The 238,811-nt window shown below is 37.6% G+C and overlaps 3 protein-coding genes across 10 annotated transcripts in view; 1 reads left to right on the top strand and 2 right to left on the bottom strand.

Annotated features, from left to right (window-relative positions):
* Positions 1-5,413: 5,413 nt before the first annotated feature.
* Positions 5,414-8,366, bottom strand: LOC129721996 (uncharacterized). The gene is made up of 5 exons (XM_055675152.1): positions 8,264-8,366; positions 7,953-8,194; positions 6,507-7,745; positions 5,857-6,452; positions 5,414-5,803 (listed from the first exon to the last, which is right to left on the bottom strand). Exons 2-5 carry the CDS (start codon positions 8,022-8,024, stop codon positions 5,599-5,601), a joined length of 2,112 nt encoding a protein of 703 aa, XP_055531127.1. The 5' UTR covers positions 8,025-8,194; positions 8,264-8,366; the 3' UTR covers positions 5,414-5,598.
* A 15,515-nt stretch (positions 8,367-23,881) lies between these two features.
* On the top strand, positions 23,882-226,255 carry LOC129724679 (zinc finger protein 423 homolog). Of its 7 annotated transcripts, XM_055679763.1 has the most exons (10): positions 23,882-24,155; positions 40,701-40,853; positions 96,015-96,107; positions 193,550-193,866; positions 213,039-213,181; positions 221,166-222,485; positions 223,398-223,517; positions 223,589-224,404; positions 224,472-224,834; positions 224,896-226,255. In XM_055679763.1, the coding sequence occupies exons 1-10, from the start codon at positions 24,116-24,118 to the stop codon at positions 225,740-225,742; spliced, it is 4,212 nt and encodes a 1,403-aa protein (XP_055535738.1). In that variant the 5' UTR covers positions 23,882-24,115; the 3' UTR covers positions 225,743-226,255. The 7 variants fall into 7 exon arrangements, with proteins under 7 accessions (XP_055535738.1, XP_055535744.1, XP_055535742.1 ...); XM_055679769.1 differs by lacking the exons at positions 23,882-24,155; positions 40,701-40,853 and adding an exon at positions 76,257-76,346; XM_055679767.1 differs by lacking the exons at positions 23,882-24,155; positions 40,701-40,853; positions 96,015-96,107 and adding exons at positions 187,670-187,853; positions 188,239-188,378.
* A 10,285-nt stretch (positions 226,256-236,540) lies between these two features.
* Positions 236,541-238,811, bottom strand: part of LOC129724312 (tudor domain-containing protein 7B) — a 7,809-nt gene continuing 5,538 nt past the window's right edge. For both annotated transcript variants that reach the window (XM_055679069.1, XM_055679070.1), the window contains exons 7-9: positions 238,041-238,585; positions 237,827-237,981; positions 236,541-237,755 (exon numbers count right to left, since the gene is read on the bottom strand). In XM_055679069.1, coding sequence (XP_055535044.1) covers positions 237,529-237,755; positions 237,827-237,981; positions 238,041-238,585 — 927 coding nt within the window. In that variant the 3' untranslated portion in view covers positions 236,541-237,528. The remainder of the gene's footprint in view (positions 237,756-237,826; positions 237,982-238,040; positions 238,586-238,811) is intronic.

The following is a 238,811-nucleotide window of genomic DNA, read 5'->3' as shown; positions in this document are numbered from 1 at the left end:
GGGAAATTTGGATCTAGAGCTCTATAGCAATATTTTAGAGAAAAACTTTCTTCTACAAAGTTGTTACATATGATAAAGCGCTTATCGAAAAATTATCTAAAATTAGGGTGACCAACATTTTCAATGCAAAAAAGTATTTAACTTTTTTATTTTTGTAGATAGTGTGGTGTAATAATAAGGCCCAGTAAAGGCCGAGTCCGATTGATAAAGATATATAATCAATATAACTTCTCCTCCGGAGTGGAGAGTTCTATCGAACACCAATACTGTAACGCAAAGGAGGAATAAAACCCGCTGCGCGGGGCTGACTCAGTCAGTTTTGGTTTTGGATCAAGTAACAAGTGTTTAATAAGTGGTTTTTATCCGAACTCCTACTAAGTGGTACTAAGGTACATAATAGATAGAAGAAAAATTTGTTCTACAATGTTATAGCTCCATTAATTTTAATTAATTATGTAAAAAAAAAAGTTCTTTTCTATCTTTAAAAAAAACAAATTTATATTGAAAAAACCCATTTTACGCTCTAATTTTTTTATTTCAAGATTCATCTCAAAACTGTCTTTGAACGACTTTTGGAGTTTTTTAAGAGAAACAATTTGCAATGCTGACATCGTAAATATCTTAATTTTACTCAAAGTTATTAATATTTTTCATCAAAAAATATGCGTTTCTTATTTGTATGTCATTCTTTTTGGGGCAAACATATGAAATATCTCTTGGTCTCATTTTGAAGGGCATACTTGACTCTATAAATGGAGGAATTTTCAAAAATATGTTATTTTTTAAATTTGAGTATATTCAATTTAAAAACAAGACGAAAATTTCAATAATTTTATACATTATGCATATAAATGCACCCAGATTTATTTTTTGGTATTTTTTCTTATAACTAGACGTAATTACCTTTAATTTGACCCAAAAAGATCGAACATCGATTTTAAAAATTCTTCCATTTATAGTGTCAAGTATGCCCTTCAAAATGAGGCCAAGAGATATTTTTTATGTTTGCCCCAAAAAGAATGACATACAAATGAAAATCGCAGATTTTTTGATGAAAAATATTAATAACTTTGAGTAAAATTAGGATATTTACGATGTCAGCATTGCAAATTGTTTCTCTTAAAAAGCTCTAAAAGTCGTTCAAAAACAGTTGAGATGAAACTTGAAATAAAAAAGTTAGAGCGTAAAATGTGTTTTTTCAATATAAATAAGTTGTTTTCAAAGATAGGGAAAAACTTTTTTTTATAAAGTTACTTAAAATTAATGGAGCTATAACATTGTAGAACAATTATGTAACAACTTTGTAGAAGAAAGTTTTTCTCTAAAATGTTGCTATAGAGCTCTAGACCCAAATTTCCCCCTAAATTTGGTTTCTGGACCATTGTGCATTGTGTTAACTGAAACCTGGCTCGACTCACGAACTCTCTCTTAGCAGGTGTTCGGTTCCGAATTCGAAGTTTTCTGTTGCTATCGTGGGCTTGCAAAAAGTCGGAAACTTTCAGGCGATGGAGTACTTGTCGCGGTGAATAAAAGGCTGAATGCTCAGGAATTATTCGACGATCAGGGAATAGTTTGATATCTGAATTTCGGATATGCAGATGTTCGTTCACGACTGATCAATTATCACGAGAAGCCAGCCGAGGCAGGCGTCAGTCTCGGATTGCAAGACACTCTATTAAACCTTCCGATCACTGTCGAAATGGTGCAAGATTCAACAGCTAATAATGCGTAGCGAAGCTAAACCCGATATCAAGGTAAGATCGTTCTTCGGTTAACGAGAGTTCTACTCATTGGTTGGTGGGTGCGTGATGATGATGGATTGAGTCGTGGTTTCCATGTGTTTCCAGAAACGTATTCTTAAACGGACTGATCACGGTCATCATGGAATCAAAAGCAATTGATCGAGGTATCGTTTGGTCACGAATCAGCAATGACAGTGATGACTACTACTGATGACTTCGTAGATGTTCAAGCTATGCAAGTGCTGCAAATTCCTTATCACAAGCAAATCCACAGTGCTAGCCTAATGCTGATGATCCATGGCAACGTCTTCAGGGATTGATGATCACTTAATACTGAACGCAACGAGATGCCATGGCTTTGATACATATACCTTGAAATGGATTCAAATAATGCCGAAAAGTCGTGAGATAACTGCAGTATTGGGGAACACAACTAAGGGAGGTGGAGTTCTATCGCCTTTGCTGTGGTCATTGGTTGTATACCGGCTACTTAGAAACCTAACCGAGTTAAGTTTTAAAGTGGTCAGATTCGGCGATGATGTTGTTATTCTTGTGAAAGGGAAATTCGACAATAAATGCAGTTAGCTAAACTATACTTTAAAATGGTGTAGACAAGAGGAGCTGACCACTAACCTCTCTAAAACAACCATTATTCTCTTCATCCGGAAAAGTAGCTATAACTAGAAGAGTATGAAACTGGGTGAGACTATACTGCAGTATTTTTTTGGTTCTAACTTCGAACATGTTAGTGGGTAAAATCGAAGAATCCATCCAAGCCAAGGAAATTTTCCTGGCAGCTTTTCTTGACATTGTGGGAGCATTTAATAATGCATCGCACAACTCAATGCCATGCAATAGCATAGCATAGATAGGGACATAATATAGTGGACTCATGCCATGTTGATTAGTCGCGAAGTGACTGCTCTATTCGACGGCACGTCCCTAACAAGAAAACCACCAAATGATACCCTCAAAGTGGGATTTTATCTCCCTTCTTGTGGTCATTAATCGTAGACGACCTTCTTCAAAGCCTCACAGAAAAAGGCTTCCAAGTTATTGGTTTTGCAGACGACCTAGTGATTTTGGTACGAGGAAAGCCCGACTGCGTTATCTCTTTTATTCCAAAACAATTATTGTTCCTTTCATTCGAAAAATGAAATACATTATTCCTAAACTGCGACTGGAAGGCACCGAAATAAAGCTATTCACCGGATTTAAATATTTGGGAATCATACTAGACCAGAAACTAAACTGAAATGTTAAAATCGAACAAACAATCGTTGAGGCTACAAACGCTCTATGGGTATGCCCTAGAGCCATTGAAAAAAGTTCGGGTCTCAAGCCTAGCATCATACACTGGATACATATAACAATAATCAGACCAAGAATTAGGTTTAAATCCATACGAATGATAAGTTCCAATTGCGAAGGCAAACAAATCTTGACAATTAAAATTACAATTTTTCTAACAGTGTTGATAAGTCACCATTTGTGATTGGACACACATACTCATTATTTACCAGAGGGGATTCACTGCTGTCAAATTTCATATATGTGTGCGTTATCGCAGATCAGCTCTGGTCCATGACGTTTGTTGGTTCGTGATGTTTGTAACTATGAACGATAATGAGGAAAAAATCACTAAACATTCATAAAAGTTTTCCGCGATTTCTCGAGTTTTGATAAAAAAAACGTTCCAATTCTATAATATTTCACATCGATCAATTTCATAACCAAAAAGAACAAAAACCAAAATAAACACCATGTTGCCGAATATGTTGGTTACACGATGTTTGACAGATCGATCCCCCCTGTTATTCACTAAGATTTATCATACTTACTTAAGCTACTAACAAACCCCCCTTAAAAAATCATACCAAGAATAACCTACGGTTTCCCCATGGGACATTCGCCAACAGTATTCCAGGCGAAATATATGCGATAATAGAATGCGCGAATTCGTGCCTGGACAAAAATTACCGACACGAAAATATCTGTGTTTTATGCGATAGTCAGGCAGCAGTCAAAGCCCTGAATTCTCATTTTTGCCACTTTAAACCAGAGTGGGAATGCATCCTTTCGCTCGGACAACTAGTTTAAAACCAGGTTAATTTATACTGGGTTCCAAGTCACTGCCGAACTGGCCCAGAACCTTTTTGTGGAGTATCACTGAGCGCTTTAAGAGCTGAACTCGGTGAATAGGAGAAAGCAACCATCAAAGCAAACTGGGTTATCACAAGTAAGTTACGACAATCGAAAAAAATCATAAAGCCAAATCGCGAGAAGAGTTTTTCTTAAGCTCAACAGAAAGACCTGAGGACATTCTAAGGTCACACTAATCACAGGGCACTGTCCGAGCAAGTATCATCTCAGGAAGCTAGGCGAACTTGATGATGATAAATGTCACCTTTGTGGCATCGAAAGCGAAACATCGGAGCACCTACTCTGCGAATGCCGAGTACGTGTAGATTGCGTATCATTAATAAGGAACACGTAGAACCTGCCAATATTTGGAGGTGAAGTCCCGGGGAGCTAATAAACTTCATACGGAGTGCGTTGCCTAACTGGGATAAATGTGCAATGTAGCAAGGACATCAAATCATCAAATAGTAATAAACCTGCTCGTACGCACGCACTTGGAATAAGTGGGAGCATACCACAATAGATCAAATAATGGTCGCAGTAGTTCAGAAGCCTGGTTGGCGGAAACGTTACCAGCTACGTCAGACCGGAATTGTTTATTTGGAACCCTGTACAAATTGACGAACTATTGGACATACAATAAATACGACAATTTTCTTTGAAGAATACAGTTGAACGTGGACATACCTTGTATAGTACGGGTATTAAGAACCATCATCAGTGGCGTGTAGGTAACAGACGGAGGCGTAGAATGAATCATGAGCGTAATTTGACGTAACACTTCAGCGAACCCAGTATCTTGAAGGTGTCAGGTGGTTAGATCAAGTGAAACGATACCTGGCAGGTACGAGTTGACCACGAAATTGGAAGGAAATAGCAGTGAATTAAGAACGATCGAGACGGCCAATGATCATGTGTCAGTGTGTTTACTAATGGCCCACAATCAGGAGAACAAATTTATGTATTTATCATCATTTGTTTTATCGGTTGTACTTACTCTTGGTCATTTTTCTGCAGTCTTCGCATCAATTTTAGACTAAGACTTTTTGACTAAGCAACAGAATGACTGGCTTGCGAGCGATTTTTCCTGAGTCTACCCAAAAAATGTGTTATATTCCATTACCAAGAAAATATGGACCGTGTTACGAAAGCTTCGACGAGCAACTCGTTTGAAATACATGGTCAAATCGAGTCTACTTGCCTTCTGTAATAGGATCTACATTCTGCTTCAACTCTCTAACTTAGATGTTGAAATTGTATTTATATATTCATGAGTACAAATTTTCTTGAAATGTATACTGTCTTTTTTCTCGAATATAAGATATGATTTCATGGAGTTTTCATGCTAGCTATCCTTTTTTCACTGGTGTATAAACGACTTTGGAGACATGATGGGCATGCAGAAACAGGATGTGCTAAATTTTCCTGTAAGTAGATATTTATAAATCGTTTTTATCAAAAGACCCATTGTTTTATTACGGATTCCATTTAGTACACCAAGTTTCGTTGAGAAAAAAACAACGTTCATATTCGTTCTTGTTAATATAAGTCAATATATTGCAACTTGCCACTATAATACCGCAAAATAATCGTGTGCTTGTTAGGCTTTGGTGAACAAGATCGTAACATCAATAACAGTTTAATACAATAGAAAATAAATTATCAGAACTAAAACAACAACAAGCAGTCCCCCCGCGTCCAGCAAAAGCAAATATTAAATCCGTCTTGGCATTGGTGGTGGGGGTGGTTTATTTACGAAATACCCAGGCTCTCCGAGGTAAGGTCCTGCTTTGCTCATGTGAACCGTCCTGAGCGTGGGTATGTTGACGAGCCGAAGATTTGGCTCGGCACACATATTCCTACAGCCACGTACGTCCAGCGTACGTAACGCTTTACAGTGTATTGCGATATAATCCAAGCTGAAATGGGTCCATAATGACATTTTCGTACATAAAAAGCTCAAAACAAATACCTGAAGTCGGATAACTGAAAACAGCGATCAAGTGAGAGCGTATTCAATCGCTTCAAATGTATCGCAATTAATTCGATGGCTTTGTCGTTAATGTTGTGACATTCGCTCAAATCGACAATCTCAAGCGAGGGACAATTCTGCACCAAGGAACGAATTCCTTCGATTGAAATTTGCTGACACCTAGCCAAACTGATCTCCTTCAATTCGCGCAGCTTGAAGGCGTACATCAACGAAATATCGGAAAGTTTATTGCACTGGGATAGCCGCAAAACTCGCAACCCTTTAAGTCTGTTAATGGAGAACCCACTACCGACCTCATCCTTCAGCAGCTGTTTTTGCTGACATATTTCCATCATTGCTCGTTTCCGCATGGCATCATTTACAATCTCTTGTTCGGCTTTGCTACGAATAGAAATTTTGTACATTTCATCTGGAGAACCAGCCCCAAATGTGCGGCCCGAGCTGGATGGCATAGGTTCGATTTCATCGGCATTCTGAAAGTTTGCGCTCGTTAGTTTGGGTAGCGTCATTCCGCATTCTTCGTATTCCTGAACTTTTGATAGCATGCCTACACCAGTCATGGCACTGTCGGAAATCTGTAATTATCCTATTTACAATTTCATTACTACCAAAAAATTCAACCTTCTCACCTTGTCACAATAATCCAAATTAAGATGCCGTAACCAGATTAGATTTTTGAATATCATCTGTAAGCACAGATCCGAAATTGAATGGAAGCAGTAACTTAAATCCAGCACTCGCAGTGAAGGGAAGGTCTCTGCGATTTTGATAGCGGAACTTTCGCACAAATTCAACGCGCTCACGTACAGTTCCAGCAGGACGAGGTTGGGCTTCGAAGCGATACCGTTGATTATTCCCTGTCCGGTAATGGATTCACACTCGGAAATATCTAGAACTTGGAGCTTCGTTAAACTTACTAGCTCTTTGATTCCCAGATCTGTAAGGGCTCGGCAGTGCCGTACTTTCAGCGATTTCAGATTCACCAAGTGCGCACAAATCTTGTGCAAAGAAGAATCCGTAAAGCGTACAGATCTAGAAAAATCAAGATGTTGTAAAGAGTTCTGCTTCTGTGCAAGCGCAGTTATTCCGGAATTGGTCAGCTGATCGCACGCGTTCAGATCGAGTGTGTCTAATCGAAGATTTTCGAATCCAGCCAATATTTCCAGTGAGTCGCCATCAATAAGCGTTGAGCTGAAGTTGATCGTCTTCAATTTAGTTGCCTGTCGCTCGATGAATTGCGAAATGTAATGAAAAGTCAGCACACTTTCGGATGCATCGTCAGGCTGGGCTGGGTAAAATTTACGGTATAGTCCCTTGTGAAATGAGATGGAACATCCACTAAGATCGAGGCTCACAAGGTTTGGGGTAAGCGATACGATTCGCTTGAACAGAGCATCCGAAAGGTACCGGTTGCATGCTAAGCTCAATGTCGTCAAGTTCCGTAGATTTTGTGCCAGTTCAGCTTGCTGTACCGTATCGAACAAACGTCCGGACATAAGCAGTTCCCTGCACGCCTCGATTCGAAGAGATCGAATATTGGGGACCAGCACGAGTATATTGTTGAAGGTTCTTTCCCGAATGTCACAAGCTTTGAAGCTTAGCTCTAAGATATTTTCACCAAAGCGAGAAAAGAACTGCTCTGTTTCGTTGAATTCTACTTGCGAGAACACGATGCTCTGGAAGTGGCTTGTACTTAACAGTAGGTGAACAACTGGGCTGCACGTATCACTGAAGTGGGTTTTGTGGAAGTTGAGGCAGACGTCGTTAACAAATTGTTGGTATTGCGTTGCCTCCAGCCATCGTTTGCATGTTATTCCGGCAGCAAGCCGATCCGCTGCTGTGAGGTATCCAAATATTTTTACCAAAATCTGGAACATTAAACGAGAGACAATTTGCAATCAGATATGTGACGCAAATGCTTTGTTTGTGAGACAACTCGTGACACCAATTTGGCTGCTAGTTGTTCGTTATCTGCGTAGGTTCACATATTGTCGAATCATCACAATCCAGTCACGGGATCAAATCGATGAACTCCGAAATATTTTCCACCTGTCTTTCTTTGTCCTTCTACTTACCTCCATCGGTAAATCATTATACTTGGGCCCATAGTCTGTGTACACAAACGGCTTTGCTGCTTCGCTGTACATCTTGTCTGGACGCTTCAGCTGATATCCACACAATTTCTACAGAACTAATAGCAAAACAAACACTTCATCCCAAACAATGTACATATACTTATATATACAAAAAGCACCAGTAATCTAGCGTCCAAGCACTGCGATTGGCGTTGACGGTGTTGCTGATATTTGTTTGGTTTCTGCGTGCGAAAAAGAAAGAAGGAAATATTTTTGCTTTTGTCATCACGCACATTTTGACAATTACATACGAGAGTTCCCGTAGGTGCGAACAGCCTTCGAAACCTCTTTCAACGCGAATAAACCGAATTAGCGCACCAAAACTGGCGATAAAATGTTTACAGCCGAAGATGCACACAGCTGTAAATCAAATGACAACTGACAAGATAGCGTGCGCCTACATGGAATGGCAACTTTTTAGATTTTCAGCTCCGCTTAGTTTCAAATTCCTCAAATTTATTCAAGTGTTAACCGACGTTTTCATTTGAGCTTATATGATTATAACACTGCAACTATTTTGGTGCGTTTTCTCCCTTTAAGGTATTGGAAAAATATAGATGTAAGACTAAGTTCGTAATGTAGAATTGCTCTAGTATTTCTAGTCTACACACTTAATTGCGTAATGTTTTCTCGGTAAATAAAATACCGAAATATTTGAAAACAGTTTAGTTTACCGTTGTTCGGTAAGAACATCACTGAGAAATCGAAAACTGTACGTGTTAAAAAAAAAAAACCGAATCTCGGAACCCTGACATCATTCAACCGAGATTTCGTCGAACAAAAGAAACTCTTACCGAGACTCCGAAAGACTGAACTGTCAAAATAACGAGTGCTTCACTAATGTCGAATTCGTTTTTACGGCAGGATTTCCCGTCCCGGACTACGCTTTGCAGCTGAAAAAAAAAAACACTTTCCGAGCAGTTGCAATGGTGTGCGTAATACCAGAGGTAACTGTCACTTTTGTTTTGGTCATTATCGCCATTGTCTTTTATCGCATTTGTGCTACTGTACGAAAAATTTGCCAATTTACTGAAAAATGACAAAATAACAAAATAAAATAAATAAAATTCAACCTAATGTTTGACACGCGAAGAACGATAATCAAAGCAAACCGATTTTGACGCATTTTTTTTTGATTTTGACACATACGTGTGAATGTGTTGGTGTCTTCAAAACTGCACTCTGTTTCTTGCGCGGACTGTCCGGGACAGAAAAAGGATAGTCCGGGATAGTCCGGAAAATGTAAAAAAAAACAGTGATAGGACAAAGTGTAGTCCGCGGGGTAGCTACTCCGCAAAAACGAAAACGACATAACAGTTTTTTTCGTGTGTCGGTGTAGTAAGAAAAGGAGCAGGTTTTGCGGCTGACTATTACTATGGAGAATTCTGCAATGTTCAGATTAACTAAAATATTGAGTGAGTATAGACTATTTTTCCTCAGATCTCGTTTTTTTCGCTGCTATTTGAAGAAAACGATTAATTCTTTCTTCAATCAATTTTCTAGGTTACCAACTTTCTTCGAAGGATGGAAGTTACAGAGTGATAGATGTTACTTTATTTCATGGAAGCAATACAACTCTCCAGTTTTTACCAAAGCTGTGTTTAGTTGAATCAGTTGACTTAGTAATTAATAAATTAATTTGTATATTTAATCATTTTAATCATATGCTGGGTTATCTGACGAACAAAAATCGCAAAATACGTACCTCAGTAAATTTTACCGAAGTTCTTTGACAGTTGAACATTACCGAGAATCTCGTTAAAGTTGACAGGTTTTTGATTCTTGCTTTTGAATCTCGGTGTTTTAATGTATTACCGAGATTTCTACCGAGATCTCAGCTGTTGAAATCTTTATAAGGGGCCATCCACATACCACGTGGACAGATTTTTAACGGTTTTGACCCCCCCCCCCCGTGGTCAAATGCCCATATAATTTTTTTTTGCAGGGACCGTGGACATTACACACCCCCCCCTCAAGCTGTCCACGTGGTATGTGGATGGCCCCTAATTTATTTACCGTACTCGGTGATAAAATCTAACTGTGTAGTCCCATTTGTTTGTTAGCGGAGACTTCAAATCTTACAATTCATTCGTCTCCTACTCTCGCATTACGTGAAATGTTTTATAAAAGGGTTCAGAATTCGATAACTGTGTCGGATAAATCAATAAAAAGGTCAAGAATTGCTCGAAAATCAATTTTTGTAAAAACCGTTTAACCGATTTGTGCCCGAGGGGTCCATCAATATGAACTAACCAAAGTGGTTTTCTCATTTTTTCGCTAATTTCAATCATTTACACTTGAAATATCCTTTTTAGAAGACCTCATGTCACCAGTGGGACGGCTTCAGCGAGAATTGCTCATCTGAAAAGCTTGCAAAAAAACACTTTGAAATGTGAAATATTTCTCCGGAGAGATAATAAACTGGTGTGAGCTTTCTCATACGAAACGGCATTACGCACTATAACTACATAACAGAGCCAACTGCGGTGCTTTTACTATGTGTCTCGTGAGCATAAATCGAATTGGCGGAGCATCTAGGTATGAAAGTAGATTGCGTTGTTTGCTTTGCATCTCGAAACTGAACAAAATTTAATCCACAATACATCTCCACATCACTCGATCTTCTTCTCTAATCGCCCCTAATATCCGCTGATCGAACGTTCTATTTCACAGCACACATCCAACAAGTACGGGGTCTACCACGGAGTCGCCGACGTTTGTCAGACTTTCTGCTAAATATTATGTTCGCTCCTCCGACACGTGCCACGTGGCCAGCCTACTGTAGCCGGCCGTATTTCATCAGCGTGATGAAATCCGCATATTCGTATGCTTGGTACACCTCGTGGTTCATGTGGCTGCGCCACACTTCATTCCTTAGTCTTTCGCCGAGTACTGAACGCAGGATTCTACGCTCGAAGACTCCAAGTGCTCGCCGGTCAGTCTCCTTCATTGACCAACACTCATGGTCGTAGAGTACCACCGGGAGAATCTGCGTCCTGTAGAGCGCTAATTCCCTGTGGACACGCACGCTGACGGATCTCAGCTGGCTACGTAAACCGTAAAAGGTCCTGTTTGCGGCTGCTATCCGTCGCTTAATTTCGCGGCTTACATAACCGTTGTCACGGTTGTCACACGTTACGAGAGTACTACAGTTGAAATTTGCTCGTTAGGCCGTCAATACTTGGGGCGCTTTTTAGTTGGGACTTCGCTGGTTGGGACAACTACATGTCGAAATTTCTTGTCAAATTGAAATTGACAACCACATGTCGGTTTTTTAACGGGCGAGTAAAGTGTATCATAAAGACTTCAAAAATACTTATTCGACTGAGTCATAAGAATGTTCATTAAAAGTTCATAAGACGTAACAAGAATCGATGAAAAGTAACAAGTATTCATGAGAAATAACAAGGTTTAGAAAGAAATTAGACGTTAAACGTTCGCTTTGTTGTAGGGTCCTTATCAACTGCGATATTTTTGTCTTGATCCAGACATGGTCCCGAAACACTTATTTTCTCCCAAGAGCTAGCGAGTGAATTTAAGCATTCATTATTCTGCTCCAACTTGCATTATAACATTCAAAATTATCATGGTTTTCAAATAAAAAATATCTTTTCGAAAACGTTTGTTTCAATCAGCTAACTCGTTTATTTTTCCACGTTAAATCGCTTTTGCACAATCGAAGCAAACACTCCGCTTAAGCAGGTATTAGACGAAGCAAATATTTGCTATTTTTCAATACAGATTTTATTTTGTGCAAATAAATATCGTACCAAAAATAGCAAATATTTGCGTCGTCTAATACCTGCTTTACTCCTAATGAAATGTCAGTATTTTGTCAGTCGTCCCAACTAGCGAATCGGATCCGCTAGTTGGGTCGCAGTTTGGTGACCCAACCACCGAATTTTGACTGTACTTCATAGATATCCATTTATTACAATCTCAGCACCAAGCCTCGACGAACTTAAACGCTCTCAACCAGCCACTATGTACTTTGTTTTTGTAAAGTTGATGGTAAGTCCAATTCTCGCTACTTCCCTTACCAGAGTTGAGTTGATGGTAAGTCCAATTCCCGCTACTTGAGTCTGCATGTTTAATTATCTGAACTTGTCAAGGATTTGACGCAAGGTGAACATTTGATTCGTTGTAGATCGTCCCTCCCGAACACAGCACTGGCTCTATGACAAGGCTTTCTGCAACGGTCTCAGTCAAATGGGTGACAAATGTTAAGAGACTTTCGGGCATATTCTTTTGAGACGGACCTTTCCGGATTCCTGCCGCTCAAAATAATTTTCACGTCATAAATACCGGAAAAGTTATGTGAATATTTTCCACTGTCATTTTCACGTAGATTCTACGTGATTGTCATTTGAGTTCATCATGATCTGGTGAGATGATTTATCCTATGAATTTTATACAGCAGACATATGCATTTTATGTGAATTTCACGTAGAATTCAACTACCAGTAAAATGGAAAGCATTCGATTATCTGCTAGCTACTACGTTTGATACAACGTAAAATTTCCAAATTTTGTTTCCCCAATTCTTAAAAGACAGCAGATAGTTTATAGAAATTATTGAAATATGTTGCTTGATAAATCGCACGGCCATGCAAAATCGCCGAATCGTGAATGAATCAAACGACATAAAAACGGACAAATATTACGACATTTGCCTGCGATAAATATTGTAAGCTGCAACTGTTTATGTATGGGAAACTTCTCGACCTTTGAACTAAATCTGTGTGAAACCTGTAAGCTCAAGGCTCGATGTCAAATTCGTACGGTTTTTCGAAAGCTCACTTATTGACAAGTCGTCGAGAAATTCTATTTTATTGTTAGAGACTGAGTTAGACAACAGCTTCGTCATTTTGATTTCTGTGTATTTTCACATAGAGAGTTCACGCGATACTTTTTTTTTATTCTCGCTTATTTTCCGTCGGTCTAGTTCCGCCACTGTTGTGGCCAATCACCGACGCCCAGGGAGGCGACTCCACACCCAGGACCCTAACTCACGACCCGTTTATTAACGGACCGGCGCCAACGGCTTTACTTCCTCATGCGATGGAAGGCGTGATCCCAGAGATTTTTCGCCTCAGAAAATCTCCCGGTGTCGGCTAGGATTGAATCTAGACCAGTTGGGTTGGTTGTGAGTGGATCACGCCACCTCACAACCATCGACACCTATGTCAGCGGTGGGATTCGAACCCAGGCGTCGAGCGTGGTTGGCGGAGACGTTACCAACCACACTAGGCCCCCGCTTCACACGCGATACTTCTTCTATGACATTCTGTTTGACGTTGCCAAGTTCACGTAGATACTACGTGATAAAACATAGTATGCATGTGATTTTCACGTAGATGTTATGTTTGTCACATAAATCATGCAAAATGACAGAAAATGAATAAGTACAGGAAATTTCACGTAACAATAATGTGAAAAATATTTTGAGTATAAAGACCTCCAAGGTATCCATCAGGACGGACCTAGCAACGCACAGAATTGAACAACTCTAAAGTACGTGAATAAGTGAGACGTTTATTCAATAGTTTTGCCTTTTATACTATTTGTACAATGTTAGCTTAACCTATCTTACTGGTAGAGCAAAAGAGAAGGCTGGAGAGCCGAGTTCGATAGCGGCGATGCCTACGCGACGGGTATGGAGTTAAGGAATTGAACGATAGCGACGGTACTATTGCACTGTCATCTGTTTGCAATAAAAGTTGTATTGTTGTTGTTGTATTGTCGCCATTCAGCAACACCTCGTAATGTTGTTTTTTCATCGCAAGACCACCAGTGTCTAATCGGTATTGTCGTTGCACATGGCAGGGACTGGCACCGTTCGGTTCCTAATTTCGTTCGTGCCATTTTACAGAAACTTCTCGTGTTGTGCATGGAGATGCTAGCCTCCGCCTCCGCACGAAATCGTTAGCAGTGCTCACGTTTTTGCGTTCATAGAGTCTCTTTTCGGCCGCTTTAGCCTCTCAATAGTTCTTCCTCATCTGACGAGTCACACGTTTCACTGCCACCATCGTGCGAGCACGGGTCCGGTTTTTCTCGTCCATTACCCCTCGACATTCCGCAACGGACCACGTGTTGCGTGTGTCCCTGCGGTCGTGCTCAACACCTCCCGCGCTGTATTGCTGATCGTAACACGGATGTGCCTCCACTGTTCGTTCAGGCCTCTAACCGGTTCACCAATCCGCTCATCAAGTTTACGAGTGTACTCAGCAGCAACTACGTCAGCTGGCAACCTCCGGATGTCCAAATCCTGCTGGAAGTTGCTTGTCTTGTATACGTCGGTCTGAGTAGACGTTTGTGGAGGAAGGACCGCACATCTATGACATCTGATAAATGCCGACCCTCAACCAGAAGATGGTCGATTTAAGAGCAGCCTTCGTCATTGGGGTGTTGATAGGTGTGTTTCCGGGCATCAAAGTATGTGCTTTGCCATTCCTCTAGCTGCAGCTTAGTTCACGAACCTCGGGTCATTTTCATTACTGGTAGCATGGAAGTTGTATGGGACGGAAGAACTGCTCCAGTCCAACCTGTGCGGTTGCGTTTCCGATGACGATCTTTACATCATATTATGGGAACTCCATATGTCTTATCGAGGAGGTCATAGAACTTTTTCTTAACATCATCGGGTTTATCGTTTTCCGGTGCGTATATACACTGAACAGGTTGCAATTGAAGAATCTGCCCTTGATTCTCAACACGCATAAATGGTCACTAATGGGCCTCCACCTAATGACGCGCATCTTCTGTTTCTAAAATTAATTCTAGAATAATTCTGAAATGATACTTAAATGATTAATTTAGAATGATTTTGTAATTTATACGATTTCAAAATAAGACATTAATCTCGAATGATAGAAAAATAATTCCAACGGGTAACAACTAAAAGTTTTGATTTTTTTAGGGTATCTTACAAACACGCTCAGAGTAAAATTAGATCTCTCTCTCTCTCTCTCTCTCTCTCTCTTTCTCTCTCTTTCTCTCTCTTTCTCTCTCTCTCTAGCACTCAATCACATGGCTTCATTTGTCTAAATAATGGTTCAACAGCAGTAGTTTGACTATCAATCAAAATGTGCACCAGAACGAACGTTTGAAGAAAATTTTGATTTCGATTCTTCAAAAACACCATGCCGATGGAAGGTATGTGTTTTTGTCAGATAAAGCATCATCACATCATCATCAAAACACAAACGTTCCTGATAATCGAAAATGGTTCTAAAATGATTTTAGATTGTTCTATAATGTGGTTCTCTAGTAAAGCAGTTACAAATTTTCTTTTCGGTTTTAGTTATGTCACCATGTTATGTTCAAAAATGTTGAAAATTTGGAAGGGGAAAAAAATCCAGTCACCGTATGTGCTTGTTAAGCAACAAACAAATCTAGAGACAGTAAAGGCTGTATTACACTCTTCTACCAAGCGTCAAATATTGTCACTTTTTGACAGATAAAAATTTGGTCAAAGATAATTGTTCGTCACTCTCCAATTTTTTAATGTGGCAAACACGGGCAAACAACAATCATGATGTCAAATGAATTTGACCCTTATATCAAAAGGTCAAATAACGTAAAAAAATCGATTTCAATAATGAATGGAATAAATTCAAAAGATAGTTTTCCAGAGAGTTAACCAAATACGATCATTGAATCAAAGCTCTTACAAGCATTAATTTTTTTGAAGGCCTAGGCTGTATAGAAAAATCCGAAACACTTTCATGGCATTATAACACTTGCTGCGACAACGAGCAATTAAATTAGAAACCAATGTTGTACTATACAAAAGCGTAAGGTAACACACATCTTTGATACATCCTTTCGTCATATATGGATCGCTAATCGTGTTGCATTTGCACGCTATGGTGTCAAGTTTTGTTACAATGCTAACTTCTGAAAGCTGTAAATCTGTCATGTTCTTCGCATTCACGTACAATCCAATATATTTTTAAGGAACTGAGAACGGCAGCTTCGTAAATGAGAACGGGACCTACGTAAGCATTGCGGTTTCCTTTTCAAACTATTAAAAGGAGCTCTTAAAGACATGAGGTTCAATTTTCGCAACTAGTTGAGACGCACTACACAGAGTACGAAAATGGTGCAAAGTTTAGTTTCCTTTGAAAAATAAATAGCGATAGCAAGAAAGAGAGAAAGAGAGACGGAGAAAGAAAAGAGTGAAAGCGAGAAGGAGCAAAAAATGAAAGAGAGAGAGAGAGAAATACCGAGGAAGAGAAAGAAAGGGAGAAAGAGAATGATAAATGAAATAGAGAGCGAAAGAGAGAGAGAGAGAGTGAGAGAGAAGGAGAGACAGAGAGAGAGAAAGAGGGGGAGAGAGAGAGAAAGAGGGGGAGAGAGAGAGAAAGAGGGGGAGAGAGAGAGAAAGAGGGGGAGAGAGAGAAAGAGGGGGAGAGAGAGAAAGAAAGAAAGAAAAAGAGAGAAAGAGAGAAAGAGAGAAAAAAGAAAGAGAGAGATAGAGAGAGAGAGAGAGACGGAGAGACAGAGAGAAAGAGAGAAAGAGAGAAAGAGACACAGAGAAAGGGAGAAAGAGAGAGGGAGAAAGAGACAGAGAGAGACACACAGTGAGAGAGGCAGAGAGAGATGCTCCTGGCTCCAATAACGTTTTTTTAACTCATGTCAAAAATGTTATTTGGTCAATATATTTGAAATTCAGCAACCAATAGAAACCCTACTCGGCATAATTTTTGAGAAGCTCAGAATGTCCAATAAAAAAATACTCTGAACAATATTTTCAAATCTAAGCTACTAATCAAAAATCCATTCGGTATCGTTCTGAGGAAGCGCAGTAGCTATTATTTGCTACATACAAGATCATACATACATACAGACAACACACATACATACATACATACACAGGAACAGACATTGCTCAACTCGTTGAGCTGAGTCGTCCCCTCCGAGCTTCGGATGTGTTTTGCGTTTTCCGACCGATTTTATGACCCTTGTTTTAGTATAACACTAGCTGACCCGGCAAACTTCGTCCCGCCTATTCTAGTGTTTTATTTAATAATTCTTAATTTTTCAAAGCCATTGATTCCTTGCGATTTGTTAGTCACGACGAATCAGCCATAGGATATGATCAAAGTCAAAAGACAAATCGTTTCAAATGATTGGTTTCATCGGAATGACAACGTCCTAGACTTTTGGCTTTTGTATATCACCTTTATTCTGAATATATCCATATTGGGTGGTATTTGGTCATATTGGGTGGTATTCCGTTATTTTCGTTGTTTTTCAGAAACTGAGAGTGGTCGACTTCGAATCCAAAATGGTGTTCAGGGTCATTGCTTGGCTTCTATGCATCATCTCGATTACGGAAATATCCATATTGAGTAGTGTTCGTTCAGTTTTGGCAGTTTCCCAGAAGTTGCCATTTTACAATTCTAAATGGTGTCTGAGGTTAATTTTTAGCTCCTTGCATCATTCTGGTTCCAGAGATACTCATATTGGGTGACATTTGGTCATTTTCAGCTGTTTTCCAGACACCGGAAGAAGCCATCTTGGCTTTCAAAATGGCATTTGGAACCATTTCCTGGCCACTGAGCGCCATTCTAGTTAAAGACACATGCATAATGGGTGGTATTTGGTCATTTTCGGCTGTTTTTCAGAAACCGGAAGTCACCATCTTGGATTTCAAAATGGCATTTGGAGACGATTTCTGGTCTCTGAGCGTCATGCGTCATTCTAGTTAAAGACACACCCATATTGGGCGGTATTTGGTCATTTTCGGCTGTTTTCCAGACACAGGAAGACGCCATCTTACAATTCAAAATGTTTTCTGAGGTCGATTTGTGGCTTCAGTACATTATTACGATTCCGGAAACTCTCACATTGCGTGGTATTTGGTCATTTTTCGTTGTTTTTCAGTAACTGGTAGTCGCCATCGTGATTTTAAAATGGTATTTGGAAACAATTTCTGGCCTCTGAGCGTCGATATGGTTAAAGAAACACTCAAATCGGGTGGTATTTGGTTATTCTCGGCTGTTTTCCAGGCACCGGAAGTCGCCAACTTACAATTCAAAATGTTGTCTGAGGTTGATAGGTCGATTTGTGGCTTCAGTGCATCATAACAATTTCGGAAATACCCATTTTGGGTGGTATTTGGTCATTTGCCGCTGTTTTTCAGAAACCGGAAGTCGCCATCTTAGATTTCGAAATGGTATTTGGAGACATGCCAGAAGAAGGAAGGATGTCAAACCATTATGGATATATTTGTTACCCCTAAAAACATTCACCTGCCGAACTTGGTTCCATTTGCTTGGTTAGTTTTCGAGATGTGCATGAATTTGTGTTTCATTTGTATGGGACCCCTCCCTTCCAGAAGAGGGAGGGGTGTCAAACTATTATAAATGATTTTGTTACCTCTTAAAACATTCACCTGCCAAATTTAGTTCCATTTAATTGGTTAGTTCTCGAAATAAGCAGGAATTTGTGTTTCATTTGTATGGAACCCCTCCCTCACAGAAGAGGGAGGGGAGTCGAACCATTATGGACATATTTGTTGCCTCTAAAAACATTCACATACCAAATTTGGTTGTATTTGGTTGATTGGTTCTCGAGCTGTGCGAAATTCGTGTTTCATTTGTATGGGACCCCTCCCTTGTAGAAAAGGGAGGGGTGTCAAACCATTGTGGATATATTTGTTACCCCTAAAAACATCCACCTGCCAAATTTGGTTCTATTTGCTTGGTTAGTTTTCGAGATGTGCATGAATTTGTGTTTCATTTGTATGGGACCCCTCCCTTCCAGAAGAGGGAGGGGTGTCAAGCTATTATGGATGATTTTGTTACCTCTAAAAACATCCACCTGTCAAATTTGGTTCCATTTCCTTGGTTAGTTTTCGAGATGTGCATGAATTTGTGTTTCATTTGTATGGGACCCCTCCCTTCCAGGAAAGAGAGGGGTCTCAAACTATCTTAGTCACCTTTCTCGGCCCCTAGGGGTTATATGCAAAATTTCACGCCGATCGGTTCAGTAGTTTCCAAGCCTATATGGAACAGACAGACAGACAGAGCTGCATTTTTATATGTATAGATAGGTAAAATTAGTCTTGAAAAAAAATCTTTGACAATTTTTTTTAAATCAATTCGTTTTCAAAATAGATTTTTCAGTGTACGATTTCAAATTTAATTTAATCAATGCTTTTAATGAAAGTTCAGAAGTCACCCATTGACAATTTTTTTCAATTTCTTGTCATTATTTAGGTTTATCAATTTATAAAAAAGAGGTTTAACTTCACATGTCCTACTACTACTCAAGCAGCACACATTGTTGCAATGAAGCAAATGCAACTCTCAATGCAGCACTCAAAGATTGTTATAGTTCGCATCCGTTACTTTTATTCAACTTGTAAGCAACCGAAAAAGCGCAAGAGGTGGAGCCTATAAGCAACTAACAGTGCTATGTGTAATCGCCATCAGCCGCTGCAGCATAGGGGGAAAAGAGAGGAGAAGCAAAATTTCATTTTCTTTATCTTCACTCCCATTGCTCTTCGGTGGTTGTGTCGCGAAGTTTCATATAACCACATACATTATAGATAATTTGAATCATTCAAATATATTGGAATTTCTCTCTAATTATACTTCTTGTAGGTATGTAATTCTACTTGCGATCAAAAATTTGAAAAGTGTAAAAAGTGAAAAAGTAGTTCAGAAAACCATGCTCAGTGGATATGCTGTGTTATTAATGCGAAATTTAAGATAACAAAACCATACTTCTAATAATAATCATGTATCATCTATATATATTGAAGATGGCTGTTTACTGAGTAGTATTTTCAGTAAATATATGGTTCAACGCAATGTTGCTATGCATTTTCATCACATGCCATTTCATATTATGCTTTCCTTAAAAAAAAAAAAGTGGAACAACAATACGCAACATTATGTGGCATTATCGTTATTTGAAAGCATCATGAAATACGCAGTTGGAACTAGATTGCAGAAAACTACTTAGCAACTTCTAGCGACGATAAATTACGACCATGATATTCGTAAATAATATAATGTTGCTCATTTCTTTTAAATGTCATTACCGCAATTGAACAAGTTTCTTGCCCCAATAATAAACTTTTAAAGTAACAAATATTGTCCAGTATCCGTTCGAAATATGTTGCAGGTGCTGCTTGGGTAAGTGGTGGTCTGAACCCTGGAGGGAGCGTATGTTTGTGATGTTTGAGTAAAGCCGACCGTCAATAAAAACATCGTCAATTTGGTTTGCTGTTCAGTGGTCAGGAAAAAAAGGTGCTGCTAATCCCTTTAGAGTCATGGTGCCGAATTGGCTGGGTTCTAGCTGCTCGAGCAGCTCCCTGTCTTCGCTTACACATTTTAGGGACCTGCAGTACCAGGTAGAGTAGTGAGGGGCAAAAGTACGCACGGGGTAAAAGTACGCATTGGCCTTAACGAAGCATACGAGCAAAATAAACTGGCAACATTGTATGAATTTGTTGTTATATAACGTCAGTTAATGACACATGTAAACACATAAGATTCCGTTTAAATGGGGCGAAGCTATGAGAAAAGTTGTGTTTTGAGCTGTTTTGATATAATTTCTTAGTTTTGCGAACTATTATTGACCTATTCGGAAACTACAGAAAATCGAAAACAACAGAGCCAAAAAAACTCTTGTATAATTGTGGTTTGTAGGGTGAATTTGTTTTGCCGGAAATACTTTGATGTTTGTCATAAAACTCAAACCAGTTGGAAAACTCATTGTGGGGCAAAAGTACGCATAAACCGCGGGGCAAAAGTGCCATTAACTGTAATAAAAAAATTTTTTTAATAACGATGTTTTTGTACAGAAATTACTCAAAAATGCGGATGTGCTCCAAAACTGAGGAATATTATGGTTTCATGATTTTTTAAATGGAATCATTCAACCATTTTGATAGTTTTATTGATATACTTCCAAAATGGAGGGGCTTCTAGAAGCTCCAAACAATAAAAATTACAAGGCCAAATACCATCCAATATTAATTTTTGCAACTGGGATGATGTCCACAGATCGGAAAATGGCCCAGACGCCATTTTGAATTTCAAGATGGCGACTTCCGGTTTCTAGATAGCAACCTAAGATGGTCGAATACCCTCCAATATGTGTATTTCCGTAATCGAGATGATGTCCAGAGACTGGATAACGACCCCAGACACCATTTTTGAATCCAAAAGGCGACTTACGGTTTCTGGAAAACAACAAAATGTTATAAAATACTAGGTAATATGGGTATTCTCGGAATCGGGATGATGCTCTGAGATCCCAAGATGTCGACAAGATGAATCCCAAGATGTCGACCTCCGGTTGCTAGGAAACAATCCAGAATGGTCGAGTACCCCCCAATATGTGTAATCTTGGAATCAAATGACGCCCTGAGACCGGAAACCGACTTCACACGTCATTTTCAAATTCTAGATGGTGACTTCTGGTTCGCCCCGCATGCTGAGTAAAAGTTCGCATCTGAGTACTTTTTCTAAAAAATTCTCATGCTACAAACAAAAATCGAAAAACTCTGGTAATACATTTTGAAAGCGAAAGGTTCATGTACCGCTTGGAAACAAAACCGAATTTTATGATAATTGTTTGCAATAGTTCTGTTGCAAAAACAATGAAGTGCGTACTTTTGTCTCTCACTACTCTACCGAGGTTCCACTCGCGGTCCATATTTCGTTTCCAGGTCCATGTCGAATGTTCCATGTTATATGTTCTTGATTGTTCGTAGATAATTAGAGTAGACGAAGTGTTCGTAGACATTACTATGGCCACGCTACCGAGTCTCAGACGCTGTCGTTAGTCGCCCTTAAGCTTAGCTTACCTCAGTGTTGACTGTACATATCAATGGTTGCTACTCCGTGATGGGTCCGTGCCACTCAAGATGCACAATGAATCAACTGAAAGAACGACTGGGAGTGGTCTCACTGTGCATCATTCAATAACCAGATTTTTATAGACCAATAACGGCGCCAGCCACGTCTTTACAGTCAGGTGGGGATATCGTCGGTTTCGAGCAACACCAGCACAACTCAGGATTTTTCCATTTTGAAATTTTGATGTCAAACGATGCCAAATACGATTGAGTTTTATTTCACAAAGACTTGTTTCAAAATTCACAAAAAAAACCTGAGTTATAAGCTGATGTGTCTTTGGAATTCAGATCAAAAACATGCACCAAAGTAGGTAAAAAAGAGATTTTAACTTGTTCATAGTTATTGTGAATGTGATAAAAGTAATTTTTCCCGCTAATTTTTCAATCCCGTTTCACTTGAAACTACGAATTTAGAGTTGTGCCAGTACCGCACAAAACCCACAATAAGGAAGGAATGTTAGAATGCAGTCTTTGCTTTGTTAGAGACCGAGTATACCTCTGCATCCCTACAAAGACATCGTTAGTCGCCCTTAACCTAAGAAACAGACGCTAGAAAGACTAGATTTTTTTTCCGGGGAGGTCGATCCCCTCCCCCTTCCTTACGACTGAGGTCTCACCACGGGGTGGTTACCATGGTCTTCACTTGGTTACTCGTATTCCGGCTGATACCACGTGGGAAAGAAGTATTTTTGATACACTTTGCCTGTATACTTTCAATATGCTCACGGAACGCGACGAGAGACAGGACACAACACTTATTGTTCTTACAAAACATAAAAAAGGAATTTGATTTACCTTTTTAGTCGACCGGTTTCGGGCAGCGATCTTGCCCATCAGCTGGACGATGTCGGACATCGTCCAGCTGATGGGCAAGATCGCTGCCCGAAACCGGTCGACTAAAAAGGTAAATCAAATTCCTTTTTTATGTTTTGTAAGAACAATAAGTGTTGTGTCCTGTCTCTCGTCGCGTTCCGTGAGTGTTATCGGGGTTCTTACGTTGGCACAAACCAATGAATATTGTTTCAATATGCTCTTGGAAAATAAGTTAAAACAACTCGGAGCTCAAATTATGCTGAAATCTGGTAATTATTGTTAAAAGACTCACATTGTAAATTATCCCAAGTAGAAGAAAAGAAAATGTGACTCGCTCATTATTTAATTTAGCTCCCAATTCAGGCTGCCAATGGTCCACAACTTCTAGCTCAAGTATCCAATCTTTGCGAGCTACTACATATCCTGTAGGATTCCCTCAAGCTACAATGATCCTGTCATAAAGTTCACAAGTTACATTTTATTACGCTTCGCTTCAAAATTAGTCCACTTATGACTAGTCTCCCTCGTCTAATCGCGTGAGAACTGTTTTAAATATGCAATCCTAGCAATGCGAAGCAATTCGCAGCAGGATAGTACATTTCATGCTTCCACTTTCTACCGTGTCTGCGCGCGGAAGGGTTCCCCGTTGGCAGCAGCCTTTCACGTGTTTGTTGCTTATAACGGGATCTTCACTGATTTTTGATTTTGCGCCACCCTTCAGGAAACGAAAAGCGGTAACAGCAATTAGATAGGCGCACGGGATCTTAACCGCCACGCCGTCAGGACAGAAGGGAAATCGGGAAACAGCCAGACACAACAAGGATCACCGCTGTGAGCGAAAGGACCGAATGCGCAGAGAAGTGAGCTAGTGAGTAAAAGCAACAGAGAGGGAGAGGAATGCGTTTTCCACTGCTGTGAGCTGTGACGTGCTCGGCGTGAGTTCACTTGTTTCGATATTATTGCTGTCGAATTCCGCTTCCGTGTCGGTTTGGCCAATTCGCGCGCCAACAGGATACCGTGTGTTACAGTGAATGAAAAGGATTAAATTTTCCTCTCTAATTCTCTGAACCTCTCTTTCTCTCTCTCGCTTTCCTTTCGTCTCTGTCTCTTGCAGTGTGACGACGAGCGATCACATTCCAAAGCTTTGTTGTTAGCATACATTCCGGCGTGGAAAGCCGATGTGTGAACAGTTACTTTCATCACTCGCGTTTATGTCCGTGTTTCAAAAGTGGAGTCCGGTAGAGTGCGACTAAACCGTTGCAAACATGTGCCACGGTTGGATTATTGCGTGCAGTGCTGACTTAGGATTTATTTGTGACTGAACGTGACCTGGCGGCAGGTGAAATTGAAAAAAAAATTTGGCAAACACTTCAAAACGAAAAGTGGAAATTGTGAACAGTGTTGCAGCATGTCTCGTAGGAAACAAGCTAAACCGCGGGCTTTGAAACGTAAGTTGCTTTCGAACGGGTTGTCGACTAGTGCTGGACTGAAAGATTCGGCATTTAAAGCACTAAATTTAAAATATAGCTGAGAAAAGTGAAGCAAGAAAAAAATACCACATACACTGCTGCGTATATTTTGATCCATAGTTTTTACGTTGCCATCCTGAATTCCCTAGAGATCCACTTGTTCGGTCGTCCTTCCGTTCTCGTGGCGCTTGGATCCAATGCAGCTGACTCTCGAGTTTCGTTGCCTGAATCCCATTTCCAATTCAGTCCGAGCAACCGCCACATAACCTTCCTTGCTGCCTGGTATCCTTACTCTGTGTGTACACTTTTATAATAACCATTTTCACACTGCTGGAACGAAACGGGAAAATTCTGCTGGGACCGCCAAATCCCATGAGACGTTCATATTACAGTAACGTCAATATGAAAATGAATGTATTATTATAACGTACATATAGCGAGAGAACTCCGGCTAATGTCGAGGGAGCCCTAGCTCAGCGCTCGAAGCGAAAGACATCCGAACGAGTGTGAGAGAGTGGGCTTTCCGTGTGCAAAAGGGACCTAAGCCGGGAGATGAAATTGGTGAAATATACAGACCAGAGACCTAAACAGAGCCGGCGGAACAGGTGGAGTAGTATGAGAGCAAGCAGGGGGTATACTGCGCGGTTGTACTGGGAATACACATTTTCACAAAATCGAGAAACAGACCGTAGCACACACTATGCTGGCAAAGAGGGCTTCGAGCTGCTCTGCTGGGGCTGCTTTCTATTAACTGAGGGGGTGGTAAATGGGTGGTTGTCTGATTCTCTCTGTCTCTCTATCTCTCTCTCTCCTCCCTGTGCTTGAGCCGGTCGGCACTCGGCACCAACATGAAGAGCGAGATGAACAATCAGGAAAAAGTAGAATGGAAAACTTGACTATATGGCACTGAAGTGCCTCGATAGAGGCAGTAGCAGCACACAGCACAGCACACAAACAGAGCAATGGAAACAGACATCCACCAACACAGCAACACACACGTGAACACAGACAGCCAGGAGAAGTTCATGCCTCTCGAGGGAATTCGCTCTGTGCTCGTGCACCACATCGGCGGAATATCCTGACCGTTGCCGGTGCCATCGCTGTTTGCCAGAGTGTACTCCACTAGTCATAGTGAAAACCACCGCGCTGCTACTGACGAGAGTCACATTCCACAGCGGATTTCGAATGTCAGTGTGAGACAAAATTAGAATTTTGAACTTATTCGTTTTTGATAGCCAACCGAACTCAATAAACCTGTATACCGTTGTTATTGCACAGTCGTCGACTGCAATATGCAGGCAGGCGTCCAGGACGATGGCGACGACGACGACGACGACGAAAATCGGCGTTTCTGCAGCAAACGTAAACAAATGCGAGCAACGATGATCAACGGAAAACATATATTGAGCATTTCCCATAATGTCGATACTAAAAACTGAAAAAAAAAACATTCTAATTTCTCACTCACGTTTTTCGACGAAATGGCAATGTCCGCTTTCTGTGCTTTCGATCTGTGGCACATGAGCCGAACACGGTAACTTCTCTGGGGTAATATTGGCATTTGATGACAGCTTGGGACTAACATAGCAAACAAAAGCACGTGGCTAGAATTTTCGTACAAGGTGCAGGGCATAATTAAGCATTAATGGCAATTCGTAGCTCAACATAAGCATGGTTTTATTTTGGAAATATTGTTATTGTTAGGAAACATTTCGTTAGTTGATAGAACAGTGTCGGATTCCCATTGAAGTGTCGAAATTCATAGTACAGTAATCACCCGTTTATATCACTCCCCGATTTTGTCTATCCCCGATTTTATCTGCCCCCGATTTCTTCACCTTTTTTTACCCGATTTCATCATCATACAACATTTCATTTAAAAAATGTCAGAATGACCTGATTTTCTATTTAGATTCAATATTTTAGTACATTTGCACAACTCTGTATAGAATAACATCATTTTAGATATAGTTTGCATTGAAAACTCAACCATTGCCAGTGTTTTATTTTGGCGTTTTCATTCGGTAAATTTAATAGTGATTTAAATGTTAACTTTATCCGAAAACGTATATTCGATTCGGAGAATTCGAGGGCTATTCAACAACGAATTTTTTGATAAAGAAAAATGGGTGATTAATCTACTGCCGTTCCACGCACAACTGTCCCATGTTCCAAAACGGACAGCTGAGCAAAATGCGATTAAAGATTTGAAAAGTATTTGCCATCTGAGGCGTAAAGGCGTATCAAAAATCAATTTGGTGATTGAAATTGCCTTAAAGACCAACATATCCAATAAAAATAATCAAATACTTCATTTGAGGATTTGTAATTTACCGTCGTTTACAGAAAAAAATGTTCAGTGGGACTCTTATGCCTAGAATCATAGGCAAATTGGCAAATTTCACGCATAACAGTCCCACTGTGGATTCGCATCGTACCATCAACTCGTGAAAATGACGTTTTAGTTCGTTTGTTTTGTTTAAGTCGTGTATTGTGTGCATTGACTTGTTTCATTTGCCGGAAGTTTCGCTTAGAACCGAAAATGAATGTGATGGCCATGTTGCAAGTATACAGAAGTGATGACAGTGATGATGAATTTAACGGATTTGATCTCATCAGCGCATCAGATTCCGTGGACGGCAAAAACCTGATTAATGCCAACACACCAAGGAACAAAAAAAAGTTCGCTGATAACAATTTTACACTGTCCTAAAACCTTGTGTTTCAAAAGTCTCCTCGACGGATTACAGTTGTTCCAGCAAATAAATTAAGTTTCTACGAAAGTTAACCTACAAAAAATGAAGTACCTACGACTGATTGACAATAGAAGCGTTTAACATTTTTTCCGTTTTTTATGATTGAATTTCCATAAAATGTGTAGTTTGTTAGAAAGATAGCTATTGTATTTTGAAACTATGCCCATCCCTTTTAGAAAGAAGACCTGCCTCCTAACGTCTAGTTTTAAGTATTTTTGAACCCTACGCTTCGTAATAATGATATATAATTAATTAATTGTAGAGATTACTCTAGCGGGACAGTTATGCGTGGAAACTCAACAATGGGACAAACAGACTTGGTATTTTTTGCAGCATTTTTAGAACAAAATATTATTGTTGAAGTATTTTTCTAGGAATATACGTCAAAAAACAACGTTTGGTGATGAAAAGTAAAAATGACAAAAATGTAACATGGGACCATAGGGAGCTGCGTAGCCGCAAGGTTACACAGTACGCTTTGTTAAGCGGATGGTCGTGGGTTCGAATCTTAGTAGAATCAGGCCATTCGATGTCAAAAAGGACTTTAAGCATGGGTTTATTCTCAGGCTTCCCACCAGTTACCCTTCCTGAACGCTGAAATCTACAATACCTTTGCGTGACTTCCTCTTAACAAAAAATAAGTCCCTCTTATCAATAAAACTGGCCAGAAGGACGCACGACGAAACTTCTCCAGGGAATTATAATTGGTGATATTTATAGGAGAACAGTAAGCGTGTATAAGGAAGGGTAGCACATTACACACAAGCACTGATAAAAAAAATAATAATAAGCATGCCACTTCTTAATAGCGGTATTGCTAATAATAGAAGTGCGGGATACAGCAGACACCCGGGCATATCTCAGAACAGATCAACGTTCTGGTGTTAGTGAGGAAGTCCATACAGGAAAAAAAACATGAGACAATTATGAGTGGAACGGCAGTCTAGCTAAAAATTAGATAGAAAATTTACTTTTTCATTACATAGACGCATAGTGTCTTCAGCAAAGTTTCATGTGATCTCAAAACAAGAAACTTTGCCGAAGAATTCATGTTTCTATCTCTTACATATTACGTGGCACTAAAAAACCCAATTTTTGTTTTGACTTTTTCCCACATTCTTCCGAATTTTCAAGCCTTCTACAAAGTTATCAGCCATCCAAAAATGCATGTTTTTTAAAAAAATGCCATATTTTATCTATTATAGTAAACAAGCTATTTGACACATTTTGATATTTTTGAAGGCAATAGCATCTTAACTCAACCATCTCCAAGTGTCGCAATTCTTCACAAGTGATAGTTCCTCATGTTGATTAAGATACAAACTTTCGTCTTTTAAACTTTCATAAAGCTAGAATAACGAAGAAGAATGTAAAAAAGTTTCAATTTTAAAATATATTGAGAAGATATTTTGTGAAATGGCTATCCACGTATGCACATTTAGGGTCATTTCTGGTCTCTCTTCCGTTACCTTAAAAAATAGCTAAAAACCGAGAGAAATTATTTCTCAAGCTGCTTGAGAAATGTGGCGCTTACAGCACAACTTCATAGCTTTATGCAAACACTTGTACCTAACTTACGAACTAGTAGTGAAATTTGTGTTTCATTTATATAAGAGCCCTCCATTCCAGAGGTGGGAAGGGTGTCAATTTACCTCACCCACCTTTCCTTTGCTCGATTAGTTTTCAAGTTGCGCAGGCAAACACACAAATATATTCGCATGAGAGTCCTCCCTTCAAGAACAGGAAACTATTCTAATCACCTTTTCCGGCCCCAAAAACCCCTAGGGGAAGGGGTGATAAATTGGACACCCTAAGCCATTTCCTAATTTCCCCCACAGTTTAACACTACAACTATGAGTCGATAGCGCACATTAACTGAGCCACTAATGGTTAACACAAAAAATAAGAAGAAGTACTTAAATATAGTATTTTTCGTAGTTTTCAGGAGCATTTTTGGAAGCAGTTTTTTGGGGGTAAAATGGACACGTGTGGGTAAAATTAACATATGAAGCTGTAATATGAACACCTTGGGCGTGAACATTAATTATCTCTTCACAGATAGTAGAATGTTGTTCCATAGTACGTGATACACTTATGCATTCACCAACAGTTCAATTTTCACCGTTTGTCGTAGAATTAATAACAATATATGACCTTATCCGCAAGAAACTGAGAAATGACGGAAGCTTTTTTAACGGACATTCCGCATTCAACGGTACGTTTAGCCGCGGTCATCTGTTCATCGGTCCGAGTTTACCTTTACGTTTTTCTGCTTTACACGAAGCATCTAGATTTTTCAATGCAAATTAACACAATTTTTTCCCCATCACTATGGGCTGTCCATTTTACCCGCACATTATTGAAAATACCTAAATATATCGAGAAAATCATTTAAACAATTACAAACCTTTGATGATTTCTGCTGGTTAGTAGTCTGAGTACAGATATTTGCAGAAAAATCGTTATATAATACTGTTTTACACTAGAAAAAACCTTTTTTTTGTAGGCCAGAAATAACATCACCACCACGAATGTACACGTATTTTTTGTTTTTGTTTATTATTTTGACTGTATCATGTCGCATACTTTGTCTCAAATAACTTCTAGTGCCTCTAAGATAAGGTGCCAAAGAAGTTTGTACTATTTTTTAACGTAATAGTCAAGATTTAAACGGGTGTCCATTTTACCACCCCTGTTTATTTTACCCACAATTCTCCTACATACGCCGATCGGTACAGTAGTTTTCACGTCTATAAGAGACAGACAAGCTGATAGAACTGCTTTTCTATATAATTAAATTGCTTGAAGTAATTCAAATCGCTGATTTTATGTTTTGAATTGTTGGTTTACCATCTTCCATAGCAAAATGGCAATAAAAAAAAATCCCGATTTTATCACTTTCCCCATTTTATCATCCCAAACATCATCAAGGGGGTGATATAATCGGGTGATCACTGTATTTAAATTTTCCATTGCGGTCGCAGTTTAAAGCGCAATCGTGCTTCGAGATTTCTATCATAAATTTAATCCTCGGGTTTTGTTTCCACAAGAAATATTTCGTTAATATTGTATCATAATAATGTGATATGTTTTGATACAGCAACTTCCTGATGCAGCAACTTCCTGCAAAAGATTAGTTCTCTGTGTTCCATTAACCCCTCGGACGATGACCGGACAAACCTGACGATAATAGAGCCGATACTGACTGTTGTTATTGTACTTGCCAATAGATGATGGGATTTTTACGCTCATTTGAGGAACGTTAACTTGTGACCGCCTCCAATGAGCTTTTCCCCATCCACATCACATTTCATGTAGATCGTTGTTGATCAGATGGAATTAGTTAAATAAAAAAAAAAAAATAAAAAGAAGATACCCTATCTATTATTTTAGGTATTGTAATTGCACTATCATTGTTTTGCTCCTTGACAAAAATGTCCAGCAAGTTTTATCTAATATAGTTTGACGTGGGACTACGTCTTTGTTTTCTATACTGGGGTACATTCTATGAAATTTGACATAAAACTGGCAAATGTTCCGTCAGATTTCAAACAATAACAACGGTATAACCGGTGTTAGTTAGATAAAATGCTGGACAATTTTGTAATACGCTAGTCACCATTATTATTTCATTGCAGAGCGGTAAAAATTGATAAAAAGTTGAAGGCCAAACTTACGCGCACAATGAACCAATCACATGCGAGCATGCCTAGCACGGACGACATTAATAGACACCATCCATTTACTGTTGCATTCTCTATATCAGTTTAAAAAAATTGGGGGAGCTCCGTAGCCGCAAGGTTACAGAGTCCGCTTCGGTAAGCGGATGGTCGTGGGTTCGAATCTTAGTAGAATCAGGAGATTTGGTCAATCTAAATTCTTTCTTCAATCTGAATTCTACAGTACCTCTGTTGACTCTCCTTCTAACAAAAATAAGTCCCTATTATAATGGAACTGGTGTGAGTGACGTATGAAAGTTCTCTCCAGGAGGCTTGGTATAGTAGAGTAGTAGGATTGAAACGGAAAGGTAAAACTTACACACAAGCACGGATATGAATGATAAGCGTATCACTTCCTTCAATAGTGATACTGTCAATAATATGAAGTACGGAGTACAGAAAACACCTGGGCAATATCACAATAGATGCAATCTCTGGTCGCAGTGATGAGTCCACACAGGAAAAAAATAAAAAAATTGACACCGTCCCAATTAATATTTGCTCCCATGAACTTGGACTAGATTGATGTCTCAAAGGTGAAGGTTTTTCGATAAGTTTGAAACAACCCCTTTTCCTCAAATAACTGTTGTAACCTAAAAAAAACTGATGTTATAAATGTTATAACCTAAAGCATGTATTACACGAAGCAAATATTTGCTATTTTTGGTACAGATTTTATTTTGTGCAAATAAAATTCGCACCAAAAATAGCAAATATTCGCTTCGTCTAATACCTGCTTGATAAAAACTGATGTCTTGAATAAAGACATGCTGGCAAAGGCAACAATACCGTACAGTGCAGATGGAGCAGGGTACCGCTGGTCTACTATTGCAGTGGTACACGATTTCTATTCGTGTGCAATCAATCAAAAACTGCAATGCTGCTGCTGATGCTGAGTAACACCCCAAGTGCCCTAGCCCGCCTTTAAACAGACTTCAGTAAAATCACTATGAATCTTTAATAAATACTTAAAACATGTTGTAGAAGCGAATGCCGCTTATTAGCCGACTCAAAAAAGGGTCGTCTTGTTCAGTATTTAACTGACAAGATGTACACATTTTTTACTTACAACACCAAGAATGCCAAGCCGTTCAAGGTTGTCTTGAAAGGTCTCACCAACGATCGAACCGTTTGATGAGATCAAAATTACATTGACAAAATTACTTGGCAAGTAATTCTCATGAAACAAAAATCACGAGGTGAAAACACCAGTGCGTATTGAACTGTCCTACAAATCAGACGTGTTTCCGGTTGCTTGTGGACTGGTCTTTGGTTGCCTATAGCTTGTGTCAAAGCTTGTGTTTTGCCAGGTGAAAACTGTCAGAGCCCTGGAGTTTCCCTTGTAAACTATTTAATACATTTAAAATGTGAGGTTAACAACTTAAATTTTTTTAAAAAAGCAAATGCTTTATATAATGTGCGTGTAAAATGGGAAAGTTATAGGAAGTTTGGCGGAGGTGAAAAGCATATCACCCAATGCCGTACTTGCCAACGATATGACCATGGATCTAGTTTTTGTAACATGGACCAAAAATGTCTTTATTGTGGAAACTCTCACAAAAAGGACACATGTCCTGTGAAATAGAGTAACAATTTTAGGTGCGCCAATTGTATCGGCAACCATATGTCAAGTTTTCACGAATGCCCTGTCCGTTTAGCCATTGTTAAGGCAAGGCAGGGTAAACAAAATTTAATTTCCCAATCGAAACTAAATTCTCAAAGCGTACCACTGGTACCGCCCAATTTTTCTACACCTTTGCATACCCGTTTAACGTACGCACAGGTAACAGATGGTTCGAACATTATTTCGCCTAATGTAGGTAATTCGAAAATGACCGTTAATATGGGGGGTGAACAAAAGACGGCAGAGAATAACAATACATTGATTACCCCTGCTAATATTGCTACCGAATATATTTTTTTTAATGTCAACTGCAATAAACAATATCACACGCAAGCCTGGGGGGCTTATGCTTTCTCGATCAACTAGATTTAGTTGAGAGAATTCGTTATCGATATTGTTTTTGGCACATTTTGCATGTGTAGGATAGGTACAACGATACACCGTGCCCCAGTGCTGAGTCGAGAAAATTTCCAGCTCGAAAAGATCCTCGACTCGATCGGGAATCGAACCCGATATCGAAAACGTGTGGGAGAGCTAGCCGACCGACATCGCTAACCACAGAACCACGGGGACCACAATGTCAACTGCCTGGGGCCTATTACGGCAGGTAAACTTTCTTTTCTGCAACAGGCAATGTTATGAACGCCATGTTGCAGGCAAAATCCATGTTTGAAGCAATTTAAATTGGAACAAATTTTACATTTAAAATTGTTTCTAGCTTAAAATTTAACAATGATTGTAAATAAATCAATCAAAATTTTGAATTAGAATGTTCGCTAACTGAAAGTCAATGAGAATTAGCTTTTAAATTTTTTAACAGTACATAACAGTTATCAAACTGAACTTGGAATTTTATTTATTGCCGCAGCATATTTACCATTCCAATACACACGCGAGCACAAAATTTATTTTAAATGTGATTTACAAATTTTAACAGAAATCGTTCAAAATCTTTTCTAATCGGCGATTTCAACGCTAAACATCGATTATTGAAAAATTTTCAAAATAATTCTAATGGCAAAATTTTATTCAACGATTGTTCCTCAGGATACTATTCTGTTTTGTCTCCGAATAGTCCTACATGTTTTTCTTCTGTAAGGAATCCATCAAAAATTGTAAGGAATCCATCAACAATTAACAGATCAAAGTCATGTATGTTGTGAATTGATCACACATGCTGACTTTGATTCTGACCATCTTCCAATTACTTTTTCTTTATCACACGAATCAGTTTTAAGCCCTATGAGCTCTGTTTTTAATTATAACAAGGCTAATTGGGAAAAATACAAAACTCATATTGAGAGAAATTTCAAGAATGAGCTTGATTTGCAAAGCAAAGTGAATATTGATTCCGCTTTGGAAGCATTAAAATGTGCAATTGTTGATGCCAGGAATTATTCTGTTCCAAAGGCTCAAGTGAAATTTGATACACCAATAATTAACGAAAATCTTCAACTTCTAATTCGTTTGAAAAATATCCGCGGACATTTTTTCAACGTTCTCGTGACCCTATTTTCAAAACTATTTAAAAAGATTTACAAAAAGAGATTAGACATAGCTTTACTCTTCTGAGAAATCAAAATTTTGAGATTAAAGTTGAAAAATTGAAACCATATTCAAAACCCCTTTCGGAAGCTGTCGAAGATACTTAAAAACCTTTAAAGCCAGTTTTAAAAGATGGTGAACGTTTTCTTGTATCCAATGAACAAAAGACTCAAAGACTTGCTCAGCAGTTTGAGTGTGTTCATATTTCAAATTTGAATTTTGTGAGTCCAATTGAAATAAAGGCACACGTCAATTTGATTTAATTTCTTCCCAGAATTTCTTTCCTGCAGAAATAATTGAAACTAACTTGAAAGAAATTAAATCAATAATAAAAAAATTGAAAAATATGAAAGCACCTGGTGACGATAGAATCTTTAACATATTAATCAAACATCTTCCTGAGAGCATAATGAAATTTTCAGTAAAAATTTTCAATTGCTGTTTCAAAATTGCATATTTTCCTAAATTATGGAAAAATGCAAAAATTACTCCAATTTTAAAACCGGTGAGAATCCAGCTGAAGTTTCAAGTTTGGATTTCGCCATGGGCATTCCACTACTCATCAATTGCTCAGAGTTACTAATATTATACGAGCTAACAGATTTGGAGGTTATTTCACTGGAGCTGCTCTTCTAGACATAGAAAGAGCATTCGACAGTGTTTGGCATAAAGGTTTGATTGCGAAATTGCAAACATTTTATTTTCCAATTTTCCTGATCAAAATTTTAAAAAATTATCTTACTGATCAAACTCTGCAGGTTATCTATCAGAATTCAAAATCTGATAGATTTCCTGTCAGAGCAGGTGTGCCTCAAGGTTCAGTCTTGGGTCCAGTCTTGGGTCCAGTCTTGTACAATATATTTTCTTCAGATCTTCATGATTTACCTCCAGGATGCACAAAGTCATTATTCTGCGATTACACAAGCATTTCCGTAAAAGGCAAAAGTCTTCGTGTCATATGCAGTCGATCGCAGAAAAGTTTAGATATTTTTTCTTCCTACTTGCAAAAGTGAAAAATCTCTTCCAATGCTTCTAAAACCTAAATGATAATTTTTCCCCATAAGACTAGGGCTTCTTTCGTCAAGTCAAACAATAATCACGTTGTCAAGATGAATGGGGTTATTTTAAGTTGGTCTGACAAGATTAAGTACTTGGGACTAATTTACGATAAAAAACTTATTTTTAAAGAGCACATTGAGAGTATACAAGCAAAGGGCATCAAATATACGAGATGTTTATATCCTCTCATTAACAGGAATTCTTAACTTTGTTTAAAGAATAAACTTTTGATTTACAAACAAACTTTTAGACCGGCAATGCTTTATGCTGTACCAATCTGGTCAAGTTGTTGTTTAACAAGGAAGAAAACGCTTCAAAGGATTCAAAATAAAATTCTGAAAATGATTTTGAAGCGTCCTCATTGGTTTAAATAAAGTTATTAACAATTTTCGACAAAAATCGTTGCGATCCTCAATTTATAGCTAGGGTTTGCAATATTCCCGGGAATCGATTTCCCGGGAAACGGGAATGAAAAATCGCATTTCCCGGGAATTCCCGGGAACTGACAAATTCTTTAGTAAAATGATATTTTAAATGAAGTTCATCAGTAAGAGGTAACAAAAAATTGTTTAAAATTCCTTTCTCAATCCGCATGAAAAACAAAAAAAAAAAACAAATAAAATACAAAACATTTTCAAGTTAACATAGAAAATTCGTGATCAATTTTTGTAGCATATATTTGCAGAAGAGGAGAATTAAGGGTATTCATGTCGTCAAACAATCGCTTCAGATCCGCTGACAATTTTCCGTTAAGCTCAAAAATTCTATTTCCTTCTGCAAAACTTTGCTCAAGTCTGCTGAATCCTCGCTAATGTTTGAATTCTAGGATACTTTTGCTTTTTGATTACAGCTTTTACTATACTTAATTGAAACTGGTGTCCAATTCTTACAGTTTGTTGAAGAGAAAACTGAGTGTTGAGGCCTAAATACAGTGGATACGTTGCGGCTGCGTTTGCGGCAATTTGACAGTTAGCCCATACCTTTTCTGTCAAATTAACGTCAACGCAACGCAAACGTATCCATTGTGCTGGGGCCTTTGAGCGGTAGCAAACCTATTCGCTTTATATTCATTTAAATATATTTGCTATGCCATTGTGATTTATTTAAAATAAACTACGTCTCAAATCTAGTTCTCATTGACAGAACAACATTTTAAACCCTTCTGAAGTTTATATCATTATTGATTAGAACGTAAGATCCCAAGGAAGATTTTTGTTTAATTAACTACGTTATTTCGTTATTTCGCAGTTCGGTGGTTTTCTGCGACCGAGACAAACCGGAAGGAAACGATAGAATACTAAATAATCAGTTCAATACGACTCAAAATAAGTCAGTCTTAGAGCATTTGAAGGCTTACTAATTAACATGCAAAGATGATTTTTACGTTGAAATACTATACTGACTTTGAGTTTTATTAAATGATTTATTCCAGGACGCACCAGTTTGATGTATTTAATTTTTATTGCATAAGAAACTATAGTGAATCATACAAAATTTTTCGCAGAACTCGGGAATCCCGGGATCCCGGGAATCAATATTTCTGTTCCCGGGATCCGGGAATCCCGGGAAAATCTATTTCCCGGGAAATAATTCCCGGGATTGCAAACCCTATTTATAGCCAATAAGTTAGCAATTAAGTTAGTTGTAAGTTTACTTTCCTTTTTTGACAAGTAGGATTAAATCTCTGCGAATGACAAGTCCTAATTGCGAAAGCAAACAAATCCTAATAATTAAAATTACAATTTTTCTAACAGTGTTGAGAAGTCACCATTTGTGATTGGACACACATACTTATTATTCACTAATATTTATCATAAATACTTAAGCTACTAACAACCCCCTTTTATAAGAAAAGTGAATTGCATTTCGTAAGCCAAAATGAATAGATTTGATCATGTTATCATTGTACATCTCGGATTATAGCAGGTTTTTAATATATTGTGTGTTACCCCGATTTATCTCATAGAACCTTAGAAAAAATTCAGATTTATTTCAAGATGTATACAATAGTTTACTTCTTGTCAATACTTTACCTACCCTGGGCTATCTTGCCAAAATTAGGAGGATCTGTTGATGCGACGTCCCAGTGGAAATTTTACTACTACTTGATGAAAATAATTAACATTTCGGTACACTAAATTACATATGAGCAGAATCATCTCAAATAACCTGGAAGTACGCAAAAATTTAATTGACCATTTTTGATTTGAATGAAACTTTGCACACGCATTTGGCTGAGCAAGTTGAGCATTTTTCACAGATGGAGAGATTTTTAGGACCCATTATTTATTCTCTAGAATGGGCCTATTCGTTTTAGCAAAGGTTTTATTCAAAACATTGGTGCTCAAAAACCTTTGATTGTATAGAAAAACTGTCTGAAAATGAGTTATAGAGAATTAATAATGCCTCATAGAAACTATACATCGTGGGAAAAAAAATTTTTTTTTACTAAAAAAATTGAAAATTAAAACTAAATTTTAATTTAAAAAAACTGAGTTGATTCTTTTCAAGAAACTTGAAGTTATTATCCAACTTTTAAAAAAATATCCAAGATCGAGAAATAAAAATCAAATTTTTTGCAGAAGATTAAATTTTTTGAAAAATTTCTAATTTGAACATATTTCCAAATTTTTGTATTCTAATGATTTTAAAAGATTCAGACAGTCATTTAAAATCAAAAAGCTCTTAGTTTTCGAGTTATTTTGAATTTAAGTTCTGAAAATTTAAAATAATAAATAATAAATTTTCAGTTTAAATTTTAAGCTATTATGATTGTGACTTTGCCTTCATGTTGTTGGCAATGCATTGTATTTATTTGGAACAGCAATTGAAATCGTGGTTTGACCAGTGTTATGAAAATGACTGCAAGACAATGACAGCAAATTTTCAACTGATCCGACTCTCATTGTATTGCAAAGCTCTCTCTGCTCCCTACACGTTCGGTAAACAGTCGGACAGCAACTGACGACAGCACACATGCAACTCCATATGGGCTGTTATTTTTCATCTCCTTATGTCTGTTGGTATTTCCACGCTGTCGCAAATGACAGCCTATAATCTTCCGACATCCTTCAACACGAATCCGAGCGGGATGTCAGGTGATTATGATTCACGACAGTAAGGCCGATGAAAGAATGAAAGAGAGATGGTGCGAAGCACGTTTTTTCTTACGTGGGTAACAATTTCAACAATGGAAACGGTTTGCTTTGTATTCAATATGCCACCGGCCTGTGAAAAAGGAGAAACGAAAAAATGCAAGTCCATGACAGCCGCAGCCGATCAGCAGGCTGTCACCAGGAACAGGACATCCTCAAAATGAGCAAACTAGCCTGTCATGTCCGAACGAACAAAATACATGCGCAAGAATGAGCTGTCGTACGCAACACAAGACAGTTTCTTTGCCTTGTGTAAGCTGCAGCTGTATGTGAGCTCTCATGAATAGCTCATGCATGAGGCTGTCAGAGTGAAGAGAGAGAAAAGTCGTCAGTATAGTGTCGCTCTCCAGTCATTTTCCTAAGCTTGGGTTTGACCAAACATGTCGAGAATCGCAGATAATTTGCAATTCTAGTAGAATAGTGGAGTGAGCATGAACATATTTGTTTGCAGATCGCAAAGCTCATTAATGCAAGAATATTGTGAGAGTTATCGGAGGTCCATGGTACATTATACGCCACTGTACTGGCAATCTTGATATCTTGATTTTCTACATTATTATTGAATTCTCATTTTTTTTCAAGTTTTTGAATGTTTTGACATCCACAACTGCACCTGCATCCTTTAGAAAACTTCGAAATAACGCTTAGCATCAAACGCAAAACAAATATATGTTTCAAAATTCATTTTCGATATTTCTTAGTTTTTTTTTATCCTATTGATGTTGTACTAGAGTTGTCTGATCATTTTGACTCCATACTTTCTAACCTACCACCGTCGTCGTAGCAGCAGAATCAGTGCGGCACTCGCACTGTGGCGGCACCCCAACGTTTTAAGCTTGTGTCAATCAGATTTAAAATCTCTGCATGGACGACAGCTTAAAAGCTGTGAGTTGAAAATTACCTGAGCCATATTATATTATTTATGGAAGGGTGGTTTTGCTGCACCCTCGAACACCAGCCTCCCCTTACCGACTGACTCGTGTTGGAAGTAGAATAGAGTCGCTCGGTGGGCGCGCAAAACCGCTCACCTCTTTTAACTGGTGGCACATTACGCTTCAAGTACCCGCCACAGAGCGTACAGCAATTGAGTATACAGTTTCATGCATAGCGGAAGTAAATTTACTCGTTCTTGATGATGCATATGTAGCGAAAAATGTTCACCCTGATGTTAATTACAATTGATTGACACCCAGCCATTAGGCACCTGCCGCGGTGTCCCGTGAAGTGAAAACATAGCGTCGGGACACCCAAGAAAAGGTGACCTATATTTCTGTGCTCATACGTACGTTTACTTTCGACGCTCGTCCGCAATATGGCGGATCATCCCCTTCGCTGTCCACAGTCCGGTGCGGTGTTGACCTAAGTTTATCGCGTTTACTGCATTACCCTTTTGAGCATACACAAATCTCCCGGAATACACCAGGACAGTTTGCCGAAAGTAGCCCAAACGATACAAACCCCCGTACTCATATTGGCTATCGTTCGAAGCAACGCCGTACCAGATTCCATATATCCATTAATTTTTACAATTTTAAAAAGGTCCCCGGTGACCGTTTGATTTGTTTTCCCGCGCTCTTGGTTCATTTATTATATTTTTATTACGACTTGCTCCAGCTCTGGTGAGTTGGCACCATTGCTGCCCGACCGACTGCTGCTGCTGCTGCTACTACACGGACTTTCCATTTTCCGCGTTTGGACAGGAACACAACACATGCACATACTCACACACACTCTCGTGCTGGTGAATAATTTGAGTGCCATCGGTGTCATCCCGGCACTGCCGAGGAGGAGTGTGCCGGACCTTGTTGATTGCAGCATAGCGCCCTGAGACGCGAATTCGGAATGCAGTGAAACAAATAAAATACACATGATATTTACTTAATATCTTGCTCTGGGTTCCATTTGTCGGACTTCATTGAAGGGTTTGCAGTGGTTTGTTGGCGCGTTCGTATTTCCAACCCTTATCACTGGTTTTATTCAACTCGGCTGTGCGGTTCGGTTTTCGTAATTCTGCTGGTGTTTTTTTTTGTTTTGTTTTAGGAAAGAGTTTGCGTCACTGTGCCTATATTACTTCGGAGATTTGAAGTAAAACATGCAATTTTTATTTCATTGTCATTTTAAAAGAACCGCCCATTTTCGAATTTTCTCATGCTATTAGATTTATGTCGTAACGTAATGACATTCCAATCGAAGTGTAATTACAATATTGGGCTTATATGGGTATAGCTTTCAAGCAATTTAATTAGATTAAACACCGAGCCGGAGACAGAGAAATACGGGTTTAAATCTCGTCTGGATGAGATATAGTTTTCCAAATCCATACCACATTTATCAGTTGATTTATTTTTCGCATTTCTAACTACAGACACTGTCTGCTTGGCAAAACTTAAATGTTGATAGTTGAAAAATCGTTATAAAAAAATAGTAAAAGTCGGTTTAATATCCACGTGGTTTGGGAAAAACCTCTAAGCATCCTATCATGCGCTTATGCTGTACATTTCTATATGATAATTAAAATGCCCCTGTCAGCGGGGATCAACTGCAGATACAAATGAGCTCACCGTAAGTCACCTGCGAAGCTAATGTGCTTTTAATTTGCAGACAGGTGCTCGGAAAAATTTTCGCGCCACGAAATAATGGTTGAATCGTTCTCTTCTTCTTTCCAGCTGACGGTGACGAGGACGACGGCGAAGTGGGGGAAAATCCTGAAGCTGGACTATTGCATGTCAGCGATAACAGTGAAAAGGAAAATGTGATGCCAGACAATGGAACCGAAGAGGACGATGACGATGGCGATGGCGATGAGCCGGAAAGTAGAGGTGAGTTGTCAACACTTTTCACGTTGCTGGACGCAAAGGTTTACGGTTATTTTGCGACGAACTTTAAGAAAATCGAAACTTTACTCTCTTGGACCACCGAGCAACGGAATCGAACATCTTATTCGGAACGAAACAGCCAGCATCCAGTTTCTTTTTCCTCTCCGTTGAAGTCTCATTTTAACGTAGTGATGCTCCTGGGCATTCCCGCAGCAATACATTCCCAGCCACCGGAGGATTCAGTTTGTTTTCAGTTGGTTTTATACATTCTGCTGTAGCAAGAACGGAAAAAGTGTAATTCGCGACGCTCTGTGTAGTGTTGTTCGCTCGTTGTTTCGTTTCATTCTTCACTCCTCGACGGAGCATATGGTTCCCCCGGGACCGGAAGGCGAACGATTCCTCGGCAGTGGCGGCGTCTCAGGAGGGATGAACTTTTATATAAAACGAAACAAGTTTCTGCAAATAGGTAGTACTACTACTACTACTACTACTTCTACTACCCACAACTGCAAACCCGGCTTCCGACTTAAATTACTACGATTATATTGTGTGAGTTCCTAAGCTTAACCGTCGTTTGAAACCGAAACCAAGGAGACACGTGATCCTTTGTAGTACCAAGCATCGACATTGTTTCTCCTCCAGCAGTAAGCAGTCAATCATGTATACCTACATGAGAAAAATGAGTGCAACTTTATAATTCAAATGTCAGACATTATTTTCTTCACTTTGAAAGGCAAATAAGCCACGGCCCGCGAACTGCCACCTTTTTGATGGCTCCCGGGGCCAACCTTGAGCAAGCGAATATACATTCCATCAGATGTCTGGCTTGGGGCCTGTAGGGCTGCTAGGAACCAGCTGAGCTGAATATATTTTCCGACACATTCACATGATTTCGTGTGCAAAGGAGGAAGCTGGAGCGAGCGTCGCCGTAAAGTCACACCGACCGAACGCCGCGACGCTACAACGCCGGTTGCGGAGAACAAGTAAAACGACCGATATTGACATATCCCCAAAAGATTGGAGGTGCTGTCGAAAAGCAGGAGATGCCTCGCGGGAGTTGATAACATTGAAGTTTACGCTACGATTCAGATTATATATGATTCGCTCTGCATTGGTGTCTGCTTGCGGCCCTGCTGGAGTGTGACTGTGCTTGTTGATATAATAAACTTTCTGATTATTTGCACTTAGATACCTGTTCCGGGAAAGGTATCCCGATTGTTCAACCCTTGCGGTGCTTATATGTTTATGCACCTTGAAGGTTGCCGTTTTTGCTCATTGAAGTATGCACTGCCAATCTCTCATCAATATGTTAAATCAAAATATGACATTTATTCTGACAAACTATAGTACATTAACATAAACCTCTTTCAATTTCGGACGTGGTTTCCTTTTTTTTAGAATACCACATGAGACAGTTTTGTGACTAGAAGATTGATTACTTAAAGGATTTGGCTGATGATTTTCTATTTTATCCGAGAAAAAAAACTAAGAAAAAATCAAGAAATTACAGTTAAATTTTCTCAGTATCTAATCCAAAGATAACCCTCCCAGCTGGTCTCAAGGTACGATGCTGGCCTAACAAGCCAGTCGTCGTAGGTTCGAGTCTCGATTCGGAAGAGACTGTTAGTGAATAACTTTCTTAGATTGGTCGAATCAACACATTTGCTCACTGTTTATTTGCCTCTGATCATTAGAAAAAAGCTACACTTAGCACTCTTAGCCATGCTATTTTCATGTTCAGCAATATGCGTTTTTTAACAATTGGAAAGAAGGTAAAAGAAAAAAGTTAAATTATACAATTAAATAATTGAATAAGACCTGACATTCCCATTTCTTTTTATTGGCTTAAAACGGTATTGGAATAATTTAATTTCTTGTCCCGTTATTGAATTTTATCTTTTCAACAATCAAACTTTTGCAGAAAGAAAAGATGATCAAAGAAGTATTACTGTATCTGAGGTTTGTTCAATATTTGTAGGAAATAAATTGTCTCTATGCTTCCTCAATCATGTTTATCACGATTTAATTTGGAATTTAGGAGACTTTTCATGAAACATGTACCAACGAGATTTTAGAAGCATATTTTCCAATATTATGTATTTTCAAGAAAGAGATAATGCGTAATCTTGAAGACGATACTGAATATTTTTTCTAAGCGATCAAAATTACTTATGAATGAAATGGCTCATTGCTTAACATTTTTAACAATAATATAATCACAATTGATTAGCAATGCAATGAATTCGAACATACCTTTTAGGCGCTCGGAAGATGTTTAAAATTCAACGACTTAGCAAATCGGAATATATATAGTTTGCTTGTCTTTCAGTCACGCACACGACAAACGAAAGTTACTCAAATGGCCTTTTTTCCAAGCAAACTCTGAACCTGAGGTTCACCAAAGTTTGTTATTTTTTTGTGTGTAGCAACGCAAACACTACTGTCGTAACTACAAGTTACCATTGATTGCGTTTAGTCCTCTACTCACCTCCTTTCGCCTGATGAGGACTCATTGAAGCGTGAGGAAATAAGAGTGAACTGAGTCTTAACTTTTTAGGCACACGTGTTATGACTCGAGCAGGACAAAATATCATTATAATATCACAACCAGATATTGGAAATACACCTCATTGTGATCTTAATATGGTTTACATAGTTGGTAAAATAACAAAAAATAATCCAAGACTATATGAATAACAAAGCTTGATATTACAATAACAAACCAAGAATTTGCATCAAAAATCACGAAAATGACCGATTCAGATATTTTCAACTCATTGAACACTGAATGCATAACTGATACATTATAAATTGATTATATATTCGAACGAACAATTTTCACTTAAAAACTTACTTTTAATCAGATATTTTAAAATCATCTCAAACATCTCATTGAAGGTATAGCGAGATATGATATCAAAATTTTATGATATTTTCATATGCATGTTTGAAACGTGAATATCTTTCGAATGACACGATAATTCCTTATAACTAAATATGTTGTTGATGAGTTATGATTGCGTTATCCTCTTCTGCCAGGGTATTCGCACATGGCTAAATGCTCTGATCCAGTTGCATCAACAAAAACCGCCAAAAATATAATGTTTTGCTGAAGACAGAGAAAGGTGACAAGCGTTTTCATGATATACTAAAAAAAAGTTTGTTCTCACATTTAAGGTTAACAGTTGAGTTTATAATTGTCATGGTTTAAGCTCGATTCCAAACTAGATTTTTTTGAGAAGCTTCATCAGTTTAGAATAAATAGGTAAAAACATTTGTAGTAAGTCCAACAAGCATTTTAAAAGTGGCTAGCCACTACGGGCCAACTAGTGTCTTCATATTTTTCAAGAATCAATAGTGTTATGTTGTTGTCACAGTGTACGTCGATAAACGAACACCCAATTCTTGAGACGTAGAAGCATGACCGGGCAGTCTCCCTGATTTTCTCATTGATTCCTGGAATTCAGCGTCTTTGAAGGTTTTTAGCAGATAGTCGTCAACATCGAAATTACCGTCTTTTAAGCGACCAATCATGCCACCTTGTATCACTTAGAGTAGCATTTCCGTAAACTGTTTTTAACTCTCGATGCGCTTCAGCTGCCGTTTTCTTTAAATGAAATGAGATAAGCGAAACATCCCGCAAATGACAATTATTTGGCACAAAATCAGACATTTTCACACAGCTTTCAACATTTGCATAAAAAATAAAACTTTTTTCAGATAATGATGAAAACAAGTTTTTTAATTTTGATGATTTTCCCATGGAAATCTAAAAATCTATCCCTTGTGATCAGCCTTCCAGCAGTAACCTGGAATATTTTCCATGACGGACGAAGAAATGCGTGCAGCCATGTTTTGAGTTCTTTCTGTGTTGTATTTATCAATTCCTCTACAGTTTTTGCGACAAAATTGTTGGAATAGATCTTACACTTCTGACCAGAAATTCCCGATGGGTCGCAGCTGAGAGACATTGGGCGGGTTGGCAGACTTGGGTACCACATTGATATGCAGCTGCTCCATCTCCTCCAACGATCGCATCGAGTAGTAGGCCGACGCCAGATCCGGCCAGGACAGTCTTCTTCATTATGCTGTTTATGAACGATGCAACTTCCGGCAGACTCTTCGTACTATAAATTTCCCCGATCACTGCCAGTCCGGAGCGAAGGAAGAGCGGCGTTGACATTCACTTATCGCTTATTGTCAGCGATGAAATGAACTTCACCTCGAAGCTCACTTCCTTCATTGGGGAAGAAAATGCGAATTGCCTTGCCAGCTGTTGCCATCCGGGGTGAGCTAGGTCTCGTCTTCCATCACGACTGCCGTCGCGACTTGCCTGGAAAATCAACTTGACCATTTTATTAAGCCGCTGCCGCTGCGTTATTGCCTGCAGCTCCGAGACCAGTGGACGTGACTGTCGCTTTCTGCCATGTATGTTCATGTTCGCCAGGTACTTTTTCACTGGATAGATACGAGGCACCGACCTCCCGGCCAAGCGCACCCAGCGATGTAGCCACTTTTCCCTTGGTGTTTCTCTTCAGCCTCTGGAGCTTCTTGTCGCTCAGAGTGGTCGACCGTCCGGAACCGGGCTTTCTTCCGATACTTTGATTGTTGTTCAATAGTGCCAAGAGCAAATACCGAAATGGGCGAAATGTTTCCGCTATCCTCTAACCGTGATCGACTGAAAGAGCTGTCAATATTTTTCTGCTGACTCATGGGTTGCAATAATTGATGCTGCATGGGTAGTTTCGTCAGTGCGTGTGAAGGTAAATCCATGAAAAATCGGCATTTTTTGTCCATCACTTAAGTGTCAATGCGGTTTGATGTTTCCCATATGTCCCAGCTTAAAATGCTTAGGGAGAGAAAGAGATGAGCGGTGAAAAAAATCTGAATTTGTCAACTTGGTTACATAGGTCAGAGGTGCCTGATCTATTATCAAAGTGCAATGCTGACTAACTTTTTCATTCGACTCGTATAATCAGTGGTGACGATTAAAGTACAGAGGAATGAAGAAGTGCATCACAAAAATCGTGGAGGAGTTGATTTTGATGCCTATATTTAATTTTCTACATTTTCACCATAATTGATCGTTATTTTGTTAACCATAATACCATGCGCGTAGCCAGAATTTCAAATAGGGGGGGGGGGGGGCAAAACCGAAATGGGCGGGTTCTTCAAAATTTTAGAAGTAAAAAAGTGGTATTTCGAAAAACAGAAATAAATACTAGCACTTAGCGATTGTTGCATCAATGCAACCAGTGAAAAGTTGTCCTTGACATCAGTGTGGAAAATTTGATTATTCTTTGTCCGACCTCGAATTGAAATAGATGTTCTCTAGTAAAAACTCTTAAGTTTATTTAAACCTTTGAACATATCATTTTGGCGACGAGGATCTCGAGAATCCACGAACATGGCAGGAGATGAAGTTTATCAGCAACCGCAATTGGGAATTCAAGATATGATTCTCAAGATGGCCCAACTTTTACAGCAATTCGTGGCCCAGCAGCAGGAGCCTCATTATCAAACCCCGGAGCAGATTTTGGTGTTCCACTCATCGAACATCGCCGAGTTTGTCTTCGACGAAGGAAACGGAATAACGTTCGGACCCTGGTTTTACCGCTACCAGGACCTCTTCGAGAACGACGCAGGCCAGCTGAATGATGCGGTGAAGGAACGTCTACTTCTCCGGAAGTTGAACACCTATTCGCACAGCCGCTATCTCTGCTACATCCTGCCAAAGCTTCCCAAGGACGTAAAGTTTGAAGACAAAGTCAAGATTCTCAATAAAATCTTCGGGCATCAAACGTGAACGTTCTGGAAGTGGTCTGCAGTTAGTGAAATGCGAATCTGAAGATATTATCAGCTACGGCGGCAACGTCAATCGAGCCTGTGAAGACTTTCAGTTCCAGAACCTAACACCGGACCATTTCATGTGCCTAATTTTCGTCAGTGGATTGGAAGCCACAAAATATGCGGATGTCCAGGCAAAACTACTTTCCATGCTAGAGAATGAAAAGCATGAATCACCGATTACTCTGCAATCGTTAATCAATGAGTATCAACGTCTTTTCAACTTGAAGGAAGACACCGGGATCATCGAGCAACAAAGCAGCGACTAGAAATCTACAGCTCACGCCGTCAAGGACAGGAAGAGTGCACCGTATCAGCGAAATTCTTCGAAGCAAGATACCTTTTTGCCGAAGAGACCATGTTGGCGGTCAAGAACTTCCTCCGCCATCATTAGAAGCTCCACCACAACTCATGGCTGAAGAACAACAACCCCTCGATACTGTTGAACAGCTACTAGACAATGAAGAAAATGTTCCTGAGCAATCAGCGATGAAGAGCTAGAAACCCCTGTACGACCTAGACGGCTCATTTCGCTGCCTTCCAGATTCCAAGGGTACTGGCTGTTTTAAGGGGGAGATGTTACATTAAGGCGAGAAAGAAAAGTTGTCCTTGACAATCAGAGTGGAAAATTTGATTATTCTTTGTCCAACCTCTAATAGAAATAGATCTTTGGTATAAACTCTTAAGTTCATTTAAACTTTTGGACATATCAGAGATCAACACTAAATTTTATTTTTTTATCAACACTTAAATAAACTTAACTGTAATTCAATATACACTAAACCTACCGTAGAAGATCACAATAGCAATGCCGTTGATTAAAAACCATCTTCCTTTAATCCTCCGCAAATCACTCCAGCGCTAATTTAGTAAATTTTTCACGATTGTTGTTAACCATCTGCCGATGAACACTTAGCGAGCAGAGAGCACTCAACCGCTGTTCAACCATTGTTGACCTCAGCCAGGGGTGGCATTGTGCAGCTGAACGCTGAACGAGCGTTCAATTGTGCATGTAGAGCAAGTGCAATTTTAAATTGCTTTCTCAGTCGCAGGGAAGCTGGCAGGTCTATAAAATCCAGGTCTTCTAAGTTCTTACGGTCTGCTCTCATGCTGCTGCAATATTGATACCAGACTTCCACCACTCCTACAAAATTGTCAACTTCGTAAAAAATTACTTCACACAGATGTTTCTATGGACTAAGGATGTCGTTTTGTGTTATTAGAGTTATTGAACACAAAATTCTGCACCAAAATTAGAGATGCAAAATGTTTTTTTGAATATTTTTGAACCTTCCCTTTTTGTGGGTAACCCTTCCCTTCTATTAACCCCCACGACCATCTACAAATACGCATTCCAAGTTTGGTGGAAAATGGTTCAGACGTTTCAGAGTTATGGTGAAACAACTCTGCTCAATACTTTTACGCAATGAAAACTAAAATGAAAATTTTTAATGTTTATTACAATCAAATTTTAAAACTCTGCTTTTTGAGGTTATGTATATGAGCTTGAATGTCCGCACATTTCGTGGTTGCTCATCCGTCAAGAAGCTAGAAAGTTTCACAAAGAACTACTTATACCTAGATGGTTGTTTGGAATTAATAAACTATCTTTAATGTACAGCAATTCAGTAGTTTCCGATTTTTGTAAAGATCGATAACAGCGCCGGCTACGTCCTTACGGCCGGTAAAGGAAGGAAGAAAGAAAGTGTTACAATTACTGCTGCCAGAGACCGACTTAACCTCTGCATCTCTAACGACTGCTACGGAAAATAAGGTACTTTGTCACTGTGTCAAGTGACGGATTTCCATACTTTCACCATTATCTCTACACTTATTTACTCTACTGCTTTTCTTTACCGAGTATTGGCAATTATAGTGGAGGTGTATTCATTCAATTGTGTGTCGGTTCTAACTTTTTTATGATTTTAGTGTGAGGGAAGGATCAATGTGGGGGAATGCTGGAGAGCCTTAGAATGAACCCATGCGTAAAAGTCTCTTTGCCTCCAAACGTTTTGAATCTACTGAGATTCGAAGGCGTGACCATACACTCGTCAAAGTGGACTCTGTAACCTTGAGGCTACAAGTTCGCCTCATGATTTTTGCGGCTATGTATATAAACGACGATTTTTGAGACCACCTGCAAGAAACTGCAGACTTTAAATTTTACCGAAACCAACAAATACTCAAAGTAGAAATTCGCTATCAAAATTTGTGCTTTGTGGAAAAATGTGTTTCGCATGCTACGACCATTTATCGTGTGTGGTGTCAGAGATTTTAGGGGAACTGCTTCATTATTCATCTCATCAAGCCAATATCCACGAAGAATGCACGGATTAAACACCAAATTTTTACGAAATCAATGAACAACTAAACTAAATATGCTTACGTGCTCTTATGGAATCGTTCAGCATTGAATATAGCTAGATTTATCCTGAATTTTGTAAGACAAACCATTTTTCACAACGCTTCCATATCCATCTCAAAACTTGAATCACTGCTCAATTATTCATCTCACGACGCCCCCATATTCATCACACTGTGAATCATGGATGAATCACATTTTCATGAATGAACGTAGCCGCAGCCCGTCGTAGTAGGTTACCTAGATATCCGCTGTAGTTGTTTACGTGCAAAATTGGTAACCTAGGTAACCACTACAGTGCTGCATATTCACGTCATTTATGTCGGAATAATTCAACATTTTCAGTATGATTTTTTCGTATTAACAGAAACTGATTTGGCAACTTTTGACTCTCTTCAACGCAGTGAAAACAGATGAAAATACATAAAGTTGAAATTTGGGAATTGTGGAAATTCATCTCATATATTTCTACTAATTCAAGCTTGTTTTAGGAAATTTGAGGAGAATATTTCAAAGATTAAAGTATTCTTAGTGTAGTGAGTGATTTTGTTTAGTGATTAAAATAAAAAGTGGCCCGCTAGTGATAAAAAAAACTTTGGCTGGCTGCTGAACGAGTCCCGTTGTAGCCGCATAGAACAATGCGCGGATTTTGTTTTCTGAGGTAGGTGATTGAATTAGGGTAAATATGTATAAAACGCCCCAGTCCATTCATTCGGAAACACACAAAAAATAAGACATGAAACTATTGGGAATCCGTAGCGGGTCATAGGACCAACCTTCTGTGCTGGTTTGATAATTGTCACTAGCAGCAAACAATATACAAAAATCAGAAATACAAAAATACAATTTGATTTGAGCCTGTATTATACCTGTTTACACTAAATGAGTTTTCGCGTGCAGATGTCTGACTATAATATCAAATTTAATGCTTTTAAGTGAGGTTTTGAGGATTATACTTTATGAGGAATCTAAAGTGAACTAAGAAGATTGGTTTAAGAAGAAAATTTGCGTTTTTCATGTTGTAGAAGATGAATATACGACTGAGATGAATAATGGAATAGTTCCCCTAGTACTAACCACATGCTATTTATCTCTCGTTTGGCTCTATAAGTCGGCCACCATGATCATGGGAATTGACATCACTAGACAATTTTTTGTGGGGCATCGCTGGTGTCGACAAACGCTATTGAGACAACATGAAACGTGTTATTATTGAAATTTAGGCCGAAATGCTGGAAGATGAGGTGTAAAATGGGACCTTTCGTACGGACGTACGGATCTTTTAAACAAATAATTCTTTATAGATTCCAATAAAGATTTTGTATACATAATGCATTTCTAGATGTTCTATTTTTGTTTAGAAAATTAGGCCTTTCAAAAATTACCCCTTTTTTGTTTATCAAAAATTGATGAATGCTTTTTTTCGGAGAAACTAATGGCTCCCGTTACGATGACACCCCGTTAAGCATACAGACGCGAGGCATACGGACGCGAGGCATAGTACGCTAGGCATAATGGACGGCAGGCATACGGACACGAGGCATATGGACCCAAGAAAAGTATTATACCCAACTTAAACTCTTTAGGAATATATTAACATCTGAACTACATGATCGGATCTCATGCGATCGTATAACATCGCATTCGGCCTCGCGTCCATTCGGCCTTGCGTCCATACGGCCGCGCGTCCTTTTGGCCTCGCGTCCATTCGGCCTTGTGTCCATTCGGCCTCGCGTCCGTTATGCCTTTTGGCAGTATGCCTCGTATCCATTATGCCTCACATCCATTATGCCTCGCGTCTATATGCCTAGCATACTATGCCTAACATCCATATGCCTAGCGTCCATATGCCTCGTGTCCCGTCCCCCCCGTTACAACTTACCTCGTAGCTTGCATAAGATAAACATATTACGTTTTTTCTATGGGTATTAGGTAGAAAAAATCATACTGGACACCCATCCCGTAGGAAGGAAATAGTTTCACGCAAATGTGTACGAAACACAACTTTTCAATAATTTTGTTAAAGCTATGGATATGAATTATGGGAACTACAACCATACCTCGATATAAGGCAACCTCGACATAACGTAACTCGATATAACGCATCTTCTACCCCGATAAAACATTTTTAAATTGTTCAAAATAAAAGCCCAACAGTTATTTTTTAAGTGTATAATGTTCCGAAGAAATATTTTTAGTAAGTTTTGAAACCAATAAGTACCGTAAAATGGGGTAAAATCAACATTTTTTTTTCCAATGCTTTATGACTAGTTATATTTGTCTACGGAAATTGTCTTTAAAGGGGCATAAGATAGGTTTATATATACTGCTAGGTGAAGAGAATTAAGTTTTTGTGCACCTTTGGGTAACCATCAAGAATTTTGCATCAACGATTTTTTTTTTCATTTTTCGTGCTTTGATATAACGCAACGAAAAAAAAAATGACATAGTTTTTGTACCATTTATCAATGTTCTGCAAGCATTTTTACCACGCCTAGGCCTGTAGTATAAAACGAATAGTAAAAAGCTCGGTTGTGAAAAATCGAAAAAAATGTGATCATTTTTTTCTTGATTAGAACAATACAAACCCGCGTCATGAAAATAACGTTAAAGAGAAATCAGGATCTTGGTCTGGTTAACCATCGAAAAAATACGCCAATCATCACAAATTTCAAGAATATTTTATCTATCAATCGAAATGTTGGTGTCCGAATTCCGTTATGTGCATTAGAAATTGACACTTTTTTGTTATACTCTTCACAGTATGCCACCTTACTAAATTAACACGTAGGTCTTCGTAAAAAAATGAATTGTTTTTCCGTTGGTTTATAGAAACATTCAATACCATCTCAATTCAGCTAGAAGTGTAAACGTACCAAGTTATCACAGTTGAATTAACATGAATAACAGGGTGGCGAAAAAGTTTTCAACATCAAATTTCCTGATTTTCCCTGATATACCCTGATATTTCCTGATATGCAAAAAGATTAACGCAACTCTCAAATCCCAGTGAAAAAAGTGTTCAATCGTATATGAGACCGAACCGTAGAGGTAGAGGCTATCCTACGTGAGGAAGGCAAAAACTTTCAATAAAAGTATCACTCAATACCACGTATCATTTCAGTACGGCCGATTAATCAGTCTCTGTGCTGTTCGTAATAAAAATCATGCCAACTGACTGCTTCGACCTTTGCCTATGCACAAGTGCATTTCAGATTTTCTTCCGAGAAATCTGTCCCGCAAAATGCTGACAAGGAGTAAGGCTGCCTCTCGGAACTAAAATCCAGCAAGCTTCGCCCAGTAGCACCAGCAAGGTGGCAGAAGCGAAGTAAAGTTTTAAATTTATTTTATAACTCTCGCCTAACAGCACCCCGAGCGTAGTCCAATTGACCACCGAACTCCAAAGCTCTCAACAATATAATTCTTACTTTGAGAAACATCAATTCCCTCAATGTATATACAAAACTCTGCAACTTCACTCCATCGGAACAGCAGCAAAGCAGCGTAGATACTAGTCATGCCGGCTCCCGTCCGTTTTCATGATCTTCTTCCCGGATGCTGCTCTAATAAAGTATAAACCAAACCGGATAGAGTTGTGCGAAGTGTGAGTAAAACCTACTCTATAAATAGGACAGTGAGACCGGAACCGTCGAGGCGATCAGGGAAAAAAGATTGTTCCAACTCAATAAATTTATATCTAAAATCATCTCCATATTATTCTGCACTACTGTTGCCACCGCTTGATGTTTGGGGCTTCTCTCGGTCTATTCCTCCTTATGGTCTCCAAGGTCCCAGGGCGAACTATGTTTTAGAGTGAAAATATCAAAAATGTATAACAACAGCAGCCGGATAGCGAGCAGATTGAGTGAAAAAGCGCTTGAACCGTATTGAGGAGCCACGACGACGGTGAAGCGCACAAAATGATGGGTCCGGTAGCAGTGCACGGGAAAAATAGGCTCTCATACGTGCTCACGTATTCATAAAAGCACGAACCGAGCGGCGGCGATAAAAATGCCGCGGCAGAAGGTGCATGCCTACTACCTACACTCGATAACGCTCGACCCGCAGCGCATCTGAAGTGTAAAGCTGGCTCGATTTCCCCGGAGAGGCACCGTCATCCCGGCTCGCGCGCGCGTTCCAGGTGAAGCCCAAGCTTAGAGCATCACTAAACAGTTGTTTCTATAGATCAACCGAAAATGAAAAATTGCCATTGAAATATCTGCCGTGTTTTTTTAACAACAACGAAAAAAATCGATGACCTGTTTGACAGTGCAGAACAAGAAGGATTTATGACAGTGGATTCGATGTGACCTAGGCGTGTTTTGAATACAATGAAAGTGTTTTGTAAGATCGCTGGGGTGCTAACTGTTTTTGATACATACTAATTACCCATAACAAATAATTTAATACAGCTCTCAAAGTTTGCCTCTATTTCCAGCAGAACATTGATGGGAATCAATCACTAGCTCTCGCAAATAACTCGCTTATATACTGCTACATAATGTTGAGTGCCACCCCGCCCGTCGCTGGTGAATTATTTCAACGGACAACGACGAGAATCTCCCAAGGGAGAATTCTAATCAGAATTTTGCCATCCCCAGAGCTACACAAGCGGTGGATGGAACGGAGGTGATATTAGCGGCATGTCATACTTTTGCGCTCGCTATGTCCACCCGGAGTGGAGTTTTTCATTGTCAGACTCGGGCCCTGAGTGTATTTGCGGTGGAGTTTGTCGAGTTGTTGCTTTCACGTGGGTTCGGATGACTGGTTCGAATTAAATTTCGTCAGGTGCCATATGGCATCATTTGACACATTGAACATTTCTCGACTTAAAGTAAAATTCAATGATATTTCCATTATTCGGCATTATTTTCATGAACACCAATAGATGCCACTTGTCAGCGAAAATTACATCAAGTTTGTTCAATTCTGACTGATTCGGGTTAATATCATAAAATTTTGAAAAACTGGGATAGCGCTACCATCTACCAAAGAGTGCGTTTGTTGTTGATAGCGTTTCGAACAAGGTTGCATATTCAATTTTTAGCTGTCAACTCCATTCAATTGGTCGTGTGCCAATAATTCGCTTCCCGAGTGCAATTGTGAAACTCGATGTAAGACAAAGTTGCAGTCCTTAAGTAATGCTACAAGTTTGTCAAATAAAGCAATGCTCTAACTCTTATGCCTAAAGTGTGAAAGCCCATATTCAGTGGGGTATTCGGCCATTATTGGCTGAATATTGCGCTGAATATGGGCTCTCACACTTCAGGTATAAGAGTAAGAGCATTGCAATATTTAGCAAACTTTTAGTAATACTTAGGGACTACAAGTTTGTCATACATTGTTTCACAAAATTACATTTTTGGACCGAGCTATCGGCACGCGGCGATAAAACACCCTGAAATTGAATATGGGTCATTCCATGTCAAGTGTCCGAGGAAATGCATCGACCATCTCCGATTTCGACCAAAATTTGTGTGTCGATGTATTTTGAGCCGGAACTTATAGGTACAGAGTGTTGTACCGATTGGTGGACCCCTCGGCCAATGGGAACTGCCTCCACTTTTTGCGAATTTAGCAAAACGCCTTTTTTAATTTGTGAATATCTCGGGATCCTGAAGAGCTACAGGTGATATTCACATATCATTTTGAAGGGTTTTAGATGTAGAATCGAACTACGTGATCAATTTTTTTCTGCAGTGTTGCCAACATTGCATTTTTTTCGATTCAAAACTTAATTTGCAATTTCCTAAAAATACCCCCCCCCTTCGATTTTGATTTTGACCACGCCAATGTGTTTAGCAGACGATTTTACATAGGAATCACTTATCAGCAAAAAACAAAATGTAGCGTTCCAGAGATACAGCATTTCCAAGATTGCAAGATTTTGGATTTTGTCTACGCACGAAGGCGCTTCTACATAAATTGCTGCTATCTTAATGGTATCCTAGCAGGCGTTTGTGTAATCGATGAGTTGTTCCTCAGAGGAGCATCCGTTAATGATGTAACGCAAAAAATCCCGTTCTAGAATCATTTTCACGAAAGGTTACAGGCGAGTTTTGGTTACACTTTTCACATGAATCTTAATTTTATTGGTTTATCACATTGTAGAAATCATACTCTTTCAATTTAGAACCGTTTCCTAACAGGCGAATGGTCATATTTTTCTTGATTTAAGGTTTGCTATGATTTCAAAATTGTGAACAATGTGTCTCATCACGGGTGCAGTCGTTTCATTCTTGAAGATGGTGTGTTTAATTGGATTATATTTAAAACAAATTTGTGTCGCTGGAAAACGGTATTGGTTATCACAGCAGCTTACGCGATGAGATTTACTAGCTACTAAGGGTGCATGCATAAATAACGTAGCTTTTTTGGTTCTTTTTTACCCCCTCCCCCTCTCCCACCGTAACATTTCGTCACAAAGTCAGACCCCTATAGATAATTACGTAGCATTATAACAAACTCCAAAAGCCTCCCCCCCACCCTTACCCCAACCCAATGGCTTTTTTTTGCAAATTTTATTACTAGGAACATTCGTTGTATCATAAATGAGTAAGACAAGACAATGAATTGAAAATTACCATAAAAAAACAAAGCCGTGAAAAAAAAAAACAATTAGAATGAATGCATTTTTTTTTCAATTTCATATTTGCTACATAGCTTTGCTTGACCCCCTAGCCTCCCCCTTGTCAAATTTCGTCACAAAACTGCTAGTCGTTGCATGTTCGAGTCCCGGCTGGGGGGAAGACTGTTATTATCAGTAGAAATCAGTGGCTGCGAAGCCTGTGTCAAATTCGCATCCGAATGCCGACATCTCCAGAACAACTCCAACGCGTCTTTATTGAAGTCCATCATATATATATGGAATATGGACTCACGCCAGCCGAAGCAGTAGCCGACCTTCAGTCATATCGTCATTTTTTGTCAAATGAACGCACGCATCGTCTTCAACAACTACGCGAAAGTGCAAACAAATTCAGCACATCAAATTTTCGCAAGAAAGGACGCCCTCTTCTGAGGCAGAAAAATTAAATTTTAACATAAGTGACAACTTGACTAACACTGCTTCGCTTCTTCGACAGAATGCGACTGAAATTCTTATCTACTGTCAGAATTTCAATCGCATGAAAAGCCCAAGCAAAATGAAAGAAATTCAACAAAATCTATTGTCGTCATCTTTTAAAATAATTTTAGGAACTGAAAGTAGCTGAGACGAAAGCGTAAGAAGCGAAGAAGTATTTGGAAACAATTATAATGTATTCCGGCACGATCGGAATTTGTCTACCAGTCAAAAAAAGTCAGGCGGTGGAGTCCTCATTGCCATTAATGTAGACTTCACTTCTGAAGAAATATTATCCGACAAATATAAAGAATTTGAACACGTATGGGCCAAAGCATTTATTGCTGGCGAAGAACATATCTTCTGTTCCGTGTACTTTCCACCGGAACACGCTCATAAACATTCGTATGAATTATTTTTCAAAACTCTAGAATCTATTATGTCTAATATGAAACCAGAAGTAAAACTGCATGTCTATGGCGGCTTCAACCAACGTAATGCAGACTTCATTGTAGACATTGAAAATGAATCTGTCTTACTCCCAGTCGTAGGCGAAAACGAAACACTGCAGTATTTTTTCTGGCAAATCGTCAGAACTCGGTCTATATCAAATCAATCATGTCAAAAACAAACAAATGCATATTCAGACCTATTATTCACAAACTGCACTGAAGACTTCTGTGTAGATGCATCATTGACTCCCATCTGGAAAAATGAAGCATTTCACACAGCAATTGAATATTTAATAGTAATGAATAACACTTCGTACCCTAGCGACTGCGAGTACGAGTATGTACCGGAATACCACAAAACTGACTTCGAACAAGTCAAACGTAGACTTCGCATAATAAATTGGCGTAGTATAATTTGTAAAGAAGGAAATGTCAACGGAGAAGTACCAACATTTTATGAAATAAATAATCAAATTATATCAGAAAATGTACCACTAAAAAAAAAAAATACGAACGAACACCAACAAATATCCAGTGTGGTTTAATCCACAATAGAAAACAAAAAGCACATAAAATATACAAAAAAGACAACAATAACGAAAATCTTCAAAATTACCAAGAAATTTGCTGTCAACTTGACGCAGCCATCAAAATTGCACATGAAGAACATAATCGTAATATCGAACATCAAACCAAGTCTTGCCCTAAGAACTTCTTCAATTACGTAAAAACCAAACTCAAAAGTAACAACTTTCCATCACGAATGCATCTTGACAGTATTGTAGGACAAACTAGTAATGAAATATGTAGTCTTTTTGCCACTTTTTTTTAAGAAATATAGACCACATATGAATAAACAGATCGCGACCGCGAATACTTCTCGTATTTTCCCGAATTTTCGAATTCTTTATCTGTCAATCAAATATCTGAATTCGAAATTCAGAACGCACTTAAAAATTTAGACGCTACGAAAGGTCCTGGACCTGACAGAATAGCTCCAATTTTTCTCAAAAACTTGGCAGAAGAACTATCTACACCATTACAACACCTCTTTAATGTGTCCCTGAAGAATGGAATTTTCCCAGAACTCTGGAAAACTTCATATTTAGTATCAATTTTCAAATCTGTCGCTAAATCTGACATTCGTAATTATCGTGGAATTGCCATTATTTCATGCATTCCAAAATTATTTGAATCAATAATTAATGAAAAAATCTTTCAACAAGTAAAACACCAAATTACAACTCAACAGCACGGCTTTTACAAAGGCCGATCAACTACCACAAATCTTTTGGAATTCACAACCTTCACTTTGACTGTAATGGACAACGGCAACCACGTAGAAGCTCTTTATACGGACTTTAGCAAGGCATTTGACAGAATCGACATACCTTTATTGCTCTTCAAGCTCGAAAAATACGGAACTGAAACAAATTTTGGAATGGCTGCAGTCATACTTATCAAATCGAACACAAATAGTCCGCTTTCAAAATTCCTTTTCAAACCCAATAGAAGTAACTTCTGGGGTTCCTCAAGGTTCTCATCTGGGCCCTCTTCTTTTTATATTATTACATGTGCTTGTATATGCTGACGACATGAAGCTCTTTATAGAAATAACCAATGCAGAAGACTTCGAAATATTCCAGAAAGAAATTAATGTATTCTACACTTGGTGCAACAAAAGTCTATTACAACTCAACAATAAAAAATGTAATTCAATAGACTTCAGCTGAAAAACAGTAACACCACCTACCAACATTTTCTTAGGAAACCAACTAGTAGAAAAATGCAAAATCGTAAGGGACCTAGGCGTAGTCTTAGACTCCAAACTTACATTCATAGAACATTATAACACAATAATAAACAAAGCAAACAGTATGCTGGGCTTTATAAAACGCTTCGGCCACAATTTTCAAGACCCATATACAATCAAACTATTGTATATTGCATATGTCCGACCAAGTCTGGAATATTGTAGCACTGTATGGAATCCATATATTGTCACACATGAAGAACGCATTGAATCTGTCCAATAACAATTTCTTTTGTACGCGCTTCGTAAGCTAAATTGGACAGCATTTCCCTTACCATCATATGAAGCACGCTGCATGCTTATAGACATACAAGCACTTAAAGAACGCCGCGAACTTTCAATGCTTTATTCTATCAATGACATTATTCCTCAACGCGTGCAATCTACTAAATTACTATCACAACTAAATTTTTATGCACCCAGTCGTCAATTAAGAAATCGTAAAATATTTTCGGAAAACTCTCACAGAACTAACTACTCAAAAAATGGCCCAGTAAATCGCATGATGCGTAACTATAATCAGCACTGCGAAAATGTCGACATCACCATGGGCAGAAATCAAATAAAAAAAATCACAGAAAGGTTGTATGCAAAGCCACGACCGCAAGGTTGAAGTAGAATACTTTTACAAGAAAGATAATTCGGCTGCTTGCGTGTCAGTCATTTTTTCGAGTAAATAAACGTTGACCGTTCATTGGCAGTATTGTAATTTCTTTATGTTTGATATATATATATATATATATATATATATATATATATATATATATATATATATATATATATATATATATATATATATATATATATATATATATATATATATATATATATATATCATTGAATATTTTTAAATTTTGTGCAAATGAGAAGTTGAAGTGCTGCCGAATTGTTATATGCACATTTAATACGACATCATTAAACGGAACAAAGGCTACGGTTATGCAGAACCCGAATGACGGCGCGATGCGATTCGCCTTACCGTGGTGAAATGTACAGCTCTTTTTAAGGCGAAGTAGAGCTATACATTTCAACACATTTTGTCTTGCCGAATCGCATCGCACCGTTATTCGCGTTCTGCATATCCGTAGCCAAACACTAACCGACGCACGTAACACGTAATAATAGTCAGAGTATGTACTCTATAGTATAACGTTGGATTATAGCGCAGATTATAACTTTGGATTATAGCGCAAAACGAGAAAATATTAACTCTTCAAATATTCATTTTTGTTTTTCAAATTTCTGTTGTTCAATTTAATATCCGATGAAATGTCTGTTTATTATCTGATGAAGGCTCTTATATAGGCCAAATGATGCATTCCCAATTCACTAGGTCCATAACTCTGCCGACCGTGCTTGGGCAAGCAATCGTATAACGACCAATCAGAGGTCGAATTTTGTGTTTTGACAAGGCTTAAGGATTTTCAATAGTACAATAGTTCGAACAATACAATTGCACTTTCATGCATCTGGTAGGAATCTTAGAAGATTTTCTCATCGATTGCTGCAAAAACGAAGGAAATCCATCGAAAACTAACCGATTCATTAGCATTTGAAATTGGACATATTTCTCACTTTTTTCAGTTTTAGATTTTCATTTCACATCCCTATGTAGCCGAACTTCCTGAGAGAAGTACTCTACTTCAAAATGCAATCAGAACTTTTCGTGCTCTGTTATGCAGATATGACATTTAGATGAGGACTTATGGTATATCATGTGCGGAACCTTTAAGGCGCAGTTCAGACCTTTTGTTTCAGTAAACTGTTGTACCTTTTATAAATCTTTGTTTATGCAACGAAAATGATGAGAATTAAAAGTTAGAATTATTTTGCCTTTTATTACATCCCTTAGGAGAGTTCAAAAGTTATGCTTAATTTCATCATTTTCGCAGTATTATATCCAAGGTAAATTAGACATGAGAGCATAAGGAATAAATGAATGGTTCGATTTCTCCTACCTCTAGTAGAAGGCCCTTCTCCAGCGTCCCAACCAGAGGTTGGACACGTGTTACCTCGGGCTGCTTTTACATTGACCTCCGTACTGGTACTTGGTTTCTTCGATGCACTTCCCCCATGCTGGTCCTTCGCGCGTTTCCGAGCATCACGCTTGTATTTGGCGTTCATATATTTAGACATAGCACTGAATACACTTCCGATGGATTTCTCAATAAATGCAGTAAATGCACTCGTAGTCTCTTACCCGAGAATAATAAAACACTTCCAAGAAATGTTGCACTAGTAAAAAGACAATTTCCACGTGTTGTAACGTGCTGGAGCACGAAATCTATGTCTGTGATAGGGAACCTTCACGTTCACGAGGCATGACTGGAGAAACGCGTCTGATAATGCGGTAAAATTTTTAATGTCTTTTTGTGCAAATTATTGTACTCAGACAAAAACCTGTTTTGAATTGGATGAATTTTTAGTGAATAAACGTTAACCGGTTGTTATTCAAAGTTGGTCATGCTGATCGCAGCCTTTGCGCTGCCCCTACAGTGGGGGGGTTTACTAAATAAAGTAAAAGTAAAAATTAGACAACTACAACAGAATTTGATTGCATCCTGCACAGAATGTCTGCTTGTGTTGATGCCAGAAAATTATTAACCTTCAATTATTTTATTTGCCTTGAAAAAAGCATTTTGCGGTTCAAAATCGGTTGCTAATTACAACCTTTGAGCTGCCCTAACATTGGGGGAATTAAGATACACGGACAACATGCACTGTGGAAGCTATTTCACATTAGTAAATTCGACGGGTGCGACAGATTTTAATTGCTAGGATGCAACACAGAATGCTTACTTGCGTTGACAAAAATTATTAACTCTCAATGACTTGTTTATTTGCCTTGAAAAAGGCATTATAATTTCCAAAATTGGATTTCCTGATGGCAATCTTCATGCTGCCCCAACAGGGGGGGAATAATGGCTGTCTGGCGACACACGTTGAGAAAAACCGCGCTTCTCCTGAGACGTGGTGACCAACCACAGGGCTAGTGCTGCTGCTAAGGAAGGACGACTGCTGTTGTCGCTGCCTAGAACTATTATGAGCGGCTCCGGCTGAAACAGGCTCTTATATAGGCCAAATAGCATGTTTTAAATCGCAAGGTATATGATCCTGTCGACCGTGCTTGGGAAGCAAGCATATAACGACCAATCAGAGGTCGAATTTTTCGTTTTGACAAGGCTTGACTATTTTTAATAGTACAATAGTGTAAATAATAAAATTACAATTATCTTATTTCGGGAAGAATCTTAGAAGATTTTCCAATCTATTGCTGCAAGAACGAAGGAAATCCATCGAATACTAACCGATTTATTAGCATTTGAAATTGGACATATTTTTCACTTTTTTCGGTTTTAGATTTTCATTTCACATCCCTATGTAGCCGAACTTCCTGAGAGAAGTATTCTACTTCAAAACGACTAACTACTGGAAATAATGTATAGAATATAAGAAAACATTGTATTATTATAGCTGTAGTCTACATTTGCTTGACGAAATAAAAAATAAAAAATATACAGCCACCTCCGCTCTAATCCTGGGTAAGAAGTAGAAGAAGAAAAAGAATATAAGCAGATGAATGCTATGATAGGCTTACTTGCTCTATGACGTACTATGATATGAGCAAATTAAGATATTCGGTTATGATAAAAGATTTTGGATGCGTTCGGAGATTTATTTGAACATGTGGTCTTGAATGTAAATATGCAAAATTATGAAATGAATCAGCATTTTTTTCACGTTATTAACAATGTTACAAGTTGGTTTCAAAATTCGAACCATGGACAAAAGTGTACATTTAACAAAAAACAGTTTGAATTTAAATAAAAAAAGTGTAGCCAAAACTCTCCTGTAACCTTTCGTGAAAATGATTCTAGAGCGGGATTTTTTGCGTTACATCATTAACGGATGCTCCTCTGAGGTACATCTCTTCGATTACACAAACGCCTGCTAGGATACCATAAAAATAGTAGCAGTTTATGTAGAAGCGCTTTCGTGCGTAGACAAAATTCAAAATCTTGCAATTTTGAGTATGCTGTATCTCTGGAACGCTACATTTTGTTTTTTTTTGCTGATAAGTGATTTCTACGTAAAATCGTCTGCTAAACGTTGGCGTGGTCAAAATCAAAATCGAAGAGGGGGTATTTTGAGGAAATTGCAAATTAAGTTTTGAATCGAAAAAAATGCAATGCTGGCAACACTGCAGAAAAAAATTGATCACGTAGTTCGATTCTACATCTTAAACCCTTCAAAATGATATGTCAATATCACCTGTAGCTCTACAGGGTCTCGAGATATTCACAAAATAAAAAAGGTATTTTGCTAAATTCGCAAAAAGTGGAGGCAGTTCCCATTGGCCGAGGGGTCCACCAATCGGTACAACACTTTGTACTTATAAGTTCCGGCTCACAATACATCGACTCACAAATTTTGCTCGAAATCGGAGATGGTCGATGCATTTCCTCGGACACTTGACATGGAATGACCCATATGCAACCTTGGTTTCGAAACAGTGATTTGTGGTGTATTTTTACATTCACCCGAAGAAGTTGAAGAAATTGTTTAGAAGACATGGCAGCAAGGTTAACGTAGAACTACGTTTACCTATCTTATGTCAACGTATTTCTCGGAATTGGTTTGGGAATCCGATCGATATGTTCTTATGTTGACTTTTTTGAAAGGAAAAAGAAAAGAAATTGTGTTAAATATCTAATGTTAAACTCATTTGATTTGTTTTATCGTTTTCTGTTGTATCTGCTGGCTAAAAACAACTAAAAATTTGGGTTTTTCTACTGCTGTCGAAAAAGGTGGATGAACTTAAAGAAAAACTGATTTATTTCTCATGAGGATACATTGAATATAATCGAAAAAATGAACAATTGAAAAAGGTCCGTTATCGGCCTCCCGACGAAGCTTTCTTATGATACTGGAACAAGAGCGTTGTACGGCCTTCATATCGACTTTTCGAATGCATCTATTGATTCTACCAATCAACTGTTTGCAGTTCGTTGATCTCCAGTTATGTTTTGCACTAAATAAATCTAAAGCCCCAAAAAATCTTCGATTGGACTTTGAGGTAGATTCGTTGGGTTGCTTATTTGAGGTACAAGTGGAGTCGAGTGGTTGTTCAGAAATGTTTGTGTTTTTTTTTTGACGTAATGACGTTTTGGAAGAAATAAAATTGAAATTTTGTTCAAACATTCGTCCTGGTATACATTTTAATTGATAGCCAAACCAATAGTCCAATAGGAAAAAATCTTTTCCCGTCCACTACGCCAGCGGTTCTCAACCTTTTTTGTCTGCGTACCCCTTGGTGATATTTCTCAAATCAATTGTACCCCCTGGCTCGGTTTGCTATCGCAGAGTGAGAGAGATTAGGGATGGATCATGTTATATTAACTCATAAACAAAACAAAAAATACTGGCATAAAGAGGAGGGGGAGAGGGATATATTATTTCTCTCTTACATATACATTAATTCTCTCTGAGCGTGTTTGTTGTGGAGTAAAAGAGTATCAAAAACCCAAATTTTTAGTTGTCACCCGTTAGCAGCCGAGGAAACAATAGAAAGAGAGTAATTCCACACGTCATTCAAATGGCAATGTCCAATAAAGAGATTTCTCCAATTATGAGTTGTGCAAGTTTTGAACGAAAACGACGATATGCCAATTTTGCGACATTTTGTTCGTTATTTGTTTTTGTTTCTTACTATGACGCTTACAGTTCTTAGCACATAGCACTTAGCACTTTGTTTTTTGATAGAAAACTCACGATTACCGTTCGTAGTCAGATGTAAAAACTCATTTTTAATTCTTCAGTTAGAAACATGTGTTAGTCCTTAAAAGAACGGTCCGCTATGGAAGACAGTGAGATATTTGAAATCACCACCACTGCTTGCTGCTGGTGCATCCAGTTTGCAAAAAATCAACCTTTTGCTACTGTGATCGGATATACCGCTGCTACTGCTATCCGCCACTACTGCTACCCACTGCTGCCGTCCGCTAGTAAACTGACTGGTTTGATCAGAAGCAAGCTCTTATATAATCCAACGAGTCCATTCCCGGTTGACTAAGTATAATATTTAAAAATTTGACGGCCTACAGATTTTGATTGCCAACACCCCGTTTCTGTGTTGCCAAAATAAGGCAGCTTTTCGCTGGAGGAAGTGCTGGCCAATCTAGTTATCGCTGATGCTGCCACTAGTAAGATAACAGCTCTCAAGGGAACAAATCTTGGCATTGTTAAATCATTTTGTTTCTCTTAGTAATCTGAATATATTTTTATTATTTGTATTGACAACAAGACAAATCATTCTCAATTTTTGTTCCATTATCATACCTACATTTACTGTCGTAATTAAAATATTTGTATATAGAAAATTGGGTTATAGGATTTGGCTGACCTGAAAACTGTACATCAATCATGTTATTGTTTTGTTTACTCGGATACCGCACAAAAAAAAGTAGTGTGCGCTACCGCTATCGCACAGAGGCAGCGGAAATCGGTTCACTTTGATCCCCTATATATGTTGCCATAAGACGTAGTTATACGTCAAAAATATTCCCAAATATCATCAGATCTCAAAATTGGACATTGAAAAAAAATTTATTTCAAAAATATAATGAGCTGGTAACTTATTTTGAAAAGACGAAATTTTTAAGCTCTACCGATAAACAGAAATAAAATTTATCAGAGCTTTTTTCAAAAAACATGTCCTAAAAATACATTCTCTAATTAGTTTTTCGTTACCACAATATATCGTCAAGCCTCATTTTCAAGGAACGTTCAATTGAATTATAAAAATATGTTGTTTTCCATATTTGAGTAAATTCAATTTCAAAACGTTTATAAAACCTAAATTAATCCACCTAGCGGTGAGACCCAGCCTTTCTCATTCAATTTTTTATTTGTAAAAATAGATTTACATTAACGCTTCAATCAAATAAATGTATATTCACTCTTTAGTTTCTAAAATATTGATGTTGTAATCTTTACATATTAAAATGCAGTCAAGTCTGTCTGTCTGTCTGATCCATATAGGCCCGAAAACTACCGAACCGATTGACGTGAAAATTTGTATGTAGGGGTTTTTGGTGCCGATAAAGGTTCCTATGATAGTTTGAGACCCCTCCCTCTTCTGGAAGGGAGGGATCCCATACAAATTAAACATAAATTTCTGCACAACTCAAGAACAAACCGAGCAAATGAAACCGAATTTGGCATGTGGATGTTTTAAGGGGTAACTAATATGTCCATAATAGTTGAATGAAACACAAATTTGTGCACATCTCGAGAACTAATCAACCAAATGGAACAAAATTTGGCAGGTAAATGTTTTAGTGGTAACAAATATGTACATAATGGTTTGAAACCCGACTCCCTCTTCTATAAGGGATGGATCCCAGGAAAATGAAACACAAATTTCGCAGAGCTCAAGAACCAATCAAGAAAATACAATCAAATTTGGTATGTGAATGTTTTCAGAGGTAACAAATATGTCCATAATGGTATGACGCCCCTTCCTCTTCTGGAAGTACATGTTTCTTCACAAATTTTTGCACATCTCGCGAACTAATCGACTACATGGAACCATATTGGCAGGTGAATGTTTTTAGTGGTAACAAATATGTTCCATAATCGACCTTAGACAACATTTTGGATTGTAAGATGGCAACTTCCGGTTTCTGGAAAACAGCCGAAAATGGCCGATTTCCACCCACCGGATCTAAAATAATACACAGGAGCTAAAATCGACCACAGATAGCATTTTAAATTCTAAGATGGCGACTTCCGGTTTCTGAAAAAAGCAGAAAATGACCAAATACCACCCAATATGAGTTTTTCTTTAACCAGTATGCCGTTCAAAATCTAGAAATTGTCTCCAAATGCCATTATGAAATCCAAAATGGCAACTTTCGGTGTCAGAAAAACAGCGGCAAATGATCAAATACCATTCAATATGGGTATTTCCGGAACCGTATAATGCACTGGAGCCACAAACCGACTTCAGACAACATTTTGAATTGTAAGATGGCATCTTCCGGTTTCTGGAAAACAGCCTGAAATGGACGATTCCCATTAAATATTAATATTTCTGGAACCAGAAAGATGCACAGAAGCTAAAAATTGATCACAGACACAATCTTGAATTTTAAGATGGTGACTTCCGGTGTCTGGCAAACAGCCGGAAATGACCAAATACCATTCAATATGAATGTTTTTGGAACCAGAATTACGCCCAGATGACAGAAATTGATTTCACAGGCAATTTTAAAGTCCAAAATGACGACTTTCGGCTTCTGAAAAACAGTCCAAAGTGACCAAATATCACCCAATATGAGTTTTTCTTTAATCAGTAACCTAAATACTATTTTGAAATCCAAGATGGCGACTACCGGTTTGTGAAAAACAGCCTAAAATAAACAAATACTATCCAATATGAGTATCTCTGGAACCAGAATGATGCAAGGAGCATTCAGGCACCATTTTGAATTGCTAAATGGCAACTTATAGGCAACAGTCGGAAATGACCGAATAATACTCAATATGGATATTTCCGTAAACGTGATGATGCATAGAAACCAAACATTGACCCTGGACACTATTTTGAATTTGAGGACGACAACTTTTAGTTTCTGGAAAACAACCAAAAATACCTCCCAATACGGGTATTTCCGGTGTCAGATTGATGCCAGAATGTCTGCTGATAATGACAGAATACCACCCAATATGAATATATTCAGAATTAAGGCGATGTAAAGAAGCCAAAAGACGAGGATGTTGTCATTTCGATAAAACCAATCATTTCAAACGATTTGTTATTTGACTTTGATCATATCCTATGGCCGATTCGTCGTGCATTTGCAGACTTCAAACAAACCGCAAGGAATCAATGAACTTGGAATATATAATATATCGATCAAAGCAGGTATAGTTTTAAATAGTCTTTGAATTTCTCTTCTTTCCATAACTTTTGAGCCACATATCAAATTGTTATGAAGTTTGTTATTTGTAAGTTTGAGAGATGACTCGTTCGTATGACACTAGTTATGTTCAAATAAGTCATGTAATCTTTGAGATAATAGACTTTCGTTGTTTTATTAACAATTTAATACATAACGGTTACTTAAGTTCGATTATAATCAAATGAAATGGGAACGTGTAGGGCAGCCAAACTTTGAAACCACGTGTTCAATCATAATTCATCAGTTAACCCTTAACGGGCTAGTAATATCTAGTAATCTGATAATAATAATCAAATCGGTTGTGTAGATTCTGAGATAATTAAGTTTCGTGATTTTCACAAGTCGGCACATTACAAATGAAGTTACAGTTAGATTACAGTAAAATTCAATAGGGTCTTCTGAGGCAGCTAGACCATTCATTTGACACTAATTTTGTGGAAATCGGGTCGGCCATCTCTGAGAAAAGTGAGTGAGTCCAAGTAGTCTTCGGAATATGTTCCTTTGCATAGCTGGATTTCACATTTTTAAACATAACAGGCAAAGTAATAGTCCGACTGCAAAACAAATCAATAGGGTCTTATGGGGCAATTAGACCTTCCATATGACACTGATTTTATGAAAATCGGTACAGCCATCTCTGTGAAACATGAGTGAGATTAAACAGTCTTCAGAACACGTTTCTTTTCATAACTTTTGAACCACAAGTTCAATCTTTATGAAATTCAAAACTTGAGGGTTTTCTAGGTAGCCCGTTCTTTTGAGACCAATTTTGTTCAAATCGGTTGTGTAGTTTCTGAGAAATCGATGTTTCACATTTTTAAACATAACCTCTAAACTAAAAATCCGATAACAATGAAATTGAATAGGGTCTTATGGGGCATCAAGACCTTTCATTTGCAATTAATTTAATGAAAATCGGTCCAGCCATCACTGAGAAAAGTGAGTGAGAATAAAAATCTGCACATACACACACACACATACAGAAAATGCTCAGCTCGTCGAGCTGAGTCGAGTGATATATGCCATTCGGGCCTTTGGAGCACTTTTATACTTTCGGTTTTGCAAGTGATTGCTATACCTTTCTAGGAGAAAGGCAAAAATTATAATGTTTGCCTTAAAAAGTACACATAGGCGACTTCCATGAAGTACGTCACGCAAATTTTTATCAAATTTCACTCCCCCTCTCCCGCTTGTCACATTTTGTCACACATTGACGAACAACGAGATATTTTGGAAATAAAACTATGGAGACGTATGGTGGTCAGTTATAAAATATTTAATTCAGTATATTTAAACAACATGATTGACTTTGAAGTATACACAAAGTTTTTTCCAGTAATTTCAAGCATTTTCATATAAACTTGTAAACCGCTTTTAGTAGTGCAAGATGTATAAAGAGAGAATAAATTGAATTGATGAGAAAAAAATATATCGTCTTTTATATTTTTAATGACGTTGAAATAAACTACCATACGATATCATAATTTTCCTTAAAAGACCTCTGACTTGTCGCAGAAAGATCTTGAATTGGTCAAACGGCTCAAAAGCTAAAAAAAACTTCAAAATAAAATAAATTGAATGATGACGATTCTTGCATCACACTAATTCAGAAATGAGTACCCTAAGAACCAAACAAAAAAAAAAATACGATTCTGAATTTTTCGAAGAAGAACAAGTGTGGGAACCACCCTCTTAGCACCTCTATTCTTCCCGGCGCTTTTATTTCGCTCTTCTCATCGCTCTTAACTTCCGACTACTCGATTCAATTAGAAGGTAAAATAAAACTACTTTTACTTTGAAAAGAAAATAAAATTTTACAGTAAATTGAACAAATAAGAGCAATGAGATGAATATAGGTGTTGAGACGAATATAAGAGCGGTTCTCCTATCAAAAATTTAAGCAAGATTGAAGCAAAAACAAAAATCTGAACATGAGACAGGTCTAACGACACTTTAGGTACATAAATTGCTATTTTAGACGATTTCTGACATCCGAAATAAGCTCACCACTCCAAAATTGTAATAATGTGTAATTTCCAATCATATAAAAAAGACTTTTAGGTTTTTTTCCGACTTTTGTATAGGGACCTGCCACTGTGCGTGAGTGTGTCCAAAAGTGCCTGCCAGATGGTCTCGAGATTCGATACTGACTTAACAAGCCAGTCGATGTAAGTTGAAATCCCGGCTCGGGAGAAACTTTCTGCGTCAATAGGATCGTAACGCTAGCCCCGCAATTGTATTGTACATAAACATAGTGGGCTGCGAAGTTTGTATATAATAAACATTTTGTCAAATTACGAATCTGAGTACCTAGTATTCCATGAAAATTCACAAAAATAGTAGGAGGGTGGTATCAAAGACACGACTGCATGCTTCTACGGTATTTTTCTATATTTTTTATCTAAAAATTTTCTTTGCTAAGACGTTAGAGAGCTTTGAATAATAATTAATATAATTAAAATATATGAATGACACCTTATTTATATTGGGATCTCCACTTCGCAGATATTCGAATTAGAAGAGCATTTGTTCGTAGCTTGTAATGACAAGACAAACATTTGAATTCGCGAATTCGGTAGACTCTCCCTTTCTCAGTAAACAGCAAATACGAACCAACTCGGTGTTTGAGGATCACAGCTAGCCTCTGCAAAAAAGAGCGTTTCGGGAAACGACCATTACTCCAGTAATAATTGGTATATCTCAAAATCAAACGTATTTTTTGTTACTGATAAACTGTACTTTCAGAAAAATGCCACTTTGATGCAATAAAAATGGTACTATGCACTTCAAAATTAATTCAAACTTCCCTCATTTTTCTCGGCCAAAAAGGTATATAACCCCTTAAAGGAGCAGAAAATTGTGAATTCTACCACACTAAACGAAGGCGCGGCTTATTGCTTTTAAAGTGGAATAGTATCTAAATTAAAAGAGTTAGGAGCTTGGTGTCAGAGAACAACTAGTAGAGTAGACTTCAATGTTAAATTTGGTTAGCAACAAACCCCATGTTTATCACACATTTCAGAGAGAAAATTGCTGTTAAGTTCTCAAAAATATTTGATTTCATCTTTGTTCCTTTCTAAGTGCTTCTTGTTCTCCCTAATTCGACATTTTTGAGAAACTATTGATAACGAAATTTTCTCAGCTTTCCAAGGGAACCAACAGAATTGAGCTATCTATCATACTTCTTGTGATAGACCTCGTTAAAGGTAAACATAACCGATAACTAGAAGAAGAGAATAACTCTGCAGTAGTTAAATTTTGACCATATGCGCATAATTTTTTTCATCAAATGGGGTCCTCTATCGCCCCTTAAAGGATTTGATTAAAAGTGAGGTACCTAACACCCTGTATACATCGTCATGTGATTTGTAACGACTACCTATGTGAGTAGCATTCATTAGCCTAACAAAGATTTATGAATATTTTGGAAAGTTTTTTTTTCCTTTTTAAGAAAAATACCGAAAATACCGGTTTTTTTCGCCTTTCCAATACCGGTATTTCGGTATTGAAAAAAATATCGGTTTTGAAGGTTTTTGTTCTACCGGTAAACCACCCGGAAAATCGAAATATTAGGCAACTTCAATGCACCTCGGATTTTTCTTCCCCCAAAGTTAATTTAGGGTGTAAGCTTTCAAATGAAAGTGATTTTGAAATATTCTATCGGGGAAAACTTGAACAAAATGAGTTTGATTTTTTTTCAATTTTTCCATTATTTTTACCCGTATATGGAGACGCTAGATACAACATAGGGTATGGCAACAATATAAACAATATCTGTGTGAGTGTATGTGTGTGTGTGAGAGAGATAGAGAGAGAGAGAAAGAGAGAAAGGATGGAGGGGGGGGGGGTGGAAAAACAGTGTAGTATTGTGTACAATATGACTTCTATCGATAGAAAAAAAAAACAAAATGTTTATGATAATGTGATTTTTTATTGTGGTTTTATATGTGGCTGTTATTACGTGTTAGCAACGACTGCCTTGAGAATATTCTGCCCATATCTTTCATGCATTTCAGGAAGTTAATTCATCAATGTTGTAACAAAATCGTAGTGAATAGTTTATTTATTTATTTATTTATTTATTTATTTATTTATTTTTTTATTTATTTGTCGTCAATCATAAGTAGACCATATAAATTACATTTCATTCTTATCTTACTAACCTCAAAAAAAATATTTTCTTAAGTGTAGTTTTGTTCATTGTTACATCGATTGATTCACAATATTGGTTATAACATGACATCATTCTATTAAGAGGTTCGTTTTTTCCATAGTTTGTCCGTTGATTACTGATATAAAACAAGTTTCTATTTCTTAGAGAACGAGTAGGAACATATAACTTCAAATTCGCCAAGATTTCTGGGCTGTTTATTCTCTGTGTAATTACATCGTTTATAAAAGCTACCATTGCGAACTCTCGTCGCTTTTTAAGTCCATCAAGATTTATTAACATACAACGCGACTGATAGGAAGGTAAAGGTAAAGTGGTCCAACCTAGCTTTCGTAGAGCATACAACAAAAATTTGCTCTGTACTGGTTCTATACGGTTTATATGTGTATCATGATATGGCGACCGGACTATGCTACAATATTCCAGCAGGGGCCTGACGTGTGCAACATACAATGTTTTGATGGTGTATGGATCTTTGAAGTGCAAATTGAATCTTTTAATAAATCCGAGCATATTATTGCCTTATATATAATGTTATTATTATGGTCAACAAAGGTTAATTTGGAGTCGAGCGTGATTCCTAGATCTCTTACAAGACTGCTCCTTTAAACTGTTTTCTTCTTCTTTCAATATTCCCAATAGTCTGCTCCGAACACCGTCCAAGAACTTGAACTTTGCTGCAAAGCAAAACTCCGTCACATTAAATTTGATAAGCTAACCGATTCTCGCAAAAACATGGATTTCGATGACCAGAAGTTGGCAACATCCCATCAAAATTCACTGGAACTTTGTGAATGTGTAGGCCTTACTACCCTAAGCAACTTTGCTTGGAGAGATTATAGATTAGAGAGATTATAAAAAAGATGTCTTTTAGAAAGTAAATTCAATCTAAGATTTTACACTAAAAAGAATCATTTTGAAAGCAAAAGTGATTTTGAAAAAATCGGTCATCTCAGTTTTCTTTCCAAAACAGGTTTTCAGATAGACAATTGAGTTGCCTAAAACTCTCCTGAAGTCACCAAAGTTCTCTCATTCTCAAGGAAAAAAAAAAACAAACAGATTAATTTATTGAGACTTGAACTTTTCCGTGTACGGATAGGTTTTCCCCTCAAGTTAGTAAAACTTACCATAAGTGAAACTTACCATCATTTGTTAACTTGTTTCAAATGGCTTTCGAAACCTCATGATAATGAGGATTCACAGCCAGCTCCGAAGGTTTTGTAACTATGTACTCTTGTTGCATTAATGCACTTTTTCAGGTCCCACTCGGATCAAGCAATCATAGTAAGTTTTGACAAACAAGTGCTTTTTTATATTTTTCTCTCTCTCACACACACATCCACACACACACATTGTTTATATCGTTACCATACTATATATTTCAATGTACCTGTCGTATCCATACATGGGCATACATGATCGAAACATTGGAAAAATTTTAAACTCATTTTATTCAAGTTTTCCCCGACAGAATATTTTAAAATTACTTTCATTTGGAAGCTTGGACCCCAAACTAACTTTTTGGTGAAGAAAAATCCGAGGTGCATTGAAGTTGCCTAATATTCCGATTCTGACACGGCGTGCGCCCCTGTCGAAAACCAGCCTGGTATTCGCCAACAAAGGATTCCGTTAACGGTCTCAAACTGAAGAACAGGATACGGGAGAGCACTTTATATGCGGAGTTGAGCATCGTTATGCCTCGATAGTTGCCCCAATCCAATCGATGGCCCTTCTTATAGATAGGGCATATGAGGCCTTCCAACCAGTCGTTCGGCATTTGTTCGTCCGCCCAGATCCCTAGTATTATCTGGTGGATCGCATAGTACAGCCGCTCGCTTCCCGCTTTTAGAAGTTCGGCCGGGATACCGTCCTTCCCTGCGGCCTTGCTGTTTTTCAGCTCACTAATCACCTTTTTCACCTCCTCCTGTGTTGGTGGCTCCACAGCTTGTTCGTCACTCATAATCGTCATCCTGTTCCTGCTCTGCTCATCCGACTCATCACCGTTCAATAGTGCCTGAAAATGCTCCTTCCACCTGGCTGCAACCGTCGGTTTATCAGTAAGCAGGTTGCCGTCCTTGTCATTGACCGGCACAGAGAAATTCCTGCTTCTGACTCTGTTGACAGTTCTATAGGATCTTCGCACGTCGTTTTGAGCATAGCTGTCCTCTGCGCTGGCGAGCACCTGCTCCTTGTACTCGCGCTTCTTCCGACGGTGGGTTCTATTTTCGGCAGCTCTTGCCACCCTGTACCTCTCTCTGTTCTGACGCGTAGCCGCAATGAGCATGCGGCTCCTGGCACGGTTGTTTTCATCTATCGTTCTCTGGCACTCTACATCGAACCAGCCATTAGGCTGTCTTCAACGCGTCGTACCTACCACCTCTCTCGCAGTCGTTTCGATGGATACTGCTCCACAGGCCATTTATGTCTTCCACTCCTTCCTCCCGCGGTTCTGCGATCCGTTGATCCAGCTCTCTGGCGTATTCTGCTGCCACGCCATCAGCTTTCAACCGCTGAATGTTGAAACGCGTCGTTCTCTCTGTGCGAGATTTCAGCACGTTCGACAACCGTGCGCGGATCTTACAAACGACGAGATAATGGTCAGAGTCAATGTTTGGTCCCCGAAAAGAATTAACATCAGTAACATCCGAAAAGTGCCGACCGTTAATCAGTACGTGATCGATCTGGGAGCAGGCTTCTCCCTTTGGATGCCTCCAGGTGTGTTTCCGAATATTAGATAGATAGATATGATGATAGATTTTTGGTGATTTGTGCAATTGATCTGACAATTGAGACCAACAGAGTGGAAAAGCATTCGTCCATTTTCAATCGACAGACAGTGTTGGGAACATTTGATTAGCTCGGAAAAAAGTGTCCAGCATGAAACATTCTTTAGTCTTCTAATTTTTCAATTTGTCTAAAACACTGTCAAAACAAAATCTCATGCGGTTGCCTACACGTTTGTACTAGATGAACCATAAAGTAAGCATAAAAAGAGTTGAATAATGAATTTTCCAAAAATATTTACTCATGTTATTCAACACCATTTTTTCATTCAAACTAATCTGAAAATTACTTTCACCAGACCGTTTAGTAAGACACATAATAGGAGGTCGCATGCGGTTCAGTTGGCTGTCACTGAATTCTTCATAGGCACACCTTGTTTTGCCCAGTGGGGAGTCTACTGTTTTCCCTTTTTAACAGTAGAATCCAGTCTCGGTGGTCCCTGAAATCAAAAGTTTGCTGAAGCCAATAATTGCAGTTCCGGGGGTAATCCTTCTTGCGCTGAAAACATTAATTGAGCATTGCTGTTGGTGAGAATTTTTGTTTGTGCTATTTTTCGCCTCCCTGGTTGTGCCATTTATTAGAGTGTGTTTCATTGATTTCTTACTGCTAAAGACTAACAAGGTTTCGTATTTACCTTGGTTGCAAGATTTTGTGTTAAATTGCCATAGCTAGTTATTTCAAATCTAACATATTTTTCTAATATAATTTATAAAAAAAACTGTTATTATTTTTTCTTAATTTTTTAGGACCCTGATAAATTTTATGTTGTTTATTCCAGTTGTTATCTATCTTTCGAAAAATTGTAGCGGAACTCTGAGACCCTCCGGCCTGTGTGGAATAAACACGCCAAATTTATCCCATGAAAATTATTAATCAATATTTTCTCAAGCCTGTCTTCACTCTCATTGGAGCACTAATGATTACGCCGGCACGACACAAACGCGCACTGCCGCACAAATGGCAGCCCGACTGTTTAACCGCAAAATTCCGCATCCAAAATCCCTAATCAATATGTGTACGTTCGCATGAATTAGCGCGAATCCTGGGACCCGGCCCGAAGTATTCGGCATAACTCACTCGCCTGCCATCAAACCCCAGGGGTGTTATGGCACCCCCTAGTCACATAAAACAACGTACGTGTAGCAGCAGCAGCAGCAGCAGCAGCCAGTAACGACAACAGCAGCGAGTCACCGCACAGTCCGAAACGAACTCCGAACTCCGGTGGTCTCTTGTTGTGCACGGCGGTGTTCGGCCCGGTTCGGTATACTATTGTTGCAGCCTCAGCCTGATGCTGTGTGCATGCTGCTGATCTCTCTGGGCGGAAATTATGTATTCGAATGTGTGTTTACACACACCTCACCGTCGGACGGTAATGCCACCGGAATGTTTTGTGTAGCGTAGCGAGAGCAGAGCATAGCAGAGCAAAACCGAGAATTGCCACCCCCCTCCCCATTTGCCAATTCTGTGTCGATGTCGACAACGACTTGATCCTATATGTGCATGTTGCACTATTATACGCCACTAACTAACGCTTTGTTCAGAGTCTACTTGCTAGAGTGGCATACTCGTGGGTACATGCGTAGGTATGCAGTCCGCATGGCCGGGAAGATGCTTTACCCTGAACCGTTCGGTGCCACTAAAGATAATAATACTGTAACGCCCGGTGCGCTACGTGCTAGTGTAAGTGAAAGGGGTGGTCCCACGGGAACTAATAAATATATATATTTTGATATTAATATATGTAAAAAGCAATTGCCGCTAATTAGCATTCACGTGGTTGTCATTTTGTTCACTCCCGGGAGAGTTCAGTATGAATAAATACTTGGAATCAAGCGTGCCGACTGCAGCTGTGGATGTTTTGCTGAGGTGTTTTGCTGTGGCAGTTCAGTACGGTGGCATGATGATGGTTCGACATTGTGTGATGGACGACCGTTTGTGATTCTTGTACACACAAACATAACCTTGAGCTGTCAGGTACCGCACGTCATCGGCGTGTGTTCTTTCTCGTTCGTTTATTAGGTGTTTTCAATTTTCAAAGGTAAATGTATGTTATTATATGCGGCTATATAAGTGTTACCTTAACCTACTATTTATTATTTGCATTTCTCCCGTGAAAGTTAAGCTATCCCTGTAAGACTCTAACCTCTAAACAAGATCAAACAGCTAAATTTTATATATTTCTATATAAGTATGTAACACCCTCACTCATTTTTCTTAAAAATGGCTTGACCGGTATCGACAATTTTAGTGTCAAATAAGATGTTTAGTGTTCTCATTAGTCTAAACTTTTAGTTAAAACAATATGTATAACTCAAAACAAACTGCTTTAAATGTCACTTCTATAGAACCGAAAAAGGCCGAAAATCGTTTCCACATTGAGCTCTCAACTGCGAAAAAAACGATTCTTAAAGCCGAAATCATCCTAAATTGAGTTCGGAATAGTGGAAAATGTTTCTAAAAGTAAAAAGAAAATGAAATTAAGATCAGAATAGTGTTAAGAACACTCCCAAAAACCAGAAGAGACAAAACAGGCATTGGTCCCAAGATGAGCTTAGAATAGTGAAAAAGGGTTACTAGTACAAGTGCCAAAGAGTGATTTCAAATTGATCTCAAAATGCCTAACATTCATATTATAAAACCAAAACAGAAAATGACGCTTTCAAAGGCTAAAAAGTAAATGGTCTCAAAATAAAACTCAAAATAGCAAACGAACGCTAATTAAATAAAAAGGAATCGATGAAAACGTATTTTAAAAAGCCAGCAAAGGATACAAAACGATTCCAATTTGAGTTAAAAAAATTGTAATTAAAAAAGTATCAAAAATACAATAAATGCAATCATGATTATCAAAATTTTACGTTTACCAAGTTGTCGAAATCCCGTTGTATCCTAAGCGCATGCATGGAAAAAAGCAACTCAAAAAATAGTTTTTGGCATATTAATCCCTTTATATGTGTAAGTTTATGTGTGTGTTTGTTAGTTTGTATGTATGAGTGCAAAATCTGTTATATAGTAACGTTTCGATTATAACACGTTAAAAAAGTGATCGTGTGATATATTCGAAATGTTTGCGGTAAAAGAAAGGACTTTTTTTTCAGATGGTGGTAAAAAATAACTAAGACAGAAAATTGAGTTTGATAAATTTCCCATGGAAGGTAATTATGTTAACTCACTTGCAAAAAATTCTACGCCCTTGCGAGTGGCCTTCCGGCAGTTAACCCGCATATTTATATGCGCGTAGGCATGTTTTTGAGTTCTTTCTTCGTTTTATTTATCAATTCTTCTCAGTTTTCGTGACAAGATTGTTGGAGTGGATCTTACGCTTCAGGTTTGCCCTCGATGGGACACAACTTGGGAACGTTGGGTGGGTTCGCCAACTTGGGTACTACATCGATATTCACCCGCTCCATCTCCTCTAACGATCGCTTCGAGTAATGGGCCAGATCCGGCCAAAACACGGTGTTTTGGGCCTTATGGTATTTCTTGATAAACGACGCAACTTCCGGCGGCACTTCGTGCTATAAATTACCCCGCTAAGGCCAGTCCGGAAAGTTAGGAGAGCGGCTTTGACACCCCCTTCTCGCTGATTGTCAGCCACAGCAGCACCTTTTCAGGAAGCTTGGTGTGTGAAATGAATTTCACCTTGGGATGTAAAATACGAAGTGCCCTGCCAGTCGTTGCCATCCAGGGTGTGACAGATCTCGTCGTCCATTACCACCGCCACGTCGCGATTCGCCGAGAAAATCGACTTGACCATCTTATTCAGCCGCTGCCGCTGCATCATTGCCTGCAGCTTCGAGACCAGTGGACGGGACTGACGCTTCCTGGCGTGTATGTCCATGTTCGCCAGGAACTTTTTCACTGTTTGGCCGGTTGCAGCCACTTCTTTCTTTTCTTTCTCCTTTGGAGCTTCTTGTCGCTCAGGGTCGTCGGCTGTCCGCAACCGGGCTTTCTTTCGATGCCTTGGGGCGAGACATTCCCAATATTTAATATTATAAAGTATTTATCGTTGAAATTTTGGGCACCCCTCTCTTCATATCTTAGCTCATTGACGTTAACTTATCGTTGGAGGGTTTTCAATTGACATATAAACGAGAAATATCAAAATATATCAACCAATATCGAGTAATATTATCGAAATATTTTTCGAGAAAATAAAGGTGTCTAGCCCTTAGTTCGATGCTCTGATTGTTGTCCAATAGTGCCATGTTGTAGATGCCGGAATGGGCGTATCCGATGTCCATGAACTGCTGCATGATGCCCGTTTTCGACGCGACTACAGTGTGTTGAGAAAGGCGGGGGCCTACACCGACGGCAAATAAGTGAGAATGAAAAAAAATGCAGTGCGTTGAGCCATAGATAAAAATCATTTTTCTGTTTTTTTATTTGAGTGCACTGAGAACTCACACGTGTTCACAAATATCTTTTGGATAGGAAGCAAGAACAGTCAAGTATTTTTTGACACAACTTTACGTACCGTGCAAAAAAGCGTGAAAAATCACAGGAGGGTTGTGTGCAAAGCCACGACCGCAAGGATGAAGTAGAATACTTTTACAAGAAAACCCGGCTGCTTGCGTGTCAGTCATTTTTTAATTTGTTGTTCAATTCAATATCGGATAAGATATCGATCACATTTTGGCGTTATCACTGACAGTGCGAATAAAGTATTCCTTGTGATAAAATAAACAGTGAAAAGCTGATTTAACACTCAAAACTAGACGGCTCATGTGTTGTCTAAATGAGTCAACTTTTCATTGAATGCATTTACTAGTGCCCGCTATCGCACAGAGGTTGCATTTTACTAAAGCGCCTAACTGCATCTGCTGCTATCGATGCTCAACCCGCTGCAAATAGAGGTGGGCAATCCGCTCACGAACTGATCTAAAGTGCTGGTTCTCCAATGTGAGTGAGTGATCTATCGCTCTTTTTTTAAAAGCGGTAACGCACCCCTGTAGCTGATTTTGTTGATCAGACACCGCAAGCGAGAGCCATATGAATGTTTTACACCCCAAGCGCAAAGTACGTTCAGTACGTTCTGAGACACGGAAATGAAGCCAAATATATATGTTCCAAATTTCTTGAAAGTGTAATTTGATTTAAGAGAAAATATTAACTCTTCAATTAGGTTTTTATTTCATCCTGAAAAAAAAACAATTTGTTGTTTAATTCAATGTTTGATAAGATGCCGATCACATCTTTGCGTTATCACTGGCAGTGCAAATAAAGTATTCCTTGGGGAAAATAAACACTGAAAAGCTTTCCAGAACGTTCTTTTCATTGGATGCATTTGCTAGTGTGCCTGCTATCGCTCAGAGACAGCATTTCACTAAAATGCCCCACTGCATCAGCTGGCCCTGCTCATACTGATGCTGAGACCAACGTCAACCGCTGCGCTATTCCCGTTGCCACAGTAGTGGACGCTTCCGTTGCCATTGGTATCCGCTGCCCTGCATCACTTGGTCCTGCTATGGATGCTGAGACGCGCTCCGCTATCCGTTGCCATACCACAGCTGTGGCCGTTATCCGCTACACTGCTACTGCTGCTATATCCATTGCTGCTGCTAAGGGAGGCGGAGGACTGCTTATGTTGCAGTCTAGAATCATAATGAGCGGCTTCGAGTGAAACAGGCTCTATATAAGCCAAATAGCACATTTCAAATGGCAAGGTTTATGATTCTGTCGACCGTGCTTGGGAAGCAATCATATAACGACCAATCAGAGGCCGAAGTTTTCGTTTTGACAAGGCTTGACTATTTTCAGTAGTACAATAGTTTGAAAAATAAAACTACAATTATCTGCATTTGGGAAGAATCTTAGAAGATTTTCCAATCTATTGCTGCAAGAACGAAGGAAATCCATCGAATACTAACTGATTTATTAGCATTTGAAATTGGACATATTTTTCACTTTTTTCGGTTTTAGATTTTCATTTCACATCCCTTTGTAGCCGAACTTGCTGAGAGAAGTATTTTACTTCAAAAAACGCATTATTTAGAAAATCAGCGTCATTTGGAAAAACGTCGAAAGAAAAATCGTGCCTCATTAGCTTCATATAAACTATAAACTTCAGTAAAATGTATTCCTTACAGTAGGAACAACACATCTGTACCTAGATGATACAAATTCGAATCATTTGAAGCGTTTAGTTGAGTCTTTCAATTTAAAGCAAAGTGTAGATGAATATACGCGTATTTCCCAGCGGAGTGGAACTTTGATTGATCATGTTTATTGCAATTTTGATTCGATTCGTTCAGTTACGAATTCTGATATGAAAATAACCGATCATGAGACATTAGTAATTAATGTTCTAGAAAACTTGAATAATAATAATGATTCAACAAAATTGAAATGCTGGAGAAAATATTCGAAACAGGCTGTTTCGAACCTTGTTGAGAGAAGCTGGGGTTTTCCAATCGCGACCGGTAGTTTAGATGAATGTGCAGCTGTTTTTACTAACATTTTGAAGACGTGTACGAATCGATTAGTTGAACATAAATTTGTTTCGCTGAAAAACTCGAACAGCTTGTGGTACAGTTTGGATCTTTTACGCCTAAAGCGCAAGAGAGATAAACTGTACAAAAAGTTTTGTAGATCAAACAATCAGAATCATTGGATTGAGTACACGTTCGCGCGTTATAAATATTCACAAGCGATTAAAAAGAAGCGTTGTGAATATATCCAGAGAAAGATTGTTCAACATCAAAATAACAGCAAAGAGTTATGGAAAGTTTTAAAATCTTTGTTAAAACCTAGTAATTGTAAACCGCGGTCCATAACTTTTGAAGGCACATTAAAACTTTCAGAGCAAGTTAATGCATCTAAATTTAATGATTATTTTGTCAATAGTGTTTCATTGATCAATCAATCCATTGAGTTTGTCGAGGAACCCGACGAAATAAAACAGCCAATTAACAGTACTTGTACATTTGATGGTTTTTACCCAATCACGTTAGATGAACTGAGAAAATTTTTTTTTTCATTAGGTAAAACGGCTGGAGTAGATAATGTAAATGCTAGAGTTATTCAAGATTGCTTCAAAGTCATTGGTCACACTTTGCTGTACCTCATTAATGAATCGTTGCAAACAGGGCACGTGCCTTTGGTGTGGAAAGAATCGTTGGTTGTTCCGATTCAAAAGGTTGCTGGAACGATTAAAGCCGAAGAGTTTCGTACCATCAACATGTTACACACATTAGAAAAGATATTAGAACTAGTTGTTGAAGGCCAGCTTCTAGAATATTTAAATGGTAACTCGTTGCTAATTCCGGAACAATCAGGCTACCGGGAAAGCCACTCATGTGAAACCGCGTTAAGCTTAGTACTAGCAAAACGGGAAGAAAATTTGGAAAATAGAGACACAATATTTGCTGTTTTTTGGATCTAAAACGCGCTTTTGAGACAATTTCTAGGCCCTTAATGTTGAACACAATCAAACGCTTTGGAATTTCGAGTACTGCATTCAGATGGTTTGAAAGCTACTTGTCTGACAGAACTCAACGGACTGTTTTTAATGATTCTGTTTCTAGTCCCGTGGAGAATGTTCTTGGAGTTCCACAGGGAAGTGTATTAGGGCCCCTTTTGTTTATTATGTATATAAATGACATGCGACGAGTTTTACGTTTTTGTGATATTAATCTTTTTGCCGATGACACCGTATTATTCATTGCAGCTAAGAATGTAGAAGAAGCCGTTTCACACTTGAACGAAGATTTAAGTTCTCTAAGCAGATGGTTGAAGTATAAGCAATTAAAATTGAATATTGATAAAACTAAATTTATGATTTTCTCGCGCACCGTTGTAAATGGTGATGTCTCTGTTTTGATTGATGATGAGGCAATTGATCGCGTTCGGGAGATTAAATATCTTGGCGTGATTATTGATGACAACCTAAAGTTCAACGCTCACATTGACAATGTCATCAAGAAAATTGCCAAAAAGTATGGAATTCTATGCCGTTTAAAAACGAATTAACGATTAGTAGTAAAATACAGCTATACAAGTCAATCATCTCTCCACATTTGGATTTTTGCCCTACCTTTTTGTTTTTGGCCAATAACACACTATTATTGAGGTTACAGCGTTTGCAGAATAGAATAATGCGTTTGATTTCAAATTGTGATAGATTAACTTCCTCTGCTTTTATGTTGGACGCTTTGCAATGGTTATCCGTGAAGCAACGAATTGTTTATTTGTCTATGGTGTTCATTTTTAAAAAATTCAATGGTTTGCTACCTCAATATTTGAGTGATCGAATTGAAAGAGGAAGAGATTTTCATAGATATAAAACTAGAAACGAGGATGAAATAAGAACACCTTTCTTTCTAACGAGAGCTTCACAAAATTCAATGTTTTATAAAGGTATAAATTTTTTCAATTCGATGCCAAGACATGTTAAACGTGCACCAACACTTGCGGAGTTTAAAAGACAATGAATTTCACACGTGAAAGTTTCTATTGCATAGAACGACACTGAGTTTTTCAAAATGATGTAGAGTTTACCTGACGAAGTTTGAACAAACGGATCTTAAATGACGAAGTTTTAACAAACGGATTTATTTTAGATGAACTCTTTGTTTTGGTTTCTATTCATATAATGATTGTTTTATTGAAGCTTGTAAATGACGAAGTTTTATACGAACGGATCTGATTGTGTTGTAAAATTTTATTTATATGTTTATATCAAATTGGACTTTTCTAAATTTTTGACAACAAAATTACTGTGTTCGTCACGGTGATGATGATGGATTTTTTTTTCATTTATGTTATGGTAGCTTCAAAAATAATAGAAAGAGACTACAAAAGCTTGAGCCTCGCGCGCGGTTTTCAGATATAAATGATTTCTTTTAGCAAATTAAAATTGTTATTTGAATGCTTAGAGAAAATCATGAAATAGTTGTGGTTGGTCTGGCTGAAGGTCATGAAAACCCTGTACTAGTTTTGTGTGCTCTATGAATCAAGTATACAGTTTTTGAAGAAGTTTATATCTGGAGGTAAAATCAGTTCGTTTTTGTGGCGAAAAACATACCAATATGTTGGATTTTCATCAAATTAAAAATGAATCCTCTAGTGCCCAGTGACGCCTTCAGACGGTCTTCAGTTACACCTCTAAAAAGCTCCAATCAATAGGGGAGGAGTACCAGTTATGGCAATACCTAAAAAATGTACCAGTTATGGCATGAACCAGTTATGGCCTATAGAGTTTAAATGGAGTATTGCCATAACTGGTACCATTGCGCTTATGCGATATAGCCATAACTGGTGCACTTGCCATAACTGGCTCACCTACCCTACTTGAAAAATGTTTATAAAAATTCATAGTGATTTTTTGAAAGTCCGTCTGAAAATTAATTTGGGCACTAGAGGGTAAATGTATAACAATTCAGTAGCTTTCGCTTTGTATAGGTCGATAACTGCGCCAGCCACATCCTTACGAGTTTTTGGGTGAGAAAGGAGATTGAAGGAAGTGTAACAGTCGATGTTGTCGGAGACCGAGTTTTAGTTCTGCATCTCCACGACTGCGACGGAAAGGCAGGGTTGTGTCACCGTGGTAGGTGACAAAATTTACGTACGCCATCAGCAATTCACTGTTTTTCTAAATAGTTCTATGGTCGCTTCTCTACAAAATTTAGCGAATGAGCGATTAGCGTTTCTAAGGCTACAGTTTTAGCGACGCTAACAGTTTCGCTAACCAGCTGAAAAATTAGCTAAATCGCTTAACTGCTAACTGAATATTAGTGTTGCTAATTACCGATTAGCGAATTGGCGGAATGGTACCCACCACTGGAGATACTTATTACGGGAGTCACTTCACGGTGAAAAAAATTTCACTCTCACGCTCACTTCACTTGTTGAGACCTATTTCCGATTCCACCTAAAGTGAGGTGACGAAAATTAGCTCCGTGAAGTGAGTTTGGCGGTGAAGTGAAAATGGGAATAGGACAAGTGAAATGAGGGAGTTTCCCAGCTCCTAGAACTTTTGCCCTGCTCTTTCCAATGTTTTAGTTGGTTAAAAATACTACAGTAATAAAATATTGACTGGAACCTAACAGTATCGTCTTGCGTGTTTGTATCGGTGTATCGGTGAATGATTTTGAGTAACTATCAAATCTTTTTTTTTTGCAATTCTCAACCTTCAAGATTTAAGAAAGTTAAGTTTTCAATTCTACTAGATGAAATTATATTGGTCTATATGTTGTTTGAAAAACACATTTTTTACTATTTTTATTTTACAAACTCTTCAACAATTGTCATTTGGATCATTGAAATGTACTTGAAGCAGTTGGTTTTACATTTATGATTAGGTTGATAAAACTGTGCACTTCAAAGATCTTATTCTGCAAATGGTTCACGCACCTAGATCATGAAAAATATTTTCGAAACTTCTACTTCAGTTCTAATTGTAGAAGCGTAAATAATAAAAATTGAAGAGGTAATCTACACAGTAAAAAAAATTTACATCACTTTTAATTTGAATTGTGAATTTGCATGCATATTTATATTCAAAGCTTTAAGTTTATATCAATTAACATACAAATTTACATGGCTTAAAACGATTCTGTATTGTGCATTATTAACGGTGTGAAATTGTATATATTATTCACTTTATGTGCTAGAAATCGTTATGTGCTTTCATTTGTATTAGTTGTAGATTTCATTTTTTGGTACTGTGTAGATCAAACAGCTAGGAGAATTGATTAGCGTTTTTTACTCAACAATCAGATTTAACCTTACATTTTCATCGCTGCTGAAGTAAAGCATAACATTGACCTGTTCTGCATATCGCATCGCAAAATTAGCCGATTGCGGTAGCAACTCGAAACCTAAAACGGTCGAGGTCAACCGCTAAACCACCGCACAAAACATTGGCTATATCATCACTAAGTGGGATGAAGTGAGGTAAGCCAAAAAAAGGAAAACGAAAAAAATAATAAAGCAAACTAAACGTGCCAGAAAACCAACCACCTGCAAAACTTTCCGAAACACACTAATCTGCGGCAGCACACACACACACACACACACACTCTGGCACGGGTAGCCAGCACGGAATGTCGAACGGAATGTAGACAGCTTTTTCATCATGTTCGTTATCCACACTTCAGTGTCCTGTCCTGCTGCACCGGGGCGCTATCTATCCCGATATGATGGCATGTCGATGTGCTGCTGCTGCTGCCGGAGCAAGTGTGGAAACGACCTGTTTATAAATGTCACACATCGTTGATGCTCCCGAAAGGAATAACGGTCATACGGTTGCGGAAAAGGAGATGAAATTCTCCGAGGATAATATACGAGCGGTGATAATACTGGTGCTTGTGGACGAAAAGGATTATTAGGGAATACATTTTTAATGTAATTTCTAATGAAGTGGGACTGTTTGGTAATTTCTGGCAGTTCACTTATTCGTACACTGTGTGAGATTGCTTTGGCAGGTTTTGGCTTCGAGTATAGGGGCAATTGACTTATTAAAGAGTGTTGAAAAAAATTATTCTTTCAACCCGTCAATGTCGCCCAGTTTGTTGCAGCAAACTTAAAACCAACCCCCCGCTCTTCATCAAGCTTAAGGAAATCAATGATGCTTCAAAGACAAGTGTACCTACATGAACACCACAGGATCGGCTTTTGTCGCTTTCCGCCAGATCAAAACCGTAAAAGAGCTGAGAAAACAGGCATCCTCCGGGGAATATTTGATAGCACCGATGTGTGATGCAGGGTGGAAAAGTTATTTTTTGGCAAGCGCACACACATAACGGGGTTGGGCTACGACACTGAAGAGATTCGAACCGAACGGAACGCAGGATAACCGAAGCATAGCTAGAGTGGAGCAGCTAGTAGCTGCTTTCAAAGGTACCCACAGCCCACAGCAGGACTAACGAAAACAAACTCACATAAGTTGTGCTTTAGACTTTTGAGATGCCCAGAGCTGCTGTGACCGATCCCAGTGGGGCACATCCATAATGGGGAAACCCAGAAACAAATTTCTTCGAATTCTCCCTGATTACTGACGGAGTAAATTCGGCTGTGACCCGACATTGATTTTGAGGATTGGTTTGATGCCCGATGTGTGTCTGGAAAATGTCTGCGTGCTTGCCCGAGTTGATTACGTACATCAAACTTATCAATTCAAGGAGGTGCCAAAACTTTGATATACTCCGGTTAGGGACGAAACGCAATAACCTGGAACATACTCCTAGAAGTGTGTCTATAATTTCAAGCTTCACAGAAAGACTGCACCGAGCAGATCTCATCCTATTTGCCGTGAAGTCATCGGGGTATAATAATTGAATAATAAAAAGTTCGATTTTTTGTTTCCGACTGGGCACTCTATGCACCAGAACAAATATTTAAACAATGCGAGCTTTGAGTTTCTTATATGGGAAGATTGTGCAGTGAGCTCTTATCTTCGAGTTTACTCGTTTGTTGCATCCCAGCAAGGTGGGTGTGAGGACGAAACCCACTCTACTGTATGTATGAATACCGGTATTAATCCAAACAAAAAGCCCGAGCGGTGAGTACCAGGTAGGGAAAATTATTTTTGGAATGTTCTCCACCTTTGACTTCGTAGCTTGCTCTTGTCGGGATTTTTTGTTTGTTTGCTAATGCAACTACCAAACTAAAAGAAGAAAGCACAGTATGTAAATGGAAAAACAGAATCTTAGATTTGACGTTGCATCTTATGAGACCTAGCCAAGCAGTCCTAGCACCGATCTTAACCATCGAATTCATGGTTCAGCTTTCTTCTGCACGGCAATCAAATTGCTTTTTATTTTGCTTTATTTGCTCCGATCGCATCACCGGGGCGAAATTGTTTTGGGCCAAGGTGTCGGGCTCATTCCTAATAATAACAAGAAGAGATTGCACCCTCGCCCGGCTCACAAAGAATGTTTTGCTGCCGGAAAAATACACCCTGCAAATATGTATGAATAAAAAATGCTATTTTTGGTCCCCGAACAGCAGCCAGTCTCTTGGACTGTACCGAGAGTGGAAAGCAGCTTCGACTTTCGATGCCTACCGGAAGAACACCGAATTGGAAATGGTTGTTCTTCTTCTACGAATCCGGCTTGTTAAGGTAAGACACTCGCAATAAGGTGTGACAAATCAAATTTTGAGGCTGCATCGGGTTGATAATAGATGGGTGGAAGACCTAGGTTCCGGGTGAACCCAGAGAAACTTTGAACTCCGTTGGGTTTTTGCCCATACCGGTACAAGTGAATCGGTTGCAATTAGGCCAATAGACTGCTGCTTTTTCTAAGAGGGCGATTTTTGCTATTGATAATTGGCTAATTTTCTTTAAAGACATTTTGATTCCAATTTGAATCGCAGTTTACGGCTGAAGCACAATAATCACTGCTTGCAGATTGTATGGACTGTCATATTCTCGAGCAAAGAATATTCACTTTTGCAAAATAATTCTTTTATAATAAGTAGGATATTAAAGATTTAAAGACATAATCGTATAAAAACAGTCACACAAAAAGAAAGAAATAAGAAAGTTAGAGAGATAGAAATTTAAAGAAAGTATTAAAGCGGAGAAAGGTTACAAAAAGAAATCAACAAGAGAAGAAGAATAGAAAAAGAAATATGGCCGAGAGAAAATGTATAAAGAGTGGGGTACCAATATAGAAAGAAACGTACAACGATAAACGCGTCTGATCATTTTAGGATGTTTCCAAGAAACCTGAAGTTGAAGCCTTCTTAAATTTCAAAATGGCGATTAGAATCGAATTTCTGACTCTGGGCCCCATTCTTGTTCTGTGGCTCTGGAAATATCCAAATTTAGAAAAATTCAAGTTGTTGTTTTCCGGATCACCATATTGGGTGTTTTTCGGCCATTTAAAGCCGTTTTACAGAAACCGGAAGACACCATTCTGCAATTATAAATGGCATCGGGAGTCCACTTCCGGTCTCTGCTTATCGTCTCGGATCCAATAATACCCATATTGGATGCTATTAGACTTTATTCTCAGCTCTGATTGGTCGAAACTTGCGTTCAAACGAGACTCAATATTTTACGATAGTACAATAGTTAGCATCATCACATTACAATTGTCCACCTTTTAGTGAACGCGTAACTATTTCTCCAACCGATCGCCGCAAGAACGAAGAAAATCCGTTGAAAAATAACCGAGTTACAAGCACTTTCCATTTTGCGCCCTCGCGCTTTCCAAGTGGCAGTTCTACGTCAAAAAAATAGAATAAGAGATAGACGCAGTTCTACGTCAAAAATACAACGAGAGATATATCGGCTGACGCAGAGAAGAGAAGAAAACAATAAAAAAACAAAGACAGGAAAAATTGAAAAGGGATATCGATACATAAAAGTGATGGAAAGATAGCTAAAGAGAAGAGGAAAGAAGAATAAATGAACGAGTGAAAGCGAGAGATAGAAGGAGAAACAAAATTAAGGATGGATGCGAAGAATCGTAGAAGGTTAGAGTAGAGTTAGGTTAAAATTTAATGAACAAGACAATTAGAGAAACATAGTACAAACATGAAAATCGAGACGAAAGAAAAAGATTGCGTGGAAAAAAAGAGATAGTTAGAAAAATAGGAAAATGTGGAGGATAAATTTAATAGGAAATGAAAAAAAGGGCAGGAAAATGGAGAGAAAACAAAAAAATATCTATTTGGAAATAGAAAGAGTGAAACAAAATAAGGGGAAGATAAAGTGCTTCGATAATTTTTCTCCTTTGAAAAAAAAAGTAGTTGAAGAGCTGGTTTATAACACACAACCGCAAGTTAATGTAAAATTACAACAGCCTGTCTTATGTCAATGTATTTTTTGCAACAGGTTTGGGAATACACTCGATTGGGGTTATTCAATTTGATGGTGTGAAGCGGTAAATTTCAGTGATACTTCTTTTGATTGATTGCGTTGAAGAAAAGCGTTGATTTTGAATTGCTATTTACCAATAACACGGCATGATTCTAATTCTTCTGTTATACACGCTACCGGCACACTCACAGCTATTAAAATTGGCCAATCGAAACGCTGCGATCGAATGAGTCGCCTGCTCAACCTTACTGCGCTAAAATCAGCTGCTGTCCTGCCTGTGCCAGTAAGTCAACCGTCTTCTTGCTGCAATAATCGGTTATACAATGAAGACTAAATTTCTGCATTAGCATGCTTATATACGTGAATACGTGTAAGAGAGAGTGACAAAAATGTAATCAAGTGAAAATAACAGGAGGGTTGTGAGCAAAGCCACGACCGCAAGGTTGAAGTAGAATACTTCCACAATAAAGATAATCCGGCTGCTTGCGTGTCAGTGATTTTTTCTAGTGAATAAACGTTGACTAATCAGATCAATCGAATTTTGCGCTTCAACAAGGATTGACCATTTTCGTGGTTGGGGCTTGACAATTTTGATATTTTGAGATGAAATTTTTTTCGGATGTCGTGCTCATGACTGAAGGAAAAGATAATTCAGTATGTTCTGAGACACGGAAATTAAGTAAAGTTTATAACTTTTACAAATTTAAAAATGTAAATTCATTCAAGAGAAAACATTAACGCTTTGATCATCAGGTTTTTATTTCATCCTGAAAAGGACAATTTGTTGTTCAATTTAGTATCGGATAAGATGCCGATTACATCTTTGCGTTATCACTGACAGTGCGAACAAAGCATTTGTTGTGATAAAGTAAACAGTGAAATGCTGATATAACACTCAAAACTAGACGGCTCACGTGTTGTCAAAATGAGTCAACTTTTCATTGAATGTATTCACTAGTGCCCACTATCGCATAGAGACTGCATTTCACTAAAGTGCCTCACTGCATCAGCCGCTATCGATGCTGAGATCCGCTGCAACTAGTGCGCTATCCATAGCCAAGCCACAGTTATGGCCGCTATACGCTGCCATTGGTATCCACTGTCCCTGCATCAGCTGGCCCGGCTGCTATCGTTGCTGGAATCCGCTGCAACTAGTGCGCTATCCATTGCTACGCCACAGCTGTGGCCGCTTTCCGCCATCGCTGGTATCCACTGCACTGCTAGTGCTGCTGCTAAGGGAGGACGACTGCTGTTGTCGCTGTCTAGAACTATTATGAGCGGCTTCGGCTGAAACAGATTCTTATATAGGCCAAATAGCATGTTTTAAATTGCAAGGTATATGATTCTGTCGACCGTGCTTGAAAAGCAATCATATAACGACCAATCAGAGGTCGAATTTTTCGTTTTGACAAGGCTTGACTATTTGCAATAGTGCAATAGTGTGAATAATAAAATTACAATTATCTTCTTTTGGGAAGAATCTTAGAAGACTTTCCAATCTATTGCTGCAAGAACAAAGGAAATCCATCGAATACTAACCGATTTATTAGCATTTGAAGTTGGACATATTTTTCACTTTGTTCGGATTTAGATTTTCATTTCACATCCCTATGTAGCCGAACTTCCTGAGAGAAGTATTTTACTTCAAAAGATAGACAACAAACAAACGTTCCAAAATAAACAAATAAATAAATAAAGACAAGGTGAGAAGAAAAAGGGAAATGATAGCGAACATATAAACACCTGAGAAAATAAAAGGTAAGCCTCGGACAAGATTGGATGAATATTCCAATTCCATAATAAAAAATAGCACATTAGTGAAAGCGTAGTCTATCATTTTCATTTAAATAAATACATAAATAAACTAACAGACGAGTGAAATCAGTGTAGAGAGAAAGAGAGAGAGAAATGAGATAAAGTGAGAAAGAAAATTAGAAGAAATAAAGAGGGGGATAGAGCATCGAAATAGCAAACGAAAATAAAGAAAAAGGAGAACAATTAATAATACAAAGCTAAGAATCAGCAATACTGCTTTTCGAAGTGTAAGTTAATCCTTCTCCAGCTAGTGTTACTTCCAAAATCGTACTTCATACATTGTAGGTAAGAAACAAAAGAAACGCCAAGTAAAAAGAGGCTTGCAAGAAAGCTTGCATGGTTTATTACACAAACAGTGCTGCTGTTTCCACCGTTTTTAATGTTGGCACTGAATATCGTTTTTTTGTTTTGTTTCTTTCAATTTTTTATTATTTTAGTTTTCTCTGAGTGATGCATTTGCAAGACTTATTCACTGATTCTATTTATTCTTGGATTTCTCCTCATTTTATCATTCCTTTAATCATTCACGTTTGCATCAAAAAAACAAACAAAAATTGCCGATTTTTTATAGGTTAAATTCACACGCACCGACGAAAATACCCATGCAGCATCAATAATAGTAACCTATGAGTCAGCAGAAAAAAATTGACAGCTCTATCAGTCGAACTCTAATTGTGATGGCGATACTCCGTTGAGAAGTGTGCGCTTTTTGAAGAACGTTCGAAAACGGGCATCGGCGGCATTTCATGGACGCCGGATGCACCTGTTCCGGCATCTACAACATTTTGGCACTATTGGACAACGATCAGAGTATTGAAAAAGAGACCAGTTATGGATGGCCGACGACGCTGAGTGTGCGATTTCCCGGGAGGTCGGTGCAACCGGCCAAACAGTGAAAAAGTACTAGGCGAACATGGACATACATGTCAGGAAGCGGTAGTCCCGTTCACTGGTCTCGAAGCTGCAGGCGATGACGCAGCGACAGCGGCTGAATAAGATGGTCAAGTCGATTTCCAGGCAAATCGCGACGTGGCGGTGGCAATGGACGATGAAACCTGTCGCATCCAGGATGACAACGGCTGGTAAGGCACTTCGTATTCTACTTTACCACGAAGGAAGTGAGCTCCAAGGTGAAGTTCAATTCACACGCCAAGTTCCCCAAGAAGGTGTTGTTGTGGCTGATAATCAACGAGAAGGAGACATTAAAGTCGCTCTTCTTTCGCTCCGAACTGGCCGTGAACGGAGAAATTTATAGTACAAAGTGCCTGCCGGAAGTTGCGTCGTTCATCAAGCAATAAAAGAACGAAGATGAGGTGTTCTGGCCGGATCTGGCTTCAGCCCACTACTCGAAGCGATCGTGCTAATTATCGATGTGGTATACAAGTCGGCGAACTCGCTCAACGTCCTTCAGCTGCGATCCATCGAGAATTTCTGGGCAAACCTGAAGCGTAAGATCTACTCCAACAATTTTGTCGCGAAAACTGAGGAAGAGTCGATAAAAGAAACGAAGAAAGAACTGAAAAACATGCCTACACGCATGTTTTCGTCCAACATGGCGAATGTTCCGGTACTCAGTCATTATGTGAAGGTTCTTCCAAGTCGCTAGAGCTAAGTAAAATAGTTGCAGGATTCAAACATAGCTGTAACTGTCTTCTTATCATAATAGGCAGGCAGGGTAACTTAGAAATACACACACAATATGTAAATAGAGAAAAAAAGGAAAAACAGAGCAAAATACGGAGGAAAATAGGAAGCCAAATGAGCCGTTGAAAGCAAAAGTGGTACATGTGCCATTTTTACACTTTCTGGGTTTTTTGCATAAATTGATGCAGAACGCAATAATGTACTAGAATATCCAAGAAAAACTGAGATCTGATAACCTAACCCTTTCCGACTGGGCCCATATAATTGCGTAGGTAGAAGGGGACTTGAACAAAACCTTCTCTCTCGCTTTTTGAACGTTCTATTCATTATTTTATTGCTCACAACTAGAGACAGTGGTAATTCGCGGCAAAAAAAATTCAGAATTCGCGGATGGCAAAATAGAAAATATTCAAATATTGCGGTAATTTCGCGGCAACCTAAATAAAGTTTTTTTTTAAGGAAAAAAACAAGAAATAACTGTTTTAATGAATTTAATATGCGGTAACTCACCCGTACGACAATTTCTTTCCATTATTTATTAATAATTAAAAGTACATGCTTTATCAAATTGTTTTAAGTGCTATTGCAGTGTTGGCAGGCACGTATTATTTCAGTTATATTGGCTCACGTTGCGTTCCGTATCCATCGAAATTCCGGAAATCGATAAATATTCAATTAATAACTGGGAAAGTTCAAGAAAACGTCCGCGAATCGAATTAAATTATAAAACCAATCTCACTGTCGGATATTTAAGTTCATCTCGCAACTTGGATTTTATCCTATCATAGGTTACCAAAATCATTGCTCCAACTGAATCTAGCAGCCGAATCTTTCGAAGACAATTCAACTCAGGTCAACAAAATCGCGTCGTAAGTGAGCGATTCAGTACTGTTTTATCTTTTCGGTTGCGTAGAAAAAGGCATCGCGCTGCTATCTGGGTGCCCAATAATATTCAACTTTGTCCGTCTAGCTGGTTTTTATGAATTTCGCAGGTTTGGAATCGAAATGTTTCATAATTGGCATAGAATGTTACTGTTTTTCATTACTTTCGCGGCATTTCGCGGGTTTAAGTGAATTTCGCGGCCGATGCTGGATTTCGCAGGATTCACGGCTTCCGCGAAATCGCGATTTACCATTGTCCCTACTCATAACGCTAGTGTCAACATCGCAGCTGCTACGAAAAATAAAAAACCCGATCAAGGAAGTGTCTTTAAACAGGAGTTGCTTTGATTTAGGCTTCGTTATCCGTCATTGTTTACCTACACAATTGTGTGGGCTCGGTCGGAAAGGGCTAAACCAAAGTTATAGCCAAAACAATTTTCGGTATTTAACATAATCACCATTCCGTTGAGAGCAAAAGTGGTACATGTCCAGTCTGTGCATGTTAGATGAATTGTAAGTCGAGAATCTTAGGATATCAAACAGTCATGTCTTCAGCAAAGTTGGTCAAGTGATCGAGTACTTACAGATGAAGATCTGTCTGCTTTGGAATTTTCTCACTACGTGATGCTAGTGTACCTGTGACTAGTTTGTAATAGAAAGCAATTTAGAAGATAACACTCTGATGTCTATGATATAGATATATATTTACACACTTGACCCAGGTTTGGCTTTAGGCAGGCCACCGAAAGCCATCCGGAAGATCCAGAAATACCGTAATTGAGATCCTAGAGCTTCCTAGGCTTGCGGGATTGACTCGAAACGAAATGATCTTTTGATCGAAAGGTGGTTCAAGGTAGCCTCCAGATGGTTCACCGGAAGATCCGGAACTAGCGTAAAATGTCAATTCTCAAAAGGGTTTCTAAAGCTTCCTGTTTTCTTTCGAAAGCACTTCTAGAAAGAAAATTATCTTCTAACGAAATATGGTCCAAGACGCCACCACGTGACCCACCGGAACTACCCTAAATGAGGCTAATTTTTAAGAGCAGTCCCACTTTTTTTCTAAACCTCTCCCAGGCGAAAATAAATGATCTCATGACAGAATGCTACTCAAGTTTGCCATCAGATAGCCCTCCGAAAGATTCGGAGTTACCGTAAACAAGATAAATTTTGAAAAACAGGTCCTAGTCCCGTCTAGATACGGTGTATATTTTTCCGCATTTTCAGTTCGCTCATTTTTCGCTCTTCTAACTATATACTCACTACATGTCTGCTCTAACGAACAGGTCCTAGTATTTTCCTGTGATTGACCCCGGTCGATCTAGATTATGTAAAAATTCTTCTGTTACCAAATGTATATACACTTGCGCCACGAAGTGACAGAATTCCTTAACAAACAGATCATCATTTTATGGTACTCAATCACTTGGACAACTCTGTTGAAGACATGAATGCTCGATGTCCTAAGATTAGCGAGCCATAATGCATCCTTCATGCTCAGACTGGACATGTACCACTTTTTCTCTAAACGTTTATTGGTTGTCACTATTTTTCCCATAGAACAGAAGTGGTACATGTTTTTCTATTGAAGTTTGTGTAAGTTTCTCAACCAGAACTCTTTATGCTTTCATGTACCGTCGTTTGAAACCTTTCCAGCAATGATTTAGTGCAGTTTAGTGCAAAGTTTGTTGAAATAGTTTTCTATTTAAGTGTTTTCGTTTATCGCGTCTCCTGAAAAATTTACTTAATGGCACTCGTACCACTATTCCTCTCAACGGCTCAAATAGAAAAGGCAGTAGAGAGGACAATATAAAGGAGAAATAGGGATTAAAGTGGAGGTAAATAGTAAGATAAATAGATAGGGCATTAGAGAAGAGACAACAGAGTAGGAAAAAGTGCGAGAAAGGAGAAAATCCATCTCTAGTGTAAACGAAATGAAAGGATGAATATCCAAATATAGAGGAAAAAATAAAAACAAAAAAAACAGAAAGAAAATAAAAAGAAGACATAGAGAGAAAAATTTAAAAAAATTAGAGATAGTGTTAGGCAGAAGAAAGCAGAGATGGGAACAGGAAATGAGAGATATAAGGGGATAAAAAAGGAAAAATAGATTGTGGAATAGAAAAAGCAAACCAAAAAGAAAGCGAGAGAGAGAAAAAGTAAAAAAGAGAAAGACATATGGAGAGGGAAGTAAAAAAGAGAAAGACATATGGAGAGCGAAAGAAAGTCAGTGAGATTGTATGACAGAGAAAGGAAGTGAAAGAGAGTGAGAATTAGGCAAGTGAAAGAGACAGAGAAAATGTGAGAGAAAGGCAATATAAAAGAACACAAATGTCGAAGAAAGAGAAAGCGTATGAGTTAGATAAGCATAGGTAGAGTGGTTTTATTCTGTTGAATGCTGTTTGATATTTTTAAGCAGAAACTAAACACCATACAATAAAAATGAAATAAAATGTTATATAATGTTTACTGAAATAACTAGCATTTCACTTGGACTTCAAGAAACTAATCTCATAAACTATATTTTTCTACAAATCCATAAATTGAATCAACTCAGGTATCAATGCTTAATTCTGTGCCGTTTTTCCTTCTTTCCAGATGAAACCATCAAGAATGAATTGTACACCAATGAGTCGGTCAATTCGAACGAGTTCGATGACGATGAGCTAACTTCAGAAAGCTTCTGCTCCGGTAAGTCTCGCATCTTTAGCTAGGCATCATTCCGTTTCAAAGTTCAAAGAAGGGAAACTAGGCAGCTAGCAAAGCGGTCGCCGCAATTTATCCTAATCTTGTAACGATACTTTTTGCTTCAAGTGCACAGACGGAGGCAAGGGTTAGCTTTCTTCAGACGGAGGGACATTGATGAATAATTTGATAGGTCGTTTTTCTTTTGTGATGGTTCAGAGTAGGGACACATCGTTTGCCGTGATTTACGAACAATCGGTGAGTGAGTGAACTATGCAAATTTTATCTTGTACATTGTGTTTTTGAATAATTGCTCCGTAGCTTCCTGGTCTTTGGCAAGACAGCTTACCTTTTTGCTCCTAGAACAATACCTTACGGGTCAGAATGGGGTTGGTCGAAAAGAGACTGAGATATGGCTTAAGAACGTTGGAGATTTTCTTGAGGAGAGGTGTAGTTTCTTCCTGCTTCGGCTGATTTCCTTGATTTATGTGACGTTGCTCCTTGATGCTTCACTCGAGCAGCTTGCTCTTATCGTGCTCGAGCTGAAACTATTCCCCCAGGATTGACTTTGCACGCGTCTTCTAATGTGCATGTAACCCTCATCGTACTAACTGTCGTCTTCTTTATTTGGATAATGGTTCCCCTTTGCGCTTCCTGCGTCAACCTTTTTCCACCGAACCCGCAAAACAATCGCCGAAATCCTACGGTTTTGCCGTAACGCTAAATAGAAAATCCGGATTGCTGATAAAATATTAACGCCTTAGCCACCCAAAGACAAACAATGATTGAAAAAGAGAAAGATGAATAATACAGAAGTGATTTGAAATGAAAACACCAAACTTTTATCCCATCCTGAAGGAGCCAGAAAATGGCTAAACGGCAAAGAAACTGCCGCCTCCCGCAGGTGCATGTCCAATGTTGTCTTTTATTGCTTTGGGTAACGCTGCCGCTCGTATGCGCCAGGACTTTCAATCTGAATGAACTTCATGTATAATGCAGACATCGGTGGCAGGGCATTCAATAAGATAGGAAACTGCAAACATTATCGCAGATCAGCTGGTTGGATCTGTAACTCTTTTTTTTTCTTCTTCTTAATTTACCACTCTAATCCGAGCCGCAAAATGTTGATTCAAGAACACGTGGGAATCAGCACCCGCCACAATTTTGAAGTTTTGTATCGACATTGCAATCAACATCGCCACCAGACTTGACTAGTATCTATAGTATTGCATTATTGGCAAAAGGAGAATACTCCCGAGCAATTCTGCTTTTAATGTTAAACGATTTTTTTTCTTCGTCTTCTTTTTCGGTTCCGAGGTTTGACTAGAAGGCTCATTCTTGAAATGCCAGTGCCAACTTTTGGCCCGGTTTTGTATCGGTGTACTGGGTGTCTTTGAAACGACCACGACACTCCTGGGTGCCTTTTCACCTGAAGCATGGGAGTGATTTCAATATTACCTAACTACATTCGTAACCCCTAGAAGATAATTTATTTCTGCAAATGTTTATGTATCTCTACACACATTTTATTTCGTGCTACCAACCATCCACCAGGACAGAGAGTCAGAGACACAGAGAGAGAGATAGAACCGGCAGGTTTGGCAAGGGGGAAGAAAAATTTATGTATGTGCTCCGCGGAGGAGTGAGTGCCACTGTTGTTGCCGGTTCTGCTGTTGTGGCTGCTGTGTGCGAACGGTGTGTCCCAGTGCCTTTGGGGGGTGTTGCGTACTGCTCTGAAGTGTAATAACAATAACCATCCACCCACTGTTTGTCAGCTTTGGAGAGCAACTACGCGTTCGGTTAGAGGCCGGCAGAATCGGTGCCCAAAAACATCCACCAGGCACCGTTTATTGCTTTCACCATCCGTCGTCGTAGTACATTTCGACACTCAGTTTGCTCACTATCGAGGGAGGTTCTCCTGCTAATTTTTATTGTTATCTACTTAACGTGATTATAGTGCGACTGCACTACAGCAAAGACGTGATGGATTTGGATAACTCTTTACGATTATTTTTTTTTTTTGCATACAGCAGTTTTAATAGGCGACTTGAATTGCAATGTACTCAAAACAAATTTTACCTGTTCAAATCTGGCCGATTTTGCTTACTGTTTCAAATATCGAAAATCACCCTACCTAACATGATAAGAAAATTTTGTTGAACCTGTTTGTTGTCTATCTCCATTATTTTACGTATCCCTTTATGATCCGATAGATGTAACTTCTGTTCACACGTTTAAGTCGACCACGGATGTCTTCTGCGCTGAATTCTCTTGGGAAACGCAGAAGTAATTACTGTTTTTTGTGTTCTTTCATCTTGTGCAGTCACAATACGGTTCAGTTCATAGGTGTTTGGTACCCGATCAAACGATTATAACAAACGGGTAACACAAATATATCAGAACTTGATAGAAACAACAGAGGCTGTAATATTCTTGATATGCCAGAATTATAAAAGTACAGAATTATATCAAATTCTGTTATCACACACTTGAATGTTCAAAAGCGTGTTTTTTTAAGTATATTAATAATAAAATTTGTTATTCAATTATCAAAATATTGTACATTCTAAGTAATTCTGATCTTTTTCTGCCAAAAATCTTACAAAACTTGCTATAATTTGTAATAATCAGTAAGTGGTTTTGATAGGAATTTTGATATTTCAACTATTAACGAGACCAAGTTTAGAACACAAGTTGATACAAAAAGCTCGTAACAAAATATCAATATTTGTTATAATTTTGATATTTATGACTGATCGGGTAGCTTTGGGCTTTGGTATACAGATGGCAGCACACAATGCATCTTATACTATCGATAGATTTTTTCATCCCTCCTAAAAAACCTTAATTTTTGCAATCTCTGGATTTAGTGGCATTGTCAGAATGCAACTACTTTATACTTAGTATTTTAGTAAATCATAGTTTTAGAATGGTGACAATACCCAGCTATTTATCTACACTGATAATGCAGAACCCCTCTTGAATGTTGTGCGTGTTATGAGAGAAACATCATGGGATTTATTAACTTTTCCCTTTTTTCATCTAGTATGGACAACCTGACTGCAGAAAATTTTTTTGACTAAGTTTAAGGCTTGCATGGAAATTTAATAAAAAGTTTAAGGTTTTCACAAATCGGAAAGATTTAAATTGGTCTTCTATATTCTCAGCAAACTGAGTATTTTCCGCAGGTAGAAAATTTCATAGAAAAACAGTTTGAGAATGAATTGTACGGATTGAATCCTGCCTAGTTCATAAAAATGTAAACTGTACTAAAATCATTTTTGACGTAGGACTACATCTAATAGCACTATATCGAGATACATTCTGCGGAAACTAAAACCAAGGTGTAACGTTGGAATGAAAGATTTCAAACGGTAATGCTGATGTTACCACATGATGGATTACAATAATCAATATGTCGTTGGATTGATAAAATGATGGACAATTTTGTGATTTCTCAGTTATCATTATCATTTCATTGTTTAACAGTGAAAATTGAATAAAAGTTTCAAGGTCGAATTTTCCACCAACAATGCACCAATCACATGCGAGCACCCCTGGCACGGACTTCATGAATAGACACCAACTGCCTGCTGTGACATCCTGTATAGCAATGGCAAAAAAAAATTGACAGAATCTCCCCGTCCCAATAGGTCAACTAACGTTTGCTTCTATGAGCCTAGACTATATTGATGTCTTGAAGGTGAAGCTTTTTCGGAAAGTTCGTAACCACCTCCACTATCAGACAGTTTCACGTTCTGCTGTCAGAATGTTATTAAAACTGATGTCTTGATGGAAAACATGCTGGCACAGGCAAAAGTACTGCACCGAGCAATGTATGAATAGAGCGCTGATCACTCGTCGTCTATCAATGCAGTAGAACTCGATATTCATTTGTGTGCAGCCAAGCCAAGTGAAGACTACATTGCCGTTGTCGACGCACAGTGAGGCGAGTTGGGTTAACGCGTAGGTATCGTTTTGCGATCTGGAACACAATCGAATTGCCGTTTGAATAGCCTTCTTCTTCTTCTTGTTTCGTATATGTAGTAGCAAATATCAGAATTCAATATGATTATTCGGGTGCCGCAAATACGCTGCGCCACCGGGGATAGCAAAATTTCGTACGTGTCGGTAGAGGCAGATAGCAGGGTATATAAATTAGGTTCATTGTACAGATAAAATGCGTTGTTTATTTTTGAACTCTACACTCTGTTTTTCTCATGTCCATTTTTAAATTTTCTGTGAATATACATTTTTGTTCGAAAACTGTAATTTTTTATTGTTATTTTTTCCACGAATATGTAACTGAAGGAAAATTTTATTATGTGACATCTTTGCCGCTTGGTAATCAGAGTGAGCCATCTTTCACAAGACAAATAAATATTGTTTAATTTCTGCTAAATTGAACTCAATTTAGGTCTGTATAGAAGCTTGCCTTTTCGCCTATTGAAGAAAATTGACTGTATTAGAATGAAAGGTATTCATCAATGTTGAAGAGAATATTTTTTCTTCTAAAATAGTGTGCAGCAAATGAATAATCAAAACACAGACCCCGTTTGATTTTGCCAAACACGACATAGCAGAATTTGCCAAAAATGAACGGTTCTCTTTTCATGACGTTTTCTCATAGATATTTCCACCAATGAACTAGTTTTAGTTCCAAGTCGTTTGAGGTGTCGCTTGATGAATTGAGGCTGATGACCTAGATACTTGTTATTACTACCCGAGTAATCAGAGGCTTAGTATTGCTTAGATCATGTTCATTATACATATTACCGGCACATGTTCCAGGATCCGTTTTACCGATTACGGTCATTCGCTTCGGCAACATAAAGAACCAAAATACCTTTCTTTTGGAGGATGTTGAGCTTAAGTTTGTTAAAATAATTAAGAAGACTAAGAAATGTGCTTACACATAATCGCTCGTTTCGGCACATGTGTGCCAAAATCGAACCGTGCCAAAAGTAAAACAAGTTCAAATCAAACAGAGCCTCAAAGGGAAATATAAAACTTTTGTAGTCCTACGTTAACTATGCGGTCGTATCCCGGATACCACCCTCCTTCTATTTTTTTTTCGACAGATAATATAACATATTGTCATCTTCAATATGGTAAAAAAGGTATATTTGATATTTGGTGGCATTTTGGAAAATTGGGCACAGATTTTTTTTTCATTTCAATCATACGGGTTAAATAATTCAAACAACTGCAGACAGGTTTTTCACGCGGTTTTTTACGCAGATTTTTTTCGAGGTTTTTTTACGTGGATTTTTTGGCGGATTTCCGAATCAACGCGGGTTGGGAACTAAAAATGTCTAAGTGTTTATTGAGTAAAACCTTCCGAGATATCCGAAATAACCGTCAAAAAGGACAATCTTCATCACCGGTCATAGAGCGTCTCGGTTTTTTCTTCTAAAGCCTGTTTTGGTGGTTTACTTTACGCGGATTTTTGAATTACGCGGTTTTTTTTTCGCGGATTTTGGAATTACCGCGGTTTTTTACGAAATATGTATCCCCCGCTCTAAAAAAAACCTGACTCTATTTAAAATCAAAGAACTGAATTAGCGTCGTAAATACATCCGTTTTCGAGATATTTCGAATTGAAGCTGTAAAAATTAGAAAATTAACATCAAACTAAATATTAAATCAAAAATGGATAAATTTTGTCTTCAAATTGATTTTTTTGATGAGATTTGATATTTCAAACCTACTGATAAAAAGTAATGGATGGAGAAATGTGAAACAAATTTTCAATTAAGAGTTAAATTTTTCACATTGTTTTTTCATAATTTGATGGAATATAACTCTAACAATAATTGAAAATTATAAAACTCTCTACAACTAACTTCCTAAATGCATCTGATTTATTTTTGAAATATTTCGAAATAAAATTCGAGAAACTTCAGTTTTTTATGAAAATACATTTTGTGGTTCTTTAGTGGGGTATTTTGTGGTTCTCTTCCAACAAACATAGATTTATTCGAATGTACGAGAAATATAACATTATTTTTTCTTTGACAGTTAAGACATAGGGATAGATAATTTTGAAGTTATGGTTATGTTTACATTTACGGAGATTCATATATGGGTCATTCCATGTCAAGTGTCCGAGGAAATGCATCGACCATCTTCGCTTTCGACCAAAATTTGTGAGTCGATGTGTTTCGAACCGGAACTTATAAGTACAAAGTGTTGTACCGTTTGGTGTACCCCTCGGCCAATGGGACTGCCTCCATTTTTTGCGAATTTAGCAAAACATCTTTTTTATTTTGTGAATATTTCGGGACCCTGAAGAGGTGATACTGACATATCATTTTGAAGGGTTTTAAATGTAGAATCGAACAACGTGATTAATTTTTTTCTGCAGTGTTGTCAACATTGCATTTTTTTCGATTCAAAACTTAATTTGCAATTTCCTCAAAATACCCCCCCTTCGATTTTGATTTTGACCACGCCAATGTGTATAGCAGACGATTTTACATAGGAATCACTTATCAGCAAAAAACAAAATGTAGCGTTCCAGAGATACAGCATTTTCAAAATTGCAAGATTTTGAATTTTGTCTACGCACGAAAGCGCTTCTACATAAATATCGCTCGATTTAAAAACAGAAAGCAAATGAAACTTACCGTGTCACAAAGTTAGCTCAAACTGACTTGCCATTTCTCTGCGTATGATATGTGATACTTAAAAATGACATCACCAAAACTTCCGGCATCGGTAATATTTGGCATGCCGTTAATTTATTTATTTCAATTTTTTTCTAACAAATCCCCTAGCTTTTGACAAATATTGCTATACAAAAACGTTATTCAGTTGCGCTGAAATCATGTATGGCGAAGTAACGACCTCAACGACATTATCTTTATCGTGATTAGTTCGGCGTTTTGTGATTAAATTTGGAACTAGCATATGTTCCATTTGTACAAGTTTCACAGGCTTCGAATTCATGCAACTTTGCCATTTTACAGATTATATGAGGGACATAGCTTGTTCATTACAGTAGCGAACGCGTCGAGCTTGTTTTCGCAATAGGCGGTCTGTCGGGGATTTCGCGCGCACTCTCGTGATTGTGCACAGTATTGCTCTTCGAGTACGACGGCTTTACCTTTCAATGATCGCACGGTGTAACAGTGAGATGTTCGGGAGGTCTTAGAGATTCCGTCCGAGTTGTTTTCTATCTAGCACCAACTCTCGAAAAATTATATTACAAGAGAAAAAACGCGTTGTAGATATTATATCCTCTAAAATTGCGGTCGGCTAACAGTTTCCGAATAAAGTTTAACGTTTTACGAAATAAAGCTACTCATTGATTCGTGAATGGGTAAATTAAGGTGTTCATGAGCAGAAACGCGTAGAGTCGTACGATACGTAAGGTAACCGAAATCACTTAACCTCCACGATTCGCTGGTATCCCGTCACTGCAAATATGATAAGGTTTCAAACATGCACATGCACCTGGCGCGCTTTCGTGAGTTCATATATCGAAGATCGCACCACTTACCTCGGGGAAGTGCGTGCACGTCGGGTTCAAAATCGGAAGAGTCGGTCAGTTCCTCTATTAGTACAAAACTCGTTATTCCCGTCGTACTCCTAAAATCCTTAATCAATGAAATGAAACGTCTTAGAAACATAAAAGATAGGTTCGTGAAAAATATCTTAGTGGACGAGTGCCCATAAATACCGCCAAGAGTTTTATCTTATGTAGAGAAGAAACGCGACAGGCAACTAACACAAAATTCCTATACCCGTGGTGCTTGTGGAGTGTGCAGGAGTATATCCGGCCTCTAGTAACAACAAGTATCGAACTAACACCCCTTTCCTTCCTTCCTTTGATCTACGTTCTGGACCGGCAGGCGTCGGTACTGATCAGCATGCAGGGATTATTGAAGATGCACATCGAAAAGCTAAATCCCAATCAGTAATCACTAAATTCGATTTACAACTCCAATCGATCCTGGTCAGTAACGAAGTGGCAACCGGTGGTGATCAATCAAGCTCAAGCTCAAGCACGAAAGCGCTTCTACATAAACTGCTACTATTTTTATGGTTTCCTAGCAGGCGTTTGTGTAATCGAAGAGATGTACCTTAGAGGAGCATCCGTTAATGATGTAACGCAAAAAATCCCGCTCTAGAATCATTTTCACGAAAGGTTACAGGAGAGTTTTGGCTACACTTTTCGTATTTAAATTCAAACTGTTTTTTGTTAAATGTAGACTTTTTTCCATGATTCGAATTTTCAACTTGTGACATTGGTAATAGCGTGAAAAAAATGCTGATTTCAGATTTCATTTCATAATTTTGCATATTTACATTCAAGACCACATGTTCAAACAAAGCTCCGAACGCATCCAAAATATTTTATCATAACCGAATATCTTAATTTGCTCATATCATAGCACGTCATAGAGCAAGTAACTCTATCATAACATTTATCCGCCTATGTTCTTTTTCTTATTCTTCTTCTTACCAGGATTAGAGCAGAGGTGGATTTTTCTGTTCAGTTTATTTGACACAGGCTTCGCCGCCACTGATTCCTACTGATATTAACAGTCTTCTCCCGAGCCGGGACTCAACATGCAACGACTAGCAGTTTTGACTAGCGATATTTGACGAGTGGGAGGCTAGGGGGTCAAGCAAAGCTACGTAGCAAATATGAAATTGAAAAATTTGGATTTATTCTAATTGTTTTTTTTTTCGCGGCTTTGTTTGTTTATGGTCATTTTTTATTCTTTGTCTTGTCTTATTCATTTATGATACAATGTATGTTTTTAGTAATAAAGTTTGCAAAAAAAAGTCATTGGGTGAGGTGTGGGTGGGGGGCGTGGTGAGGAGTTTGTTATAATTCTACGAAATCATCTATAGAGGTCTGACTTTGTGCCAAAATGCTACGGTGGAAGAGGGGGAAGGAGGTAAAAAAAATTCAAAAAAAAACTACGTCATTTTTGCATGCTCCCTTAGTAGCTAGTAAACCTCATCACGTAAGCTGCTGTGATAATCAATACCGTTTTCCAGCGACACAAATTTGTTTTAAATACAATCCAATTAAACACACCATCTTCAAGAATGATATGACTGCACCCGTGATGAGACACATTGTTTACAATTTTGAAATCATAGCAAACCTTAAATCAGGAAAAAACATGACCATTCGCCTGTTAGGAAACGGTTCTAAATTGAGAGAGGATAACTTCTACAATGTGATAAACCAATAAAATGAAGATTCATGTGAAAAGTGTAACCAAAACTCTTCTGTAACTTTTTGTGAAAATGATTCTAGAACGGGATTTTTTGCGTTACATTATTAACGGATGCTCCTCTAAGAAACAACTCTTCGATTACACAAACGCCTGCTAGGATACCATAAGGAGAGTAGCAGTTTATGTAGAAGCGCTTTCGTGCGTAGACAAAATTCAAAATTTTGCAATTTTGAAAATGCTGTATCTCTGGAACGCTGCATTTCGTTTTTTGCTGATAAGTGATTCCTATGTAAAATCGTCTTCTAAACACATTGGCGTGGTCAAAATCGAAGGGGGGGGGAGGTATTTTGAGGAAATTGCAAATTTAGTTTTGAATCGAAAAAAATGCAATGTTGACAACACTGCAGAAAAAAATTAATCACGTTGTTCGATTCTACATCTAAAACCCTTCAAAATGATATGTCAGTATCACCTGTAGCTCTTCAGGGTCCCGAGATTTTCACAAAATAGAAAAGTTGTTTTGCTAAATTCGCAAAAAATGGAGGCAGTCCCATTGGCCGAGGGGTCCACCAAACGGTACAACACTTTGTACTTATAAGTTCCGGTTCGAAATACATCGACTCATAAATTTTGGTCGAAATCGGTGATGGTCGATGCATTTCCTCGGACACTTGACATGGAATGACCCATATAGTTTAGCGTTTATTTTCTTACTTTCTCAACTTAAATACCACATAACTTGTAATGGGTAATCGGCTTTCTGATTTAAAAAAATGCTCAAATCATTTAACATCATTGAAATACAATTATTCTTAAAAATGTTGAAGGCGAAAACATGTTTTGAAACATAACCCACAATCAAAATATAGTTCTCCATCCTAGTCTTTTTCCCAAAGGCTTTGTTATAACTTCAAGTTTCTTCGAAGAAAAAAGTAAGGAACAAATAAACTCTTTTTGACTGTAAATTTAAACCCTAGTGTTTATTCAGTATTTTTTTGCAGCGCCAAGAATCACAATACATTTTGTATTTTTCATATGCCTGCGCCCGTTTCCTACAATTCACTCTCAGACAGTTTTTCTGTACAACCAGAGCGTTCTGAGTTACAATGCTTTGAATAAAACCAAAATAAGTATGCCATTTAAAAACTCCTAAGTCTGAACGACTTTTCGACCCGCAGAAAATACTCAGTATGCTCGGAGTTGGATACGTGTGCAAAGTTTCATTCAAATCAAATGGAATGAAAAAAAAAAAGGTTATTAACCTTTGGTGAAAAATAATGACATTTGTCAAAAAATTTCGAAAAACTATCTAAAAAGAGGTGAAAACAGATAAAAAATGTGAGAATACCTTAAAAGAAGCTACGTCATTTATGAATGTTACCATAGAGGTAAAGAATTGCCGAGAAATGCAAAAAGCTGAAAAAGAATTTAAAACAGGTTAGAAACGTCAAAACAGTCTAAAAAGTTGAATTCTGTAAAAATAGGTAAAAAATGTCAAAAGCAGCTGAGAAAAGTTAGAATTATAAAAAAATGTTTCAAAATCAAAACCGATAAAAATGTGGTAAAATGTCAAAAAGTAGTCGCAAAAATGTCGCAAATAGTACTACATATAAGTTCAACAATTTTAAAAGAAATGCCAGAAGGTATAAAACAATAGAAAATGTTAAAAAGATTCTACAATTCTAAAGAAGCTGTCAAAACAACCAAAAACGTCAAAAATATCAGAAAGGGTAAAAGTTTCAAAGAAAAGTTAAAAATACCAAAAAGTTAAAAGTATTCAAAATCATCAGAAAATGTGAAAAAATATATCAAAAACTGCATGAATTTTTTAAATTTAAAAAACACAGCCTTTGAAATGTTTTAACATAAAACAGGATTGGACGCGGAAATGTTGTTGTTAGCAATATTTTTTTGGCTTATGAGTGCCCACTTTGATTTGATGAAAAGAGTTTTAGGCATTCAAATTGTTTTCAAATTCACGTTGTGTTTAAAATGATTATTTTTTCAGTGTGGGAAATCCTTTTTACGTGTTAGTCTATATATTTTTTTTTGGAAAAATGCATCCAAAATAACTCGGTTTAGAAAGGTCTACACATCCACAAGGGTTCAATGACCCTCACTTTTTATTCTGCTTTGTGTTGTGTTTCTGCTACTCGCAGAAAAAAAGTAACAGAATTCTCGTGTAACTTTTCGTGAGAACCTAAGTAAGCGAAATGATGACACCCCGTTAAGCATACAGACGCGAGGCATACGGACACGAGGCATAGTACGCTAGGCATAATGGACGGCAGGCATACCAAAACGAGGCATATATATGGACGCGAGGCCGAATGGACGCGAGGCCGAATGAACGCGAGGCCGAATGGACACAAGGCCGAGGGAAAGTGAGGCGGTATACGGTATTATCGTCATCATCAGCACAGCCCTCTTTTAATAACATGTATTTCGCTTCAGAGTGACATTTGGAAAACAATACAATCGCGGCCTTCGGCCGATTCGCTGTTCGAGCGAATGCTGTTTTTACTCGCTACCGCTTGTTCCGACCTAACTAAGGGAAACAAGCTCTGCTTGAGTAGACCTAGCAAACCAGTAGATCAGTCGTTTGTGTGCGAGAGGCCGCCGCTTCCGGTCGGCGGCCGGCTCGGATTGCTGAAACCACGGCGGCTTAGTGCCGCCTCGTTTCCTTGCCCTCGATTATGCGTCTTCGCCGCATGATTTAAAAAATAATACTATGCTCAATATACAATTGATTGGATGACGCTTTTGTCAATCGTCAAACGTGTAACATATTTTTCAATAGACATTCTGATGGATATTTTTAAATGGACATTCTGATATGGATGTTGCAAATCCGGGGCACATAGTCACGATAAATGAATCTCCATTCGGCCTCGCGTCTGTTATGCCTTGTGGTAGTATGCCTCGTATCCATTATGCCTCACATCCATTATGCCTCGCGTCTGTATGCCTAGCATACTATGCCTGGCGACCATACGCCTCGTGTCCCGCCCCCATGCGAAATACTCTCCTTTCTCACTCTGCTTCGTTAGTAACAGCCTAATTATATAATTTTCATACGATTTTTTGCCAAAAATCGGAAGATTATAAAATTGTTTAGCATACTACTAGGTATCATGAAAAATGTGAAAATAACTTAGCCATTAATCAAAGAGAAAGTAAAGAAAGAGAGTATCTCAATTTTACTTAGATCCTTTTGAAAAGTTACACAAGACTTGCTGCTTACATTACAGCTAAGCGAAACTAGAATGGTGAATCACACTAATGAAAATACACAGAAGTACACCAACGTGCGTAAAGGGTGGTTGGATTTTTTTTCCAGTTTCTTGCTACAAAGCAAACAACGACGCAAATTACTTTTCTACCTAGATGCTCCCCTCATTTGATATATGCTTAAGAGAGACACAGTCAAATTACTGCAATGTACTCTGCTGTGTAGTTATTAAGCGTAATGTCCTTTTTTGTGGGAAAGATCACACCAGTTTATTTTCTCTATTTGGAGAGATATTTCAATTTGTACCGCGGTGTGCTTTTGCAAACTCCTCAGATACAAACGATTCGCTTCTCTCCTCAAGCAAGTGCGTCGCTTTGCCCACCAGTGTGGAAACAGTTGTTTTCGCAACGAAAGATATTCTCCTACACACTAGTGATTTGCTGAGGAGAAATGACACGCCTGATTGTGTCCCGTTCCTAACACATCTCTGTAATTGATCGATACTACCTTGTGAAAGCCATGTTTGTGTGAGAGAGCGTGTCTCCTCACAAGCGGAAAGGGTAATCTATGTGCCTGCGTGATCGGGACTATTAGTCGGTGTTCTCCCACCAAACACATTCGATGGAAAAGCTCTGTTAGGCTAAAATTACTTTACGAACATCACACTTTGAAAACATTAAAAAAATGAAAATTTAAAGTCAAAACAAAAGCAGAAAATATTAAAAAAAAAAAAAACAAAACTGTTGAAGAAGGGTAAAATTATCAAAAAGGTCAAAATACGCTAGAGAAGCAAATAAACTAAATGATCATAAATTTCTAAAATTTTTCAAAAATTCTAAGATGTGTTAAAAAGATTGGAAATTATCTAAAAAGTCAACACCGTGTAAAATATCAAAAAAACGTAGAAACGTAGAAAAAAGTCAGAGGTATGAAATAAATGTCAAATAGAGAACGGAAATGTCGAAAATGGTCAAAAATGGCAAAAAAAGGTTTATAATTGTAAAATAAATCCAAAATGACAAAAATAGTCAAGGATGTCGAAAAGAATAAACCAAAAATACCACAAAAAGGCTAACCTAATTGAAGAGGTAAAAAGTCACAATAGAAAAAAAAAATCCAAAACGAAAAAAGTGTCTACCTTTGAGATTTACAAAAACTATGAAAAAATTATGAAATGTAAAAAAATAATTATTGAGTTGATGCCGAGAAGTAAAAATAGTACCTAATCTCAAATGGTTAAAATTGCCAAAAAGGTTATAAAAGCAAAAAATGGTGAGAAATTCCGAAAATGATTAAAAATATCAGAAGTGGTACACTGCCGTTCTACGCATATTTGTCCCATGTTCCAAATCATGCAAACGAGAAAAACGATGTTAAAGTTTTACAATACTTTTACACATTGCGTTAATGTGACAAATGCAATTATGTGCTTAACATTCCTTTCCATAAAAATACCCACTGGGACAATAATGCCGAGAAATTTGCCTTCAAATAGGTAATTTCTACGCATATCAGTCCCACCACGTGCATTCGATGTTTCCCAATACAAAGTACGGACTGAGGATACAAGGCTGTTAAATTTTTCACGAAAACGATCACGCTAATCGTGTTGTCTTTATACGCAAGTGATGATAGTCCAGATGAAAGTTGAATAAGTATCAGATGACTTACAATTACAAAGTGGAATTGTTTTTCTAGACTGCCCATTCCAATCATATTTGAAGGTTACTAGGCTTTCGCAATTTTGGATACACAAAAAAAAGTTTTTACAACTTTCAATTAGTATGAATCTCATGCGTTTATCTTCTTATGCTCGAAAAGGAAAAGCATTCAATCTGAACAAACTAGCACACAAGGTTAGGTATTCCTAACAAAGATATGAATGTATCGCATTTAAATAATCAAGCAAAGAGATTTTCGGTACCGAATTCCTGAAACTCGTAATGTAGCCAAACGTTGCAAGGAGAAGTTTTAAGTGCTCTGTAGCACTTCTCAAGTTGTGAGTATGAGAATTAGTAGTTAGTGTGATGGATTAGAATAGAGAAAATCTAGTGGAACAAATATGTGTAGAAAATCATCGATGGGACAAACAGACTTGGTATAGTTTTTCAAGATTTTCGGAACAAACAATGTTATTTTTAAAAGTTTTCCAAAAATATGAAAATACACTCATTGATGATAAAAAACGAGAATCGACCAAAAGTAACATGGGTCAACTATGCGTAGAACGGCAGTACAGAGGTTGAAAAACTACCAATAAAATACCAAATGAAATGATTGAAAAGGGCAGAAAGTTGTCAAAAAGAACGAAACAAGAAAAAAACAAAAAATTAAAAATAGGTTAGCAATGTCAAAACGGACTTAGAACTTCTGATTAGAAATGTCAAACGGACCTAATGTGTCGAAAATTGTGACAAAAATGGTTAAAGTATTAGAAATGTAAAAAATGGATTTGTGTAAAAATAAAGATAAAAGGTAAAAAAAGTCAAAGTTCAAAAAATAAAGCAAAAAAGATCAAAACTGTCAAAATTTTTGAAATTGATAAAATTTACTAAATAGTCAAAATAGATAAAAAAAAGTTAATGAATGGTGATAAAAAATATTAAAATGCTTTTGTAATTGTTTACGATAGTGCGAAAAATGAATTGGAACCGAGAGTGTGAACTAGGCTTTACAAAAATTATACCTCATCCAGGCAATCTCCGATATCTTTTTATCCATTAAAACCAGGATAAGTGGGTCAGTTATGATAAGTAGACTAGTTACGACTATATCACATAAGCGCAATAGCTCCAGTCATGGAATTACTCCTTTCAAATTCCACAGGCCATGATTGGTTCATGCCATGACTAATACATTTTTAGGTATTGCTCTGCCTGGTCACTTCCCCTAGTGTGAAGATAGATTCTTCATAACCCAATATAGTATCACCCTCTACTGGTGCGGCCTATTCTAACACATTTTGATCAATTACACACGATGCCTTGTGAGATTTAGGTTTGTGGCTGAAAGAGAGTGTTTCCTTCTAGTAGCGATTTGCTGCCATGCTCAAAAGTGTAAAAAATGTCGAAAAACCGAAGATGTACAAAGAAGATTGGACATCTGAACGCCGAAAACTCCAAAATCTATTAAAATGATTATAAATTGTAGAAAACAGAAAAATAAATGTTAAAATTAGCTAAAATGTTTAAATGGGTTGAAATCGTCAATAGCGTCAAAAATATTAAAAAAATAAAACTTAGTTTTTTACATACCGTTTGAAAATGGCATAAAATTTGCTTTGGAAATTTTATTATTTTTTTCGGTAAAGAGCAAAATTTTGCCTTTTGATACTACAATGTAACTTTTTTTGTATACGTGCACCATTCCAATTTGAAAGCTGTATTTTAATCTCGGAATATGTGTCACTTTCGTTTAAATGCCACGAATCGATTGCGTGGTCAGCGGTTGATGTCGTACCTGTTTCACTTGCAGTTGACACGGCTTTGATACTTGATGAAATCGAGGATCTTTTCGAATTAGCATCAAGTTATCTAAATTCTCAAAACTCAAAGGCGACAGCGACAAGTAACATTCAAACTAAATAAGTCCCAAAAGAGTTTTATAATCCCGCATTAGCTCAAACAATTAGGTGAAATATCCTTTTTTTTCTATCGCCCGTCGTCTGTGCGCGTCCGTGTGTAGGCACGGATTTTTGCCCTCGTCCCGCGGCTACGCCCGGTGCCCCCGACACGCAATGTTATTCGATATTTTTCTCCAGATAAGCCATTCCCATCCGTTGTCGTACACGAACTTAATCACAGATCATCATAACAGCACTGTAAGCTGCTGCTGTGAAGCAGTGAACGTCGTTGTCGTCGTCGACGTCCGTCTCGGGACCTTCGAATTCCTTCGCATGAGAAGGATAAAGTTTTTTTTCTTCCTTTCGGTTTCCTTGCGTTGTCGCGCCCTGTACTGGGTTCCTTTCCGCGTTCGAATTCCACGGCGAAGGTGCTCACTTGGTACTGGTACTGGGTTTACAGTGTGGAGCAAAAGAAAGGTCCCATTATTCTTATTCCGATCAAAATGCGGTAGCGGTTATTATTTTTTGTTCATCACTGCTACACTACTAATAGCGCAGAAAATAAAGCTAAGATTGCAAACGTGGTGAACCTTGAATAGCTAAATCAATGGGAAGAAATCTGAACGGACCCTCTTTCTCCAACGACGGACGCGTCGTCAGGCTTTCGACAAAAATAGAAAAAGCGAGTGAGAGAGAGAGAGAGGTAAAGGAGCATCCTCTTCATTACTTGTATTATTTTATTCGGTTTGGTTTTTGTTTCGGCTTTTTGTTCGCTCAGTGCGATTTCATTGTTTATTTATTGTTGTGTGGTGCTTGACAAGAGAACAACAGACCGCCTTATTTTGAAATGATTTTTATCGGTTCCCGAACCTGCCGGAGCAATTGATGATTGTTCAACTTCTCAAAGGATATGCTGCTGCTGCTGCTCCTACTGTACTGTGAATGTTCTTCCGCCAGGGATTGTGTAACGTGATCATTTAATCGGGTTGATTCGGGAATTATTCTTCGAAGTATTTCTATTTTAATCGGCGGAAAAGGATACCCTCACGCGATTGTTGGGCGGTGCCGCCAAGACGACGTTATAAGATTGTCCAAAAATTAAATTAATTACAGAAATATTTCGAATTCTTCATCATTCAGAGACAGTGCAGATTGGAATTTCTTTTGTCACCGCAAACTGCCGTTTATCCATCCATAATAGCGTATACGCTAGGAAAACCTCAGTAATGTATTCACACTCTCGACACAAGCACATACGCACTCGGAACCTCGTTCCTCTGTGCGATGGGTTCTTCATAATGCCCGTTCTACTTCACACTTTACCTTGCGCACATAAGCCAAGAGTTGGTTACATCAGGAAATTATTTCCCCCCTGGGAGCTAACCCACTCTCACCAGCAGCGTCTCCAAGAAGGAACACATGCAGCCATAGTCTCCTCATCCACTCTTCGGTTTCAATATCAAAACATTGTCAATGTAGGACATGTTCACTTGCTCCTAATATCAAATATTCCCCTTCGCAACGAGCGCATCCCCATCATCGGTGGTGGCTACGTACGAATGGGCATTTCCGTTTTCAATTCTATGCAAGAAGGTATACACGATATCTAACAGTTATCATTTTTATTACCCAATTGATCACCGAGAGTAATCTACCAAGAGACAAAAACCTGAGCCCGAGTTAACTAAATGGAGGAGCGATTGCTTCAGAGCACGATTCAAGCTCGGAATGGAGACGGCGAGTGAGCAGAGGGGACACGAAACCTCACCTCAGAATGTCCAATAAAAATAAATAAATTAGACAGCATGAAATGGTATGAACCGAAATGCGAAACTGAAATCGAATCTCTGAGCGACCGGCCGACGTTGATAGTGTATTTTTGTGACTCTGCATTCAAAAACTTGTAATTCTAATGAAATCGCTTTTAATCAGATTTAATCTGCGAATGCCTAGTTTGTGCTGTGCTGAGTACGAAATGAACATAGTTTCCGTTTGTTTGTAAACACATTTCGGAAGTTCACTCACAGAATTCGAGTGGATGCCACTAGAACACTAGAATGAACTGAATTACGGAGAATGAAGTCGACCTTCTTGTGAGAGAGAGTCATGAGAGAGTTTGAGCATTGGCAACCGGAGAAAACCTCTGCCGGTCCCGCGCTGGTGGTTGGGAAATTGTGGGTGTAGGATACATCAGCATAGAGTGGGACGGAAACGACGAAGTTGCCTCGGAAGGGTGGTAGGGGACGGAAAATGTGTGTGTCCGTATTTATATACGTTATATATTTCTGTATTTGAAATTTCTGCTCACTCTCATGGGAGTAATTGAATTGTTCCTCTGTGTCCCATCAGGCTCCAAAGTACCCCAAAAGGATACATAGAAATTGAAATGACTTTTCTCTCACGAATAGTGACGGTCCTGTTGGCTTGTTGGCTTTAGTGTTCTTTTTGGCACTGGCTTAATCGGGGCCGACCAGAAAATGTTTGTTTGCCTTTTTTGCCGTGTGCCTCTGAATGTCCTGGACTTCACCTTTGCTGTAACTGGTCTAGTTTCATTCACACTAACACCCACACACACACATTCACGTACTCACCTCAAAACAGTCTGTTGTCGTAGGCCTGCCTGGTGAAACGCCGCCGCCGGTAGCGAAGCAGAACAGAACGGCTCCGTTATAATATTCCCGAAAAAGCAGAGCGAACGAGAGTAGGTAATATATTTATGAACGTATTCCCACTAGAAACATTTCCCAAGCAAGGCGCAAAAATTATAGCAAACTTTTATTAACAAGCTCTAGAACGAGTAAGATTGACTTCTGAGGGCCGGGGAATCATTTTACACCCGATTTTTCTCCGACCTTTTCTTCACACGTGCGTTCTCCACATCGATTCACCGATGATGCTTGCAGCGCAGAGACAGCAGCAGAACTTGCCGCCGATAAATTCTCCGGAGATACGTGAGGGGTTTTTTCGGGATAGAGGACCGACACTGTAACCGACCGTGATTTGATCAAAAGCCAAAAAAAGGCATTGATTATGTTTGTTGCTTGTGGGCATGGTCGTGGGCAGGGGTTTTGTTTGAAAGGGGAGGCTGTAATCGTTAGGTTTTCAGTATAAGATGATAACCTATCCTTATTTTAAATCAATTTGGTAGACTTACTAATAGTCAATTAATTACTGACTGTTGATGCTCTATTCTTCTCTCTGGTTTCTTATATATATTTATTTTAATTTTTTATTTTTATGTTATTTTTTTTTTCGTCAAGCAAATGTAGACTACAGTTATGATAATACAATGTTTTCTTATATTCTATACATTATTTCCAGTAGTTAGTCGTTTTTTGATTTGATTTCTGCTCTTAGTGATGTCGATATTTTCGCAGTGCTGATTATAGTGACGCATCATGCGATTTATTGGGCCATTTTTTGAGTAGTTAGTTCTGTGAGAGTTTTCCGAAAATATTTTACGATTTCTTAATTGACGACTGGGTGCATAAAAATTTAGTTGCGATAATAATTTAGAAGATTGCACGCGTTGAGAAATGATGTCATTGATAAAATAAAGCATTGAAAGTTCGCGGCGTTCTTTAAGTGCTTGCATGTCTACAAGCATGCAGCGTGCTTCATATGATGGTAATGGAAATGCTGTCCAATTTAGCTTACGAAGCGCGTACAAAAGAAATTGTTTTTGGACAGATTCAATGCGTTCTTCATGTGTTACAATATAGGGATTCCATACAATGCTACAGTATTTCAGAATTATTCGGACGTATGTAATATATAATAGTTTGATTGTATATGGGTGTTGAAAATTGTGGCCGAAGCGTTTCATAAAGCCCAGCATACTATTTGCTTTGTTGATAATTGTATTATAATGTTCTATGAATGTAAGTTTGGAGTCTAAGATTACGCCTAGGTCCCTTACGATTTTGCATTTTTCTATGTTTGTAGGTGGTGTTACTGTTTTTCTGCTGAATGCTTTTGAATTACAATTTTTGGTGTTCTGTTGCAATAGACTTTTGTTGCACCAAGTGTGGAATACAATAATTTCATTCTGGAATATTTCGAAGTCTTCTGCATTGATTATTTCTATAAAGAGCTTCATGTCGTCAGCATATACAAGCGAAAGTATTGATGTGAGGATAAAGAAAATGTCATTTACGTATAATATAAAAAGAAGAGGGCCCAGGTGAGAACCTTGAGGAACCCCGGAAGTTACTTCTATTGGGTTTGAGAAGGAATTTTGAAAGCGGACTATTTGTGTTCTCTTTGTTAAGTATGACTGCAGCCATTTCAAAAATTTTGTTTCCATTCCGTATTTTTCGAGCTTGAAGAGCAATAAAGGTATGTCGATTCTGTCAAATGCCTTGCTAAAGTCCGTATGAAGAGCTTCTACGTGGTTGCCGTTGTCCATTACAGGCAAAGTGAAAGTTATGAATTCCAAAAGACAAGGTTGCTGATATTCATTCAATAACACTCAGAAGCGCTCACCACCTGCGAACGTTTTCGTATAGTGCTCATATAGCATGCATTCCCGAACGAACCGAACTATACCACCGAGCGCACGAACCGAACGATGTAGGAAAAAGATATGTTCGGAAGAGCGATCGTACTGTCTTCCATTCCGTATTGCTTTTTGTTCATCGCTCAGTATTGATCGGAGTGATTAGGCAGGAATGGAATAGTCGATGAACGTTCGCGGTGAGCAGTTTGTTGAGCGTTCACCGTGAGCGAAACTGGTCATAATCGTAAAAAAAAAACAGAAAATAATACGATGGAAGAGAATCCGAGTTTAGAGTGGGACTAAGTTTTAAAGGCTTGCGTGTATGATTTAAACCAAGGGGCTCGTGTGGCTGTCGAACTTCATAACTTTTTCATCTTTCACTGATTGATTCTGGTACCAGTGACTCTGGGATCCACTTTTTGGTTGAATTGGTCTAAGATAGATTTTAACGTTTATACTCTTTAATTTAATCTTAATTCGTTTTTACGTTTGGAATCAGTAAATACTCAAAGAGCAGTAATGTTTTAAACTGCAGACCAAAATAAAATTCAATGAATAAATGAAAACGGAAGGTCAAATCAGTGAACATTTGGTAGATGAATTTGGGAGACACAACTGACACTCTGAATAAATGGCTCTAAAATGAATAAAAAACATTTAAAGCATACCTCATAAAACATGACTAGAAAATCCGCGTAAAAAAAAAATTTCTGAGGTTTTCTCTTCTTAATGTCCCGAAAACAAATTTACGATGTATTTTATGGTGAAAACAGTAAATGGACAATATTTTTTGTTGTAACCATAAAAAAAACAATGTATTTTTACTGTAAGCTTGCGAACGTTTTTCGTTATTACAATATTTCAACAATGTTTTTTGTTGTTGAATCTACCACCGACAATAATTTTACCACGAAAAAGATTGTCAGTGACTTCTAAATGTATGGGAGAAGTGCCTGGAAAATGCTGTTAATTTACATAACAACCCCGCTTTTTCATGGTAAAAAAGGCAAATGTTTTTTATTGTTCTGGACAATGATATTTAATGTGAAAATGATTTATATACAATGAAAAACATAGTTAAATTATGGTAAAACTATGTACAATTACAATAACTTTTAAGGTTTTTTTGATGTTATTTTTTTTTCGGGGTACTTATTAACTTCAACCGAGTTCAAAAATTATATCGGTCTTGCCGACATTTTAAAAGAAACAAGCAAGCAATTCAAATTCCGCTTCAGTTGAAGAAATATTCGGCAGCGGCGGTATAAAAAGCAATTTTGCTTTGATAGAGATAGGGCATCGGCGTTGTCGTAGGTTTCTGACGGCGGTGGTGTGCATTGGCGTGCTATTAAGCTGCACTCTAGAATATCGCAATCCAGGTATGTTATTGTAACACACTAAAGTCGCTTTTTACGCGGGGGATATGTACCGCGTGAAAAAAACCACGTAAATTCCGGAATCCGCGTAAACAAACGCGTGATTTCCGGAATCTGTGTAAAAAAACGCGTAAACTCCGGAATCCGCGTGAAAAAACCCGCGTGAATTCTGCAATCCAAGTGAAGAGAAACCGAAATCCGCGCAAAAAAAAAATACCGCGTAAATCCCGGAATCCGCGTAAAAACAAAAAAACCGCGTAAGAAGCGACCTTAGTGTATTTGTTTTCACGGCTATGAATTTTTGTCCAATTTAACAAACAAACTCTGAAAAGTTCACAGTGACAGAACGTCAACAGTAACATTAAGAGATAAAAGTAAATAACCAATAAAAGTATATTTTCGAGAAAATCATAGAAGAAAACATAAAAAAGTGTCATTGTACTAAGAAAGTTCAAATTTTCTTTTTGTCATTTTTTAAATAACACTTTGATAACAATAAACATGATTCGCGGGCAACTATACATAAAAATGTTGCATTCGTTGTTTGCAATGTTACTACACTGGAACTATACGTGCGCTTCGCAGCTGTTCGTGTTTGCAATCTGAGCTACACTAGAACTAGTTATTTCCTGAGCTATTTTGTACGCGAGTGAAACAGAGTATAGTTTGTTGTTGTTGTTGTTGTGTTTTAAGTTTTTTATGGCTAAGACTATAGTTTGAAACAGCAACAATTGCAACTGCTGTCAAATGTCGTATATAATATCAGCTGAGTGTAACTTCAACTGCAGAACAGCGTCGCAAAAACGAATTCGGCATGAGAACTATGCGCAACAATGTTGGCGGCGGCGCACAGAACTATTTCAATTAAGCATCAGGACGTAATAATCGCCCTGAACGCTCACGGCGATCGAAAACTTGCCTCTCGCAATAATTGCAATGAAGGCACTCGGGTAGTGAGGGACAAATGCAGTGAGCAACATTTGTTCGGCTTGTACGAAATAGCAACTCGTTGAAGAACGAGAAAATCTAAAGGAAAGAAAAAAAATCACAGGAGGGTTTTGTGCAAAGCCACGACCGCAAGGTTGAAGTAGAATACTTTTACACAGCTCTACTTACGGCTGTACATTAACCTACGGCCGGGCGAATCGGTTCGCGCCGCTTTTCGCGTTTAGCCTGGCAGAGGTCTAATGCGCACGGCCAACACAATAGAAAGGTGTTTTCACATTGAAAATTAGACACGGCTTTACTGTAGTGAGGGTTGGCAAATGCATCTACCGCTAATACCGCCGCTATCGTACGAAAGCGCGTCGTATTGTTCAATTCCATATCCGATATAATGCAATCGCATCTCTGTAATATTACCGACAGTAATATTCTTCTGAACAAAATGATCCAACTTTTCCATTGGAGAAAGTGCCGGCTGATGTACGGCAAAAATTTCGCCCGATCGCTCGCGTTGGCCAACCACAGGGCAAGTGATTTGTTTAATTTGAAGGCAACCACAGGCGCAACCCGCTGCTATGGTCTGTTACTGCTGAGTGCCGATATCTGCTGTTACTGCTGTCAACGTTGTGGACGGTCCATCCAGTTCACCTTCCGACTAATGAATGTAGCTAGTTTTCCCAGAAACACTCTTTTATAGCCGAAGGGTGCTACAAAATAGGCCACGCCTTTCAGTTCAGTTGTTCCATTCCCTGATGTTCTTCAAACAAATTATTCCACAACTCGCATATGATTTTTGTATCCAGCGAATGAACACCGATGGTGCTCTCACACACGCAACGGTTCTAACCCGTATCTCATTGCGGTTTGTAACATCAAGCGATTTCGTTTGCTCGCTGTTGCGTGTTGCAACTTGGCAACTGGGAGACGACGAAATGCTGTTCATGCTGATTGATTGAATCGACTTCATATTAGCTCTGCATAGTCGAACTAACTGCTTTTGTGAATGCGTTCTAACAGGGCAGTTTATTATTCAAAGTCGGTTATGCTGATCGCAGCCTTTGCGCTGCCCCTACCGTGGGGAGTTTTCTAAATAAAGTAAAAATTAGACAACTACAACAGAATGTGATTGCATCCCGCATAGAATGTCTACTCGTGCTGATGCCAGAAAATTATCAATTTTCAATTATTTGTTTATTTGCTTTGAAAAAGGCATATCGCGGTTCAAAATCGGTTGCTGATCGCAACCTTTTAGCTGCCTTAACAGTGGGGGAATTAAGATACACGGACAACATGCACTGTGAAAGCTATTTCACAGTAAATTAAACGGGTGCGACAGATTTAAATTGCTAGGATTCAACACAGAATGCTTGCTTGCGTTGTCAAAAAATTATTGACTTTCAATGACTTGTTTATTTGCCTTGAAAAAGGCATTTTGATTTTTAAAATTGGATTTCCTGATGGCAATCTTCATGCTGCCCCAACACGGGGGGAATAATGGCAGTCTGGCGACACACGCTGAGAAGAACCGCGCTGCTTCTGAGACGTGGCGACCAACCACAGGGCTAGGGCTGCTGCTAAGGAAGGACGACTGCTGTTGTCGCTGTCTAGAGCTATTATGAGCGGCTTCGGCTGAAACAGGCTCTTATATAGGCCAAATAGCATGTTTTAAATTGCAAGGTATATAATTCTGTCGACCGTGCTTGGGAAGCAATCGTATAACGACCAATCAGAGGTCGAATTTTTCGCTTTGACAAGGCTTGACTATTTTCAATAGTACAATAGTGCGAATGATAAAATTACAATTATCTTCTTTTGGGAAGAATCTTAGAAGATATTCCAATCTATTGCTACAAGTAAGTAGGAAATCCATCGAATACTAACCGATGTATTAGCATTTAAAATTGGACATATTTTTCACTTTTTTCGGTTTTAGATTTTCATTTCACATCCCTATGTAGCCGAACTTCCTGAGAGAAGTATTCTACTTCAAAAAACAAAATAGGTTCACTATACATCGTGCATGGTATACTCTCGCACACGAATAGATTGTCTCAGTCATGCGACGTTGCTGCAGTAGTGGTGAGTGCGATACGCAGTGAACTTTTCGTCGCTGCAAGAATCAGCAACCTTGCCAAAAGATTTGTGGTAGTTGATCGGCCTTTATAGAAGCCGTGCTGTTGAGTTGTGATGATTATATTGTATGATTATATTAAATTTTTAATGGAATTGTACAAAATTATAACTGTTACTACCGTCTCAGCTGCAGTTATTATTTAGTTCATTATACATGAACTATTTTACAACACTCATTTTACAAACTTTAATGATTTATTTTAGAGCTGAATGACCCCTCAGGTTAAAGGCTCTATAATAAAAATCAATCAATCAACAATCAATGATTTATTTCTGGAGCTAAGCAAATTCAATTTTTTGAAAACTTTTTTCAAATTTATGAGTTGTACTTTTTTCCAAATACGTTAGTTGTACTTTTTCAATTGCTCATTATTTTAACGTAGGTACCTACAAAATATGACAAATATTCAACCATAAAAAATAAGTATTTCGGATCGTCGGTGATATGCCATTACAAATCAATAGTAATGCCATCAGCGCCCGGTCCATACTTTGGTTTCTTTTGAAATTCGTGGCAGAAACTAGGAAGGCATTCCAAATGCTAAATGAAATTTTCGACATTTTCGGAAGGAGAACCTCCGCAAAGAACATCATGGATATTCACGCTATTTCGCCATTATTTTCTTTTAAAATCTCGAGTTCCTTATAAAGTTATAGCATATTTCAACTATTTCTTTCGATAACTTTAAGTACGAATAGAGTAAAAAGTGGGTGGATTGAGACAAATGGAAGTAAAAACAGTTCGTAGTACTTGAGCCAAACTTTGAGAAAAAGTGTTGACATCATGATTTCACTTGCCCCTTTTCAGCCTATAAGTTCTTGAAGTTAGTGAAAAAATATGTTAAAATATGCAATAACTTTGAAAGGAAAAATCGTGGAGATGAACAGCCTTCGGTTAAAACTTGTGTTTTGTATGCCCCAATGCTTTTTTAGAACAACTAACAAAAGTTAAGCACAATAAACTAAATTTAAAGTAACTTTCAAATAAAATATACTGTAACTCTGTGCCCAATGAAGATAGGAATATTGTTCTTTCAGCAAAGTTTTATGTTTTTACATGTTCTAAAACTTTTCAAAATAAACTATTCGTTTATATTTTTACACAACAAAGTTAGTATGATTATGATATGAACACCTACTGTAACATATGCTCGGTGTACTCTAAATTAGAGTGGATTGGGATAAATGGAGCCTACATCATCTTGTAGTACTTGAGCTAACAAAAGTTAAGTACAAAAAAAAAACTAAATTTCAAGTATCTTTCATATAATATACTTCATAACTTTGTATCCTAGGAAGGTAGGAATTTTGTTGATTCAGCAAAGTTTCATATTTTTAAATCTTCTACAACTTTGCCAAACAAACGATTCCTTCATCTCCTAACACACAAAAAATTGATTTTTTTCTTATTTTTGATATACTTAACTTATCATAACTTTTGATAATTTGAGATTATGCGTGTCATTCATATAAACAATTGTTCTGAAGACACCATTAAGCTAAGATGAGTGTGAAAGGCGCAAGGAATTAAGTTCCACTTTATGCCTGTTTGGACCACTGTAGAGTGGCCGGAGGCCGGAAGAAAGTTTAGAGTTTTAGTGCCAATATTTTCGATGTTTTATTGTTTTTCCAAGGTTTCTTACACTCTTAACAACTTTTTTCTAGAGTTTCATAAGAATCGGTTGATATACCAATTTTTGGCAGCAGTTTGAATGTTGCTGTGTCAGGCAATTTCAATGATTTTTGCTATCGAAAATCACAGTTTCAAGCTTAGTTTTAAAAACCTGTAACTCCCTTAATTTTGATCAGATTTTGAAAAAGTTTCGTTTTCAAATGAAATCTAGGCAATTTTTTGCCATTTATCAACGTCTACCAAAGATACAACTAATTTTTTAATCAAGTTTCAGAACCCGTGTACCGTACAGTCTTGTGAAACAGTTCGGCACGATCGGATAATCAATAGCTTATGGGAAACTTACCGCACTTTTCGAATTTTCATCGTTGCTCCAAGAGCTGAATAATGATTAATCCCAAATCCGTGAAACGGGAACAATATAACGGACGAGCTTTGACGCACGATCTCTTGTTTTTCCTTGAAAGGCCTATAAATTACCTTCAATTTGGCATTAAAAGATTTTAAATCGGTCAAACGGCTCAAAAGTAACAAATTTTTGAAAAAAAGATTATCTTTTTTTGGACAACTCTAATTCAAAAAGAAGCACCCTAAGGACCAAACAAAAAAAAACGGGTTCAAAGTTTTTCGACAAAGAACAAGTATATGTACAGTACATTTGTTGAGCAAAAAAGTAATCTGTTAATAAGAAAGGTCTAACAGCATTTTAGGTGAATAATATTTTCTGATATCAGATATAAGTTCAGCACCCCAAAATTGGTATTTGGTTATTTCCAATCATTTTAGAAATATCGTCTTTGTTCAAAGACCTGCCACTGTGCGCCCTTGCGGCGCGCTGACCCGTACAATTGCGTACCGCCTTTGTAACTATGTTTGGATGAGTTAATGTGAAATTATGAATTTTATATGGCTCATAGCCAGACCAATTTAGTCATACTTCAAGCCGGTGTTTGTTAAAAAATACGTATCGTACCGCCAGTGCACCGCAAGTCCAGGAAATGTATCAAGAAACTTAAAAAAAAACCTAAATTAATCCACCTAGCGGTCAGACCCAGCCTTTCTCATTCAAATTTATTATTTGTAAAAATAGATTTACATGGACGCTTCAATCCAATAAAAGTATATTCATTCTTTAGGTTCTAAAATATTGTTGTTGTCATTGAAGTATAAAATATGAAATATGCAGGGCTAGTAGCGAGTCACTTTTTAGTGACTTTGTCACTATTTTGAGCCTAGTCACTAAAAAGTCACTATTTACGCTAAAAAGTCACTAAAGTCACTATTTTACGACAAAATGGTCACTAAAGACACTTTTTTAGCTTTAAATGTATAAATTAACTATTGTTGTATTGCAACATACTTTAGAAAGCTTGCTTCTCATTTACAGAATATTTGGACAGTTTGGTTTGTAAGGCATTTTTGTTAATTTTTCTATCATAGAAGTTTCGTGCCAGGCAATGTTTTCAAATTTCTCATCGAGGTGAACAGTGCAGAATAGTTACGAAAGAATTGTCTAAGAGCTGCAAAGGAATAAAAAGGTTTATTCTACAAGCTACTCGCATCTTAAACCAGTGTTGTGCGTGAAATTACGTTTGTAGTTTGATCTGCTTGTCTCAAATCAACTGTTCCTCCTGGTTGAAGTGGATTCAAAAATTTCGTGCTTATATTGTACATAGTCGTGTTGAGGTCTCAATTCGTAGGATTTTGCTTTCATTCATCCGAACCTACCGGTGTTTACCAGATACCATTTCGAAATTTCATAATGATAACCCGTTCTACGCATATTTGTCCCATGCTCCAGATCATACAAACGAGTGTTTAGTGGGACGAATTTCATTAGAAAATGTCAAGTGGGTTAAATATGCATGGAAAATCATTGATGGGACAAACAGGCTTAGTATTGTTTTTGCAGATTTCCGGAACGAACAATGCTATTTTTAATATATTTTGAAAAACCCCTCCCTTAGTTAGCTTAACCAACTTCAAACGCTTTTCGAAGCTGTCACAGGCGGCACGGATTCCCAAATTTTCTGGATAACCGCTTAACAAGTTGGAGATTTTGTAAAAAAAAGTTTATTGAGTTGAGATCAGGTGAACTTAACGGTAATTTATTTCTATTCAAAAAGTCCTCGCATTGAATTCGGCGTCTTTGTAAATGAAAATCAGAGGAAGTTTACTCGCTTGCAAATTGCTCCCGAGACCATCACCAGAATCGGCCAAAATATTGTGGACCGATTCAATAGTTATACTCAAATGGGTGGGAATTACAAACTGAACGTTATCATTTCGCCGGACACGCTTCTTCATAACAGTCACAATTTTACGACTTGCGGCATCCTTGCAGATCGTGGCCGACAGAATTTTCAACGATCCCCCAAAGAGAATGTTTCCTTGTATTTTTCGATGGATTAATAAACGAAATCTCGCCTAGCTTCACACGGTTTGAGATGTTTGAATATTGTGCAAGGGCAGTCACTGACCAAAAATCGTTTTACTACGACTTTCCGGATTTGTTACATCGTACATCAAGAATTAAATACAACTGACAGACCACCAACACACCAATGCGTATTCGAGAGTGCTTACATTCGTTCACGTACTTTCATTAACACTTATAACTCGAAAACTTGTATTCGAATATATTGACCAAGGTGTTATTACAACCGCTTCATTGTGAAATTATGATACAGATTTTAGTTATTTTCTATAAGAACAAATCATTGCACATCCTATGTTCTAAAGACATAAATTTCAGATAAAATTCAATTCATTCATGGTTCAACAATAAATTTCAAAACCCTCTTTTGTATATTTTTGGTCACTATTTAGTCTCTATTTGGTCACTATTTTAATGAAAAAAGTCACTGAAGTCACTTTTAATTTGCTCCAAGTTCGCTACTAGCCCTGAATATGACGTAATGTTAGTGCTTAAAAAATAGCGAAATGAAGGAAATGACTTTTAATTTCGAACAATTTCATCATGAGCGATACCAGGAACGTTCAAATAGTACGAAACCGCATTTAAATTATGTTGAGTCCACGTATATTGATCAAAGCAGGTATAGTTTTAAATAGTCTTTGAAATTCTTTTCGTTCCATAACTTTTGAACCACATATCGAGTTATTATGAAGTTAGTTGTTTGTAAGTTAAAGAGATAACTCATCCGTATAACGCAAGTTATGTTGAATAAGTCGTGTAATCTTTGAGATAATAGGCTCGTTGTTTTAACAATTTAATATATAACGGTTGCTTAAGTTCGATTATAATCGAATGAAATGGGAACGTATAGAGCAGCCGAATTATGAAACCACTTGTTCAATCATAATTCATCAGTTAACCCTTAACTAGCCCGTTCATCTGATATAAAAATATTGCTAAGATCGGTTGTGTAGTTTCTGAGATAATGAAGTTTCGTGATTTTCACATTTCGATACATTACAGACGAAGTTACAGTCCGATTACAGTAGAATTCAATAGAGTATTATGAGGCAGTTGGACCTCTCATTTGACACTAACTTTGTGAAAATCGGTTCAGCCATCCCTGAGAAAAGTGAGTGAGTTTAAGTAGTCTTGTAAATATTTTACTTTTCATAGCTGGATTTCACATTTTTAAACATAACAGGCAAAGTAATAGTCCGATCGCAAAAAAAAATCAATATAGTCTTATGGGGCAACTAGACCTTCCATTTGACACCGATTTTATGAAAATCGGTCCAGCCATCTCTGAGAAACATGAGTGAGATTAAATAGTCTCGAAAAAACGTTTCTTTCCATTACATTTGAACCACATGTTCAATCTTAATGAAATTCAAAAGTTAAGGGTTTTTTAGGTAGCCCGTTCATTTGAAATTAATTTTGTTCAAATCGGTTGCGTGGTTTCTGAGATATTGATGTTTCGTGATTTTTACATTTTGATACATAACCTCTAAACTAGAAATCCGATAACAATAAAATTCAATAGGGTCCTATGGGGCAGATAGACCTTTCATTTGCAATTAATTTTATTGAAATCGGTCCAGTCATCTCTGAGAAAAGCGAGTGAGATTGGGAGAGCGTTACACACACACACACATACACACACACACACATACACACACACATACACACACACACATACACACACACATACAGAAAATGCTCAGCTCGTCGAACTGAGTCGAGTGATATACGACATTCGGCCCTTTGGAGCACTTTTATACCTTTAGTTTTTTCAGTGATTGCTATACCTCTCTAGGAGAAAGGCAAAACAAAAAAAAAATTTTCCGAAGAGCTAATTTTCTAACCGTTTGGTTCTGAAAATATTTTTATCAATACTAGACACTCGGCTTAGTCTATTGGATTTATGTCTCAGTCAACACAAAGCTCTTTGTGATAACGAGAAATCTAACTTCAGGAGTTTTGCTGAGCCGAGTGCCTTCCAAAGATAAACATATTTTCAGAGCCGAACGGTTTTTTTGTGCGGTATGGTATCTTCCACAAAGTTGTAGATAACAATTTTATCTTTAAAAAAAAATTCTTTCTTTAGGAAAATTTTACCTCTTTATTTACCCAAACAATATTGTGTAGTTTTCGCAGTAGAAAAAAATTCAAATTTTAGAAAGGTTTCTTGATTGATATTTAATTATATTTTTGTGTTTTTGACGTTGACTAACGTCTATATCGAAGTTAGGCCCCTGAATTTGAAAATCTAGTAATTCAACCAGGGAAAACCAGAGAAAAGTGGTCAGGTTTTGAGCGCTTATTTTGCAGTCATCTATAATCAGGTTTTCGAGGTTTTGGCATCAATCGATCAGAAATTCTTTTACGGTTAAATTTATGTAACAAAAACAAACTATTGTTTGAGATACACTATTGAAAAATTGGTAATTAATATCGATTGTCTAAATCATACCGCGCAGCCAATCACTACCTCTCTTCCCAAGCACAGTCGATAGTTGAACTTTCTTCAAAATCTCTGCATAGCTATCCTGCTTGTTGAACCGCGTTCGTCCCCATCCGTTACTGATACAATCTACTCCTGGGAGACAGATGGGACGAATATGTGATTTCATGTGGGCCTCCTTCTCCAGGATAAGCAAAGCAACATCGTTGAAGAACTTTTTTGCGTGATATGACTCGTGGATAATGGTCTTTTGTACAGCGTAATTCTATATTAGGGAAAACAAATCAGTTTAATCCTCCGGTTGTCCTACTTTTTCTTTAACTTTTTTTTGTTTTACAATGATTTTTTCAAATTTCTATCTACAACTTTGCCAAAGACATCACAGTAATCAAGCAAACCGTAGCGGCTTTTTTTCCTGGAAAATTCAACTTAGTTTTCTCATTTCTTCATAATCTGACAACTATCAACGTTTAGCTTCCCTTCTTAAGGTTTTATGATTTTTTTCAGAAATGAGCTTTTTAGCTTTTATTTTAATTATTTTTGGCTGAAAAAAAATTTTCACAGTGTATATTGTTTTCGGGAAAACAAAATTATTGTCTACAACTTTACCGAAGACATCACACCGATCAAACGAATCGTTTTGGCTCTAAAAATAGTTGCCATTTGTGATCTTTTTTTTATTCACTCTCCAAATACTGGTTTTAATGACATACCATCTTCAGAAGATATTTAGGACGCAAAAGGCCTAAAAAAATTACAATAAGTTTAAATTTGTATCTCCGCTCCTAGTGGCGCTGCAAAATCTAACGTTTCAGTCTTACACTTTAGAGAAATTTAGTCTTCAGCAAAGTTGTAGGTAATGTTATCACAAAAACCTTTCACAAAAACCTTTTTTGAAGATTTTTCTTCTAACTTGTCTTGTTTTGGATATACACCGTTTCGTATCAGACTACATAGTAGTTAAAACTCGATTTTTTGATATCTAAAAAAAACTGTAGCAACAATACTCAGCATATATCTGCACATCATCGAAACAAACAACTTTGAAGTAGACAGAAAAAAGATAGCTTTTACTCAGACCAAGCTGTTGCCAAAAAATGTTGAAAAATTATTTAAGCAGAAACTAGCAGGCAGAACCTGTATAAGATGAATTACTATCATAATCACTCTATGAAGTTCATTGAAATGTTTGTCTCTTTAGTATCTTCATTGCATGAAATGCAATTCCAAAAGATATATTTTTTTATGTTTTCTGGCAATAACTTGATCTGTGTAGAAGCTATCGTTTTTGTGTCTTCTACAAGGTTGTGTGTTTGGATGGTATACATATGTATACTGAATATGATTGCCTTCTAAATACTACAGTTTTTTTTTGGATTTTTGGCAAAAAATAATATTTTAAGGACTTCTCTCTGTGACAACATTATCTACAACTTCACTGAAGACTCCATTTCTCTAAAGTGCAAGACCAAAAAGTAGGATTTTGCATCGCCACAAGCGGCGAAGATACAAACTAAAACTTGCTGTCATTCTTTGAGATTTTTTATATACTAAATATCTTTTGAAGATAGTAATTAAAACTAAGGGTGATTCACAGGTACTTACAAAGGAGGAGAGGAGGTGGATTCGAGAAAGTCTTGCGTAAGATTTAACAAATTTAAAACCTTTATGAATATGCTATACAGGGTGTTCAATAAGTTCGAATACACATTGAAATGAGTTAAAAATGAATATATACGATATTCTCTCCTGAGTTAAATGTATGTATATGGTAATGTATATTGAAAACCTTTACGACCTTTACGATTAGCTAGTAGAGCTAGGACTTTTAACCGGATATATTCGTGATCCAGTTATCCGAAGTTCGGATCACGTATGGGTGAACGAATACTATTCGGATGACCGGATACGGATAATCGAATAGTTGAATATTCGGATATCCGGATATCCGCAATTTTTTTTTTTGTCTCTTGAACCCCATTAAAAAAACGTAACGCAAAAATGGTTTTTTTCACAATCCATCATCCCCTGGTTAGTAATTATTTAAATAATTCTCATTAAACTATGTTCGGATACAAAATCCGGATATCCTGTCGGATAATATCCGGATATCCGATTTTGGGTATTTGTCGGATGTCCGGATATTTTAATCCGGATAGTCCCAGCACTATTAGCTAGGATCACCCCCCCCCCCTTCTTGTGTTCGAAGTGACGATTTTGAGACGTTTCTCAAAAGAATCACACGCACGCACGCACCTGGTCTATGGGTATCTCTTCCCGAACCTTGCAAATGAGCTTCTTAAATTGGTCCATAGTGCTCACTTTACTTTCGCTGTGCTTGACAAGCATGTACGATTATATAAAAAAGTCCAGGGGATTAAGGTCTGTAGAGCTGGGAGACCACAAAGTCTTATCGAGAAAATCAGTCAAATTCTTCCGACACCACGCTTGGAAGATATTCGTCAAGTGGGTTTGTGCGCCGTCCTGTTGAAAGATTTACTGATCCGTAGAGGCCCCGAAACGTCGTGGCCATAATCTTCTCTAAAATCTCGGTCTTATAGTAAGCGGCGTTGATTTTCCTGTTTTTTTTTGTTTTTTTTTTTTTTTTTGATGAACACTAGTGGGAGCTTTCCACGGTTGGATACGGCCCTTAAAACCATCACCGACGCGGTGCTCTAGATCCACAGGATGTTTATGATTGGATTTTTAGAGAATAATGGTTTTTGTCTTGAGAAGAAAAATTTTACGGAACATTTTTGTAATGAAAAATTTTACGAAGCTTTATTAGGGATGGAGAGGGGTTGAAAATTTTAAAAAAAGTTCTTACGTTATTTGTAGATGACGCCATATAAACTTGGGACATTTTTATGGAATTGCTCAGTGTCGATATTTTGTAGAATTTTATAAATTTATATTGATTTTCTCGTTTTTTTTTTTTTTTTTTTTTTTTTTTTTGATAAACACCACTGGGAGCCTCTCACGCCGCGTTTTTTTAAATAAAAATGCTTTGCAACCGTTTAGCTTTACTTAATTTTAAGTTGAGGGGGGGATCAAATGTTATTTAATTTTGGATTTTCATCTAAGTGCAAAACTGATTGAATGTTCGATTAAAATTTGCATTTTTTTCTCAGGTTATATTAGCCACCAATACCATTTCAATTCATTTTTTTTTCAGTATTGATATTAAATATCTAATTATCTAGTCAATATGATTTTTAGACTTTCTTCATATTTTGCTGATACATATTTTGCTGATATTTTTCCGAGATTTTAATTGTTAGCTCCCAATGAATTACCATTAGTTATTTGCACATGTTTAATAGTTTCACTGCTCAGATATTCTCTTAACTTGAGGCCCTGGTAATTCAAGTTATGCTTTTAATCTGTTTTGATAAGCACAATATAATGAAGTTTAATTTACTATTGATAACACGAAGCTGAGCGCCATAATTTCTAGTATCTTGATAAATTGTACAAAAATTCTAAGATAGTTAACACTATATTACCATATTTTCAAGCGTTGTTATAACTTCTGCAATGCTATGCCATCAAAACCGCATTCCATTACTTGTACATATAACTGAATTATTTCTTGCTTAACTTCTCCCGTCAAATTTATATTTTATTTTGCGCCTCCGATAGTAAAGGAGTGGTTCGAACCCCAAAAGCCACCCCCGTGCACACGACTCTGCTTGCAGGGGAATTGAAGCTTGGTCACGTGTTAACTATTGTACCTGCCCACATCTGATGTGGATCGCCACGATTGACTCATCAGCGTCATCGAAAATCGTGTCTGGGTGAGGATTGTCGGATGCTTTGAGGTTGCGGCTGAAAGATGCTTCCGCATTGATTGTTTCCCAGCTCCCGCCATTATTCTAGGATTCTAGGTGAAACGATTAAATGCGAGCCGCCGCCACCGCCGCGGATGCGAGAATGAAAAATCTACGAACACCGGCCGCCAGGTAGCTGGAATTAATTGCTTCGCCTTTCAACGACTTGCCGCAGGAAACACGAAAAAGGCGTTCAAATAACTTTATTTGTATTGTGCCAATTGTAATGAGGCACTCCTGCTTTGATGTTTCCGATGCCAATTGTTGCTAGCCTAGTGTGGTTGGAGCTTTGTACCAAACAAACAGCGTCACACTCAATCCCTTCGAGGTTTCAACTTTTTTCCTCTGTCAGTTGGACCAGTTCGAAAGTGGTTTAACGTTTGATTTTATCACAATACAGTATGGTTACTTTTATTACGGTTTCTGTGAACTGTTTCATCACTTTATGTTGCTCACACATCGGCATTTGCGACAGCCGATTGAAGAGATCCAACAGAATGTACCGTTTTTTGGTCGTAAACCTTAATCATAAGAAATCCGCATCCGCGCTGCGGGGTGAGCGAACATAATTATTATTAACCGAAAAAACGCTATTTTTTGAACTCAATTTTATCGTGTTTATGTGTATAACATTCAGAACGCATTCAATTTGGGCCATCAGCACCGCTTCATGTAGTCATGAAACAATTCATAACCGTCTTAATCCCCGCCGGGAGCAGCAACGCAACGAGCAAGAAGCGCGCAAGGCAGACTGCTTTGAATGATCAATCCAACAACGCACAGCCTTTTGCGCCGGGAGCTGAGCTATGCTCAAAGTGTGTAGGTGAAGAAACAATTATTCTCATTTTTCGGTTGTTTTCCGATTCGGCACGCTTCCGGAGGTTCGTTCGATCAAACGTTTACTGGATTGAGCGGCCGCGGCCGCACAATCGATCACACACAGATTCACCGGACAGGTGAAGGTAAATAAGTGCTTGTCACACTCGCTACCTCTGCTTACCCTGCGGTCTTGCGTGGTCCCTTCTTGCGAGGCTTCTGGAGTTATCGGCCACCACCGCTGGAGAAAGGGAGTAAACCACATAACCATTTCAGCCGGAACAGCTGGATTGGAAGCCAAGCTGCGGTCTGGAATTGTAGCACGTGTCCGTGAAGATGGGTTAATTCACTTGACAGGTTGAACAAACCGTAGGGGGAAGCCAAAGCAAATTAGAAACAGAGGTACGCCGTGTGTCCTTTTGCGTGGGGTCATATAATTACTTTAGCGAGTGGAAAGATGTCTGGAAAAACTCTATCTGCTTATATACTTCTAAACCAAATTAGGTTGGTGGTGAAATCCAGATCTTTTCAACTGTTGAAATAATGTAATTTGTTACTGAATCGGTTTTCGCTTGCAGTTCCACCTTTCTTGCCCATTTTGCCCTTCATAGTTGACCAGTTTTCAAGGATCGGCCTTACACTTGGAATATTACACTTGGAATCGCTTCCTTGGAGATCACGCCTTCATTGTTGTACCACTGTTTGGTTGAATTTACATAACTTAATGCTGCTGAGCAATTCCACAAAAACGGGCAACCAATTTAATCAACCATTTTTGATTTGGCTGAATCTTTGTTCCTATATAATAAGCAAAAGATGCCATTTTGTGACAAATTTTGGGGAGCTACATAAATGATATTTTGGGAAGGTATTGATTTGTACAAATATTTTTAGAGCCAAAACGGTTTGTTTGATTGGTATGACGGCTTGAGCAAAGTTGTAGATAACAATTTCGTCTTTCCGAGAAAAATATAGACTCCTAAAAAAATTTTTTTGGGAAAAAAGTTAAAAGAAAAATTAAAAATTTATTATCTAAAAAGCTTATTATTACTATCAAATCGAGCGGAGTTAGAAATTTTGTATCTTCTGTAAAGTTTCATGAAATTAGGAGATCTACAACTTTGTCGAAACCCGCAAAACTCTAGCGTGTAAGGGAAAGAAGTTGGCATCGCAACGCCAAAATTTCTAACTGATTTAAACATCCACATTGAAGCTCTAACCATACCACAAAACTTCGTAGAAGATCGGAAACCGATTGGTCAAACCCCGAGAGCGCTAATAATTCCGTTCTGCTAGTTTCCAATCCTGGCCCAGTATGCATTGTTACTTTCACTGTCCTGTGACTGTCCTAATCAATAGGTAAAGTTTCCTCAAACCAGCGAAAAAACGAACTAACAATCAGCTTGAAAAGTAGCGGATAACCAATCATAAGTACGCTTTCTGTCCGCAATGTTTATTCTAGATTCATGGTGCAAGTACAGTCATCCCAGTATTATGGGCCAACCAGTATTATGGGTATACAAAGTATATTGGCCCGTAATACTGATTGACCCATAATACTGGGATGACTGTAGTTCTGCTTTTTTTTAAGTTATGTCATTTCCCCAGTTTCGCAAGATGCAAATAGATTTCATTCCGTATGTAATTCAAATGAACGAAATATAAATCTGCTTTTGTGTTGGCAAACAGTGAAACCCGATGTATCTGAATGAATGTATATTGCAGCTTGGAAAGTAGACAATCTAAGATGCTAGATAAAGCATTAATGATTCGCATTCAGCTCAGCTCCAATTGGTCGAAATCTGCGTTTCACCAAGGTTTGACAACTTTGAACAGTACAGTAACAATTTTCTCAATTGGGCGCAAACTTAGCTAATTTTTCAATCGATTGCGAAATAAAATTTACCATATTTCTCCTGCCTGACATGATTTGAGACGTAGAACAATTGATACGTATGAAAATTCCCAGCATTTGCTCAATCTGTTTGGAAAAGTAGAAAAAACACAGACATATTTGCATCTCACGGAAACGGGGGAGTGATACCTTAACCAAAACTTAAAACAACTATTCCCTTTTAATATAATCCCATTTTTTTCCAAAGCGACCGCGGTAGTACTGAGAACGACCATTTTCAAAAAAAAAGTTCCGTCTCGGGTTACGGGTTGAAATGACCAAAACATGTTCGATTCGACCGTTTGGTTTTTCGTCAATATTACCATACTAAAATCATAGAACATCTCGACCCATCATTACGAAGGGGATGAAAAAAAAATTCAATTAAAAATCGTTAGGCGATAGTGACGCTGTTTCGTATTCAGTAAAAAATCATTCCTCGCGTAACTTTTCAGAACCACCTAGCAAAGCATAGCATAGCATAAACAGCTGCACAACTTCGTAGTTGGTGCTAGAAACAATACTCTGTTTACGAAAACAAATCACCTTCGTTCCTGAGCAGCAACATGAAATTTGGGATCTAATTAAATGTTACTAAACAAAGGTCAGATGTCTCCAGAGAACTGTTACCGCCTTGGCCACGTCCTTGCAACTGTTGGGAAATGGAATGTTAGTTCAACATTTACTCAAGAGAACCGCAGAGAACTCTACGTGCTCTCGTAAATGTTACATGAGATTGGAAATTTTAGTAGGAAAGGGAGATTCTATTATAAGTATAAATTTTGAAAGCTTATAAGAGCTAAGGCTGTTGTGATTTACCGAATTTTTAGTTTAAATTGTATTTTATCAGTTGAATTTTTAGATTATTAATATAGCAATCTTACAATTTTATATTTTGTGGTTATGGGCGAATGTATACATAGACAGTTTAGTTATACGCTTATTATTATCCAACGATTTGACATAATTATCATTAGTAGCAAATTAATCTTCAGACAGCCAGTCTAAATAGGTTTTAAAACATCATATATTTCCATTACCTCTAAACTGATAGTCGAATATTGTCAAATAAGACCCACGCGAACAAAGTCCAATGTTGTCCGAAACATAAACCTGAACCTCTAAAAATTTTTGTTAAGTGACACATTCGTATGAACAAGAGATCCTCTGTATATTTACAAACATTCTAGTGAAAAAATCACAGGAAGATTGTGTGCAAAGCCACGACCGCAAGGATGAAGTAGAATACTTTTACAAGAAAACCCGGCTGCTTGCGTGTCAGTCATTTTTTAATTTGTTGTTCAATTCAATATCGGATAAGATACCGATCACATCTTGGCGTTATCACTGACAGTGCGAATAAAGTATTCCTTGTGATAAAATAAACAGTGAAAAACTGATTTAACACTCAAAACAAGACGGCTCATGTGTTGTATGCATTTACTAGTGCCCGCTATCGCACAGGCAAATTTGTTTGATAAGATGCCGATCACATCTTTGAGTTATCACCGGCAGTGCGAATAAAGTATTCCTTGGGGGAAATAAACACTGAAAAGTTTTCTAGAACGTTCTTTTCATTGGATGCATTTGCTAGTGTGCCTGCTATCGCTCAAAGACAGCATTTCACTAAAATGCTACACTGCATCAGCTGGCCCTGCTTATATAGATGCTGAGACCAACGTCAACCGCTGCGCTATCCACGTTGCCACAGTAGTGGACGCTTCCGTTGCCATTGGTATCCGCTGCCCTGCATCACCTGGTTCTGCTATCGATGCTGAGACGCGCTCCGCTATCCGCTATCGCGGCTTCGGGTGAAACAGGCTCTCATATAAGGTTGAAAAACCTATCGATAGTTATCGATAGTAACAGAAAATCATCGATAAGTATCGATAGTAGTAGGAAATTATTGATAACTATCGATAGCCATTTCAGTCGATAATTCCCATCCTTACTCTTATACAGACAAATAGCAAATTTAAAATGGCAAGGTCTATGATTCTGTCGGCCGTGCTTTGGAAGCAATCATATAACGACCAATCGGAGGCCGAAGTTTTCGTTTTGATAAGGCTTGACTATTTTCAACAGTACAATAGTTTGAAAAATAAAATAACAATAAATAAAATAAATTTGGGAAGAATCTTAGAAGATTTTCCAATCTATTGCTGCAAGAACGAAGAAAATCCATCAAATACTAACCGATTTATAAGCATTTGAAATTGGACATATTTTTCACTATTTTCGGTTTTAGATTTTCATTTCACATCCCTATGTAGCCGAACTTCCTGAGAGAAGTATTCTACTTCAAAATAGTTTATTTTCCCTCCACTCTCAACCGAAAATACATACAAAACAGATCTGTATGAATCTACCTCTACACGTCGATGATCAAAGCAAAAAAAATGCAGCGCCGCCTACATGTCAAAAAACAATTGATTAAGTATATAGTATGTCAACACCAGGGGGAATCCATCTGTCAAATATCGTGTAACCGTGACCAGCATATTTGGCAACAAGGCGTCCGGTTGTTTTGATTGTGTCGTTTTGATTGAAGTAAAATTTAGTAGAATTGTAACGTTCTTTTTTAACAAAACTCTAGAAATCGCGGAAATCTTTTATTAATACTGCGTTACGTAGTGAAATTTGGTGGCAGCAGCCTGCAATTAGCTGAAAATCATGAAGTTTCCTCGCCACACAGGAAATCTTTTAAACGTCATGGACCAACAAACTTCATGGACCAGAGTTGATCTGCGATAACGCACACATATATGAATTTTGACAGCAGTAAATCCCCCCTGGTCAACACAAACAACTCAAACAGAAAAAAAATCTAAAAAATAATATCACTTCTCTCGCACAAAATCCTCCAAATGCATATTCCGATAGTTCTGTTGTTTGGAACACTAACACTAGTAATTTTTGTAGATTTCACTATTTCTCGCAAAACACACTTTAAATGAAGAAATTACGTGGAGATAAAAGCGCACACAAACAATTGGCCTTGTTGCCAGATTCTCTCCGCCTCACGTAACTTTTCAAAACCACCTGAATAAAAATGAGAGTTTTTCTCCTCTCTCATCCTGTTTCATTAATTACAGCATCACCAAAAATGTTTTCAACGATTTCTTGCCAGTTATCGAAAGACTATAATATTGCCTAGCTAGCCTATAATATTGCTCACTATACAAATAGTATCATGAAAAATGTAAATATAACTTAGCTATTAATCAAAGAGAAAGAAAACAAAGAGAGTCTTTCAATATTACTTAGAGAACATCCATAAAAGACGTAGCATTCAAGGGGGTTGCAGTTTTGTGACGAAATGTGACGAGGGGATAGGGTGGGGGGTCAAGCCAAGCTACGTAGCAAATATGGAAAAAGAGGAAAATCGATTTTTCTAATTGTTCTTTGTTATCACTATTTTTTCTGTTTAGGGTAATTTTTATCACTTTTTTGCCTTTTCTTGTTCATTCATAATACGGGATATGTTTTTGCAAAAAAAAAACATTCTGGTGGGGGGGGGGGTGTTATAAAGCTACGTAATTATCTAGAGGGGGTCTGACTTTGTGAAATGTTCGTCATTTATGTATGTTCCTTTTGGCCTTTTTGAAAAGTTACGCGTGATTGGTTTCATTTTTCCATTTTCGTCGTGCGACTACGTCTTTTTTTTTCATACTGGGATGCATTCTATAAAATTGGAAGTGAAACTGGCAAATGTACCGTCAGATTTCCAACAATAACAACAGCATAACCACATGATGGATAATAGTAATCAATATGTTGTTAGATAGATAAAATGTTGGACAGTTTAGTTATCATCATTATTTCATTGATAAGCGATGAAAATTGATAAAAAGTTTCGAAGACTAATTTACGCGAATAATGAACCAATCACGCGTACGCGGTATCAAATAAGTTTACTATAAGTAAATCTTATCTAATCTTTTAAACGGGGTACAATGCACCGCGTAAAAAAGACCCCAGTGTATATTCCATCAAACAAATATAGTATACGGAGTTGTAATGCTATTATATCCTGCAATTTATCTTACAGTGCATTTCTAAATGAATGGGTAAAGTCGTATTAATAATCGAATCAGGAAAACCTCTGTTCGTAGCTTTAATGCCAAGATAAACATTTAATTTAGTGAATCTGGTTAAATTTCTCTATCACAACAAACAGAATACTGAACGGAACTAATCAAGCGAACATTCTCAGATTGGACTGTTGCACAGTCTGAAATAGTATATTTTCTAGACATTCCTTCGCCAGAATAAAGTGCTGATACTAGACACCTTGTTTTCCACGAGAAAAACAACGGCAACCGCATGGCAGCAAAAACAAGTATAGCGATATAGCTTTCAAAGCCAGGAAACAATCAATTTTCTTCACACGTACGGAGAATTCTGTATTACAAATCCCTGACAAGGGTCTAAAAGATTAACTTGGTCTTTATAATAATTTTGTCCTTCCATTAAAAAATATTCACTGTAAAAAATGTTGAACAAAAAATCAGTTTCTTTGACATTTTTGTTTTCTTTGCCCAAGTCCAGTAAACTATTTTTGGTTAGCCTATAATATGTATTTTTCGTAAAAACATTTCAGATTAATAAAAACTGAGTTTTTTGAAATATTTAATTTATAATTATATTTTTGTGTTTTTTCCTAAAAAAATGTTTTTGTCTCACAGTGTATATATATTTTCTTTTTGGAAGGCCAGAACTACTGTCTATAAATTTGCTTAAGACGTTATACGAATGAAACCAAACGTTTTAATTTTTTTCTTTTTTCCAAAAAATTGGTACTCTTTTGTTTCTAAGTTCTCCAAAATCGGACAGCCATCAATGTTTAGTGAATCTTTTGCAGTTTATATAAAAAAATAAGATTTCAAAAAATAAGCTTTTTTAGCTAGCTAATTTTCATTTTTTTAAACTTTTTTTCTCAAAAAAAATTTTTTAGAAAGACAAAATTACTATCAACAACTTTGCCCAAGATTTCACATCGATCAAATAAACCGTTATGGCTCTAAAGAAAATTTGGAATCATCAATACCCTTCCACAAAAGCATTTTAAAATAGCTTCTCAAAAATGAGTCGTGTTCCAAAAAATTAAACCATCTTTTGCCTATAGAAATCTCTGCAAAGTTTCAGTCAAAGCACCCTTGTATGTCGCTTTTTACCCTCAATTTGTTTAACTGAAGAAAACAAGAAATTAAAAAATAGTGAAACAATAGGACCATCAGAAGTATTGGTACTTAACTCTAAGAAAATGGTAGTTTCACTGATAAAACCGCTTTCCGTTACGATGTTCATCGTTAATCTACTCATCGAAGGTTTTCCAATTCTCCCGGAAAATTTCAAATTGGTTTTGCCGTAATTTGTATTTTTTAATCTTGTTGGTTATTTTTCTAAGAGGAAAAAGTGAGTATAAAATCTAAAAAAAAAATTAATTCTAAAATCTAGGATCTAGGAGGAAAATGGCATAATTTTAATTTTTTTAAATCACCTTGGTAGTTAGCTCTGTTAGGTGCAGAGTTGCCAATAAAATTTTCGATTTAACTTTTAATCAAAACTGTTTTGTTTTGGGCTTACATTTTGTTAAAATTATGTACTGAAAAATCCTCTAACAGCGGCAAAATTTAAAATTACGCAATCAATCAATCTCAAAATTAAAAAAAAAAACATTTTCATTCGTTACATCAGTGAAGTTGAAATTTCGATTATTTCTGACTTCACTATCTTTTGGTATCTAATTCTTCTAACAATTTCTTAACTGCTACGCAACAGAAAATAAATAGAATTTTTTTCAAAATCTATTTTTTTGGTTTCATCTTAACCATGTCTTTAATTTAACCACCAGTTAACCAGTCTTTAATTTGACTGTGTTTCGTGCGAGAAGATAGAATACTGAAAATGCTGTTAAGAATTGTTGAAATAATTTATCAATCTACAAAATTTACGTTTTAAAAATATTTCCGAAAATCAATCGGAGCTCAGTGAATAAAAACTGGATAAAATTGACAAATATATGAGAAAACTAAAAGATTTTGAGAATAAAGTGTTTGACTGGATCACTTGAAAAAAACTGGAGGAATCCAGTTTAAACTGGAACATTGGCAACCCTGGTTAGGTGTGACGATAATGCGAATTACCTTAATTTAGTGATCAGTTTTTTTGCAATCAATTTATGCGAAATTTAATAGATGCCTATTGTACCACATCACGCATTTTTATGGATCTGTGTTAATCTACAGAATTTTAACAACGCCTTCCACTGCATTAGATATGTAACGATAATAACGGAAAAGTTTGGAGTCAGCTGATTAAGCAAACAGATACTTAGCACTGTCGGTATGCAATCACGACAGTGCTCTGCTGGAAAATGCCTGCATCCTCTGGCCTAGGCTGCACATTTTTCCTCGCTCGCATAATTTACTTCTACCACTCATCGCTTTGTCGTGCTCTGGATGAATCGCCAAAGTACCACCGCACCGACCGACCGACCCGAACGTAGAATCTGTATAGCAGGGATACATGTCCCATATGGCAAATTGAAGTGCAATGAAAGCAACGGCGACGACGGCAGCAGCAAGCACATAATTGTGCAATATTATCATTCCACTGAATCGTTACCATTCGACCGTTTCTGGTGCCGTTTTGGTGTTGGCTTGTTGTGCAATTTCCAACTGCTTGGCGTTCATCATCCACCATCCTGTACCTAACACTAGGGCTACGGTGCGGTTGCTGATGGCAGAGATGCCGGCCGGGGTCGGCTGCGTCGAGATCGAGCAATCCTATCATTGATATGCAACTCTCGCCGTCACCATAGTTCTACATACACTTAGTGGCGGTACTGCAAATAAAACAAATTTCATAAATCAAGCAACAACAACGGGAATGGACCTTGCTACAAATCACTCATAAATTAAGCCACTGCGAACTGTAACATCTCTATACAAGTCGTTTTCGTGGCTGCATCTCGTACTCTCGTCACTGTCGAAATCAAGTCAAAAGACAGAAAGGAACATCATAAAGCTCACATCTTGTCTTTATTGTGTCCAAAAAAAAGATAAATGCAAAGGCGTGTGTACCGGTGCAATGCTCTCGATTCTTTCATGTCGTTCTGCAACTCCACACCTTCGACACGACCGACCTGGACGACGACGATTCCAGCGGCTGAAGCGCGGATACCAAGTGACAACCTTTTTACGAGTCCATAAAAGCACACAATACAGCCTTCTGGTACCATTTACCTCACGATTATGTCGAAATTATGCGCGAGTTATTAATAATAAAAACAGTATTAAAACAATAACAATTGCACATACGCCATACTCCTCTCCCGTTTGGTGTGGATCCATAATTCTGATTGCAATTTGGAAGATTTGGGCAATTTCTCCTGAGCAGTTAGTGTCATTTTTTTTGGGGCTTGAACCAGTTTCCTCGACCGTTGCGTGCTTTCACGTGCATCTTTGGGACAGAGAGAAAAAAAATAATACATTTAGGATAACACGCTGTGCTGTGCTTTGCGGTGAAGGCGGATGACGGTGACAGTGATGAGTTTTATAGTTGTTGCTCCTTTCCTCCGCCCAATGTCTTAATGTGGTACGGTTTTCTCGGATAAAACCGCTGAGCCCCTGGCCGGTTACCCGACGGTGTAAGGTCTATCATAATCGCGGTCGTTTGTCGGTTCGCGCCGCTAGTAGTTATATGACTTTATTCAATAACGTCACACTTCTGCTTTATGTCCTATACGGAGAACACATACTCGTAAACATTTTAACCCCGAAATAGTGTCATTCTTGTTTTGTGTTCGGCCCCGTTCGAAAGGGTCAAACCCGGAGCAAACCAGTCCTGGCAGGAGAAGGCGATGATGACGCTGACGATAGCGTTGGATTGTAATGCCAAACAATTATCCGACCCATACGGGCTTGGCGGCGGGATGGCAAGCAACACAATGCAATGATATCAGCGCGAGCATAAGCCCATAAACTTACACGCTCTTCATTTTTTTCTGCTTTCGCGCGCGCCGAGTCAAAGGCATTATGTAACGCGTGCTATCTGTACCTTCCTGCGCTGCCTGCGCCTGATAGCAACCGCGAACACGAAACTTACAGCTCGAAGGGGTCATCCAAGGGTACGCGCCACGAGAACTAGTTTTTTTTGCTTCATCTGTAATTCCGGCAAAACTAGCGGTGCAATGGCTCACGTCCCCGACATTGCTGTGGCGGCGTCGGTGTCATAAACCCACCGAGGTGCTTCGGCATCCGAAAGGCTGACGACAAACATTCGCACATATGGAAGGGGCCATAGAAGCTCCCGCGGTTCGCTGTTGTTGTTGTGGTTGTTGCGAGATCAAGCATCATCACGTTCTACGCTGCGACCTCGTTAGACGCTAGTAATTGTTATTCATTACTTATCGTTGCCGCGATTAATGGCCAAGAAGTGCGGCAGTTGTTTTCCGTGGCAATCGGATTAGCAGAGGTGCATTAATTGGGTTCGGATGAGTTTGAAAGGAATTCACCTGGCGATGGCAAGGTTTGAATGTCTACAAAGTATGAGTCTATCCAGAACAACTCAGGCAAGCATAATATTTTGAACGAGAATATTGCTAGTTTATCAAAATAAAAATAAATTTCGAAAGACGATTTAGACGATTTATTTACTGATTGTTCTAACTTAATTCAGTTATACACAAACAAAAACCTAACTGATTTCACAACCAGATATAAACTTTTAAAAAAACTGTTCACTTGATGCATATCGGTAAAAATGAATCGATTTCAAATAATCGATCAAATAGTGTAATTCAGAAGTAATTGGACATTACTAGTTATCATTATCATTATCTATCGGTACGTAAAATAGCAATTTAATTTATAATTGCTATTTTACGTACCGATAGATAATGACAATGATAACTAGTAATGTCCAATTACTTCTGAATTACTCTATTTGATCGATTATTTGAAATCGATTTCTTTTAACCGATATGCATCAAGTGAACAGTTTTTTGAGAAGTTTATATCTGGTAGTAAAATCAGTTAGGTTTTTGTTTGTGTATAATTGAATTAAGTTAGAACAATCAATAAATAAATCGTCTAGCTAAAACTAGTTGCTATGTGGCAGGACCATCACCATCAAGACAATTTCGAGGCTTGCGCTCCGATTTTGTTGACGCAAATGTCCCTCTCAGCCAAGACTTAGAAATATTTGAGTCGCCTTGAATATACTGAAATCGTAAAAAAATTGTAAATTGCAAAATTTAGTTAAATTGAAAATCCACGTAAAATCCAAATTCCCAAATTCTACAATCCGTGCCAAAATATTTCTCTTGTAAAACATTTTTCATCACTTCAAAAAACTGAAAAGCAGAGTTAACTCGCTTTTAACACTGTCAAAGAGTAGAAAATCGCCCGCCCGAATTCGAAATAAACGAATCAAAAAATAATCATTGAAAACATACGGTGAAAAACCGACTGTTCTGGGAAATCCGCGGAAAAAACACGTGTAATTTTCAAAAGCGTTGTATAAACGTTGTGCAGTGCGCAAAAAAGTTTCCGAAATCCGCAAAAAAAAACTGCATTTACTAAAGATTTTTAATCTATTCTGTTAAATACTCTCTCGCTCTCTATTTCTCTCTCTCTATTTCTCTCTCTCTATTTCTCTTTCTCTCTCTCTCTCTCTCTCTCTCTTTATTTCTCTTTCTATTTCTCACTCTCTGTTTCTCTCTCCCCTCTCCCTCGTCTTCTTTCCCTCTCTCTCTTTCTTTCTTTCTCTCTCTCTCTCTCTCTCTCTCTCTCTTTTTTTTCTTTAGTAACTATTTTGCTATCTCTTCTTCTCGTCTCTTTTTTCCTTTTTTTGTCGCCATCTTTTTGTTTTTCCACGTCAATCTCTTTCTTTTATATTTCTTCCTTTTTCGATTTTTCTCTTCTTATTTTCTCTTGCTTTTCTCCCTATACCTTTATGATTTTTCTTCTCTCTTCTTTATTCTTTTGTTCTATTTTACGCTTTCTTTTATCTTTTTCACCCTTTTTGTAATAAATGACTTTTTGGCTGTATTCTCAGGCTCCCCTTCTCACCTTCACCCTCGCTAAATAAAAAAAAAACAGATCCGACATCCAGTTGAATAAATATATCTCTCCAGGCATTACAGGAGTAACTAAAAGTAAAACTAAAATCATTCACTACCACGGTGACAAAAGTATCCCTTTTTTCCGTAATAGTCGTTGGAAATGCAGTTCATTATTTGGACTCTATTTTTTTTTTTTAATAAAGTAAAACGATTTCCGACACGGCAGATTTATGAAACTTTTATCCTTCAATTTTTTTTTGCATTTTTAATAAATTTTCGTAAAAAAATATAGCGGCAATGCTATGCTAGTTTGATAGCACATATTTGTTTGAATTCAAATTCTTTTAGCGGGAATCGATCGATTGAAATTTTAGGGTTCTGAAGTTCCGTCTTCTCGAAAAAAGTCCCCATGGAAATTTTCAGTATTCGAACTTCGAGAAGTCCTGCCTCAAAGCGGCCAATGTTTCACTTTTTGATCGATGAAAAAATGCACAGGTTTATAATTTTCGATGGCAAATAAATAGAATTAAAGCGTCGTGAACTAATGTTACATCCAGAAGTTTTGCTTAGATCGACTTTCAGGAGCTTGAAAAAATTTTGTGCTAGGAGCAGTGCTGCAATATTTCAGCGCTGTTGCATGCAACTGGTTGAAATAACCGTAAGCATCTGTTCACAATCTCTTCAGAGTTTCGCTTTACTCTCTATTCATGAAACTGTACACTTTATTATAAGGCGTCGTACACTAATTACGTAACGCATGAAGGGGGGGAGGGGGGTTAAGTTTGCGTTACTTATTGTTACATAGGGGGAGGGGGGGGGGAGTAGTTGAGCCCGTTACGTAACTGTGATGTTTGCTGAAAATTGCAAATATGGAGGGGAGGCAGGTTGTTCAGCGTTACGTAACTTTAGAGGGGGGAGTCATATCTAACGTTACTTATAGTTACATAGGGGGGGAGGAGGGGGTCTGAAATCTAGGTTTTTAGCGTTACGTAATTTGTGTACGGCGCCTAATTCACACGACGAAAACAAGACAACTAGTCATCCGTCAGTGGTAGTGAAATCGTGTTTGTTCAATTTTCACCGTTTCAAACTTTCTGTGAACCTATTACTCTGAGTTTTGTTATAGGCTTTTTTGTTAATTCGGTTTGTGTACTATACAGTGGAGTTAAGCGACTAGTGATGGATGAGAAAAATACTACCCCGAAAGAAACCGGTTCCGCAAAATTCACTTTTGGATCAATTCCTACTCTCCTTTTTAAAAATGCTTACTGTTTGTTTTTCTCTGTGGCTTTAGCAAAGGACCGGTGAAGATTATTTAGTTAGATTTTCACCAAATTTTACTGCGTGACCGTGAACAATTTGCCCTGACGAAACTGTTGGTATGCGAATTCAAGGGAATGCGCGTGGAAGATTTAATCGAAGAATGACAGCTCGTAACAAGGACTAAAAACTAGCGTATTTAAAGGAGTGCGTTCATTGGAAGTAAAAATTGAAAAATATTGGTTGTAATTATCGAATGAATTTGCTGGGGAAAATGATTTTTTTTTTGCAGCACTGCCTGGGAGACTCTCCCAGAAATTTGATGTTTCCTGAGATAGTAGGAGATAGGAGTATTCAAGACACGACCACATTACTGACGTAGAACTACGCACACTATCAACAAGAGCTCTTTTGAGAGTGTTTCATTATTGAGTCATAAAGTCTACTGTTGCTTGCTCAAATCGAGAAACTCTTCATTACTTGTTTGGTTACCAAAACAAGGGCTGTGTGCTGTTCAAAATTAAATATGATGATGCTGATCGCAACGTTTAGGCTGCCCCGACAATGAGAGAATAAGGCACTCTCACAGGTCACACACTGCAAAACCTGTTTGCACAATTTGTATATTAGACGGCTGCGGTGGACTTTACTTGCTTTTGCTGTTGCCAGAATGAGGCAGCAAAGCGGAAAAATTGCCGAAGCGTTGCTGCAGATATGTGACCACCCGAGCAAGTGATTTGTTCAATCCGAAAGCAAATCCGGAAAGCCAGCAGATACTGGCGCAACCCGCTGCTGCTACTGCCACAACGCACTACGCTACTGCTAATATAGGACCGTCCGTTTGTTCCATCATCCAACAAAAGAATGTAACTAGTTTGGCCAGAAGCACTCTTTTGTAGCCGAAGGGTGCTATGAAATAGACTCCGCATTTTTGCAAGGTTTCTCCACATGCTTTCATCTTCTTTAGACGAAAGATTCCACAATTCGCAATTAAATTTTTGTAAACAGGGGATGAACACCGATGGTTCTCTCACACAAGCAACGATCTAACCCGCATCGTGTTGCGAATTCTTTTGCTCGCTGTTGCGTATTGCATCATGTTACAACTGAGCAGCTGGGAGGTGACAAAATTCTGTTCATGTTGATGGATTGAATAGTCTTCAAATTATTTCTGTAAAGTCGAATCACCCGCCTTTGTTGTAGAGCTTCGTAGCCGCAAGGTTACAGAGTCCGCTTTGACAAACGTGTGGTGGTAGGGTAGGTTCGAATCTCAGTAGAACCAAGCCATTCGTTGGCAAAAAGGACTTTAAGTATGGGTTTATTCTCAGGTGCTTCCACACAAAATCTTCGCTCCAGACTTAATAACCTTTGGTCTAAAGCTTCGATAATATTATAGACTATGGCACGTTATACGCTTTCATAGTGATAGCCTGCAGGAGGATATGATAAGGTCGATAAGGAAGAAAGTAGATTACTAAGTCTGAATGGGAAGACAAAAAGCACTAGAACACGAAGCAGGTTACTTCTCAATAAGTAGTAAAAACATCCGGAAAATGCCATAAAAGCTGCTTTCGTGCGGTAGCGGCAGCATCAGCGATAGGTACATTGGCCAAAAATTCCTCCAGTGAAAAACTCTGCCGTATTTTGCCAACACACAAACAGGGATGTTGTTTTTCTTAAGGACAAATGAAATAGAGGAACTGTGTACAAAATGATTAGCCGGGGCAAAACGCGCCTCTTAAATATTGCACGAAATACATACCTTTTTAAAGTAATTTTGGAGCCAATCATTTCTATTTTACATTATTAAAATGTGTGGACCATATTGCCTTCCTATATTGCATAAATCTTGCAAAAATTGGAAAATACTTTCGGCAATATATTTGAGGCCTTTTTCTTGTATTTATTTCAACTCGTTCTGCAAAATATTACGCCACCTAATAACAATACAGTCAAACCTGTTTTTGTGCGAGGGATAGGGACCGCACAAAATAAATCGCCTAAAAAAATCATTTGAAACGTCAAGTGCAGCTACAAAACAATATTTCCACAACATTATTGAAAAAAAAAAACATTTTTTATGCGGTGGATAGGGACCGCATAAAAAAAATTCTCAGTTAAAAATAACTCGAAAGTTGTTGATTTTGATTTAGAATATCTATGAGAATAATTTTAAAACATCGGATTGATAAACGAAACTTTTTTAAACATACTAATCCTTTCAACCACTTCCCTTCATAGACAAGCAATTCGTGACTTTTCCTACGTAAAACTGGCTCAAATAGTAATTTTTGGACGCAACATTTCTGTAATGCGTTGGAATTTATTCCAAAAATCGAAAAAATTAAATGGTTGAAAATGTTGTCGGAAGTGGTCCTTTTCATATACCGCACAAAAAAATTTCGCACAAAGACAGTCGCACCAAAAGAAATAATCGCATAAAAAAAGTCGCACAAAAAAAAATTCGCACAAAAAAGTGTCGCACAAAAACAGGTTTGACTGTACTACGTACCTGTAAAGTGATTTTCTTATGGACGAACTTCTTAGTATTCAGCAGCCAACGTAAAATTACTTGATTAAATTATTATTCAAACAGTTTGAACGATTCTTATAAAACTTTACGAGGCGGGTCAAATGCGAAGATAAACAAAACGCTTGCAGTGCAACCAATATAACTCTTATTTTGGCTATCGTATATCCCAAAACGTTTTCTAGTTTTATTAGATCTCCTGTCTAGTTTACGTTAAAACTATGAGAGAACAATTTTAACATTCAAGCAAATAAAACAATTAATTGTGAAAGGTTTACTATTGTATTTTATCATCAATTAAAAGTTACACTAATTAAAGTGATCGTCAATCTTGTTGCACTGCGCATAACAACACATTTGAGCATGCGCTGGATAACAATTGTCATAGCAACACATTTGCGCATGCGCTTTGTTGCGACGAATTCCGACCTTTTGTTGTGGGGCGTTTTGGACACACATATGTATGCACATATTACCCCTAACGGAAATGAAAACAAAATTTCGAAGATCTTTTTTAATTTCACGACCTCGACGTGTTTTATAGATTTTTATGCTTCAGGACGACCATGTTCGGTAAAAAACTGTTCTAACTTCAATGTTAAGTGTTTTCTGAATTACATTCTGCATCGAAGGGCACGTAATTCGTAACGAGGCATATTGCCCCCAGTTCCCCTACTTAATTGAAAAGGTAATATTTTTGGGTACCAGAAGCGTTAATTCCAGTGAGTACCAGTAGCGGTAGTAGTGGTAGCGGTAGGTGCAGCGGCACTACTCTAGTTATAAATAACAGAAAAGTTGTGTGCTAAGGTCATCAGGTTTGTCGTTTCTCCTCAGAGAATTACTAGCGTGAAGAAGAATATATTTCACAGTGGAAACAACTCTCCAGGGGTGAGCTCTCTCACACAAAAGAAAATAACGCAAACAACTTCTCTGTTTTATCACTACAGTGCTTTCACTGTGTGTCTCTCAAGCATATATCAAATGAGGGAAGCATCTAGGTAGAAAAATAAATTTTGTTGTATGCAGTGGTGGGCACCATTCCGCTAATTCGCTAATCGCTAATTAGCGACGCTAATATTCAGTTAGCGGTTTAGCGATTTCGCTAATTTTTGAGCTGGTTATCGAAACTGTTAGCGTCGCTAAAATTTTGGCCTTCGAAACGCTAATCGCTAATTCGCTAAATTTTGTAGAGAAGCGACAGTAGAGCTATTTAGAATAGCCGTGAATTACTGATGGCGTACGTTAATTGCTTCGAAAGATGAACTTACTTTATTGCGAAAGTTACTTTTAGAACGTATGTTCCATTCAAACAACGCTCAATTGTAAAATTGTCTAGAGTTCCTCTCTTTACGACACAAGTGCAAGTCAGTATTTTTACCCTAGAATGATGTTCCAGTTATCGTCAGCGTTGCCGTTGTGCCAGATAAATCTGGATTTTGCCAGATTTCTGTTTGCGCGCCAGACAAACAGATAAACCTCAGAATCTGCCAGATATTTGTAAATGAGCCAGATATTTGCCAGATTTCATCCGCGTCGTCTCGCAAAAAGGTCATTACTGCGAGATGGGCCGTGTCTGGCCTTTACCTACCTACACCCGGGGAGAGTAAAATAAACAGGGCACCACTTTCAATTTTGCCAGAAATTTTATCCAAAAATGAGTGACAGATTTTTGCCAGACTTTTTATTTTCGTTTTGCCAGATTTTATTCAAAACTTAATGGCAACGCTGGTTATCGTACGAGTCACAGGAGCGTTTTGAAGAACAAGCTCAAGGTTTAGATTGAATTTTCGGCATACCAAGAACTTTTCTAAATTGCAATGCGCTTGAAGTTATGACCATTTTGGTTCTATTTTTTTGTTTCAGATAATAATTGAATTTTAATGAAAACATTTCTAAAAGTATTTATTTTTACTGTAAGCTGAATAACTTTTGTTACTCCTTGTTTTTACAAAATCAAGTATGAACACCGTTTTGTACACTTCTTATTGTAAATAGCTCTCAAAAGTAGTTGTTTTCTTCTGTTTCACCACAAAGATCAAAGTGGTCCAAATCTTACAGAACACAACCGATAAATATAGTTTTCTGACTACTTTCATATTAATAAGTTAGCGATTAGCGATTAGCGATTAGCGAAAGTTCCGCTAATGTGGGTTTAGCGTTTAGCGATTATCGAGCTAAATTTTCCGATTAGCGGCTTAGCGATTAGCGTCGCTAAATTTTCGATTAGCGGTGCCCACCACTGGCTGTATGCTTCGCATCTCGAAACTGAAAAACATAAGCCCAGCCGCTCGTCACGCATGTTTGCTCTCCGAATGCTTTTTAATTTATTCCAGCAGTGCTCACCGCGGTGTACTTCTGTGTATTCTCACTTTAGTGATTCATCATTTTTGAGCAGTTCCACGAAAAATGTCCCAGTTTAAAAATTTTATAAAATTGTCATTTTTGATTTGACTGAAACTTTGCATAGACGTTTCTATAGGCACATGATACCATTTTGTGCTATTGGTCTTATTTTTTGGAACACGACTTATTTTCGAGAAGCTATTGAAAAATGCTATTTTGGGAAAATATTGATGATTACAAATATTTTGAGGGCCAAAGCGATTTGTTTGATCGGTGTAACGTCTTCGGGAAAGTTGTAGGTAATGATTTTGTCTTTTCGAAAAAAATATACACTCTAAAAAAATACTTTTTTCAGCTGTGGTGTAAACAGCAAGTGTATTAAGCAGCAATTGAAGTTTAGTGCGAAAAATGCAACACGCTGCGCTTATGCTGGACAATAATTGAGCGGAGAATATACACTCTGCTTCTTTCACATATTGAGAAGAATAACAAGGTTCTGGAACTCTTTTGATTTTGGATCTCCGAATGATACAAATGAATAGAAATCAGCCAAGGCATATTTCATTAACAAGAATCTGTTTCTGGAGAATAAAATTTATACATTGGAGTAAATTGAGACTTTAAGGAGCACACATGAATGACGTAGCATTAATGGGAGTGGGGGATATCATCCTCTTGTAACAAGTTGTGACAATTGAGGGAGGTGAGAAAAAATCGACGTAACATTTTTCTTCTAGAACGTCCAATTTTTTTTAGCATAAAAGGCGTAAAGGTGTATTCAAATGCCTTTCGTAGAAATGATTTTTTTTTTTCGATATGGAAATATTTTTTTTTAAATTCAACGGCTTAAAATTTTACGTTTTTTTTAGAACGTGGGGGAGAGGGGTGGCTAATCTGAAGCTACGTTTTTTTCGAGGATAGTGTAGAAATCGAGGGGGCCCTTCTAGCTTCTATCGCAAGTTTTACTTATAATACCCGCTGAGTAAAAAGTGTTTTTCACGGACATTTTTTTGAGAAAAACGATGAAACTGTCAAATTTAAAATCATAATATACTTTTTTGCCGGAAAATGCAAATTATTTTTTTGAATGCAAAAGTAACATATCTGGCAACAATGCTGTTTTTTGGATTCTTATTTTTTTTTTTTGTTCACACAACATTTATTTGACACGGCACAATACAAATTAATGTTTGTTTTTTTTTTTTTTGGATTCTTTAAAAAAGATCAACAAATGTAAGAAATGCTTTAGAGCTCTAACTGGAAAAAATTTTATAGCTTTTTAACTATTCCTATGTATTGTGGCGACCCTACCCCCCGCGAGAGTACGTCAAAATGTCGCAGAGTAATAAATTGCTAGGCTCGTCGTTTCTCTATGAAGTCTCTGATTTTTTTTTTAAAGGGGGGGATTTGTTAGTGGCGTAAGTATTTATGATAAATATTAGTAAATAATGAGTATGTGTGTCCAATCACAAATGGTGACTTCTCAACACTGTTAGAAATTTGTAATTTTAATTGTTAGGATTTGTTTGCTTTCGCAATTAGGACTTATCATTCGTAGGGATTTAAACCTACTTGTCAGCAAAGGGGAAGTAAACTTACAACTAACTTAATTGCTAACTTATTGGCTATAAAGAGAGCTTATCGTTGCAATTGAGGATTGCAACGATTTTTGTCGAAAATTGTTAATAATTTTATTTGACATAGTTTCTAATGGTTCAACACCAGTAAGTCTATGTAATTCGAGTGTACCAATCCAAGGAGGACGCTTCAAAATCATTTTTAGAATTTTATTCTGAATCCTTTAGAGCGTTTTCTTCCTTGTTGAACAGCAACTTGACCAGATCGGTACAGCATAAAGCATTGCTGGTCTAAAAATTTGTTTGTAAATCAAAAGTTTGTTCTTTAAACAAAGTTTAGAATTCCTGTTAATGAGAGGATATAAACATCTCGTATATTTGATGCACTTGGCTTGTATACTCTCAATGTGCTCTTTGAAAATAAGTTTTTTATCATCAATTAGCCCCAAGTACTTAACCTTGTCAGACCAACGTAAAATAACCCCATTCATCTTGACAACGTGATTATTGTTTGGCTTGAGGAAAGAAGCCCTAGGCTTATGCGGAAAAATTATCATTTGAGTTTTAGAAGCATTGGGAGAGATTTTCCACTTTTGCAAGTAGGAAGAAAAAATATCTAAACTTTTCTGCAATCGACTTCATATGACACGAAGACTTTTTCCTTTTACGGAAATGCTTGCGTCATCGCAGAACAATGACTTTGTGCATCCTGGAGGCAAATCAGGAAGATCTGAAGTGAATATGTTGTACAGGACTGGACCCAAGACTGAACCTTGAGGTACACCTGCTCTGACATGAAATCTATCAGATTTTGAATTCTGATAGACAACCTGCAGAGTTCGATCAGTAAGATATTTTTTTAGAATTTTGATTAGGAAAATTGGAAAATTAAAAGTTTGCAATTTCGCAATCAAACCTTTATGCCAAACACTGTCGAATGCTTTTTCTATGTCTAAAAGAGCAGCTCCAGTGGAATAACCTTCGGATTTGTTAGCTCGTATCATATTAGTAACTCTGAGCAATTGATGAGTTGTGGAATGCCCATGGCGAAATCCAAACTGTTCATTTGCAAAAATTGAATTTTCGTTGATGTGTGACATCATTCTGTTAAGAATCATTCTCTCAAACAGTTTACTTATTGGAGAAAGCAAACTGATTGGTCGATAACTTGAAACTTCAGCTGGGTTCTTTTTTTTTTTTCACATAAAGCTGGGTTCTTATCCGGTTTTAAAATTGGAGTAATTTTTGCATTTTTCCATAATTTGGGAAAATATGCAATTTTGAAGCAGCAATTGAAAATTTTCACTAGAAATTCCATTGTGCTCTCAGGGAGATGTTTGATTAGTATATTAAAGATTCCATCGTCACCAGGTGCTTTCATATTTTTGAAATGTTTAATAATTGATTTAATCTCATTCAAGTTATTTTCAATTATTTCTGCAGGTAAAAAATTCTGGGAAGAATTTAAATCAAATTGACGTGTGACTTCATTTTCAATTGGACTCACAAAATTCAAATTTGAGTTATGAACACTCTCAAACTGCTGAGCAAGTCTTTGAGCCTTTTGTTCATTGGATACAAGAAAACGTTCACCATCTTTTAAAACTGGAATAGGCTTTGAAGGTTTCTTAAGAATCTTCGACAGCTTCCAAAAAGGTTTTGAATATGGTTTCAATTTTTCAACTTTAGTCTCAAAATTTTGATTTCTCAGAAGAGTAAATCTATGTTTAATCTCTTTCTGTAAATCTTTATAAATAGTTTTAAAAACAGGGTCACGAGAACGTTGATATTGACGTCTGCAGACATTTTTCAAACGAATTAGAAGTTGAAGATTTTCGTCAATTATTGGTGAATCAAATTTCACTTGAGCCTTTGGAACAGAATAATTCCTGGCATCAACAATTGCACATTTTAATGCTTCCAAAGCGGAATCAATATTCTCTTCGTTTTGCAAATCAAGCTCATTATTGAAGTTTCTCTCAATATGAGTTTTGTATCTTTCCCAATTAACCTTGTTATAATTAAAAACAGAGCTCATAGGGTTTAAAACTGATTCATGTGATAAAGAAAAAGTTATTGGAAGATGGTCAGAATCAAAGTCAGCATGTGTGATAAAATCACTACATACATGACTTTGATCTGTTAGCACCAAATCAATTGTTGAAGGGTTTCTTACAGAAGAAAAGCATGTAGGACTATTCGGAGACAAAATAGAATAGTATCCTGAAGAACAATCAATAAATAAATTTCTCCATTGGAATTACTTTGAGAATTATTCCATGAACGATGTTTAGCATTAAAATCGCCGATTATAAAAAAATTCGAACGATTTCTGGTGAGTTTTTGTAAATCACCTTTAAAATAATTTTTGTGCTCGCGTGTGCATTGAAATGGTAAATATGCTGCGGCAATAAATAAAATCCCAAGTTCAGTTTGAACTTCAATTCCCAAAGTTTCAATAACTTTCGTCTCAAGATGGGGAAGCGCACGATGTTTGATTCGGCGATGAATAACAATTGCAACTCCACCGCCGGAACCCTGAATCCTATCATATCTATGAACCACGTAATTGGGATCATAAGCTCATTCTCATTGGCCTTCAATGAGCGAGCATTCCAATTCAAAATTTTGATTGGTTTATTTAAAATCATTGCTAAATTTTAAATTAGAAACAATTTTAATTGTAAAATTTGTACCTATTTGGATGGCTTCAAACATTCATTTTGCATGTAACATGGCGTTCATAAGATCGAACATTGCTGGTTGCAGAAAAGAAAGTTTACCTGCCGTAATAGGCCCCAGGCAGTTGACATTAGAAAAAATATTTTCGGTAGCAATATTAGCTGGGGTAATAGGTGTACAATTATTTTCTAGCGTGTTTTGCTTACCCATATTAGCGGTCATTTTCGAACTACCAACATTAGGCGGTATATTGTTCGAACTACCTGTAACCTGTGCATATGTTAAACGGGTATGCAAAGGAGTAGGTAAACTATGCGTCACTGGTACGCTTGGAGAATTTTGTTTTGAAGTTTGTTTTGAATTTTGTTTACCTTGCCTTGCCTTAACAATTGCTAAACGGGCTGGGCATTGATAAAAATTCGACATATGGTTGCCATTACAATTCGCACAGCGAAAATTTTTATTCTTTCACAGGGCATGTGTCCTTTTTGTCTCCAGAAATGAGGCATTTTTGGTCCATGTTACAACACTTTGAACCATGGCCATAACGTTGGCAAACACGGCATTGGGTGATATGCTTCTCACCTCCGCCAAACTTTCGATATAATTCCCATTTTACACGCACGTTATATAAAGCATGTGCTTTTTCAAAAATTTTTAAGTTATTAACCTCACTGCGGTTAAAATGAATTAAATATTGAAGTCTCTGATAACTTAACGCATTTTCGAGGTGGCTAGAGGCAACGGTTGAAAAAGCTATAATTTTTTCCAGTTTGAGCGCTAGGGCCAATTTCTTTGCTTCTGTCGACCAGTGATCAACCCAGATTTTGCCCTAAAGCTCAAACTAAAAAAAGAAAGATTATAGTTTTTTAACCGTTTTTGTAAATATTGGTGTTCCTAGCCACCTCGGTAGTGCGTAAAATTTCCAGAGATTTTGAAAAAGCTCTCCCGTAAGCAAACAGAGAAACGACGAACCCGGCGAGCAATAACTCTGCGGTTTTTTGACACACTTCCAAGACGTTTGGTGATACCATAATTCACAAGAACGATTACAGGTATTCCTCATTTTAACGTATCTTTTTTTAACCCGTTACGTTATATCAAATTTATGTTATGTCTAATCTTGTGTTTTTTAGCAAAACATTTTTGTTTCTTTAGGTGTTTTGCGGTGTACTGGAATATTATTACTGTCACAAATTACTATACGAGAAATCGTGTAAATAAACAATAAAATGCAGCAAGTACAATTGATTTGAAAAATATCGCCTAGGGGTATGCGGGCACTTAAAAGTTAAGAGCTGCTGAGCTAGATGATATGCCACAGAATGGAACAAATATTAACTGAACGGGAATATCTTGAGAATACGTTGGAAAGGTAGAAACGTTTCCCATCAAATTTCGACTGGTTTGTCGATGTGAGGTCGAGCATTGTCATGATGTTAAATCACTTTTCCGTGCCTGTACCATTTGTAGTGCTCGGTTCAATCGCGTCTAATGATTTCAATATTGTTCGCCGGTGATGGTTTCACTGGGGAACGAAATTCAATTAACAGTATAAGCTCCCCTTTGAATTTCAATACGAAATTCATTCATCATCACGCGTTAAAATAAGACAAAAAACCCCTTTTCGCCTGTGGTGTTGTTCACAACGTACTTTGGCGAACAACGTACTTTGGCTAGATATCACAGGAAATCCAAGTAAAAAAATACTACATATTGTATATAACTTTTTTTAACTATAGACCACAAATCAATTCTTCTCTCATTATCGTTCCGGTTCAGCAACTAGAAAAAAGCTTAAAGGAGTACTTTAAAATAAAGCTAGTTGAGTGTTCAACAACCGACAGACAACAATATTTGTGGTTGATTATTATCTCAGCGGATATAACAGAACAAGAGAATTTTGATGAAAAATTCTGCGAAATCTAGAAAAATCATCCGCCTCCTAACGATCGACGCATTATCCTTTGCGTGAACGTTACGTCATGCACAAATCATTTTACGAGAACCCTATGAGAGACGGATTTAAGGAATTATAAAAATCCGGGAAGTTTTCAAGTGTATGGCATCATACTCAGGCCACGTGCAGAATAAATACAACTTCTACTTGTCCACTAGTATATAACTAAACTAGTTAAACATCAGGTTGCCAATTTTTGATGACCCGTAAAAGCACTATCTAATCAAAATGACCTAATCGCAGACAATTTAAAGAGGAAAACTGTTCACCTCACTAGCAACGTTCTCTTCCCTGTCCAAGCGTCCGAGTTTCTGACGTTGCTCATTCGGGGCTCATCGACAAGGTACACAAAACTAATTAATTTTCCATACCGAACGCCTCGCGAGGAGCCGTACATCGTCACCTTTCCCCCTATCGAGTGCCCCTCCACGTAAGCAGCATTATTCTTTCCTTTTCTCATGCCCCCTGCTCTTTTCTTAGATACGACGCTGCTTGATCTAAACGTCTTAATCCGAGCAGTGCAGTGTTGGATTTTCTGTTTTTCTTGATGTTTTTTTTTGCTGTTGTTTCATTGACCAACTTGTTGGTCCCCTTTTCATCACCTGTTTCCGCTGTGAAAACACTGCCGCACTGAAGTGGCTTAGAGTGAGGTGTACCGTGATCGTGTCCAATATCGGAGGATTCGGTGCATTTTATTCTTTCCACCTTCGCCGAAGGGGTTGAGCATGGGGGGAATTAAACTATGGCTCACGGTGTTTTTACGTCTGCGGTTTGTAAATCAGACTCAGGTGAAAGAGGATTAGATCGAGAGAGTCAAGAGGGACTTGAATGAACACAGTTAAGCTGAAGATGATTAGCTTCTTTAACCTTCAGCTTTCGACAGAATCGTCCACAAGAGCGCAACGGCCGGGGTTTCGGGGCCGGTGGTGTTGAAGTTGTGAATGAAATGACGTCCATTTCCGGATATTGGATCAGTTGTTTGTTGGTTCTGTGTTAATTGAAACCTAGCAGGAAATCAGCTTTAATTACCATCAGCCTCACACAGCTCAGTGTTTGCTTTTGGGATGAGTGAAATGGCCGCTAGTGTGGTGTTGGAGAGGAAAAATTCCGATCACAGGGTTTTTGGCGGTGTGAAAGCAGGACGTTTTATTGAATGCAGTTAATTTTGCAATAAATTGCGGTACCTGTTCTGTATCAGATCGGAGTTTATTGGATTAACGGACTTGAAGTCCGTTTCGTTTCTACAATCGCTATAAAAAGTGGATAATCTTAGGCGAAATTGAGTTAATTTTGCGCAAAATATAATTTTCCAACTGGCAAGCCGACTCTTACATTTGATTACGCCTTTTCGAGTCAAGCGAAAAATAATCTCGTAGTCTGCATCTTCTCATTAAGCAACTTTCATGTTCCTCGAAATTTTCGCCTAAAATTAAATATAAAACCAACTCTTCTCGCAACACATTTCAATTCCTTCCCATTTCGACAAAACTGAAAAACCGTTGGACGACGCTAGCGAAAAAGCGCCACATTAAAAATTTACCTCCCGCTACGCCGTCAAGCGATGAAGAAAGTTTTCAGAACTCGCGGTTGCCTGCCTGGCTTCTTGGTGAAACAAACCTCGAACATTGTGTAATTGAAATCCGTCAGTGTGCGGTACTTATTTTTCGATTCGAGAAGTACAACGTGACTGACGCCACAAGCTGCTAAACCCGCAACGGGTAGCATCCATATTGTTGCGATCAATAATTAATCACCGTTGTATTGCCTGCACCGATCAACATCCCTGTACCCTTGCTGTCGAAAAGTTAAAAGAAGGTTGACCGAATCCGTGTCGAGTGGCAGTGGAAATGGTTTGTCAGCTCACCCGACGCCAAGCAGGACGACGGTTTGACCCATTACCCAGCATTATTGGTATTATTGCTTAGACACGCTAGGTGGGAGGTTGGCTGTCCGAGATAGACGACGATTGATGCAGCAGAGAAGCGATGACGGTCCGCTAGACTGATTGAGTGAGTGACTGACGGACTGACGACAGTTTCTGTTTGTATTTTTTCGAAATTAGGCCCAGCAGGACACTGACTACCGGCAGCAGCAGGTATGTGAATAAATGTGACATTGATGTGTCAGGTCAGGACATCGCTGTGATGTATTCATTGGAATGCATCATAGACTGTGCAACAGTTTTTTTGGTTGCGATGGCTGATTAATGATTGCTATTGATAAATTACTTTCCGATGGTTTTACGCTGGAATCACTTACGTGATAGCATCTAATCTGATTAAACATAATGGCATCATTCTATGTCAGGTATAGGTGAAAAATTTGTTTATTTTTATTTTTTTTTTTTAAATGACAGGAGGGTTGTGTGCAAAGCCACGACCGCAAGAATGAAGTAGAATACTTTCACAAGAAAACCCGGCTGCTTGCGTGTCAGTCATTTTTTAATCTGTTGTTCAATTCAATATTGTCGCTGCAGCACTACTCTGCAATTCGCTGGTGAGTCCAGCGACGCGAAGATTTCTAGCGACGTCATTTTGTATGATTATTTCTCGCACAGTACAATGCAGTTTTAATGTTCTTTGATTAAATCGACATAGTTTTGCGACTAGAAAACAATCAAAACTATAAGCAAATATTACAGTCGCATATTTCGGGGCATTTTATGTTGAATCAAAGACTACATAATATTAAAATACTACGAAATTCGCTGGAAAATCCTTGTCAGGCGAGCGACCCGTCGCTTCCGATTTTTCTCTGCATTCACAATATCGGATAAGATACGGATCACATCTTGGCGTTACCACTGACAGTGCGAATAAAGTATTCCTTGTGATAAAATAAACAGTGAAAAACTGATTTAACACTCAAAACTAGACGGCTCACGTGTTGTCAAAATGAGTCAACCTTAGCAAATAGCAAATTTAAAATTGCAAGGGGTATGATTCTGTCGACCGTGCTTGGGAAGCAATCATATAACGACCAATCAGAGGCCGAAGTTTTAGTTTTTACAAGGCTTGACTATTTTCAATAGTACAATAGTATGAAAAACAAAAATTACAATTATCTGCATTTGGGAAGAATCTTAGAAGATTTTCCAATCTATTGCTGCAAGAACGAAGGAAATCCATCGAATACTAACCGATTTATTAGCATTTGAAATTGGACATATTTTTCACTTTTTTCGGTTTTAGATTTTCATTTTACATCCCTATGTAGCCGAACTTCCTGAGAGAAGTATTCTACTTCAAAACTTAACCTAAGTGAACATCGTCTCAAGTATTATATTTGTACTTGAAAATCCGAAATTTTTCTTCTAGAACACACATGAAAAGCTTGACGTGTAACCACGTCGGATTCACCGAAACCACTTTTCTGATATTAACATTACTCCTTTAAACAAAGACTTGAACAGTTTTGAATCCAGCAGAGTTAAGTTCTGTCAGTGCATTGATGAAACACTATACTGATTTAATTGCAAATACAGGGCTAGTAGCAAATCACTTTTTAGTGATTTTGTTACTATTTTGAGTCACTATTAAGGAGCTAAAAAGTCATTATTCACGCTAAAAATCATTATTACACGACGAAATGGTCACTAAAGTTTATTAGCTTCAAATTAGACAAATAGATATTGCAAAAAGATATTGAAATATACATTAGACCGAATCTCATTTACCGAATATTCAGATTTCGGACATGGAGGGAATCATGGAATCATGGAAATTTCATGCCACGCAACATTTTCTTATCTTAATCTGTCTTAATCTTAAAACTGTCTGAACGCTAAAAAAATACACCTGAAGGAAGGTTTATTCTATAATTTGTTCGTGGCCTTGATCAGTGTTGTGCTCGAAATTACCTAACTAGTTTGGTTTCATTGTTTTAATTCGACTCTACCTTGTTTCTCCTGGTTGAGAGGAAGGAAAAAAAAGAGGTTCTATTCCACATCGTCGTATTTGGGTCTCAATTCGTTGGATACTGCAGAAGTAAGAACTCAAAATTTAAGAAAAAACCAATTCTATGCATTTAATAATCTCTACGTAATAACAACCATTTTAATCTCTGTTTTATTTCTGTGTGAACCGCATTCCGCATCTATGTCCTAAAAACGTAGGGTAGCGAACGGCTTCGACAGTGGTTTTCTTTGGCAGGTTTTCTGCAGCAATCTTATGCAGAAACCTGCCGAAGAAAACCACTGCCAAAGCCATTCGCTACCCTATTTGAAATGAAATATTCAATCCATTATGTAGATTTTGAAGCCCTATATTATTCACTTTTGGATACTATTTGAATGAAAAAAATCACTTAAGTTTTTTATTATTTTACTACTATTCTGCTACTAGCCCTGCAAATACAAGTTTATCAAAAAATAACAGAAAAAGTCCCAAATCACTTCCCTGCACTGCACCAGACAAGTGAATGGCAATGAAATACATATACTTATGAAAACAGGTCGGACTCGATTATCCGGAGTATCAAAAAAAATTCATTCTGGATAATTGAATTTTCCGGATAATCGAATCACAGAGAAATTATTCAAATTTGCGATTATCGAACATAAAATAAATATTTCCTTTTGTTATTTTACTTGTATGATGCAGTGGCGTAACCAGAAATTATTTCTGAGGCGAAAAGGGGTAAAATCTTGAGAAGCAAAAAATTTAAATTGGACTTTAATTTCACCAAATTCGAACATGTGCCAAACATGCCGGAAGTGACATAAATGGTACCATGGGGTGAAATTGATCAATTTTTATAACAATTTCCAATTAACTAGCTTCATGTACATTTTTCCCAAAATAGTATAATTTTAAAACAAGTACTGGTATGTGCTCCAGTAAACCTCTATGGCTATTGGTGAAATTCTCATCGTCTACTTCATGAAATAAATTCGATAATTCTATAAGGTACTATGAGGAAAATTGGGGTGAAATTGATCACCATTGAAATCCATACATTCTTTTGGCAATGTGCTTTTTTTCGATATGCTAAAGATAAATGATGATTTCTGTGCTGAAAAATATCATTCACAGCTAGTTTGGAAACGAAAATAACGATATTTCAGGTTATAATTTGTTTATTTTGGTTCACGAGCAGCTTGTTGCAAAATTTGCTTTTATTTGATCGTCTTTAGGCCGATTTCAATTCGGTGTGTTGCAAATAGTCCTGTGCGCCGCCACGCCGCGCCGCCGCCGCCGACACTTTTACGCACGCCGCCGCCGCCGATGAATTGGACTCGGCGCGCCGCCGAAGAAATTTTTGGTGCGCCGCCGAGAAAATTTTTACCGCGCCGATAATGATTGTGTATGCTGGATTTTTTCCTGGTTATAGAAATACCGCAAATCACAGCCGATAAGGGAACCACTCGTATAGGTGTTAGGTAATGCGGAATTTGAAAATTCTCAATACCCCTTCACCCCTACGTAATGCAATTTTGCATGGTGGCCTCACGCCGTGTAACACTTCGTTAAGTACCTTCCCTCTTCTGAGCGTGTATTTCCGAATGTACGTAAGTGTAAATTATTTTAATTTGTGGAAATTTGATACAGTATTTGACAATAAATGATCAGACTTTAGTCTTTTTTATCGAATGAAATCAAAAATATCAATGTCATAAGTTTATATGTTTATCTTTGTTTTTTAATTTCATGCAAACGTGTGAGCAGTCCGAAAATGTACAAAAAATGTATGAAAATGACTAGTGGTTTTTTATTAATTATTTGTTAGATTTCAGACTAGTTTTCTTTAGAATACAAAGTTTTTTTGGAGATCAATATGCGGGAATTCACTGAAAATTTTGCGCAATTATTCAATGATCATTTGCGCAAGTTAAATGATCATGTTGCGCTGAAACAGACATTTATGTAGATAGTTTTTTCGTCAACATTTTCAAACACGACTATACTTTTTGCTGATTTCTCGTTAATTTTTTTTCTCTGTGCGGACTCATCACTGCGACCAGAGACATTTGATCTATCGTGACATTGCCCAGTTGTTTTCTGTACACCGCACTTTATATTATTGGCAGTAAATGTACGCTTTTCATTTATATCCGTGCTTGTGTGAGATAGTTTACCCTTTCGTTTCAAGCTTACTGCTCTACTATAAGGAGCCTCTTACTATCCTACCAATTTTGCCAAGTGTGACTACACCTAACGTTCCTCTCTGGCCATTATGTTAAGATGAAGAAGCCTTATCGAAACCTCGTTCCTCGTGCCAATATCGCCAGTTACAATATTCCTGAGAACAGTTTTAATGTAAGAAAGACTTATTTTGTCAAGAGGGAGAAGTCTTAACGAAACCTCGTTGCTCCTACCAACACCGCGTCACAATCACAATTACCTGAGGAGGACTTAATGCTTCACCTCTGGTCAGTTTTATCCCAAAAGTCGCAATAGAAAATGAAGAATCTGTGGTGTTTACCGAAGAACTCTATTCGATTGAAAAGAGTTTCCCATTTTTTCAGTTATTCCAGGGGTAACCTAACAAAATATATGAAAGTTAAAAACGACTCTTCAACGTAAGATTTATCGAATTTTCCAAAAGTAGGTCTACGGTAAATCGAAATCAACATATCAAAAAACTATCTATCTTTTTTCCTAAATTGAACGTCTCTGGGAACAGTATTCCATGTAATTTTTTGTTGTGGGCTCGTTGATGATTTTTTTTTGGGCTTTACACTTGTTTGTACTTTCTCTGCTTGGTTTATTATTTAATCTTACCAATTTTATTTCTATTTTTGACATTCTTACAACTCTGACGCATACATTTTTATTTATGAACGTTCAATTAAAAAAAATCGAACAATATTTTATAAGTGGTAATTAGTGTCACGCCGATACACGCCGCCGCCGCCGCCGCTGATAAAAGCTAACGGCGTCACGCCGGCGCGCCGATCGCCGCCGAGGTAAAATGTTTTCTACGCCGCCGCCGCCGATGATATGGTCGGCGCACAGGTCTAGTTGCAAAAGCTCAAAAACTAGCTCTGAAATTAAAATCTTCGTTGTTTCCTGCGAATTCATCAGTATTTCTTTAATGGTATGGAATGATCATTGTTGAAAATTACATTTTTTGAGCTTTTATCAAACTTAACCCACTTCTTCAAATTTAACGTAATTAACCCTCAACTAAAATTACTTCAAGTAAATTCAATACTTTTTTTTTGTTATTTGGGAACTTGTTTGATCAAATTTGATTGAGTTTTGACTGAGTTAGAAGAATTTTTCGAAAATATGAAAAATTGCACCGGGCATGCAAGGGTTAACTTTGACAGGTATGTGAATCATGCAAAAGTTGCGTTTAAGGACACGTTAACATTACTTAGTGTTGTAAGAGCAATATCTTTTGATTAGTATTTTTTATCACGAATTTTCCTATGATCAATTTCACCCCACTGATCAATTTCACCCCATTCCACGGTAACAAATATGCCAAAATGAATGGTACGGGTGAAATTTTAAAACGAAAATTAAAAACGAATACCAAAAAAATAAAATTCTGGACAATCGAGTTTAAAATTACGGTTAATCGAGTCTCCGGATAATCGTCCAACCTGTTTGCAATCCGGATATACCAGAAAATTTAAAATTGGCTTAAAATATCAAAGAAATGATATAAAAATAAAAACAGGTAAAACACTAAAAAATAAACAAAAACGGCTCGAAATATCCACAAAATGTCATAAATAACAAATGGTAAAATCAATAAATATCTAAAATTTATTTTAGAAAAAAAAATCGAAAGAGGCTAGAAATTTTAAAAAAGTTCAGAAATGAAGAAAAACACAACAAATTACAGAAAAGATTAAACAAGTCTAAAAAGGCAGAATAAAAAAAAACACCAAAACAAACAACAGAGCAAGTGATAGATGCCAAAGAAGGCCAAGAAAAAGGGGGAGAGAAGGCCGAAATCTTAAAAAAGCGTAAATATTCGGAACAATAATCCAGACTTTCAATAAGTGAAAAAAGCCAAAAAAAAATATCAAAAAAGCTTCAATATTCAATGAGGTACAAAAACGAAAAAAAAAATACAAAAATTACTGAGAAGGCAGAATAAATCGAGAAAATCTGTCGATAAGAACCGCTAATATTAAAAAAAAAATTATAAAGAAAATAAAGAAGCAGGTAATGTGAAAAAAAGAGAACAAAACAAACATCAACACAAGTGAAAGTTGTCACAGAAAGCCAAAAAACACCCCCAAAATCATCAGAAATAGCTCAAAAATTTGAAAGTTATTACGTCAGGCTGAAAATTTGAAAAGAAGTTTAAAACGTCAGAGAAAACTAGAATTGCAAAAAACGTATCAATAACAGCAACTTATAAAGGTAAATTTTACTATCTATTTCGTTCATATCAGCAAAATATTGATAATAAATTATTAAGTTTCAAAAAAGCTCGAAAAAGAAGAAAAAACACCAAGAATTATAGAAAAGAAAAAATAAGTCTAACAAGGCCAAAAATGTCGATAAAAAACGAAAATGTAAAAAACGGAAGTTTCTTTTTCTCTGTCAGAACTTGTTTTCAGATTGTAAAACTAAGTTAGCAAACTTTAACAATAATCGGTTAAAGTTACCAATCACCCCGAACCTATTTTAAGCAGTTTCTATCTGTTTTGTAGGCTTTTTTATTCAGCACCCGAAGTGGCTCCTGAATGGCTGCAATATAGGTCGATTTGTTTGCAATTGTTCACAGATTTCTTTGTGATTAACGGTATTTCTCATATTCGTAAGACAGCTAGACAATCAAAGTTTTCGTTTCCATCATTGAAATTGTCGATATTGATCAAAATGCAGGAGTTTGAGGCCTGTTTTCTTCGACTGATCAAAATAGGCGCTACAGCTTAAGCTGTTCCTTACCCTTGTTCAACGATATCAAAGCGAACCAACCGTTAAAAATGTCGGAATGAAACAAAAATGTCAAAAAAAGCCAAATAAGTAAAAACGGTCGAAATCGTTGAAGAAAACCAAATTTGGTGAAAAAAAAGCATGCCAATTGTGACAATTTTCAAAGTATAATCTGTCCCATGTACATAAAAAAGGTAACAAAAGCCAAAAAAAGGGAATATCACAGATAAACAGACGTGCCACTCGATGGCGAATTCTTCGTACAGAAAAAAGCGATTATTTTTAAATTCTATTCACTAGACAGTCATCCCGCAGATGTCGCAACAAGCAAGCATTACCAAAGACAAGAACCGTCATTAACGCGGGTGTCGTTATAAAGATAGCCGACACCCATAAATTACGTAACGCTCAAAGGGGACACTAACCCTTGAGCGTTTTTTTTACTGTATGCCTGAAGGGCACTGGGTACTAAAATGCCACTGCGACAGTCTTGCTGATTGTCTTTTGTGGCTGGCCCCGATTGCTGTGCACAGGTTACGGATTGCTCGTACAAATCGATGGAGTAGAACTGAACCCCAATTAGGTACAACATAGTTGATGAAACTAATGACCTGCTTGGGATTAGAGCTCCATACTTGGTATGGAGTTAAAAGGTAACTTCCTAAAAAGTTGTACCTAGAGGAAGCAAGAGCTCCGCAAGAGCAAAGCAAATGCTCTGAACTCTCTGGTTCAGATTTGCAGAATCGGCAGGTGTCGTTCAACACAACACCAAGTACTAAGTAACTTTCTGGCGGTTCCGGGGTTCGGATAGATTAACTTTTTAGCTTGTCTACAACCCTGTACTTGTTGCCATTGGGATGCTATTTCTAGCCTTTCCCAAGTTAGTAGTTCGCTTTAGATAGCGGAATTGGACGTACCCAGAAACGGCTCGGGGCCAAAAAACCTCTGAGCTGATCCCTGTCTTGCTAGGTAGTCAGTTGTGAGATCAACGTTACGTATAAAAAATTCGCTGTGGAGGCTTAAAATTTTACTCTTAAAACGGGCATTTTTACTAGGTAATTTTTTTACTGCGTGTCTTATTTTTTATTAGGGGGTGGGTGGTGGTGGGTGTTGAAAAATGGGTTTTCTTGCGTTACGTTGTCAATGGATGTCGCCAGAGACAAAAACGGTTTTTAAGATAGTTAGTTAGTAGGCAGTAAGCTCACATGGTGGCGCGGCATAGAAAAATAAAAACAACGATTCCAGAGAAGGCAAAATAGGTTGAAAAAACGTCGAAAAAACTGTAAATGTGTAAAATAGCGATAATTTCAAAAAATCAGATAATGTCAAAAATGACTAACAAGCAAAAGAAGCCAACAAATTAAAACGAACGAAAAATCAATAAAATCAGTTCAGTAGGTGAATAAAAAGCAAATTTTTTTATTAAAGCTACAAACATCAAATTTACCACAAAAGATCAAAATAATGGTCGCAGGGGTACAAATCTTACAAAAAGAAACAACTAATTATCAATGTCAAAAAAGCCATAAACAGTAAAAAACCATCAATAACAAAAATTTCAGTAAACAATTTAAAATATGCCAAACGTTAAGTGTGAGAGTTATCAAAATGTGAAGAATAACCAAAAAGACGTAAAACTAATATTCAAAATGCTAAAAATGACATAACAAAATGTTCAAGTAAATGCCTTAAAGGTAATTTGATACAATAGGGTAAAATATTGAAAAATTTCTAAAATCAATGAAAAGAAAAGGTCAAAAATGAAAAAATGTAACAATTTCAGTAAAGGTAAAATCACTCGAAAAAAACGGTTTACCGACCGTTGCACAGTGGGGAATCGCTGGCCATCAGCCAAAATTTTTTTTTTTCGTTAGCTGTTTCATAATATTTTTTCTTTATTGCTATAACATTCAAGTGTCCAAATCCAAAATTTGGGCGCAATATCATACAATCTGAATTTTTTATGACTTTTCAAAGCTTGGCGAACTGACGTTTTTTGTCATTTTTTTGAAAAAAAGTACATTACTTTGAAACACTCTGTACCTTAAATGATAGCCTGGATTTTTTTTTGACGTCAAAGAAAAAGTTGTTGTAAATATTGTGCAAAACAAACCCTCTTCATTAGATATTGTAAAATTTGGTCATAATAGGCCTGACACTAGAAAAAATATAAAAAAACGTGATTTTTTGTAGAAAAGTAGCTCAAAAGTTTAGTTGCCGCAGTTTGCCACGGTTGTGACTAGGTTCAAAATTTAGGTAACAACGTAAGCTTTCAAATGCATACTGTCCGCTGCTGCGCAAAACTGCACAAATTGTCACTTTAGTGAAAAAAGCGATAGCAGTTTTTTTCATTTTTTTTTGAGGTTGAAATTTCATCCAGGATTAATTTGAATCATAACCATGATACCCCATTGATGGGAATTTATGAAATCGAACTCAATTCGTAAGAATAAAATAAATATTTGGGAAAAAATTACAAAATTTATCAATTGAAAGTTATAAAATTAGTGTTAAATAAGAAAATAGTAAACAAATCTTTATGAAATTTCAATTCTGTCAAACTTTGTCACTTTCTGCAAATTTAAAACAATATTAAAAACATTCAGCCCTTTTCAATTTATGATCATGAAATTCGCTAAACTGATTGAAGTGTTAAATACTAGCAGCAAATTCATACCATCAAACTCCGGCTAACAATACCCCTTTTGAAGATTGCTTTTGCTACGCACTCGTTGACATACAAAAGTAAAGCACACATTTTGCTTTATGAGAAAAAAACAAAGAACAGTCGTCGCCCTCCGCATCTTTTCGTATTCGTTTAGAATGTTGTGTCATTCCAGTGTCTTGGTTTTCAAATTCAATTTTATTATGGAGCCTTCAACTTCAGTGGCACCACCTAATTCAATGTCTAGTAAGTTGTCAATTCATGGTGTTATACATGTATTTAAATGTCCTCTTTTAACCATAGAAACCGGATTAGGAAGATAACATATATATAAAACAATGAAACATCGAAAATTACTAGAAGAAATGAAAAATGCAGCGAAAGACATTTTTCCTGCTGATAAGTATAATGAACTTCAAATTTTCTGGAAACAATTCAACACGAGATTTTAGCGATCACAGCGGAAGATGATGATGCTGATGATGATTTTTTCAATTTGTAATTAGTTTGTATTACTTATGTTGTTTTAGTTTATTGAAAATTTATTTAGGCAAAATTTGTTTAGTTCGAGGGGTCGTCCATAAATTACGTATTTTTTCAATGGGGAGGACGCCCGGTGGCACTACTTGTGGTCAAAGATAATATAATTCTATAAACAAGGAAAAAAGTGCCAAAAAATATTAAAAATTGGATTTCGTGCTTTATGGACGGCCCCAAACAAAAAATGGATGCCAAATTCGTGTTCAGCGCCCCAAAATTATGTAAATACCAAGTTTTTGTCGCATTTATCGACACTTTTTTTGCTTGGCCAGCCTTTGTATGGAGTCGCCCCACTGTGCGGTGTAAATGCGAAAACAACGCGAGTTTAAAAAAAAAAAACAGATAATGTTGAAAATGACTAAAACCAGTGTCAGAAGTCAAATGAGGTCACGATAGAAAGGAGACCTGACAAAAAGACAAAATAAAACAAAAAATCAACGAAGAGAAACAAAATTTAAATAAGCTTAAAATATCAAAATTAACAATTTCAAGAAAAGCCATAAATGACAAAAATTTCATTTTGAATACGCAGAACATCAAGTGTGAGAATTATCAAAATGTCAAAAATAACTGAAAAGACGTTAAACTAGTGTTAAAAATGCTGCGAATGGTATAAAAGCGTGAAAAAAACAGGGAAATTCAAGCAAGACTCCAAAATATTATGAAGCAGCTCTAAAAGGCCAAAAAATGTGAAAAAGCTAAACATGCAAAAAACCTAAAATGCCAAAAAAAATGCAAAACAATAGAAAAAGAGGTAAAAATAATTTACTGGTATTTTTTTTAAATGTGAGAATAGAAAAAAACCTAACTGCAAATATCAACAAAAAGGCAATGTTTGTGATTTTTTCGAGGATGCGAATAATGAACACGGGCTTAGGATGTGAATCAGACTTAGGAGAAATTTCCCTTGTCCAGACGGGACTCGAACCCGCAATGTCCGATGTCTCCGGCATGGTGTTTTGGCCAATTAAACTACTGGGAGGGAAAGTTTTCCCTAAGACCAATATCGATCATCGCTATGCTTTACATGCGCCTCGACCCTACACACAAAACACCATGCCGGAGAAAGCGGAGATTGCGGGTTCGAGTCGCGTCTGAACGAGGGAATTTTTTTCTAAATCTAAACCCCATCCTCAGCCCGTGTTCATTTTTGGCATCCTCGAAAAAATCACATACATTTCCTACTTCAGAACTTAAAAAGTAAGTCATAGGAGAAAAAATGTAATTAGTTCATGAAGTAATCAACAAAAAGCCCAAACATGTTGAAAAGAAAACAAACAAACATATCAGAAAAAACGCAAAACACAAATAAAAATAACGAAAATATTGAAATGCCAGAAAACATCAGATATGACAACAACGGTCAAAATATGTCGGGAAAAAGCGAAAATATCTTAAAAGGCCAAAACAACAAAAAGCTCGAAATCAAAAACCACAAACATAAAAAACACACACACTAAATCAAAACCTACCGAAAATGTTAGAAGAGGAGAAAAATTTCAAAACCGTCAATATCGCGGAATAGGTGTGTCAAAACTATAAAAAGAGTTAAAATGTCTTGTAAGGCCAAAACGGAAAAAAAACCTAAATACATGAAAAAACTAAATACATAAAAAAGGCCCAAAATGTCAGGAAAGCGAAAAAATCTTAAAAAGACAAAATGTCGAGAAAGGCCAAAAATGTTAAAAAATACTAATGATGTTAAACAAGGTTAAAAGGTGTCATAAAATGAAAAAAAAAGGCCACAATCACCAATCATGTGAAAAATATCAAAAATTCAAAAATATCGAAAAAGGTCAAAAATTTCGAAAATGGCAAAAATTATTAAAAGTAACTACGATGGTATAAAAAACCATAAGCGATAGCAGTTTAAAAACATAAAAAAACGCTAAATGAGTTGTCATCAAAATACAAATGGTCAAAAAGGTCAAACCGTTAAAAGTGTTGAATTGTCAAAAATGACGATAACGACCAAAAATGTCCAATAATTTTAAAAATCATAAAAAAATGCCCTGAGGTAGTCGAAAAAAGATGTTATAATAGGCAAAAATGTTATTAAGGTCAATAACACATTGTCAACCTTTAACGTACTAAAAAGATTCAGTTGGATTGAACATCGGTTTCCATAATTATATCTAATCTGTATAAACCAACAAAAAAATTTTTCAGAATTAGAATAATAATTAGAATAATTCAAATGTCGCTACGAAAAAAAACATAACAGTCTGCCTTAGCCTAGCCCATTCTACTTGTTCGAAATTACACACAAAGTAATGTACAAGCATTACTTTCACAGACAGACTAAATTTGCCTAGATTTTTGAGTTTTCAACTACGGTGGCGAACCAGCCTGTGGCTGAAAGCCATCCTAATAAAGCAATGAAAAAAAAAAGTTTTCAACTATTAGTAAATAAGTCTGAAATGTCATTCTCTAGACCTTATTTAATGTTTCCTAAAATATGTACAATCGTTGAGTTATTAAAAACTCTCGTTGTTTGAATCGCAAATCATTCCGATGCCACTTAAAGTGTGTATTCTCAGCCTTCAAGCTATAAATAGCGAAATCCAACTAATCCGAAGGAGGCACAACGATCAGCTCTAATCTGAAAATATTTACCCCGTATTTCGAATCTCGTTCAGTTTCCAATAGTGTCTTCCGTTTACTCGTTCCATAGCCATCGCACTGCTGCATCCATTATCCAAAGGAACTAAATTTAATGGTCCCTTCCGTTAAGCTCCTTAATTTATAGAGCTAAATTTCCGCCACGGCAGTGCACAAACAACGCCACACCACCAGGCAAGTCTCTCGGAAGGATGCAGGGCTATTCATAATAAGAAATTAGCAATATAATAAATGTTTGGCAATCGCTGTAAGGTAAGAGTAGGCCTTATGCCCTAATGCGTTAGAATTGAAGGGCCATGGTCTGGCGTGCAGAACATATCCTGCCACACGTGGTGCAGTTGAACACGTAGGAGAAAACCCAAACCAATTGCGTGATCTTATTCTATAAACTCTCCGTACTACCCTCAGGATGTACCTACCTACTGTAACGAGAGCGAAAAAAATCAGGCCTAAAGATTTGAACAAAAACTCCCCGAAAAGTACGATATAATTCGAAACAACATCATCATCATTCTTGCTTGTATCCTCTAGCCGATTCACATAATGCACCTAAAGCATTTTGTGAGAGAGTTTTTCACTCACGGAATCCATTTCTCTTTTTTTTTGTGCCTCTCCCTCTCTTTCTCTCTGGCCTCACTGCAAACCGTGATGCCACTTCTGCTTGGTAACCACATGTTGCGCGGCTTGTTTACACTTCTCCCGCTCCGAACTCTGAAGTGTTTGTACATAAAGCAAAGCTCCACCCCCTGGTGGGCGTAGAGTACGTAGTTTGCTCTCGCTGCGCTCAAGCCAGTTTAGCGGTTCCGGTAAGACCCTATGTGGCGCGCGGGGGCACACAACTTTGCACCTTTGAGCTTCGCTCTATGCACATTTCCCGGCGAACTCGAGTGGACGGACTGAATTGACAGCAGGGGAGACGCAGGAAAAACCGAGAAAAAAAATAAAGGCAGAACTCCCGACCCGAACAACAGCAGGAGAGTGACATTTTGCGGTGAAATCTGGTATGGTTTGCATAATTAACACATATCGCCCTCGTCACGTTGACAGGCGGGGGAATTTGAAATGTTTGGTCCTTGTCCGGTGCCTATGCCGCTGCACCGCGTCGACTGCAGCCCAACCGAGTTTAATTGATTTTTCAATGTTGATTATACTTTTTTGTGTTTAATGTTGAGTTGACTGCTGGCACAGACAGGAAAGCTTGAACTCTCCAACGGGTAGAGATATTTTGTCGAAGATAAGCGAGTGAACTTACATTTTTTGTTCCGCTTTTGGAAGTAGGACCATTCGATCCACCTAGCAGTGATAAAGTTTACATTCACAAACATTTTTAACATGAATGTTATGATTTGTGTTTTGCAACAAGAATTAAAAACAGAATGATATTAAAATTTACCTTTATTATCCGAGGTTGGAAATTATTCAACTAGAGTTTCGATTTCTCGAGTCAGCAAGCCTTACATCGTACAAACTCAAACCTCTTAGCCTGGAGTAAGACTGCCGCAACGGGCAAGGATTGCCGCTTCGCCTACCCAAAAACAATGCATACCCTGGCCTCAAGTGCCCCAGAAGTGCTCTCATAAATTTCCTCACATATCTGTGGGGCAATCAAAACTCACTTTATCGCAAAATAGCTCGACAGTGTCTGCAGTTTTCGTACGGGTTACTGCTGGAATTCGTCATTTCGACCACTAAATCACAGATTGGTCGCCGGTTCCTGGCTGCTCCCTGTTTTGCACGATAAATGTCCCCCAGGAGGGCCAACGCTGCCGTACGAACCTTAATTGTGATCGGAATTGAAAAACATGCAAAGTACATTATACTGTTCGGCTGGTATAATTGAAATTTGGACATGTAAACTGAATAAATTGTTGGGAACCGAAAAAGTTCTTGCCATGAAGGCTAACAGTCGCCACCAGGTTGAGATATTTTCTCGGCGCTCGTGTTTCGAAATAGGGCTTATAAAGCAATGACACCTCGAATGGAATAGTTTCGGTATATACGGCACCAGATGCCTACCGTTCTATGAAGTAAAATTCAAAATCCGTCAACCAACAGCTTCTACCTACCGTCTGTAACGTGCCCCCATCCTCTTTTGGCAGCCTTCCCTGCAGTGCAAATGGTGCAGCGAATTTGCATTTTATCTTGTTTTTATTGCCGGTTGAAATCGCTCCCCATAAGTGCATCGAAAAACGGACGAAACGCGCTGACATTTGCTCTCCGTTATTCTGGCATGCGTCGTAAATGTTTCAACAGGTCAAGCGTGGTCTCCTTTTTTGTGTGCGGGAAGTGCTTCTCACGTACAGCAGGGTCGTGATTCTGCCCGTTGGAAGGCTAAAAGCAATGCGATGGGTTGAGTTACGATTTGGTTCTGATATTAGAAGCGAGAGCTCAATTAGATGATTAGAGCTTAAATGCGCACTGCCTGACTGATTTGCGGTGGGTAAACCTCGAATTCAAAACTAGCTTCTGCTGGCTACGCGTGTTTAATAGAAGTTTTGTCTATCTTGTTTCAGTGCTTTGATGTTTTCGAATGAAAATGTTAACGTGACAAATATGTCCAAAGGAATACTACCACACTTTCGAAATTTACACCCTTAGTGTAGATTTTTTTTCTTACAAGATAATCGTACTTTAACTTACATAATAGTATCTTTGAAAGCATGTGTCCTTCTTTAAATTCGATAGAATACTACAGATGCCAACGGAAATATGATTCCTGCAACACTAATTCACGGTAGTAAACACCAACGCCTGCAAGAACAGTGCCCAATGTTTGTAAATATAAAGAAACTATAGTTATGAAAAGGACGATTGAGCCCGTATGTGAAGCCCGAATAGTAATCACAAAAGTGCTAGCTGAGCTTAAACCAAAACAATCATTTTTGAAAGTAGTTTCGGATGTTTTCCGCAGCTACCGTCATCTCATAAATCTTGCATCAACATTTTAATCCAATCATTTACTATTTCTGCACATAAAGTTTGATTTGTGCGGAATCCGGAATCACATCGATTGTATCACAAGATTGGCTGATGTTACCAAAAATAATTATATCAAAATGCAGGTAATTTATTATTCTCTCAAGAAGAGAGAATCTATGATCTCTTCATGTATGTTGCATACCGAATCACTTAGGCATTCTATATCAGTTTCCGCTTGACAATTTCTCAATATTTTTCGTCTGGGCATAATTGTCAATTGAGAGGATTGAGTCTTTTTCAATGAAATTGACCTCATTGAAACAGTATCATTGAAACACTTTTTGACTGGAGCAACAGCTTGCCAAATCGAACCAAAAAGTCACCGGAACTTTGTGAGCCAAATCAAGAAATTCCTGCCAAATTTATCAGCAAAATTGCACTTAATTTTACTGAGGACATTTTGGCAGTGGCTTCGTACAAAATCTATCTTCATGTACCTTTCGTCATTTATCAGTAATAGTAAGTTATTTTATTTGAATAAACATCCTTCCTAACTGGATTAGCATTGGTTGAATAAATTTAAGTTATTTTTTTTTATTCTCGCTTATTTTCCGTCGGTCTAGTTCCGCCACTGTTGTGGCCAATCACCGACGCCCAGGGAGGCGACTCCACACCCAGGACCCTAACTCACGACCCGTTTATTAACGGACCGGCGCCAACGGCTTTACTTCCTCATGCGATGGAAGGCGTGATCCCAGAGATTTTTCGCCTCAGAAAATCTCCCGGTGTCGGCTAGGATTGAATCTAGACCAGTTGGGTTGGTTGTGAGTGGATCACGCCACCTCACAACCATCGACACCTATGTCGGCGGTGGGATTCGAACCCAGGCGTCGAGCGTGGTTGGCGGAGACGTTACCAACCACACTAGGCCCCCGCTCAAATTTAAGTTATGATCAATCGTTTTCCATAAATGCCACGGCATGCAAATCGGACGAGTCATCTCTCAATTTATTCTGATTATCTAGCTGACATCGCAATTTATACCAAACTGTTAAGGTTTTGCGAAATTACATTTGTTAAAGATGGTCATTAAAATCAATTGTCATTACTGTCATTTCTACCTTAAAATATGTGATAAATCATACAAAATATGCATACCTAATACAAAACGAGACGTTTTTCAATAACCAGAGTAAAATGTATTCTTTTCGGTACACTTTTCATCACTGTTGCGAGTATTTTGGAAGGTAAAATGATGATTTCAACTCGAATATTTGCCTCGAGCTAATCATTGGTTCAAATAAAGTGTAAAATAAGCCTGAATAATTACAAACAATAACACTGCATAGCTGTTAAACAAACATTTTGCCACTGAGTTCAAATTAGAAAAAAAGAGAGATTATAGCTTTTTAACCATTCCTGTGAATTTGGATACCCCTAGCAAAGATAACTTTTTCAGAGACTCAAATGAGTTTTTCGCGTAAGCTAACGTAGAAGCAACGAACTCGCACAAAGATGCATAAAGGATATAAAATAAAGAAAATACTGGCAGGTATATTACTAACAGTTATCCCTCTATCCTCTACCCCGTGGTCTTTCATGGTCTTTTAGTCACCCTTTTCCCCAAAGTTTTTTATCACGTGGTCTTCTAATTTTGCTAAAAAACTTTTTTGCTATTGAACACTCACCATGTTCTACATTTCGAAGAAAAGAAATCTGTTCAGAGCCATATTGTACATTTCTGATAAACATTAGAGATACCTATATGGCAGAATTTTTGAAGAAGTGATCCTGATCAGATTGTTCCTGTTAGAAATGTGGAATAAAATGGCTTAGTCAATTGAGTGAAGAAGACAAAATGTTTGTGACAAATCCGACCCGTGTGAAACCTTGCTTGTTTATTGGCTGATTTTTCGAACCGACAGAAGTGCGCTGTAGCTTTTGTCCAATTGAGATAAGAGTGCCTCAAGGAAGCCACGTCGGCCTTTTACTATTTTTGATTTTTATTGATGACTTTGAATCCATGGAACATCAAAGCTCTTTGCAGATCATACAGCAGGGTCGTTCCATACCATTGTCCATGCCGCTTGGACAGGACCATCACGAATTTGGTTAAAAGTTGGAGGAAGGGGAAGAAAAAAAAGTTCAAGCCGTTTTGTTATTATTATTGACTTTTCGACAGCGTATATGCTTAATTTAGCAAGAAACAAGTTCAGTGACAGTGAAAGTGTCATCAAAAGGCAAGCCAAATGATGAATAATGATAATAATGTGATATTTTCCAACACACTTTTGCATGCAAATTACAAACGTCGTAACTTGCACACAATTTTTTATGAAAGCAATTCCTTTTTTTCTTCTCAGTGTTATTTATTTTTTACCCTCCCCTTAGCTAACTTTGATAACCGTGGGCACAAAAACTAATTAAAAATTTGTATCAATCTTATTCTTTATCTCACACTTAATCTCACAAAATACGTAAAGGGCCATCCACAATCCACGTGGACAGCTATGGGGAGGGTCTGTGTAATGTCCACGGTCCATACAAAATTTTAAGAATTTATATGAGCAGTTGTCAACGGAGGGAGAGAGGGGGAGGTCAAAATCGTTGAAAATCTGTCCACGTCCCCCAAGATGTCCGAAAAATACTGATAGATGATTTCTAATGAAAATGAACCAAGGAATCCAGAACTCTATAGTTTTCGACCGGAAGTGTTGCCAGATGGACTATATTCGTAATTTTAAACTAAGTTTACATTTCTTGGGAAATTTTATTCAAATTGATGATTTCATTGTGTTCTTTGGAAAATTTCATGTAAGAAACAGCTATTATCGCCTATTATCTCGAGAAATACCATTTTTACGGAACCAGTTATGATTTTCTTCATTTTATTTAATCATATGTATTCCAAAATGTCTGAACAACAAAACAAACGATTTTGAAGATTTTTCTGGTCCTTAGGGGATCCAAAAATATCTTTTTCAGCAGTGTGGCCAGAATTTTTCCCCATTCAATTATTTCAATTAGTGATTTTCAAGCCTTACGCAAATATTGAAAACACGCAAAAAAAGTAAGCAAATTGTTGTTACGTTTGTTCTTTTTTTTTTTTTTTCATATTTGTTCTTTCCATTATTAGGAAAAAATTTATTTCAATTTATTATTTTTATATTATTTGAATTTGATATTACAGTAGAACAAAACAATATGAAACGAAATAGCAACGAGAAGAGCAAAATAAAGCAAAAAGGGAGGGAGAGATTCTGGAGCAGTCCACATATACACTGAAGATGATTGTATGTAGCAACCGAAATACGTATCTGCGGAAGGTATAAGAGGGTATTCGATCTTTTGTAGTAGAATTAAATGAAAACATAACCTATACTCAAAGTTTTATTTATTTTTTCTTGTATGTACATACATCCCTTTAAAGGAACAACGTTCCACTGGGTATTCACCTAATTGTTTCTTATACATACTTTATTTGATAACAAATTGATAACAAAATTAATTACTTGAAAAAAATATACGCGATCATTTTCTTTTTCTTCATTTCGTTGCAAATTCTCATAGAATTGATGGTGGATTGGAGGAACGTACTAGAGATGGTCGTGTATGGGAAATTTGTTACCCGTACCCGACCCGTACCCGACTCATCGAGAATTTTCAAACCCGTACCCGACCCGAACCCGAAGTCGGGTTTGTTTGAAATACCCGTACCCGACCCGAACCCGAAAAATTTTGTTTTCAACTACCCGTACCCGACCCGTACCCGAAAGAAAAATAACCCGAAATTACCGGTACCCGACCCGTCCTGGATTTTTATTTTATTTTTTTTTTTTAAATACCTGATTACCTCGCACGTTTTATGCACTGATTGTCATATGTGGCTTCTCGAGATGACGGCCGGAGCTGGGCTAGACCCGAGTGTTCATGTGAACCAATGGTTATGAACCAGCCAGAGTTCCAGGCGATGTATTGGTGCTCCCAGCATCCAGCGTAGCATCTGCCACTGAGAACGTCCGCTCGTCTGATGTTGGAAAATTTGATCATTTTTATCACGCAGCAAAATATCTATTCATAACTGTGTACGGAGTTCCGCTAGTTACCTCATATTAAAATTGATCAGGGATTTCAATTATTTATTTTGTATGATTCATATAAACTGCTGAAAATTTTTATTTTGTTGATTCACCCTACTAGCACAACACGGAGAATGGTGAAAAATGCATGTCTGGTAGAGTTTGAATTAAGCGACGAGTTTTATGTGCACATCGTAGCAATCAGGAATCTAGAATTCGGTATAACACAGGTATTTCTGTACATGCGGCATCCCTGGTCACAGTGCAAACCATGACCTGAGAGGGAGAAACGAATACTACACTGCAACATTATCGAAACAGATGACACGCACACTCGTCGTTTTTTTGATAGCGTGTAAAAATTTTCCTGCTGTAATCCGAGTATGACTCGAACATCACGAATACTAAATGTGCAAATTTATATGCAAAACACAGATTTGTCGAGTCAGTTTCTTCAGATTTTTGAGTTTATTTATATTTACGTAGACTTGCGCAGTGTTGCAATATTTTTACAATTTCATACCTCACTATTTTGTGAAACAAAAATCAAGACTCAACCGTGATGAAGTGTATACTGCCCTTCCAAGCATAGTTGTCCCAGCGTGCATAAGATTTGTGTAGAACATGGGACTACTATGATTGGAACGGCAGTATAGTTCCAAACTGTTACCAAACGACTTCTTTTTGATACCCGAGTAATAATTACGTAGGAGGTCTGCGGAAAAGAGTTTATTTGCAAACATTGCTTACACGTTTAAACAACATAAATGCTTTTAAAAAAATCGACAAACTTTCAGAACTCGTAGCTTACCTAAGGACAGAAATATTATGTAAAATATTGTTAATTTCATTGCTTGTGTGGATGTTATTTTTTATTTTTTATTGTTTATTTATTTCGTCAGGCAAATGTAGACTACACAAATATTTCATTACAGTTATTATTTATAGTGTTTACAATGTTCTTGTTACGAGCTAAATATTTCTAGTGTATTTCAGACAGTTTTTAATTTGTATTTTTGACATTGTTATGCCAATGGTTTTATAATGTAGATTATACTGACACATCATTCGATTTATGGGACCATTTTTTGCATAATTAGTTCTGCAATTTTTTTCTGAAAAAAGTTTTCTCGTTCTAAGATGCCGTGAAGGTGTATTAAAGTTGAGTTGTGATAGTAATGCAGATGAGTCTATACGATTTGAAATAATGTCATTGACGAAGAATAGCATTGCAAATTCGCGGCGTTGTTTAAGTGTTTGCAGATTAATGAGCATGCAACGTGCTTCATACGATGGCAGAGGAAATGCAGTCCAACTCAAGTTGCGCAGCGCTTAAAGAAGGAATTGTTTTTGGACTGATCCATATGAGATTACAATATTCTACAATGGGGAGCTGCGTAGCCGCAAGGTTACAGAGTCCGCTTTGTCAAGCGGATGGTCATGGGTTCGAATCTTAGTAGAATCAGGCCATCCGATGTCAAAAAGGACTTAAGCATGAATAAACCATTCTCAGGCTCCCCACCAGTTACCCTTCCTTTACGCTGAAATCTACAAATACCTTTGCGTGACTTCCTCTTAACAAAAAAATAAGTCCCTCTTATCAATAAAACTGGCCAGAAGGACGCACGACGAAACTTCTCCAGGGAATTATAATTGGTGATATTTGGCAAGAGGAACGAGTATCGGTATAGTAGAACAGTAAGCGTGTAAGGAAGAGTAGCACATTACACACAAGCACTGATGAACAATAATAATAAGCATGCCACTTCTCAATAGAGGTATTGCTATTAACAGAAGTGCGGGATACAGCAGACACCCGGGCATATCTCACAATAGATCTACGATTCTGGTCGCAGTGAGGAAGCCCATACAGGAAAAAAAAAATATTCTACAATAGGTCTAACATATGTAATATACAATAGTTTGATAGTGTACGGGTCTTGAAAAATGTGGCTGAACCGCTTAGCAAAGTCCAGCATACTATTTGCTTTACTTATGATGGAGTTATAGTATCAGAATAAGTATTTTCCGAATAAGTCCACGGTCAAGAAAAAAATGCAATCATTCTTCTATAGAAATTAATGATACCGTTACCGATGCAACTTCGTGCTGCTTCGTATCCGTTTCCTCTCCCAGACCAAGACTATGCTAAAACACCTAGGCTAGAAAAGTTAATAATTAAATTCTCATAATGCACGAAAATCGAATTACCCGTACCCGACCCGTACCCGACCAGTTGAGAATTTTTCAAACCCGTACCTGACCCGAACCCGAAGCCTTGGTTTTTAAATTACCCGTACCCGACCCGAACCCGAAAAATATTTTTTAGCGTATCGGGTAAAAATACCCGTAACCGACCATCTCTAGAACGTACTTCAGTAGATGCTTTTGAAATTCCATGCCCATTTTCATAAAGTGGTTTAAGGACTGCGTCATGAAAATTTGGCACAGGACCTCCAAGTCTTTTCCGCAAGTCCAACTCTGTGAAGGGCGTATCTGGGTCGTGACTGTATTTGTACTGCAAAATTTCAGGTTTCGATTTCTCAACGCGAATAACCTTCATCTGATTGGTCGTTATATTATTGCTTCCCAAGCACGGTCGACAGAATCATATATCTTGCAATTGAAAACATGCTATTTGGTTTATTTAAGAGCCTGTTTCAGCCGGACCCGCTCATAATAGTTCTAAACAGCGACAACAGGAGTCTTCCTCCCTCAGCAGCAGCACTAGCAGTGCAGTGGATACCAGCGATGGCGGAACGCGGCCACAGCTGTGGCGTAGCAAGGGATAGCGCGTTAGGTGCAGCGGATTCCAGAAACGATAGCAGCTGGGCCAGCTGATGCAGGGACAGTGGATACCTATGGCAGCATATAGCGACCACAACTGTGGCATGGCTATGGAGAGCGCACTAGTTGCATCGGATCTCAGCATCGATAGCGGCTGATGCAGTGAGGCACTTTAGTGAAATGCAGTCTCCGTGCGATAGTGGGCACTAGTAAATGCATTCAATGAAAAGTTGACTCATTTTGACAACACGTGAGCCGTCTAGTTTTGAGTGTTATATCAGCATTTCACTCTTTACTTTATCACAACGAATACTTTGTTCGCACTGTCAGTGATAACGCAAAGAGGTAATTGAATCAAATTGAACAACAAATTGTCCGTTTCAGGATGAAATAAAAACCTGATTAAAGCGTTAATGTTTTCTCTTGAGTTAATTTACATTTTTAAATTTGTAAAAATTATAAATTTTACTTTATTTCCGTGTCTTAGAACGTACTGAGGTATCTTTTCCTTCAGTCATGAGCACGACATCCGAAAAATTTCCATCTCAAAATTTGAAAATTGTCAAGCATGACAAGCAACTTACTATATTATTGAAAATGGTCAATCCTTGTTGAAGCGTAAAATTCGATTAATCTGGTTAGTCAACGTTTATTTACTGGAAAAAATGACTGACACGCAAGCAGCCCGGTTATCTTTCTTGTAAAAGTATTCTACTTCAACCTTGCGGTCGTGGCTTTGCACACAACCCTCCTGTTATTTTCCGATTAGTAATCAAAACTTCCAGTGTTTTCGTAGAAAAAAACATACTACTATGCATTTTTGTCACCTCAAATTTTTTTTTTGTTCTGTTTGCATGATTTCATAAGCTGGTAGAACTCTTCATACGAAAACATGTTGTTTCTTGTTTTATTCTCGATTTGGCTGAAATCTCTATCGTTGGGAAGATAACTATGTCCGCTGACACAAAATTTGTGCTCAATGATATCAACCGGACAGTCCTCGAGACCCACAATGTACATCCAAATCAATACGATTTCGATGTTTCGGCTTTGACCGCCACATGCATCAGACCCACACACCAGTTTATTTGATTCAACTTTGCTTTTGATGTACTCAATTAAACAAGAACCAACTTCTTGGGCTCCTCGTGAGGCGATTCCATCGTGCCACAAGTACATTAATCCTTGCTTTGTTCTTAGATTATGTATTCCAAAGTTGAAAATGGACAGCTGACGTTTGTAGTAAGCTTCGCTGGTGGTAAGCTTTGGCAGTGGAAACGTTTTTTGTAGATCAAAGGAGATTAGGTGTCATCCGCTAGGTCGAAATCTCTGGTGCGACTGTTAGTCGTCAAATCGACCTGTAACAAATGATCTTCTTTCTGCTTCTCGAGTTCAATAACTTTATCCGAATTGGCGTTCTCTGCCAATAAAGCATCAATTTTGATTCTGAGATAGTCACAAATTTTGCAAGTGTCCTTTTTAGGACTCTTGAATTTGAGGTTGTAATGCTTGTAAAATACACGTTTGTACGTAGCAAAGCTCACACAAACCAAATTTCCACCTTCGTTTTTCATCCATTCTTCTACAGGGAATACATTTTACTAAGGTTTAAGTTCTCCGGAACATATATATTAACATACTTTACACACTTCCACGTCAATCGAATTAGCTCGAAGGAAGTATTGACGAGAAAAATTTCTTGTGTGATAATGCAAGTGCATGTTTTTTCTGCGGGTTCTTGAAACTCTTATTGTGCTTATCAGAATTGCTGTTTGAGTTTCCTATGACGCTTTGCTATAAATGCTCTCAAAATTTTGATGACGTTGTTTAAAATTAATCTTACTCGAACATTTCAGTCGACAATTGCAATCGAACCTTTTGCAGTTTTTAGCCGGAACGATACGTCCCTGGGTATTCCAAAGCAGAATTGCTTTTCTTCTTTCGTTGATTACTTTTCCACAAGAATGGCGCTGCATATTTGCGCTTGTTGCGACGTTCGGAAGGTTTATAATCTTCAACGGCTAGCCCAATTTCCGGTTCTGTGGAATTTCATCAATACCGTGGTAACATTTTCAACTTCGAAGTCAGAACCACTATAACCTGAGCTTGTTTCTGAAATTGTGGAATTTTGCATCACCTACAGTAAAGATTGACATTTGAAAAGTTAATTATACACAAAAAAGAACAATAAAAATATTTGAAATTTTGAGATATTTCTCCTAGGTGGTAACTACAAGGAATTAAAATAAAGCATTTCCGACAATAATGAAAACTAAATATAAATTATAAATAACCGACCGTTAATCAGCTTCAAAATTCGTCAAGGTGTTTGCATTTCGAAATGTAAGAAAAAATCAAAATGCTCAGAGCGAAACAAGAACGCATCTCACATTAAAATAATGCAAGAAAAAAAAATTTAAAAAAAACTGGTATCATTTATGGACACTCATTATATTTAAATTCAATAACAATATGAACTATCAATATCAATATCACAGTTATTGCGTTCTTCCTATTCACACAAGTTTTGATCTAATTTCGCTCTAACATCGTGCGAGAAGCATCCAGCGAATACATTGAACTAGTTTGAAGCAAGTCTGAAAGGCTTTCGAAATTATTCGTCAATACTTACACGTACAGGTCGGACTCAATTATTCGGTGACTCGATTATCTGGAATCTTAGACTCGATTATCCGGAATATTTTTTTCGCTGTTTGTTTTTAATATTCATTCAAAAATTTTACCTTTACTATCCCTTTCTGCACATTTGTTACCATTTCCGGCAGTTTGGGACTTGTTAAGTGAAACCAATCATGGCCAAATTATTATTTGATTCTGGAGAATTTACCCCTTTTTCCACAGAAATAATTTCTGGTTACACCACTGCATTATTGAAGTAACATAACAAAAGAAAAAAAAAACGTTCGGTGAAAGTAGATTTATAAAAAAATGCTGATTCGATTATCCGGAGAAAAAAATTTTGACACTCCAGAAAATCGAGTCCGACCTGCATAAACACGTGAGACGATACTATGACTAGTAAACATTTTGTTGTTGAAGTAATTTTTGTTTGAACAAAAGATTTGTCTTAGCTAAGACACATTCACTATCCAGGTTTCAAACCTTATCAAACCTTGAGTTAAATTCGCTCATTATTTATGTGATTACTCACCATCAACTATTTGCGTGCAAAATGAATTATATATCAAAAGCGTAGATTGTTCCGTAGATCTACGAATTTGTTTCACTTTTACGGATATACGAATTCGCAGACAAAATAAACGGAATTTTGGAAATATCTAACGAAATTTACGGATTTTTTCAGTTGTATCCCGGAGTAAAAATATTTATTAAATTTAAAGAGAAATCTCCCACGATTGGATCCAAATTGAAAAATATTGTTGGTAGTATGTACATCCGTCGTTTGACTATTAGTACAAATTTTTCGTTAAAGCCCAACGCAGTTCACAGATCGTAATGTGATTTCAAGAAGAACATAAAATCTTTGATTTCAACAACGTTCGCATACTGTATGAAGCAGAAAAAATATAGCCGGCAGCTCTTGTTATTTTTTTTCTCTACTTCTAATGCGTACGACAAACAAACTAATACACGCACATAAGATTGAATGAGAGATGGACAAAACTAGTAAGGAATGAATGTTAATACTTTTCACGTTACAAATTTGTTACGAAATGGAGAATTTTTCGTTATTGTTTTCAAAGAAAAAAGTGAAAAATTTGCATGTGTTTGTAACGGCCATTATTAGATAGTCGTGATCTCGCTACATGTATAAAATATATGACAGTATGTGTTGTTACTTGACTAGAGATGAATCTTATGGTTTTTTAAGTAGCAAATTTGTTACCAATGTTTTTGTTATTGCTTTTAAAGTAATAATGAAAATTCTGCGTGTGGTAACATCTGAGAATTTGGATTTTACTGCAAGACAATGCTAAATGAATATGGTACTTTTTTTTCAATACAATTAAAACCTTGTGAACTGACTAACTGATTTCTGGGATACGTAAATAAAAAATCTCATTTCCTGGGAATTCTCGGGACTCGGAATCGAAAAAAAAACGAAAATGAGATTTGAAAAGGAGTTTATTACAAACGATAACTATTCACCTTTTCTTGTGTAGTTTTAATATTTAGGGTAGTTTGGGGTAATTTGGACCCCTGGGGTGAAATGGACAGGTGCTTTATCTTGGAAAGTATTACATTTTTGGGTTCCATCTACTACTTCATCATTTCCTTGAACTACTAAACCCTAACTAATATAAAAATTTCATGGTTTGCTGTGACAGGTGCACCGCAGTGCCAATGTAAACAAAGGAAACACCAATAGTTGATTTTGCTGTAAGTTTTACGCTTGTGTATTTAAGGTTTTTTGAGATTTTCTTCGTTGTTTTCAGTCCAATGAGCTTTGCAGCCGTGTTTGTCTAGTAAAAGAGTACTTTTTAATGAAAGATTGCGATAAGTTTGACCGAAAATAGTGGAAGGAAATGAGTTTTTAGAAAGGCGTCCTGTTTGGGGTAAAATGGACAGTTTTTTTGGGGTGTTATGGTCAGGCTAGTTTGAAGTAAATTCTTTTGTCGGACTGATGCCGCGGGCATATAAAAACGAACGGATGGACGGCGGTGTACAAACAATGAACTGTAAAAAGTGTTGCAGGCAATCTGGGATGATTTATCTGTACAAAAAGTGTTTTCAATGCCCCGCAGAGTGGCGGGTTTCTGAACAAAAGTTGGAAAAACCTAATTTTTTTTCTAAAATTCTTGAAAATGACGTCTAATGCCAATTTTTGGGTGCTGAACTCAATTCTGATGTCCGAAAATGTTGTTCCCCTAAAATGCGGTTAAACCTTTCTTATTATCAGTTTTATTTTTTTGTTCAGATCATGTTCAACATTGGTATACCTTTCTTTATCGAAAAACTTTATACCCGTATTTTTTTGTTTGGTCCTCAGTGTGATCCATTTTGGATTAAAGTTGCCAAAAATCGGCAATCATTTTTCAAAAAATTATAACTTTTGACCGATTAAAAGATTTAATGGAAAATTTAAGGAATTTGATAGGCCTTTCAAGGAAAAATAAGAAATCGTACGTCAACGTACATTCGTTATATATTTTTCCGTTTCGCGAATTCGGGATTAACGGATTTGGAACGACGATATGCAAACCGGAACCCAAAAATTTGAAAAATACGGTTAATTTCATATAGGCTGTTGATTATCCGATCATTCCGAACTGTTTCACGAGACTGTACGGTACACAAGAGTTCTGAAAAATAACATAAATTTCCCCTCAAAACGAAACTCGTTGATCCAAAATCAGATCAAAATTGAGGGAATTAGGTAATCGAAGTTAAGCTCAAAATTGTGATTTTCGAACATAAAAATCATTGAAATTTCCTGACACAGCAACATTCAAAGTGCTGCCAAAAATTGGTATATCATCCGATTCTCGTGAAACTTACATCACACATACACTGACACACACATACACACATACACACATAGACAGACACACACAATCACACACACACACATACACACACATACACACGCACACACACTCACACACACACGCGCGCGCGCGGACGCACGCACACACACACACACATGCACACACACACAAACGCGCGTGTGCGACACACGATCGCATACTCAGTTTCTAGTATGAATAATTGGAGAAGGGAAATTTTTTTCGCCTACTGTGGAACCACTGTGCAATGCCTAAGAACTACAGTTATCATTCCGTATGCCTGATACCCCCAATAGCTGTCCATTTTTACCCCAAACGATTTTTTTATGTCCAAAAATCATAATTTTTAGTTTCGTTATTTTTTTTTTTGTTCTTTTGACCTTAATATCAAGGTTTTTTCGTGTAGAAACATAGAAAACAGATCAATATTACTATAGTACAATACGTTTATGGGATAGAAAAAAAAGGTTACGAAATAACAGGAGTTTTCCTTAGGGGGTCCAAATCACCCCAAACTACCCTACTCATTCATCAAATCAGTACAATCTGTAACATAATATTAGATGACCAGTCGTACTTTTTACGCTCCATGTTTTTCAAAATTGTTTTGTACAGTAGATTTCAACCTTTTACAACAATTCAGCCCCCAAAATTAAGCGATTGCGTGTTGCGGCGGCATGTCTGCCTTCATAGCAGCAGCAGCATACGGTGTATACTTACAACGAAGAAGGACCTCCCCGTGCTTTGCCGTGGTACATAGAGCGCATAGCTACGACGCCTATCGTCATTAAAAATAACTCAACTGACCGCGGTTTGCTGAGCGCCGGATGCGCCCAGTACGGCAATTTCAAAATTTCGCTCCTTAACCGTGAGCATAGCCGGGCATGCAAACGAAAAAGGCAAAGACAAAGACGAAGAAGAAGAAGGGTGGAGAAAAGCATCATCGTGCAATCATCCTTACCCCGGGTGCTGGAAGAAACATGGATCAAACCGAAATCGGAAGAAAATCTGTACATACATAAATCTGTGCCCAACTACGTGCGAGCGAGCGAGCGAGCCTCAGAGAGAGAGAGGGAGAAGAAAAAACGTGAGTAAGCACCACCGAATGAGAGTGTGAGGCAAACTCCCAGTTCCATCCCATGATGACTATTGTTCGCAGCACACAGCCCGTGTTCCAAACTCTCCTCGGGGCTTTGCTCGCCCAAGTCACTCGGCCAGCATAAGTATGTTGGTATCCGAACAGTTCAGGCAGATAGCAGCAACATATCCATCCAATACCCGAAAAAGGCGCTCGGAAAAATGGAACTTACCGAAAGCATTGTACGACACGGATAGTCGACTTGTGCTGCGTGTGCCCCTTCGTGTTAGAAGATAATCGGAGAGTGAGTGAGAGTTCCCCAAAAAATATACTGGCTAGAACGACACGGATGGTAGCGGATGAGAGCGGAAAACTGAAGTTTCCGTTCCATACAACAGTTGGAGTGTGTTATGTGTTAAGTTTATTTGCTTGTGTATATAGTTGGGCGCTGGTGTCCCCACAGAGCTCAGTCACTAGTCACACCTTGGGTGCGATGGTACAATTTCTGGGTCCTCCGAAGGGATCAATGGTGGTGAATGGTGTTGTCTGTCGGAAGTTACTCGGAAGAATTCAACAGTTACATTGTTTAGAACATTGTTTCAGTGCGGCATAAGCCGGTGTTATAGTGAAAGAATTGTGAATTGAATTTTGTTTTTTTTTTGGTTTTGAAATGGTGGTTATACTAATAGCGAATTCTTTATTTGTGTTTGTTATCTTAATATGGCTATGAAAATGTTGTACCGTGGATGTAGTTCGCGTTTAGAAACTTTAATCGAAAAAATTCAACAAAGCAGCAAGGACTATTATCACCCGCTGATGATGAACCAAGGTGAAGTACTATAAATGTGGTTCGTATGAGTAAAACTTTTACCGCATTTAAGCTCTCGTGTTAATACCTTAAATAGGGAGGGAAATTTAAACAGCTCTAGCGACATGTGCTGATAAAGTTCGTGTCTATATGAAACATCGCAGAAACAATTTCATTTCAAGCTCAGAGGCAAACCTTGCTTTGGGCATGTGCAACAGCAAGGATAAACGGAAGCTAGAAGGAAACAGGAATCAAGTGATTTCAATGCCTGCTGAAGGTGAAAGGCAGGTTTCGTGTTGTCCTGTAATATTTGATTGCGCAATTTTACCGAGCTGAGCTTTTAGAATTTTAACGTTATTTGCATCGTTCTGAGTTAAAGTTTGAACACCTATACTATGATGTTACGGCATTCGTTAGATCGAAAATTGATTTCTCGTTAGGTTGACAGTTAGTTAATTGCAATAACGTACTATTGAAATTGTAGTTCAATTAAAACTCGGAGCATGTTTTAGACCGTGACTTACCATTTTTGTCAAAAACTTTAAACATCTTTTTTATATCGACGTAGAACAAATGTGTGTCTTACTACAGAATTTCATATTTATTCTACAATTAGTCAATTTTTATTGTTTGTATCGGAACGGTCTTCGAAGGTCTTTTAAACAAATGAAATATCACATTAAAAAACTTCTGATTATTTGTAAAACCAAGCGAATAGTTTGTTGAAAATTCCCAAACAAGTTGATTATCACGATACTGATATTTCGTCATATATTATAAACTGATATTTAAACTTGATTGAAAACATTTTTTACCAACTCTTCCGCAAAAAAGGAATATTCTAAATTGAGGAAAAATTGAATGAGAATTGAATGGTAGTTATAAAAATCCACAACCAACGTACAACCTGCGGATTTAAAAAAAAAAATATTTTGTAATATTAAATACCTAAGTGGTTATGTAAAAAATCTAAAACATTAATATTCATTCCACAAAACAATACTGTTACTTTGTAGAAGAATCGTGCTGACTAAATGCGAAACGATCGATGAATATTATTGGACTAACGCAACACCTTCCACATTGTTCGCTATATTTTCTCCTTCGCTTGTGACAAAATATTCGTTATCCCAATAGTGACAGTTTTCACCACTCTAACACTTCTCAACTTCGCTGGTAATATTCCGAATATTTGAAGAGCAGAGTTACTTGAGATATGATACAGTTGGGTCCAAACTAGGCTAGCCCTAAATTACCAAATGACTGGAAACCTGGGGTCGCATCTTTCAAATGAGAGCTAATGGTGTCAAAAACTATCTTTGATATGGCGGTATAAATCTCTAGTACTTCAATTTCAATAGAATTTCATATTTCCAAATTCCAAATGGATTCTTTAATGCTTAAACTATAAGCCAGATTTTATTCGCAGCAGTTCGGGGTCTCAAGCATGACTATAGTTTTATTGTTTTAATAATGGATATTCTCTAACCAGGATTAAGAAGCACTCGACCAAAAAAGTTCTTAAAATTCACTATTATTTTTCAAATTTTGCAACCAGAGTGCGGTTTTTTTTGAACGAAGATCTTGCGGAATGTAATTCACGAAAGGATTATAAAGAAGCGAAGAAAAAATGTAGTTCTTTAACGGTGAGAAACGTTCCACCGGAACGAGCATTCATGGCAACAGTAAACTACAATAATGTTGGTCTAAAATTCGACGAAGAGACGGAATGAAACTCTTACTTTTTACGGGACTCATCCTAATATGGCTCAATGTAAGGTACCCACTTTAAACGATTCAATGCCGAAATGTTTAAAAGCAACTTTTTCGATCATTTAAAACAATATAATTCATGCACCCTGAATTGCTCTGAAAAAAATCTGGCTCATAGTTTAAGCCCTAAAGCATTCGTTTGAAATTTTCAAACTCAAAATTATATTGAAATTTGAAATACTAGAATTTTTAGCTTTAAAAATCTGTATTTAAAAAAAAATCGGACCTGTACACCCTCTAAACAGCATTTCGTAATGTTGCCGCCATAGTAAAGATAGTTTCTGACACAATGAGCATTCATTCGAAGGTTGAGACCCAGGTTTCCTGACATCATGCAATTTTTTGCATTAACCTAACACCTAACCTAACAAAAGAAATTATCAATAGCTTTTTATTTGGATTCGAAAAAGCGAAAAAAACCTTCGTGGTTTACAGAAGGTAGTTTAGTAACAGAAACAACATTTTTCTTTTTTCTTGCCACAAACTTTTAAGAGAACTGGAAATTTGTTTGTCGCCTAGTTTGCATACGTGAAGTGAATCTGCATAGCATACGAATGCATTCAGCACGATATAATCGGAGTGAAGTTTAGCCACCAAAATAAAAGGACTCAACAGTTCACGAACATTTTGACATTGAACCAGCAGACGCTTTGTCATGGCTCTGTTTCTTTATAATGCAAACCATAACCATGTTCAAAATGCCAAATTTTCAACAATCGTAAAGAAGGTTACGATACGAGGTAATATAAGCCAATCTCGAGATATAACATTTTTACGAAAAAAGTTGTAAATTTCGTAATTATTAATTAGCTGCATTTTCCGAAAAATGTAAATTTAGTTTTTATAGCCCCTGAAGAAGGTTAGGCTCAAAGAACGAAACGTCGGACATAAAACATAATAGCGCTTTAAACCACTGTCAAGACTGAAAAAGCCATATATCCCTATTGAACATTATTTTATTATATTAAAAACAGGTGCTTCGATGAGAAGCGTATTTATTCAAGTAGCAATCCATAGTAGTAATTTCTGTACAAAGTTCTCCACGGGCGATGCCGCGAACTTTGAAACTTTGGTTGTAGATCGTAAATCCTATATTTCCAGAAAAAACATAAAATTCAAAATATCAATTTGAATTTTTCTCACCATTTTGACAAATGAAAAATGGCCAAGAGAATACAATTTGCATAAACATTTAAATATCTACCAATTTTTCAATTTCATGCATCAGTTTCTACAATTAAATTAGTTTCCTACAATTAAATAAGGTCTGGAATTACTCAATTCTAAAAGATCGAAATTATTAGATTGATGGAGCTAATCTCCTCAATTCTCCACTCAATCTAACATGCTTATTTAAAAAAAAAATCGATTAAATTTTTTAAATTCCTGTAGTTTCAACTTGGTGCTACATATATTTTAGTATGACATGGTAGGTTCTATTACGTGTAGAAATAAAAAAAAATCACAGACACAATTTCGTGAGAATTACAGCGACTGTAAGATTCAAATGCCATTTTCGTTTATTTTGAACTCGACACCTTTTTATCTATTCAACCAATTTACAAGCTGCGGCGTCAAATTCAACAATTTTAAATTGATCTAGCTGTTTCCGAACAAGACGAATTTTTCGCTTTGGGGATATGCAAGAGATCAGATGTTTTTTCATGCGACTCCGTCGCTTCAATTTCCCTAACAAGTGGGAGATAATTACAACGCTGAAAGCTACTTCCTCCCTCGCGGCATCAGCGATTGCGTGCTTTATTGGACTCGCCAGTATTAAATGAATTAATAAAATCGCTTCTAATTCAATTGGCTACTTTGAGCGGTGCCCGTGTGCTCGCGTGCTGCCGCCTTTTTGCATCAAAATCATCACCACCAGCATCATCATCCTTTCGTTCACTATCCGGTCGCTTAGTCCATGGAGAGGCGGCGTGTGCAAACAAACACTTATTTACTCGCGCGAACACCAAATGGCAGCACGGATTAAGTGGAACGTGTGCGTCCCAAAGGAGCTGCTACTAATAAGGATGTGGAGTATTTAATTCATCTTTATCAGATCGGCGGCAGCAGCCCGGCGAGGCAAAGGTCAACCCAAGTTCCGTTCGGTCGTCGTGTCTGGATTTGCTTCGGCCTGGAGAGAGAGTGGAAATGATTGTCACTGTTTGCGTTCGCGTTGCCACAAGCTTCTTCATCAGCAGCCCCTTGATGAAATGATATATCGTCTTAATCTTGATATTAAACTAATGTCATAATTGCTCGTTGTGGTCACGCTTATTTGAGGAAGCGCACATGCGTTTATAAAGTAAGCTAATCCGGTGTGCGATGTTGGCCGGCAGAGTGAGGGGAAATATACACTTTAAATGAGCGACACGCTTGCATTCCTGCAGTTCATTTCATGTTTGTTTAGTCCTCGACGACGAGTGCGCGCGGGTTCGCACTTGCGCTCGTTTGGCCGCGGATAGGAGATTCAGGAAGTGTGTTTTTAATTGGTGTTTCCTCTCGACACAATTAATGGTATAATCGTATTCAAATTTGGTGCTTTGAGCGCTGCGCGGCAATTTGACTGCCCGTGCAGTAATTCAAATGGGGCAGTGAAATGTTCCTGCTAGCGTACCACCAAGCAATGATGATCAATTAAATCGCTATTAGTTTTAGTTACAGATATACATTTTTTAGTAATTTAGATGTAAATAAAAAAAATATATATATCTTTGTCTTTCGCTGTAATTATTGACAAGTTTAAATAAAAAATGTCTTTTAGCATTTTTAGCTTAGTTTCGAAGATGCTATAACATAATGACAAATCCCATTTCGATATTTCGACTTTTCCGGTCGATGGAATTTATGAAATCTGATAGTTCGCAATAAGTGCACTATTGAATAATTGAAATCCGAAAGTAATATGCGGTGATCATTAAGTCATGTCATGAGTTGTTATAAATTTGCTTTAGTTATTCGAATAGTCTATCTAAATCCTTCAAGCAACAGTATAACAAGTTATCTCTTTTCTAAGAAAAAATAACACCGAAGCCCATTAGAGCTGCGGAAATATCAATAAATTTACCACCTCAATCATCATTTCAGTGGCTTATTTCTGAAGGTGAGAATGATTTGCCTAGGAGCCGAAAAGCCACCGTAAATTGTGATTGATGCAAACATATTTATTTTCACATGCTCAGTGATTTTCTGCTCGACCTTCTTCGGTGCACATTCAAATGAATCGGGATGGGAAAGGATCAACAGGCGCTCGTGCTACTTTCCCCCGCCCGGCGCTGAAAATGGGGTGAAATGGAGTACCGCATCAATATAAATTTTCCATAATAAATAATCCATTACATGATTATCCGTGTGTGGCACAGCAACCGTCAATCTAATTATGGTTATCCGTTTGTTTTTTTTTTCGCCTTTTCGTCCCGCAGAGTTCTACTCGTCGCACACGTCGTCAAGCTTTTCACCCTCGATATCGGATGGCATGACGACGCCGAACTCGACTACAAACGACGCCGATGCCGCTGGATTGCTACTAGCGAACGGCGATTCCGGTGCCCCCGAGAGTGGGCCCACTGCCAGCGACAAGTACCGGGCCGAGAAGCGCAACCGCGTCGACAATAATAATAAAATAATTAAAAACAACAATCATACTAATAGCCACAGCAAGAATAATGACGGCACTTATCGCTGTCAGTTCTGTGATAAAACGTTTCCACGTCTTGGCTACTTGAAGAAACACGAACAGGTGAGTTTTTTTTCTTCTCGAGCAGGTACAAGGATTTGGAGTACAACTAGCGATACCTATTAATCACTTTCGCATTAAACGCATAATAGGAAAGATTCGCACACCCTTGTAGGCTAACTTTCTGTTATCGATCGAGCGCAGCACTGCTTCGGGAAAAAATCGAAAATATTCACAATATTCAGAAATTACAGATAATTAGATCCGCTCGTGCAATTAACCGTCATCGTCAACTGTTTCATCGATTATCGAGGTGCTCCTCGGCGGACGAGCGGCAAACGTTTTTCCGTCAGGCGCTTTTGCAAATAAATATAGGATTGATTGCGACCGTTTGCGCGTTTCGCTACGGTCGATTATACCAATTGCTCTCTGCGCTCTCGAGCGCATTTTAGAGTCACCAACCATGCCTTGGTTCCTTGGTTGCAGTTGCAGCTCACCCCGAATGATCTGTGGTGCGGTGCGCTGATTGATTGACTGGCCCCGATAATCGCCGCCAATAATAATTGCCATTTAATAAGTCCAACTGCTGCCACCGGGCTCCTTTTTTTCTATCCGCCCTGATCGAGCGGCCCTGCGTGCGGACAGTGTTGCAAAACGTGTCATACGTGTATCACTGTGGATTGTTTTTTTTTTTTTCTTATTTCCAAGGAAGTGTCCCATCCAAGGGTGGTTCATCCTAGCGGTGTTGTCGTGCCTTTCTAGGTGTCATTTTACAGATTGCCAATTGATTTTGAATCTTGAAACAAAACAATGACCTGAAGATCAATCAATCAAGTTTGATATGGCAATCTCAAATCGATAAGAAAAAAAAATCATTACCACTTAGCGGTACTATGATTTCACAGCGTTTCTGATATACAACAAAATCCACAGGTGAAGAAAACAACTGGCCGTTAATAGCGACAAAAAGCCTATCTTAATTGCAGATTTAATGGTGCTCAATAATTGCTCATAGGTGAAATCAAAGTACAACCCGATAGGAAGCTCCGAACAAAATTTCTTTCAGTACGCATTACTCGAAACCGGAACGTCATCATGTTGCTGCATACCTAGAGTAACCTTTTTTTTCTTTTTCTCTCTTCTCGATGAGGAAATCCAACATTCTTTGCCAATTCCTATTATCTTACAATGTGATGAAGTTCGCTCTGAGTACACAAGTTTTATGACAGAGTGTTTAACGCCTGGAAAAATCTTAAAAACTGGGATTTTTTTCATATAAATCAACCAAACAAACGAATTCGATATTAGAAAGTTAGCTAATCGAAAAGCTACGGAAACTAAACAACTCTCGCGAGCTAGAACACTAAAAACGTCTCTCTCGGTGTGGGAGGTTAAGTACACACAACTTCTGTGACATAAGTAATAGTAATCATATATGCCGTCGCGTCCAATCAAGAAAAGGGGCGTTTCCTATTGCTGCTGTAAGTATACAACACCAAAGGCGCATTTATTCTACTCAGTTGTATACTCTTTTCTATGACAATACGCGAGTTTTAATTGCAGATAACATTGGAGTTCTAATGGCAATGTATATTCTAGTCAATTTTCATTGAAAAATAAGAACAGATGTTTCATTGCATAGCTAAAAAATTAACTTCGTATGTAATGTAAATATTGCTATTAGTTGAACTTTGCATTTAAGGTATTAAAATATGACTGCGGTTATTTCTGCACAGTGGAAACATCAACCGTATCGGCCATTTTTTCCACCATTTCACCATATCAGATTATATTTTGATTGATTTGCCACACTTCTTCAATTAACGCTAGACTATTGTCCAATATCTTCCGACGAAACTGTGGACTGTTTGGTGGATTAATCCTTTTTTCGATAACATCAATATTATTCTGCTTGTACCAATACATCCCGGGCAATACATCATCGGGTCAGAACTTCACAGGGCTTTCGTGTGACTGGATGAACGGCAAAACTATTTCCTGAAGACACTTCTCCTTGTAAACTTGTCCATTTATGGATGCTCCAGTGATGAGAACTTTTGTATGCTATCCACAGCTACAGATGGCTACCAAATCTTGAACTTGGTCGAATTTATCCGCAAAACAAATTTGAACCTACCTGGAGCATTCCCCCTACGGTTAGCGGTCAGGACTTGCTCGTATATTCGTCTTGCTCGGGTTTTGGCAACCAGGTTCTGTTTCAGCATCCTTTTGGGTTGTTTGCTGGCATGACACGATCGTAATCTTTCACGCATACAGATTCGACGGACTGTTCTATGTGCTGCATTGAAAATTTTCTCCAAATCACAAAAGGAGACCCCAGGATTGTTCCGGACTGCCCTGATGACCTTCGCTCGTAGTTTCCGGTCCAATGTTCCACTTCTACGTTTGGTTTGTTTAGCACGATTCACCGTCAAAGTGTCCCGGAAACGTTTGAGCACGGTATTCTCAGTCGATTTTGGTAGTTGGTAGTTGGTAGCCTTGGCGATCAGTTCTGTTGGGTTTTCAACGCAGGCTTGCACATTTTTTTCTCGTCTCTAGTGTTTTATCTTGGATAACTTCTCAAATCGTGTATCGATCCTGACGAAATTTTCACCATTAGGTGAAATAAACCTTCCAGGTCAAAACGCTATCATTAGTTTCTCGGTACGACAACTAGAGGCGCTGCAGTAAATAGAGAACAAACCTCAAAAGTATGCAAATTAGCCAGGAATTTTGTATCCAACATAACACCAATTCCTAAAAAAACATACACTGTATCTTTTATCCGTTCTTCACTCATGTCTTTTATGAAGATTTGGAAAATGAACCGAATTTTACCTATTTATTTTTACCTACTATCAATTTCCCGGGATTTTTTTTATTCAAATCCTTGGATGCTGGAAAATATTTTCTGCAACGAAAGTTATTGGTAAATCAAGTTAAAATATTAGACCTTTTCGAAATTGTGTACACTTCTGGGCAAGGTTAAGCAAGATTGCATAATCATTTGCAAAGCCGGCCTCGAACAGTATGAATCAGCTTTCACAAGCTTTGTCTATGAATAGAATATGCTTTTTCGAGTGCTAATCTACCGTTCAAAGTAGGGTAAATATGTATAAAACGCCCCCCGGGGCATAACGCCCCAGTCCATTTATTCGGAAACAACCAAAAAATAAGACATGAGACTATTGGGAATCTGTAGCGGGTCATAGGACCAACCTTCTGTGCAAGTTTGATATTTGTCACTATCACCAAAAAATAAACGAAAATCAATTTTGATTTGAGCTGCTTCATATGTAATTTCTTGCTGCGTTTCCGTAACGTTTTTTCACTAATGTATAAAGATTATTACCTGGTTTTTGTACTTATATATCTCAAATGAACCTCTAAGCAGCTGTATCTACTGAAGAAACGATAAAAATTGTATAATTTGCTTATATATTCAATGCTTTCTGCTACACTGCAGCTCCCGGGCAATATGCCCCACCGCTAGCCCAGCTGATTTGTTCATTGCTTTAGCGTTTGCTTCTGAGACTTCAAGCGTTGTTTCACTTCGCATGCTGAGCTGGCATATGAAGCTACTGCATGGGGCATATTATACTGTATCTGGGGCGTTTTGCCCCGGTAGATTGGAAAGCTTGCAATTTAGTCATATTTTTTAATAAAATTATGGCGTTTTTGTGTAACAGTAATTACAAAACAAAATGATAGCAGTGCATTACCAACTAAATAGTGTATCCAACTGCATGAAAGATTTGTTCTTTGTGATAAACATAGCTACAATAATGACGATGTTCCTTAGGGGGGGGGGGCGTATTATACCTGTTTACCCTATAGTTGTCCCAGCGTGCATAATATTTGTGTAGAACATGGGACTACAACCCGATCAGAAAAAAATAACCTGATATTGAAAACTCGCTAACTCAATTTTTTTCGCATCAGAAATAATTTCAATTTTTTTCGCCTCAGAAATAATTTCTGGTTACGCCACTGCATCATACAAGTAAAATAAAAAAAGGAAATATTTATTTTATGTTCGTTAATCGCAAATTTTAATATTTTTTCTGTGATTCGATTATCCGGAAAACTCGATTATCCGGAATAAATTTTTTTTTGATGTTCCTGATAATCGAGTCCGACTTGTATAATCGAATCAGAGAAAAAAAAGTTTTATATTTATTTTTCATAAATGATTTGTTGTTTTCGAATAAATAAGAATTTTATTTTTGATTCATCCTCCTAAAAGTCAGAAAACACATTTCTTACCAAAAAAAATAAAAATCTTGTAGTTTTTCCTGGTGTAATTGCAGTCAAATGTAAAGAAAAATTATTAAAAAAAATTATAATAGTATATGTAGATTTGTCAACTTGTTTGTATTTAATTTCTCAAATTTTTAAAAATTAAATTTTTGTTCATTTTTTAATTTTTGAAAGTATTTTTATTCAGGTATTTTTATTTAAGTATTTTTGTTTTTTTTTTATTTTAAATATTTTTAAACAATTTTCAAAATTAAATTTTTTTTCTATTTTTTCACCTTCTTATCAAGCGTTACGTATTTTGTAGATATTCTCTAGATAAGTCATATTTGAAATTCAAGAAAAAAAATTTTTGCTTCTATATATAATCGAGTCTGAAATTATATATAATCGAATCATATATAATCGGGTCAATATATAATGGAGTCTCTATATAATCGCTTCCGACCTGTACCTCATTTTGACAATAATATGGTTTACATAGTTGATAAAATAACAAAAAATAATGCCTAAATATTGTTCTTTGAAGACCATATGAATAACAAATCTCGATATTCTAATAACAAACCCATAACGTGCATTAATAATCATGAAAATAACCAGTTCAGATATTCTCGAATTACAGGATACTGAATGCATAACTTACTCTCTTTTTTCGACTCTAAGCAAAGTCATGCTAGTTTTAATTTTTGTTTAAAGAGTAAATATAGTAATGAAGATAGAAAATTAAATTAACTGAAAGTATGATTGTAGAAACTACGAAAAATATAGTTCATTAGGTGGGACTCGAACCCACAACTTCCAATCTGCGATCAGATGTGTTTCCGTTACACCACCGCTGAACGTTATAGACGTAGTTCTAGAATCAAGTTTTGTTTCGCTTATCCAATTATCGCACTTCGTACATTTACTCAGTAGAGACTATTATTTATAGCTGGCTATTGTTTCAACACCCTAAGTGGAAGTTGGAATGACTTCTTAGTGTGAAGTAGAAATGTTTCAGCGAGTTGCCATTTCTACCAGCAGCAACATCGACGTGCGTCGATCGAGAGTAACAATGTTTGTCTTTACCGTTCTGCGGTGGTGTAACGGAAACACATCTGACCGGAGAGCGTCCTCGCTGGTTTAGCACGAATGAACTACACAGGCTTACTAATGTGAAAACATTAGAAAATATGTCAAACCAAATTAGCAATAAGTTCCGATAAAAACCGTTGCAATCCTCAATTACAACGATTAGCTCACTTAATGGTCAGTAAGATAGGTGTAAGATTAGATTAATGTTAACTTTTAAATTCCTTTTTTTTCTTGACAAGCAGGTTTACAATTTTCCTACAATTATATTCACTTAACTGCGGAAGCAATTACATTTTTTTAATAAAATAAAGCTTAAAATATATGTAATAGTGTTGATATGTCACCGTTTGTAGTAGAACAATAAAAATTCTGAATAAATATTAAATAATTAATTCATCACAAAACATCCCCCCCTATTAAAAAAAAAACATCTGACCACCAAAGATTGGAAGTTGTGGGTTCGAGTCCCACCTACTGAACTATATTTTTCGTAGTTTCTACAATCATATTTTCAGTTGATTTAATTTTCTATCTTCATTACTACATTTACTCCCTGAACAAAAATTAAATGCATAACTGAAAAACCATAAAAAATATTATAATTGCATAATCAAATATCTTATCAGAGGCAAAACAAGGTATGATATCAACATTTGATATTAATTTCATATACGTGTTAGAACCGTGAATGTCTTTCAGATAACACGATAAGACATCATAACAAAATTCGCCATTGAAGATCTGGCATTATCTCGAACAAAAAATTTTTTCTTACAATCGACTTTCTAAGACTAAAAAAATTGAACTGGGAGAATCTCCCAATCTAAGATTCCAGGTTCTTTTCCAACATTTTTTTTTTGAGTTTACACAAGAATTCAACTTTTCATGCATTTTTAAGATATTCACCACAAAAAAAAAAATCGATTTAAAAAATATCATCTACGCATTTTTTAATTTTCGCATGAAAACAAAGACGAAACATTTGAGTTTTAACGCTGAACGTAGTTCGAACGAAAAACTACATCGACACCCTAATGCTCCTGCTCGTGAATTACTATTTCTTTTCGAAAACTGATCAATCTTTTTTTATTGTTCTAATATTTGTTAATGTTAATGTTAATGTGTTAATGTTTCAAATTTTTTGCTCTTATATGACAAAATAATTCAAATTAAATAAATCGCTGCTTTTCTACTTTTCTTTGCAATTTTTCTTTTTTTTCCGAGATCCCGCGATTTCCCTGGAAATCAAATTTTTATTTGCCGTATCCCGGGAAGCTGGAAACCGTCGGGAAATGGACGCTCTAGAGGAAACTTCACGAAAATATGAATCAGTCGATATCCAATATTTCGTAGGTTTAGGTTCATACAAATTCCTAAAAATTTATATAAAAGCGTAGACATTGGCCGGATTTTCCTCCCTTCAAAAGATCAACGTGGCTAATTAATGATTTTTCATCATGATGCTCAGTGCGTTAAATGTATGGGGATACAGAACAAAACTCAACTCTGGGGATTTTCAGTTAAAGTATGCAAGTGTAAGAGGCCGTCCACAATCCACGTGGACAGAAAAATCGTCATTCTAGACATTCAGTCTAAAATTTCAGTTTCAGTTTAACAATTTCTCAGAAAAACAGAGAAATCTAAAAAATGAGCAACCAGAAATGACTAAATTAACCTCAAAAAACTTTTTTTCCAAAAGGTAGAACAAAATAAATTTTGCTAAGTTCTCGACCATTGGGTTGTTGTGTACCTATGTTATACTTTCAGCTGAGCAGTCGCAAAAAGTTAGAACGACTTATTTTATACTATCCGACGTTTCGTCACTGGCCAGTGACATCTTCAGGGGAAACTGCGGGGAATCATTACATTATTAGAGGCTTTTAACATAGTACAATGGTTAACAAATAGTTATAGTCTATGTTTGTGATTGGGTATGAGACTTGACAGAACAGCTGCGTAAGCTGTGTTAAGTCCGACTTCAGTGGTACAGTGATAGTAGATCATAGCAACCGTACCCATATACTTCCGTTCCTAGAAATGTGTCATGTATACAACACACCCAACACAGTCAACGAACGAGTCGATCTCGACGGACTTAACGCAGCTTACGCAGGAGTTCTGTCAAGTCTCATTTCCAACACAAACACTCCAGCCGATTAGTTCCTTCTCTGTCTCTCAATTTCCCCAGCAGCAACATCGATGTCCTACCCCTCTAAAATCCAAACCACTACCCACAAGTTACCATCCGCCATCGCAATAGGTCCACAGTTTTGTCGAAATTAATTAAACAAATTTTGTTACCACCAAAACTATAGAATGTACCCAAAATCGCCTCAATCAGTGTTGACGATAAGTTTAAAAAAGCATCTTGACAAGGAACTAACAAATAATATGTAAGTCATAGACACAATAATCACAGACAATCAGCTAGACTATAACTATTTGTTAACCATTGTACTATGTTAAAAGCCTCTAATAATGCAATAAATCCCCGCAGTTTCTCCTTAATTGTAAATTCTCCTCGAACCGGATTAAGAAATTGAAACCAAAAATTAAAATGCTCTTGAATTTGATTTAAATTAATAAAGTAGGTAATTCTAACGAGAGAAAAGGACCAAAAGAAAAATTATGCAACTGCAGCCTAATGGTTGTAGGACGCTTCTAAATAAAAGAAAAGGCCAAAGCATAAATTGATTCCAGATTTAGCTAAGAGTGGTTCCATAGATTAATGAGACTAATGACAAAACTTGATTGCTTGATTGAAACTACCTCAACGAGTTGAGACAAAGTTTATGAAGAATGATTTCGAATTAGCACAACAACAACAAAAAATTGTCTTAGCTTACCGGAAATTCTTGAAAGGTTCTCAACATGCGCTTAACATGTCTGAATAATCTTTCAAAAAAACGGAGAAGACCCAAACAAAGTTCTTTCAAATTTATCTCAAGTATAGCTGACAACGATTATTAAAGCCAGAATTTTTGTAATAAGCCAATGTATTTTTTGGCAGATTTCCATTCTTATATATGAAAAAAAATCGTCCACGTGGACATTATCATTACCCCATTCCTCCCTTTCCGTGGACGAACGTGGAAATTTGCGTGCCCCCTACCCTCTCATAAGTTGTCCACGTGGAATGTGGACGGCTTCTAACTATTTTCATGGCTGACGTATGTGGTATAAATAATCACAAAAATGTCTCATATGACATAATGTGTGATATTGGATATCGGTTGATAAATGACTGAGTTAAAAAAAATTGTAGGCGCTGAGGTCCAAAAACCGTATTTTGACCAATTAATAATTTCTAGTATGGGCGTATGTTACACTCAACAAGACCTACAACCTACTACACTTCAGAAGTTCTAAATCGCTGTAGCACAGTGTTATTAGTGGAGCTATGGCCGTTCCCCTGAACCAATTTTACTGAAAGGCTTCCGAATTTTAGTAAAATCCGGTCATTTGATGTCAAAAAGGACTTAAGCATAGATTTATTCTCAGGTTCCCACAACGTACCCTTGCTTTACGCTGAATTCTATAACCCCTTGGTGAGGCTTCCTCTTCACAAAATAAGTCCCTCTTATGGTGAAAGGAAGGGTAAAATAAAAATCATATTACACACAAGCACGAATAAATAATAAGCATACCATTTTTCAATAGCGGTATTGCTAAAAATAGAAGTGCAGGATACAGCAGACACCCGGATATATTTCACAATAGATCAACAATTCTTGTCGCAGTGAGCGAGGCCATGTATAAAAATAAAAAAAAGAGATAATCGGTTAAGTTTAGCTAATCGACCAAAATTCAGCCGATTCGCCATCTGTAATACCAAAATTGGTCAGGCAAATAGCTTGCCGCTCGGCTCGTCTTCTGTAATAGGTCCCAAAATGTCTTTTGAGGAAAGCAAGAAAAAAAGACGTGGATCATACCTCTCCTTCCTACCCTATGTAACAAATTGTAACTTGTAATTGCCACAATGTTGCCTCTATTATAAATGTTTCCCATTTAATTCCCCATAATTCCCATTTTGAACGATTTAATTTTTCAGCGAAATAATCCTAAACTTTGAACATTTCCCTCTGCTTATTTGCTATTCTACTCACTTTTTAAAGCTCATACAGTTTTTTTTTACTTATGACTGCCAGCAATTTTAGTACATTTTTAAATTCTTATCAACACCAACGTTAACCCAATTTCTTAATACTTTTCGTTGTTTTTTTCTGCGACATTTTATATTGATATTAACTGTTCCTTCAAAACTGTTAACTTAATCTTTGTTTCTAATCACACTTTTATTTTCAATAAAATGGAGGACGCTTTCAAATTTTTTATTACTGCATTTAATTGATTCTTCATACATTTTTTTTAAGGGGGGGATTTGTTAGTAGCTTAAGTATTTATGATAAATATTAGTAAATAATGAGTATGTGTGTCCAATCACAAATGGTGACTTCTCAACACTGTTAGAAATTTATAATTTTAATTGTTAGGATTTGTTTGCTTTCGCAATTAGGACTTATCATTCGTAGGGATTTAAACCTACTTGTCAGCAAAGGGGAAGTAAACTTACAACTAACTTATTGGCTATATATAGAGAGCTTATCGTAGCACTTGAGGATTGCAACGATTTTTGTCGAAAATTGTTAATGATTTTATTTGACATAGTTTCTAATGGTTCAACACCAGTAAGTCTATGTAATTCGAGTGTACCAAACCAAGTAGGACGCTTCAAAATCATTTTTAGAATTTTATTCTGAACCCTTTGGAGCGTTTTCTTCCTTGTTGAACAGCAACTTGACCAGATCGGTACAGCATAAAGCATTGCTGGTCTAAAAATTTGTTTGTAAATCAAAAGTTTGTTCTTCAAACAAAGTTTAGAATTCCTGTTAATGAGAGGATATAAACATCTCGTATATTTGATGCACTTGGCTTGTATACTCTCAATGTGCTCTTTGAAAATAAGTTTTTTATCATAAACTAGTTGAACATTCCCGGCGATGCTCGGGATCAAAGGTTTCAAAGATAGATTTTTTTTATATTTCATTGCTGCATTAGCTCAACTCACTTCAAAAATATAATTTACATCTTATACTTCCATCATCACTTTAAGTAGGGTGTCGAACGTCTTCGTCAGTGGTTTTTTTCGGACCTTTTTTGCATAAGATTGCGCCAGTAAAACTACCGAAGAACACTACTGACGAAGACGTTCGATACCCTACTTCAATATTCTGAGAACGTGCAGAACTGGATTGTTGGATTGTCCATATTGGATTGTTTTTTTTTGTGATTTTGGGCTGATTTACAGAAACTGGAAGTCACCATTTTGGATTTCAAAATGACGTATGGAGTTCCATTTTCGAAAGTATTGAAATTGTTGGCCAAATATCACTTTAGAAGTCATAAATTTGCATGTTTCATGTAGTTTTGTGAATAATATATCAAATTTAGTAATCAGATACTTGTTATTTTTCTTCAAATGTCTTTTCTGAACGTTAACAAACATTTTAATGAAAAAAAAAATTGTGTCATCGCTATAAAATGACGTATGGAGGTCCACTTTCGGAAGTATTGAAATTGTTGGCTATATATCACATTAGGTTATTTTCCTGAAACCGGAAGTCGCCATTTTTTAATCCACAAAACTTTGTAGAAAATAAGAAAATAAAATATTTTTAATGCTTAAGCTGCCTTTTCATCGATATTCAAACAAATGAATCGTAACCTTTCCTGCAGCTAAATGTAGTTCTAGTTTGGATTAACGGAAAAAAAGTAAAACAGTAAGATTAAGAGCTGAATGACCTTCTGGTTAAAAGCTCTCTAATAAAAATCAAATTCAAATTCAAAAGTACAAAAGTAAATCGAATGCCGTAAAATGTAACTATTCACAAAACTACGAAAACATCAGAAATGTAAAATGTTCATACTCGAGACATGGGTTATTCTGCAAAAAAAAATTGTAGATGAAAGAACAACGAACATTTTATTGCAAAAAAAAAACAAATCATTGAATTTTGATTCAGAGGCGAATTGCGCATAAAAAGTCAAAGTTTCGCATGTAATCGTATAAAAACGTATAAATTTAAAAAAAAATTTTTCGGTGAATTTCTGTATACTGTATGCTGTATATGGTCCTCGTGGCTCTGTGGTTAGCGATGTCGATTGGCTCCCACACGGTTGTGATATCGGGTTCGATCCCCGATCAGGTCGAGAATCTTTTCGAACTGCAATTTTTCTCGACTCAGTTCTGTGGCACGGTGTATCGTTGTTCTTATCCTAGAACATGCAAAATGTGCTAAAACAATATCGATAACGAATTTTCTCAACTAATCTGGTTGATAGAGAGCGCTATTAGAAGGCTGCAATATTGTTGTGCTGTATACAGAAAATCATCTTCAAACATACATTTTATATTTTAACATAAACAAACATTTTAATGAAAAAAGAATCACATGTCATCGCTTTGAAATTAGATTTAGAGGCAAATTCAGTATAAAAAGTCATAATTTTGCGAGTTTTACGTAGTTTTGTGAATAAAATCTCAAGTTTTAGTAATCAGATACTCAATATTTTTCCTCACATGTCTTTCCTGAATGTTAACAAACATTTTAGTAAAAAAAATCATATGACAACGCTTTGAACTTTGATTTAGAGGCAAATTTAGCACAGAAAGCCATAATTTTGCGTGTTTTCGGTAGTTTCGTGAATAATATCTCAAGTTTTAGTAATCAGATACTATTTATTTTTCCTCAAATGTCTTTCCTGAACATTAACAAACGTTTTAATGAAAAAAGAATCACATGTCATGGCTTTAAATTTTGTTTTAGAGGCAAATTCAGCATAAAAAGTCATAAAGTTGCATGTTTTACGTAGTTTTGTGAATAATATCTCAAGTTTTAGTAATCATATACTAATTATTTTTCCTCACATGTCTTTCCTGAACATTAACAAACATTTAATTGTAAAAAATCATATGTCAACGCTTTGAATTTCGATTTAGAGGCAAATTTAGCACAGAAAGTCATAATTTCGCGTGTTTTACGTAGTTTCGTGAATAATATCTCAAGTTTTAGTAATTAGATACCTATTATTTTTTCTCAAATATCTTTCCTAAACATCATCGAACATTTTAATGAAAAAAGAAGCACATGTCATCGCTTTGAATTTTGATTTGGAGACGAATTCAGTATAAAAAGTCATAATTTTGCACGTAAAACAACGTAGTTTTTTGAATAATATCTCAAGTTTTAGTAATCAGATACTAATTATTTTTCCTCGAATATCTTCCCTGAACATTAACAAACATTTTAGTGAAAAAAGAATCATATGTCATCGCTTTGAATTTTGATTTAGAGGCAAATTTAGCACAGAAAGTCATAATTTTGCATGTTTTACGTAGTTTTGTGAATAATATCTCAAGTTTTAGTAATTAGATAACTATTTTTTTATAACTAATGTCTTTCCTGAACATCAGCGAACATTTTCATGTTAAAAAACCTACATGTCACCGCCTATTATTTTTGACTTAGAACGATTCAAAATGATGATGATTACTGTACACCACAGAGACTGAGGGAATAATATCAATAAGATCAAGCGTTACGGAATTCCATTTTTATATAGTAGATTAGTCCCAAGTACTTAACCTTGTCAGACCAACGTAAAATAACCCCATTCATCTTGACAACGTGATTATTGTTTGGCTGGAGGAAAGAAGCCCTAGTCTTATGCGGAAAAATTATCATTTGAGTTTTAGAAGCATTGGGAGAGATTTTCCACTTTTGCAAGTAGGAAGAAAAAATATCTAAACTTTTCTGTAATCGACTGAAAATATGCAATTTTGAAGCAGCAATTGAAAATTTTCACTAAAAATTCCATTGTGCTTTCAGGGAGATGTCTGATTAATATATTAAAGATTCCATCGTCACCAGGTGCTTTCATATTTTTGAAATTTTTAATAATTGATTTAATCTCATTCAAGTTAGTTTCAATTATTTCTGCAGGTAAAAAATTCTGGGAAGATTTTAAATCAAATTGACGTGTGACTTCATTGTCAATTGGACTCACAAAATTCAAATTTGAGTTATGAACACTCTCAAACTGCTGAGCAAGTCTTTGAGCCTTTTGTTCATTGGATACAAGAAAACGTTCACCATCTTTTAAAATTGGAATAGGCTTTGAAGGTTTCTTACGAATCTTCGACAGCTTCCAAAAAGGTTTTGAATATGGTTTCAATTTTTCAACTTTAGTCTCAAAATTTTGATTTCTCAGAAGAGTAAATCTATGTTTAATCTCTTTCTGTAAATCTTTTTAAATAGTTTTAAAAACAGGGTCACGAGAACGTTGATATTGACGTCTGCGGACATTTTTCAAACGAATTAGAAGTTGAAGATTTTCGTCAATTATTGGTGAATCAAATTTCACTTGAGCCTTTGGAACAGAATAATTCCTGGCATCAACAATTGCACATCTTAATGCTTCCAAAGCGAAATCAAAACTGATTCATGTGATAAAGAAAAAGTTATTGGAAGATGGTCAGAATCAAAGTCAGCATGTGTGATCAAATCACTACATACATGACTTTGATCTGTAAGCACCAAATCAATTGTTGAAGGGTTATTACGAAAGAAAAGCATGTAGGACTATTCGGAGACAAAATAGAATAGTATCCTGAAGAACAATCATTGAATAAAATTTTGCCATTGGAATTACTTTGAGAATTATTCCATGAACGATGTTTAGCGTTAAAATCGCCGATTATAAAAATTTCGAACGATTTCTGGTGAGTTTTTGTAAATCACCTTTAAAATAATTTTTGTGCTCGCGTGTACATTGAAATGGTAAATATGCTGCGGCAATAAATAAAATCCCAAGTTCTGTTTGAACTTCAATTCCCAAAGTTTCAATAACTTTCGTCTCAAGATGGGGAAGAGCACGATGTTTGATTCGGCGATGAATAACAATTGCAACTCCACCGCCGGAACCCTGAATCCTATCATATCTATGAACCACGTAATTGGGATCATATTTTAATTTAATGTTAGGTTTTAAAAATGTTCCAGTAATAAATAATTGCAATATGCACATTATTTACTGTTAAAAAATTAAAAAGCTCATTCTCGTTGGCCTTCAATGAGCGAGCATTCCAATTCAAAATTTTGATTGGTTTATTTAAAATCATTGCTAAATTTTAAATTAGAAATAATTTTAATTGTAAAATTGGTACCTATTTGAATGGCTTCAAACATTTATTTTGCCTGCAACATAGCGTTCATGAGATCGAACATTGCCTGTTGCAGAAAAGAAAGTAATAGGCCCCAGGCAGTTGGCATTAGAAAAAATATTTTCGGTAGCAATATTAGCTGGGGTAATAGGTGTACAATTATTTTCTAGCGTGTTTTGCTTACCCATATTAGCGGTCATTTTCGAACTACCAACATTAGGCGGTAGAATGTTCGAACTACCTGTAACCTGTGCATATGTTAAACGGGTATGCAAAGGGGTAGGTAAACTATACGTCACTGGTACGCTTGAAGAATTTTGTTTTGAATTATGTTTACCTTGCTTTGCCTTAACAATTGCTAAACGGGCTGGGCATTGATAAAAATTCGACATACATTTTGTGAGAAGAGTCTCCACAAATGAGGCATTTTTGGTCCATGTTACAAAACTTTGAACCATGGCCATAACGTTGGCAAACACGGCATTGGGTGATATGCTTTTCACCTCCGCCAAACTTTCGATACAATTCCCATTTTACACGCACGTTATATAAAGCATGTGCTTTTTCAAAATATTTTAAGTTATTAACCTCACTGCGGTTAAAATGAATTAAATAATTTACAAGGGTAATTCCAGTTCGCTGACTGTTTTCGCCTCGTGATTTTTGTTTCATCAGAGTTACTTGGGTAGGGGCTATACCAAGTAATTCTGTCAAAGTAATTTTGATCTCATCAACGGATTGATCGTTGGTGAGACCTTTCAATACGACCTTGAACGGCTTGGCGCTCTTCGTATCATATGTAAAAAATTTATACATCTTTTCAGTTAAATACTGAATAAGACGATTCCAACCTTTCAAAGTTTGGGCCAGTAAACGGCATTCGCCTCTTCGGCCAATTTGATATGTAACTTTGACGTCGGAGAGAAACGTAGAAAGTTCTCTTTTAAAAATATTAAATTCAGAAGCAATAGTTACCACAATAGGTGGAACTTTCTCCTTTTTTACAAAAATTTCACTTTGAATAGTTTTACTTTCGAACATTGCAATTTCGCCGGCTTCTTGCTCAGGCAGAATATCATATAAACTTTCACTGCATAAGCTAGTTTCAGAAAGAGATGCCTCTCTTTTCCTCCCCGTAGCGATGCTTGGTTCCTTTTTTCGTCCTGCCATTTCAGGTGATACGAACAAAGTTCAAAAATAATATCAAATTGCAAGTATTGAGAAATAAAGAAATAGATAGTCTTGAGAAAGACTGATGTAAGTTAACTTCCAGGTAATCTTTAAAAGACACACTGACAAAACACAAACTTTGAAGCTATAGGTAGTCAAAGACCAGTCCACAAGCAACCGAAAATACGTCTGATCTGTCGGGTAGCTCAAGACGCACTGGTTCTTCATACTTCTTCAATCAAAACGCTGCTTATAATCTTTTCATATTTTTTTCCCAGTCTTTTCACTGTTTAAAATTTTTAACCCTATGAATTTGAGTGTTGGTTTTCTTAACTTTAATTTGGGTTATTTTTAGTTTTCTCTGTGTTTTTTTTTTTTAAATTTGCTCACTGCTAACGTCCTCTATTAAAAATTGCCAGCACCTTGCTACATTTTTTTTAATTAAAAAAAGGGCAACTCCATATCTATCGCATTTTAAATTTTGTACAATTTTCATTGATTAAGCGCTTTTCCTTTTTCATTTTTAAGTCTGACATTGTTTTTCATTTTAAATTTTTCAATTCACGTCGTTAATTCAATTTAAAAAAAAACTCTTTTTCTAGGTTATTAGAACAATATTTAGTTTGGCCTCCGATTATTGTCCGTCCTGTTGGGCAAAATGTATTGTTACGATTGGTTCTTAGTCTGTAATGAATTTACCAAGTTTGGCTCAGATCTTTCAACATTTCCTTAGTATATAAATTAAATTTTATTTTAGTTCTACTAAATTTTGTCACACAAGAATTAATTCATTTCCAATTTGGTTCATTGTTCGAGCTTATTACATCATTCTGCCATTGATCAAACATAGACGACTGGTTAGAATTACTCATATCCCAACTCGCTTTATTATTCCTCACCTTGTGAAAAACCCATTAACTCCTATACTTAATCTCAAAGGTTGTGACTTTAGTTGCTGGCAGTCGTGTTATGAACGTGTATTTTTATTTTTATTTATTTGACACAAGACGTCCCCGTCGTATGGTACGTGTCGTGCATCTAAGCTTGGGAAGAAAACGAAACTTGTAAAGTTGTCGTTGGCGGGGAAACTTGTTGCAATGGGTCGTTTATTTCGTTATGGTTCTGGTTGGCACGGTCACTCCGTACCGTCGGTCGGTTCCGATTTATAATAACGTAACCAAAAACAACACAGCATCTTGCAGAACGGCCCAGAGAAAGCATCTTTCTCGGAACAATTTCTTTATTAGGCATTGTGTGGTTTTATCTTGTTTGGCTTAGTTCTGGAAACTTGCTCTTTCCTCACCCTTTAGTCGGATTCGTGTGAATTGACAACTGGTTCTATAAAGAGCCAGACGGACTGAGAGGAGCAGAAAAAAAACTATGCACAAGACAAGTTTCCAGAGTGCGTTGCGTCGCCCGGAAGGAACGTTGTTGTTTGTTAGTTCGCTTTTCGTTCGGAAAACAGTCGGATTGTGTCTAGATAGCTCTAGTAGAGCTAGTACCGACCGGCAGCATATTATAGGGTCTCACTCGCAGGCCGGGTTAAATTCATTCACGTTATGATCAGTTCATTTGTGATCCCATTAAATGCTGAATTATGAGCATTGAGCGCTTCCATATTGCGCGCCACAAATGTCATAATTGCAATTATCCCTAATTAGGACACCAACGCTTCTAGGGACGGAGTGTTTCATTCCCGCGCGAGAGGCGAGACAATACAAATTTGCAACATACCGCGCGGAAACATATACCCAGGTATTTGTCTGAAGCAGGTAGCATCGGAAAGCTTCGCAATCCGACTGTTGCTCAAAATGGAAATAATAGAGTTATCAGAGTAACGTGTTTTTTTCTGATGTATTTTTAAGTAATTATTTTGCGGATGAGACACATATGTTACTTTTTTACAGACTTTTTGAAACTGATCATATGAAAAGTATAGAAAGTATTTAGTTTTTTTTTAGACGGTTCAATTGTCTACGTATTTGTCATTAAATCACTAAATGGTATTTATATGATAAAATGACACTCATGCGAGATATTTCTAAGAAGGGCAGCAGAGCATAGAAATCAAAAGATCCAGTAATCATTTTTTCAACCGCTAGCTTGAATTATAATTTTTTATCAATACTCAGCGGAATAATTCATATCGAATATCGTTCAAAGATAAGCATTATTTTTCACAGTTTGCGAAAATAAGCATAGACATTCAGCCACCATCACCTAAAAAACTGGCACCATATACTCCGCCTTTCCTGAAACGATCAATATTGGTGTAGTAAATATGGCGGCTCTTATTCCCCTTAAAAAGTTTCCCCGTTGATCAGCACCGATAGCGGTCACCGTTTGGTCGAAGTGTATCTGTGTACCTTGCTTTATCACACTATAATTTTATGCTAATGGAGAGAGTACCGGTTCTCAGATTGAACGATGAAAGAGAATCCGAGATGGCGATCGTTCAATTTCCTCTTGCTTATAGATATTTGCGTAATGGAAGATTTGCAGTTGAAGGTCGGCCAATGAATTTTAAAATGCTTTCAATATTTTATCAATACTCTTTTAATATTATTCTGCTGAAAATTAGTGCTTTTCAACAATTTGTGATTAAAACCGTTCTTAAAAGTAGTTAAAAATTGTATTTGACTGTTGTCTTATGTGGTAAATACTCGCCTTACGTTGGTAATTTCAATTACTTCCAATCGATAGTACACACAAATATTATGCACTCGATCGGCGTGAAGCGATCCTTCCACTTCGGCGGTCTTACAGTCGCGCTTTTTTGTTGACGGAAAAGAACCAAACTTCTCGATAGCGACCAAAGATGTTAACAATGAGATAACGTGTCGTGTAGTTGACGGCATTCTTTAGCACTGTTTTCTGTCAAAAAGAATTTTGATTTGTGAACCTGCAACAACCGGTACCAGGGTGGTATCACCAATTGTGTTAACCGATTGATCCCCGATTTGGTGTCCGGACCGGTATCTAACCTATCTTGCCAACCACGGCCACTACCCTACATGTAGGCCAAACGCAAACGTTAGGACCCAACACGAAGAATGTACCGCATCTTCACGGTTTATGAATCGAAACCACGGAACGACAAAACTATTTCATCTATGTTGTGGCGATTCTCTCGCTTCAAAACGCGAAGCATGTTTCATATTTTGATCGTCCTCCCATGCATGATGGTATAATTGAAGCGAGAGGAAAAAAAGTTCAGCTCTCGCCAGATCCGTCCGTCCGTCCGGAATGTTTCAGCCTTTTGCCATTCAGGTCCAGAACATTTTTTTCGCTACCCCGACTTAATTTTATTTATGGTGGCGTTCCTTTGCGCCGCCTTTGCGTTCCAGAAGTCAACAACTGTACCATAGGGCTGCACTTGGGGGCCATCCCGGCAAGGTACAAGGTGCTAGTTGTATCCGTTGGTTGATTTATTCAACTCGCGGTTCCGCGTCGTACATTTGCGGTTCGCCTTTTTCAAAGATTTTCCCTTTTTTTATTCAATTTACAGAGCCATACCGAACATATGCCATTCAAGTGTGAATACTGCGCTCGTTTGTTCAAACACAAGAGGTCAAGAGATCGCCATACCAAGCTGCATACGGGAGATCGGCGATACCGGTGCCCACACTGCGAAGCGGCTTTCTCAAGAAGGTAAGTGAAGTTGCAAGGGTTTGCTGTATTCGATACATTTATACCTACACTATGCCGCCGGCAGATTCCCTCTAGGCAGTGCGGTATGTCAGGCAAAAGTTGCATATTTTGAGTGGCCGTAGATGCGCTTTGCAGCACCAATGTTTACTTTTTTTGTAGCTCGATAGCCTCAAAATGCTTAAATGCTCAAAGAATGCTTAACAACTCTCAAGATGAATCTGGAAACATCTGCAAATACTTCGAAAAGTTTAAAAGAATTAAAAGGGCGTTCACCGCATTCAGCTCAAAATGGTTACGAAACGTCTCCGAAGGTTAGAAAATGCCAACAATGGAAATAATGGCCTGAAACGTTTTAATTAGATAAAAACTTAGACTAAAATTAGATAAAAACTTAGACTAAAAGAACTGAAAATGCTTCCTAAGTATAGAAGAAACTGAAGAAAATAAAATTTTCTACTAAAATGTATAAAAAAAATTTCTCCGAAAAAAAACGGATGAAGAAAACTAGGTATTCCAAATCAACTAAAAATGCGTGAGAGCGCTCCTGGAATCCAGGAGAAAAATAAAGAAAATGATCTTAAATTTGGTTCAAATAATTAAGTAATTCTAGCAAGAGGAAGCAGACAAAATTTAGTTCACAGCTTAGTTAAAAGTGCATCAAAATGTTACAAAAAGTTTATGATAAATGATTTTTAATTATGTATCCTAAAAAAAACCTAAAAGTACCTTTGCTAACGAGAGAACACAAAAAAGGAAATATATCCTATTTTACCTGAAATTCTAGAAAGGTTTTCAACATGTCTGAGGAATCTCTCAAAAAAATGAAGAGGTTAAATTTGCATTAGTTTAGCATCACTTAAAATGGGTATATTTTCGTAACATTATCTGGTGATTACGATAATTCAAAGAGTTGACGACCGAGTTGAGTTGTTCAGGAGTTCAAGGTATTCTATTCAGCGGACAGTGTGGTTAGAATTCAACGGCAATGCGACGCTAGTGGAAATGTTTCTAATATTTTGTAATCCGTTTATCTCTAAAATTCAACCACTTAGAGCGCTGCGATCTTTGTTCAGGAGGTTAAAGACCCATGGTTACTTAATAGTATATTTTGGCATATTAACTATGACGTGGTGCTAGTGTGCATGAAGTTTTCGGTATTTTTCACTTATATCTTGTGAATTCAACAGCTTAGTGTCGGGGTCTTTAGCCAAGTTGTTAAGCAGGGTAAGGGCTTTTGATTCATGGACCGTTTGATTGGGAATGAAACTACTGCATGGCGTTAGTTTAGTTCTGAGAGTTATGGACTAAATTTATCTCAAGAATTAAATTACTTAAAAACATGCAGTATCAAACTCTTGCATTAAAATTTCTTAGAAGATATTATGAAATTTAAATTATTTTGTTTACAATTTCTTGTGTTACAGCTGATAACGATATATTACACAGAGCAACCAAAATTTACTTTTTCTTCTGCCTTGGCTTCTATATATGACTTTTTCATGTATTTTGATGCAAAAACAAATTCCCCCGAGTTTGAACACATTTCACTTTACGGATCAACAGTGGCGCCATTTTGAACTTTTCAGAAATCGCAAATTTAGGATGTTTTTTCGATGCCATTTTGTTTTGAAGCCAAATATCAAAATTCTAAGAGTTTGTCCACATATTAGCATTTTCATAGCCATCTTTCAAAAAACAGATCTTGAATCGGAAAAAAACTGAACTCAAAACGGTGATTATACGAAAACGGTTTTGGCATGGTTTTAGTATATTTCACAAAGCAAAATAATATCGAGTGTGTATGAGCGTTAATAGTAAGGCGTCGTACACAAATTACGTAACGCATGAAGGGGGGGAGGGGGTTTGAATCAGCGTTACTTATTGTTACGTAGGGGGGAGGGGGGGTAGTAGAGACAGTTACGTAACTGTGATGTTTGCTCAAAATTAAAAATTTTGGAGGGGGGTCAGGCTGATCAGCGTTACGTAATTTTAGGGGAGGGAGTCATGTCGAACGTTACTTTTCGTTACATAGGGGGGGAGTAGTCTGAAATCTAGATTTTTAGCGTTACGTAATTTGTGTACGACGCCTAATGCGCTAATATCTAAAAGTGGTAATCAAATTATGTCTTATATTGAGTAAAAAAGTCTCAGGAATAGATTGGTAGGTGTTTGATCCACGTAAAATGTCAGCAAAAAAGTTTGCCCCAATTCCCCTACAATACTAAAATAGATTTATCTCGACGTTAGATTAGCTTATGTGAAACCTGTTCAATGTAATATCAAGAGTTTGAGAAATACTCAAAGATACAATGATAATTTGTCTTCACATGATCCTCCTTTCTTTGCGGGGAGGGGGTCGCCGGGATCTCCGGTTGAACGCAGATTTTCTAGGGACCTGGGACCTGGGATATTACTTTGAAAACAATAACGCAAAATTGCTCTTTAGGTAACAAATCTGTTACTTAAAAAGCAACAAAGTTCTTCTCCAGCCAAGTAACAAAACATACTGTCATATATTTCGCACGTGTTACGTGAGTACGACTATCTAATAATGGTCGTTTCAACGCTCCCTTCAATGCTCCCTTCACATCTCCTGTCAAGAAACAACACATACCGTCGCATATGTTGCACATGTTACTATAGTTTCTTCTATCTCTAATTCATCGGGTTTGCGTGTATTGGTTAGTTCGTTGTACGCATACGGATTAGAGCAAAAATGTGACAATAGCTGCCAAGCAGCATTTTTCCCCGTCATACAGTATGTAAACCTTGATGATTTCAAAGGCTTCATAAGCGTCTAGAAACCACACCATGACCTGTGAACTGCATTAGAAAAAAAAACACTAACATTTGCTTTCTTGCAAGCTATCTGAAACACACTCATCGTTTCCTCGCTCATTTGGATCTGTTTGAAGATACAAAACTCGTGCCCATCTAGAACAACATTCGCAACTCGGGTCACACGGTATTACATATTTCCATTTCAAGTAAACACTGGAGTACGAAACAGTGGTGTTTCTAATTAGACATTTGAGGTTGACGGGTAAGATTCTGCTTATTTGTGAATGAAGGGGACAGAAGTGAACCGTTGATAATCGTTGCGTCAATACAATAACAGCGAGTGAAGCCTCGATACACATGCATTGCAGTTCTTGGTTGTATGTTCTCCTGCAGTGTGTTTCTGTGAGTATTTCGTTACTTTGCGGTTATTAACTTCTGTGCATAATGCGAAGTCATAAGACACAAAAAAAGTCACAAAATGTTGCTTAAAAGTAACTAAATTTTCCCGTTTGTATTGGGTGTGTCAACATCATACCGTAAATGAATGAATAAAAATTATAGTGAATGTATCTCGACGAAGTCGAAATCGTATACAATGCTAATTATCATCCCCAGAAGTTAGTCTTCAGTCGTATATTATTTCGGAGCCTGACTGATATACGATTTAAGGCTAAAAATCGTAAGATACTATGAAACAATCTGCTCTCAGTCGGATATTATCGTATATTGATACTTATATTAATTAATTGCATTTTTTTATTCCTCAATATGTATATCGCCTCCAAAAAAGTACGTATATGCTGTTTTCGTGCATCTAATGCGAGTTTGAATTTATACGGGTACGGGTATTTCAAATCAATATGCGTATGAAATTGTTGACTGGGTAGCGAAGTATTTTAAGAGTTTTCGGCAATAATTTTGAGAATTTCGCCAAAGAAGATTTCAAGAATATCGAGTTTACTAAATTTCATCGAAATATTTTGCTGACATTGTCACAAAAATCACCGAGTTACCGAGGCTGTTAAGCTAATCAAAGGTGTATAAACGTCAAAATTTTGACAATCATCAATTCAGCACGGCGTCAATTATTTGTTGAAAGTGCACATTGTACTGAAAACAAACGTTGAGTTTTTGTTTTTCTTGTCTGAAATCATTTTTATTCGGGGCTAAGTACTGACAATTATGGTCCGTTTACTTTATTCAGTTGTTTCGGAGATATCAATCTAAAAATGGGGACCAAAATCAATGAGTGGTAGATGTAAAATGTGTGTAGTTTGGCAGCCCCACAAGCCCCTTGAAGCTTAAAGATTTTCAAAGTTCTTTGCCCGTTGCAAAGGATTTCCCAAATCTCATAGAACTATGACATAGAAATCTGTCACGACTATGTCATAGACCAGCGCTGCCCATAATTCAAAAATTGGCTAATATGCCATAGGCATCAATTCGAGAAAAACGCATTTTAAAGTTTTTTGTCGGTACAAAATGTTTTGACTGTCCATGTCATCTTTTTATTGAGTACATCACTCTTCATACAAGCTGGAACCTTGCCGTTGAGTTGAATCAGAGAAATCTGCAGGAAAATTCCGCCAAGTATTTTTCACGCAGTAGCCGTTTTTTCAATTATTAACGAAAGGTCAGTTGACAAACCGGTGTGCAATTTGGCTGATATCCATACGATGTGAATTATATCGTGCTCGTTGGTGATAAAAATGGCTTTAAATTAAATAAAACAATACGGAAGCTCAAATGAGGATGAAAAGGACGACGAGACAATATTGTTATATTGTTCCGTGCAACAATATAACAATACAACAAAAATATTAATTCATCATAATCACACAATTCACTTTTCTTTTTTTTTTTCATCAAATTCAAAGTGAAATCTAAATCTTCTCTTCAATATAACCTCTAATCAAAGAGCTAAATAGCATTTCTAAGAATATAAATATTCATGACAGAAGGAAACAATCATGCTTTTTAAACATTGGGTTTTGCGGCACAACGAATAAATTCTTGTTGCATCAAATATTCTTCGTAAAGAAAAGTAAAATTTGATGCAAGGGCCTTACGATCCATTACCTGAGGCCAGTGACCACCAGGCTACAACACACTTTCAAAAGTTAGACGTAACAAAGTATAGTAATAACACACTGGTTCGTGTACAAGCCACAGGTTGAAACATATTGGATATTAGCCAACTTCTCAATTATTTTGGATATTAGCCAAAATTGTTTCACTTTCGCTGCCTTCCCAAATGCATTTTTTGACAATCGGCTTTCGTAGGGACCTTGTTTAGGGTGTTTACCATCACGAGAAACCGTTTTCTCGATTTTGGTAAAAATGGCATATTAGCCAATTTTTGAATTATGGGCAGAGCGGTTCTCAACCTTTTTTCGTCCACGTACCCCTTGGCAATATTTTCCAAATCAATTGTACCCCCTGGCTCCGAATGTTCTCGCAGAGTGGGAGAGAGTAGTGGTATATCATGTTGTGATAGTCTAGTTCAGGTTTCAAATTGAACTATGGTTTGTTTGATTGCTGCAGTCATGTTCTAGGACCAAGTTTTAATAACAAATGAAGTATTATAAAGAAAAACTTCTTTGTCCGCCATCACTTAGTTTTCTTTCGCGTACGCCCTGAAAGCGTACCCCAGGTTGAAAACCGCTGTCATAGACTACTATGCCATAATTTTCCTGCTCCACCTTTAGTGTAACACCTTTAGTGTAACAAGTTTGTCAAATGAGTTTGACAAACATTTATCTTTAACACAAATTTTGTTAAAGTTTTATCTGTCAAAACGCGAGACATCGGAACATCTGCTTTGCAGTGGTGATTGGCTTCATAAACCATATTTTACCTGACTGGGAGCGTGTCGGTGCAGGTACCTGATCACTCACAACAATAGTGGTCATTGTATTTTGCAAAGGGACACGTATAGCAATTGACTGGGATATATTACAAAAGTTCACATCAATGGACAACGTAATCCTAATTCCCTAACAAAAAAAAATCTGTCAAAAAGTGATATACTTTTGACGCTTTGGTCAAAGAGTGAACTACATGTTTTAGGAATTGTAAGATAAATCAAGTAACCAACTATAAAAATACTGTAGAACAATTTTATGCAAATAAATTTTGCTTTCTGTAGAGCAAAGAAATTTAGTAGCTGAATGAATTTACAAACCATATTTTTTGAAATTTTTGCAACAAGCAATCCGAAACTTCGAAAACGACAGCTTTCAGATACAGTCGGATTTTTACGCGGTTTTTTACGAAGTTTTTTTACGCGGATTTTTGAGTCAAGGCGGGTTTTTACGCGGATTTTTAATTACCGCGGGTTGGGAACCTAAAACGTCTAAGTGTTTATTGAATTAAAGACATAGTCAAAAAAAAAATACCCTCCGCACTTCGAAAGATCCGAAATATGACCGTCAAAAAGGACAATTTTTAATACTGCTCGTAGAGCGTCTCGGGTTTTTTCTAAAGCCTTTCTTGGTGGTTTACTTTGCGCGAATTTTTGAGTTACCGCGGTTTTTTTACGAGGATTGTTGAATTTGCGCGGTTATTTTTTACGCGGAGTTTAGAGTTAACGCGGTTTTTTTCGCGGATTTCCGAATAACGCGTTTTTTTACGAGGTATGTATCTCCCGCGTAAAAAAAACCTGACTGTGCACTAGATTACTCTGATGAAATGAAACGCATCGTTCACGGTCAGGCCAAAAAATTTTGAAGATTCAGCCAAATGATCTTCACTGTTCCTCTAGTAAAGCACAAATGAAAATCAAACAGCAAACGTTATCCAAATGAAACACTAAAATCAATTCAACAGCAGGCCGTTTTTTTCAGGGGGAGCATTTTTACCATCCATCAGTAGTCGCGTAATGCCACTGTACAGAACACGAATTTACAATATTACAATTCACATAAAAGAAAACTCAGCAATAAATTTCCAGAAAATTTAAAACATTGAAAATCAAACGCACATGTTTTAACTGCGACTAACAGTTGACTTTCTTTTTCGACGAATAATGGACATTGCATGCAAGTGAAATATTTCCTTGTGATGGTAGAAAGAAACGCTAACCATTTTTCACATTTATGCTAAAACGCTGAAAAATGTCAGCCCTGATTTCAGCTTAGGCTAGAAAGCAATTTTCAACCCGGGTGTCGCAATACTCAGTGAAGCGAGTCCGAAGTTATGGCAGGTACTGTTGTATACATTTTTGATTTTAACCCAAAAGGACATTTACTACTTTGTCCATATTCCATCCACTGGATTAAAGTTCAATTGATTGAGGGTCCTGTTATATAATTTGTATTTATTTTTCTCAGATGTTTGTCTTTTCTAACATTGGATAAGCTCACAGTATTTATAAAAAATATCAATTTTATTTCAAGTCCGTATTTTTATAATTTGATGAAATAAAACTAACAACTTAAGTTTGAGCATTTGACTAAATCTGTACAAATAATCACTGAGGCAATCTTGATAAACTGACTGTTCGACCAGAGCAAATAAAGAGAAAGAACGCGGATTTCGGAAACAAAATATGAGTAACATTCATAAAACTTTGAGACAGAATGATTGAGATTTTAATTCAAATTGGCTTGTAACATTCGTGATATTTGCTCGTTTGGTTGCAACTTTATAATGAACTAAAACAGTTGTATGCTAAATCAGCTACAGTATTGATATATTTTTGCTACACTTGTTTCTTAATAATATTCAATTGTTTTTATATTACCTTAAGTTCAACCTAATTTATTTACAATAATATTCAGTTTCACCCTTCAATTATATTTATTTTTGACTTTTTTCTAAATATTTCATTCTGCTCGGCTTTAATCTTGTCTTCAACGGATTTGTTTTCTAATATGCCTAATAATTAGTAACAAATAAGATGAAATGTGGATGCAAATGTAAATTAAATGAAAGAAGAATAAAATGATAATGAATAACGATACTAAAACTAAGAAAAAATTTATTGAATATTGAAAAGGTCACAGTTTTAAATAATAATCAGATGAAGCTTCGAATTCGATTGAGTTTTACATTATTTTAGCCACTATATGATCTCTTGTCATCCTTATTAGGTATGTCATATCCTTATTAATGTCATATTAATCATCAATACAAAGTAATGGCAATTTTAATCTACGAAATAATAGAATAATTTTTGTGTTTTTTTTTTCTCAACTTTCAGTGACCACCTGAAAATCCACATGAAAACGCACGACAACCAAAAACCCTTCCAGTGCACCATCTGCAACCGAGGCTACAACACAGCGGCGGCCCTCACCAGCCACATGCAGAACCACAAGAAGCAGATCGCCCTAACCGGCAGTCCCAATCTGACGTACAGTCCGCGCTCAACCAGTTCCTTGTCCAGCAGCGCTTCCAACCCGAAGCGTAAATTTTCTCCGTACGAGCAGAACCTCATGATGATTAACCGCTCCAAGCTGCTGAAATCCGGTGAACTCACGTGCATCTACTGTACGGGGTCCGATTTTGCCAATGTCGAACAGCTGGGTTCCCATGTACAAACCAAGCACAGCAATTTGCTGCTCAACGAAAACAACTTCCATCGCCATGCATCGCCGGATGCGATGCTGGCCTATCCTCCGATTGCGTGCGAGTTCTGTACCATGAAATTCCCAACGGTTCCCATGATGTTTAGTCATCTTAAAACAACCCATTTGGACAGAATCAACAGCCCCAATAGCTATTTAGAACAGTTCAATAAAAATCTCATGAGCACATACACCTCATTCTACGGTGCAACATTGTTCGATGATAAACAGGATACCGAGGGCCGCACTGGAACCGCAAACGAGTGTCTGACCAATCAGAAAAGTATACGTGATGAAAATGGGAACGATAAAATGCCAGCCGATGTTGAGGCGAAATCTATCAAGCAGGAGAAGAAGGATGAAAACGACAACTCTCAGGAAGCGCAAGAGCAGTTGGCACCCACAGATCTGAGTCAGCCTAGCATAAAACGGATGAAAATGGAATCCGAGAACCAGTCGTCGTCTAGCCGAGATGACAGGGAAAGGGATAGCTCACACAATGCCCCCAGCTCCTCCGCTCTGCCAACCTCCCCGGGTGCATATCTCTGCAATCAATGCAACGCTGCCCTGCCGGACTTCGAATCGTTCCGGACCCATCTGAAGGCACACCTTGAGCAGGGTTCGAACGCTTCGTCCTTCGGATGCCAGCAGTGCGGTGCCGCCCTCGGTGATCATCAGGATTATGAGAAGCACATGGCCAGCCACTATCTGGTAACCGGTACCGAGTACCAGTGCGAGTCGAGCTGTAATAAAATATTCACCAAACCGGACGAGCTGCACAAGCATTTGTACGATTCACACACCCAGGTGCTGTACAAGTGCGTCCTTTGCAGCGAAAATTTCGACAGCAAAGTGACAATTCAGGTGCACTTTGCGGTGGCGCACTCCACCGAGACGAAGCTGTACCGGTGTTCGGCGTGCGCGGAGGTGTTCCGATCGGAGCAGGAGTTTCGGTGAGTAGGTTCAAACGTTCTATTTTTACTAGTAGATTTGGTTTTTGTTTAATGCCAAACGGTTTTGCCGTAAGTGAATAAATCAATTAATCATAACACTTTGCTTCGAGTGCTCTATCAAAAAGATGGCTGAAAATTTTGAAAAATTTAAGAATTCAAAATTGTCTTTTTACTCTTCCTATAAATGCTTACCAATTCCTATTGTAGCAATATAATGGGTCTCACACGCAAACGATAATGTGAAATTCGAGCAAACAATTGGATACTGTAGGAAAATCGAGCAGTTTCTAATTAGGTTGGAAACCTGGATAACGAATGTGTGCCCTAGCTATGGCGCAATTTTTGTCAAGTAAAAATCATGCTTTCTTTGATCCGTAAGAATCACAGTGATGATAATGTTCCAACTTTATTTTACCGTTTTTTCATGTGATTCAGTCAAACATGTACTGAACTGGCAATTTCCTATAGAGTAGTATCCAGATTTTTATAATTACATTATCCGAATTTTTATAATTACAAGTTGAATGAAACAAGATTGAAGATTGGAGCTTTCACAAATGCCGATTCTGATCAAAACTTTCAGTATTTTCTCCTAAAGTGTTAAATTCCCTAAAAAATGAAACTTTTAGACTGTTTAAACCTTTCTCCAGTTTTAAGTTCTTTCTTCATTTTTTATCAATAAACTTTATTATAAATTCGAATTTCGCCCTAGAAACGTGAACGTGAAATGGATTGATTTTTTTTTCAATTTATCATAAAAAAGGTGATACGTTTGGGATAACAAATATTTTATTTTTAATAGAGTATTACAGACAAATAGTTTTCTTTGTTGGTGGTAATGTTGTTTTCTTAAAAGCTTTTATCTATTTTATATAAATTGTAATTGGACAATGTTTTTATCTCTCTTTTCAGACACCACATACGCACCCGTCATATCTCCACTGGAGTTGTGCAGTGCGTTTTCTGTCGAGTCGTTTGTTCATCTGAGTTGGAAATGCAGTTCCACTTGGCTGCACATGCTAGAAAATTCAAGTATGTTTTTTTACAGCTTTTCTTCTCCAAACATGCAAATGCAATACAATCCTTCGTTCTTTTCCGTACAGATGCCCAGCTTGCCCGGAAACCTTCCACGTGGAGTTTCTCCTGGATCGCCACATGCAGACTCATCACAGTCAGAAGGAGATTTCCAACGCGGCAGCTGCAGTGATTGCGAGCAGTAAAACCAACGGCAGCGGCAGTAACAACAGTGCCAGCAATCTAGAATATCTACAGCTGCATGGCCAAATGGCGGCAGCCGCCGTCGGATGGCAAAATCTGTACGCAACGAATAAGTTCTACAACCCACTACACATCGATACACTCAACCCGATGAAGCATCCAACCTTCCTGCACGGCTTCTACGATAGTCTGAACAAGTCGCAGACTCAGCGCTACTTGCAGCAGGCCAAAAAAGGCTTCACCAGTCCAAACCATGTTAGCCAATCAAAAGCGCTACTAAATTTGTACAGCCAACGATCAGCGACTATGAATGGACTTTATTCGCCGGACAAGCAGCTAGCAGCAGCAGCTGCAGTTGGAGGAGGAACCGGCTCCCAGCCCATAAACCCTTCCACCAATTCGAATGCATCTGCTAAGGCTCAAAATTTTACTCCCACAACTATCTTGCATCGATATGGACTCAACCCTCCCGTCCCGGCACCGCCTACAAGTAGCAGCAATCCAGTGAGTCAGTCGGACAAGTCTACCGTAGCATTGGGGGCTAAAAATGGTAGTGGCAATAACTATTACAGTTGTGGTATCTGCGAGAGAAACGATTTTGGCACCGAGAATGAAGTTCAAACTCATCGTAAGATTGTCCATAACCTTAAAACTGGCGTTAGTCTGCGATGCGCTTACTGTAGTGGGGACTTTCGATCAAGGTAATTTCAATTAAACCCATTGTAACTCGAACATATGATCTCATCCGTTTTCTTTGGTTTTCCACAGGAACGAGTTAGAAAACCACATGAAAATCACCCACAACACCGGTGGCAAACATAAGTGCTTGATTTGTGATGAAATTTTTCCTTCGCCTGCGGTTTTAGCGGAGCATAAGTTAAGTCACTGCAAAGTTGGAGCATCAGGGCGCTGTTCCCACTGCCAGGCTGCGCTGCCCGATGCACACAGCTTCAAAACCCACCTCATGCAGAACCATCAACCAACGGCGACAGCCGCTGCTGCCAACTCCTGCCCAGCCTCCACCGGCAGCACCAACACCTCATCAGGACAGGACCAGGACCGATTCCCTATCCATTGTATATGCTGCCGGCAAACCCTCAACTCCGAGTTCGAAATCAGTTTACACGCAAAGTAAAAACCCACCTCACATGAGCTAGACGATCAATAATCTTTCTTCTTTTCGAATTTCTAGATTCCACACAAAGACCGTCGAGATAAACGAGAAAACCTGTGCACTTTGCTTGGAACCCTTAGCCCCGAACCAGAATGGAAAAATTTGTGACATGTGCTTAAAGCGACACAATTTCCCCTCGAAGTTGCTCTCGATTAACAACTTCATCAAATCATCCGCCGCATCAGCTGCACATAGTTCCGGCGGTGAACCAAACCAGCAACAGCCTCTAATGCCATCAGCTCATCCACCCCTATCTTCGGAACAATCGAGCACAATCCAGTGCAACCTATGCAAGAAACCTCTGGTTGATGGTCAAAAACTGCAAGAACATTTGATCGATCACACATTTGCCGGATGTGAGGAGCGCGGCTACATCTGCTATCTCTGCTCATCCGTGTTCACCTCGTCCGCTGGTCTACAGACACACATCGCCGAGCACGGAACTCAGGCCAAACCGTACGATTGCGGCCACTGCGAGGAGGCATTCTTCTTCCGTGCAGAACTCGAGCATCACATCATTGACCACGAGTTGGGAAAAGTTTTTGTGGCAACTTCTGCCAGCGAAGGCGAAGCACGGGAAGACTCGAACGGGACCCACATTAAATCGGAAATCGTTGAACGAATGTTACACGGAACAGACAACAATGTCGACCTGGAAGCGTCCGGAAGAGGCGGGGGACGAACCGAGCCGAGAGCTGAAACGCCCAGCGCGGACAGCCAACCCAGTGATAATGAACCTTATTCGGACCATGATAATGTCGAAGGAGAAGACGACGAATACATAGAGGTTGAGCACAATGTCGAAGATAGTGGAAAGCAACCAATCCTACCGGACCAGGAATACGATAGACCTGAATCAGACTAAACCAGGCCTAAGTTTCCTATCTCTTTGAAACAATAGATTCTAGTGAAAGATAGAAGAAAAAGAAAAAATACTTCGCTTTAGTAAACTATATTTTGCAACTAATAATAGTAGAAATAAAACGCGAACGGTCATGGCTTGTTCCTTTGACTTTCTGTCATGTCATGTTCCTTAGAAATAGGTTTGATAGGAGGGGGATAGAAGTCCCGAAGAAAAAACCGGGCACCTTTTCGAATGTTAAAAATATAAACCAGTATTTTTCCTCTCTTCGCCTTTTTGTTTCTAGCAGCAGTATTTACGGCGAAATGCATACCCATGCCCGCTGGTTTGTTATGTTATTTATTTTGCTATGAAACGAGAAAATCAAATATCGGAAGGCTAATACACACACACACACAAACACATTCACACTCTATTGTTACGTTGCGTTCTTAAATGAATCATCCTTATAGCGAGCGGTAAATATTCTCAAAACGCATAATAAAATTACAAGTACCAATAAAGTATTAAAAATAATCATTTTAGTATTTGGTTATTGAATCGTATTCATAATTTCACAATCCCTGATTTTTTTGCTAGTGTTTATCTTGGAGAAAATATGAAAAAAATGAAATAGTTTGTCGAAACTGCACGGTTAAATCTATATTTGATTCAACAAATTGTTGAACCAAAAGTAAATATATTAAGTAACTAGTGACGTAGTGGCTAGCCACTTTCAAATGCATTTTGGACTATTAAAAGTTACACGCAAAAGTTGAAGTCTTGTACAATCATTGTGTCTCCCCGATTCGCACAAATGTTGCACAGAAATCGCACAATAAATGTGTGAAACGCATAACGCAACAGTTGTACTGCGAATACATTGACATAGAATGAAATCAGAATATGTATCATATACATATTCTGATTTCATCTCCATTTCTCATGGAGCAGTGCAAGCAGCAAGTGCAGTGCAAGCGACGAGAGAAATTTCTCTCTCGCTCGTAGAATTTCCATGTATGTGCGACAAGACTAGACACGTACATACAATTTGCAGGTTGCTTTTTCGCTTCTCTTTCGGTTCGGATTGCGATGCGCAAGGCGATATCTCGTTGCTTTACGAAATGAGCGAGACATCCGTGCTGTACATACTTGATACCAGTGTTGTTAGTCTCACTCATACTGTCGGTGCGTGCTTGCTGCTATTCAGAGGAATGCATGAAGAAGAAAAAGTATCTCGAAAGCGTGTGTGCAAAAGACTTGAAAAGCGTAGCATATGTCTCGTCCTCAAGCAGAAAGGAGGAGAATGGTTTTGCTTCTCGCTCGCTTTGCAATGCTGCTTGAACTGTTTAGGTGTAGTAGTTTGGAGCTGCCAAATACATTGGAGAAACGCTAGAGCATTAATGGCGTTATGCCCAGCACGCAATCATTGTACTGGTTCCGAATTACATCAACAATTGCTCTAAAAACGCACAATTTTGTACTGGTTTTGCACCATCCAACTTTTGCGTGTAGTATCTAATCTATAATAATAAACTATTTTTTTAAATATCGAGTTGAAGTTCAAGATGTAACTATGACACTATCGACAATTCGATGCACAAAGCCAGCGCTGGTTTAAAGCTCAATAAATTATCTAAACTGTGATAAATCCTTCGTTCAGTAATTCATGAAAACGCATGGATTGATTGCTTACACGAAAACGAATCTGCATCTCGCTTCTTATACGGATTCACTCCACAACTGTTTTCTCCAATATCTAAAGACTTTTTCTTCATTATTTCATTATTTTCGAAAAATTGTTTTTTAACGATTTAATTTTTTTTTAATTTCATAACTTGAATAATAGTTAATTGTTTGATGTTACATATGTTATATTCAAACTAAACTTACAAAATAACCAAAAATGAATGTGATTGAAAAAAAAAACAACTTACTAAAACTATTGCTCATGAAAAAATACTGGATTGCTCAAAAAAATATTCACACATGCAGAAGTTTGTCTCTGCAATTTGTTATTAACAATAGCAAAGCTAAGGAATAACGAAGTACTTTACTCTTTTAATCATTGCCATTGATGGGTACCTAGTTCAAATCCCTCTCTATTACTTCGATATAACTTTACTTATGATAAATGACGCGCATGAAACATCTGTCATCTGCGATCCATCACAGAAACCTTTTCTATATAGTGTTGCGTAACAACATAGCAATTCTCATCCCATCACCACCACCTTTGTCTACTTCTTTGTTTTCGTCTTCTTCTACATAAACAAACGAATATTATTTGATAAAAATTTAAAAAAAGTTGGCTTCCTGTAGCGCATTTGCAGGATAGTAGATAAACCTATGTTTAATTTTAAAACCTTTGAAAATTTTATGTCGATATTCCAAAATATCTTAAATCAAAACAATTGATCAGATTTTACATAATGTTTAAAAATAATGACCAATAGCTTAACCCGATCCCATCGGAGAGAAATTAGTTTTTACCTCAAAAATGAACTTCAAACTCTTATAACTCCTCAACTATATACACAATTAACACAAATTGTATTGCATATTAAACATCAAACTGTACCTTACTGAATAATTTCATCGTGAAAATTTTCAAGTATAATTGATGAACTTGAATCAAAGTTTGAATGTCATTCGTCGGGAATGGGTTTATCTTATACCCTAAATTTTTTTGAAACAGCTAAAAATTTCACGTATCAGCAAAATAATTATTCCTTTCTCCGTACATCTTAAACGTCGTAGTATACTTAAAGAATTAATTTTGGGTACAAAATGTGCAGCATGTCTTGTCTAGGTTGAATGTCTTTTTCTATTTTTAAAAATATCGAAAAAAAATATATTTCTCTATCTTTAAGTACAACTTCTTGAGAACATTTTTGTAAATTTTGTTAGAGCTTTGAATAATAGGGAGAAAGTTGGATAGATTTCAAGTGCGGCTTGTCACGCGCCATAAGCTAAACTTGAAACTCGAAATGATGTTTCGCATAAAATGACTTTGCCGAGTTACAGCCGGTTTTCTTCATTTTTTTTAATGTTCATTATTGGCGTCTTCGGTCGTAATTGATTTTTTAATTAACAACTTTTTGCTATCGAAAAACTGTATTATTGAAAAATAACAATTTCAATGCATATAAAAATTGCAGCACACTTTAATAAATTCCAAACTGCTTATTTTCTCGAGCAAAAAGGTTTATAATCCCCATCATGTTCTTGACTTTTTCATAGTCTATCCTCAATGAATTACTACAGGTATTGCCTTATTACATCACTTGACAACCTAATTTTGATGGCAATGCCATGACATTACTTAGTGGACATGTAACTATAAAGTAACGTTCATAATCAGCTGACAGTGGTTTGGCTAACTTTAGATTTCATTTACATGCTTGATATCTTTGATACTATGACTTTTTTACATCTTAAAATTGCCTTCCGCCCTTTTTTACATTTTTGGCGGTTTTTGCCGATGCACCTGCATCAGAACCTATAGCCATGTACTAATATAACACGTGTGCCGAATATTAGTTAAGACGCAGTTAGCTTTGATTTCCTTACGACTGGCTTCATACCAGGCGAGAGGAGGTGAGTTTTCTTGGGGAAAAGGCAATTCGAGTAACTTTCGTTTGTCGTGCGCGTGACTGAAAGACAAGCAAACTATATATATTCCGAATATACGCTTCGGCATTACGAGTTACCCGCCAAACGATTGCTTGTTTTAGAATGATTCAAAAACAAGGAGCTTGGGTTTGCTATGATTTGAAGCCCGGGAACGTGGAGTGTCATTTTTACGCCAGTCATGCTTCTACGTCGTCGGTTTGGCCGAATATACACGCTGCGAAGGTTATTCTGTGTATTTGGTGGGGCTCGATGTTATTTATTATGAGCTGTTAAACTGAACGAAACAACCACTGGGGAACAGTATCGACTTCAAACCGAGTACTACACGAAAAACGTCTACAAAATGAGCTAAGGCACAAAAAAGTGATCCTACTGCATGGCAACGTTCGGCATCATACTGCCAAACTCGTTAGAACGTACAGGCTTATTTCTTTCCTGGTAAAAGTTACTTTATCTTTTACTTTTACGAATCCACAAGATGCCTCCACAAAACTCGGTCTTGGGCTGCTCCTCTCCAGCCTCTCCTTACACCCGCTGCTTGGGCATCCTCGTCGACAGCACACATCCAACGCGTGCGAGGTCTGCCTCAAAGTCGTTGGCCTCTATACGGTTCTCTGCTAAGTCTTGTCTTTGCCGGTAGCTCATCCGCCATCCATGCTACATGGCCTGCCCGCTGCAACCTGCCGGTCTTCATCAGCTTGATATCAGGGTGTTTGCATACTTCGTACAGCTCGTGATTCATGCGCCTGCGCTACACCCCATTTTCTAGTTTGCCACCGAGTCTTGATCGTTGGATTTTACACTCGAAGACCTCGAGCGTTCATCGATCAACCTCCTTCCACGTCCACGATTCATGTCCGTAGAGCGCCATCGGGACGATCAGAGTCCTGTAGAAGGCCAATTTCGTACGAATCTGTAGGCTACGAGACCTAACCTGGCAACGTAATTCGTGATGATTCGCTGCCACAATCCGTCTCTTCACCTCGCGGCTTACATTGTTGTTATATCTAGAGAAACATTTCAAAAGGTCCTATCCGACATCGATGCTAATCAGAGAAAAATGAACTTGAAGTTTTGTAGATCTTTTTCAAATGCCAATTTCTACAGAAATAAAGTTTAATCTCTTTTAAGATCTTAAGTGCAAAAAAAGTATGTTGTCTTTACCTCTAATGCTTTTTTTCACGGTTGAAATCTTTTTTCCAGGTTTTATTGATGGTTTTGTTACATAGGACCTATGTTGTTTTCCTTATCACATAGGACCTATCTGATTGGTCTCTTTAGACCTTTGATTTAATGACTCCAAAGGCTTAATACGAACTAATATATTTTTATGATTAACGTATGATATTCGAATTAGAAATTTATTTCCATAAAAACATTATTTACCTTTTTTATGATTTTTTTTATTGGACCTACATTATTCTTACATAAAATTCTTCTTTGTAGATCGAAATAAATTGGAATCCAGTACCCACTTAATCATGAAGGCAGGCGGTGGCAGTGTAGTGGTCTATGAAATGACCGCAAAAACGAAGTGGGGGATCAAATAGCAATTGAAAATGTTAAGTTCAATCAAGAAGGTGATATGTGATATGACATGCGATGTGAAAATATCTAATATAGTTTCTTAAAAAAAATTAACAAGAATCGTAAACAACTCAACTATTTTATGGTATACTTATTTAAATTTATTATTGTGAGATGGTTGCGGGCCGTACAACACTGGAAACGACGAATTGCCACCTGAAGTTGTATGCATGAAATAAAAACCTTTAACAAAAGAAACTTGGACAGGAAGCCCACGAATTTCCAGCAGCTTTTCCACTTTTTTTTCTTTTCCAGCAGCTCTATGATTCTTCAGCTTTTTGTCAGCATTCTTCACCTCGACCAATGTTGGTGAAATGGTCCTCTCCCATTTCTATCCTGTTCCCCTCGACGACTCTTCTTCCTCACCGTTCAACACCACTTCTAAATGTTGCTTTCAACACCTGGCCACCTACAATTTATCGGTAATCAATTTCTCCTCCTTGTCATTACACATGGAAAGTACTGGCACGGTCCGGTTCCTGATTCCGTTAATCATTTTATAGAAGTTCCTCGTGTCGTGCCAGTTGAAGCGATTTCCGCCTCCGCGAGGACGCGATATTAGTGCTCACGTTTCTACCGGTGGTAAAACCTCTTTTTTGGGAGCAGGCCTCTCCATTGGGGTGTCTCCAGGTGTGCTTCCGACTGTTCAGACGTGCAAAATACAGACGATCATTCACCTGGCCGCGGCGAAATTCACTAACTAGAAGCCATTGTCGTTGGTGGTAGAGTGAAAGCTTTTCCTACCAATAACGGAACGAAAGAATTCTACGGCTCGACTTGTGCATTCATATCTCCAATGATGATATTGATGTTGTATTGTGGGCACTCTTCATACGTTTTCTCAAGGAACTCTTAAAACTCCTCGTTTACGTTGCGGGTTTGATCGTTTATCAGCGCGTACACGTCATTAAGCCTGTAATTAAAGACCTTGTCCTTGATACTATATACGCATCATTAATGGGCTCCCACCTAATGACACGCTCTATTTGGTTATCTAGTAGCACGAAACCGATGACCCGTTCCACTCTGTGGCCGCCTCTGTACACGCAAAAGTTGGAGTGTGCGTAACCACATCATTTATGAGCGAAATTAGCGCATTTACTGATTAAAATTGGAACCAGTACAACGCATGTGCGTTGGGCATAACGCATTTGATGCTCTAGCGTATTTTGAATGTATTGCGCAGCTCCAAACCACTACACTTATGAAGCATAATCCGTTGTTCAGAAGGTTGGCGTCGTTAAAACAGTGCAACCAGCAATCAATACTGATAAGTTGGGTACTGACTCCATTGAAGAAATTATTGTCTGATCGATTCTGTTATTCGCGTTACGCGGCCTCCCCGGGCGAAGGTACGGGTTAACAAGGCTTTGTCACCGAACGACAGTTAAATACGCGAGCGGAACCGATAATCAAGGCGGACCAAGACTCCTGTTAGCAACGACTACCTGGCCTTTCCCGTTTCCTGCTAGTTGCCTTACTACAGCGAAGGCCTATGCGTCTGGAAGGGGGAAATAGGTTACGTTCTAAAGGATTTTCTGTATACCAGTAAGGATCACTCTGGCCTGATTAAGTCTTCTAGCTAGTGTCCTCGCTAAAGTGGAGGTCTATGCTTCTTGAAGAGAAATCAAAGAGTAATCACTTATTAATATAGGAAGGTTCGGTCCGTCCAGTGAAACGACCAAATTCAGACTAACCATAAACTTCTATTTTATTCAATCAAAATTTCCTTATATACTAAATTTACGCTTACAATTCAATATTTACAAATCAATGTATAATACAGTCTTTAAAGTACGGCAGCGCAGAGCCACCTGCCTCAAAACACTGACCCTACGTAATTACTATTTTGTTGCCAATCGTTCTACCTGTGAGTGCATGGCTACTAAATGCTACCTGCGGGAGCATTCGATTGAAATTTGATCTTCTGTTTATTTACGTTTTGAGTTTATTGGCGCTGCTCGCGCGGGTTATGGAATTTAATTTTATCACGGCAGTAACAGATTCACTTTCATGAATCAGGTCATTTGAAAACATCATTCAATCATTAACAATAAACAAAAACATGAGATTAGTCCAGAACATTTTGCGTTTAATTATGACTCTGGGTTCATTCACATGCATTCGGTTCTGCGTTACTGGCACCAGCGTCAATAACTTCCGCGGCAACAAGGCTCGCCATTGGCTGTTTCGGTTGCTGATGATTTTTAGGGATGCACGAGCCGTTGATACGCATCGGCTCGCGAAAGTAAAGAACGGTTTTTTGAGCGCCCCGAAACTGATCGTTCGCCCGAAGCCGAAGTTTACCGAGACATTACGGTTTTTGTGTATATGATACATATTCTGATTTTGATCTCTGTGAATGTATTCCTTGTACAACTTTTGCGTTATGCGTTTCACGCATTGGTTGTGCGAAGTCAGAGCAAATTCTTTGCGAATTGAAAGGACACATTGGATGATTAAAGCTTGAACTTTTGCGTGTAGATGTGGTACTTGAAATAAGTACCCGCGGTCGGATCTACCGCCCGGATTTCACGTTATCCGCCTTCTGGCCAAAGCACATCTTGTATGGCTGCCTGCTACCTACACTTTTGCCTTCCGTAGCTCTCTAGCCAAAAGCCCGCGTATGCCGGTTGGAGCAGAGTCCTAACATTCCAAGTGCCAAGTGCCTAGGTCTATAGCAATTGTTCCGATTCGTATCATTCTCTGGACCGTTGGTAGTATGTTTATTTTAGCATGCTGCCTTACTAGGGCTACGATGCCTAGTCTCGCGACGGGGCTGCCGTCTTGGGTATAGCTGGCGAGACATTCATAGTTCAGCCTTCCGCTCCGGATCAGTCGCAGTTTAATCTCTCAGGATTCCACCTGCGTCACAATACTACGCCAACCCACTCGATCCATGGCAGCTTGTCTCCAGTTTCTTGAGAGTCCCACACTTTCAAGATCTTGCTCCACTTGGTTTTACCACCGAGTTTGTTGCGCTTTACTACGTCTTGTAAAGGCAGAATTCTGTCACCATTCTGCGGGATGGAACTTTCTGGATACTGAGTTCGCCGTTCGAGTTGCACTGCCTCGTATTTCATGCTTCGCCTCCATACGCCATCCTCACATACTCCGCCGAAGGTGGTCCTAAGAACACGTCGTTCGAAAACGGCCAGTGCTTGCAAGTCCTCCGATCTTATAAGCGTCTTGTACATGGTGCACTAGGTACGGAGGCGTAGGTTACCAGACTTCAAGATCCTGTGGAGTCCGTATTTGACACGACTTCCAGCTACAACACGTCTGCGTATTTCTCTACTGCAGTTATGTGACGTTACTCATCCGAGGTACACAAATTTGTCCACCACCTCGTCGATTACAGCGCTGTTGCCTATGCAAGCCTTATCGCGATCGATTCCACCTGCTAGATACTTGGTCTCCGACGTATTCAGCTTTAATCCAACCTTTCCTGCTCCACGTTTCAACTTGGTGTGAACCGCCTGGAACGTCCTTTCGACAACGTCCACGTCTTCAACGAAATATAAATTAACTGGCTGTATTTATTGAAGATCGTGCCTCGTGAAGGCCGAACGTTTCATAACACCTTCAAGCGCAATACTGAACAGAAAGCAAGAACAGATTAGCGTCTTGTAGAAATCTTCACACAGAACTGTCCACCATCCATCGACAATTCCGTAAGGAATCCACTTTCATCTATAGTTTTCTATAGCTCTGCACGGTCGATAGTATCGTAAGGGGGGCTTGAAAACGATGAATATGTGACGCGTGTGGACTTGATATTTACGACACTTTTGGAGAATCTACCGCAGCCTGGAGATTTGGTCCGTTATCGATCGCCCATCCACAAAACCGGCCTGATAACTCTTCTTAACCCTCTTCTTGCTAGTGATGAGAGACGGTGAAAGATGATCTGGAATAACACTTTGTAGGCTGCGTTCAGAATCGTAATTGCTCGGTAGTTCTTATATAACAGTTTATCGCCCTTCTTGTATATTGAGTATATTACTCCCTTCTTCCGCTCCTGTGGTAGCTGTTATGCTTCCCTCATCCTGACTATCAGCTAGTGCTGACCGGAACCAACCCTATTGGGACCCAGCTTAATAAGCTCTGCTACAATGCCATCTTTTCCAGCTGTTTTGTTGTTTTTGAGCTACTTAAGCTTCACCTATTGTGGGGGCAGTATGTCTCTCTCATCCGCTGTGCTGACGAAGTCGTACCTTTTTCTGTTTTGGTCTTCAGCCTCTGCGCCATACAGACGTTCAATGTCGATCACCTCACGTTCATCTGTCAAGATTCTTCCATCCTTATCCCGACTCAACTCGGCTAGAGGCGCAAAACCTGCTCGAGATGCGTCGAGTTTGTTGTGAAACTTATGCGTTTCTTGAGAACGATACAGCTGTTCTATATCCTCACACTCCTGCTCTTCCAAGAGGATTTTTTTGTTTCGGAACAGATCTTCATTTCTGTTTATATCGCATCACTGTTTGATATGTCCTTTGCGTCAGCATCAATACCGGCACTGTATTCTGCTGTGACATTATTCCACAGCCTTGGGGCAGCATCCCGAGAGGTGCCTTTCGTCAATCAAAATGTGATCCATTTGCGATTCAGTCTGTTGTGATGATCTTCAGGTGTACTGAAATAGGAGACTATGCTGGAAGTCGGTACTACGTATGGCCATGTGCTTGGCCTAAGCGTTGAGATCCCCTTTAACGATTTTGACGATTTGTTTTGGGCAGCTATTGCATGCACGCTTCAGCTACTTATGTATCGCCATCGTTACTTCCTAAGTGAGGGATGACGACAATGAAAATAACGATGCTAACATTGAAGAAATGGCCTCTAATTCTAAAAAATTGAAGCCATTTTCAACTGATATGTTAGGTACCAATCAAAATATTATTATGTCGATACCATTTTAAAAAATGTTTTATAACATATTTATTTAGTAAATATTTTTAATGTTTATCTTGACAACTTACCTTTGATTTCATTTAAAAAATTGTACAATAAATATGGAAACCCATTATTATTGATAAACGGTTAAAAAATAGATTGATCTTCTACTTGAAACACAGTTCGTACCAATAGACAGTAAAGCGTACCGACTCGACTCGATCATATATTTCAAATGAGACGAGTTGCTTGTCGAAGCTTCTGTAATATGGCTTATAATAATTCTTAGAGTTAGATTCACCAAAATGCTCAAAATTTCCTCAGAAATTTATGATGTTAAAACATTACCGCAATCTTACCTTTCAGGTCACCGGCGATGTTCTTGAACTACCAAATTTTCACTCATTCATTTTTATGTACCAATCCCAATTTTTTTATCGATAATTATGAGTTTATTACAGCACAGTGGAAGATTATAGGCATAAATTATCACTAAAACCATTGGATTAGCACTTTCTATTATTATCTTTTCCTGACAATGCAATGTTTTTCACTCGACAGGTTGCTATGATCGTATCACTTCTCAAGCGAAATGACAGGAGTGGCAAGCATTTGAAATACATAACCACATTCAATAATCTGATGTAAAAGTTGGTTGGAAAATGGATATTCTCTATAAAATTTCTCAGTTATACCGCACGTCTAGCTTCGCTATTCATTGTTATATATTTCGAGTAGATATAAATGTAATAGAAAGTAAGTCATCTTTTTCTTATTGTTTTTTTAAGGCACTCAGCAGCAATGGTTGTTGTATAAAATTTTGGAAGTAACTATCAAAACAGTCCTTTTAAAGTGAAATTTGGTAAAACGAAAATCCGAATCGAATTAATAACGCGGCCCAAGATAGGTATCAATAAAAATCAGTATCCTGATAATACCTGTATTCTATCACGAATCGAGAAATCTTAACAACAAAAAAAATCACTCGCAATCACAACAGAAGTGCTAGCTTATGATGGTGGTTACAAGGTTAACGGTTGGGAAATTGAATAAATATCAACAGCAAGGGTAAGAAAACATTTCAATAAATATATCTATAGATTGCATATGATGTACCGACACCTAGGAGAGTACTTTTAATGCACTTCTGCAGGATGATTCCTGCTATAAATTATTATTATAATAGTTTGTTATCATCGAGTAATCACATTTTTTTCGTTTTTTGTTTTATTACGAATAAATATTAGCTATGCTGATTATCTGTAATTTCAACAAGGATTTGGCAATTAGGAATTGCTTTCTATCGTCTAAGCTGCATAGAAATCGTTAATATGTCGATTATAATATCTAATGGAATGGATATTTGATCGTGCTAAGTATATAAATATTAAATATTAGTCTCGCAATCGCAACTCTCTGAATATTTCATTTTTCGAAGGTTAGAAAGTGTAAGATTGCTTCTGTTTTGTAAAGAAAGAGCATCTAGAGTCCAGTGTAGACCTGTTTCATAAAATTACTAGATTCGAAAATATCACTACCTTTAGTCAGACTGTTAAACGTGTGATGAGTGTTTGTTTTGCTACAGTGTGCATTCGTTAATTTAACACAGAAAAATTGATGTCAAAGAACACCACAATTCAAATTAACTCGAACAGAGTCTTGATCTGTTCTATTATTTTCTTGATTCCTTTCTACTTACCTATAAAAATCGCTCGTTTTTCGTTGACCAAAACTTGGTGAATGAAGGTATCTTCATCGGTCGAAACGTCGATTAAGGTTAACTCGACAATGTCGTCGCTCGGGTTGATTTCGTCCACATGAATGCTGCGCACCTGCCCAGCGAACTTTTTTTCGACGGTGAGTGTCTGGAAACGCACCGCGTCACCGGTGCTCCAATCGGTATGCAGCGGTTGAACTCCTGCAGGAGACCAAAGTTTAAACATTTTGTATCAACTACAAACAGAGCTCGAATGATGGTCGCTTACTCACCGTAGAGTTTGGCTTTTACTGCCTGCTGCGGAAGTTTGCGCAAATGCTGCGGTAAAATTCGCAGTGAATCACTATTCACAATTCGGATCTGCCCGAAATCACAGAAATAAACGTGAATTGATGTTGGCCCGTCTAGAATATTGACGATCAGCACTCTGTTGAAAAATAGTATGAAAATTTGTGCAAAATTGAGGTAAAATTTATAGAACTCTACCTGTACCAGAGACTGTCGTCGCTGTTCAAGCCAGCATACGCCTCACCCTTTTCAATACTATCTTCCGATACGCGTTTAGCTTCGGACAGACAATATTTCTGCAACTCCACCATCATTCGTTGAAGATCGATTGCCTGCATGTATGGCTGAACGATGAAATAGTTCGGACTGGACGCGATCGTGACGTTCACATCGAACCGTTGACCAACTGCCGGGAGTTGGAATTTTGGTAGCTTTGGTGTCACCTGCGACGGAACAGGACTACTAGTGAGCCTGAGGTTGTGGAAGGATTTCGAAATGTCCGCCGCTTCTTGGCTGGCAATCGAATAATCAGACGTGAAGCTGGTGTTTAGCTTAGAGGAGCTTCCCGCAGAGGAGCTGGTAGTTTCGTTGTAGACAATTCGAGGATTACTTATCAGCTCTGAGGTCATCTCTAGCTCCAGCTCGGTACGAATGCTATCGTTTATGCATACTAGAATGTTGTTTGGTTCGGCGTGTATGTAGATCTTAACCAACGGGACGGACGAACACGCAGCTACTTTTACCTGTTGAAGACGGTAAATTCATAGTTGTACACTAAACCCAGTCCAAAACCTCACGTTAGACGTTCCATGAGATGAGGGAAATACTTTAAATTTGCACCCTTAAAATCAGATATGGTCGGTGTTAAGTCAGAACGGACCAAGTCGCAAAATTGAAGAAAAAAAAACGAGTTAACGATAGTATTGGATGAAGATTTTCTTAAGCTACATTACACAACAATCAGATTTT

Source organism: Wyeomyia smithii, chromosome 2 (assembly GCF_029784165.1).
Source record: "Wyeomyia smithii strain HCP4-BCI-WySm-NY-G18 chromosome 2, ASM2978416v1, whole genome shotgun sequence".
In the NCBI taxonomy this organism is placed as follows: domain Eukaryota; kingdom Metazoa; phylum Arthropoda; class Insecta; order Diptera; family Culicidae; genus Wyeomyia; species Wyeomyia smithii.
The sequence above is the reverse complement of the archived record's forward strand: the minus strand, read 5'-3'. Positions and strand labels throughout refer to the sequence as shown.

What these genes read in the sequence shown, in the direction of transcription:
- LOC129724679 (XM_055679763.1), top strand. Translation starts at nt 24,116, where the DNA reads ATGTCTCGTAGGAAACAAGCTAAACCGCGGGCTTTGAAAC. An exon ending in GAAGCGGCTTTCTCAAGAAG is followed by an intron (nt 213,182 to 221,165) that starts GTAAGTGAAGTT and finishes CTCAACTTTCAG; the next exon opens with TGACCACCTGAAAATCCACA. An exon ending in GAAATCAGTTTACACGCAAA is followed by an intron (nt 224,835 to 224,895) that starts GTAAAAACCCAC and finishes TCGAATTTCTAG; the next exon opens with ATTCCACACAAAGACCGTCG.
- LOC129721996 (XM_055675152.1), bottom strand. Translation starts at nt 8,024, where the DNA reads ATGTACAGCGAAGCAGCAAAGCCGTTTGTGTACACAGACTATGGGCCC. An exon ending in ATAATGATTTACCGATGGAG is followed by an intron (nt 7,746 to 7,952) that starts GTAAGTAGAAGG and finishes TTAATGTTCCAG; the next exon opens with ATTTTGGTAAAAATATTTGG. An exon ending in TTTCAGTTATCCGACTTCAG is followed by an intron (nt 5,804 to 5,856) that starts GTATTTGTTTTG and finishes GACCCATTTCAG; the next exon opens with CTTGGATTATATCGCAATAC.